At 49.4% G+C, this 235878-nt stretch overlaps 6 protein-coding genes across 11 annotated transcripts in view; 3 read left to right on the forward strand and 3 right to left on the reverse strand.

Moving 5' to 3' along the window:
• The window catches only part of Chga (chromogranin A), an 11657-nt gene extending 7701 nt beyond the window's left edge, over positions 1-3956 (forward strand). Inside the window, exons 6-8 of one of the 2 annotated variants that reach the window (XM_059279680.1) lie at positions 505-897; positions 1403-1872; positions 3562-3956. In XM_059279680.1, coding sequence (XP_059135663.1) covers positions 505-897; positions 1403-1872; positions 3562-3645 — 947 coding nt within the window. In that variant the 3' untranslated portion in view covers positions 3646-3956. The remainder of the gene's footprint in view (positions 1-504; positions 898-1402; positions 1873-3561) is intronic. The other variant, XM_059279681.1, reaches the window with a different exon arrangement.
• A 5000-nt stretch (positions 3957-8956) lies between these two features.
• Positions 8957-150522, reverse strand: Itpk1 (inositol-tetrakisphosphate 1-kinase). Of its 2 annotated transcripts, XM_059279284.1 has the most exons (10): positions 150309-150522; positions 119105-119129; positions 65328-65453; positions 49015-49132; positions 28925-29023; positions 28399-28439; positions 24808-24973; positions 19740-19807; positions 13816-13978; positions 8957-9421 (listed from the first exon to the last, which is right to left on the reverse strand). In XM_059279284.1, the coding sequence occupies exons 1-10, from the start codon at positions 150401-150403 to the stop codon at positions 9060-9062; spliced, it is 1263 nt and encodes a 420-aa protein (XP_059135267.1). In that variant the 5' UTR covers positions 150404-150522; the 3' UTR covers positions 8957-9059. The 2 variants fall into 2 exon arrangements, with proteins under 2 accessions (XP_059135267.1, XP_059135268.1); XM_059279285.1 differs by lacking the exons at positions 65328-65453; positions 119105-119129; positions 150309-150522 and adding an exon at positions 57010-57130.
• A 26777-nt stretch (positions 150523-177299) lies between these two features.
• Positions 177300-187603, forward strand: Lyset (lysosomal enzyme trafficking factor). Of its 3 annotated transcripts, none has more exons than XM_059279602.1 (2): positions 177300-177894; positions 186786-187603. In XM_059279602.1, the coding sequence occupies exons 1-2, from the start codon at positions 177839-177841 to the stop codon at positions 187195-187197; spliced, it is 468 nt and encodes a 155-aa protein (XP_059135585.1). In that variant the 5' UTR covers positions 177300-177838; the 3' UTR covers positions 187198-187603. The 3 variants fall into 3 exon arrangements, with proteins under 3 accessions (XP_059135585.1, XP_059135586.1, XP_059135584.1); XM_059279603.1 differs by lacking the exon at positions 177300-177894 and adding an exon at positions 185860-185942; XM_059279601.1 differs by lacking the exon at positions 177300-177894 and adding an exon at positions 185977-186359.
• Positions 183809-185851, reverse strand: Moap1 (modulator of apoptosis 1). The gene is made up of 2 exons (XM_059279600.1): positions 185682-185851; positions 183809-185500 (listed from the first exon to the last, which is right to left on the reverse strand). The coding sequence occupies exon 2, from the start codon at positions 185376-185378 to the stop codon at positions 184317-184319; it is 1062 nt and encodes a 353-aa protein (XP_059135583.1). The 5' UTR covers positions 185379-185500; positions 185682-185851; the 3' UTR covers positions 183809-184316.
• A 10349-nt stretch (positions 187604-197952) lies between the features above and the next one.
• On the reverse strand, positions 197953-204255 carry Gon7 (GON7 subunit of KEOPS complex). Its single transcript, XM_059279605.1, has 2 exons — positions 203624-204255; positions 197953-198363 (listed from the first exon to the last, which is right to left on the reverse strand). Exons 1-2 carry the CDS (start codon positions 203826-203828, stop codon positions 198269-198271), a joined length of 300 nt encoding a protein of 99 aa, XP_059135588.1. The 5' UTR covers positions 203829-204255; the 3' UTR covers positions 197953-198268.
• Positions 202840-224110, forward strand: Ubr7 (ubiquitin protein ligase E3 component n-recognin 7). Of its 2 annotated transcripts, XM_059279598.1 has the most exons (12): positions 202840-202941; positions 203547-204237; positions 206614-206747; positions 207175-207235; positions 208933-209028; positions 211773-211826; positions 212266-212371; positions 214849-215057; positions 215987-216136; positions 216828-216990; positions 218371-218432; positions 222056-224110. In XM_059279598.1, the coding sequence occupies exons 2-12, from the start codon at positions 204088-204090 to the stop codon at positions 222146-222148; spliced, it is 1278 nt and encodes a 425-aa protein (XP_059135581.1). In that variant the 5' UTR covers positions 202840-202941; positions 203547-204087; the 3' UTR covers positions 222149-224110. The 2 variants fall into 2 exon arrangements, with proteins under 2 accessions (XP_059135581.1, XP_059135582.1); XM_059279599.1 differs by lacking the exon at positions 202840-202941 and having other exon boundaries at positions 203530-204237.
• The last annotated feature ends 11768 nt before the right edge of the window (positions 224111-235878 follow it).

Here is a 235878-nt window from a genome sequence, read left to right on the forward strand (position 1 = left end):
CTCACACCAAGGCACATAAAATAAGATTAAATAAATTTATATATATATATATATATATATATATATGAGACATCTTTCAGTGGAGCCTTGTAAGCACTAATCACACAGCGCTCCAGACATGCAGGGACTACCTCACACACAGAAAGGCTAAATGGTCTGCCCCAGATCACACAGCAGTCTAGCCGCTGTCCTAGGTTATAGTTCAGGGTTCTGTCTTCTGGGGTCATTTCAAATTATGTTAATTTTATTTGGGGTTCCATTTTTGCTTTCAAAATTACATCCTGTTTTGAGAAGCAGAATTAAAGATGCCCAGTTCAAATGGTCTCATATCAAGCTCCGAAATGAAATGTGAAATATGAAAAGGGTGACCCCAGTTCTTCTTCTAGGGTGGGCTTCCTGGAAGCCAAGATATACGATGACAGACTTGAAGTTGGCCTCAGGAGTCCCTGAGGGCAGCTGGGTCCTCAGCTTGACTCTGTCCTTCTGTGTTCACAGACACGGTAGCAGAAGCTCCCTCTAAGGAAGCTGTGGAGAAGAGAGAGGATTCTGACGAGGTGCAACAGGGTGGCTCTGAGGGAACCACCGAGGGACCCAGGCCTCAGGCCTTTCCAGAGCCCGGGCAGAAGTCCTCTATGATGGGGAACAGTCAGGCCCCTGGGGAGGATGCAGCCACCAATACCCAGCCTCCAGCCAGCCTCCCCAACCAGGAGCATATGGATCCACAGGCCACGGGGGACAGTGAGAGAGGCCTGAGTGCCCAGCAGCAAGCCGGAAAAACCAAGCAAGAGAAGGAAGAGGAGGGGGAAGAGGGGGTTAGAGAGAAGGCTGGGCCTGAAGAGGTCCCCACTGAAGCATCCAGCTCCCAACCCGAATACGAGGCGATCCAGAAAGATGAGGGTATGTATGCCGACAGGACCTCAAGTCATGTGTCTGAGAGAGGGAGAGCCTTATGCCACTTCCATAACAACCCTGAAAGATGGGTGTCATCCCCACCATCCGGGGAAACAACAGGATCCGAGAGGTCATATAATTTGCCAAAGACTACACAGCCAATTGGTAAGCAAAGCTGTGAAGCCAACTCCAGTTTGTCTGTCTCCCAAACCAAGCAACGGTCACCCTTCTGTACCTGGGAGGGATGAGGGGCTTTGGGGAGATGCTTGGAGAATGCAGAGAAGACAGGGTGAGGTTCAGTGAGGGACTCTGCTAACTCACTTCTTGGAGTTTGGGCAGAGTCTAGCAAAGCACAGTATGAAGATTGCTGTGTGCTCTGGGTGCAGCTGCTATGGAGGGGCTGGCTGGGCCCTGGATGGCGAGCTTGGCCTTAGAGGTGGCTGCACAGAGGATCTTGGGGTGTGGCAGCCCTTCCTCACTTACTTCCTGTTCTTACCACCACCTGCTTCAGGTCAGTCGGAGTCTCAGGCAGTGGATGGAGGCGGAAAGACCGGGGCTTCTGAAGCTCAGTTACCCAAGGGGAAGGGGGAGCCGGAGCACTCTCAGCAGGAGGAAGATGGGGAAGATGTGATGGCAGGGCCCCCCCAAGGTCTCTTCCCAGGCGGGAAGAGCCAGGAGCTGGAGCATAAGCAGGAGGAAGAAGAAGAGGAGGAGCGTCTGTCCAGAGACTGGGAGGGCAAGCGATGGAGCAGGATGGACCAGCTGGCCAAGGAGCTGACAGCAGAGAAGCGGCTGGAGGGGGAGGATGACCCTGACCGCTCCATGAAGCTCCCTTTCCGGGCCCGGGCCTATGGCTTCAGGGACCCCGGGCCTCAGCTACGGCGGGGCTGGAGGCCATCTTCCAGAGAAGATAGTGTGGAGGCCCGAGGTGACTTTGAAGAAAAGAAGGAGGAGGAAGGAAGCGCCAACCGCAGAGCAGAGGTCGGTATAGCCAAGGGTAGCTGTGCCCAGCAGCCCCTCCCCCACTGAGGGGACACCGTTTCCCTTAGCTGGAGCCTGGAGGGGTGCTCGGATGGGCTTGGGATAGGGGACGCTGGCTTACAGCAGGTGTTTAACAGATCTACTGGGCCCTTGCCTCTGCTGGTGTGTGAGCAGGACTTGGGAGTGACGGGGGTGAGGCATGGTGCTTTGGATGCAGAACTTGACAAGACCGTCTTGGGGCCTCTCAGGGCACCTGTAGCCCTGGGAACTGGGAAGGGATGCTAAGGGACAGTCTGGTTGGGGGCAATGTCCTTCCAGTTCCCAGGCAACACAGTTGTACCTACTCCTGGGTTCGAACTCACATATAGCCCACAATGGCACAGCAGGGGCAGGGCTAGCTGAACCTTGGTAAGTAGACAGGGAGGCATGGAGGCACTGGCAGACTTGGTTCCACCTGGTCCTGGCTGTGTGATTTTGGGCAGGCCATTGTCCCTCTCTGAGTCTCATTAGTTTCCCCATTTTTGATATGGGAGTATGGAGTCTCTCTAATTCACCTCATTATAACCAGAAACATGACCTCCCAAACCCCAATCTACACAAGGCCACTTGGACAGCTGCAAGGGTGGTATGGGAGCTGGGCTCCTCAGCAGGCAGGATGCCTCCTGAGCTGGAGGGGGCCTTGGTGGGACCTGACTAAGCCAGTGCTCTGGAGGGAGTTGGGATTCTATGGGAAGCATTCTCTACCCACAGCCCTGACCTCAAGGCTCTTTCCCACCCACACGGAAGCCTTCTTTAGGTCCTGCCTATCTTCTGACCTGGAGCAAGGTCCCACTGACATTTGAGAGCAATAGGCTCCTCTTAGGAGTGGGCACTGGCAGGGAGATCTGTTCTTGGAGGTGGAGGAAAGGTGAAATGAACTGCACTGTGCTCCTTGCCCCAGCACTGGTCCCAGAACAAGATGGGCAGTTTTAAGAACCCCTTTACCCACTTATAAGAGCTTCTTACTCACGAACAAAGGGATCCTGTAGTGAAGGAGCAGGGACCCCAGGTATTATAGACAGGGAGAGGTGGGGGATAGTCTTGTTAGAAACTTCAGCAACACAGAACTCATACTCCATGGGCTGCTCTAAGATAGAAGGATCTAGAGTCCCTATTTCCAGGGCAGCCACTGTCAGTATCCTTCGGCAGGGCAGTAAAATTGAGACTTAGTGGCTCCGAGGAGGGCCTCCTGCTTCCCTGCCCATCCTGACCAGAGTATGGACTATTCTAGGGTCAGGACCAAATGTCAGAACCCAGCCCCGGGCGGGTCCATAGTGATGTTGCCCTGACCATTGGTCCAGCAGGCTCAGAGGCTGTAGGAGACAGATCAAGCCAGACTGGCTGCACCCTGGGAACCAGCACTGGTATCCAGGCTGAGGCAGGGTCCTAAAAGGAACCATATACCCATAGGATTAAATGGGGGTTGGATAAGAGGCCACGAGGGCCTTGGGCATAATGGTCCCCAGAGCATCCCAGCATTGCTGGGTGGCATCCTTTTGCCTGTGATGTAGACGCATCCCCTGGGGCTCTGATGCAAAGCCACTTGTCTGTGACTGGCTGCCAACAAGCAGCAGGGCCAGGCTGGCTGACTGTGCCATTGACGAGTCCAACACGGGCCAGCCCCAAGTGACCCTGTCTGTTCCCTCCTAGGACCTGGAGCTAGAGAGCCTGTCAGCCATCGAGGCGGAGCTGGAGAAGGTGGCTCACCAGCTGCAGGCATTGCGGCAGGGCTGAGGCACTGGCTGGTGGGGCCAGCCATGGCTTCCAGGCACCCTGTGACCCTGGTCCCACGGCTTGAATGCTGCTCCTAGTAAGGAGGCTGCCTCTAGCCCACCAGAGCCCAGGTTGTCCCCTTGCCCCTCACTCCCTCTAGTTCTCAGCCCCTGGCCTGGACACTTCTGCGGGACAGCCCTGACTGTCAACACAGATTCCTTCTCTGAACACAGGCAGCTTTCTAGAAGTTTCTCTTCCATCTTATCCACGGGGCACAACGGCAATAACTTCTGACCTTTGGGTGAAAGCCAAGAACTCCCGACTATAAGATATTCCAGATAAAATTTATTGAAGGAAGAATAAACCTGCTTTGGGCTCTTGCCTTTTCTTGGATTTTTCTTTCCTGTTCCACTCAGAGGTGGACAGGACCGGGTAGTTTCTATGCTGGGCTGGGTGTGTGTTTGGGGGAGCTCCTTTCTGGGCCATTTACTGGACAAGTGACTTTGTATCACTGAGCCTCAGTTTCATCTGTAGATGAAGGTGCTGAAGTGCCCACAACAAGGTGTGGGGACGCCCACCGCCATAGGGGGTCCACCACCCGTGCCAGCTTATCTCCCAGCCATCCCTGAGCTGGGCACAGTTTCTGCTGAGACTGTCCTTCTGGACTGTCCCCTAGTTACCTTGGCGCTGGGTGGAGGCTGACAGGCCTCAGGATAATACCGTCTACCGGTCATAGGCACCAGATCAATGCTGGACTCCTTCCTCACCATGGCTTCTGTGGTACTCATGTACCCATGACCACAGGCATGGGACCGTGGGGTGTCTGAGGTATGGGGCAGGAAGAGTTTACTAGAAAATAACAGGTCTTAGGCCCAGCTTTGAGAACAGGGAAATGGAGGCAGGGAAGAAGAAATGGTACATTGAAGTCACAGGTAGAGCTGGCCCACCAAACTTTTAAGCATGGGAATTTCGTAAGTTATGCCATCAGGCCAGGCTGGTGAGCTAGACTCATGGGTGCTGGCTACTAGGGTCAATCATTCAGTCACTCATCAAACATTTGTATGTGGCCTAGTATTCCTGCACACAAAACCTGGGATGAAACCCTGGCTTCGGAGACCCTTTGTCTCACTGGGTAAGTCAGATCCTCCTACAGCCAACACGGCCTCTGACTGTTGGGCTTGTTCGCGGCTTCTGCTGGCTTCAACTTCAGCCGGGAACTTATCTCCTTGTTCGCCGCCTGTGCACCTCGACTGAAAGCCATCGGTGAGGGACTTCCAGGTGGTGATGATGAACACGTGGGGACTGGGCTTGGCCTTAGCAGTCTGCCTGCGTGAGGTTCTCCTGCAAGAGCATGTGCCTTGTGCCCGAGGGGCAGGGACATCACTGCTACCCCAGACAGGGCCAACTCCAGAGCTCCAGCTGGTATTTGAGAGCTGGGTCTCAAGAGTCCAAACCCTGCCTCAGCCCACCCACTCACTACCTACAGCGCTTGGCCAGCCTTTTTGGCCCTCCCAGAGCCTAGGTTTCCCAATATGGAATATTTCTTCCTACTGAACTGTGGTAAGGCCTGACTGTGTCAGACTGCAGACGAAAACCTCCTTCAGCAGTGGAAGACTTGGGAGGACAGAGGTGGAAGAAGGGTCTCAGCCTGAATTTTTCAAGTGAGGCCCAGCTTCACGCTGCCACTGCAGCCTGCACCCGAGTTTGAGGCACACCCTGCGTGAGGCCACTGCTGAGACATGGTTTTCTTCAGGGTTAGACATCTCCTAACAGTTACGTCATTCCACAAATTCCCACTAGGCTACCAGAGACCCAAAACATCCACCACCAGGACTAAGTGGCAACAGAACCCAGGGACACCTTGTCACCAGAGGACCCCATCCCAAAGATGAGCCACCTGCAGTCATATCAGAAAAGCAAAGACAGAGCCGGGCAGGAGCCAATGGACAGTGTGGCTTTGTAGATAGTACAGGTCCAAGTGCATTTGGTGTACAGATGTCTACAAGATACACAGCGGGGCTGGAGAGATGGCTCAGAGGTTAAGAGCACTGACTGCTCTTCCAGAGGTCCTGAGTTCAATTCCCTGCAACCACATGGTGGCTCACAACCATCTGTAATGAGATCTGGCGCCCTCTTCTGTATACATAATAAATAAATCTTAAAAAAAAAAAAAAGATACACAGCAGGGGTGGGGGTGGGGGTGGGGCAAGCAGGAACCATCACAAAGCTCAGGCGCGGACACTACTTAGCTCCTCAGGTAGCACAGCTCTGTATAAACCCTGGGTAAGCTCCCTATGCAGGGAGCCTCAGGGAAATATCACCTCATATGTCCATCAGGGGCCCCTCCAAGATGCCAAGCCCCATTAGAGCCAGGAATCAAAGAAAAGTCAATCACTTCCGAAAAAGACTGAAGTTGGGGAGGTACCTCCCAGTCACAAGCAAAAGGGAAGAGGACCCAAGCGGGAGGGTCCATGCTGCTGTGGCAGTCAGCCCTTCTCTGCAGAGCATTGGAAAGGGCCATTCCCCAGAGTGCGCTGCCACAGGCCTGGCAGAAAAGGGGTTGGGGCGTAGGCTTTTACCATGAGGGGGGGTCTGTGGAGAAGCCCTGGAGCCATCACCTGAGTTATACTTGGCCGGGTAGGGCAGATGAGCATGGGGGCAGCAGCACTCACCATAGGCCTGTCTAAACTGGGGGCTCCTGGACCCCAGAAGTTCCCACAGAGGGCCATGGCTCCTGTTCACCCATCCTGGAGGAGGCAGGCTCTTTTAGACCAGCTTGAGGGCTCTGGGGCGACAGGGGCCGTAGCCACAGCAAGTTGGGGTGGGAATGCTGTCGGGATCCCACTGGTTAAGTGACTGATTTATAGGGAATATTCAAAGGCAAGCAACCCCTCCCAGGACATCAGCACGGCCATCCAGTGGCTTTATAGTCAGCAACCAATGTGAGTGCTCTAGAGTAGACAGGGGCCAGCCTTCAGGTCAGAATGGCAATGTCCTTTTGTCTCCGAAGGCCTGTTCAGCAGACACTATTTGTCCCAGCCATTAAAACCTCAACTTCTTGCTGTAGCCTTAAAAAAAGAATGTTATGTATATGGGAGCAACTCTAAGTGCTGAGTCCAAAAGAGGGTTGGGGTGTCTGCTTCCATTACTCTCTGCCCATCCTTTGAGGTAGGGTCTCTCCCTGAACCTGGGCTCGTATTTCCTTGGCTAGGCTGGAAGCCAGCAAGCCCCAGTGGTCCCCCTGTCTCTATCCCTACACTCTTGAGTTGGAGTTAGAGGAGAGCACTGGATGCCTGGCCCTGTTACAGAGGTACCAGGCTCCGAACTCCAGTCATCACGATGGCACAGCAAACATCCTCAACCACTGAGCCATATCCTCAGTGTCCCCATCAACCTACTGGGCTTTTGACTTGCTGTGGAGCCTTCTTAGCAGCTTCAGAGATGCTCACTCAGGGTGGCTTTTCCTCCATTGATGGGGCTCATAGGGATAGCCCCTAAATAGCTGAGAGTTCAGTGGATCCAACTCTGCAGGCTAGCCTACCCATGGTGCAAGGCAAATCTAGACACTTCTATGACACCAACAATGACCTAGACCCAGAGCAGACCCCACTCATCTCCCTTGGTGAGGACAGACCCCAGCAGCTAGTGCTTGGTAGTGTCATGTTTTTGAAAAGTCACATTTCTATACCATTAAAGTATCTGCAAGCATGTGGCCCCAGGTCCCTGCTCCCGTTTTTACTCCTGGAAAAGTGAACCGCCCTCAATATCTGCATGGAGACCTGTGGAAATGGTGCATTGCCAGAAGGTAGTTACTTGGCAGTGTGATCCTGGGGAGAAAGGAGCTCTAGGGAACGGGATACTGCCTACACCCAGCCTGCTCACAAGGCAGAGACTGGGAACTCTATTCTGAAAAGCCAATGGTGTCTTATCAAACATCTTTAATGACTGTGACCACATATGAGATGTAGTTTGATCTCAGTAGTTTATTCTGGAGACAAAGCAGTGCGAGAGCCGGTCACACTTCCCACCCCACCCCCACCCCGTATTCAGGGGCAGGCCTGGGAAGGTGACATACAGACATCATCAGGTTCAACACTCAGGTCCTGTAAACGTGGTTAGTCCTGGGGTTCTGTTTCCAAGAAAGCCAACCAGCCCCTCCTTGCCCAAAGGATGCCCCACCGTGGTCCCACTTAGCAGCCTCCCCTAGGGCTGCTGGGTGCTTCCTCTAGTGTCCTCCATCTTCTTGGACCTAAGGACAATCCAAAGGCCTAGTTCTCTTTGCAAAGTGAGTGGATATCTTAAGACACAAGGTCACCCTTGGGGGCCCTGGGCTGCTCACCCAGGGTTCCACAGGTGTCTTTTCCTGTGGGCTTTGGGACCAGTGAGTAGTCTGCCAGCTGCTGTGGGGACAGAGCGAGTCTGAGTGAGGCACAGCTCCCTCGGGGGCTTGTCTAGTGCTCAGTGCAAGGGACTTGCCACGAACACTGCGCTGGGCCTGGCTGTACCAGGAGGGCCTGGTGTGTGTGTACAGGAGCAGCCCTATCTATCCGCAGCCTCCTCTCACCTGAAAGGAGGGACCCAGATGACGGCACAGAGAAGCAAGCATCCTCGTGGGCTAGAACACTAGGTCAGCTCTTCAGTTCTCTGTCTCAGGAGCCACCCTGAAGACTCATGGAATGATTTGTTCAAAGTCCCAGCACAAATCCTGGGTCCTGACAGACTCCTGGACTCCTAGCCAGGCGACCTCCCTCCTGGGTCCCAGTGAGCAATCGACAGGGTGGAGAGGATGGTGGCCTGGTGTAGTCCACAGAGCCAGTGAAGACTGGCAACAGCTGAGGGGCTTTGGCTCCGCCCACAGGAAGCTTCTTTCCCCTTCCCACAACCCAGAGCCTCAGCACAGAGCTCCCAACGGCCAGCTTTGGAGGAGGCCACATCTGGGGAAAGAGGGACAGTGAGGTCTGGGTGTGGGCAGAGGTGGAGAGGGGAGGAACAGGGAAACGGTTCGTCCTTTTGCCTGTTCAGCTGCAACAGCCTGGCCAGACACGGGCCTCCTTCCGGGGTGCCCAGAAGCCTGGCCCACAGCAGCCATGAAGACAGACAGACATGCACACATACACTTGCATGACAACCACACACACAACATGCACACACCCCACTTCACATTCAGACCTAGTGTTGAGAACACAAGCGTGTGTAAACTCAGTGAGGAGATCTGCACAGCAGGAGTTAGGCGGCATCCTCAAGGCTGGACCACTGGTGTTCTGCTCCGTCTCCCCCCATCATTCCGATCATGACATCAGAAAATCAGGTAAAAAATTAAAACAGAGAAGCATCAGATCACCGGGAATTCTTAGTAGTGTTTCCCGTCGGGAGCTGCTGGCCCAGTGGGTGTGTTCCACGCTCTGCGCCGCCCCTCTGGGTCCTGGGCTCTGTGGCTACTGTGAGGAGGCCTTGGTGGCCAGGGAGGCCACGCAGTGCTGCTGGAAGCTGGGGGACACACCGGGGGTGCAGCCAAGTCTCTGATGCGGCAGCTTGGCAGAGCCGCCACCGGCACCCAGGTTGCCTGCTTCGGGCTCAGTCTTCCAGGGTGTGTCCTGGCCCTTCATGCTGCTGCAGCAGCCAGGGCTGGCACTGCACGTCCGCTCACCAGCCAGGCTGCCCGCCTGGTCCGCCAGGAGCCTGTTGTGCCTCAGCGGGGCCACTTCCTCCGTGGCCGCTCCGCCTGTGCTCTGGCCTTGCAGGACTGTGGCAATGTGGTTCAGAAGGTCGGTAAAGAACTCGCTCACACCCTCATAGCCTGGAGACGGAGAGACAGAAGGTAGTGGGTATCAGCCCAGGAATAGGAGGGGAGAAAGAAGCAGAAATAATGGGCTCCTAGGACTTGGGGAAGCACTCTCAGTATCGAAGGGTGGTGGGAGTCACAGAGGCTGGTGCACATGGTCCACAGGGCTGGCCCTAGACTGTTGTCTGTTCCCTGAGTGTGGGAAGTCCCACAGCTCCAGCTGATAAAAGATGAACCTTGTTTTTGTTGGGCACTGCCCTGGCTCACCTGCTGCTATAGTTTGGGTAAGTAGTGCGCTTTCCAAAGTTCATGTCCTCAGCTCAAGTAGCTGTTGGGAGGTAGTAGAAGAGCCTAAGAGATCATCCAGTCATTTCAGACACGGCTTTTCTCCCATCAGGTAACCAGTGTCCTCTGCCAGTGATTCCTCGTAATATCTGCCCTGTCATAGGCTCAAATCAATGGGGCGAAATCATCACGGACTGAAACCTTCAAAACTCAAATAACCTTTCCTCTTTAAGTTGATCATCTTGGGTATTTTGTTACAGTAACAGAAAACTGAAGAACTTAACCATCCAACTCTGACAGGATGTACAGTCAGAGATGGCCATGCCAAAGTGTATTCCTCATACGCTTACTGACAAATTGAGTCTGACCTCAGACCTGGGTCCTGGCCACTGTATCCTACCTTGAGCCTCAGCTTTCTTGTCCACACAGCAACAGACCAGTTCTCATAGTGCATACGTCTGTGAGCACCACAGGAGGGCTAGACATGGGTGGGTCTGACCCGGCGGCCTCAGGCCACACCAAATCTATTCCCTCTCACCCTAAAACACCTTCAGGGATGCTATCTGTGCCCCAGGCTGAGGAACAGCACCTACGAACAGATTGCCAAGGCCACCATCTCTGGCAATAAAAACTTACGTTAACCACCTGGGAGAAGAACACACTTTCACACATGCACTCACGCATGCATGCACACTGCAGGTGCAAATGCCAGTAACGTCCCCAGGAATTACCCAGCAGATTTCAGAGTCAGGGTGAGGATTTGTTGACTCCCAACAAACTACTTCCAAAGATGTGAGGCGAGACCTCTTCTCACCTGCTCAGAATGATGTGCCTAGGTTAGAACTGGTACCATACTATGGGTATAATCTGAGGTGGCACTGTGTGGGGGCCAGGCCACTGGGCTACCTTGTATTATTTGGTAACCCTGCGATTTTGAGGAAGCCTGAAGCAAGGGCGCTCATGGTAAAGCTAACGAAGTGGCTGGCAAGAATCACACCACAGCAAATGTCAATGCCATCTTCACCACTCTGTCTCCAGGACACATGTGGAGATGAGGGATTGCCAACCATGACGGGGAAGATGGTGATGCCACCATGCTGGTGTTCCTAGGGTGTCAAAAGTGTCAACCACTGGGCTGTGAGCCTCATGTTCCTTGGCTCACTGTCCATGTTCCTCAGTCCATCTTACAGGGGTCTTGAGGGCTCTGCAAGGCCCCAGGTCACAGAGCTCCTACATGACAGAACTGTGATCGATTCAGATCCTCTGATCTTGTCTGTTTTTAATACCTAGTTTTGAGAGGCCCCACTGCGGGACCCAATATCCTGCTAGCCCTGGGAAGGAGGGTGAAGGGCAGGGCAGATGTGAGTCTAGGTATGATACAGGGAGAGGAGGAGTACCAGGACCCAGTCGGGTTGCTAAGAAACCAAGGAGGCTACTCCGTAGTAACCATTCTGCTTTTGCTCCCAGTTGAGGCCCAGGGGACCAGGTAGACCAGATCAGAGAGCGAGGGGAAACTTCCCAGAGCATAACAGAGTCACCTCCTTGGGGGCCTTTGGTAAACAGGCTGAGGTAGCTTGGTGTTTGCCAGCCTGGGAAGTGAAAACTAGCAGGGCAGGGTGGCAGCTCCATGCCCAACACTACGCAAACTTATCTGTCTGCAGCATGGGAAATGCTCCCATTTGTACAGAAGCGAAAGTAGGGACAGAAGTACGGTTGCCTAAACCATCAGAGTGAAGAAGCAGGCCACGATCGGAACCCTGGCGTTCTAAGACATCAAAGGCCTTAGAGTCAGTGTGAAGGACTCTGGACTCAAGGGCCCTAGTCCTGTGGGGACTGTAACCATGGATAAGGTCCTTTGGCTCCCAGCATTACCTCTCATGGGCAAGCAGAGATCACAACAGCTTTCCCATGCCACAGAACATGGCAGGGCCAGTAGCACAAGCTGCTCCTCTCAGGCTTCCTGATCTCAAAAGCTGGGTGCTTTGACAGAGCTACCACCTACCCCCAGTGCCCCACAGGCTTCCCACGTAGCCCCAGAACCAAGCCCCTACCTCTGCTGGGCCCAAAGGGCTGGCTCTGCACCACGGGTGGTACACCAAGTTACCTCCCAGACACCAGCTCCTCTCTGCCTGAGGCCCCTGGGACACTAGGACCCTTAGGCCACCCCTCAGCATCAGGCCCATCTGCTTTGGCTGGGCTCAGCCTTATCAATCTGGTAGCCACACACCCAACCCCATGCCCCAATCCACTGGGACAACCCAGCTCTTGGCTCCCCTGACAGAAGACTCAGTTCACACTGGTTCTCAGTGACTGTCTCCCTGAACACACAAGAGGCTCTCCTGTCTTTATGATACATATAGTTGTCTAAGCTGGGAAGGGCTGCCCATCACCAGCGGAAGAGTGTATCCTCCTCCTCCCAAGGCTTTTTTTAGTGGCCCTGTCACCTCCCTCCACCCAGTAGTGTGGGCTGTGTGTGCTCTTGGATCACCCCACATCTCCTCTTCATCTTTGTGATGCTCCTGATACAGCAATCCCCTCATTCTACACTCTGGCGGACCTCAAAGGTCCTACCACCTACACCCAGGGGTTGAGAAACTCAGTGGGCTGGGTCTGAGCATGTTGGCTGGACACAGGCCTCAGAAGCTCCCCTCTGACCCTGTCCAGTCCCATTTTACTCCTCCTGGTACCCAAGCTGGTCCACCTTCAGAATCAGTTCCTCCCCTTTGCTGAACTCTCTCTGGCATCCACACATGACAGAGCAACCACCAGCTGCTCCACCTTCCATCTTCTTCCTCTCAACTGTGGTGGGAGCTCTGAGAGCAGGAAGTTCAGTCCCCGGCGGATGTCAAATGAATGACAGATGGAGTTGCTGGGCCCTTTGGGGTCCCTAGTTTCCTGCTGTGAACTGTGATGCTATAGACTGGCTCACATACTCCCTGTACTCTCTGAGGGTTAAGGAGATATAAGAACTGAGTACCCAGGATGCTTGGGGCCTGGTGAGGTGGTTTCCTGGCCACTCATGCCCCGGCTATTCCTCCACATCAAGAAAATGAAGAACAACTAAGAACACTACATTCCCAGCTACTCAGGAGGCTAGAGGGGTAGGGGTGATTATGAGCTAGGAGCTTGGGGCCAGCCTGAGGCAGGGATACCTGGGTGTGGAGAAGTAGAAAGCCCTGCTCTGGGGCCATGGGAGACCCAAAGCTAGACTCTAACTCTTTTACATCTGATCCCCCAATCCCACCCCAGGATTCTGGGACAGGGTCTTGTTATGTAGCCCTGGATGGCTTTAAACTCATGGCAATCCTTCTGCTGTAGCCTCCCAAGTGCTGGTAGGATTCTATACTTCTCAAATGCAATGATGATGCAGGGTCTTAGGGTCTCCAGGGCACACAAGGAGCTTTTGAGTACTGGCTGTGGACATCATACCTGCTCTCCCCGCCAGCCCAAGGGGTCTAGGCTAGGGCTCAGTCGGGGGTACTCCCCAGGGCTCCCGACTGAGCAGAGACTGAGGGATATTCAGTGGAGTGAGGCTCCAAGCCAGAGCTTCCTGAGGCTCCAGCAGGGAGCAGGGAGGGGATGTAGTGTGGGGTCTTTGTGGCAGCAGGCATTATGATGGGGATGTTGTGGCAGGACTTGGGCCTGGCTCTCAGCCTTGTAGCTCAGGACAGTGGAAGCAGCACTTGCTCAGGAGGAGCTGGCCCTGCCATTACATGCTGTGCGCCCTCAGAAGAATGCTTCCACTGGAGGGGACTCAGTTTCCCTACCTGTGAATGATAGGGGGTTGAGTCTTTTCCAAGTTCCTTTTAGCTCTTTGGGTCTAGAAGGGCCAGTGGGATGGACTGATTAGGCCAGTCACGGCTATGGCTGACGGCAGTATCGAAAGATGGGATGAGAGAATACAGCGCTGTGGAGTGCTTGGGCGTGGCAGCTAGACATCTGGGGCTTCACTGCTCTTTACATCTTAAGAGCCGAGACTGCAAGAGGGTAACACTTGCCCTAGGCCCCAGAATGAGGAGGGGCTCCTCCATCCCCAGCCAAGCTGACTCATCGTCCCCACCCCTCTGAAGATGGTAGGTAGCCAGGGGATCACCAGTGCAGGGTCACCCGGCCCTGCTGCTCACCTGGGAAGGCATTGACATCAATGACAGCATGCTGCCCGGTCTGGTTGTTAATGATGATGTCAATTCCAAAAAGCGACACTCCAAGCGCCTGCCGCAGAGCCCGTGATAGTTCCCGGATGACCTCATCACTTGGCCGTTCGAACACGCCCTCGATCTTGTCCAGCTGCCAACGCAAACACAAGTCAGGCTTTTGTGACTAGGGTACTAGACAGCGTGGACCCCTCTCATGAGGAGACCTGCCGTCCTTCTGGTCAGGAGGTGGATCCAACCCTCCATGGTCTGAGCCTGCCAGGACCTGGAGGCACCAGTGCATGAAGCAGATGCTTAGCGCTCAAGCACTCCTGAGGCTGATATCAGGATAGAGGGCCAGAGGCTGGTCCAGGGTCCCAGAAGCTGGACGTCCAGGGCAGGATTTGGATCCCGTATTTTCAATTTTGAAAACCCAATCCTTTCAGGAGGGAGGAAGGAGATGGTCTGTTATGGAAGCAGACAGTAAGGTGAAGAGGACATTGGGGCCAGAGCTTGAAGGCAGAGAAGATTGGGAAACAGCCAGGTAGAGATGAGGTATAGGGGTACTGACCAGTACCTCGGCACCATGCCATAGTTGCCGGCAGCCTATAGGAGTGAGGTTGAGGGCCTAGGGAACCCAGGTAGCCATGTGCTTCTCTCTTCCCAGCTGTGAGGAACTAAGTGTTTGCAAACAACATCATCCCATCCCACGTGACCTGGGCTTTCCCAAAGGCGCTGCTGGCTGATGCTCTTGTCTGACTCTAAGGCCAGCTTCCTGCTGTGTTCTCCACAGGCCTCTAGTCCAGGTCTGCCCACCGAGTCCACGACACCTCCAGTGCCACATGTTTTCTGCTCTAGTGTACATGCTCTGGGAAAGGCATGTGTCCCTACATACAGTCCTTGGCCAGGGCCTCTGAGGAAGAGGACTGAGGCCCAGGGAGGAATTGTGGGGTGAGGATATGGGTTCAAATCCCATCAGAGATTTCTCAGCTCTGTGGACTTGGGGAAAGTACCTGGCCTATGCCTCTATTTGCTCATCTGTGGGACTGATTAGGCCTCCATCTTAGACCTTCTGGGAGAGACCTGGTGTGTGTGTGTGTGTGTGTCGGGGGGGGGGGGGGGGGGGTACTGGCTGTGAGAAAGTGTAGCTCCTGAATACAAGGACACAGACTACATGGCCTCATGTTGAAGTCAGTCACAATAGGGTACACACTAGCTGCCAGTAAGTATTGAGTTCCGGGGGAAGGGGTGGGTTGAAGCCGAAGTGGAAAACGAAATGGCTTGTGTCAACAGCTTGAAGGGCACTGGGCTGCTGAGACGCCTCAGCAGGTAAAGGCTCTTGCTACCATGTCTGGTGACCTGAGTCTGAACCCCGGGACCCATATGGAGGAAAGAGAGCACTGACTCCTGAAAACTGGCCTGGGACCTCCACACACAAAAATAAATGAATAAATTAGAAAAAAAATTTCTTAAGACGGGCGGAAGTGGCGCATGCCTTTAATCCCAGCACTCGCCCTCGGGAGACAGAGGCAGGTGGATCTCTGTAAATTCAAGGCCAGCCTGGTCTACAGAGCAAGTTCTAGGATAGCCAGGCTACACAGAGAAAGCTTTTCTCAAAAAACAAAACAAAACAACAACAACAAACAACAACAACAACAAAAACCCAGCAACAAAAACAAAAAAAAGGTTAAACATAGAATACCTTAGGACCCAGATACTCACTCTACTAAGGTTAAAAAAGGGTTCTCAGACAGACCCTTGGACACCAACGGTGTCTGTAGCACTCTTCCAATGGCCAAAGGTTCCAGATAGCCTAAATATCCATTAGCAGACAAATGGACAAACTGTAGCTTATCCACACAGAGAAACGTGGTTTGAATCCATGCAGGTGGAGGTAAGACCCGAGATGGCCGGGGCTAGGGTAGGAGGTTGAATATGAGCACTCATGGGAACAGGGTGAAGAAAATGGTTTGGAAATATAAAAGTCTGTCTATACGACATTGGGAGTGTGACTGTTGCTTCTAAATTGGCTACTTAGGGGCTGGAGAGATAGCTCAGCAGTTAAGACCACTAGGTGCTCTTACAGAGGACCTGGATTTGGTTGCCAGCATCCCCACGGGATCCGATGCCTTCTTCTGATATCTGTGGTGCACAGACATACGTGCAGTCAAAATATTCATACACACACAATGAAAATAATTAAATCTTAAAAAAAAACTTTAAAATATTTATACATGTGGATTTTTATCTCCATTTAAAAAGCACAGAAAATGTTGAGTGTGGTACTGCATATCTTTAATCCCAGCACTTGGGGTAGAGGCATCTCTGTGAGTTTACGGCCAACTTGCCGTAATAGAGAGTTCCAGGCCGGTCAGGGCTACAAAGTGAGACCCTATCTCAAAGCAAGACAACTGTACTGGCTAGTTTTATGTCAACTTGATATAAGCTAGAGTCACCGGAGAGGAGGGAGCCTCAACTGAGCAAATGCCTCCATAAGATTGAACTGCAGTCAAGCCTGTAGGCATTTTCTCAATTAGTGATTGATGGGGGAGGGCCCAGCTCATTGTGGGTGGTACCATGCCTGGGCTGGTGGTCCTGGGTTCTATAAGAAAGTGGGCTGAGCCGGGCGGTGGTGGCACACACCTTTAATCCCAGCACTTGGGAGGCAGAGCCAGGTGGATCTCTGTGAGTTCAAGGCAAGCCTGGTCTACAGGGCGAGAGATCCAGGACAGGCACCAAAACTACTCAGAGAAACCCTATCTTGAAAAACCAAGAAAAAAAAAAAAAGAAAAAAAAAAAAAGAAAAATAAAGAAAAAGTGGACTGAGCGAGAGACAGTAAGCAGCACCCCTCCATGGCCTCTGCATCAGCTCCTGCCTCCAGGTTCCTGTCCTGTTTCAGTTCCTGTCTTGACTTCCTTTCATGATGAACTGTAATGAGTAAGCCAAATAAACCCTTTCTTCCCCAAGTTGCTTTGGTCATGGTGTTTCATCACAGCAACAGTATCCATAACTAGGACAACCACCAAATAAAAAAGCCCTGGTCACTAATACAAAGGATCTTAAAATAGACAGTAAGGAATTTCCAGACATGTACTGAGCAGGGACAGACACATGGACCCCATCCATGCCCTGCTGGTCAGGAGAACAGCAGGGCCCCTCCATTTGAAATCCTGGTGTCCAGTGCCTGACCTAGGGGAAGTATTTCCTCGGGGGCAGCCACCATCTGGCTACAATGGGCACTCAGCCCTGCCTGAGCTTCCTGGTCACTTGGGTTAGTGGCTTGGCCCAGCCCATGGTCCCAAGCAAGTCACAGACCAGCCTTGGCCTTCCTGTCTCTACTATGTGGCCCTGATCGGTCACATGGCCCTCCTGGACCTTGTTTTTCCACCCCAATAAATAGGCTAATAAAAATAGCTAGGCTGTGAGGCTCAGCTGAAGACTGCTGAGCTGATGATATCTGAGGCTCAGGGTACAGTGCCTGAGCAAGGCCGCCCTCACTGCTGCCTGTTAGAGAGCCCCATGACATACTGTTTATAAAAGTACTTTCTCAGCTCAGCTGAAGAATCTCAGAAATCCTTCCAAAGCCATTTGATTATCCAAAACCAAACAGCCGGCCTAGGACTAGATAAAGGCATAGAAATGGGCCCGTGGATCCAAGCCAACTGAGCTGTGGGGTTCTGGGAAAGAAGGAAGGGAAGAGTTGAGCAGGTGCTCCTGTGGGCTGACCTGGTGACCTCAACCCCTATTGCAGCTGACACTGAACTTACAGAGGTACACATGGGACACAGGCACTTCCAGTGACTCCCAGATATCAGGACTCAGGGGCACAATGAAGAAACTGAGGCTCAGGCAGGTGATGCAACTCAGACCAGACCTCAGGCAAGTCCTCTTTCCTTTCCCATCACAGTAGTGCTGGGGATGGGTCCTAGGGCCATGTTTGGGTATGACCCTGGGGCCTGCCACTGAAGTACATCCTGGGAGTCTATGCTTAATAATCCCCTGAACTGGCTCTCAATGGTGAAAGGCGTTTGGGGTCTAAAAGTGGAGGGAGAAGCTGGGCCCATTTCCAAAGGCATTGTCTGGGGATGAGGTGGGGCCTTCAAGGTTAACAGAGGTCTCTTCATGGCACTCTTTGGGGTGGAGGATGATGATGTCCTGGCCACTGGTTCCTGGGAATAGAATCAACTGCCAGTCCAGCTTGAAGGTGTCCCTGGAGGGTGACATCCCCAGGGAAAAGGCTGTGCTTGTCATTCTGCATTCTTTTCATCAGTTGTCAGCTCTGAAGGGTTCCATGTGGTGGGGTGGAAGTTTGGAGGATCACAGGCCTCAGGTGTAGGGGGGACCCTGTTGTGTTTAGGTAGACCCTTTCCATTTTTTCAAATAAAGAAACAGGCCATTGGCCAATAGGTGACAAATCAAGAGGGTGACTTCAGGTGGCTCATTGCTTCTAGCCCTCAAAGCATCCCTCTGGCACTGGCTAATGGCCCCAATGGCCAGTAGTCCTAAATTGTGCAAGGACACCATCAAAGGCAGCTCCTCAGGAATCCTGTGGAAGGTCAACTCCCTTCTGCCACCCTGTTGAGCAGGTTTTCAGTGGCCTAGTGGGATGTGCCAGTGAGCCTGACATGTGGAGAAGAAAGCCTTCCCCCATATAAGGTACTACTTGTATCTCTCAGTGTGCACAGCCAGCTTTTGTGAGCCTGGTGGTCCGGGGGGATGACATGGCTCAGTGTGTCCAGGTGTGTGCTATGCTACGTCTACAGTCATGAATCCAGTCATCAGAACACACACACAGGCGGGATGGAAAGAACCAACTCTCCAAAGTTGTCCTCTGACTTCCACACCCATGCACGTGCATGCACACACACATCATGCACGCCCACATCATGCACACACACAAATAATAAACATTAAAAAAAATCTGGTGCTCCAAAGGTTCCCTGTGTGTTCCAGGGAGATTTATCAATATCCCAAGGGACATCGGTGTCCCTCCAGGTCCCTGTCAATGCCACGCTTTATTTCTTAGCATACAGTTGCATCTTCAAAGGAAACATAAACAAGCAACTAGCCGAGTTGGTGGCACACGCCTTTAATCCCAGCACTCGGGAGGCAGAGGCAGGCAGATCTGTGAGTTCAAATCCAGCTAAAGCCACACAGTGAGACCCAGTCCCAAACAAAAAAGGAACTGCTAGGCTCTCAAGACAGTGGTCAGGAACACAAGGCTAGGACAGGGCCCTGAAACCAGGTCGGCGCCAGAGACAGGCAGGTTCTGTTACTGAGTCCAATCAGGAGAGGAAGAGAGACCCACCCAGAGCTCGCAGAACAGCTGGCTGCACCTTAGGAGAGCAGGAAGCCAGCAGAGGCTCTGAGTCCAGAGTGTGGCAGGAAGCCACTGGAGGTCAGACTTTGGGGCTGGGGCGGGGAGGGGACAGAAGGCTGTGGCCCTGAGGTACTTTATGTCACTAGGAAGGAAGGATATTTCTAGAAGACTCAGCTTTGCAATCCGACAGGTAGGGATCAAATCCCTGCTTGCCCGTGTGAACTCGGTTGGTGACATCTCCAAGCTGGACATCCTTTCTGGGAAGCTGCTGGATGGCCACTAAGCCCTCCGCTAAACCTGACATAGATGTTCACTAAATACCAGCCATGATGTCAAGAGTGAGGATGCCCCATGGGAGAGCTGCCTCACTGTACGCAGTCCTCACCAGGCCCACTGTGCTCCCAGTCCAGACACATATGTGGCTGTGATGCCCACTGACATGACTGGGTGGGCCTGTTATATGGGGACAAGGGTCCTTCTTGCTACCCTGGCCTGCCAGATAGCTCAGCTGGGGACTCCATGGGCAGATCACACTCTTATCCAGGTTCAGACTCGGGTGGCCTCATGCCAGGCCATCACGGAGAAGAGACATACCTCAGTGAGCACCGATGAAGACTCCGGCTTTGACACGTTGTGGCTGTTGAAGAAGATGGACTCACGATCTGAAAAAACAGACATGGAGCGAATTAGACCTGGAGACAGCAATACCAACACCAGGGGGCAGCACCACCCCAGTCACGCTCTAGTTGGCCTCTGGCTCAGCAGCAGAAGCAGCCCAGGGCTCTGGTGGAGCTAGGCACCCACAGCGGCATCACAGATCGATGTGTGCCCATCAGGACCCCAGTTTCAATTTGTCATCCCACGTAGAAATGAACGGTTTACTGGGACACCTCCACTACCGTCTTACAGCACCATACGTGGGTCTCCTTAACACCTAAGGCTGGGCAGGCCATATGCACAGGAGGCTGGGAAGAGAAGGGGCAAGAGAAGTGGCAGGCTGTGCACCCAGATATCAAAAGTCTGTCCTGAGGGAAGAAGCCTACCAAATGCCATTGGTCCAGGTGTCCCCAATCAGGTGGCATCGGCATGTGAGCTTAATAGACAAACGGTTCTTTTGGTTCCCAACTACTTAATAGGAACCTGAACAAAGGCTTTCATAGGCTCACCCAGGAAAGCCTTGCAGTGTCCCAGTCTCCTCCACTCCACACATGTCCTGTTCCACAGCTGCCGCCACCCACCATCCCTCAGCCCCACTGGACACCAGAGAGGCAGTTCAGTCCCAGGAATGTGATGGTGCATTCATTTATGCCCCCAGTACAAATGTCCTTGAGGTGTAAGGCACGATTGCTCCGCGGAGATGTAAGGTTGGCTGGACAGTTTGCAATGTTCTCAAGCACTTGGAAGCATGGACACGCTAGAGCAAGAATCACAAAACCACAAACCTAGGGGTTGAGTTCTGGCCATTACCCCCTCATAGCCCCACCCCCACCAAAAATAGCACAGGGCCACTCTGGACTAGAAGCCCCCAAGGGGTCCTGACAACACTTGCTCAAGTTCTTGCAAAAGAGGTGTCACGGACCCCACCCTGCAGGACCCAGTGATCATCCCTGGGACCCAGGCCCCCAAGCATTAGGACAGGATGGGCACTGGCTGAGGGCCTGTATGCCAGGGCCCAGGTGCCTGTTGTGGCTGCCATGACCCCCAGAAGCTTCACGACTCTATGGCGCCATAAAAATCATGCACAAGGAAGTGATTCAGGCAGAGCCAAGCAGGCAGGCGCTGAAGTACCTGGCATCCTTCCCGCTAGCGGGGCACAGAGGCCCCTGGCCACCCCGGTGTGCCCGACAGTCCTCCCGCTGCTCCGACCAGAGCCAGTCCAGACGGGGGGCATGAGAGATGGTCCTGGGGAGGAGCCTGGGAAAAATAAACACCCTGCGGACTTGTGTCAAGCACGCCCACTGGTCCCTACTCTTGGACACGAGTGAACCTTCATGGTTGGCAGAGACGGACAGGCCAGAGGCTAGACCAGGGCTTCGTCACTTAGGATCCGGCCTTCTGTAGGTACTGCCAATCTCCTCCTCCTGGAGCCTCCTGAACTTAGAGTACTTCCCACCCAAGTCTCCACAGGTCCCCAAGAGCAAAGGCCAGAAGAGCAGAGCAGGCCTGTGGTGTGAGGACAGGCCACCAGCAGCAGCAGGTGGATACAGAAATGTTCTGGGAGGCTGGGAAGCCTGTAGGAGCCTGTAAGAAGTGCACACAGGCACTTGGCTGGTCTAGGAAGAGACAGAATGCCAGGGACTCGTGGTCCCACTACACTGGACAGAGTATGTCCCAACAGCTTCATATAGACAGACCAAATGTACAGATATCTTCAAGGGAAACTGCCCTCCACCCCAACTGATACTGCTGGCCTGGGGTACTCTGGCCTAAGGATTACTAAGTAAGAGATGTCTCAGGCTGAGGTACAGGCCCAGCACCTCGTCATGTGTGAACACATGGCGGGAGTGTCATCAAGAGACTGAGGGGAACTGAGATGGGTTGGAGGGGTCTAGTCCCAGCAAAGAGTCCTGGTGCCTGGCTCCCTAGGGAGCTTTAATGGCTGGTCCTGCTAACAGACAAGAGGGGCCTGGGCCTTGCTCCCTAACCTTAGTGACAAGGCGCTTGCCCCCAGGAACACTGATAATTTGGGAGCTCCAGCCAGGGACTGCTGCTGGACTAGTCCCCCAAACACTCAGCATGGAGGCCACCCCCAACTTCCAATAAGAGCGGGAGGCCAAGGGGATGGTCACCAGGTGGTTTTGCTCTGGGGGGGGGGGGGGAGGGAGACTCAAAAGGAGGGTGAATGACCAGATTGGCTCAGACATCTCAGCCATGTAGGCTGTGACCACACTGTTTTCAGCCTATGTGTCCAGTCTGCCATCTTTCCCTGTGGTGTATGCCACCACCCTGTCACTGGTCACCACCTCTGCAGCCAGCACCTGTAGCCTACCTGCTTATCCCTTCTCACAGGGTTCTCTCACCACCCCCCGAACCTGGTGTCCCAGTACTTGCCTTTGTCCCCTGACGCCCTCATCCCCAATCAAACTGGCCCTCCAGTTATGTCTCCCTTGTGTTATTCCTCACTGGAACACACACTGCTCGTGAACCTGCCTGGCCAGCTCCTGGCCGGTCCCCTAGCATACCACCCAGGGTGAGTCTATGGCATTTTCAATAAAAGCAGCATTTATGACTTCAGGCGTCCTGGAGTCAGCTCAGCAAAATACAGAGCCAGGTTACCTGCATCTGCAAAGTCTCCTTGGAGAGCACAACCTCACCCGCTCATTTGCATATCGCTCTCACCCTGCAACAGCATCAAATGACTGGGACAACCCTGGACATACTAAGTCATCCTTTCAAAGAAGCAAGAGGTACCACTCTTTATGTACCCGTAGGACTGGGAGGGAGAGGGGGAGTAGAGCCCTTACACAAAGCTGGGAGACCAAGGCAATGGGGCCTCAGGGCCAAGGTACAGGATGAAAGAGCATGAGGAAGGAGCCCAGAGCCATGAGAGTGTGAACCACAGGCAGAGAACATGAGCACATCCATTGTATGTTCCTTAGTGGCCCTCTTAGTGAGAACTCCTTGGGTTCTGGTCCAGGTATTTGTAAGGTGCCATGGGCTATACTGGGCACACATGTGACTTTGGACACTGACATGGAAAGGACAGAAATGCATGCGAGAATCAAGGGAGAACAGGAGCTGTGGAGTGAAGATGCCCTTGTCTATATCTCTTGTCCAGAACAACCCCAAGCTAGGAGACCTGTCTCCCGAGGTGGACAAGGGAGGCTGAGGGACCTGCCACATTATGTGGCAGGGGCTGGAAGATTGGGTGGGCTCTGGAAAGAAGCCAGAGCCCAAAGCTCCCTTCCCAACTAGTCAGGAGAAAGGGCTGCTGAAGCCTGAGGTCCTTTTGGTCAGACAAAAAATATGCAGGCCAAAGCTGGAACCATGCCACTTCTGGATCAGACAGACACACTGAAAGTCGCTCCGATCCCCAGCCCACCTCTGGGTTTTATGCCTCAGGGTACTTCGTGGCCTAGAAACAGTCACGAGAGAAGACATGTTGGTGGGTTCCTGCCTTCATCATTCCTGGCTCCCAGTGCCAAGGCGGAAACTGGCCTAGTGCTTTACAACCAGGAAGAAAGAGGAGGAAGCAGGGAACAAACACGCTTTTGTGGGAGTAAGAAAGAAGATGAGATGCCAAATTTCATTCAGAGATGAAATGATTTGGGTAAGAAAGGAAAGGGCGTGTCATAAGCGAGGCATAGCTGTGTGTGTGTGTGCGTGCATGTGCGTGTGCGTGTGCATGCATGCATGCATGGGTGCGCACGTGGGGGGGTACTGAGGATGGAACCCAGATCCCCCTCATGCTAGGAAACACTCTGATAGGCAAATAAATGTTTTGTAAAAACCTTAGACTCCTCTGTCCCACAGTCTGCAAGACTATCTCTTGGTGGTACATGTGACCAGTGTCAGGATAGGTCTGTCCCAAACCACCTGGTCTCAGCGAGGAAATGAGAATCCATGCACAGTTGCCAAGTGCCTGCCCTCTACTGTGTTAGTGGAAAGGTAAGTGACCAAGGGAAGAAGGCTCCGGGGTGGGGGTGGGGGTGGGGGTAGGGGACCACAGGAGCTGCTGCAACAAGTCCCGAGGGATGGCCACAGGCAGTCCTGGGCACAGGGCCTTCCAGAGGCCTCTGCTTGCTCTGCTGGAGCTGGCTGGTGCTTCGGGGATGGCTCTTTCCTCCCAGACAGCAGCAAGCCTCACCAGGGAATCCAGTGTCCAAGAAATCCTCAGAGAGAGAGCTACGCTGTTTCTAAAGGCATTGTCCTGACCCACAAACTTCTGGAACTTGCCTGAGAGGGGCATTCAGGACCACTGAACATTCTTTTGAGCAGCTCTAGTCAACATATCTTTAACCGAATGCTTCAAAACAGCTGGTGCCCAGGATGGATGGAAGGGAACACGTAAAGGGCTCCTCTACAGAGTCCAAGTTGAGTCATGCACACACCTCTACCTCGTGACATCTGAGGGACACCAGGACCCCACCCATCGATTCAGAGGATGGTCACTGAAGCATGGCAGGAGTGATTGTACCCATTGGGACTTGCCTGAGGACCCCCACAGGGATCTTTGTGACTCAGTAGCTGCTGCCTGCTTTGGAAACCCTGATACACCTTGAGAGCTGCGGAAGCCGCAGATAACTCAGACTCAGGGATCCCTTTTGGAAAGCAGAAGCGCTAGGCAAGGGTGGCATGCAGAGCAGTCAGTAGTCATCTCCCTCCCTCCCTTCCCATATCCGGCTGGCCACATCCACCATGGCATACTCCTCCTGAGCATCATCACTGGATGGACCCAGGAAACTTCTTAGGGATAAGAAGCTTCCAGAAATTTGCTGGAGTTGGCAGTGGCTCTGAGGGCTGGAGCCCCACAGTACCTATAGCACATGGTCTATCATTGGTTCTTCAGGACCTTTTTATCCACTACACAACTCCTTCAATTCAGGCCATCTCTCCCTAAGCCAGAAATAACAAGGAGTAGCAGGGGACAGACACTGGGTATCCACCCTGGCTCTGCCTCAGGGTCTGGCACAGAGTGACAGTACCAGGGGCAGTAGATTACCTGACGTGCCCGCAGAGAAGTTCTTGAGTGAGGGCCTCTGGACCACTGTGTAGGACTCGCCCACCACAAACACCTTGTATAGTACAGCATTGTGGTTGATGAAGTTCTGGACCACACAGGGGGGTTGGATGGCATTCAGGCCCTCCTGGTTGAACACAATGGCCATCTGTGGAAACAAAGACCAAGGCTCCGTCAGAGTCCATCAGCTTCCAGCCTCCAACACAGCGAGCGGCTTGTTACTTTCCTGGGCACCCCCACCACGACCTCTCCCTGGCCCTATGACAAAGGGTTGGTGCCCAGGATGGACGGACGTGAGCATAGGAAGGGCTCCTCCACAAAGTCCAAGGCTGCTCTCCAGAGGGCCCCCTCCAGGAACCTCAGGGACAATGAGTCCTATGCTGAGGACTCCCAAACCAAGTTTCAAGGCAGGGTGAGTGGAGCAGTGGGCAGCTTGTGAATTGAGTAGTTTGTGTTGTAGGGGGTGGAGGGGGGGCTGGTAGTGGAAAACCCCATATCCACTGGGGTTGCCATGCAAAATTCCTGAGAGCTGCAATTCTAAGGGATGGGGCCCCCTAGGTTGGGTGTAACGCCACAAAGATCCGAGAGGGAAAGACAGGAAGCAGACGCTATGGACCAGGAGTAGGAGGCCTTGGGTCAGAGTTCCTTCTTGTTATAACATCACTGCAAGCACGGGTCCCCTGGTGTCATCCTCACAGTGCCTGAGACGGGCACACTGCCACACTCTGCAGATAAAGAAACTGAGGCCCTGCACGCTTCCGAGAGTGATCTACAGGCGAGGGAGAGGCTGGGTTGGAGTTGGGTTTGCCTGGCACCTCGCCATGCCCTCTCGCACAGTCACGCGATACACAGGGAACTAGAATACAACTTTGTCCTAGTCTCCAGCTCCTCTAGGGACAAACACGCTGAAGGAGACTCTGAGGGGGGCTGAGTGTCGGGGAAGGGCAACTGTGCCCTCTTCTACTCCATCACAAGGCTGGCTCTGGAGTCTGCCATGACCTGCCCCGAGGATGATGGGACCCTGCCCACCTGAAGGAGTGGCTTGAGCTAAGTCACTACATGGCCAGGAAAGAGTCCAGGCATATTCTGGCTACTAAGCAGGGCTAACGGGTCTGCACAGATGGCCACCTGAACCAATATGCGAGATGTCAGCCTCGCATCTGCCATCACGGGGCACTCACTACCTTGTGCCCGAGGCTCAGCTGGGCAGGACAGAAGCTCAAATCCAAGCCATGTGGAAAAACCAGTGTGCGATACGGTGGGGTGAGGGTGTCAAGAGACGTTCTCTCAACCTTCCTACAAAAATGAGGGGACCGGCGTGGGAGGCAGCAAAGAGCACTGATTCTGTGGACCCCCCACAGGCTGCAGCCTCTGGTGTCAACACACACTACACAGCACAGAACGGTCTAGGACCCTCTTGCCTTGCTATAGGCAACGTCCACCAGCAAATGTGGCCCCGGGGCTTTGCTGAGCTGTGGGTTACGTAGGTTCTTTAAGTGGGAAGGGAGGGAGGAAGGGAGAAAAGACTGACTGCCCCATGGAGCTCATGTATGTGCACTGGCTTACGAATGCCCAGGGGTTCCAGGTCCACAGAAGCAAACAGGTCGGTGAGGGCTGACAATGGAGCCGGAAGAGGCAGAGGCATGGATCACCAGGCTGGGACAGCAATGAGGACCCCATGAAAAGGCCCCCGTTTCCTATCTACGGCCCTCTACACGCAGTCCCATCTCCGTCCTCACTACACTGATGTCACGGGGTATCCCCGAAAGACAGGAGGTACTGGGCCCCCACCCTGCCTACCCCACAGAAGATACTCTCTGAAATGACAAACTTCCTGCTCCCATGTGCAATGGGTCTTCCTGTCCCCAAGGATGGGGTGCCCATTGCTGGCTGTGGACTGGGAGATCACCTGGTTCTGGGACAGCAACAGAGGACATGCATCCACATATACCTGGGAGTCAGATGGCCTCCCTGCAGGGTGATGACCACACCTAGGGGTTGAATGCCAGTGAGTCAACAGGGGCCTGCCCCAATCTGAACCCATAAATCCCATCCCAGAGTTCCTATAATAATCAAATAATCACCAGGGGCCAGGTTCCATGGCAAGCTACACAAGAACTCCCTCACCCCATGACTGTCAAATCCCCAATTATAAATGTGGGCAGATGCGCAGAGAGGCCTAGCAATTGCCTGGAGGTTCACAGCGGACAACACACAGCCCGGGCAGTGGTGCTGGCTATGTGCTGTCCTGAAGCTGTGTCTCCTGGTCCCTCCTGACACAGGCTACAGAGGAGCTACTTGGTAGGGACAGGGAACAGCGCTGTGGCTGCTTTAGAGCCTGCCTGCCCCCTTCCCCCCTTACTTACGAGATGTACCTCAGGGTGCTGCTGCAGCTGGGAATCCAGGCAGCCTGGATACCCCCACATGGCTCTTGACCTTAGCAGACAGCTGCCCTTGCAGCTGGTGATGCTTTCCTTCCCATGGCAGGGCCACCCCCTGGCACAGCCTGTCCCCTGGTGTTCTGATACTGTTTATAGACATTTCCCCATAAACATCTGCCAGGAGACCAGAATGACCTAGATCCGGTAAAAGTCATGGTGTCTGGGCTTCCATTTTTAGTCTTCCTCTGGGGAGTACTGGCAGCAGGGCTATCCAGGTAGGCTTTCCCCAAAGGGCCACTTAGCTCACCCTTGAGAACGTGAGGCCTTGGGCACTAAGAAGACTCCAGGGACCCAAGGGTCCTCTGCATGCCTCTGCTCTTCTTGCCCCTGAGTCCTCACATGCTTGAAGTCCCATCATCCCCAAAGCATCGTCTCTCCAGAGACTCTGTTCTGGCATTGGGGCAAGACTCCTTGACACCAAGGTAGGGAGGGCACCCATGCAGAAGGAAGGGTCTCAGCACACCGAAGGGGTGGGATCTACCCCCAAAACTCATCTGAACCAGCAGCACTGAGCCACTCCTCCCAAGAGCCTCTTTGGGAGTCCAGGCAGCACCTATCACAGATGGACTTGAGGCCAGAAAACCAAGGACACATCAGCCTGGTGTGTCTTCTGTGGGATCTGCTACAAACTGCATGCGTGTCTCCCAAATCCTTATGTGGAGGACCTTAGCCCCAGTGGGATGGCACTTACAGGCTTGGATGAGGTCTCAAGGATGGGTCCCTCTTGAGAGCCCTCATGAGAATTCACCATCTCTCCTCACACATGTCTGCACACATGCAAAGCAAGGCTTGAGGACACACCAAGAGGGTGGCCGATGGCACACTCTTACCAGGTTGTGGCCCTCTGAGCTGGGAGACGATGTCTGCTGTGTTAGCTGCCCAGCTGGAAGCCTCATCCTGGGCAGACTAAGCCAGGGTCTAAGGTGGGGAAGGCAGCCTTAGGAAACAGGGACAGGGGTGAAGTGGGAGACAGGACAGAGACAGAGCGGTTCTTCTGCTGACCTACATCCCCTGGGGTGTCACTACTCAGACCAGGACGGTGAGCAGCAGCAGACGTGACTCTAGCAACAGAACTTAGCAGGGCCCCAGTGAGGGCAATGGTGACGCACGGATAGGAAAGTCTTCCACTCACCTCATGAGAGTTGGTGCCATGAGCCACTCTGGTTTTGCAAACTATGTGGGCGAGACAGAGAAGCAGAGAGGAATTAACAGGGCTAGTAACCACATAGCCGGACAAGGGGACTGGGACCCTCCGGATAGGAACCTCCCATCTTAGTATTAACCAGGCCCAGCCTTGCTTAGATCCTGATATTGCGTGAGACTGGGAGCATCTGGGGAGGTAAGGAACTCTTAAAGATGCCTTCAGCAAAAGGCACAAAGGGCTGGTGGGAACTAAGGAGATGACAGTCACTGAGTCAAGTAGTGTCTGTGCTCAGGGTAACATAGACAGATATCCCCAGGCCAGGTAGGAAGAGTTCCTTCCCCTCCATCTGCTAGGACCCTCTCAAGGTATGGGTAGAGGTGGGACCCAGGGCTGTGTGCTCTTCTTGGTATCCAGGGTCTTCAATCGCTTCCAGCAAGCTCAAATCTATGGGAACTGTAAACATTACCCCCTCCCACAGTAGTGACGGTCACCCTGGAGTTTACGGTGTACATACTGAAGGGGAAGGCCAGGCCGTTCTTCTCCAGCAGCCTCATGGTGTCGTCCCCACACAGGCTCGTGAGCTCCATGAAGGGCGGTGAACAGATCCTGTCATCTACGGCAGAGAAAGTCTGGTCAGCACACTCCTCCAGAGCCACCCGCTACACCCACCTCCAGTCTCCAGCTCGGGCCGTCTCCCGACTCTACAGCCCTACAGCATGTGTGCACAATAAGTACAGCGTAGTTGTTCCCATTTTCTGTCAACATAAAATCCCTGATGTTTTGGTTGTGAGCTTAGCCTTTAACAGCCGAACCATCTCTCCAGCCCTCTGTCAGCATAAAATTCTTATCCGCTAACTGGAAAATGTGAGGTGCAATGAAAACTCCCACAGTTTTACAGCTATAATTACTAAATTCTCAGTCTTTGAGTCTATGTTTACACACAGAGAGCTATCTAACAGAATGCCATTTTGCACACGGAAAATTAGCCTGATGCATTGCTATCCTCTGCTTAGCTCGGTAGCCGTTCCCCCAATCTGTATCTTGGTTTCATGACAATCACAGACAATGTCAGGTGGTTAGCTCTGAGCATAGGCTCTGCATTGTGCTGATGGCATCCCATACAGCCTCCAGAGTCTGCAAAGTCACTCCCTAAGGAGGAAACTGAAGTCAGAGGGATGGAAGAAAGCCATCTCCTCACACAGCTCCATCAGGCTCCCTCTCAACCTCCGAATCCCTCAGCCCTCCCTGTACCTTTTGCTAGGCTCAGAAGGTGTGGCCGTTGTCTTTGATGCCCATTCTTGTGAACTCTTTTTAAGTATTTTATCGGTATATGTGGAACAGGGCATGCACACGCTATGGTGCATGTGTGGAGGTCAGGGAACCACTTGCCAGAGTTGGTTCTCTCCTTTCATTATGTGGGTCCTGGGGATCAAACTCAGGTCTTTGGCCTTGGTGGCAGGCACCCGTTCCTGATGAGCCATCTCACTGGCCCCCTCACTCCTGGGGTTCTAACACTACTGGACTCGGGGCAAAGCCATGGAAGCTGACTTGCATACCATGCATACTTCCGGATACTTCTGTTGGCGAGCCAGGTCAGGACAAAGCAGGTTATGGGTGGGAAAGCAAACGTATTTTTAATCCCTAGTGATTATTTAGTTACTGGTTTGTCACTGTTGCTACTTGTCATAGTCTCCATCCCCGAAAAGACCATGAGCTCTCAGGAGATAGACCACCCTGTACTGGGCACAGGGACTTGGAAAGGCTGAGTGTTAGCGGGGCAAGGGCAGCCCACTTCCCACAGACTTGGAAACCCAGTCCAAAGCAAAGAAGCCAGTGCTGTCCCAGAGCACCTGGCCACTTGGCCCATCAGCGTGTTAAATCAAGATCCAGCCTCATCTTCCTCATGCCAAACACCACCACAGGACATAGTCAGAGGGATTTAACCTCCCTTCTCAGCTCATTCTCCTTAGGCAAAGTCCAAGGAGGCACAGCAGTTTGGGGCTGCAGTTTCTTGGGGACCCTAGGAGGGGGTCTGGAGCCATTATTTGTAGACTGCTCCTCACTCATGCGCCTTCGCCCTTCAACCTGTGGTACCCAGTGTCTGGTTATACAGATTCAGCAGATGCTCAGGAGCAGCACTTTCCCAAATCACAGGACCAGAGAGCAGGATGGAGAGCAGGCCGACCTAATGGTTCAGCAGAAGGGACGACAGGAAAATCAGGGTGCGGAGTTGGGAGAGGCAAGTCCGACTGCACAGCTGTAAGCCTTATTCCAAATGAGGTCCAGGTCTGCATGCCACCCAGAGCCAGAGACCGGGCAGGAAGGCTGGTGAGCGGCCAGCAGGCCCTTCCCTCCACAGCTATCTTTGGAGGGAAGAGGAAGGCTGTACAAGAGGCTTTGTGCCCCAGAGTGCAGCCCCTGCAGCCCAGGGTGCAATGCTCACACCTCTGGCCCAGGACTTGCCCCCCTCCCCTCTTTTAGGGAGACTCAGAGGCTGCTGGGATTCTACCAGGCATGTCCTGTAAGAGTGCCTAGCCTCCCCTCTGCTGAGCTTTCTGAGCTGGCAGACCAGCCTGCCCTTCTGATATTGGCTTCTGAGATCTCAGCATCTTCCCTGCTGTGGCCCATTCAGGCTTTTATGGCAACATTTCCATAAATTCTTGTTCTATGCCAGCCACAGTTTCACACAGTCACTCACTGTGGTAGTTTGAATGTAACTGGCCCCCATAATCTCATAGGGAGTGGCACTATTAGGAGGTGTGGCTTTGTTGGAGGAAACATGTCACTGTGGGGGTGGGCTTTGAGGACTCCTATGCTCAGGAGACTACCCAGTGTCTCAGCTGACTTCCTGTGGCCTGCAAGATGTAGGACTCTCAGCTACTACTCCAGTACCATGCCTACCTGCACACCACACTACCATGCTCCCGTCATGACGATAATGGACTGAACCTCTGAACTGTAAGCGAGCCACCCCAATTCAATGTTTTCTTTATAAGAGTTACTTTGGTCATGGTGTCTCTTCACAGCAATAGGAACCCGAACTAAGACACTCACCCTCACCATGTCCCCTAAGGAAGCACCTCTGTCACCCCATTTATAAATGAGAAACCAGCAACAGAGGTGAAGCTCTTTGCATGGAGCTCTGCAGTGAGCAAGCAGCGCGGCTGAGGACTCACACCAGGCCTCCTGACCCCAGGTCTGTGCTTCTGATAACAACGCCCCGGTAGAAGTGTCCTTGAGGAGGGTGGCGGACTCAGACACTCACAACTGGACAAAGTATGGAGGGTATGTGTCGGTGGAGTGCTCAGCTACAAATGGGATATTGATGTCACCCCCACCAAGACCACCAAGGAAGACTGTCAAAGCTAGAGGTCGGTGAGGACTGAGCAAAACAATGTCTCCTGGACATGACAAGCCCACTGCCCTCATGGACTCACAGCAGCTGTGGTTGCCTGCACAAGACCTGTATGAGATCCAGCCAGTCAACATGCAAGACCGGAGAGCAGTAGGGCTCACAAGCACCAACTCCTGAGTAACTATTGCAGTTGATGGCTCCTGGGGGAGGAAGTATCGGGTGTGACCAAGAGTAGGTCATACACTTCAGGAGATGGCTCCATGCCCATGAGTACACAGTGAACAAAAATTGGACTTGGTGAGGTATTTTTAAAAAAGAGAAAGAGAGATAAATTGGGGTGGGGTGGGGAGATTGATGGGGATGGATCTGGGAGGAATTAGGGGAGGAGTAGAGGATGGATATGATCAAAATATATTGTAAGAAATTTCAGCCTTTAATCCCAGTACTCAGGAGGCAGAGGCAGGTGGATCTCTTTGAGTTCGAGGCCAGCAAGATCCAGGACAGGCACCAAAACTACACAGAGAACTCCCCCAAAATCTCAAATAATTAATTAAAATTTGTTTTTTAAAAGAAGTACCTACTGAAAGCCCAATCCATGTGTCCTGAACAGCATGATCCCCCATTCTGGGGCAAGTCTTCCAAGATGGCTGCTTCAACATATATACATGGAAACCACCAAGGCAACTCTTGGCACCGCAGAACCCCTCACCCATGGCAGATCCACAAACTCCATCTCCTTCAGTCACCCACAGTCCAAAACATGTGTGTAAAATTCCCAAAGGGAGCAATTCACACATTTTAAATTGTGTGCCCCGCTGAGGTCCCAGAGTTTCTGGCCATCTACTACAGTGTGGTCTCAACCTGAACTGTCCCTGTGCCCAGCACCCAGGCTGCACACACTCAGGAGCCAACTGGGCTATCAGATTGGCTGTCATGTCCCCAAACACTTTTCTCCCTTTAAACAGGTCCAAAGTGCCAGATTAGGGACACTTTAGGGTGAACTGGTATACACCTACCAATCTTTGGTAGTCCAAGGCATTAGGATTGTGAGTTCAAGGCTGTCTGGGCAACATGGTGAAACCCTGTCTTGAAAAAGGGGGTGATAGTGTTTGAGGTGACTCAGTGGATATGGACTCTGGCCACCTACTCTGATCCCCACAATGTGGTGATATACTATGTACCCTAATAAAATTTATCTGAAGATCAGAGGACAGAACAAGCCACTAGATTAAACATAGAGGCCAGGCAGTGGTAGCACACACCTTTAATCCTTGCATTTAGAAGGCAGAGATCCATCTGGATCTCTGTGAGTTCAAAGCCACCCTGGACTATGTGAGATTGATTCAGTCTAGGAGAGAAACAGAGCCAGGCAGTGGTGGCACACACCTTTAATCCCAGTACTTGGGAATCACATGCCTTTAATCCCAGTACTTGAGATCTCATGCCTTTGCTTGGGAAGCACACACGCCTTTAATCCCAGGAAGTGATGGCTGGGCAGAGAAAGGTGTATAAGGCGTGAGGAGACGGGAACTAAAGGCTTTTCGGCAGAAGCGTCCCTTTCGGCTGGAGCTCTTTCAGGCTGAGGAGTCGGTGAGGTAAGAGGTGGTGGCTGTGGCTTGCTCTGCTTCTCTGATCTTTCAGCTTTCACCCCAATATCAGACTCCAGGTTTTTTTATTACAAGACCTTTAGAAATTCGAATGACATTCCTCACGATACATAATTTACAAATTAAACTTTTGTGGTGCTGGGAATTGAACCTGGAGACTCACAAATGCTCAGTACCTTGCCACCAAGCCATATCCCCAGTATACTATCTTAGAATGCATTGTAGGTGTGTGTGAATAGGGAAAAGCACAGTAAACACAGTGTTCAGCATTGTCTGAGGTTTCAACCATCTACTGGGGCTGCTAGAATGCATCTTCCCTGCGTTAGGGATTCGAGGAGGGATGGTGGAGGAGGGGTGGCTGGGTAACACGACAGAAATCGGAAACCATGCCATCATCTCATCAGATGTTTTTAAAAAGCCATTTGAGGTGCTAGAGAGATGGCTGCCTAAGAGCACTGGCTGCCCCTGCAGAGGGCCGGGTTCAGTTCCCAGCACCTACACAGCGGCTCACAACCATTGTAACTCCACTTCCAGGGAACCCAATGCCTCTTCTGACCTCCACAGGCACCGGGCATGCACGTAGTACAAAAGACAAACATGTAGGCAAAACGCTCACACACATAAAGTAAAGGCTAAGCAAAGCATTTGATAAAACCCAACAGTCTTCACAGTAAAAATATCAGTGAGCAACATGCAGAAGGGGTTTCTTTGCCCACCACTGAGCCCGAGGTGAGGGCAGAGAAAGGATGAGAGCCCATCTCTCCCCAGAGATGTCTGGAGTCCAGATGAACTACACAGACAGTTCCAGAGAACAGGCCACATCCAGCACTGGATAGATCAGACCTCTCGCCTTTCAGAACTCTCGAGTAGCTAAGAGCAGAGCCTGGGGAGTCAGAGGGGCCAAGAAAGAGGGACACATCCACCTACGGATGCTCTGGTTCATTTATTCAAGTTGGAGATGGCTATCCACACCCTGAACTGCAGACCTCTGCAGAACTGCTGCCTGTCCTATGCTTCATCTTGGGAGGGGACACTGGGACCAAGGCTGTACCAATGCCACAGTCAGGAAGGGCTCCTATCATAAGCTTGGGTCCAGCTGCCAACTAGGCACCAAGAGATCAGTCTTGAGTGAAAGCTGCCCAGAGCCTGCAAAGCAGGTACCAGAGAGGATTCATCCTTCACTGCCCTGCTCTTGGCCCCGTAGCCAGGGTCATCCCGGTACGCCTGTGAAATCACAGTGGACTAGAAACCATTACTGTCTGCATTTGGGTTTCATCCATCACAGCAAAAGGGTAGCCTCTACTAAATACAGCAGCAGAGAAGACAGTGGTGCCCACGTGCAGAGGTCAGATACAAGGGGGAGGGCTGGAAGGGAACAAAACATCTGGGGGGGGGGGGTTGAGGTGTCCCCTGGAGGTGGGCGTGCACGTGACCAATATGAGGGAGAGCCTAGCTGAAAAGAGATGGGGAGGCACAGTAATGGGCTACCCGTCTGAGAAAAATGCCAATGACAAAGATGTTCCTGGGATCAGGCCAGCAGGTGAACACAGGACCACCTTGCTAAGAGGGAGGTGAGGATGGGTCCAGGCCCTGCAGTATCAGTGCAGGAATCTTGGCTGCCCGCCACCTCAGTTCCCAAAGATGTACGGCTGCCTGTGGAAGGGAAAGCTTCAGCGGAGGCTCTTCCGGCTCAGTCATGGGAAGTTCAGGGTGGCCTCACCAGTGGCTCTTTTTCCCCACCGCGAGGACAGGATAGAAGAATTTTTGGTAAGTCTGTGCTGGGAGCTGGAGAGGCTATTTCTGGCTCCCGGAGGAAGGGTACTGCTGTTGATTTATCTGTCATCTTATTTCTGGACGGGACTGGTAAGAGGCTTTTTTTGGGTAGATGGTGGGCTGTCTTCCTCTAAGAGCTGTAACATCAGTCCCTGGGAAACTCTGAGGCTCCCAGCTTCCCACCCTGCTACTTCACAACAGACAGCATGAGCTGGAGGGCCCTCCGGGAGGGGCAAGCCCCGGGCTGCCGGCTTTCACCAGTCCAAAGGGAACTCACACAGGAATGGTGCCGACACCCAGGTCACACACAGTGTCCCATCCACTCCGCAGGTAACAGATGGGTGGAGCTCTCAAGCTGGCTAGCTTGATTTTAACCCAGAGCTGAACCACTCACTAACCAAAACCTTTGGAGGATGACTGAACAAGCCCTGTTGGGTTGTTAGGAGCATGCAGCCAGTGCCCAGCTGAGGAGACACACAGAAGAGCAGACACGTTCTGAGTCATGGCTATTCACTGGTCCATGTCCAGCTTCCCAGGACATGTCAGGTGTCCAAGGTCAAGGTCAAGGGCCCTGCTCTCCTTGGCTTTCCTCAGTATATTTTTGTTCTCATTTTCAATATTCATTTTTTAATAAATGAATTTTTCTTTCTCATTTCTGCTTTTATAGAATACTGCTACCCCTCTATTCCCTATGATCTTGTATCCCTGGCTGCTTGGCTGGTGAAATGTGCCCCCAACATGTAATGATCATTCTCCACCACAGCCAACTTCAGGGATATCTCTCCTACATGTGGCTCTTACTTGTGGTGAATTGCTTCCACAGGATGAATTCCCAGGAGTGAATTCCCAGGTTTGGGGGTCCACAGAATGGACATTTCATTGGTTCTTCCACGCTGTGTCTCCCAAAGGGTGGAAGTACAATGAATGACCATGCCCTCCCAGCCCTGGCTGGTCCCCTCTTCAGGCAGTATCTTTATGCAAGGACAGGATGGGGAAGTGTGGTGAGGAATCCCATCCCCTCTCTGTGATCATTCTGAGGCCACTAGGTCTGATATGGGGTGAGGCTGGAACAGAGGCCTCAGGCAGGACACAAGATACCACCATGAGCAAAGCTCTGGACTTGCCCCGGGGCTGGCCAGGCAGCCTTCTAGAGCTTGGGTCCCTGCTCAGTAGTCTGGGGTGACAATAAGCCAGCCTTGGACATGTGCAGGAGCTGCGGCATAGCTCAAGGAGGAGGAAATGTTCTGTGTGTGACACCGAAGAAGATACAAAGTCAGCAGGCAGAGCCTGGTGGTCTGTCCTAACCCCCCTCCAGGACACAGAGAAGGCACACTAGGCTCCCAGGAGGGAGGTCAGGGCCAGGAGAGAGTCAGCAGTTCATATTCCCAGTCGGCAGAACGATGGCCTACTCCCAGGAGAGGAGGCTGCCGAGGTGCAGCAACCCAGGCTGGAACTCCATGTTCAGGCTGTCACTTCTAATTACACCCTGGACAGACCAGGAAGGGCTCCACAGAAGGCCACATGTGACCAGGCCTACCGACCAGGCCTAGTGGTGACCGCACTGGTTCCGGTCCATACAAACTCTGCAGGCTCAGTCTGATCTGGGCATTCCCCAGACTCCCCAGAGCTTGGGTTTCACAGACTTCAGCACAATAGACTGTGGCTGCACCCCTGCAGACCAGTGAACTCACAAATGATCAACCCACCAGAGTGGGCTCCCATCGCCCCTGCTCTGAGGGAGGAGTCCACACGAAGAGTGGGTTGCCACAAGCTCGGCTATGTGCCTCAGCCAGGGCCTGTCAGAGCTGGGTGTGGCTTTGCTGTCTCCTTCTCCCAGGGTCTCTGCAGTACGGGAGGAAGCAATTTCATCCAAAAGGGATGATGAGGGAGGAGTCTGTGGTGCTGGTGGCACAGAGGTGAGACACAGGATCAGGTACTCACCCAATCCTCTGAGAGCAAGCGTTCACACAGAACCAGGTCGAAGGCCCTGGACCTTCTGCATGTGCTGGCCCCAGGGCATGGCCTGGGGAACGACTGCTTGCCATTCAAACCACCTCTCTTGTCTGGATGACCTTGCTGTTCACACGGGAGGAGACATCTCCTGCCGTGTCTGCCCCCACTCATGACACAGCCCCTGCTCCAACTTGACTGGGCCTCCCACAGGCCCAAGGAGGCCCCATACGGCCCCTCACAGGTTCAAGGAGGCCCCACACCACTCAAATTTGCATCCCAGCTCCACCTCTCACCTACTGTGAGCCCATCTGGAACTTTATTTCTCTGCACCTCTGTTTCCCTACAAGGAGGTCAAGACAAAAACGGTACTCACTCCCCTCCCCAGCATGGGGAAAATACATTTTAAATTATGAGAGGGACACAGATTCACCTCTTGCTGTCTTTGCTTCAAACCCTTTCTATTTGGTAAGAAACTGTTAAGGATATGGCTCAATTCTACTGCCTGGCTTGGAGGGTCTGTTGCCTCACTGGAAGCTAAAGAGGTGCCCTGGTTCGAGTCCTGGTTAGTACATACCAAGAACTGGTTGTAGCGTTATTATTGTGTGCGTGCATACGTGCTTTGTGTGTGTGTGTGTGTGTGTGTGTGTGTGTGTGTGTGTGTATACACCTACTTGGGGGCACAGAATCATTATTAGGTCTTCCTCAAGTCACTCCCCACCTTATCTTTTGAGACACTGCCTCTCTTTGATATCGAAACTCACCGACCCAGCAAGCTCTAGGGATCCACCTGTCTCTATCTCCTGCCCCCAGTGCAGTTAAGGCTGCACACCGTTGCGTCTGCTTCTATGTGGGTGCTAGGGATCTGGCCTCGGGTCCTCACACCTGTGAAGCACACTCACTTTACACACTGAGCCACTGTTCCAGCCCTGCCTGTTCTATCATTATCACCCCAGGCTGCCGCGGGTCAGCAGCAGGAGTGAGCCATGTTGGAGAGGTTCAGCAGAGTGGATCAAATGCTGACTCTGCCCCATACAGCAGGGATGGCAGATACGCTCAGCACATTTATGTTCAACACAGACACCTTTGATGCTCAGAACCAGGAGACTGTGGAGGCAAAGCCATCTCTGGGAAGAAGATCCCCCAAAATAAAATGTGACAGTATAAGCATTACCTGAGGCCCCAGGGCCGGCCCTAATATCACCACCTGTGCATCTAGCCAGGTCACTGCACTTATCTGCCCTCCTTCATCTGTAAGACAATTAGGTCACTCATCTCTCTGCCTGCTGAAGGGACACAGGAGGCTTCACCCACACTGGGCATCTGTAAACTGCCCAGAAGACAGTTAGATAGCCCTGTTGCAATGTGATGGCACCCTCTAGAGGGCATCCGGGATGCCCCGCTTCAGCTCACTCAGCACCATATCATGTAGGCCTGCTCTTTTCTAGGACAAAAGAAAGGGTGGCCATGGTGACCCCAGCTGGGACTTCTTCCCAGCTGTATCAGGAAGTTGCTCCCAGTGACCATCACCCATAACCATCTTCTCTCCGCAGAATCCTCTGCCCCAAACCTGTGGCTCTCTGGCATCTCACGCCTCCCAGCGATGCCTCGCTACTGTAGGTTTCCTTAGCTCACTTCTCAAGCTCTCCCTGCTGAGGTAGCTTACACTAAAGGACTGTGCCCAGTTCCCGGAGTTCACATAGAAGCCTCTCAGCTCGGGGCTGTAGGAGAGAGGGTCTCTTTAATAAGGTATCCAGGTAAAATGAGGTCACCGGAGTCAGCCCTAGTCCAAGAGAACTGGTGTCCTTAGGAGCTCAGAGCTGAGCGTGGTGGTACAAGCCTGGGACCCCAGCTACTCAGGGAGTTGAGGCAGGCGGATTACCAGCTCAAGAGACCCTGCCTCAAAATTGAAAAAGAGCTGAGGTGCCAAATGATAAGAACACATGCTATCTTGAGAACTATTTCCTATACACTCAGTCACTATAAGTCCTAAGAGGGCAACTGGCTGGAGTCATTTGGAGCCACTAGGGGATGAAGGGAGCATTCCACAGTGGCCACAGCTGCTGCTCTGCTCCTAAGGATTCAGAGGCCCTGAGGCCTCGGGCCCCATCACCCTCCCTACTGACAGCTACAGCCCAACTTGGTCCCCTGGCTACAGGTAAGATACTGTAAGGGGATGCCACTGCAGCTGTGGGTGCAAGACCGGAAGAAACAAATATCCAGGGTGTGGCATTTCCAAGCAGGGGCCAGTGTGGCCCAAGGAAGCATGCCACAGGCAGTGAGAGGTTTGCCTCCAGACCATGCTGGTGACCTGAGTCCATCTCCAGGAGCCAAGCAGCTAGCTATTTGCACCCGGAATGTTCAGAGCCCAGGAGTGAAGGAGCCAGACACCGGCTGGGACAGGGCCAGAGACATTCCTGAACCCCGACCAGCTGCTGGAAATGTGGATTAGCTCAGTGGCAGCTGTCCCCACTGATTTACAGTCCCTCTAGACCCTAGTGGGGCTTCCCCCACCCCCACTCCCAGCTTCAACTCCCAAACTGCAGCAGCCCCCATGTTTCCAAGACACATAAAACAATGTCTGGAGTGCTCTCTCTGCGAGACACATCCAGGAAGCAGAGATGTTAGCTTGGCCCCAGTGCAGAGACCATGCTCGCACTGGAGAAAATGTATTTTTAAACAGTTTCCTCCATTCCAAGGGGATCCTAAATAGTCAGTGAGAAAAAAAGCAACAACTCTTTTCTCAACCCCAGAGAAGGCAAAACTCCATGGAGGATTCATTTGAGCAGAAATACAAATGACCAATAGGCACAGGACGAGGCACTGAGCCTGTCTAAGCATGGTATTAAGATGAGATGGACGTCTTCTCCCCGGGACGGGCTGGTGTGATCAGACATAAACTGTTCAAGGGTAATACAGAATGATCTGCCAACATGAGCATGCTTGGAATCTTCAAGCAAGAAATCCAACTTCTGGGGATAAATTTGTACAGAAATATGCAGGAACATAGTTTTAAAAAAAACACACACAAGTCCAAAACAAAACTGGATAACCCTATGTAATCAAATAATCAAATAAACGATGACTGACTGGTTCAAATGCTGGAATATTATGCTGTTCAGAAAAGAGAGGCCCACTATCCCTCATTTTTAACAGACTCAGAAACAGGACAAGGCAGATATGAAGGAGGTGCAGGTTGTAGCAGTATATGTGAACATAACCTGGCTTCTGCTTATTTTTAAAAAGAGTATAGACTTCACATATTTCTGCAAAGCAAGAAAGGACGCTAGAATGATGGATTTCAAACTGATTAGTGGCTGCTTTGAAGACCAGTCTGGGCTGGAGAGATGGCTCAGAGGTTAAGAGCACTGGGTGCTCTTCTAGAAGACTCAGGTTCAATTCTCAGCACCCACTTATCAGTTCACAACTTTCTGTAACTCCATGCGCACTGCATGCTTGTGATGCACAGACTTACACGCAGGCAAAACACTCATCGCATAAAATAAATTAATTGATTAAAAAATATTTGAGTCAGCAGCAGGGCAGGTCCTGCAGGCTGACAGAAAACTCAAGAAAAGATGTTGTCTATTGCTGGAAGTATGGAGCCTTTGGGGGGCACCCAGTCTGGAATTTTCAAGTGTATTGGATGGAACAGGTCTCTTGCTAGAAGAGGTAGGGGAGGTGACAATGTAGATGACTAGACAGAAAAAGATAAGAATAGCTACATCTTATTGATTCTAAGGCATGTTTTTCTATATTTTCCATTTGTGAAATCAAGATGGGTCTCATAATAGGGGGCACGTCACAATTCACTTACCACTCCTGGATTATAAAGTATCGGTGCATCTTAGAATTGGTGAAAGCTCATACCACCCCGGACTGCACATTTACACTAGTGTAGCCATCAAGGCCCTGAGAGGGATTACTGCAAAGGAAACTGGTAACTCAACACATCTGACACTTTGCCCGGTCCTCTGCTGGGGCTTCCAGAGGTACCAAGTGGAATAAAGAGGTGCGGCACTGGAGTTTCATGAGACACGTCGGCAGGTATCACAGCAGCAAAGACAGCTGTCTAGACCCTGGTGGTGCTGCGAAGGCCAGGTATGGGGATCACGGGAAGCAAGTGTTTGCACCTTCATCCCCACGCAAAGAACCCGCTCCTTTCAATGGCGCTGAATTCTTTAGCAACTCCACCTTCCTTAACCAAAACTTTTAAATGACTTCTTTTCTGGCTAGACTGTCAGTATTTAAAATCTTTCAGTTCTGCTTTCTGTTCTCAAGTCTCTTTGTAATTCCCCGTCTCCTGACTCCTGCAAGGCCACAGCCCTTAACATGGGGAACAGAGCCGGGCGGTGGTGGCGCACGCCTTTAATCCCAGCACTCGGGAGGCAGAGGCAGGTGGATCTCTATGAGTTCGAGGCCAGCCTGGGTGAGTCCCAGGAAAGAGAAACCTTGTCTCGAAAAAAAAAAAAAAAAAAAAAAAAAAAAACCAAAACAAAACAAACATGGGGAACAGAGAACACAGAAGGGACACAACCAGCCTTTGGTTACTTTTGGGCCTCAGCTGTAGTGGGAGCTGCCATGTACAATAACCGCCCGCCCCCCCCCCCCCAGGCTGGCCTGAAAAGGCACAGATTGGGCCTGATGAGGGGTAGTGGCCAGCCCGAGGCTATGCTCCCAAGTGATCTGCCCACAGTGTACTCTGGCCTCAGGGTCAAAGCCCTGCTCTCCCTGCAGTAATGTATGGCTGCTCCAGCAGAGAACAATCAGGATTATGTTCCAATAATCATAGAGGGCTGAGATTTGGTAATCAACCACTTGTAGAGCATCTAGTGGGCATCTGGGACCTTCTCTGGTCAGTCACCTCCTATACTTAGAAGGCACTCACTCCTGGGAACACTGCCAGTTGGCAGGGCCCCATAATGGAAGAACCTGGGAATCATTGGCCACAAGCTCCAAAGCCTCTATGGCACTACCTGTAACAGCTACAGAGGTGGGCAGGCATGCAGGAGCCAGAGTACCCTAAGGGTTAGGAGCCAGGCTCAGGAACCCTGGCTAAGAGGCTAAACCCAGACAACATGGATCCTGTCCCAGACCTGCCTCTGTTCATCCTGGGACCCTGAGTCATCCAGCTCAATGTCCTCATCTCTAAAATGGGCAACCTTCTTCACAGAGTCATCCTGGGAAGAGCCACCACAGGGTCAGACATACAGGAAGCCAAGTGACTGCCTGAAGCATGGCTCAGAGAAGGTGGGAGTGGGGTAGCTCTCCTAGGATGGACAGCCGCACCCTACCCACAACACCCATCTCCTCCTAGGGAGCCATTTTCCAGAGCTCTAAGTCACATTCTTTTCTCTCCTCTTGGTGTCAAGATTACTCAATTTCAATCCTGCTTCCAAACCGCCTCCAAGATGAACCATGATTAAATTCCCATAAAACCACAGGCAGAGAAGATTGCTTGCACCATGCACACCCCTCCCTGGGGAGGCCAGTGTCCGGGACAGGCCATCTGTCACCTCCCCAGCTCATGTGGGAGGTTACAGGAAGGGGAAGGCAGGAAAGCCAACCTTACCCTGAAGTCCTCAGAGCACTAAAGGAGCCCTCTAGGCCTTGCCCTTTTCCCAAGACCCTTCATATCTGTTATCCCTGAGGACAAGGACACAAATCCACGCCATCCAGCGACACTCAGATACTTCTCACATATGGCTTCAGCCAATTAGGGAACTGGCTAGAGCCATGCCTATAATTGCTCAGCCTGGCACAGCAGGGCTAAGCCTTGGCTTTGGGGCTTGTGTCTCTGGACCCTGGCCTTGTGTGGCACAGTGGGTTGTCCCTGTGAGCACTGGCCTTCCTTCAAACGCATGCAAAGCAAATCATGGTTTGTCATCGTGGCCTCCTCCCTAGCTCCCCGAGGCCTGCACCAAACAATGTCATGTTTCTGGGAGCTTTCACCTCTAGTTTAAGCTGGGATGAAGCTCAGAGTTGCCCGTGCCTGTGCCTGAGGGGTGGGAGTGGATACAGGGACAGGTGCAGGTACAGGCAAGTCACCAGGTGACTATCTCCAAGGAGCAGTTATATGAATGAGTCCTGGGCTAGGCTCTGGGTGTGTCGTACAGAAACCTCCTAGCCTCATGCTCTCAAGCTGTTGCGTTGAGGGGACTGCTGCTGAGCTCAGGGACAGAGGCTACACCCCACACTGGCCAGGGGCCCAATGGCCATTCCAAATGCCATTCATCCATGGCAAAGGCAGGTCTCCAAAGGAGGAGCTCACATTTTTGGTGTGTCCTGGCAGATGACTGGTGTTCCCTGAGACTCATGCTAGCCCTTCTCAATTTCAGCTTGGCAAAGAGCTGCCCAAACTTATTTCCTGACTCCCTGGCAGCTCAGCATCCAGCTAGTTCTGGGGGAGCAATGTCTTGCAGCTTCCAGAACCTCTGGGTTTGTCCCCTTTTGCTTGCTCCCCATCCTAACAGTTAGATCTCGGGGTGTGATGGCTAAAGGTTCAGTCACCATCGTGGACCACGCTATCAGAGGATGAGGTTCTGAAAGCTGCCTGGGTGCTCATCCTCCAGGCCTTTACACAGGACAAGAGAACCCCTATTTTGCTTATGCTTCGCTGTCATAGCAACTCACACACTAACTGAGAGTTTGAGCCTGGCAGACGTAAGGCAGAGAATGGGTCCTGCTTCCCTTCCTGGCCCTGGGAGGACATGAGCTCTGGGAATGTGAGGCTGAGGCCACAAGGCACTGACTACAAAAAGGTGGTCCAGTGGGCTCTAGGCCAAAGTCCTCCCTGTCACCCTGATACTAATTCTCCTAGGGAATGTTCTGCACGGAGATGATGGCCACATAAGCATGGACACTGGCCTAGAGAACATGTTATTCTTGGTGCACTTTCCCCACGGGCCACAGGCATCCTCCTTCCCTAGTCCAGAGAAGCCAAACAACTCTGCAGCAGCCTCTGCCAGCTCTGGCTCCCCTGAAGGCTGGGTTCTCAGAGAACAGGGAGGGCCACCTCAGCCTGGGGGTGCTGGCAACTTAGGAAAGGCTAACCAAGCCCCTACTCTCTACATAAAAGCCCTGTCGCTTGGATTGCTATAATTATCTGAGGGAATTTCGGGGGTAATTATGGTCGTTTACAGCATGCCTGAAAAGGGATGTGTGCCTTCAAGGAAAAGCTGGGTTTGGGGCACATGCACAAGGATGCATTTCCCAAGAAGGGTCCCTGCACCTGCAGAGGATCTGGAAAGATACAGCAGGGAGCCACCAGGGGCACTGTCATGGAACCGCCCCGTTTGCAAGAAAGGGCTCAGAAAGTCCCAGGTCCACTGCCCTCCAGGAAGAATACAAGTTGGCTTGGTACAGACAATAAGGAAAATTCTGGGTGCAGCACTCACAGCCTCCCCTCAATACTTCCTGCCAGCCCAGAACCATTTGTGCTTTAGGGTACAATCAATGGTTCTCACAAGCCCTGGCAGGGGAGCCCTGCCTGGGAGGACCTACATAAATCCCCCTACCCTGTGGCTTCTAGAAGACAAGGTCTGGGACTGAGGCTCTGGATCCAGCAGAATAGCTTCTGCCTGGCACCTTCCCTCCAGTGAGTGGCCTGTCCCCGGCCTCCCAAGCCTGTCCTGACGTGAGCCACTGGCAAAAGGTCTAGACCCTAGGCGCCCCTCACAGGACACTGGCAGTGACTGTTGGGAGCTGCTCCCAGCCACGTCTATACCAATCTCATCTCTCTTGCTCGCCCAAGCACCACAACGTTGCCTGAAAACAAAAACAAAGTCCCTTCTCTCTGGCCTGACGTTCTCCAAGTCCTTCCTAAGCACCACTTGGCAGCTTTCTTCAATGCCCTCACCACGATGCTCATCTGCCAGCCAGTCCACTGCATCCTCAGCCCTTGCCTATCCTAGCTTTGCCCACCCAGGGAGGTCTTTCTCCACAGGTATCTAGGGAAGGAGCCCCTAGCGGGCACGGAGCGCTCCGACATTCCTCTGAAACTGAGTCACCTTGTCTCACTCCCACTCCAGAAAAGACTCTTAGGGCCTACAGCTCCATACTGGATGCTGTAATACAGTGGTTCTCGACCTTGCTAATTCTGCGACCCTTTAATATAGTCAGTCCCTCACGTTGTAGTGACTCCCAACCACAAAACTTTTTTATTGTTACTTCAGAACTGTAATTTTGCTGTTATGAATTGTAATGTAAATATCTGTATTTTCCCATGGTCTTAGACGATCCCTGAGAAAGTGTTGTTCGACACCCCCCCCCACAAAGGGGTCTTGACCCACAGGTTGAGAAATGTTGCTGTAGTGAAAACAAAGAGTGGGCATTCTAAGGTCAGGAAGGTCAGGCCTAAGGCTGGCCTCAGAGCAGTTCTGGGCAGATGAGCCCACTGCTGGCCCTTCTAGAACTTTTGCCCACCAAAGCCCTGCTCAGCAGGGTGAATTATCATTCACAAGGAAGCCTGAACTATTGGCTTGAGCTCCCCTTCCATCTTGGACAGGGACATAAGCAATGACTGCAACAGAAACCAGTGTTTAATTAGGTCTCATCTAGGAAATGAGCTATGAATCAGAGTTCCCATACCCCCTAGATGCCCAAAAGGCTCAAGGGAAGAGCCCTTTCCTGTGGGTGTAATAGGGAATGTCCCAGGTAGCAGCAGGGTCCACCTGGGGCTTGGATACCCGTTCCCTAGCCACTGGATTCCCTCTGGAACACATCCCATGCATCTTAGTCCTCACTGCTGCATTGTAGGACCAGACTGTCTGCAACCACCCAGCAACCAGCAGGCTCACTACTTCCTGTGCAGGCTCAGGAAGCTTCAGCACCACAGCCCTGCTCCTTGACCACAGGGTGCATGCTCCCACCAGCCCTGAGCTGCCTTTGAAATCAGGGTGCGAGGGCCCTGCTTTCCCACTCATAAAAGTCTTCAACAAGCTCTAAGACCCAATAAAGATGTCTGAGCCCTTGCAGCTGTAGCAGGAATAGTGAGAAGCTACTGTTTTAGGTGACCCGGTGGGACAAACAGCATACTCTGGTGATAGTGTGTTCCCCAAAATATTGTGCACCCTAATACACTTATCTGGGGTCAGAGAACAAAACAGCCACTAGATATAGAGGCCAGAAAATGGTAGCACACACGCCTTTAATCCTAGCATTCCAGAGGCAGAGATCTGCCTGGATCTCTGTGAGTTTAAAGCCACACTGGAAACAGCCAGGCATGGCAACATGAGCCTTTAATTCCAGGAAGTGATAGCAGGAAGCAGAAAGGTATTTAAGGTGTGAGGAACTAGGCCTGGTTAAGCTTTTAGGCTTTTGAACAGCACAGTTCAGCTGAGATTCATTCTGGATGAGGACTGAGAAGCTTCCAGTCTGAGAAAACAGGATCAGCTGAGGAAATGGCAAGGTGAGGTGGCTGTGGCTTGTTCTGCTTCTCTGATCTTCCAGCATTCACCCCAATACTTGGCTTCAGGTTTGATTTTATTAATAAGAACTTTTAAGATTCGTGCTACAGCATACTATGTTTCTACAGATGAAATCCCCATCATTCTAACTGCTGCCTTGAGGATGAACCACATTATCCCAGGTTACACAAAACAGGCTAAGTGATTGGTCTAAGGTCACATGGGCAGCTGGAGCCAGATTCCAATCCAACTTCAACCTGTCTCCCTCCACGGCCTGTTTATTTAGCTCCATGGTGGCACCTTCCACAGACCCCACCCCCACCCCCGCCATACACACACATACACATCTCATGGGCAGGCCTAGAACATCAGATGAGGCTGTGGGCCTGCCATCTCCTCCCACCAGCTGGCCCTTCTCTCATGTTTAATACTACTTGTCCTTTATGTGACCAGTGTCCAAACACTACTTGTCCTTTATGTGACCAGTGTCCAAACACTCCTTGTCCTTTATGTGACCAGTGTCCAAACACTACTTGTCCTTTATGTGACCAGTGTCCAAACACTCCTCCTCACCTGGGATTTTGGACCCATCTTGGAAAGCAATGCAAACCATCCAGACCCAAGGAAGAAGGTTGCTGGCTGCCTTCAGACCCCACAATAAATGGTAAGTAGTGAGTATGGGGCACCAGGAATGAAGTCTAGCCCCCTCCACAACAGCCTAGGCCAGCTCTTCCCCAGGACAGACTCCCCCTCATCAATGTTCCTAGTAGGACCTTGACTGCACTGTGCACCCTCTGGTCACGGTTGTAAAAGGCAAGCTTAAGGGCAGGGGGATGAAGAGCCACTGGGACAGCTGTGTGTCTGCTAACTCTCAGGCCTCTACTGTGTTTAAATACAGTGTGTGTCTCCTCCCAAGGTCCATGTGGTTGGATGTCCCTGAGGCTGTATGTGGTATAAGAGGGAGAGAAACCTTTAAGCAGCATTTCTTAATCTGTGAGTAGTGACCCTGGGAGGCGGGTCCGAATGACCCTTTCACGGGGCTCTCCAAAGACCATGGAAAAACACAGATATTTACATCATGATTCATAACAGCAATAAAATTACAGCTACGAAGTAGCAACAAAAATAATTTTATGGCCGAGGGTCACCACACATGAGGAAATGTATTAAAGGGTTGAAGCATTGGGAAGGCTGAGAGCCTCTGCTTTAAGGGGTGGGGGCTGTTTTGTGTGTGTGTGGTGGTGGTGGGGTGTTCCTAAGGTCAATAGGACTCAGTAGTTTTCACAGGGGGGTTATTATAAAAGAAGCAAGTTGGGTTCCACTCAGCTTTTTGTGTTCACGGTTCAAGACATAACCGCCTGCTGGTTTCCATCTGTGTTCCTTCCTGCCAGTCACCTGCCATGAGGTAACAGTCAAAGGACAGCCCTGCACTGCCCTGCTTGGACTTTACCTTCGAAACTAAGAGGTAATTAAACCTTCCCTTTACTCAGACAGCTTAGCTCAGGTACTTCATTATGGTAACAAAAAGCTGACTAACGCAGGCTCCGTGACTCATCTGTAAAATGGTCAGGATCACTGTGCCCAGCAAACAGCGCCGACAGACAGAGCATGAGAGGCTTCTGGCCGAGCACATGGCGCTCACCCAATACGTGGATGCTCCTCATTCAGGACTACTTCTGGTCCTGTCCCCCAAACTGTGCTCACTAGTCCCGCCCCAACAGAAGGCCACAAACATGGTCTATAGAGGGGCAGCCAAGGGGAAGGGCTCAGTAGCCCCTGGGCCAAGGCAAAGAAAGAACTATTGCTTAAAATGAAAATGAAATGCCTCAGCAGGGAACACTGGGGCAGGGAGACACACAAGGATCTTTCTAGAATGTCCATCTCACAGAAACACACACCTTGAAAAGGAAGTCTGCACTCTTTGGGGGGGGGGGGGGTTTGCCCTGCTTCCTGTGTGGTCAAGTGGGATAGAGAGACGAGACCTCTGGGTAAGAGCCAGCAGTTGGCAGAAGCTATGTGGTGAAGAGGAGGCTCCGCCCAGGGGACAGCACGTACCCCATGATGTCCAGCAGCAGCAGCAGCAGCAGCAGCAGCAGCAGCAGCAGCAGCACTCTGCATCTCTCTGCATTTGATTAAAGGCCCCTGATCTCCCACTGTCTCCTTTGCCCTGTTATATAACTCTACTCCACATGAGCGATTCGGCACACACTCCTGCTCCCTAACCACAGGGCTATCAGGCCACCTCATCTCCCCGCAGGGCTTCAGCACAGCAAAACCCTTTGCAGCACTCAGAACCACTCTCCTCAAGAGCATCCTGTGGCTTGCATTTCTTAACCCTGGTTGCAAAGGAGAACATAGGTCCTCCTTACCTATGATGGCTGCCCCCAGAACTCATAACTTCCTATGTCAAAGTGCTCAAGACAAGAATCCTTGCCCTTCCTCAAACGTGAATAACCTGTGACCAGAGGTGTGCGGGCCACCCGTCGGGAGGCTGAACGACATGTGTCCATACCTTTCATGTAGGCCTCAATCTTGCGGATAAGTTCATAGGACTTGGAGCGGTCTAACAGGGTCCTGATGGCGGGGAGGGGGTCCAAGACGATGGTCTCAGGGTGAGCATCAATGTACTCCTGAAAGAAAGGCCCACTTGTGGTTAGAGGAGGAGGCTGTCATGTAACAAGGGCAATGAGAAGACTATGCGCCCACAATCCTCCATGCATCTGTGGCTCTCTTTGTCCTCCCCCCATTACATGACTTTGGTTAAACTAATAAAGGGCCTAGAAGAGGACTTGTGACCTTGTATCTGTCCAATCAGAGGCAGGCTTGAGGTTCTTGCTGGGACACTGGGACAAAAAGGGCTTCTCTACCTCATGAAGGAAGAAACACAGAGACAGGGTATCTGTGAGTAGGGACAATGGGAATTTAAACAGAGGTATGCCTAAGGCCTGAGCTCAGAAGAAAGGAGTAGTCACAGTCTGATGAGGTCATGTGTCCCTTTGGTAAAAGCTCTGCCTGACTCCAGACCTGGTCCTTCTGCTCAGTACGCTCCATCAGAGTTCCAGTCCAGCCTCCTGGACCAATGGATAAGGACTCCAAGCAGGGCAAGGAAGAGAGGAAAGGTGAAGAGATTCGTGGAAAATTCGTAAAAATGTGTGATGAACAGGACTGTGCCACTTCCTCCAGCCATACCACCAAGCGCTCAGCCTTGTCAGAAATGTGCCAGTCAGGACTTCTTCTTCAATATCTAACAGGTTTTTGATGGGCATTACAGAATCTCAAGGGAAACTGGGGGTGGGGGAGTCGGCCTTTGAGGAGTCTGGCATCATCCTGGGAAGGAACAGTAACTCACATGAGAGACAAGATGCTATAAAACAGCTGGGTAAACTAAAGACAGAGGGGCTGGGGAGAGGGACCAGCCAGTGAAGGGCTTGCTGTGCAAGCACGAGGACCTGAGTTCAATCCCCAGGCACGGCTGCTCCTGCTGTGACTCCAGCACTAGGGGAGAGGAGGCAGGCAGATCTCTAGGGCTTGCTGGCCACTCAGCCCATCCTACTTGGCAAGTTCCAGGTGAGTAAGGGAATGTCTCAAAAAACAAGGTGGACAGTTCCAAAGGAACTACACTTGAGGGTGACCTCTAACCTACACACACACAGACACATACATGCATGCACATACACCTACATGTACTGAGACACACATATACACACCCACCAAGGGACAAGAAAAGCCACTCCGTCCTGACTCCAGGAGCCCCAGGCAGAGTGAGTCAGAGCCACTTGTTGACATATGGAAATGAGACCTGTCCTCGCTGGCTCTTCAAATTTGTAATTTGAAGGACATAATTACAAGAGGCTGAAGAGGGCTTCATTAAAAAGGCTGGGCTCGAGGAAGACCCTTCCCCAGCACCCGTGAACACGCACCTATTTGGAAATGGGTCTTTAGGCATTATCAAGTCATATTGAGTATGGTTGAGTATGGGCCAGATCCTCCCTTGGCCTCCATGTGGAACTAGCCCTACTAATATCCTGATTTTAGAATTTTAGCCCCCAAACTGTGACAGAAAAAAAATCGCTATTAAGTCATCAGCATATGGTCAGGACAGCCCTGGAAAAATAAATGAATGATTGAATGAATGGATGGATGGATGGATGGATAAATAAATAAATAGATAGATAGATCACACAAGCTTACTTTATTACTGCTGCCTTGAAGCCAGCCCCACCTTGGTCCACACACCAGGCTGAGGTCAGCAAAGGTCACAAGGGAAAATACCCACAATGCTGCTTCTCTAGTAAGCTTTATCAACACAAAGAAAGAACCATTGATGCTTTTTAAGAGAACCTAGTTTTGTTCCTAGTATCACTTTGAGAGCATTTGAGGCAAAAGCCAGATTCATACTCACTCTGTCTCAAATGGTCCTTCCCATGAACTCACACAGAATTTCCTTTCTGTCCTCTCCCATGAATGCCTAAATCTCCCTCTCTCCCTTGGATGTGTGCCACCTGGGAGGCCTCTATGTTGGCACCAACTCTAGCAGATTCCAGTCACCTACTCACTCCTGAGACTGACTCCCTTTGCCCCGTGGCTGCTTATACAGCTACCATGCAGATCTATGAAAAATGGCCACTAGGCCACACCGCTGTGCCCACTACCACTCTTTCCTAGTCTCAGCTTACCTGAGAGCTGTTCCTGAACCCTGCTTCTCCCATGAGGGTTTCTCATGGGCAAGCATCCCTGCTGGTGGCCTTTCCTTCATCGGAGCATGCTGACACACAAGCCCACCACTCACTAGGTCCCCTCCTCCCCATCCCGCTCACAGAGACTTACAAAATGTGATTCTACAGATGCCAGTGTTGGGTGTCTTGCAGGTGCAGCAGATATACCAGTGAAGAGGAACCCCCACACCTGGTTCCCAACTCCATGGTCTTAGCCAGCTCTGAAAGTCCCAGTCAGTCCCTCAGCACTTGGTAGGCAGGTCAGCCTGGTCTACAGAGTGAGTTCCAGGACAGCCAAGGCTACACAGAGAAGCCCCATCTTGAAAAACCAAAAAGAAAGTTCCAGCCCCTCCAACCCCTTCCCACTCTACTGCTTCCAGAAGCAGCCTGGTGTGCCAGGAAGAACATGTGACAGGCAGCCCGCTACTGGGCTTCTCAGGGTCTCTCAAGACACACTGCAAATGACCCTGAAGGTTTTTGTACAGATGGCCTTAAGTTCCAGGAGTTTATTGGGTAGAGAAACCCAAGGAGCAGAGTTTCAAGGCCACATGAGGCTTCCCTGGAGAGAGGGGCAGCTGTTTGCCGGTAGCACTGCAGGGGACAGCAGGGCCACATGCACTTGCTGTCCCAGACACTCCCCACCCAGCAACTAAAGCCACCTAAACACGGACATACATTTCTTCCCCTATGCCCCAAAAAAGCTCATGCAGCTCCATGTTCCTGCACCGGGACAGAGACCTTTAAATAGAACCCAGTATCACTAAGGCAGGAATTTAAGCCAAAGTCACAAGAGAAAGAAGCCACATGAAACTAGAGAGGGAAACGATCTGACAAGCAGGGGCCAGCACACTTGGAACCGGGATGAAAGCGGAGGTGCACACAGAAGAATCTCTGCCCAGGCGAGCCCATCTCTCTGGAGACGGGAGCAGGGCGAAGGCTTTTCCCAGCTTCCCTGCAATCACAAGTACATTTTCCTCCAAGCTTTTCAGCTCCTCTATTGTATGGAGGGCTGCATGCATTTTCCACAAGTCTCTTAGAATTGCCGAACAAATTGCTGGAAGAAAGACACAAACCATCTCCATGGCAAATGGTAAACACCCATTCCCTTGGAGAGCTGGCCTGCCAAGAGGGACCAGAGTGAGATCCTGAAGTGAACAGGGGGAGCCTGGTCTTTACACAGAAATGGACAGCCTGAGCCCAGTAGGGTCAGGAGGAGGCAGAAAGTTCCACTGTCAGAAGGGATAAGGAGGCAGAGGCAAAAAAGGTGCCCACTCAGAGCACAGGCTGATCCGGGATCGCGGGATAATGCCATTAGGGGTTCTGAGGGGTGTGGGGGGGGAGGGGGCGGTGGGACGGGGAGACAGTTTTCCCACTGCAGTCTGAGACAAATCAGAAGGTTGGGGGAGCGCCAGCTGTACTACATCTCTGCAGTCCCCTGGCAGGGAGACGGGCTTTGCTCTCCAACAGAAAGTGCCACCAGAAGCTCCAAATTCAGATCCTGACTGTGTGTTATAGCTAGTTTTTGCCAACCCAATACAAATGTAGACAAACTTGGGAAGAAGGAATTCTCACTTGAGGAATTGCTCCCACCAAACTGGCCTGAGGAAGCAACGTCACATCTTGACTGCTAACTGATGTAAGAGGGCCCATCCCACCACGAATGGTGTTGTCCCTGGGCAGCCGAGCCCGGGCTGTCGAAGAAAGGTAGCTGAGCGAGCCATGGAAAACAAGTCAGGAAGCAGCACTCCTCCACAGTTCCTGCCTCAGCTTCCCTGGATGTAACTGTAAGCTGAAATAAACTCTGTCCTCCTCCAGCTGTTTTTGGCTACTGTGTTTAACACAGCAAGAGTTGGAAACTAGGGAAGATGTGACATCTTCCATGTCTGGAAAAAAGACTGGAATCAAGTCTGTGGTCCCCTGATGTGGACCAAAGCTTTGGATAAAGAGTCCCTAGGGAGCTGTTGGGGTCCAGTGACAATCAATGCATAGAGTGTGGGTAGAACACAGACAAAAAGAATGTTCTACATTTTGCAACATGGGACTCAGCAAAGCTCTGGGCTCACCCTGTCCCTACCCTGAAGACCCTCATGATCACTAGCTCTGCACTGGGGAGTTGCCCCAAGAGGTCCCAGGCTCCCCAGGACACATATGAGCACAATCCCACTGAGGGTTCTCCCAGAGAGATGCCTGTAGATGATACCCACCTGTGCGCTCAATCCAGCAGGGGCTAGCATCCAGGGCTTCATTTGGCTCTGGGAGGAGACACACTGGGCATCTTGGACCTCTGGGTCCTAACCACTGGTCCTAACCACGGGCTCCTGGGAATTGGGAGGTATGTGCTTCAGGAGCACCTGACTACCAAAGGGATGGCAGGAGTGACTCCCCATCAGAGCTGAACTGACTGCCACAGAGCTGTCTACTCTCATGGGAGCCTTTATGAAAAGGAGGTGACCTTGGGCCTTCTCGGCGTCATCTTCCTCCTCTTAGTTCCTCTGAGGGTCACCAAGGCTGGCCTTCTGATGCACTCCTCCCATGAGTCTTCTCGTCACCAAAGCACTGGTACCATGATGGACCTGGACTCACGTCCAAGGTGAATTACTACTAATATACTTATTACACACGGGTCATAGGCACGCTTCTCTCACACCCACCCTATCAAGGAGGTCCTGTTAACAGCCCCTCTAACAAAGAAGCCAGGGCTCAGAGCACCTCAGTGAAAGAAGGTCCACGTGAGATCCTGACTCTGATACCAGGCAAAGAAAAATGGCACAAGAAAACCTGGATCCAGGAAGGACAGCTCAGTTGCATCTGGGCCAGAACCATCTAGCTCATTCCTAGGAAGCCTTCCTAGTGTGCTGCAATGGGGCTATGGCTTGCAGCCTGATGGCTGTACAAACTAAAATACTCCACACAGCAGCATGAGCCAGATAATGCCCACAGGAAAAAGATACACAGGGAGGCTACCTCCTCTCTCCCAGTGTGGGAGTCCTGTAGATCGAGAAGCAAAGGAAGATCCCTTAGCCCAGCCCGTCTTCTCAGGAAGGAAGTAGTAACTATGCCAAGGTTCCCAGCCCTGGATTAAGTCTAACAAATGAAGACAGATGCCCTTGGGAGATTGCATTAGTGAGTGACAGTCCAGACGGGTGATTATGAGGAAGATTCACATGGCACAGAGCAAGGGGCCTGTGCAGGATTCTGAGGCACAGGACTAACACAGAGCTGGGCAGGGCAGTAATGGAGACATACTGAGGTATAAGGAGACCACACAGAGAGAAGACAACGGGACTCCAGGAGGGGTGGAGATCAGTGTGAAGAAACAGTCTGGTTCTGCGGAAAGGGAAACCTGGCCTCAGGATGCCAACACCATGTGAGGATGAAGTCTTCGGCCATAGCGTAAAGTGTTTATTGGAGAGGACAAGTGGTGGGCCTTCTGGCAGACCAGTTAAGGACAGTAAGGCCATTCAGTGTACAGCCATCAAGAGAACAGGGTAGCCTACAGGACTGCCTCTGAGTTCCTGGTGGCCACAGGCTCCCGGCCCTCTTCACCCATTGCTTTGTTGGCCTGCAGCTGGGACCCACAGTCAGAACCCAGAGCTTCTACCCTGGAACTTGCAGAGAAAAACAGGTCTCGGGAGCTCCTTCAGTCTGCAGTGGTGCTGCTGAACTCTGGGAAGGCCAGGGGTCACTTGGGAGGGGACACTGAGCTCCTCGCCTGCACATGCAGCCTTCCAGCCTTCTAGTTTCCAGCAGGCTCCAGCCGTGCCGGAACAGGGGGGAGCTCTTGTTACCAGATGCTCCAACCTGGCATGTGGTGCTGCAGACAGTTACCCAGCGCCACACACTTTGGGCAAGTGGACCAGGCAAGCTCAGAGGTGGGAACTGCTCTGCCAACAAGTGTGCACCTACTCATGCCACCAATCCCTGCCACAGGCAGCACGTGTGGGGGGTGGACAGTGTGCTCTCTCTTCCCCTTGGACAGCTTGCAAAGATGGAAATGGTACTTGGTGGTCAACTCAAGGTCATCAGAAAGAGGTCCTGCATAATGTCACTTGTCTTCAAAGACTCCCTGTTATCACAGGTCTTGTCTTGCTTCCTCCTGGTCCTTACCCCAACTGGAGCTGTGTTCCTTTCTCTTCTATTAACGTGTTTTGTCTGCGTCATTCCTGAACACACACACAGGCACATGTTTGGGCTTAGTCCATGAGGCATGCACTGTATCTACCTGGTCTGTACAGTTTATTGTGGTTTCTGTAATTTTTTTTTGATTCCTGGCACACAGCAGATACCCCGTTAGGATTTGCTGAATGAATGAATGACTCTAGTAGTCATTTGATGACTGACTGATACTACAATCAGTGGAGAGATTGACAATGGGGTAGAGGGCAGATCTGGGGCTGGGGGTCCGAGTCTGGGGATGCAGATACCGTCCACATAGACATGCCGGGAGGGGCCTCAAAGAATGACGACCTTATTCTTCTTCTGTCCATCCCAAGAAGACCAGCTTCACACTTCCTTGGCTTAACATGATTCATTTACATGAGGTCACAGGAAGCCAGCCATTCTAGCTTTACAACTGTAGCCCACAAGGGTGGCATAGACACAAATCAGCATATAGAATCCCTACATAAGCTAGGAGCGCGGAGACAGGCACCACTCTGCCCCGAGTGTGGTCATGAAAAGAAGCCAACAGGACCCATCCCCAAGCCCAGGGAACAGACCTCTTTAAGGCTTTGGTATTCACACCCACGAACAGAACCAGCTTTCCTGACCCCAAGCTCTCAGAGTTGCCAAAACCCTCTCCTAAGAATCACAGTGGTGGGGACAGGGTGGTGGTGGCACATGCCTTTAATCCCAGCACTTGGGAGGCAGAGGTAGGAGGATCTCTGTGAGTTTGAGGCCAGCCTGGTCTACAGAGATAGTTCCAGGACAGCCAGGACTGTTATACAGAGAAACCCTGTCTCGAAAAACAAGAGAGAGAGAGAGAGAGAGAGAGAGAGAGAGAGAGAGAGAGAGAGAGAGAGAGAGAAGAAAGAAAAGAAAAAAGAAAAAGAAAAAAAAAGAATCACAGTGAGAGCCGGAGAGATGGCCATTAAGAGCTTGCAGAGGACCCAAATACAGTTCCCAGCAGCCATTCCAGGAGGCTCACAATCACCGGCAACTGTAGCCCCAGGGAATCCAACGCCCACTTCTGGCTCTGTGGGCACTGCCCTCCCAAGCACAGACACACATAGACATAAAGATGGCAAGCAGCATCCGGAGGCCTAGCTGGTCCTCACAACAGGGAATGTCTGAGGGTACTACTGTATCTAGCAGGTATAGACCAAACAGGTCACTAGACATCCTGGCTGGCATGGGACAGGTCCCAACAACAAAGAATTACCCAGTTCCAGATGCCAACGGAACCGCAGCTGAGACACTGTAAGATAATGAGTACAAAAGCTCTTCTTACGACTCTAGAAAATATTTCTTGGTGTTTGATTATCTTCCAGGCAGCATCTCACAATCTTCCTCTTTTAGTCCCCTGAGTATTAGGGTTACGGGTATGTAACCCCTGTAACAGAAAACATACTAAGAAACATTTTTGGGTTTTTTTGTTTGTTTGTTTCCTTGTTCATTGGACTTGAGACAGATCATATATCCTGTCTGGCCACAAAGTCACTATGTCATTAAAAATGACCTTGAGCTGGTTCCTCTGCTCACAAGTGCTGAGGGTATAGGTGTGTACCATTAGGTTCTATAATAAACACATTTCTAAGGTTCAGCATGCACCAAACCTTGAAGTAAAACATTACCTGTCACACGTCAGGGCTCCGGTCCTGGGCAGTTGAGTGGTAGTGCTTAGGTCTTCTTCCCACAGTAGGCAGGGGACAGGGACTGGGGGCGAGTAGGGGGAGTGCCTGCTACCAACCAAAGGCATTAAATGGTGTTCCCTCCCTTGGCAGAGAGAGCAATGTCCAGTTCCTACCGCTTGGCTCAGTCTAAATAAACAATGGGCAGATTGTGTGGCCATCTCCACCATGGGAGGATTGGCCTTGTGACCCAGACTTGCAGTCATTGAGGCTGACCTCATGGTCACCCCAGTACTGAGTCTGCTGCTCTGGGATGAGATGGGCCAAGTTTGAATCCCTTGGCTTCTGCCAGCCTGTATTTCATTAATGCATGGCACCCGCTGGGTCTGAAGCAATCCAAGCCACTGAGCCACTGACCCTCCAGACAGCTGAGGGAAAGGGAAGGGGTGTCCACTGGCTACTGTCTGAAGTAAGACCTTCAGGCCCATGTGAGAAAAGTATATGCTACAACCCTGACCTGCTGCTTTCCAAACAGCCCTGGGCAGGTGACAACTTCTATTTTCTTGCCTGCAAAATGCATAACTAATTCTACTATCTCAATGATGGAGATGAGGAAGAGCTAGAGAGAGACGAGCCGGGACCCAGGCAGTGTGTCCACATGGTCCGTGACTAGGCCAAGGCAGCCTCTGCGGTAGAGCTGCGGTGACAATACATGGTCTTTGCTGGGTCCCATGCTCTGACTGACCCCAGAGGCCACATACAAGCCAACAGCATCTCAACTTAAGACTGTTACACAACTTCTTGTGGGTTTAGATGCTGGCTTCCTAATGGGGCTGGAAGGCCAAGAACAAGGAGACCTTTGTCCCCAGGCTTCCCCTCCATCCTCCAGTGAGACACAGACCCTCTGCTAGCGGCTGCTCAGCACTGAAGGCTGCTGGGTTTAACTCCATGCTTGTGGTGCTTTTACATCTGTACCTGAGAGGTAGGGTAGGTTAAGCTATGGCTTGGGAGGTGTCAGCCACACTTAGGAACTAGACAGGGTTGGTCCCAAGGTCACTGTCATAAGTACCATCCAACATGTTCCCGTGTGCCAGGCAGGATAACTGGGATCCACAGAGGCTGACTGGTGAGGGGCAGAGCAGAGCCAGGGACAACAGCCAAGTCCCCCTGACCACCTCCTCTCCCTGACCCTGCCTCTTAGGCTAAGCAAGCCCCTATTTCCAAGGTCCCCTCACAGGCATGCCTCCCACTAAGGGACACTTTCATAATCGCTGCCTCGTTGAGTCCAGTCACAATAGAGAAGTCGTAAGTCGGCTGGGGCCACAGCTAAGGCTGGGAGCAAAGTGCTACTGTCACTGTGGTAACAGTGTTACCAGAAGCATGGCTAAGTGCTCCAAGGTGCCACAGGTCTGCATGTGCTGCTATACACCAGACACCAACAAGGAAAGTGACTGATGCCTACCTACACACACACACACACACACACACACACACACACACACACACACACACACAGAGCACTCATTCCAGGCCAGGCACTGTTTTAAGCACATAAGCATATATTAATTTGTCTAATGCTAACAAAAACCTTACGGGCGATTTTAATTTTTAAAGGGAAACGAGTCCTGAGCTGAGCTCAGTCCCTTGCCTGCCGGGAGAACCTACTGAGAGCAGGCCTGAGCTCTGCCACCTTCTCAGCTCCCTGACACAGTCAATCATCGGGGACTGCTCCAGCATCTGAGGTCCCGAATACCCAAGAGAGCCTCAGCCAGCTGGCAGGAGGAGCCTTGAACACCATGCTCTCTGCCGGCCACCAGAGGTTGGCAACTCCACCATATTAGAAGCAAGCTGTACCCTCTGCCTGAGTCCAGATCCACCTGCTTCCTGTCTGCTGCCTCAGGGCTCCTACGGTGACTAAACAGCTCTTGGTACCTGATGGAAAACGAAGGTAACAATACACGGGGTGGGGTGAGGGGGTTGATATAAATTTGCTTCCTGCCGGGCGGTGGTGGCGCACGCCTTTAATCCCAGCACTCGGGAGGCAGAGCCAGGGGGATCTCTGTGAGTTCGAGGCCAGCCTGGGATACCAAGTGAGTCCCAGGAAAGGCGCAAAGCTACACAGAGAAACCCTGTCTCAAAAAACCAAAAAAACAAAAAACAAAAAAATAAATAAAAAATAAATTTGCTTCCCGAATCCTTGGGGTGATTAAAATGTTCTTGCCCCAAAACTACGTCCTAAAGACCCACAGGATGTAGCCAGTGGTGTAGCTTTTGTCTTGTCCTGGCAGCTGAGGGAGGGAACACTGGACTATAGCACACTCGGGGCTGAGCATGGAGCTCTGCTGGACCTCCAGCATACATGGTCTGTCTTCAGCCCCAATATCCACGCTCTGGTGACTACCTGGTGTCCTATCTGCTCCAAGTTTACCTTGCACTGTCGAAATTCCTGAACAGGGCCTCTCTCTGCCAGTTAATCCGACCTTATTATTACCATCATCTTACTCCCCAGTCTTTCTTCATGAGAAAGTCCAAGTTCCACAGCCTGGAACCAAAACTCTCTTGAGCTGTGGCCCTGCTGCCCTGCTCTCCAGCCTGCTGGCTCTGGGGCACTTTCCTCCACACAGGTCAGGCAGGAGCACCTACCCCCTAAGCCTCCTTGCCACCTTCTTCCCTGCTCCTAGCCACCCACTAGAGCTAAGTATTCCACCCACCACTGATCTACAGGGTCCATTCAGCACCAGGCTAGATCCTCCCCACGGTCCTAACACACTGTCAAAACACAGAGGCATATTTGAAATGTGCCAGGTGCAGAGGGCAGCAGTGGGAACAAAGGTCCTGGGAGCAGGTGGCCCCAGGAGGGTCAACGACTGAGGAGGAGTTACGAATTTCCACATGGTGGGAGGTAAAGGCCAAGGTGTGGGGAGGGAGGGGCTTGGGACAGGAGCGGAATCTACTATTGGAAGGAAGGTGATCCTCAGGAAGGGGATCCTGGCTGCAGGAAACACCTGTGCAAAGGGTGGGCAAGAGTCAGGCCTGAGTAGCTGCTCTGGAGGGCTAGTGTGAACAGGAAGAGTTAGGAGGAACAGCATAAGGTTGACCTTAAAGAACGTGTTCAGAGCCAGGCACTTAATCCTGCCTTTAACCCCAGCATTTGGTAGGCAGACACAGGTGGATCTCTGTGAGTTCGAGGCCAGCCTGGTCTACATAGTGAATTCCAGGATAGCCAGAGCTATATAGTGAGACCTTGTCTTGAAAAAACAAATAACAACAGACAGTGTCCCGGAATACTGAAGGCAACTGACCTCCTTCCAGATGATCAATATGGAGAGGAAGGGTTGGGGAGTTGGGTGCTCATCTTACAATGGATGAGAACCTGAGTTCAATCCTGAGAGATAGAGATAGAGATAGAGATAGAGATAGAGATAGAGATAGAGATAGAGATAGAGATAGAGAGAGAGAGAGAGAGAGAGAGAGAGAGAGAGAGAGAGAGAACCAAGCACGGCAGCATACACTTAAAATCTCAGTGTTGGGGAGGCAGATCCCTAGAGCTTGTTAACCAGGCAGTCTAGCCTACTTGGCAAGATCCAGACCAAAACTCATACACACGAACGCATGCTCATACACAAACGATGGGGAGAAAACATCGGTTTGAATTCAAGCTTCCCTTTAACTTTATCAGGGACTACCCCTGGAAGAGCCGCGTACCTGGTGGGTGACAACCGGCAAACTCCGCCTAGGCAGATTCTGGAGCCCAAAGGCCACCAGTTCCTACCCTTGCAGTCACATTAGACAGGTGGCACTGAAAGTGACAAGACGAAAGCTTACTCTCACTTGCTTAAGGAGAAGCCAAGGGGCCCCAGGGTGCCTCTGTACCAGTCACACCCATCGCCACTGGCACAGGAGTCAGGGTCCTCAAGGACCTTTGCCCATGTCTGTGCACTGATAACTAAGTCTCAGGAGTGGGCAAAGGCGCCAGACTGCAGGCTCCACATGACCCTTGAAACAGAAAAACAACTGACTCATCCCAGTGATCCTCCATTGTGAGGCTAATCCAAAAGGAAAACTGACTGGGAGTGGTTTCCATGACAACCAGCTTGCATGACCTGCAATATGCACCAGGCCCACATCCTCCCACTTGCCTACCTGGACACAAGGAAGAAGCTGGCCATAGTTCCAAACCTTCCTTCCCTGAGGACCAGGGGCTCCGGAAGCATCCACCGAGCATTATGCGCTAGGGCCATCAGGAACATCTCCAAAACTCATCTTTTCCCACATAGGATCCTACAACCTCCCCTGGGGACCTGAATACAGATGGGGCCCTTTTGGCAGAGCCCTTACTGAGGCAGAGCCCCTTCACTTTGCTCTGCTGTGCGTGACACTTAAGGTGCAGTCACAGCATGACCAAGGTCAAGGTATCAAATCCCAGGTCCATGTTGCTTGGCTTCTGACCTTGCACCTCTCAGGGAGAGATGACCATGTCAGCGCTGATAGCCCCAAGTGCCATACCCCAAGAGATCTAATCCCTAGCCTTCATCCTGAGTCCCTCGATCTGTCCTAGGCTGGTGTCATTGTCCCCTGACTACATACACTCCTGCTTACCTCCCGGGGCCTCTGAGGAATGCAGCCGGATGCTCTTTCTCAAAAGAGTTGGTCTCTTCCCCAGGAAGACACGTCCTGGTCTTCATCATGCATCTGGCTTCTTGCCGAAACTGCCTGCTGTGATTTTCCCCAGAAATACCTAGCTGAAGGTTACCATCCCAGGCTAGGGGCCAGCGATGTGTGTGCTCTGCATACGGCAGACTCAAAGACCCAGCCAAGACCCTCTCGCTGAGACATTCCACAAAGCACGTGTTCCTCAGAATGTTCTTTTCTACACCTAGAGCAGCTGTGGTACCTGCCCTAGGCCGAGGGCTCTAGTGTGTCTGGAGTAGAGGGACAGGGTCAGGGTTACCCCTATGGGGGCAGTGAGCTAACTACTGACCAGGCCATGCCTTCACAGAAAAATGGTACTGATGGGTGTGAACAAGAATGTGGCAGTGCCTGGGAAACCACAGGCACTCAGGCCACATTTGCTCTAGGAAGAAGGCGGCACCTCCTCCTCCTCCTCATTATTATTATTATTATTATTATTATTATTATTATTAATTTTAAAAAACTTTATCATTGTCATCATCATGTATATGACTGTTTTGCCTGCATGTATGTCTGCATACCACGTGTGCCTGGAGTCCATGGAGACCAGAAGAGCGCTTTGTATTCCCTAGAACAAGGCTCACAAATAGTTATAAGCTGCCATGTGTGTTCTGGGATGAACTCGGGTCCTCTGGAAGAGCAGCCAGTGCTCTTAACCTTGAAACCACCTCTCAAGCTCCAGAAGGTGCCATCTTAATGCTAACAAATCTATACTAATGGGGCTACATGGCCCATGGATTTGGAGGCTGGCTCCACCTCCCATGTGCTTACACAATGGAGTCCTCCCTCTCATCTGACGCTGGAGAAATGGCAGGGCAGGGGAGAGCAAGATCGCCAGCAATGATTCCAAGGGCACTTGATCACTTTCTAACTGCAGAGACATGAGAGAGATACCTGTGGTGGTTTGAATGAGAAATGTCCCCTGTGGTCTGAGGCCTGTTAATACTTGGTCCCCAGTCGGTGTCACTGGGGAGGTGTAGGTGGCGCAGTCTTGATGGAGGAAGTATGTTGCTGGGGCTGGGGAGGAGCTTTAAGAATGAAATGCTGGGCTGGAGAGATGGCTCAGTGGTTAAAAGCACTGGCTGCTCTTCCAGAAGTCCTGAGTTCAGTTCCCACCAATCACATGGTGGATCACAACCATCTGTAACAAGATCTGGCGCTCTCTCTCTTCTGGCATGCAGGCATACATGCTGACAGCACATTGTATACATATTAAATAAATAAATCTTTAAAAAAAAAAAAAAGACAGAAAGACAAGATTGTAAAACATCGGTAGCGGACTTCTGCCCTTCGGGGTTCTCCCATTGTGCTGTAAGCCTGTATTTAAGACCTCCTCCCTCCTTCAATAAATGGCATTTGGCATTAAAAAAAAAATCAAAACCTGAAAAAAAAAGTCTGGGTACTTATGCAAAGTGTATCTCATTAAAAAAAAATTACCAAGGGCTAGATATTGCTCAACAGTTAAGAAAGAAAGAAAGAAAGAAAGAAAGAAAGAAAGAAAGAAAGAAAGAAAGAAAGAAAGAAAGAAAGAGGAAAAAGAAAAAGAAATGTCTCAGCTACTTCCAGTTCCCTCTCTGCCTCACACTTGCCGTTGAGGACATGAGCTCCTAACTTCCTACCCCTGCTTCCAGGCTGCCAGCAACTGCCATGCTATCCCGGCGCTATGGACTCTCCTAGGGCTATGGACTCTCCCTCTGGAACAGTAAGCTAAATAAACTCTTCCATAAGTCACTTTGGTCATGATGTTTTATCACAGCAACAGAAATGTAACTAATACACTACCCAGCCTGGGCCCGCTTCCTCACCTTGAGGCAGTCCCGTTACATGTCGGTCCAAGTACCATAATATAAGGTACTTCAGACCAGAGCCCACACAGAATGACTCTGAATACCTCCTGCTGGCGTCATCGTTGCTCTTTATACCTGGTCTAGTATTCCCAGACAAGGCCTGGCAGGGTCCCTGCAAGGTACCAGCACTGTCCTCTGTGGGACTGGAGGCATTTCGGCCTCAAGAGTCTACACAACTACCCATGCTCTGATGTCTCCCCGGAGAACCACTGCCTGAGGAGCTGTAGACATAGGAATTAGATACTCGGGGTCCTCCTAAAGGACAGGAGGCATGAGTGGGGATGACGGGGGTGGCTGCTTCACTGAGTGCCCACAGTACTGAGAGGATGGTGGTGAAGACAGGTAAAGTAAGAGCCACCCACAGGGAACAAGCAGTGGCTTCAGGAAGTCAATATTGAGCCCTGCCTCTGCCACACCCCACCCGCCTCTGAGCCTTGTTTCCTGGTTATAAAACAAGGCTGATGAGACCTGCCCTGAGGGATGAAGAGATGAACTCAGGTTGGCTGCTTTTCGGGCTAAGTCCAGGCCATGGGGATGGTCAGGGCAAACGTTCCTGCCTCGCCTCACTCCTGAGAAAGGCTTGAAGAGCCACCACACAGCAGACACCCAGGGAGTAAGCACAACACATACCAGCAGCGAGCACCCTCCAGGACCGGGCATGGACATCATCACTGCCCAGCTGCTCCTCCCAGCAAGCACTCATTTTACAAACAAGAAAACTGAGGCCCCACGAGGCGGAGGAGAGACCAAGGCCACAGCCTCGGCCTATGAGAAGACCGAGCTCAGCAAATGAGAGGGGCTTTATAAAGAGGCCCATGGGGACAATCCCTACCCCAACGCGGCCACCCCTAGAACGCATGCGGGAGGCAAGGAGTAGCTGCAGCTGGTGGGAGAAGACATTCCACAGCAAGAGGTCTCCAGGAAGTGGGTGAGAGCCATGAGATGCTCAGGGGGCCGAGGCCACCAACCCTGCACACGTGGCAGAGAGGAACACTGTCAGCAGGATGGCTGCTGTGTGACAAGAGTCCCTTTGTCCTGGCAGAGGAAAGGATCTCCAACCTCCAATTACTGCACATGAAAAGTGCTGGTTCAAGCACCCGTGCCCTAGGGAGGCCCGGGAACAGCCACGATTTCAGCTGCATTTCCGCTGATAATATGACTTTGTTTCATGACCCCCGAGCTGCCTGCCAGAGAAAAGAATCGTGTCTGTCCACAAAAGAGGACACATGGAGCAAGTCAGCAATGGCAACAGCAGCAGTGGTCACGCCACATGAAAACCCTAAGGTGACAGGCAGATCACCCAGGGGTCAGGACCTGGAGCTGCAGGGGAAATGAACGGGTAGGAAAACAGGGAACATCCCTCAGGCCCATGAGAAATGTCAAGCAAGGCACAAACAATATCAAATTAAACAATACAGGGGCTTTTCCACAAACGCAGGGCATGGTTCAAAGGCTTTCAAGGGACCCTTGACTCCAATGGCAACAGAGGGGGTCCCATCCTGGGGCGAAAGCGGAATCAGCAGCCAGTGCTGAGCACACCAGCCCTGAAGACACAGAAACCTTACCTGGGCTCAGCAGCACTCTGACCACGAGCAGGACATCAAACCTGGGTTACACTTAAGCCTGAGGTCTGGCCTGCAGCTGAGCACTTGCCCAGGAAACCACAGCTTGCCAGTGGCAAAGCCATTTCTCCAGAGGCCACAGCTCTAAGCTGTGCAGCCAACCTGGCCTTTCCCCCAACCCCCACAGGCCCCACAGCCAGACATCAGCACCCTCACTCACTTGGAATCTGTGCACCAATTCCAGAGACTGGCTGTCATTCTGATCAGCCTCGAGGATGACATCAGTCAGCTTGTGGATGATGACGTCCAGGGGGCCCTGCTCCTCAATTGGCCGGCTGAGGTTCAGCTGCAAGGTGGGAACACATAAGAAGAACTTCAGTACCTAAGCCCACCTCTGGGACCCTTGAGCGTCAGTAGCACCCCAGACGGGAAGGGACTGAACAGACAGATTAAGAGCCCAAGGGCCCCACTACTCATCATCATTCTTGGTAGTTGAGGATAGACTCCATGTTTACATGTAGGTCTCCCAAAGGCAGAAAACACATGAGCAGGGGATGCCACACACTGGCTGTATGGAGAAAGCATTTATTGAACATACCTCAACTGCCCAACCATCTAGGGGAACCAGAGGTCAGAGGGATTAAGAAAAATGACGAGTCACCCAATCAAAACTCCATCTAAGCACATATTCTTTCCCTCTAAGGCCTAGGCCGAGTGATGTTCTTGGCAAGTCTAGGAGTCGCTGCCTTGAGAACCCGGGCGCTCGCATTCCACCCTGAAACCGGGGTGTGTCACTGACAACGGAGGGGTGCAGGAGTACAGAGCCGCCTGTGATCAGCTGAGCACTGCGTGCGCTGCTCCACTGGGGAACGTGTTTGCTTTTTCAAGAACACAGGGTCGGGAAGATCAAGCCTCAAGGGAGCCAGAGTGGCCAGCTGATAGTCAGCATCACCTGACCCCAAGCCAAGAGCACCTGCCAACAGCCGGGCAGCCTGACACCAGGCTTCCTGATGTGCCAGATGTCTGCCGCCAGCATACGGCCGCCACCACCTGCAAGGCTAGACTCTTGGAGGCAAGTTGACGCCAGCACCTGGCTGACCCCCCCACATAGCCTCAGCCAGGCCAGAGAAGGCCATCCCTGCCTCACTCCCCACCCTCAACTGCAGCTAGCTCCAGGATTCAGGGCTGGCTGTGCCCATGTCATTCGTGACACGAGACAGCTACAAATCTCAGGAGACGGCAAGCTAAGGACGGACGTATCTGTCCCCTTTTATTCCCAACCACTATGGGAAAGGATATCCACAAACAAAGCAAGGGAGATGGGGACTTTAAAAACGTGCCTAGGATCTGGGTGGGAGAGGGCTGCTAAGACCTAAGACAACTGATCTGAAATCCCCACCCGCCCTTTATCCCCTGCCCCATGTGCTCTCTGTCCCCTGTTGTCACAATCTCAAAAGTCACCACCACATAGCTGCTGTCCTCTGGCAGAATCGTCCCTAGGAGCCCTGGTGGAGGGCCAGAAAGAAGGCAGGTCAGGACATTGGTCCCTGTACCTGGTCCTCATACCACCTTCGATCCTGGTAATTCTGCACAACCCATCTCCCAAGCCTACCGGCCATCTCTGTGGCTCCAGGTACATTTTTGGTTCCCCTGCCCCAGCAGCCCATGGGCAGTGGCAATTCCTCACACTTGGTCATACTACGTATTGTGTCTTGTCGGGCCCTCAGGCCCTGCTCACACCTGTTGTTGCAGATACACCCTTCTTTTAACTCTTTTCTGACAAGCCTTTGGAATGCGCCAGCTCTCTCCTGCTGTCCTTAATTCCACTTTTTATGGTCTGCCAGGAGAGATGTTAAAAGGTCACCCCTATTTAAAGAAGAAAAAAAAAAAGTACCAGAGACCTCCCAATGAGAAATCATCAAGGACTATGCTTCCCTCCCATGGTGACAAGCCTGTGTACCAAACAAAACAAATACAGCCAAGACACCAGACTGGGGAGGGAAGGATGCGGCCCAAGCGTCTTCTGCCATTATCTGAAACTGGCTGGCTGGTTTCAAACTTAAGGTGATCACCCTGACTCTGCCTCCTGGGTGTCTTCTGAGACCTCACAGCAAGGCGAGGAGATGGGGATGACCTTCCTACCTCCTAGGACCAGAACATCGAGAACCTAGGAAGAAAAAAGGACCAACCACGTCATGTAGCTGGAACAGACTGAGGCTCAGCAGAAATGCCAGTGCCAGCCCCTAGCCTCAGTTTCCCCCGAGGAAACAGGAAGGGCCTCTCTGGCTCTATATGCTGATTCCACATTACATTTTCACCCAGCCCCAACAGGATTTGAAGGGAAGTGGAGAAGCTACCAGAACAAGAAGAGGCACCCAAGGAACTATATCCATGCCTGGGTTCCACGAGGGCAGGCACCACAAACAGAAGGCCAATATTTTCAGACCGTGATAACTATGAAGACAGAGTGGGTCCCGAGAGTGACAGCCGGCACATTCCCCAAGTTCAGTCAGAACTACCATGCTGGTCTCCACATCTCCAATCCTCCCTGGACCAGGCAGGTACTAGGGAAGGGGAAATAATGTCAGAGCCTAAACCAGGCAGGACGTGGTTACGGTAACTGTTGTTGCTTTAGACGTCAGGGGTGACTCTTGGGCCACTGGAGTTTGCAAGGGCAGGAGAACGGGCCAGAGAAAAGCCAGGGATTCCCCTGAGGATCAGGGAAGGAGGTGGGCATCAGCCTGAGGCCTGTAGACCTGACAACCGGGGGCTGTTTGGAAAATAAGCTCCCTGTGTTCCTGGCTGCTCTGCAAAAGGTAAACAGTTGAGTCTGGAAGTCAGCCACCTTCCTTTGTGTACTTTCCAAGCATTTTTACGCCAGTAAAGCCCTTTCATAAGAACAGCAACTTGGGGACACACATCAGGCCTGATGTGGTTCCACTCGGCAGCATGGCCACCACCTCTTGCCATGGCATCCTCTCTCTCTCTCTCTCTCTCTCTCTCTCTCTCTCTCTCTCTCTCTCTCTCTGATTTCTCTATGTAGCCCTGGCTGGCCTTGAACTCACAGAGATCTGTCTGTTGCTCCTCCAGAGCTACCACACCCAGCCGTCTTCTCTACTTTATAGCTCAAGCTGGCCTTGAACTTGCAGGCATCCTCCTGATTCTCCCTTGTGCATGTCGGGGTAACAAGTGTGTGCCACCATAGCTGGCCTAGCAGTAACATCTCTGAGCTGTATAAGTGGGTCTTTCTGCTTTTCCTCAAGTAGCTAGAGAAGCCACGATCAATCTCAAGGGATGTTGTCCTGAAAGAACCTCACAGAAGCCTCAGTCTCTCCCCACTTGAGAGGTGGGTCTCATCGGAGGCCTGGACAGCGAGTGAAGTGAAACCAGACCACCACAGAGGGGATGCTGCAAAGGAGAGGGCCCTTAGGAGAGAGTAGACCATAGAGTGGGGGACATTCAAGAGAGTGACTGTAGGCTTCAGAAAACGGCACAGCCCAAGTCCAGTCTCCCAGGGAGGGTGAGGGCAGGGCTCGGATGAAGAACTCCATGTGTGTTCACCATTCTGTTTCTCTGGCTGCCTGGCTCCCAGAACATTCCCGGAGACTTCCTGTTCTCCCCTTGGAAGGGGTGTGATCTGTCCCTCTCCATGAGCGTTAAGAGCATCTCAATGAAAGGCCTGACCATGGGTGCTCCACTTCCAAGTCTCACTGTGCTAGACAAGGTTCCATGCAGCACACAAGGTTCTGAATTCAGAGGGAACAAAGAGCCACTGTTTCCCTCGCTGACAAAGGCTGTGAGGCTCATGGGGGGGGGGGGCTACGGGGCAGGGCTGGGAGGATATGGGACAAAGCTGGCAAACCCCAGTGGCCCTCGGGTCACCGCTGACTTCCACAACAACAATACTTAACATCATCATGTCCTACCTAGTGACCAAGCTAAGTCCTGACACTATGCCTCCATCCCAGATACCAGCCCCTGGAACCAGCCAGAGATGTGAGCAAGGCTGGTAAACCCTTCTAACCTCATTGTCTCAGGGTAGCCGTGGTCACCTAAACGGTACTGAGCTTCAGTTTTCCCCATTCCTAAAACGAGGATGCTCTCCACATGCTGCCCAAGGCTGTGGTTCTCAACTCATCTTGCAACAACCAGGAAGAATTCGTAGGTCCCTCATCTCACCCACACCCACAGGACCACCCCTGACTTCCCTTGCTTCTCCAGAGCCAATCTCCCCTATCCCCATATGCTGTGGATGCCCCTTAGGGGTTCTTCACTGAAAATCATGTCCCCAGCACAGGGCCATGGAGACACAGGGCAAAACCCACGGCTTCCTAGATGGTAGATGTTCCTGACTTCAAAGTTCAAATGTTACAAACCGAGGCTGGAATGGGACTAAGACAGGTACAAGGACTGGCCTCTGTGGCTACCACCTTCTCAGAGCTTCGAGTGCCTAAAGAAACCTCACCGTCCTGCAGCACACACAGCTGCTGCTCACATGATCAGACCCTGCTCCTTACAAGCAGTGATTTAAACCCCCCTCAGAGGAACACTGAGCAGCACAGTTTCACACGCACGTTAATGGTACTTTGCTGATGAATATGGCACGCATGCTCAATAAAGGCCAGCTGTTATCTCCCTCTCCTCGCTGTTTGCATTATGACCAACATCAAACCCCCAGCCTCTGGCTGTAGCAAGTCACAAGAGCTCAGCACGGGTCAGAACTTGAATTCTGCAGAGCCAGGGTACTAGCACTGGCTCATACTAACATCCTCAAAGAGTGTGCTGCCACACCCTCAGCTCCCTGTGGTTGTTAATGACAACTGTCACCCACGCGGTGCTTACGGGAAGCTACACACTGTGTTCCTAACAAGCACTGAGCACACGGGGTGCAGATGAAGACACTGAGTCACACAGAGGTTCAATGACCTGCCCAAGGGCATGGAGTTTTGTGGCATGGAAACCCAGGTTTCTCTCCTGCTGACACCAGACTTCTGTTCACACCAAAGGGCGTGCCGGGTACCTGGGGGTTTCTTTCACCTTTCCTCCCTGCATGCGGCCCAGGAGTGCTGTGTTTTCAGCTGTGACTTCAAATGGGATCCATGACATCAAAAGTTCTGCCTTAAGCCAAGGCTGAGTGGGACAAATGGCCCAGATCAAAGGCCTGATGCATATCTCCGTGCTCTCTGAGAGTCCTGGGATCTGGCAGAAGAGCCAGCCCTGAGGTTACAGTATAATAGACAGAGTGGGTCTCTCATTCTGGGCCTCTCGTGGATAGATCCCAAAGTAGGGACAGACAGTAGGGTCTCTCTGTGGGTTTGATTCCAAACGCAGTCTGAGGGAGGACATGGGTGCTTCCTGAATAAGCACCCAGGAGTGTCACGTGTCCCTCAGTCAGGAGCTTGAGTCTGGCCATCCAAACCTGTAAATTAAGCCAAGGGAGATATTGGTCATCCCAATGGCCTCTGCCCCAGATGAAAGAGGCAGGCTGGTGCCTGTATTCCCTGACCCAGTTCCCTAGTGACTGTTCCCAGGGACTAGGGCAATGGGAAGCAGCAGCAATTCAATTAAGGCAGAAGAGCAGACAAGACCATACCCCAGAGAAGGGCGAAGACAACTAACTAAGGAGCCAGAAAACCTCAGTGCCTCATGGCACTAACATTAGAGGAACTATGAACCTACTGCAGGCAAGTGGCCAGGCCCAGCTTGCTAGGCCTGCCAGAGTCCATTCTCTGACCTAACATCTCCAGCAACATTCTGATACAGATACAGAGCCATCCAGCAGCATGGCTCAGTGGTTAAGAGCATTGGCTGCTCTTCCAGAGGACCTGGGTTCAATTCCCAGCACCCCCGTGGTAGCTCATAGCTGTCTGTAACTCCAGTTCCAGGGGATCCAACACCCTCACATGGATATACATGCAGGCAAAACACCAATGCACATAAAATAAAATAAAATAATTAATTGACAACAACAACAAAAAGAACTGTACTGAGCATCTTCATTCCCGCAGTTACATCATCATATAATACCACACAACATACAAATTACCTTTTCAGTTAACTTTTAAAAAATGGAATATAAGTCTCTTTCCTCATTTCCTCTCATTAGTTTTTTTTTTTTTGAGAATTTTATACAATGTATTTTTATCATACTCACCTCCCCGCTCCCAGACACTCCTCCAGGTCTATCCCCAATCCCTACCCACCCAACTTTATGTACTCTTGTTTTGAACCCACCAAGCACAGGCGGTGCTGCTGCCCATACACTCTCGGATATGTGACCTTCCACTGAAGGGTGACCGACCTACCGCACGCCACACACGTCCCCCGGCAGCTATCAACTACCAATAGCTGTGGTGGACTTTGTGCCCAACTCCACTCTTCACGCTAGGATTATACGGCTTGAGCTTGATGAGTGCCAGCCGGAGGAAGAACTTGTCCTTTGTGAAGAGAATCCATATAGTTCTAACCAGCAACTTGTCAGGCCAGCTTGTAGGAGGGACTGTGGCCAAGACAATGATGGGTGGAACCACACCTCGGCCAGGGCTGCTCGGTATGCAAACTTCTTACTTGATATTTAAACCTGAACTTCAGATCAGGGCCCGGGAGATGGACTTTGGAGGGGGCAGGAATGGTCACTGGACCTCTTTCTTCCTCTTCCCCATGTGGCCACAAAAGATAAATCTTTCTCTACTTTTTGCTATTACTCCTGTGTCTAATTGGTAGGTGGGTGGGCAAACCTAGCTTGTTGAGATGCTAGAGTCCAGACTCCAATCCTGAAAGCTCCAATAACATTATAGTCGTTACATTTAAATCTGAAGAGGGAGGAAAAAAATAATAGTGCTCAGAAGCAGGGGAGGATGGCTCAGTCTGAAAAGTGCCCACTCCATAAGCATGCCAACCTGAGTTCAAATGCCCAGACCCTATGTAAAAGGCGGGTACAACAGCACATGCATGTAACCCCAGGGCTATAGGTAGGAGCTCAGTAGACAAGTAGATCCCCGCAGCTCACCAGCCAGTCAGCTTAGCTGAACAGACAAACCCCAGGTTCAATGAGATACTATCTCAAAAACAAGGTGGAGTGTGATCAAGGAAGAGAGCTGATGTCTACTTCTGGCCTCCACATGTACAAGGACACAAACACAGATACACACACAGATACACACACACACACACACACACACACACACACACACACACAGAGAGAGAAAAAGGGAAGGAGGGAGGGAGGGAGGGAAGGAGGGAGGGAAGGAGAGAGCAAAGATGGATTGACAGTGTAATCTTAGAACTGCAAAAGCATAGCAGGCCATGGTGCCACACGCCTTTAATCCCAGCACTTGAAAGGTAGAGGCAGGCGGATCTCTGTGAGTTCAAGGCCAGCCTGGTCTACACAGTGAGTTCTAGGACACCCAGGGCTATGTAGAGAGACCCTGTCACACACACACAAAAAAAAAACTAAACAGAAAAAGAATATCAAAAACCCAGTGCCTGAAGGCCAAGTTAAAGAACAGACTGAAAACCCACACACCCTCCCCTCTGTCTCAGAAAGTCCACTCCTAGAAGTCTAAGGAAAATGTCCACGTGGACAAGTGTGAAGACCCAGACCCCTGTGAAAAGATGGGGACTGTCTGTATGACGGTGGGCATGCTACCTCAGGGGGATATTCGGAAGCCTCTAAGACGGCAGCAAAGAAGTCCTGGTGGAGACATTTGCTGTGGGAAACTGAGGAAACAGGAAAGGTAATGGGGAGGAAGAAGGCAAGCTCTGCTTTCTAGGACACAGGGCAGCACGGCACCCTGGCAGGACAGCAACCAGGTGTAATGACCTGGGGAGTAAGTGGTCCGTGTCCCCGTCTAGGAAGAGATTTTCTCTTTCCTAATGGCCCTGTGGCAGGTGCAAGGAGTGTGAGGGGTGGGGTGTGTGTGTGTGTGTGTGTGTGTGTGTGTGTGTGTGTGTGTGTCACTGTTTCAGTCCCCAGGACCTAGGTCACCTGACAATCCAGAACCACACATCTACTTGGCTGATATGGCAGGAAGTTCCCCTACCCCACTTCTTTCTTCATTTAATGAGACAAAGGACACATTAAATGCTAGCAAATGGGCCCCGGTGGGGTTTGGACAGGCTTTTAAAACTATAGTTATAGTTTCGTATCTACACAGAACACAGCAACAGAGATTTATCCTGCAAGGGAAGAATACTTCCTCATCTTTTAGAACCATTAGGCTGAAACCTTGAACAAGCCACACATGAACCCGGCTGTTCTCCAGCACCCAGGAGAGCCGCCAGAGTCCCCTCCAGCTGCCCATAAGTCCCTTGACGGCAGCCACATTAGCCAAGTGGACTGTTCATCTTGTTACTCTACACAGTAGTAACCCTGGGCTCAAGACAGCATGATGGGAAGTAAACCTCCCCTCGGTCACCAGGCAGTCTCTTCCTGTCCTGAGGAGAGGCACACATCACAAGCTGGCGAATAAAGACAGACAATAGCTGGCAGATCTGTACCAACATGCAGGGGAGTCACAGGCTACACCCCAAAGTCTGGCTGTCCTCTCAGTGTATGCTGGGACTGAGAAAGAGGCCCCCGGGGTCCTCCTGCCTCAGCTCCCTAACAATCATCTTCCTCCTGAGCCACCTAGGCATGAGGTGGCCCCTGCCAAGCAGAAGGGCACCAAAGGATCAGAGGGTGGGGCTGAGTGTCTGAACGCACAGGCCTAGGCCAGGGAGAGTGCATCCTGCAAAGCAAGGATAAGGAAACACCCTTCCATCCCTTCCACAGCACACACCAGAGCCCAGACATCAGGCAATCCCTCTGAGCAGAGCCGGGCCACTACGCAGATGTCAGCAGCAGCAGGGATTTCAGCTGAGATCACGTGAGGCTAGATTTTCTCCTAGCTTCTATTTAATTCTTGTTGGCTGTCCGCCAGGACGATCCAAGCAATCCCTTCCCAGAACCACAGGAGCCTAAGCCCCATACCAGGTGCCGAACTGAGCAAATCACACATATTATTTCCCCTAATCTCCCAGTCTGGAGCAGCTGAGGTCTGGTGACCATCCATTTACGTGTGAGGTGAAGAAGATTCCAGAAGGCAAAACAATGACCTGAGATTGGACAGCCAGTAAGTAAGGGGAATGGCCACATTCCAGTTTTGTCCCTGTGCTCCAAGACACAGTTTAAAGCCCCTTTGCTTTCTCAGATGGGTGTTAGCTAGACACTTTTCCTGGAAGTGACAACGTAGCCCAAGATTATGTCCAAGGTAGTTCTTGCATCTCAGCCACAGGGGTCTCAGCCAGTCTTATAGCTCTAGATTCTGAAACTCCAGTAGGAGGAACTGATCGCTCCAGCAAAATGCTATTTCCTGATCCTTCATCAGGAAGCACAGGGACACCCCCACCCCATTCCCCCGCCCCCAAGCCTCCACTCCATGGAAGCATTCTGAAGCATCCACAGCACTGGAACTCAGGGTATCTCCATCCTGCTAGCAAGCCAACACACAGGACATTATTTATAATCACTCCAAATTAATACATCAAATCTACCAAGAAGGGGTGTGGTAGGATATCAAACTGCCATAGAAAAGCTTAGGAATGATCCAGGGGAGTGTATGAGCAGAGGGAGGCTACAGACATCTACCTGCCTATGCCCATAGCATCTCGGTGTATCCCCAAGGAATTGATATAAGTAATAATCTCCTCTGTGGGGAGTAACAGGGGTCTTTATGGGACCAGGTGAGATGAGTCTTCTCACGCTACGCTATGCTACTTGGGAGTTTCTTTTTTTTTTTTTTTTTTTTTTTTTTAAGATTTATTTATTTATTATGTCTACAGTGTTCTGTCTGCACATATCCCTGCAAGCCAGAAGAGGGCACCAGATCTCATTACAGATGGTTGTGAGCCACCATGTGGTTGCTGGGAATTGAACTCAGGACCTTTAGAAGAACAAGCAGTGCTCTTAACCTCTGAGCCATCTCTCCAGCCCCTACTTGGGAGTTTCAAACCAGTGCAGTATCTTGTTTCTTTGTTATCATGCTAGCAGTGTGGAGAACAGGAGTAGAAGCAAAAAGGCCTGGGTTCAAATCTAACCAGTTGCTAACATCCATTGGGCACCTGCTCTATGCGAGGCCAACCTGTAGGCACTGCACACGAATTACTGCATTTACGAGACAGGGGGTCTCTCACTGGGATCTCACGATGACCGTGGTGGCCTTTGGATCCTCGTGCCTGGGACTGTGATTGATGAAGGAGGGCAGGCAGCTGTAGGCAGCGACCTTCAGCCCATCTAAGCCTGTTTCCTCGTCTGTCTGATGGAGCCCTGGCATCTGCTCCTACATTCCTCGTTGGACAAGGCAATACGGGAAAAGCTTGCAGGCTCTCGGGAGGCCCCATCAGTAGAAGATGCCAGCCTGTGTCCTGGGGCTTCTCTGCTTTCAATTCCTCTAACACTTCATTAGTCTCCGTTCTTGGGGGAGCCACCACTTCCAATGACAAACAGGAAGTGTCAGGTTCAGGTTCAGGGGCCTGGGCATGATGCCAGCTCCCAGGCACCCTCAGCCTCCTACTTCAGAGGGACTGATATAGTCTGGCTTGGCCAATCATGCCCGCTGTGAGCTGTAAAACACTTCTTGGCCTGTCTCTGAGACCTCTCCAAGGTCAGGAGTGTGTCCTATCCTTCCTCCAGCTTGCAATGTCTGCTTATACCAGGGCAGGAAACATGCATTGAATGAATGAATATCTGGGGACAGGGGAGATTTGCAACATCGGCCCACCCATTCATCACACCACCCACCCATCCACATAACAGTGACCGGGCACTTGCACAACCACCACTCCAGACAAATGTTACCCTGTCTTGCACTAAAAACAATGAAGCCTGAGAGGGATTAGGTCAATCATAAAATGTCACTGCCCGGAAGGGACAGGCCTAAATGTTTTCTGACCACAAATCCTCACCCACCATCTTCCATGCAGCCACACCTTCTGATCTTCTGCCTATATTCTCTCCGTAACACTCCCAGATCTGGACCTCCATGCTGGGCTTGGGTGTAGGGGAGAAAGGGATGCCTCTCTGTGGGTCCTACCAGAGAAGCATCCAGTTAAACTCTCCAATTCCAAAGGGGCTCAGGAGTTAAGTTGGAGACTCTGACCTAGCAGGGGAAGAAAATCCCAGGATTCTCTGGGCTACAGAGCAAGCAAGGGCACTACAGTCACCTGGTTCCAACCCCTTAGGAAGGAGACATGGCCATGGGGTGTCAAGAGACCCAGAGACTTTCTACAACTGCGTTCACTGCCACACTAGCAGCCGTGACCCTGGAAACTAAAGGAGCCAAAGACATAACAGAAGAGGCAGAGGGACTCGCCATTAGTGCGGCTCACGGGCCTAAGTCTTGTCTCTCCAAGCAAGCCGTGACTATCAGGGGACCCTCCCTCTCAGTATCTATCTAGAAGACTGGACAGTCCTACACACATACAAGAAAGGGGAACAGAGGAAGTACCCAACAGTCATTGAGACATCAGCTCCTTCACCATATCTGACTGTCACAAAGTAAACACGTGGGTCATGGTGAGGCATGCATTTCTGAGCTCCTAGCCAGAAAAACTTAGAATGGGCCATATAAACTCCAGTCCACACAAAACTGCCACCTTCCCTGAATTTTCCACTGCAGGATGAGGTTAGATGGCCCAGATTCCCACATCCCTCCCAGAGGCAAACTGCAATCCTCCCATTCACTTACGTGCTCGGCAGCCTCACACAAACCACACTCATCCTAGCTCACTAGGAGGTGCAGAGACTGAGGTTAAGGGGACACCCACACAAAGGGACACACGTTTGTACTCCGCAAAGCAGACTGGAGAATGTGCACGATAATAAGCTGGAAGAGTGGCATGTGCCCACCTGACAGTCGCTAGAAACATCAAGTGCTCACTAACAGCAGCCCTCTTTGCTTCAGCCCTTTGTCTAATGTGTACATAAAAGAAACACAGCGATCCTTCCGGAATCATCCCCAGAAGATGCTTCTTTATTCTGTTCTGCTTTTCCCGAATCCTAGGGCCACCCCTGGAGGGCTGCTTTGTGCTGGCCCTGCTCAAGCACCACTACACAGCAGGGAGGGTGTCAGCAAACCAGGAAATACGGTGAAGTCCGGGCCTCCGTCCGGGCCGCCGGGGATCAGAGAGTCGGCGTACTTGGTAGGGAGAGCAGACACTCACCACAGAAGGCCCGATCCAAGAGGAACTGACTCCACAAAAACAGTACCTTCAAGTCCTAACCTCCATCACCCCAGAATGTGGCCTTTTCTGAAAGAGTCACTACATATAGAATCAAGATGACATCATTTTCGAGTGCGGTGGACCCTCATTTCAAAAGAACTGCTGTCCTTGTCAGAAGGGGACATTTGGGTCTGTGCACACTGGGAGAAGAAAACATGTTGACAACGAAGGCAGAGACCGTGGTGGCACATCTGCTATCAAGGAAGGAGATCCACCAGAGCTCCAGAGGCTTCGGAAAGGCCCGACACAGATTCCCCTTTGCCCTGCAGGAAAAAGCACTGCCTGCACCCTGACCAGCACTACGGCCTCCTAAGCATCGGGACATCCCACTTCTGTTGTTTAAGCCACTCGGACGGTGGCACTTTGTCACAGTATCCCCACCAAGCAAATAAGCCCCCCCTCCAAGGAGGCAGCATCTGAGTGAGACCTGAAAAGAAGGATCCAGGTGAGACCGGGGCATCTGGGTGTCTCAGGAACAACATGGTGAGCGTGTGGGAGTGAGGACGGAAAGATGGGGGGTAAGGGGCAGTACAGAAGCGAGCTCAGACCTGAGCGGATGTGATTAGCAGTTGGCTAGCTAAGTGTGGTGGTACCTATCAGCCTAACACTTGGGAGGCGAAGGCCGGAGCACTTCCTTGAGTTTAAGGCCGGCCAGTGCAATATAGTGAGACCCTGTCTCAAAAATATAAATAGATAGATAGATAGATAGATAGATAGATAGATAGATAGATAGATAGATAGGCCAGCCAGATGACCCAGTGCTTCCCACAGGAGCCTCCTAACCTGAGTTTGACCTTCAGGATCCACAAGGTAAAAGGAGAGAGCCAACTCCTGAAAGTCATTTTTTGACTTCCGTGTGTACTCACACACGCACACATACATCTGTGTCTGAGTGTTTTGCCTGCACGTATGTCTGTGCGCCACATGTGTGCTTGGTACCCGAGGACATGGTGGGCCTCCATGTGGGAGCTGGGAATTGGAGGCAGGTCCTTTGCAAGAACAAGTGCTCTTAACCACTGAGCCCACTCTCCAGACCTAATTATTTTAAATTTATTTTAAATAAAAAAAGTATTTACAAGTTAGTATTCCAAGAATGGTGGGAAGATGTGGGTGGCTCAGTGGGGTGTTGGACAACCCCCGTTTCAAGAGATACCTCTGGAAGCTACATGAACCAATACATGAGCTGTGTCAATGCTGTGCCTCAGGTGACACATAAGCACACAATGCTGAGAGCTGTCACTTTTATGGCTCCATGGAATGTGGGGCTCAGGTAAGAACCTCAAAACCATGATGCTGTGAAGGTGGCAGTGGGCAGGTGTCCCTGTTTGCAGCCTGGGGTCTAAGCCCCAAAATGAGGCCCCCAGACCCTGCTCTGGGTCTGAGGATTTGGTGGGATGAGAACAGCTGCTCACCCCATCTAGATCCTCACTTCATGCTCCAAACCTCCCTATCCTCTGCCCTGGCTTCAGGCCCAGGATGTCTTTCTGTGCTGACAAGGGAGGGCAGCTCAGTGTCTCAATGCCTCCTTTATCTCCATGTTCCTCCCAGAATGGCAACTGGCAGCCCCCACCACAAGTGGCTAAGAATTCTCCAAGCCCAAAATAATCTCCTTGTACCCTCTTTAACAATAAGAAGCAGAAACTTGGGAGTCTAAGTTACAAAGCCTACACAGATTCCTTCCAAAGCCCTGGGTGGTATTCTTTCTATATTCATTTCTTCCCCGTCCAAAGACAGCATCCCTTGAGGCCATTTCCAACCTGGTATGGTTTCACATAATATTAAGGAGTATTAAAGGTCTCTAACAGGCTGGTGCACTAGAGACAGGCAATGCTGAAACCTGCCTCTTCACCTGGGAGAATTCCAGAGAATGAAACAGAATTCAAAGAAATGTTGGGATCCAACTAAACCCTCTGCCTCTCTGCCTCTTGAGGAGGTAAGGATCTCTGTGGAGTGTGTGTGTGTGTGTGTGTGTGTGTGTGTGTGTGTGTGTGTACAGACACACACACACAGACACACAGAGAGACAGACACACGCAGACACACACAGACACACACACACACACACACACACACACACACACACACACACACACAGTGCTGCGAGAGCAGCTTGCAATCAGCCTGATCCTAGATGACTTGTATCATCACCCTGGCTCTAGCTGTGACCTTGGCACATCACTAAGATTCATGAGGAGGAGTGTGTCTCCTGACTGTGATGCACTCTACAGCCATGAGACACTGCCTGGGAGCTCAGGGCAGTGGGTGACAAACACCAGCAACAATTTTGTACCCTAGGAAGCCAGTCTCTCCCCCCTGGAGTGGACTTGGGGCCTTTGGCAAAAGGCCTGAAGGGTTCTATCTCACTGGGCATCAGTGTGAGCCACTAAGAAGGCTCTGACCCAGGGAAGATGACAACAGATGTGCTTGTACCCTGGACTGTCATGACGACAGGCTAGGCTTGAGGTTCTCCAGGTCTCTACAAATGACATCCACATAGTCAACATGCAGGGCCCCAGTTTACTCTCAGAGGCCTGCACCTACGTGTCATTTGCCATCATGGCAATCACAGGAGCAAGTGTAGGACCTTGATTGATCTCACTAGGCCTAGGGTGGGCAAGGACAGTGTAGAGGGGTCCATTCTTCGATGGACACCGAGTTAAAGTAACTACATCAGCAGGGCTATGCCTCGTGGGACTGGGCGAACATGCCACAGAACCCGTGGGTTTCACTTGTGACACAGAGAAAAAAACTGCTCTCTTCCTGGGGTGGCTTCCCATCCAATGCCCCAACATTGGCCAGAGAAAATGGGTGCAGTAAGTACACAGTGGCTGCCAGAGGAGGGAGCCCAGAGCAAGACTGTCACAGAAGCCGGAGGAGCCAAGCAGGGGTGTCCTGCTGGGAATGAAGGAGGATACCATGTCAGAACTAGACCAGCCACCAGGTGAGATGCCCTGAGGAACAGAGACTGGCCTGAAGGACCACGGAAGAGGCAGGAGGGCCCTGCAACAAGGATGGGTCTGGAACAAGAACACAAACAGAAGGGGAAGAGACGGAAAGGGACAGCGGGGATGGGGCCTGCATGACCAGAACCATGGGCTGGGGACAGCGTGGAGGCGCTCGGGATTTGTTCCAGTCAAGGGGTGGGGATATGGTCTGGCTCGAGGTCTTTCTCCACTGTCAGAAATTGAAGAGGGGTAGCCTCTGATGCTGGGGTCCCAGGTCCCCATCCAAACGTGAAGCCCCAAAGTAGACCAGTGTTTTCTAGTTTCCTACTCCCCAGCCTCAGGCCTTCCTCCCATGGCCCCTCTCAGAACCCTTCCCCCATCACACTGGAATGAACTGGGAGGTGGCTTCAGCCACACGCCACCCGCAGAGACCAAGAGTTACCATGGCAACCACCCTCCAGGGCCCTGCAGAAGCAAGCTGACTATGGAAAGTCCACGCCATCAAGGGCAAAGCCATCACATTCACCAGGATGCAGATGGGTTCCCGAGTTTCTCAATCCAGACTCAGAAACTCTCCCTCTCAAAAATGTTCCCTCCCTCTGAGGCTCCCGCAGCCTCCTCAGAAGGTGACCCCAGCTCCTCCAACCGGTTCCCACCTCCACCTTCTCATTCCCTTGTTCGCTTGCAAGAGCCCTCCCCAAGGATGGAAACTGAGGCAGGCTCCCTCACAGCCAGCCATCTGGGGCACTGTGCAATTTTCCCTGGAGGACAGGGTCTGTTGCCCGGATGCTTTGGGATCCTTCACATCATGCAAGAGGTGGGGGCTCAAGGAATGTCTGTGCTGGCTGTGTAGATATGTAATAACCCACCAAGAAGGGCCAAAGAGAAGTGAGATGGGAGTCACAGCAGTGGGTGGCAGTAGGGACAGCTGGCATTGCCCAACACATGGGCAGTGGACAACACCAAAGCTCAGGGGTTTGTACTGTTGGGCCCAGCCTCCAGGGTCCCCTCCACCCCAACGTTCTGGCCCTCCAGTCACTTTGTCACCTCAGCCTAACTGGCCTCCCCTGGACCAGAAGCACTGACCCCTGGACACCTCGCAGGCTTCAATCCAGTTCTGTGGCTTCTCGGGGCATTTTCTCTTTCCACTGGGCTCCACTGTATCTAAGACAGTGGGCTGCTCTTCTCTACCCGCCACCTCCTGGCCCCGGAAACGTGTTGTCTAAGCTGGACTCTTATCTCGGGCTGATTTGGGAGACCTTGGTCACATTGTATCAGTTTCTCATTCACACAGGGTAACCGGTGCTCACGCCATAGCTAGCCCCAGAGTAATGGTGGAGGGGGCTGGGGTGAGGGGGAAGAGAGTGGGCTGGTCTCAGAGCAGACATGGTGTGCCATTGGGGCAATGAGGTAAAAGAATACACGGGCCATGAGTGGTCCAAAGTTACCAACAAGCTAGGGTCAAGACCACTCAGAGGAGGTGGATATAACTGAACATATACATCATGAACTCCCAAATAAACAGCACAAACTCTGGAAATCTGCACATGGAGCCAGAAGGAATTGGGAAGTCAACAGTCAAAAAAGCAGTGTTGCCTGGGAAACAGGAAGAAGGACTTAGAGTATCACAATCCTACATGGCTGCTGTGGACCCTAGTGATTGGGAAGCAGTGGTCTGCCAGGCACATCCAAAGCTGAGGGTGGACCCAGCTAATGGGAACCTGGTGCCTGGCGGCACCACGTACTATCGATCCTACTCAGCAGCAATTGACAGCAAAGGCAGGGTTCCGCTAACCTGGAGTGGCCTTCTGCCAGAGCTTCCCCTTCAGTTACTAGCCCCACTGTTCCCAGCAGATGAAGCCAGCACCTTGGGTCATGTGGGTAGTGGACCTGCTCTCTACAAGTGGTAGGACTCGAGCATGTGATATTAAGCAGCCACTTTGTCCCAGCTTAACCAGAGCACTAGGGTGCCTAGCTCAAAATTGTCTCCTTCCTGAGGAATATCCTTAGAGTCTGGAAATAGGTGGCTATGCTGGGAGGTGTTCACCAAGTCCAAGTTCACCCTACCCAAGTGAGTGAACCAGCCTCTCCCAGAGAAACCCATGACCAGAGAGCTGTGGGAGCTGATGACAGAATCATAGAGTCACTGCTGGGAGCAGCTACTCCTGACCCAGGTCTCCTGCACCAATCTGAAATGGTCAAGGCACCAGGATAGCTTCTCTAAGACAGTATGAGAAGAACTGCAGGCGTCTCCAAAGTTCAAGATAAGAGCAAAGACACAGAGACAGCAAAGGGTAACATGCCTTGAGCTCCCAATATCAGCTCCTCTCAAAATGTGTCTTTTCCCAAGATGCTGGCAGGGATACGGGCCCCATCTGGCCCTGGAGACCTATCATTGCTGGTGACAGTCTCTCCATGTTCCCCACCCCCAGCTTTCTAAAACCCATGTGGCTCATGACTCATCAGACTCAGCCCTGGACCAGCTGAGGGCTCTCCCCAAGGAACACTACCCTATTCTACCACTCTGGGATCATCACCAACAAGCTGCCTTCTCTCCCACGCAACTCAGTACCCAGGGAGGCGGGCAGCTTGGGGAGGGGAGTTGCTAAGAAAAACCTCTCAGTGCAGAGAGGGATTAGGGCTAAAAGACACTAGCAGCCACAAGGGACCAGAAGAGACCTACCTGTTGTCATGGGGTGGGATTTCCAGTGCCTTACAATTATTGAGGTGCTGGGAAAGGCTCCCTCTGGCAATGGCCATAAAATCAGCGATGCTCTTTTTCTGCTAAGCCAGTGACTCCTGTTTGTTAGAGGAGTCTGCAGGGCCAGGCTACTAGACAAGAGAGCCCTGAAGGCTCCTGACCTGCTCTCCTGCTCCCTGGATGGCACTGCTCTGGGTCCAGCCAGTCCCAATTACTGGGAACTGCAGAAGAAGCCCATGTGCAGAGAAAACCTCCTAGCCATCTGCTTTACCCTGCAAGAAGCCATCCCCATCTGCTTTGTGGTGCTGACAGGAGTCTATCATGGCTGCCCGGTACAGTGGTGCACGCCCTTGATCCCAGCACTCAGGAGGCAAAGGCAGGTGGATCTCTGCAAGTTTGGGGCCAGCCTGGTCTACATAGCAAGTTCCAGGACAGCCATAAGAGAGACCCTGCCTCCAAAAAAAAAAAAAAAAAGCCTTCACTTCTTCACGAAGGACATCAGATCCCACCTGCATGCACAGTGGGGGATGGGGGGGGCAAAAACGATGATGGACAGAACAGAGTGCAGGCATCTTCCTTTCAGAGATGACTACGAGCCAAACTCACACTGACTTCTGATGAAAATTATTAAAAGTTTTTCAAGACCACAGAGGTTGGTTCTCACAGTGGGAGGAAATGGCAGCCAGAGACTACAGGCCAACAAGGCTCTGGGCCCTAGCTCTACGTCAAGTGACCTGGAATGAGAATGCCTTCTGGGTCCACCGGGGCGAACATCTGTGGAGTCGGCCAGCCCCCAGTCCCCACAAGGAACCCAAGGCTAAGCTGGAACTCAGTGCACAGGGTGGAGGTTCAAACCCAGCTTCCAGACAAGGTCAGGTCTGAGGGCTCAAGGCAGAGAGGACTCGGGTATCGCTTCCTCTGCTGGCCTGAGGGGGCAGACATGCAGCTTCTCCTGAGCTGCCTGACTGAGTCCTGTGCCACCATAAGGAAATGCCACTTTAAAACAAAACTGTCTTTTTCTCCTTATCAATTTAATTCACAGCCATTGTAAGAGATCTAAAACTCCCACTTACCCGTACCAATCTCACCTTGATTTCTGAGATATTTGATAACATTTTGTTACATATCCTGGATGCCACTTTTAAATAACATGCCATAACGAACATACTCCTGTGCTGCTTCCTATCTTCTAAAGGTCAATACGGTGTCATTTATTGAACCAATTCCCACTCTTTAACGTTTGGCTGCTTCTAACTGTACAATTATACTAACACAGGAAAAGGAAATTACACCCAATGCCCTTGTGAGAGTGGGTTCAAGACTGGAAAAGCACTTCCCACAAAGGACCAGGCTCAGGCAGCCACCTGAAACCTGGTCCCGGGGGAAAAGGGGCGTCTCCCTCCAGGGCAGGCCAGAAAATAAGGTCCTGAGAACTCTTCCTAAAAGTTTTGGGCTATTTCCTGTCTCCCCTCCCTCCCCACCACCCTGAACTGTGCCCTTAACGATATCTCCCAAGTTTGAGAGTAAATTCCCTGATCCCCGCCCTTCTCCTATCACCCCAAGATGTCACAGTATGCCACCATGGTTAACACCACAGACTTGCCTTCTCTTACACAATGAAGCCAAGGTTCCGAGTGCCAGAGACCAGCACCCACCTACCTCTCCCTTCATGCCTCGCCCTCTGCTCCCGGCTGTTTCTAGGAAGGTTCTCCCCCCACCTTAGCCTCCCCACCCACATTGAGGGAGAGGGTCTGGAAGGGGTTAGAGCAGGAGTGGGCTGTTCTTCCCACTCAGACCATAGGCCAGATGTTGGAATATCCATGAATTCCAGCAATGTCACCTTCCTTCGGGACTAAACTGTCTTAGTTTTAGAAACTATTATCCATCTCACTACCTAGAGGAAGAATACAATACAGGATTCATGCCCATTTCACAGAGCAGGAAACTGAGGACTTAGAGGACCTGTATGAGGGAACACGGGGCCCAGCTAGGCTCCGACTGGCTTTATGAAGCAAGGCTTGCTTTTCTCTGTCAAAGCAAGGTCTGAGGGCCTACAACCCTCTTGAGGTACAAGGGCAAGACAGGACACGGGAAAGACAAACAGATCTTTGCCCACCAGGCCATACTCCCCTACAAAGTGAGTTCTAGGTTAACCTGAGTACACAGCTTCTGGCCCACCACTCCTGCCCAGCCACCCCACATTTACCACAGACACCAAGGCCTAGGTGTGCCCCTAAATGCCAGCACCCACACCACCCACACCTGCCTCCTCTAGAGCACCCTGCCTCTCTGAGGGTCATTTAAACATTCCCCGCACTCTGGGAAGCCAGAAGTCACTTGGCACTCCCTGAGCAGGAAGTGGCTCTGTGCCTACCCTGGATCACTGCCACGATCATTCTCTGTGACCGTCACACTCGGGTCAGGCCCATGCACTGGTGGGAACCAGCCAGGCTTGGGAGACAGAAGAACTAAACACAGTCCTCACAGTGGCTGCTGGCTGGCTGGCCTGGAAAAAGGGCAATTTACTAACTTCCCAAAGCTGCATACCCTCACCTGTACGAAAGATAACTCAGTCTCACTTCACAAAGTATAAGTAGGTCAGATAAGACGGACACCCCATCCCCTGCCCTCCTGTCCCAATCCATGCAGGCATGCAGGGCCAGCAGGCCCAGTGTGTAGCCTGACTCGGCGCCTGGGCTCCACACTCAAAGGTGTCCTCTCCCGACAAGGCCCCAGCACTCAGACACACTGTCATTTATAGTCAAAGAAGCTGGGCCAGGGCCAGGCTACGACGGGCAAGCTGGGATGTAAAGGGGGCTTGTCCCTGTTTCATGACCTCTGTGAACAAATGAAACTCATGAAAGGAGCAATCCTCTGCATGCGTGGATTCCATGTTCTTTCGCCACACTGAACAAGGTCCGGCCTCTTCCATAACCTTCCTGGGGCTCCAAGCCCTTGTGCCACAAAATCCCCCTTTAAGCATTTCCTCCTTCCAGAATCCTCCCATGATCCTCTCTGCTGGCAGTGGAGGCATCCCTTCCCTCTGATCAGGATAACCTGTGCACAGCAGGTGCACATTCTAAATCCTGGGGGTTCTGCGTCTGGAATGCAAACAACAGAACTCACCAGGCTGGCGTGAGTAACGAAGGGCCTCACTTGAACACTACCGTGCAGCTCAGAAAAAGCTAGAAGCCAGAGAGACCTGCAACAGAAGCTAGAGGCCCAAGGGTACACAAAATTATTCCTAGCAGCAGGCTGTGAGGTTCATCACCCTGCCCGAATCCAACCAGGATTCACCATTCTTCGCCTACAACCTTCCTGTGCTGTAGAGACACTGTGACAGGTGTCCTGAAGAGCCAACAGAACAACAAAATCCTTTGGGTCTGGCCTCTAAGGCCAGAGGAGGAAAATCTAGACTACAGAAGAGACTGTTGTGGGTAAACTGGAAGGATCAGATGCTAGGAACTCCGAAAATACAGCACATCTCCCACTACAGTCCTTGCCAATGTCCTCTACCCATAAGCTCCAGGCAGCAAGAATCCCATCTCATCGAGCCTGTGTCCCCCATCGCACTGAACACCACAGGTACCTACAAAACGATAAACAGCAACGTCACCTGCCCCACACAGCACTGCAGAATATTATGTTGAACCCTCACTGATTGGATATCTGCCTCTCTCATGTGCCAGGCATGGTGGCACACACACCCTTTATTCCAGCACTCAGGGGACAGAGGCAGGTGGACCTCTAAGCTCAAGACCAGCCTGGTCTACAGAGCAAGTTCCAGGACAGCCAAGGCTACACAGAAAAATCCTGTCTCCAAAAACAAAAACAAAACAAAATCTGCCTCTCTTGTTAACACCCTCTGCAGTAGGACCAGCTAGTCATTTCCCCTGTTAAGGATTTAGCCTTCTAAGAGTGCAAAGACATGTCCTGGATCTCACAGTAACAACTCCAAGCTTCAAACACAGGCAGCCAAACAAGCATCCTCTTCTACTCTGCCACTCCCAATAAACAGCCAGGTGATGGGTAACAGTCACTTTCTGTTCATCTGTGCCTAGTGACAAACACGGGTCCTCTTCCTCCCAGCCAAAAAACTTCAACCTAAATGCCTGGGTGACCTGATGCCACAGGGAAGGCCCCGCCACACACCCACTTGCCAAAAAGGTTTAACGGAGTCTGTGGTCCCATCATTTTGAAGGTGTTGATAAATACACACCCTGAACAGGACAAGAGACAAGACTGGGAACTAAGACAAAGTGAGCTGGGCCCTGGCGGGGCACTGAGGCAAAGATCCAAACTTATACCAGGTGGTGGTGGTACACGCCTTTCATCCCAGCACTTGGGAGGCAGAGGCAGGTGGATCTCAGTGAGTTCGAGGCCAGCCTGGTCTGCAAAGGGAGTTCCAGGACAGTCAGGGCTGTTACACAGAGAAGTCCTGTCTTGGGGGGAGAAAAAAGATCCAAACTCAAACCTGTGCTGTCTCCATTTCCCACTGGGGCTGCCACACCCTGCAACTTATCAGGAGATCCAGGTTGGACAGGGAACTTAGGAACAGAGGGAGAAGCTGGTGGAGAAAGGTGGGGGGGGGGTCTCCCCAAGGATGACAGAGCTCCAGTCTTCTCTCATGTTTGACTTCAAGGGCAAACTCTTTTGTGCAGCATGGCCAGCTTCCCACCAAAGCCTACACTTTGAGGAAAACCTTTGAAACTTCTTGGCATCAGCGTCAATATTGACCTAGCATGGCCCAATGGGCCACAGGTGAGTTAAGAGCGCTAAGGTGTGAGGCAGAAGCTCAATGGGCCACAGAGTTGGGGTGCCAGGGTGCAAATCTATCCGAGTATGCACAAAAGGGGTTCACGCTCACTCCTCTGACCACTCTAAAACTCCCAACACCCACACAGTCACCCCACTGACCACTTTCTCCTTTAGGGGATACTTCCAACAGGAAAGCCACACACATCTGGCACACAGGCAATGCCATCTGGGTGAAAATACGCCTCCACTCCATGCTGCCTAGATGAACAAGGGGCACCAGAAGGACTATGTGCCCACACCTGGGCAGCCTCAGCTAAGTAGGAGGTGGCAAGACCCATCTGGGGCTCAATGGAAATCTAGCTTCTGTGGCCAATGAACCCCAAGGCTGCAGTGTTGCCGAAGCCAGGTCTAGGCCACAGAAGAACAAAGTCCCAAGAGACACCCTAGGCCATAACCTCTCTTGACCGGCAGCCAAGAGCTGGGGGCATGACTGAGTCCTGTAGGGAACATGCTCGAGGTTCTCCTCACATGGCTGGCTTGTTCTTCTTTCTCTCACAATGGGCCCCCAGCATGCACCTGGCTACCATCCTGGCTGCAGCTTTGTCCTTAAGGTATTTCCAGCCACCAAGTCCACTGCCATACTCCTTCCCACACTCAAGTGGCAAGCCTCCTCCGTCAAGCCCAGGTCCTCGGCGACAGGCACTCTGGGGAACAATCAGACCCCCGCTTCTCTCTTGTGCTGTCTCATCACTCTGGAAGTCAGAACCAGACGCTGCAGGGGAGTCTCAGCACACACAGAGAATGCCAACCTGCAATGTCCACAGAAGACCTGGCCCTGAGGCTGCCAGAATAGGGAAACGGGTTTACACACTGGCAATGGATTTAAAGAAAAACGGAAAAACCTTAGGTAGGACAAAGAAGCCAGGAGTGGGCCTGGCTACATCTGAGTCACCAGTCTGTGACGGAGTCCAACGCCTCCTTCACAGAAAGGGGAAGCTGAGGCCCAGTCAAAAGGAAGGGGAGGGTGATGAAGTCAGGCTGGTAATTATTGAGAAAGGCAGCATAAAGGTTAACTCACAACCCTGTCGAGCAAAGCTGAGTGACTGCAGGAGGATTGACAGCTGATGACTGACTCTGGGGCTGGAGTCACAGGGCCCTGCAAACGCAGGACCCAGAGCCACCTGGGGCCAGTCACAGGACATTCCCAAGCAGTAACTGACCAGGGGTCTGACTGAGCACCACGGGGGGGGGGGGGGGGGGCGGGGGCGGGGGGGCAGAGATCTTAGAGGAAAAAGGAAGGAGGAAGAGGAGGGGAGGAGCGGCCTCTGTCCTCAGTTTAGCCAGGGGAGAAGCCAAGCTAAGCATGAAGCAGCAGCTAAAGAGCTCTCTGCCATTGTAACCCAGGGTCTAGCCCAGATCCACCCCCATTAGGGCAGGGGAGGAGCATTAAAAGACAGATCTACCTCACTTCAGAATCCTGCATTCACAGCCCATGTCTAGAGCCTTTGCCTGAGCTGAATGTCCAGCAGCTCACATTCCAAGTCCAGCAGTAGCCTGCCAGGCATCACGGCCTAGCTAACTATGCATAGACAGCCAGACCTTGGGGCCTCTACTCAAGGGTAAAAGGTACCAGCTCCCGCTCTGGTCAAACCTCAGGGCCCTCTGTCTTTGCCAGTTGTCAATGCTCAGCCTCGAATAGCCCCACTGAGGGCTGGGCCAGGTGACCAGCCAGGAAGCCATGGGGCCAAGGCAGTGAAGCCTTTTAATTCAGCTCCCTTGAGGCCTCCAAAAAGCCTCTCCCACAAGGCTCTGCAACCAATGACCAGAACACAGGCCACAGAAAAGCAAAGAGCAGGCCTGCCTAAAACCTACTATAACACTCAAACTCTACTAAAACACCAGGGTCTCTGCCTGCGTGCCATCGGAGAGCTGATTCAGAGGGCCAGAACTAAAATGTAGTAGTCACACATTCTAGCTCAGACTTTTTTTTTTTTTTTTTTTTTTTTGCTGTTTCAGAACTACCTTCAGAATCTAGTCTCTAGCTTGGGTAAAAGCCAACCCACCTTGGGTAAGAGCTGCCAAAATACCTTTCCTCCTGAAAATGTTCTCACCCACTCAAAAATCTTCCATGGCTCCCCACTGCCCTAAAGTAGGACAGGTTGCTCGCTCCCTTCCATACTCACACCTCACTGCCTCCCAAAGCAGCTCACTTCTCTGGTCAGACCACTCCACTCCTGGTCTGGGCACCTGGCTCTAGGATTTCCACTAGGAGCCCCCCTCCCCTAGCCCTTCCACTGGAGGGGGTCCAGAGCAATCACACACCGCTCCCTTCCCTCCCAGGGCACTACGAACTCACCTACCGGGACAATCATTAGCTAAGACCTGGAGGCTCTTGTGGCCTGTGTTCAGGGTCTGAGATGTCCACAGACCAGCCTGCAAGACATTAACTCAGGGATACTGCAGCCTCCGCAAGGGTTGGGGGCTATTCTCATTTCCTATTTTGTAGGGAAGAAACAGGCTCAGAGAAATAATGCTAATTCAGGGCCCCACGGTAGCACCAGGATCTGCACAGGGTTGGCCTGGTTCCAGTTTCTTCTCCCACATGTCACCCCATGTGTTCTAAACAAAAGGGAATTGTGAGCCACGTCCCTGTCCCAATGGCGATAAGGCCAGCATACAGGAAGTGGTGAGCTGCAGAGCCCAGGCTATTTCTCAGGCTCTAGGGCTCCAGGACCTTCCATAGAGAGCTGGATAGGAAGAGGAAAATAAAAAACCCAACAGCCAAATGCATCAGCAAGTGAGTGGCCAACTGGGACGTTGGGAAAACTGGGGAACCTGTCTCTTTCCACCATCTCCCCGTGGCCTGTACACCTTCTCCTGCCTCGGGACATCCTCTCTGCCTCCCAAGGTAGAGGGAACACCTGTCAATAAATAAGAAGAGTAGTGGAGGGTCCATCAGTTTCCAGAGTTCTGATGATGTCACCTACCCAAGCTGTACTGCAACAGCACTCTTCAAAGGACCCTATAAGGGGTGTGTGTGTGTGTGTGTGTGTGTGTGTGTGTGTGTGTGTGTGTGTATGTGTGTGTGTACATGAGCATCCAGCATCAAGGCTAGCCTCGGGCTAAGCCTCAGCCAGTGAGGGCACAGTGGAGTTAGGGGGTGACACAAAAGGACTCTCCTGGTGGCTTAGCTTTCTTTCTTCCATCTATCTCCTCCCTAGCCCCTAGCCCGCCCCACCCCCACCCCACCAGTCAAAGGATGGAAGTGGGAGAGGGGACTGGACCGGGACAGAAGAATAGGAACATGGGCTGCTCACACTGAAGAAAGATCACTCAAGCTCTCTCCTCATGCTGGCGACCCCTCCCACTGCTGCTTCCATCAGCCTTGAAGCTTCGGCCTGCTAGCAATACAGTCCCCTCAGAGGGCCTTCCTCCTCAGCCTGAATCCATGTAAATCCAGGCAGATATGTGTGTGATACAGGCTTGGCCAATAAGAACATCACATTACACAGACGAGTGACTGACACATGGGTTGAGTGGTGTCCCTTAGCAAGACAAGCCGAAGTTCTCACCCCCAGCAGCTGCTTATGTGACTGTATTTGGAAACAGGGTCTCGAAGATATCATCAAGTCAAGGTAAGTGAGGTCACTGAGGTCATGCTGATCTAGGTGTCCTCAGAAAAAGAAAGCCCCCCTCAAGGCTGGGAGACAGCTCAGTGGGAGAGCACTTGCCCCATTAGAACAAGGACCTCAGTTGGATCCCCAGAACTCACGTGGAAAAAAAAAAAAAGTATGGTGGTATGTGTTTATAATCCCAGCTCTGGCGAGGCAGACAGGAAGCTCCCCAGCCAACTACTTTTACCTAATTAACCAGCTACACAGGCTTCAAAAGGAGGTAGCCAGCATTCCTGAAGATAATGCTCAGGCTGTCCTCTGGCCTGCGTAAGCTCACCTGTACAGGATTGTGTGCACGCACACACGTGCGCCATGACACACACGCGTGTGCCATGACAACATAGACCTACACACAGAAGATGGCCACGGGAAGACAGAGACAGAGGGAGGCAGAGTCTAGAACTATGCTGCCCCAGGCCAGGAAAGCATGGGACCATCTGCAGTTGGAGGAGCAAAGGGGCCTACTCCAGGAGGTCCTGGGGCAGCCTGGCCCTCTCAGCACCCTGACTTCATCCTAGCCTCCGGAGCTGAGAACAAGCTTCAGTTCTTTTTCAGCCGAAAGTGACAGGACCCGCCAGATCGACCAGAGCCAACCACCCCAGCCGGCCCCAGCCTCAAGCTGAGTCCTGGCTCAAGGAAGCTTGAGCCAAGAGGATACAGTGCTGGCAGCCATCTTCTCATGATTTGGCAAGAGAGCCAAACCTTTCCCAGAGAGCCTGAGGAAGTATTTCCAACGAGACAACGTGAGTCTTTAATAACCTGAAACGTCTCTGCACTGTCTCTGAACCCTTGGGGAAACATGTGCCCCCCCCCAAAAAAAAGCTATTTGCTGACATTCCCTTCACCTTTCCACCTATGCTCAAGATACATGTGTCTGATACCCTCCAGGGCCTTTACATTTTCTCATACACAAGCATAATTTGCCTCAAGCAGTTGTTCTCAACCTGTGGGTCACAACCCCAAAGAAGCCAATGGAAAACACAGATATTTATGTAAGTCTTAACAGTAGCAAAATTTCAGTTATGAAGTAGTGACGAAAATGTTATGGGTGGGGGTCACCACAACATGAGGAACTGTATTAAAAGGTCGCAACGTTAGGAAGGTTGAGAACCGCTGCTCTAAAGCATGTCTAAGGGAGCAAGACACCTAGCGGCCATCCTCCAAGGGACCTAAGCTTTGTGGTGATATTTTGTGTATGCTCTAACAAATAAAGCTTGCCTGAAGATCAGGGGGCAAAGCCAGCCATTAGTTAGCCAGAGACAGACGGATCTCTGTGAGTTCAAGGCCACCCTGGGCTACACAAGATTGATCCAGTTTAAAAGAGAAACAGAACCAGGAAGTAGTGGCACAGACCTTTATTCCCAGCACTTGGGATCTCATGCCTTTGCTCCTGGGAGGCACACACACCTTTAATCCCAGGGATTAGGGAGGTTGAGACAGGAAGTGATATGTCTGGGCAGAGAAAGGAATATAAGGTGGGAAGAGAGAGGAACTCAGCCTCCTTTCAGGCTGAGGATTTGTAGAGGTAAGAACTGGCTGCTCTGCTTCTCTGATCTTTCAACTTTCACCTGTTGATACAAATGTAAACTATTTTTATATTCCTGTTTAAGATAATTTGTATATTGATACAAATACAGAACTATACTTGTTATAATGTACATATATTTCTACTCTTATTTGAAATATTTGTATATTGATACAAATGTAAATTTATATCTGTCATACTTTATGTATGTTCTACTTCTGTTTAGGATATTCGGTATATTGATATATATTTAAGATTATTGTCATATTATATATCACACTATACACTCCTACCTCTGTTATAACATCTTGTGTATTGTCACAATTTTGAAGTCATCGTTCTTTACCATACACTTGCTTATAGACTGTCTACCTTGTTTACGTGAAGCCTTAGTCCTTAGGTTATTTCGGTAGATAAGACTTACAGATTTATAGTCACCTATGCTTGTCATCTCTATAGTTACGTTAGTTAGGTTATCCAGATTTACAGATACATAGGTCAGATGGACAGGTAATCTTCAAACACTTCATAGACCTAGAGAATATGGCATTTAAATAACTTAGAATTCTGTCGATGTGAGACACAATTGCTCCTGGCTGCACCAATTTGATCCTGAGAGAATGTTGGGCTTCTAGACATTTCCATTTGAAAGTTTGTCTTCTTGGCACAAAACGGCCTACTGGGCAAAGAACTGCCCTTGCCTCAACGGCCGACAGTACAAATGCAATGCTATCCTTTCTGGACAAGCGGGACACAAGGAAAGCGACCACTGTACTCTGACAAGACAGGGTAAGATGGTCTTTCAGAATTCCTGCTTCTGAAAATGGTCTGTCAGATACTTTAGGCCTGTAGCCAATTTGAATGCACCAACAATGCTGAGAAACATTAGGTGACTGTCCAGGCTGCCAGCTGTCTCGGTCTACTATTACAAGATTCCCGAAAGTTGCTTGCATCCATCTACCATTTCTCAGGTACCATTATATTCCTTCTCAGGTCTTTGATGGGATTGAAGACTAGCAGTTATAGTTACAACTTAGTAGATAGAACATATTAAATATTAGATTCAGGTTCTTTAGGATAGGACACCTTTTGAAATGATCTTTATAACATGCCATTTACCTATGCTCTATACTTCTCTGGATTTTAGTATGTGTTTCTTGCTTGATATTGTTTGCATTGGTTGTAGTTCCATCTTATCTAGGTCATTATCCCTCATTATTCCTGGACAATATTTGATAACCATTCCTTTGTATATAGTCTTGTATTAGGTTAGAACTTTCTTATTTAGACAAAAAGGGGGAGATGTAGTGGATAACCATTCCAGCTTTGATCTGGAAGTTCCAACCTCCATTGAGACTTCAGCAACTGTCACGCCTACAAGGCGGGGCCAAGGGAGGCACCTGGGGACCCGAGATCTGGATGGGCGGAGACTCTCTCTGTTCCAGGACCCTGGATGGTGGAGGTGGACAAAGCAGAGCTCCAGAGAACACCGCTGGACTGTGATACACCTTCCCCAGACCCCGCGACCTACCTATCCCTTAATTTGTAAGTTACACCATTAAATAAATCTCCTTTTAACTAAAAAAAAAAAAAAAAAAAAAGCAGAGAGAGTTGTTTTACATATTGAAACTGCTGAATTTATTCCTGATAATACATAATTAACTTCATTATTCATACAATTGCAAGAAATCATCAAAAAAAGGGAACATCCTATATATATAACACATATCAGATCCCATACAGGTCTGCCAGGACCTCTACCACAAGGTAATGATGAGACTGATCAGTTACTAATAGGTAATGTGCTACAAGCCTCAAAATTTCATAACAAATACCATGTAAATGTCTGGGGAAGGTGTATCACAGTCCAGCGGTGTTCTCTGGAGCTCTGCTTTGTCCACCTCCACCATCCAGGGTCCTGGAACAGAGAGAGTCTCCGCCGATCCAGATCTCGGGTCCCCAGGCGCCTCCCTTGGCCCCGCCTTGTAGGCGTGACGGTTGCTGAAGTCTCAATGGAGGTTGGAACTTCCAGATCAAAGCTGGAATGGTTACCCACTACATTCACCCTGATATCTGACTCCAGGTTTTTATTATTAGACCAATTAGAATTCATGCTACAAAGCTTTCCACACTAGTACTGAGATCCTGAAGCGCCAGGCTCTCTGTGACCAGACCCTTCACCTTTCAGAGTTCTGCTTCTATAATGGCTAGCCCTTATCCTAAAGAGGCACTGAAATTTTCTTTCTTTCTTTTTTTGGTTTGGTTTGGTTTTTCAAGACAGGGTTTCTCTTGCGTATTCCTGGCTGTCCTGGAACTTACTCTGTAAATCAGGCTGGCCTTGAACTCAGAAATCCACCTGTCTCTACCTCCCGGGATTAAGGGTGTGTTCATCACCATGCCTAGCTTGGAATTTTCTTATAACAAAAAACAGTCCCTTCAAGCTCAGAATCGTAAATAGAGGTACTTGATTTTAAATGACCCGAAACAGCTTCTATCATAAAAACAAAGTTTTGGAGGTAGGGGTCTGTGGTGCTTCAAGAGCTTGATGTTAGCAAAAACTGAGGCTTTTCTTCAAATTTCCATTCTGCCATGTTTACCATGGGTGACTTTGGTCCACCTCATGATCATAAAATGAGGGTCACAGCTCCAAATGCCCACAACAGGGTACCTGGAAGGAAGAAAGGGACATGGCCAAGGAGATGTTTTTCATAAGAGAGTGGATGCTCTTTTCCCTGGTACCTCATTGGTCAGAAAAGACTTCCCCTTAGTGCCAGGAAGACTTGAAAGCAAAGGAAGCTGTGTGTGCATGGATAGCCTAGGCCAACCCAAAGCCACCCAAACAGAGACAGTGGAAGATTAAGAGAGAAGACAGGTTAGGAAGCTAAGTCTACAGACAGAAGAATAAGAGAATCACCAGGCTTGGTCATCCTTGGTCAGCTGCAAAGGACACTGAGGAGGAAGGTCATAGGCCTGCCTGAGTTCAAGGCCTGCCTGAGCTACAGAGTGGATTAATGATAGCTTGTCTCAAATTTTTACAAAAGGACTGGAGGTGTAGCTCAGGGTATTTGCTTTGCATGTGCAAGGAAGGCCCTGGGTTCAATCATTCACACTGGAAAAGCAAGCAAATAAACAAAAAAAAGAACAAGAGAGTCTACTGGCCCCTTGAAATCCTCTTAAAAATAACTCTGCAGCTTCTAAGCTGGCCCTAGGGTAAAGTAAACAAGTTCACAAAAATCCTTTCCCAATACCGCGTCTGTGCCAGGCCCTCTGCTAGGTACTATGGTGAGTGCCAGGAGCCCACAAAACTTGCAGAGAACACTCTGAAGGCCGGCACAGGAAGCACACAGCAGCCACGGAGCAGGGGAGTTGGTATGCTCCATGCCTGGGTCTAGAGAAGGGGGCGGTGTGCCAAGGTGGGTTGAATACAGCGTGCAAACAGGGCTAACTGGGTTCTGGAGTTGTTGGGCTCAGGCCCCTCCAAGCCCAGGCACCCCGAATGTGTGAGGTTTTCAGGGAGTAGTAGGCCTCCGAACAAACCCCCTCCCCAAAAGGCAGCTCCCAGCTGCCTCACCCAGTCCCAAAAGGTCTTTGTGAGGAATGCTTCCCGGGACAAAGCAAAGGCCAGGGGCGGCAGGCTGGAGGAAGTACGCTCCCTGCCTTAAATAGAAGCGAGCCAGGGCTGGTGGAGAGTTTGCAGAGGAGGATGGGCTGAGGGCTAGAGCGCTTTTAAAGAAAGCTCAGTGGTTATCCTGGTCTACCACCTATGCCGCCGCCGCCGGCTGGTAAAACAGAGATCTGAGGTGGCTCTGCTCTCTACCACACCCAGGCGTGCTGGGGGGGGGGGGGGGCAGCTCCTCCCTCTCCTAAGGCATAGTAAAGTACCTATTACTGTCATGTACACACTGACCGAGAGGCCACACAATAGCAAGTAAGCAACACATCACACACTCCAAAGGGTTCTACAAGAGCCCCTAGGCAAGCAACTCTCTCCTTTCTAAGACAGGAGAGGCTCAGATACTGAGCCGGCCCTGAAGGGTGGCAAGAGGCCTCCGGATGCACTCGAGTACATTCCCAGGGCCTGCCTGGGCTCCTGCAAGCTGCTTAGCTCTTTCATCCAGTCAGAAAGGTGGCAAGTCACAGTGCAGGTGGCTAAGCTCAGTGAGAGGAAGACAGGGTCAGCTGGAGAACTGAGAGACCGTTACCAAAAACGACACGAAAGTAAGAGTCGTGCCGCCCCCTCAGAGGAAGGCAACATGCTTTGATGAAAGTGGCCAGGCCAGGGCGGCAGTGGTGCACACCTTTAATCTTAGCACTCGGGAAGCAGAGGCAGGTGGATCTCTGGTGAGTTCGAGGCCAGCCTGGTCTACAGAGGGAGTTCCAGGATAGCCAGGACTGTTTTACAGAGAAACCCTGTAAAACCAGAAAGAAAAAAAAAAAAGTGTCCAGAAGGTACTGAAGGGGACTCCAAGTTCACCCAAGACATCTGGTCTCCTCATCAAAGTGGAAGCGCCTGGCAGAAGAGGGTGAGGCAATCTGTTGTCTCTCTGCCCAAGGAAATGAACAACGAGCCAGTCACATACCACTGATGTCATTCTCTGGGGTCTGACACCAGGCAGGTTCCCAGCACTCTGCACACGCAGGGACCTCTCATCTCCTGCACAGAGAAGCCATACCTCCAGGATCCCACCTCCACACCAGAGGGTCCCATGCTCTCTGACTGCATGTCTTTCTTGACAGGAAACCCTGCATGGAGACTCCAGAGACACAGACAGATCAAAAGATAACAGTTGTAAATAAGGGTAAGTAAGGTTCAGGATACCTCAAGAGCAGGTGCCTCCTCAGGACCCCCAGTGTGCTTGGTAAGAGGCTGCAAACAACTCGACTGTCCTCTCCCAATACCCCTAATCCAATGACAACCTCCTCAGCTGGATGGCCTGCTGCAAAGCTGTGTAGCACCCCAGTGCCACCACCCACACAGGCACACACTTCCACGCCTCTCTGTACAGACAAGTGTCCAGAACCACCACCACCACCCACTTCAGGAACTGGGTACCAAGAAATTCTCCCATATTCCAGGCAGGAGAGTACCAGCCCCCTCACCCTTCTACAGCCAGAATAAACAGGGGAGCAGCCTGCGTCCTGACAGGGGGATGCCACCAAAGAGGGATCTGAGAGCAGAGAACAACAGAGCGCTGGGTGCGAATCCCAATTTTGCCCTTTAACAGCTCCATAATCAAGCGAACTTCTCTGAACTTCAGTTTCCACAGCCAAAAGGTAGGGCAATTAATTGTCCTTATGGCTTGTAGGGCTGGCTTTGGGTTTATATGAGGGATTTTTTTTTCAAGTGCTTTATAAAGCACTCCCAAATGTTAGCTATATTTACATTGACTTTATTGCTGGACTCCCAGGAGCCGACTCGGCTTCTACTCAAGGCCTTTGTGACTGATGCCAGGCACCCTGGGCAGATCTGGCTGAGGAACAGGCTGCTTCTCCCACGGGATTGCCAGATCCTGGGCACTGTGTATAAAACCTAGGTCTTGTGAATTCCTGACTTCCATGCCTATTCGAGAAGGCCTATCCAGATTGTCCTTATATTACAAGTTCTGTTTGTCCAGGTGGGAGGGACAGAAGTCCCTAGTGAGGATAGAGACCCCCGAGAGAGACTCAATGGGCTAGAGTACACCCCTAAGTCTAACGTGGCCTCCTGACGCTATCTGCCCTGCCACAACCCTCCTCCCAAACCAAGTCTCCCCAGGACTGGTGACGCAGGCAATGCCATTGGTCCCCTACTGAAAGCAGAGAATGCAAGCTGGGAAAGGTTCGGCTTCTAACACCAGGCCAAAGAACTTGGGAGGCAATGTGGTCTCTTTTAGAGAGAAACCAGAATGTGAGCCCATCCTTCCCCATTGCTGTTCAAAACTGTCCTCAGGAAGGGGGGCTCAGACAGGTAGCATCAACCTCACCTAGAAGCAGAGGTGTACATTTTAACACACACACACACACACACACACACACACACACACACACACACACAGAGCCCATCCACAGGTGCATCGCTCTGAGTGGGGATGCCCACCAATCTGAATGTCTGAATGTGCAGTCTGGGCATTTAGGCACACACTCAACTCAGAACCACAGCTTCAATCTGTGCCCCTCCCCCACCTCTTCGGCTGCATGCAGTCAGAACCTCCTGAGAACTTCAGGGTACCCCAATGTCAGGACGCACCCCAGAGAGCGGCACTCTTCTGGTGCCTTCCCATCAAAGCTTCTTTAATTGTTCTTGGAGAGAAGCGGGCATGGGGGGGTTCTCAGGATGGAGAAAGTGCTCTGTGCAGTACCAAGACGGCAGGTACATATCACTATAGACCTCCCATGCTCACCGGCACAGCACCAGGAGTGGACTCTAATGCCAACTATGGACTCTGAATGACCATGATGTGTCCAAGAAGGTTCACTGGCTGCAATAAATGCACCACTCTGGCGAGATTTTGGCAGTGGGGGATGTATACTGCAGTGGGACATAGCAGCTGCATGATGTACTTTCTCTCCAAATGCTGCTATTAAAAAAAAAAAAAAAAAAAAAAACTATATTAAAAAAAGTCTCCCGGGTCAAAGATTGCAGATGTAGCTCAGGAGAGTGTCTGCCTAGCATGTATGAAGTCCTAGGTTCAATCCCCATCACCACATAAAATGGGTGTGGTAGTACACAACCATAATCCCCAAACTTGGGAGGTAGAAACAGGAGAATCAGAAATTCAAGGTCATCCTTCGCTAAAGAATGAGTTGGAAGCTAGCTTGCATTAACAAATGATCTCTTCTTTAAAAAAGTGAAAAAAATAAAATAAAATAAAAGCAATCTGCCAGGTGGTTGTGTGTGGATCCTGGAACGATGCCTAGAGTCTAGACAAGACAACAGGTAAAACACCATGGCCACTCAGAGAAAACTCCAGAAGGAAGAAAAAGTCACCCTGAAGAGGAAAGGAAGGACGAGGAAAGAAGGAAATAAAAGTCGAGAGTAGGAAAACTCCTTCTCTGAAGGTTCCTAACAATTCATTTACCTGACCCTGAATCTAACACTTGCTTTCCCGTGTGGCCTTCATCCCTCCCTGGCACAGACTGTGGAGCAAACAGCAGCCTGGGACTTACTCCATGTGGGGTCATCAGAATGCCTATCTGGGGATCGAACCTGAGTCAGCACCTGTGTGTACTGGTCTGTCCTCTGAGCTCGAACGAGGCTCAACCAGGCACAGGGTAACACAGCACACGCGATATGTACTCAGAATGCCCACATCTGAATGCGGCATCAAATGGGCAGCCTCAGCTCCTGCCAGCACCACTTTGAACCGGAGGCCAGACTGAAATCACAACATTGTATTGCCCACCCAGGAACAGAGCCTACGCTCCCCAAAGCAGCAGAAGACACTGGGACATGGGTCCCCTCATCCCATAAATACTGTTCATTTGTTCCAAAGCAGACATCAGGCTGGGATACAGACTGTACCCCCTGACTACAGAAGTGCCCCTCTGCTGAGAGCAAGGATGCCTTGAAACTGCAGGCTTCTACCAGGTGGCATCTGTGGAAAGCCTGAGTCCTGATGAGCAGAGAGACCTTCCCAGCAAGCAGCCTTTGGAAGAGGGCCCTCCTGTTCTGCTGGTCACGGCTGTGTGAGAAGCATTGTTTCAGATAACTCGGCAGTACGAACTATGGAAAACAGCATGCTCTGTCTCCAAGGACTGTCTTGCCTTTATTCTCTACGAGCCGTTTACTGAAGTATAAACATATGATAAGAAGAGAACTCTGGGTTTAATTCCCAGTACTATAAGGAAATGAAGGGGGGATTTAAAAGGAGGGGGGAAAGAGGGTAGTATAAGTGGACAAGACTGAGAATCAAATATTTGCAGTTATCTTGTGTTCCCACACAATACCCTATCTCCCCCCGCCCCACCTCGGTCCACCTCTGACCTGCCTCTCACCTCCAGAGCACAGATCTGCCTGGCCATGACCTTCCCCTACATGGAAGATCCAGAGTAGACTTCCCAGCTTAGCTCCTCTGTTAGGTTCATCTGTGGGACTCGGCTACGTTCTGCACACGGTGGCGGCCAGTTCACCCTCACTATGGCATCCACTGCACTCTTGATTGGAAAGAAAGTCTTTCCCTGGAGGCAGAACCACAGGGTCAGAGGTTGCCTGTGCTCAGCATTGACCACACCACACTTCCCAACCCCAGCAAGCCCCTTCCCCTGCTGGGCTTCTCCCTGTCTCCATGCTCACACATTACACACATTCATTACTGTTTCAGTCTCTCACTATGTAAGTCATGTGTGCTCCATGAAGACAGGGGCTCTTTGCACTGCTTGGCCCAGGACAGATGCACCGGAAGCACTGGCTAGCCAGAGGAACATCTGCCCTCACCTGTGCACACAAGCAGAGGGCTCTTACAAGGTTCCTTCCCCTCCAAGAGTCCTTCTTCCCAAAGATGCCTGGCCAGGTCCAAGGTTCTGGCCTCACCTAGCAGCCCCAGCTGCCAGTGAGGCTTTCTTTTTTTTTTTTTGTTTTTTTGGTGTTTTTCAAGACAGGGTTTCTCTGTGTAACCTTGGCTGTCCTAGAACTCACTCTGTAGACCAGGCTGGCCTTGAACTCAGAGAGACCCGCCTTCCTCTGCCTCCTGAGTGCTGGGATGAAAGGCGTGCGCCACCACGGCCTGGCGCCAGCGAGGCTTTCTGTTCAAGCCGAGGGCCCTCAGCCATTCTCACCGCCCCTGGGACACTGAGAGAGATCACAGTGGCTCTTGGGACAAGTCCAGACTCAGGTTTCCTGATCACCAGATGGTGGCTGAGCACCCAGGAGACTGGTACAGCACCCACTCAGGGGAGGTGCAGTGAACAAGGTGAGGCGGAGAGCCTGCTTGGTGAGGTACTCAGGCTGCAGGAGCTCCGGGGACCTGCGCCTGACCTGCTCTGAGGGAGCAGGGAAGGGTGCACAGCAGTGCCGTCTCCACAGCTGCCGAGTCCAAAGCTCCTACGAAGAGAAGGCCAGGGAGGGCAGAACCAGCAGACACTGGGGCTGGACGGGGTGGCAAGGCTGAGGGGCAAAACCCATTCCTGGCAGCTAAGAACAAAAGGGAGAAGAGTTAGAAAGACTTCAGGGTAGGGTAACAGTGGGCCAGAGTCACTAGACAAGGCTCAGGTCATCCACAGTTGTACGGCAGGTGTAGGCCTCACCATGCCCACCACGAGAAAGTCGCTGTGGAATAGCAGCCAGGGTCCTAGGGAGCCTGCACCCCTCAAGGGCCTGGGGAGCAGGATGGAGTGACAGGCAAAGTACCCCCTGAGGGGAGGGAAACAAGGCAAGACAGACGAAGTTAAAACACAATCTGGCATCTTAAATAGCTCGCCCCAGCCAGAGCTGGCTACAATACTTTCCAGCCAGAGCTCAATCCAGAACCTTCTAACCATATGAGAGCAAGGCCTCTGCCTCGGAGCCTCAGACCCCCACTGTCGCTGTGGCAACGGCCCACAAACATGGGGAGCCCAGGCTTCAGTACTACAAACAACCCTGACAGATTCAATAAATACAAATGTACTACAGCAATTTGTGGGGAATTTATGAGAAATTAAAATTTCAACTTCGACAATAAACAACCCATTTCAGAATTTGCCCCACTTAAAGTTAAATAAACTGTGTGCGAGCATTTTTGGAACATGATGATGTGAGGCTAAAAGCTGGCCTGGTGGGGAATGCCTCCTGAGCCTCCACACCAAGAGCACTCTACAGTGTATGTGTGCCTGCTCCTCCTCTGCACTCTCACACCTGGTCCTTCCAAAGCCACCTGGGCCACAGTGAGGCAGGGATGAGGAACTCGGGTGTGCACGAACTCGGGAGTCAGCCAGTGAAACACAGTGTCTGATACTAGGTCACAAAGCTGGTCAAGGTCAGAAGCAAGATGAAAACCTGCAGGTCAGCCCGACTCCAAATCTCCTGTGTGTGCACGCGCACACACACACACACACACACACACACACACACACACACACCCTAATGTATACTTGCTGTGCACAAAAACATCACGTGTAAGGGAGGCTGTATGTGGGGAGCGAGCTGAATTCTCTGGAAATCCACCCTACTGAGACCATCCACAGGGCTAGCTAGCCTCGAGCAGATCAAGGACTTCTCACACACTCACCACCCACAGGGTGGAAGTCTCACTCAGATCCCAGGATTCTGCAGTAGGAACACAGCATCAAGATGAAAGGCTGAGGAGACAAGGAAGGATGGTTCCGTGGGGAGATGCCCCACTCTGCTTTCTGAAGAGTCAGTCAGACTCTAGAAAGGCCCATAAAGATGGGACCCAAGAGACTGCACAATCTCTTTACAGAGAGGGAAGCAGGGCAGCCCACACTGCAAAGGCAGTGGGCAAGCCGGGGGGCAGGCAGGGAGCCAACAGCCTTGGCCTGATGCTTTTTCTTGTGGGAGGTACTACATGCCCAACAGGCGTGCACTAGGCCATTCTCCTCAGGCTTGGTGGAGAAAAGGATCACAACCCGAGACTCGGTAGCGTGACGGCTAATCACCGGACAGCAGGTGGGAGAGCAGGGACCACCTGGTCCTGGCAGGGGACCCGTTTAATAACAGAGGGACACAGACCAGGCAGGGACCACCCTTCTTGCCAGCTCTGAAGTGCAATCACATGGCCATCCGTCTCCGAAAGCCTCAGCTGAAGTGAGTCAGGGGCTTGGTCGTCCCGGAGTCTCACAGGACAGCAAGGGCCTGGCGGTGAGTCCTGGATAGAACCCAGCAACAGAAGGACTGCAGGGAACCGACTACTCCTCGCTGGTCCGCCCCTCATCCGTCCACATTCGTGCCTTGCCTTGCAACCTGGCAACCCCAGGGGACAGACAGAGGGAGCGAGAATGTGAGTGGCATAGGAAGGAGAGGGAAGCGAGTGTCACATACATCTGTGTAGCACACGTGACAACAAGGCACCCTGAGCCAGGGAGGATGACCTCCAATGCAGTGTTCATTCTCCACAATTCCTCCAGATGCCCGCCCAGGGGATTTGTCCCCTAGGAAGTATGTGTTACCTTAACAAGCTCCACACCGATAAATACTACTCATATTTATGTAGCACACAGCAATTATCACAGCCCTGCCCCCACAACGTGAGAGCGGGACACTCACAGCAATACTAGTCACAACAGCAACAAAGGAGAACCAGGTCCAGCATCCACCTAGAGAATCAAATAACCACGACAACGGCCATATTTAGCAGAAGGCAGCACTCACGGAAGCTAGGTACATGGTGAGAACAAATTACATGATCTGTGCCATAATTTGTTTAAAGTGCATCAATGAACAGTCTATCTCTACAGTTAAAGGACTTGTGGCCACTGGATCCTTGGAGTGTGAAGAAATGTATTTTGTTCCCATAGGCCACACAAGACGCTATAGATATTCTAGAAAGCCATTTAAAGATGCCTTCTAGAAGGTCAGAAAATCACATAGACAGAGAGACAGCTCCCGAGGGGCCCTGGTCCTATGGCAGCACTGTCTCAGAAGTAAAGGGGGCCACGAATAGTCCAGCTGGAGGGGCTCCCTGACTTACAGTCAAGGCTGAGTCCCAGCCATTGGACCTAAGACACTTTGTCTTCTCCCTAGTAATATGGATGGGCAGGAGTCCCCATGCCCATTAGCTGGCAAAGGTCACAGATAGCAAAGTAGCAGAATGTCTTGAGTGGTGGGCCCAGAGTATCCTCCAAGTACCCAAAAGTCTCAGATGCTGCTCCTCCAGGCCCTGCTGCCTGGGCTGAGAGGTAGTCATAGGACCAGGACCCCTGGGAGCTGTTTCTCTGTCGAGATGATTTTCTGACCTTCTATTAGGCATCTTTAAATGGCTTTCTAGAAGATTCAAGGTCACTAGTCTCTCTCTCTCTCTCTCTCTCTCTCTCTCTCTCTCTCTCTCTCTCTCTCTCTTTCTCTGGTTTTTTGAGACAGAGTTTCTCTGTGTAGTTTTGGTGCCTGACCTGGATCTCGCTCTGTAGACCAGGCTGGCCTCAAACTCACAGAGATCCGCCTGGCTCTGCCTCCTGAGTGCTGGGATTAAAGGCGTGCGCCACCACCGCCCAGTTGGTCACTAGTCTCTTAAGCTTAGTCACTGGGTGCTCCACCCACCACCCACCACCCTCCCCCATGCCAGGCTGTTTCTGCCCTATTCCTGAACCTTCAGCTCATCAGAAGCACCCTTGCCCAACCTGGCTCCTATCGATCTTGTCAAACGCTGGGAATGATGGGAGAAGGTGGCAAACCAAGGACTCTCTCCCCACAAGGAATCTACACTCCTCTCCCACCTGAGACGGGAGACGCACCGGTCAAAGTCAAATTCTCAGTTAGCCAAGCGTGGGCTTCGTGAAACCAGAGTCAGATTGGTAGAAGATGAGCTGCTGTGAAGTCCTTGCCCAGCACAGCCCTGCATGCCCTCCTGAGCCACCTCCTGGTAGTGGGGCTGAGATATACAAGCTCCTCCTCCCATTGGTCCTCACCTCATCTCAGGTTTCAGCCCACCACCATCTGGCTGTGTCCACTTGCCCAGAACTGCACAGCTACAAAAGGGCACAGCTGGAACTAAGGGTGAATCCTAGCCAGTGGCCCATGAGATGCAGAGGAGCACCTTCCTCTGGGACTCAAACCCAGTTCTGCTGCTAATTCACTGGGCAGCACAGGGCAAGCAAGGCTGGCTCCACACGGGAAGCCTGAGTCTTGCCTGAAAGTGGGCACGAACAAAAGCAGCCAGCCAGGGAAGGCACAAATAGCTACAAGGCTAGTTCATGGAGGCCCAGCCCAGTGACAAAGGCATTCCGGGATTCCTCCACAGGTATGTCCTAGCTCCCAGACTCCAGTGCTGTCTACTCCTTCCAGATGTCCCTTCACGACCTGAACAAAGTTCCCAGTCCAGGCCCTGCACCTCATTTCCACTAGATCAGCAGAGCCTCCGGAGCAGCTTCTGGAGTGTGACTCAGCCCCACAACACCAAGTTTCTGGGACACGGCTGCTGGCTGGGCCCCAGCAAGCCGGCATCTCCTTATAGGGCGTGCTTTATAGCCATTCTACAAAATTCAAGAGGAGTGAGATGCAGACAGTGATGCTGGGGAGCAGGCTGGGGGCAGGAGCTCAAGTTCCCAGAGCGTCTGGGTCCGCAAAGGCTCTCCCTGTCTGCTGCCTGTGCACAGCAGAGATCTGTGGAGGAGGAAGGGCCACTCTGGTTCCCGGGGGAGTCTCGAGTCAGGGGGCTGGACAAAATGAGAAGAGAGAGGCAGAGCCAAGCTCTAGCTCCCGATTTGCAAACCTTTTGGAAAAGCCAACAACTGTTGTGCCTGGGACTCCCTGGGACCTCCCCAGAGAACCATAAGTGGCGTGCTAGGTTTGAGGAAAGTGATGTTTGTGAAGCTAGAGCCAGCATCCATATCTCTGCACCCCATCATTGCTGAACTAGAACTGAATCAGCCTTTGCCCATTAGTGCACCCCAGGGCAAAAGCCATTCCAATCTCAAAGGGTGCTGCAGAGCACACAGCATCCACCCCTAGACATAGTTGAGAGCTGGGCTACAAACAGGAGCAGAGGGACCACAAGCCGGACCACCACGGAGAATCATCCCCAGTCATCCCCACTCTGAACAAACCAGATAGGCGTATACATGACTGGTGTGTCTGACTCTCCCCTTGTAGGAATACATCATACAGAGAGAACCCTGTATCCTGGCCCACACACGCTCCCCCCTTTACACTTGCATTTTCTGCAGGTCACTAATGACAACTATATTAGCACTTGTAAATGGTACTGGACCCCTGCTTCCAAGACAAACCACGTACCAAGCTCTGTGCCCACTTACATTGCATTATATCTCAATGCTTAGAACCCTATGAGACTGCATCAATCAATATTCCCATTCTACAGACGAGGAGATGGAAAGTCGGGGAGGTGAGTCACTTGTCCTGTTTTAAGTGAGAGGCCCAGTGAGCTTCATCTTCATGAGGCTCACCAACTAAAGCCAATTCCACACCTCCCCGTCCTCCTCAGTAACAGAATCCTGAGGTCGTTTGAGGTGACAATGTGCCCAGTGAAAACATCACACTCCCTGCCCATTGACACCAGATGTGGCTCAGTTCTGACACAGGCATGGTCAGAAGCACTATTACAAGGGACTTACTTCTAAGAAGGCCACCAAGTGAGAATGGACTCCAGTGGGTGCTGGGTGGGGGTCTTTCCCCACACTGCCTCCACTGCTCAGAAAGAACAAATGTGGATGCAGCTCCAACAACAGGAAGCCACACAAGGCCAGCAGAGAGGGTGGAATGTCCCAGACATATGTCACCCCATAGCTCTGTGGTGTCTATACCCGGCGTCTTTAATGTGGGAGACAAACGCATCCAGGTTTCTTTGGGTCACTGGCATTCCTAGTCCCCTACTGACAGCTGAATACAAATGCCACCTAGTAGAGCTTCAGGGGTGCAGGATGTCGGAGAATTGAAGCTGGCCAGACAGAGCAGGGGAGTGAGGCTGGGACCAGGTAGAGCCCTGACACTAATGTGCAACAGCCTTGCACAAGGGAACCAGAGAAGATGGGTTCAGGCCACCATCTCCTGCTGTTTCTATTATAGGTCTCCTTTTCTCACCCGGGTTAAAACTTCCTCTTTGTACCACCACCATGGTTCTTTAATGTGCAGAAGAAAGATCAATCATCTTTCTGTTTGTTTGTTGTTTGTTTTGGAGTGGGCTGTTGTGTGTGGTTCTGCTTTGTTTTTCTTCCTCTGCAATCCAGGTTGGCCTGGAATTTACAATCCCCCTGCTTCCACCACCTGACTTCTGGGATTATAGGCATGTGCCATTACACCCAGCCCTCTCCAGAGTTTTCATTCTCCCTCCTGGGGACTTTCACCATGGTAACTAATCTCATTTTCCCACACGCACTAGCTGCCAGGAGGCTCAGAATTGCCCTGATGTGCTCCCACGGCGGAGGTGTTCTCTGTCGCTGCCTGTCATCATCTTATTTACTAGAGTTTCCTTGGAAGGAGGAGGTAAAAAGTAAAACATGCAGAATGCTGAAAACCTTGTCACCCTAGACTGCAAAAACTCATCCATCCCTTTCCAAGAACAGTTAAATGGCAATTTACCTCACAAGTTAGCACTTCATGGGAATAGAGAAAATAGCACTTCATGGGAGACTAGTAAGATGGCTCAGTGGTTAAGAGCACTGGCTGCTCTTACAGGGGACCTGGGTTTAGCTCTCAGCACCCACATGGTGGTTCACAAACCATCTGCAACTCCAGGTCCAGGGGAGTCAATGCCCTCTTCTGGCCTCCATAAGCACTGCACATATGAGGTGTACGTACATACATACAGGCAAACAAACACATGCATTAAAAAAAAATTTTTTTAAAGAAGAAAGAAAATCATTTCCAGTTCATGAATGTAGTTGGCTCTCTGTACTTGACAGGTTCTACATCCAAGACTCAACCAACTTCAGATCAAAAATATTTGAAAGAAATATTACAAGCATGCTTACCACATACAGACTATGTTTGTTATTATTCCTTATTTCTAGTACAGTGTTTACACTGTACTAGATGTGATACATAGCCAGTGATGGCTAGAGTGTATTGGCTTTCTGCAAACATTCTTTACAAGGGACTTGAACATTCATGGATTCTGGTACCCACAGGCGTTTCTGGAATCAGTCTCCCAAAGGATGGACCTTTGAAAATGATGCCAAATGATACATCAAGCTGTGCCTAGGAAAGCAACAGCAAGCTTTGCCCAACACCAGGCTACATACACCACCAAGCATAGACCACGAATCTTCCATGGCACACAGACACATAACCACTATCTCTAGCAATCAAAGGCACCTTCCCCATGGCCAGCATGGCAAACCTGAATGTCTCAATTTTGAAAGAACTAAAAGGCACAAAATGGGTGTTATAGAAGCAGAGAGGAAAGGGGGAAAAAAAAGAATAAGTTAGTAAAAGTACAGCCAAAGGAGAAGGAGACGGTCACTACTTTGAGGAAATGACACAGTGGGGACTGTCTCCAGTTCACATATTTCTGTAATATTAAATTATTTTTCTGCTAATTCCCAAAGATTTCTTGGTAAGATGCTTCTATATGCTAGGATGTACACTAGGTAGCCAAAGCCCCCAGAAAAACAAGATGAGACCCATGTCCCTAAAGAACTTACAGAAAAAGGCAGGGAAGCCCCTAGCCTGGTGACACCCTGAGATGAGCTCAGATGCCTGCAAGGTTAGGTGCTCAGGGTAGGTCCCTGAAAAGGGAGAGCCCAAGAAGGCTTTAAGGAGCTGGTGACTGCGAGCTTTGTTCTGATGGAACAATGTGTGTCCACCAGATGGGAGAGAGGAGGGATGTGGCCCGCTGCAGGAACAGAATGTCTGGAGGACAGGCCATGTCTCAGGGACACTGGGGCTCTGTATAGGGTGTGTTAAAGGTACACATGTGGTTGGGGCTGGAGCTGGGTTTCCTGGAGCAAGATTCAACTACAAGGGTTTCACTGACCCCTTCCAGGAATGGGTCCTGGCACAGTGGCAAACAGTAACAACATGGGGCTTGTTGAAAAGGGACACCTAAGTAGCCATGCAGCAGAAGGGCCCAGTGTAGGGAAGGGACCACAATGCCCCAGGACAAAGGGACCACAGGAGAGCACTGGCTTTGAAAAACACAAAGCCAGCAGTGGAATATGAAGGTCAGGTGACAATGCGGAGGACACCGTGCTAACCGAGCCAGCCCACACTAGTATGGAAAAGGCTAAACTTGCAAACACAAAGCCAAGCACAGTGGTGCACACCTACAATCTCTATTTTGGGAGATCAGAGTTCAAGGCCAGCCTCAGTTACTTAAGACCCTGTTTTACATATACATTCTCTCTCTCTCTCTCTCTCTCTCTCTCTCTCTCTCTGTCTTAGTAAATGCGGTATAATTCATTAATTAATGAGTATAACTCATTAACCACTGAGATGGTTCAGTGGGTAGAGGTGCTTATGCTCAGGCCTGATGACCCCACTAGAAAGTAAGAAAGAATCAACTCCTGAGAGCTGGGCTCTGACTTCCACAAGCCCTCCCTGGCATACCCACATCACATTCATACACATACATACACAACCCCAAGTCAGACACTGGAAATAAAAATTTTAAATAACCATCTGAATTCACTGGTGTCGTGGCACATGTCTCTAATCCCGGTTAAGTGCTGGGGGAAAGATCCCAGAATACACGGAGGCTGTGCGCACACTTGCTGTGGCCACCTCTCTCCACAACACCGAGCGCTCTTGAAGAGGTATCAAGGCAAACAAGTCTTCAGGGCCTAGTGGATGCAGACAGGTGTCTGACCACCACTCCAAAGGCCCAGAGCCCACTGCTGGGCACCATCCTACCCACCTCCCAGAGGCAGAGGCAGCAGGAATGAGAGCCAGCCCCACCACCTGGTAGCCCACCCTTTCCACTGACTTCCCGGGAGTGAAAAGCAAGTCTTTGTCTCCATCTTTCAGAAACATCGACAGGTGATGTGACAGGACAGGAAGACAGATCATAAAAACCTGGTGGGAGTGAGGTCTCCCTGAAGTGATACTGGCCATATGTGGACACATGCAAGCTTCAAGGAAGGCATACGAGACTCGTTAGGCTATGCTCTCCCAACTTTGGAATGTCGTGTGGTTTTCCCATAATAGAACGCTTTAAAAGTGATAATAAACAAGCCTTCTAGAACCTTACTGCCTGCCTTCAACAACTTCTCTCTCCCCTCCTCCTTGCCCTCCCCTCTCCCCTCCTCCCAAGCAACCTTAGGCAACTACTTGCCTTTTCTGTTTCTTCATTTAAAACACAAATGACAGTCTTATAAACCTAACTGAACTGGATATGAGGACATGAATAAATGTACATGAATCTTTATACCAGAGCACAAAACATGTGCTCAATCCAGGTCACTACCCAGAAGTAGTATGCTGAGGTGGTGACTACAAAACATCCTAGACGTGGTTTTTGATACTGCCTTGTGCCTCCCTGGGTTCCCTAATGCCCTGCTTCTAGTACAGAGCCAGGCATGAGGGACACTGTGGTAGACACTGGCCTGTAGGCGCTGTAGGTGCTAGTGCACAGAATGTAAACAGATCGCAAGCAAGCCTTGCCACCGTCACACCTCAGGGTCTTAATGCCTCAAACTCCGCAAGGTCACTTCTAGAAATCTATCCAAAGTGAACACGGAGCTAGGATCTAAACCTACAAAGACCTAAGTTCAGACATCCACGGCAACACTGCCAGCCAGAAGTAACCTTGAACTGAGGCCCCAGACACTCATACACATAGACAATGGGCCACGGAGACAAACAGCTTAACAGTTCATCTACCCCAAATACAGGTCCCAACCTGAGCGCCCAGACATAACAGCATGTTTTCGTGATTGTCTCTGGGTTTACTTCCCAAGATTTCAGCAATGAGCACACGCTACTCAGAGGTGCAAGAAGAATCTAGAGCTGCTGCTAACCAACCAGAGCTGGCACTGCCTGTGGGAAGCAATGGCTTGACCCTCTCTTCAGTCATCCTGCAAGCATAGTTCATAGGCTGCACCCAGAAGCCTTTGCAGACTACCCAGTTCCGGCTTTGGGAAGGCAGTTAATGGGCAGTTCCAGCTGCAGAGGTGGGGTCTGCAGGAGAAGCAGGGAGGGGTCATGAGCAAGAGGATGCCTGAGCAGCTCTGAAGGCACACAGGGAAATAGCAGCCGGGCTGAGGAGGGAGATGCGGCCTTCCTACTCAATAGAAAAACAAGGCACTTTGCGTGCTTTGGAGGTAAGCAGAAGACCATGCATGGCTCCTGCCTGCAGCTGTGATGGTTGTCACGTCAACATACCATTCCCTCAGCTGCAGATCTGCTCCTCTGCTCCCCAAGATGGTGCCCCAGTCCCACATGGCCTCATAGGCCATGCACCAAGTGTCTCCAGCTGCAGCATGCACCCAGATCACAAACAGATTCAGACTGGGCTGGGGCACTCAAAGTCTCCTCCCACAGTACTAGCAATGGTGGGTGGCATCTCAAGAACCACACTGAGTAGCGACTTCACCCCAGAACTGGAGGCCATTTTCCAAACATATCTGCTTCTGCCTCTTCCAAATGCCCTCTCCATCCCTTCCTGTTTTCCTTTTTGCTTCTCTTTAGTCTCATGTGAAGTACTAGCTTGCCACACTCCATCCAAGGGACATCAGGAAGTTTTGATAGTAGACCAGGCAAGTAGATCCTGTGGAGGCCCAGTCCCAGCTCAGCTCAACGGAGCATAGGAAGACCTGGGGTTCCAGATGCCTGTGAATGAGGATACACAAGGGCCCGCACAGGGAGCCTGCTTCCCTGGCCACCTTCTGCCATCTAGATGATGAAAGCAGAGCGTTTCTGTTCTAAGGAGTTCTTCTGTTGACTCAGTGAGTCTGAAGCTGGAGAACAGAAAGGCTAGACAGAGCTGAAGCCTGCTGGCACCTCAGGACTGCATGCACCTACACGCGTCCCTTCCAGGAAGCCTGGGAGAGCAGGGGTAAGATAAAGTTGGTTGTACAGTGGATAATTCAGTGGCAGGGCATTTGCTAGGACTGGTCCATCCTCAGCAACACACACACACACACACACACACACACACACACACACACACACACACACACCCCAAGTAGAAAGAAACTGCCTGGCAAACGCTAACAGCACTCAGCAGCCATCTTTAGAATGTTCTCACACTGTCTTCCAAGATGGGATTTTTGTTTTGTTTTGTTTCGTGTTTCTGGAGACAGGGTCTCACTATGTAGCCTGGGCTAGCCTTGAGCTCACAGAGATCTGCCTGTCCCTTGTTCCACAGTGCTGGTACTAAAGGTCTTCCAAAATGAGGGGTTTTTTTTATGGCTACAAAAAAACCTGATACGAACAGACACTAATTTACATAACGTTTCCACCCCATGTGTCATTATTATAAAACACACACACACACAATAATGATCATAAATTTGTCATTTAGGATATCCAAATAAGTGGCTGAGAGTGAATAATTTTCTTCATGTAGAAAAAAATAATAAAAAATAATCTGTACCTTGATTGAAAAAACACATAAAATTTGTCTTTGAAAAAAAAGAATTTACAAGCTAAAATCCTTAATAATTAGAAATCCAAAAGTTCCCTCTGGTGAGGAGGCAGCACAGCTTCTTCCAAGACACATTTTCCCCCTCACAGGCCACCGTGTTCACAGCAAAGGGTGAAGAAAAGTGACTCATATTCCTTCAGCACTTGTCAGGGTGCCAAGTATCGACCCCTTTTAAAGAGGAAGAAAATGAAATCTCACAACCAGAAAACACACTGGCAGAAAATCAGGCCGGGGCCTTAGAACTCCTCAGAGGGGTCAGACCTCTGTCCACCACTGGCCTCTGATGACCACATGGAATCTTCTTGCGCAGAACCAACCTCCCAGGCCTGTGGTGGTCATCCTTGGAGGTACTAACCTGCTGAGGGTCAGCTGTGGTCAGGTGGTCCCCAGAAAGCCACTAGCTACAATGGGGGTGGACCAGAAGATCGTCACAGGTTCTTCCCCGTTCTAAGCGCACAGACCACTAAAGTACATGGTGCTTATTAGCTCCAGAGCACTGAGGTAAGAGAAGAGCTAAGGAACGGTGTCTCCTTCACCTAGAAACAGTCTAGCAAGGGCTCCAAGGCCAGCCACCGGGGACACGGGAGAGAACGGAATGGCAGAGGAACCTAACAGGACTGATCAATCTATACCTTTAATAAAGCTACTAAAATACACCTGGAACTAGCAAGAACATTCCACGAGTAACATCCCCTGAATTCAGCACCCCTCTCTGCCATCAGCAGCGTCCCCTCCCTGGCTGTCCTTCCTCCAGTGCCTGGAACCCTGGAACCTAGAAGGCACAAGGAACACCTGGGGACTGACCCTTCACCCTTTCTCACTCCCAAATCCACCCAGGTACTACTCCTGCCCCCTGGCCTACCTCCCTTCATTGCCATGGTAACTACAGCCAGCCTGCATCTCCCCTCGACAGGCTATAACCCCGGCTTCCTGCTCGAGGCCTGGCTTTCTGCCTTCCACACCAGTGTTTTCCTGACACCCCCCCTGTGCGTTCCAGGGAGCTCTTCCTCCCACCTCAATCCCAGCCCTCCTCTCTCCCATCAGAACCCCTTCAGTGCCCAGACGCTGCCCCCACCAAAGTTCACCCAGCCCCTCAGTGGTCTGAACTCTCCTGTTTGCTTCAGCCTGGTCTCTTGCCAACCCCCTCAGGACCCAAAGCCCAAACTCCCTAGACCACCAATCCTCAACAGACACCTTTCCCAGCCTCCAAGTCTGGATGCAGGCTATTCTATGTCCCACGATGCCAACCTAATAACTTCCCATAACACTTAGGCCTCATTCACTCTTCATCAAGAGGTTATGGCCTCCTCTACAGGGCCTCCCCATTGCCACCTACCTCTTTCTTCTTGCTCCATTCCCTCAAAGACCCTAACCCACAACAGAAAGCCTGCCCCATCCACAGTCATCACCAATGTTACACCTCACCCCTGAACTGCACAGGCACAGCACGAAGTTCTACTGCAGTCCTGAGCACATGGCCTCCTCTCGGAGGTATACAGCCTGCTAATTTCTGCTTCTCAGTCTTGCCTTTCCTCGGATGCTTGATGTCTGCCAGCTTTTGGGGCAGGCTGGTTGTTCTTCCAGAAGACCCCATCTCAATTCCTGGCACCTACATGGAGGCTCACAACCATCTGTAACTCCAGTCCCAGGATACCCAACGCCCTCTTCTGGCCTCCACAGGCCCTGCATGCATGTGGTACACAAACATATATACAGGCAAAACACCCATACACATTAAAAAAAAAAAAATTTTAAGTACTGCATCTCAAGTGGGTGATGGCTCTGCTAGGGCAGAGGCCCCGCTCCCTCTTGCATCTGAGGAAACTTACTTGCCAGCCTGAAAAACAGTGGCTGCCCCAAGACTAAGTTTCATAATGTCTGAATCTGCCAAGAATTTGGAAGGAGGAATCTATAATTGGCTACTGTACTTTTCACACTTGTGGCTTACTCATTTGCATTTTAAAATAATAGCCCAGGCTAACAGACCCTGCCTTCTCCCCAGTGGGGTGGAAGCCAGGCTTATGCTGAGGCAGGCAGGGTCTTCTTGGGTCTTGCTCCATTGAGTTTGGGGCTACGAGAGGAAGGAGTAATGAAGCCCTACACAGAAAAGCATCTCTGCTGAATTTATCCACAGACCAGACCAGAGAAACACAGGCTTCTGATGAGCCCTCAGGGAAGCCCAAGGCCCAGCCCCTGAATCCAATAACCCTCTGACCCCAGACGCTGTCTCCAAGAAGGTGGTCACTGCTCCGTATTTAACACTTGGCCATTTTAGCATCCATCTGGCTGTGTTCAAAGTTTTTGGACTCAGCGAGGGAGAGGGGGAGGGGAGCAAGGTGGCAAGTCCTGATGGGTCTGTGGGCTTGGACTATGCGTCTCAGGAAGGCCCTATTGGGTGCATAAAACTAACCCCACAGCCAGACTCCTCCCCTGGGAGCCTTCCTGACTGCACAGATGGAGTAAGGTTCCAGTGTCTCTGCCCCTCTGGGCCCCTGGTCGCCTACTGCGGACTGGCCCACACAGGTGTCCAGGCTGCCACACAGAAAGTGATAGCTGCTCAACCCACACCTTGTACCTCAACCCCTGGGTCTCGGTGCCTCAGCACGGAACACACAGCAGGCTTCTGTTCCTCCTGAGAGACCCACACCGGCACGCTGGCAGCCTCCTGAGCTAACCTGGGCAGAGTGGCGCAACTCACAGGAAATCAGGTCAGGGGAGGCCAGGCAGGCAAGGCGAGCTCCCCGGTCCCCTGTGGGAAGACCCACAGAACCTCCTGATGGCCTCCCGCCATCCCTCTTTGAGGAAGTACCTGGTTCTGAGATGTAAACGGCCTTCAAAACAAACCCCAAAATTAATGTTTGAGACTGTCTCCATTGGCACGTTTTTAAGCCGATATCTGAAATGTCCCGTAAGTTTAAATACTTGCAGAGGATGTCATATCCAACATGATGTAAATATTAACATTAGAAAACAAAACTGTTACTATTTCTCTTTTAAATGGATCCAATGTGGTCCAAATACTCCGGTGATCTGCGATCCACCATCATCCATTTTCAGATTATATAATCAGGGCCTTCTCAGACAGCTAGAAACCAAACACTTCTTTTTTCTTCTCAGACTAATTTCCAATCCTCTTCCTTGGAGATGTTTAAACTGTCAGGGTATTTTACATCGGAAAGTCTCTCCCTTATTTTTCTACTACTCCGCTGAGTTATGTGTATAACTGTTCCTCCTTCAAAGGCTTTCTATATGATCATAAAGCTCTCACATACATCAAAAGTTTCTTCTGAACTAAATCATTATCGGTTATTAATATAAAATTGATCAACATGACTAACATATACTCAAAACTGCACAAGTAATATGCATGAAAAGAAAGCTTTATTAGAAACATAACTTGAGGAGATGAATGGGACTTTTTAAAAAGTCATTTCCGGCATCCACAGATGCGTCTTACCGACTGCTAGAGTAAGACAGTTAATTCTATCTCCAGTTTTCAGTTTTATAGAAACAGGTGTTAAAACTCAAGGGGAGGGGCTGGGCGGTGGTGGCCCTCACCTTTAATCCCAGCACTTGGGAGGCAGAGGCAGGAGGATCTCTGTGAGTTCCAGGTCAGCCTGATCTACAGAGTGAGTTCTAGGACAGGCTCCAAAGCTACAGAGAGAAATCCTGTCTCAAAAACACCTCAAGGGGAGGGGAGATGAATTGTTAAATTCAGCACCCATGTGCTAGTCAGGTGACAGCTCCATCGGGTCCTCTTCCCTCGATTTTGTTACCAGCACCATGGATCTCCGCCAGTCTTTATCTCCTAGGGTTATAATGACCAGCTGACTCCCTTGATAATGGAGGGCGGTGTCCTGCGGTCCCACACTGAGGTACAACTCTGCAGGTCATCAGCCCCTGTGTGCCAGCCCCAGTGCCAATCATGTCACCTGGACTGAACCAATCCTAACGGTCCTGGGACAGGTCTGCCAGTTATCCCAATGTACAGACTAGCAGGCTCATCACACAGCCAGAACCTGAGCCCAGGCCGCCTTGCTCCTCATCTCCCTGGCAGGAGTGGCTGAGGCAAAGGAAGGAATCTGCTGGCTCTCACTGCTGCAGAGCACATGCTCACACCCATGCCTGGGAAAGGTTACACACCAATGTTCCTTGAGAATAATCGGCCACTTCCTGGGTACACCACAGTCCCCATAAATGTCCATCACCGATGCTGCTGCTGTTACCAACGGATAACAGGAAGAGAAATTACTTCCGTGACCTGGATAAACAGGCCGGATCTTGCCCAGGTTCCTCATGCTTAGGTCCTGAACCCAAGTCCTGTATCCATTTAGACAGTAGCAGAAGTATCTTGTAAATGGATCATGCATTAACACAGAGAGATGACCATAGAGCAAACAGGCCAGCCCAAACCTCAACCCTCACTCCACTACCAAATGGCAGACCTCTCCAAGGGCCACAACATCTCGAGCCTCAGTTTCCTCATCTCTACAAAAGACATACCTCCTCCCATATAATCGGGACCTGACACAGGAGATGGATGCTGAGGTGCCTGGGGCACGGTCCCCCTAATCCTCTCACTCACTCACACCTCACCCAATGACTGGCACTCTGCCTACCTCACACTGAGATGTGGTGCCCGAAAGCCCAGCTGATTTGGAAAGGCCAGCCAAGGTATTTGTCTTCCAGCTTCTGCAGAGTCTCAGTGTCTTCACATTTTAAAGTTCTCAAGACTCTCCTGGACGCCAGGAGGAGGTGCAGGGAGAGGCTTCGCCATGGACTTTATTTTTAGATGCCAGAGTAGAAGGCACCCAGTTTGGCTTCACTCTGTCCCCAGCCACCACTCCCCTCCCCCTTAAGTCATCATCCAAACGAACGACAGACCCATCTCGAAAGCGTTCAGAACCCATTTGCCCGGCTCACTCTAAACAATGGCTCCAGGCTGGCGTCCCACCCACAGCCAGGGTATGGAGAAAATCTCAGGCCTGCCAGGTACGTGCCCGCCTGGATGGGGAAACCCTTTCCTACAAATGCTGAGCAGGAGCTTCCTGAAACTGAACAAACAAGGGCCCTAAGTATGCTTCAGCAGGCTTTCTAGAAACTTCCTTCAGCTGTCTGCCATCAGCCTTGGGCTGGTCCCCATCCTGGGTGACTCTCTGCAAGGCAGGCAGATATAGGCTTCAAAGCAGATGGAAGGGTGGACAGCCTGGTACCCGGACAGTCAGGTTCATCTTGGACAGGGACAGTGGAGGCGACACGGGAAACCAGGCACTGCTTTGGTGCACGTGTTCAACCTGTCCCTCACTGTGGGTCTCTATTTCTGAGTTTACGTGGAGGTAAATATCACTTCACCATCCCTGGAAAGACATGACTATAAGGGCCACGGTCTCTTAGCAGAACATCAACAGGAAATCCCACGCCCAGGCTCTCTCAGACAGGTCAACCCTGCTGACCTTCCTGAGATGGCTGCTGTTGGCAGCTGGATAGCCACTTCAGGGCCATCTCTCCATTCTTCCTTCTCTGCCCCTCCCCATTCTATCCACACTTTCTTCTCCTTCCCCCTCCTTCCATTCTTCCTTTTCCCTTCCTCCACCTATCCCTCTTTCTCCTCCATCCATCCTTCTTCCTTCTCCAGCCAATAAGCCCAAGATTGAGCAGAGGACAGGATGACAGGACACACAGCCAGTCACTACTGTCCCTTCATCCTTCCTAACACCCATCCAAGTGCCATGACCCCCAGGATCCTGGCCCTTCCTGTTCCTCACACACTAACTCTCCAAACACTAGCAGTCACCAGCCTGAGTCTGTACCCAGCTGGGGACAGAAGCTATGTCAGATCTCCAGGGGGATGTCACCATCCAGGCACCCATAAAAAGTGGCCAATCACCCAAACTCTCTCAAAGACAGATTAAGCTTGTGCTTTGGTCACCATATGGAAATGTGAAGAAGTGGTCTGTACTCACCTGCACGACCTCTATCCCTCGCTTCCTGTGGAGAAAACAAAAAAAAATGGCGTTACTCCAGCAGAGAGGCAGCGTCCTCTCCAGACCATCCACTACAGCCAGCTGAGAGCAGGACCAGCTGAGAGAGCAGCATGAGCAACGCTCAGGCCATGTCTCTCCAGCCAGCAGCCTTAGAGGGACCTCCCTCCAAGGGCAAGGTTTATGAGCCCCCTCACAACCTGGAAAAGATGGCTGATTCCCGAGGAAACCTGGCTAGAGCCCTGTAGAACTGACAGCAGCTAACACCCTCGCAAGCCCTCCAAACCTGAGCCAGGCTGGGTCTTCAGCAGTAAGAGCTCTGGCCTAGACAGCCCCAAGAATCCCATTTGCCTCAACTACCACAGGTAGATTCTCCAAAACTTTCACCTTGATCCGAACACCTCGGTCTGGTTCCCACGTCTGCCACAGCCTATCACACGAGCCATCCATTTTTCCACTTGTACTTCTCCAAACCTAGCCACTTCTGGTCCCTCCTACCATTCCGTGGCCTCTAGCTGACCCATATCCCTCTCAGCCTGAACTTGTTGGGTTTTTTTTTGTTTTTTGTTTTTTTGGGGGGAGTGTGGTTATTTGGGTTTGGGGAGGTGATTATGCTACCTGACAAAACTCCAAGATTGTTCTCCTTTTGGTTTTTTGTTTTGTTTTTCAGACAGGAACTCACTATGCAGCTCTAGAACTTGCTACGGACACCAGGCTGGTCTCTAACTCACAGAGATCCACTTGTCTCTGCCTCCCAAGTGCTGGGATTAAAGGCGTGCGCCACTGTACCTACCACAAACTATTTTTCTGTGTAACCAACATAGCTTTTACATTTTATTACCAATTCTTAACATACAAAGAAATAGGTTTCACTGTAACATTTTAATACATATACATCACTATACTTTGCTCTTATTCCCTCTTCATGGCCGCCCCTTGCTGGTCACTTTCCTCCCCTCAAATATCCCTCTTCCTGCTTCCATGTCACACATATTTGACTACCCTTACTAGCTTCCCTCCCCCTTCCTTTAGACCTCTTCCTCCCCTCACCGACTTCTCAATTCTGTCAGTACACCAGAGGCATTCCTGCACGCCCGTGTTAACACACACAGCAGGCTATGGGGCTGGTCTGCAGCTCTGTCAGTAGGTGAATGCATGCAGAAATACATATACAATGGAACTTTATCCTGCTGTAAAGAGGAAAGAGACTATGGCATTTGCAGGGAAATGGATGGAACTGAAGAACACTGTGCTAAATGAAATAAGCCAGACTCAGGAAGACAAATATGTTTTCTCTCACAGTGGAATTAGCCTGGGCTTTGTATACTCCATCTTTCTCCACCACCTTCCCACACAGTCCCACAGCCAACTATCCATCACACTTGTCTCACTCACCCCATTTAAGCATATGGGTTATGTGTACACCTTTCCAGAGCACACCACACTAAGGCTCCCTGCTGGCTACCTACCTTCATTCATCAACCTGCTTCACATTTTTTTACGGCAAGCCCCAGCTAGGACCCATCTCCATGAGGTCCAGTGCACAGGGCTGTCTCATCCCTTTCCAGGGTGTGCACTCGCCATCCCCAGCCCTCAGGACTCAGCTCAGGTGAGTCCTCCCCCACCCACTCATACAATACACCCATGAACCTGGGATCCCATTCTCCCAGCCCTAAGTCCCTGCGTATGAACCACTGTCACTCAGGGAGAAATGGTAAAAACCAAGACCTGCAGGGACTGAAATGGCCCATGTGTTTACTATACCAAGAAAAGGGCTCAGAGAAGGCTGGGGTCCAGGCAAGGCTAGCAGCCTGCAGTTTACTCACCTAGGCTCCTGGAAACAGGGACTGAGTAAAATTAAAAACTGTGCCCCTGGCCCAGTTCTGGTGCCCACCAGCCAAGAGCTGCCCAGAAAGGGCTGCTGTCCAGTAGAGCTATAAATATGGAAAAGCAACTTAGCTCCCAGCCCTGGCACAGCATTCAGAGGGTACAATAAATGCCACAGCCTCGGGAAGCAGGCAGGATCTCCCTCAGATGAGGTCACCGTCCTCACTTCTTACATGTTCGCCAGCTGCTTAGCAAATGCTTTGTGAGGGCCAACAGAGGCCCCAAGCAGACGGTAGGGCTGAGGACCACTATAACCAGCTGGGTCAACTGGAAGAACCATGTGGCTAGCCTTCCCTTCAACTCTATGTTCCAACAGAGCCTGGCCCCAAAGAACCCAATGAGAAAACTCTATGGTTGATACCACTGGGGATTCTCAGGTCATTCTGTCTTCCTGCACTTGCTGAAGAAATGACAGCCATAACCACACAAGGCACAGGCCAGACACACGGCAGCAAGGCCTCAGGCCATCCATGCCCACGAAAAGGGGCCAAACAGCATCATGAGGAGGCTCAGCGATATGAGAACCTGGATCACCTGCCCCTGTCTCATTGGATCACTCCAGCCCAACTGGAGAGGGAAGAAAACTTAGCTGCTGTCATAAGTGAGGGAACCTGCTCCAGGTCACACAGCCTAAGCCGCTCAAGGGTGGGCTCTTAAACATCAACAAAACACGGACCTGATGGGAAAGGCAGGTGACATAGGCACATATCACCCACACCCGGCAGGGCCGGTTTCACCATGGCCTTAGTCTCCCTATGGTCTCCGTTTCCCCTGGGGAAACCTGCTCCTATCCAGATGATCTCAACATGTGGCTCTCAGCTGCTAAGCCACCTACAGTCACTTCTAATCGGTCCTCACTTTACCGCACCCCAATCCTTGAAAACAGATGGGAGATGTAGGGGGTGGTTGTCTGTGCCATACCCTGAAGCACTGCCCCTAGTGAGGCAGCAGGTAGCTGCTACGTACCGGCCCCCTTGGGCGCTGCCCGGACGGGGACCCTTAAGACCCGGGATGCACGTAGGTACGTACATACATATGTGCACTCTCTTCTCTTCGCTACCTCGTGGTCTTGGATGCTGGTGCAGATCTCCAGAGAACAGCGCTGGACTGTACCTCACCTTTCTGGGATCCCTATTTCCTGTATTGTGAGTTCCCTGTATCGTGAGTTAGCCCCCCAATAAATTCCTATGGTCACTAAGCTATTTCTGTGGATTGGTAGCGATTTAATCACATTAGGGATACATACAATAAGAAAGCAACTGAGAAAGTTTGGCTGACTGAAACCTTACAAAGGACCGACCTCCCCAAGGAACCCTAGAAGCTCGTCCAGCTCAGAGCTCTAGGGAGAGGGAGGACAGATAGGGTCTGCCAGAGAGTCCCCTCTCAGTGCAGCGCACACACACACACACACACACACACACACACACACACACCCTTCACTGTCACTGGCAACATGCAGCCCTACAAGGAGGGGGCCTAAGTTACCCCATTACTTGAAGGAGGAACAGGATGATCTTCCTCAGGGAAGATTCCCAGGCTGGCGCTACACAGCTTAGACATGACCCTCAGAAAGGCAAGAAAAACCTTCATCCTCTGGGCAACAGATCTTGAGCCCCTAAGACCTCCACAGCCCAGGGAAGAGGTGGGGGGTCCGTAGAAACCACATCTACTACTTCCACCTCACAGGAAAATGAAGTAACCTGTCAGGTTCAACTCAGTCTTCATCAGGGAGTCCCAAAGTGTAGACTCCTGAAATCCGGCTGCAACCAGAAAGTTGAGAAAGGAAATCATGAGTCCAAAGAGAGGGAGAAGAGAGGAACATAAAGGCAGGGGAGAGGAGAGAGAACGGAGCTGGCTGTCAAGTGACTGTCCCCCCTCATCACCCAGACGCACACGAACGCACGAATGCTGTGGGCTCTGGGATGTCAGCTGCCAGACTGTCTGTGAGCGCAGAAGAAGATCAGAGCAAACTACTTGCAAGGAGAAAGAAGCACCCCTGACAAGCCACATGCCGCTGAAGAAACAGCCCAAAGCAGCACAAAGAACCAGGCGGGAAGCTTGGTGTACGCCCAGGAGGAACAACTCCAAGGCCACAGGGGAGCCCTGAGGGGCAGAACCCCGTGTGCCCTACACAACTCAGTTGAGAACAACGTTCGGAAGGAGAATGGGTACTTGCGCACACAGAATGAATCCAAAGTGCCACAAGACAGTGACCTCAGCAAGGCTTCAGGTCAAGGTCAAGGGCAGCTGGGAGGAGGGGCTGGAGAGGAAGTGGACTTCTCCTTTACTGTGTCCTTGACAGCGGGTGAATAGAACATCAGGCAGCCTCCCAAGTCCTCCCAAGAGACAAACTGAAGTGACCCCCTCCCCATGGAGGGGACACAGGATGGTCACGTTAGACACTCAGAACTGAGACTGTAGGCCAGTGTCAACATCCGGGGCCTTGGAAGGCAAGTCAGAAAGGCCCAGGCTGGGGCTACAGGGCTGGGGACAGCAGTGGATGACCTGGAGGCATTTCCTCATGTTCAGTATTTTCTACCACGGGCAAATCCATTACTTTCAACAATACCAGAAAAGTAACAGTAAGAGTGTAAGAGTTAAAGCTTAATAACTTAAATGTTATTAAAAGCCTGTACCTAGGGGCAATTTTCGTCTTCTTGGTAAAGTTGGCACTAATAAGTTTGGGGCAGAGTCTACTCAAACTCATAATCTTGTCTTCCAGCTGAACAGCAGAACTCCAGGGAGAGTGCACCCTGAAGGAATAAGGGGCTTGCAGAGAGGAAGGATGGCCCCTCCTTTGGAGAAGAACAGCTCTAGGTTCAGGAGGGTGGCCATCCATAGCAGTAGTCCTCTTCCTAAGTGTCACTAAGGCCCATCCCTCATCCCCACCTAGGTCAGCCATGGCCACGGTACTTGCCTTGGCTTATGAAACATACACTGAAATGACATGTACTTCAGGAAGCAGCATTTGGCTCTGACTACCGGACCCTCCAACTAGTTAGTCCTCCTGACCTGAAGACATGAGAGGGTGGGAAGGAGGAGGGCCCTCACCCAGCATTTGGAAGGCTGAGGCAGGAGGACTGTGAGTCTGAGACCAGCCTCAGCTGGAGAGATGCTGCTCCCCGAACCCCATCTATGAGGGCAGGGGATGCTGCCAATCGGGAGTGGAGCCACAGGCATCTGGAGGACAGGGGCTCTGTAATGTACATGACAGAATTATCTGGTCTAAAGTGACCACAATGTCTAAAGTGACCACCGTGACTTAAGGGACACAGCACTGAGCCACCCCAGAGGGAACACAGCACTGAAGAGTAGGTATATCCACAGTGGGTGGACTCTGTATGAGCTTGAGCTGGGCCTTTGACGTTTCTGCCCTCCTGAACATCTGTCCCTACAGCCTGGCCTAGCCTGCCCTGACTGACAACTGCCCTTCCGGAAGCAGGGTTCGCCCTATCTATCTCCATGCCCCCAAATGTTAATACAGCTCCTGGCCGGGGGGGTGGGTGGGGGGGATGGGCACATGAAAATGCAGCCTACAAGGAGCTGGGCAGCCAGTCACATCAGATCCTTCTCTCGCCCCCTCCCCAGAGAGACCTCTTCTCTAAGTCACCTAAGCCTGGCCCACATCTGGCCTCGCACAGCTGCGTCCTCTGCACAAATGCCTGTCTTCACTTGACAAACAGCAGCTCACCCACAAGACCAGCTCTCACATCACCTATACCAAGGGCCCTTTCAGAGTTGATCTTTAGCCACAGTACCAGCCAACACTACCAATGGTTCAATGGCTGCAGGCAGTGAAGCCCTGGATCCAGAGGCTGGTCTTAATTTTGGCCTCCCATGCCCACAGCCCATGCCCAGCAGGTTCAACGCTCCCAGCCTGGAGCCACCTGCCTGCCTCTTCCCTCCCTGGAATCCTGGTTCCCTTGCCGACTGCTCTGTGATTTGGATTTTCCTCCTATTAACAGTGCCAGGAACTGAAATGGCCCGATATAAAGACAACATATGAACAGAATTTTAAAGCCAGTACAAACATATGAATTGTTTGGACAGCACCAGAGAAGAACCAGATAAAACTGAGAGCTGCCATATGTCTTTTTTTATTTATGAGATGCGGAGGAGGGGGTCCCTTCCCTTACTTGAAAAGTCAGCATCCTGAAGACCCTGCCCATACTAGGTGCCCCACCCAAGGGAGGCAGGCAGGCCCAGGTGTGGGTCTCTCTCAGTACAGATGAAGCAACCTGACTCATCAATCCCTTGGACCTTGAACAAGTTGGTGGGGCCCCGGAAGTGGGCAGAGCAGGTGACTCACCCTGCTGCCCTTCCGGGAAAAGCAGGCATCTGGGGCTCCAGTGCCTGGGCAACCCACCCTTTGGTTTCCAGAAGAGAATCAGAACGGGGCTGGGGTGAGCCACAAAGCTCTCCAGGACATGTTCTACAGCATCCACACTGTGGCCAATCCACCCACAGAGGCATCAAGTCTAACCCTTCAAAGCTCTGACACACCTCCACTCTCCAGAGTAAAATAATCTCTATTTGAAAGCCTTTGGGCTCTCAACTGGGAGAGATGGACTCTACGGAGAGATACCCATAGGCCTCCTCCAACCTGGCTACCAGCCGACCTTACTGAAGCTCATAACGCAGCCTGCTCCCTGGATGCAGCACTCTGAGTCCCAAGAATGCAACAATCCTGGCCTGGAGAGCAAGATAAGTCGCAAGCAGGGACTCGGTGAGGGAGAATTCCGCCCTCCACAGTCCACGCTTTGCTAACACCTACCTTCAAGGTACACCTCCTGTTACAGCAGCAGTCCTGCACGTATGCAAGGCACTGACACACACACCTGTAGCCAAACTGTCCCCTGAGCAACCAACGCACCCCTCAGCCTGGCCCCTAGTCCCAGGACCACCAGAGGGGATCCTGAAGCCACAGACATTAGGACTTGTCACCATCACGTGCTGGGTTTCTCTGTGGAACCCTGGCCCAGAGGAACCCCTAAGCCACAGGCCCTGCCAAAGGATGCTAACAGCCACATGAAAGGTGGGACACAAACAATGAGCTGGTGTGTGTGCCACTGGATCCCAAGCTGAGCCAACAGCCTCACTATCTTTACCGGCAGGAGGTGCTTGAGGGTTCCCATTAAAGCAAGGGCCAGAGTTGGCCCTGTCCCCATCTCAGAGAATCATCTAAACACCGTCCAAACCTCAGGCACCTCAGAATGGCAAGTCCCAAGGAGCACTGGTCTGCGGTAGGGTAGAGAGCCAAGAAGCCTAGCTCTGACACCCACCTGGCCACAGAGAGCTCTGACCTTGACCCAAAACTGCTTTCTGAGGCTGCAGTCTCATCCCAGAGCCTGAGATGGGCAATGTGAATACTGTATTCATAGTCTATGGCCTCCGTAACAAATGAAACACCACAGCAGATAACTACAAGCAACACAGAACCTTCCATGGTGTGGGTCAGCCTTCTTTCTTCCCAGGATGGGAAGATTCTACCCCAGCCTGTCCTCTCCAGTTCTGGAAACTGTCACTCTGACTCCCAGCCACATCACTGACTGCCCTCCACTTGTACTGCCTCGTCTCCTCTCCCTGGCACTCCTTCTTCCTCTTATCAGGACCTTTGTGACCGCCCCGGGTCCACCCAACTAATCCAGGGCAATTTCCCCACCTCAGGATCGCCCCTGTGATGACACTGTGCCCTCTGAACACGAGGGCCTGGCCATCTCTGCTAGGCAACCTGTTCTGTCAGCTACAGCCCCGAGGCTTCACTCAGCAGCTTTGCCACCCTATGACACCCAGACACTCCCCTGAAGTGTCCAGGGGGAGAGACAGGAAAACCTGCCCGGGCATTCAAAGGGAGCCTAGATGGCCAAAGGAAGAGGAAACTGGCACTCAGATTCACCTGGTACCCACAGGGCCAATGAGCAAGCATGACCAGGGGTCCCGATGAGAACAGCAGACCTGGGAAGGGGTGGGGGTCACGGACCCTGGAGACCTAAGAACCCAGGCCTCACACCTTGGCTGAAAATTGGAGAGAAGGTTGACAATCCTGACCCCAGGTTCATATTGAGGTCAAGGAAAGATGCCCAGGCCAGCCACACCCAATTCCTGGCTCTCAGGCAGGTCCCACCCTGGACTCTGCCAAGCGCTGTGAGCAGTAACAGATTCTCTGAATGTGGAGCCAGTTGGAACCTAAAACTGGGCCAGCACCCAGGCATACCAGGGCCCTGCAGGGGCCAGTCAGGTTCCCCATTTATAGGCCTGGGAGTATAGTGACCTAGCCCCAGTCCCCATCCCAAATGCACTGAGCACCTTAACTCAAAAAGAAGCCCCTTGATCTGATGCCTAAGACCCTCCAGTTTCCAGAGGATTCTGAAGGCCTGGGCATGACTCAAACAAACAGGCCAACAGCTGCAGTACCTGGGCTGTCTCGTTCCCATCCAGCCTGCTCCCCAAGCCAGATGTGAGAAAGGATAGGGAGGAGGTGAAGCTGGAGGTGCCTGTGAGTGCCAGGCATTGCTCATGCACTGAACTACTCCTCACGCTTAACTCCCGTAGGCTCCCTGCCTCCCTGACACACACCCAGGTGACAGATTTAGAGTCACTAACACTCTTGCCCAAGGCTGAGAGCAAAGCCATGGTCTAAACTCAGGACTACCTCTCAGCTTCCTTAACCCACAACCATGTACTGTGGTCTGTATGGGGCTCAGATCTGCTAGGGAGACCTCTGGGATATTTGGGAGAGGAAGTGTTCTGGACAAAGCTGCCTCTGGTCCCTCAGCCCACCCCGATCCCAAGCCTCGCTAAAATCCTCTCTTGGAGCCTTGGTCCCCAAGGGGCAGAATCCTCCACACCTGAGGAACAGCCTTGACTAAAAGTCAAGGGCCCAGAAGACACTCCCTAAGGTGTGACTGGTCTCAAACATCCGGTAAATCTGTAACCTGGACATGCCCTGCAGCATCCAAGGTCCAGAATTAGGATAAACCTGGGTCCCCTGGCTGACTTTTCAAGCAAAAGGAACCTTCTCAGAAACAAAAGGGACGAGAAAGTAGATGCCTATTAAGCCACAAAAGAGGTGGTTAGCTCTCAGAGCAAAAGACTGCCCAGTAAGAGGTGGCACACGCCTTTAATCCCAGCACTCGGGAGGCAGAGCCAGGCGGATCTCTGTGAGTTCGAGGCCGGCCTGGGCTACCAAGTGAGTTCCAGGAAAGGCGCAAAGCTACACAGAGCAGAGAAACCCTGTCTCGAAAAACCAAAAAAAAAAAAAAAAAAGAGGTGAGTGTCCCATGCAGAGAGGAATTCAATCAGGCTCTAGATGCCTACAGTAGTCAGGAGAGGAGACTGATGCACAGGAAAGATGACAGAATGAAAACGTAGAGAATACCATCCAACATCCAAAGGCTTCTGCATCTGCTAGTGAGAGAAAAATCAGCTGCATCGCAGGACTGTGGCACGGAGGGAAGGCCTCAGAGGACCCCACTGCCCATAGTCATGCTCCAGGGCTACCTCCCAGCAGGCAGGCACATGCCCCCCCACCCCACCCCCTTCCTTCCCAGTGCTCATGCCCTGCCAAGCTCTGCAGCTGGGAGTCATGGCAACAGGCCCCAAACATCTGCAATAATCCCTCGGAGCCCCACACGGGGGTCACAGCAGCCAACACACCAGTGCGGAGAGCCAGGGCCCTGTGCAGAAGCAACGAGGAAAACAGTAATATCTTACTCCAACTAGGAGAGAAGAAAGGAGAGCGAGAAATGCCTGCCAGGCATCGGGAGTGACATACGCAAAAGGCGCAGACCTGTGTACTGTGGGCCAGCAGACAGGTCTCCAGACGGTCTCCCTGCTGCCCCACGTGTCCACCCTCCTGATAGTGACCTTCTACTTCAGAAGCATGACTCACCTCACCATCCTGCCCCGTCATGCCTTCATGCAGCTTCTCTTACCACCTGGCACTGAGGCCCCTAACAGATGTCATCTCCCCCACCCACGGTCCACACCCTGTCTGCTGTGCCCGACCCACAGGCTGGTTCCCACACACACTGACCACCTGCCTGTATTTGACCCCAATGCCAGACACACCCCTTTTCTATAATCTACTGCTAACTCCTCTCCCTAGAAGGACCCCTCAAAGGATGCAGGAGTGGGGCTACCGTGGAGCCCAGGAGCCTGCTGGGGCCATCAGCCAGAGGCCTGCTCTGGACCTAACTCTTCCATCTAGGACCATGTAACGGTCAGCTGTGACTTGTAATCCACTCGGGAAGCCGATGGGTGTGCAAGACCCCAGGATGTCAGAATGCAGTTCATGAGGCCAATTCACAACAGGTCGGTTAGTTTCAGTTTCTCAAACTAAAGTCGTCCGGATGACTGTTCACTTTCCCTTCAGCTGCCTTCTACTAAGAGATGGTTTTATTCACCCTCTCACTTTTTACGTGCTTCTGAAGACTGACTAGGTGCCAGGCAGTTTCGCCAGTGGAACAGAACAGTGAAAACAGCAGGAGCGGTCGGTCCCTGACCTCAAGGAGGGCACACATGCAAGCCCTGAAATAAGCACAGGGCAGGACCATGAGAGACTGGAGTGGGGAAGCACCAGCTTCCCAAACTAGGAGGGCCTGGCGGTGGAGGGAGAAAGAGAGAGAGCCCACCAGGTTCTGAGGAAGGAAAGAGCTGCTGGTAGCAGAGTTTGGACCTGAGGAAAGATCCCCAGTGGCTGGGAAACAGTAGGGAAGGACAGCAGTAAGGATCTGAGGCCTTGGGGGCCAGTCCTTTTATGGCCAGACTGCGTGAATCCAGGAATTCGCCTTCTGACTTAAGCTCATTTGAACTGGGCTGGCTGTCACTTGCTGCTCAGTGTCCAAACTGCAAAGTCACCTGCCGCCAACTGCTCCACCAACCTGCCTCCTGGGGAAGACAGACACCAGCCTCCAACCTGGAGCCATGCCAGAGTCCAGCCCCATTCTCCTACTTCTGTCTCTCATCTCTGTCTCCGCCAAAAAGGCCTCACTGTGGTGTCCTGGCAGCCCGGAGCTGGAAGGAAAGGCAGGAAGAGAGAAGCAGGTGCCTCCCAGCTGAGGGATAGTGGATCCCAAGAGCACTGGTTGGCTGATTGCACATAATTAGGAAGGAAAAAAAAAATGCTCTTGAAAATTAGCTTCCCAAATGCAGATATAATTGCAAGTGTCCTTGCAGAGTGATTACAACGTCGGCCCAACAAATGTTTTACCAGCAGCCCAAGCCCCGCCCTGCAGGCAGAAAGAACGGAGCCAAGGAAGGCGCCAGGGCCAGGCGGCACCCAGACCAGTGCTTCCAGTGGCCCAGGGAAGCACCAGCTTGGGGAGATGCACACATCCAGCTCAAGGCCTTCCCTACGAGGCACCTGGCAATCTTCCTTCTTCTTCCCGTTCCCTTCCTCACAGGCTTAAATGCTACCAGCAGCCAGATGGTAAAAAGGCCAGACTTACCGACTACCTGCCTCCTACAGTCAGGTTGTGCTCAATGCCTCAGTTTCTCTATCCGAAAATGGGTATGCTAGCAGTAGATAGCTCAGGACATTGGTGCAGGGTGAATGAGGACACACAAGGAAAACCACTCAGGGCTGTCAGCCTCTCCCACGCTGCATCCACAGCAGCAGAAGATGAAGTCCAGGAAGGCTAAGCAGCCAACAGCTCAGGCAAGCAGCATGGATGCAGCCGAGAGCTGGCCACATCCAAATCCATGCTGTCGTCACATTTGTTCCTGGTTGGGTTCTGAAGGAACCATTCTAGGAAAATGCCACTCTGGGCTTCTCAGCCCACAGCTCTTAGGCAAAGTCAAGCAGCCAGTGCACACAGACCTCAGTGTCAGGCCAACCCTCCCAGTCAGGGCCCTTAGGCCTCCTCTGAAGCCTAGGTTGTCAGACCACAGGTCTGAGCCTGTGGATGTGAGGTGTGGGGACACTCTGTAAGAGGTGTGGGGACATTCTGCAGCGCTCTTGAACTTCTAGTACTGAAGAGGTCCTGCCTATACCATACCCTGAGTACTTGAGTATTCCTAATAACCTCGGTCCATCTCAGCAGCCACCTCAACATCTAGACTCACTGCCTGAGCCACAGCAGTGGCTCGCATCCCCAGCCTTGCTGTCTCCTCAACTGTCCTCCAATGACAACAGGCTTTCGAGGCCACAGCATTCTCCTCGGGACAAAGCCCCAGACCCACAATGACCACAACCATGGTGGACGAGACACTGTGTAACAGGCTCACTCCAACACTTGCCCCAGAAGCCAAGCTCCAGGCACACTCAAGTTTTCCTTGTTCCGGGATACTCCTGCCAGCCCACCTTCCCCACATGGGGTGGGGTGGGAGTTAGGGTCCAATGAAGGTCACTCAACTCCTCTGAGAAGGCTTACTTTCCTCGGTTGTGAAGGGGAGGGCTAATGCCACCTGAGGACAGTCCCCTGGGGGAGGGGAGCAAGTTAGGATCTGGGATGGTCCCGCAACTCTGGAAGAAGGAAAGAAAACTAACAGTAATTACATCCCTATCATCACCTGCCTGGAAACTAAGATGAACCAGGAAGTCTAGAGAAGCCCCAGGGCCAGCCTGGGAATGCCACAGCTAGCCCAGAGAGGCCATCCAGAACACACAGCTCCCAAGATGGGCTTTTCCAGAGACATTTCAACTGTCCTCATAATGGACCTGCAATGCAAGGACTGCTTTATCTCTACCCTGACCCCAGCAGGGCAGTCAGGTTCCAAGCAGGAAGCCACCTTCAGACTCCATGCTCTTTGTCAAATGTTATGTGAAATTCACACCTGATATTCAAAAAGGGGACTCAGTGGTGCACTAGTATCTGGTGATCAAGGCAGTAAGCTTTGGGGCTTTATGCCTATCATCTCCACTAATACCACTGTACTCATTAAGAAAGTGTAGCTGGGCAGTTATGGGGCATGCCTTTAATCCCAGCGCTCGGGAGGCAGAGGCAGGTGGATATTGTGAGTTCGAGGCCAGCTTGATCTACAGAGCAGCCAGAGTTACAGAGAGACACTGTCTGAAAACAAAACAAAAACAACAACAAAAAGAATGGCCCCCATAAGCTCATATATTTGAATGCTTAGCCATCAGGGAGTAGATGGACTTTTGAAAGGGTTCAAAGGATTAGGAATTGTGGCCTTGTTAGAGGAAGGTTGCCCCTGGGTGTGAGGTTTTAAATGCCCATGCCAGGCTCAGTGTCTTTTCTTCCTGCTGCCTATAGATCAGGATGTAGAACTCTTAGCTACTTCTTTCTCCAGCACCAAGTCTGCCTGCATGCCTGCCATGCTCCCTGCCATGATAATAATGGACTGAACCTCTGAAACTGTAAGCAAGCCCACAATTAAATGCTTAGAGTTGCTTTGGTCATGGTATCTCTTCATAGTAACAAAACAATGACTAAGATATAAGTTGGTACCAGGAGTGGGGTATTGCACATGCACACACACTATAAATCACTCTAAATTCTTTAAGAATTTCATTCATTGTATTTTGGTCATACTCATGCCCCTTCCCCAGCTCCTCCCAGATCTGCCCCATTCCAAACCTACCCAATTGTATTCAGTTAGTCCTGGCTATATATTCTTGGGTATGTGGCCAGCCACTGAAGTATGTTTGACCTACCACGTACCACACCTTTAAATAAAACTAACTCTCCTCTTCCCACAGCTATCAATTACCAATAGCTCCTCAGCGAGGGGTGGGACTTCATAATCACAAGCTAATACCAGTATCACTCAAACTGTTCAACAAACAGAAAGAGAAGGAACGCTATGAAGTTCAGTTACAAAGCCACTACGACCCAAATATCAAAGCCAGATAAAGACACAGCAAATACAGAAAACTATAGATTAATTAACATCCCTGAGGAATACATATGCAAAATCCTCAGTAAACTTTTTGCAAATCATATTCAAGAGCTTATCAATGCCTGGCATTGTGGCACAGACCTATAATTCTAGCACTCAAGAGGCTGAGGCGGGAGGATCACCATGAGTTCAAAGCCAGTCTGAACACATAGCGAAATCCTGTCTCACAAAGATAAATAAATAGACTTAAGGACATAAGTCATATGATCATCTCAACAGACACGGAGACGACTTTGACAAAGTTCAATATCTGAACCAGAAAAGGCCATATCTTAGCCTCATAAAGATAAGTTGACAACACTATAGTCAGCTTGGTGCCAGTGGGGGAAACCTGAAAGTACTGCCACTTACCCTCTCCACCCACTCACATCACAGCTACTCAGTATAGCGCTCACAATCTTGGCTAGAGCAAAATCACGAGACAAACAAATATGGACGTTAAAGGGAAAGAAGTCAAAGAGCTACTGTTTGTGGACGACGTGATCCTGGTTCAAAGATCCTGGTCATTCCACCAAAAAGGAAGGAAGACATTTACATTCATAGTGATGTATGTGTAGTGTTTTCTACCCTGGTAAGAAAACTGAAAGAATTCTAAAAATTCAATGCTAAGATTACAGCTCAATAAAGCACAGCATAGGCAATAAGTAGACCCATCTACAGCAATTAGAGATAGTCAGTCTTTATTGTACTTTATTCTTTGGGAAGTTTTTTATACTTTCTCACACAAAAAAAAATATTTACATATGAAACTAGATGTCAGGATTTGCTTCAAATATAGCAGGGCAATAAAATAAAAACAAGCATGGGGCTGGAGAGATGGCTCAGAGGTTAAGAGCACCGACTGCTCTTCCAGAGGTACTGAGTTCAATTCCCAGCACCCACACGGTGGTTCACAACCATCTGTAATGAGATCTGGCTCCCTCTTCTGTGTACATAATAAATACATAAATCTTTACAAAAAATAAAAAATGAAAACAAGCAGAAGTTATCACTTGGTAGATACTAAAGGGAAGAGTGGGGGACAGTGCTAATTTTATTAGTCTTCCTGTTGTTTATGTTAGAAATTTTTATAATAAAAATTGATCAAAATAAAACTTGTGTTTGGCCGGGCGGTGGTGGTACATGCCTTTAATCCCAGCACTTGGGAGGCAGAGCCAGGCGGATCTCTGTGAGTTCGAGGCCAGCCTGGTCTACAGAGCGAGATCCAGAACAGGCTCCAAAGCTACAGAGAGAAATCCTGTCTCAAAAAACAAAAAACAAAAACAAAACAAAACAAAAACCCAAAGAAAAAACAAACTTGTGTTTGTTGGTTTGGTTTTTGTTTTGTTTTGAGACAGGGTTTCACTCTGTATGTAGCCCTACTTAGCCTGGAACTCACTATGTAGACCAGGCTGGAACTCATAGAGATCCACCTGCCTCTGTCTCCTGAGTGCTGGAATTAAAGGCATATGCTACAATACCTGGCCCCAAAATAGAATTTTTAAAAGACAATTTCATGGGACTGGGGCCGTACTCGGTGGGAGACCGTTAGATTTCTGGTCACCAAGACACTCTCTATTAGAGACTGTGTGCTTAACGTGCCAGCAGCAACATCAAAAGAAGAGGGAGAGAGGGAGGGAGAGGGGGCGGGGTGGGAGGCAAGACAGAACTAAAGACAGTATAAAGTATAAATATGGACTCTGTTTACACTACAATGCCAGGTGTAGAAATCAGAAACCAAAACGCTACATGTACAATGACTTGGAGTCTATGACAATTATATACCAAAAGGAAGAGAACACACAAGAAAGAAATGTGGGCAGGTGTGTGGTAGAAGTCTCTTCAGATTTTGGGTTGATGCTATCTGCAGAGGGTTAACTTCAGGGAGGAGATGATACCTGTCTGTCTCCTTCAGCTGGGGTTCAGTGCAAGCCAGGGCAGCGGGGGGCCCTTCTCACAAGCATGTGGGATCAGGGTGGGGAGGAGGAAGCATTGCTGAGACGGGGGAGGGGCGCTGAGGAAGTGAGCCTTGCTGGGTCTTCACCAACCACACCAGATCCCTCCCAGGCCCTGCTCAGCCCTCTGCAGGCCTCAGCTCCCCACCCTGACTGACATAAGACAGGAGAGAGACATGGCCCAAGATCAGCCCCTTCTGCTTAAGGGCCACACTAGCCACCTGCCCTAGACCAATTTTGATCGACAGCAAAAGTCAGCCTTCAAATGTATCTTCAGTTGGGGGAAAAAAAAGTTTAGATGAGAATAAATTAGAATCATACCGTTCCTTGTGCTAGGACCCACCTCCATCGACTCAGTGGGAGCCTCCTCATGCCCACACTGCCCCACAGTTGGGAGCTGATAATCCATTTTACAGAGCTCAGGTTTGGTCGTGCCCTAGATGCTAGCCTGGTTTTAGCACACCTGACAGCCTGCCTCCTACACAGAATCTGATGTGAAGGCTACATCCTGAAGCCCCTCCCCGCCTGATGAGGGTGGGCAATGCCTCGGGCTGCGGAGCCCCTCTGCAGTGTGAAAGAGGCATCAAGTTGAAAGTCGTGTCCTTCCAAAAACTTAGACGTTGAAGCCTTACTCTTCAATGAGGCAATATTTGGAGATAGGTCTTCGGGAAGTAATTAGGTTTAGATAAGATCATAAGGATGGGGCTCCCACGTGGGATTAGCACCCTTATAAAAAGAAGATCAGTTTGCTCTCCCTCCCTGACACTGGACACACCTAGAAAGCAGCTGCTCGTATGTTAGGAAGAATGCCTTCACCAGGAGCCAGGAAGAAAGCCTTCACCAGGAGCCAGGAAGAAAGCCTTCACCAGGAGCCAGACCAGCCAGCCTTCCCTGCACTCCCGGTCTCCAAACAGGACAAGCTCCTAGGCTGTGGTATTTGTTACAGGAGCCAGCGCTGACTAAAATAAGGGGAAAGGGTCACGATGAGCCCTGGGGGAGGTCTAGTCTCCGAAGGAGACTTAAAAGAGCACGTACAAGGCCAGTGTTGCCCAAGAATAGCAAAGGTAACCTGTCTTCTGGCATTATTTCCTAAACACTGACAATTCAAAGTCAATGAAGACGGAGAAAAAAGTGGAGAAGGGGCCTCAGGTGCCTGCAAGAGTGCATGCGTGTCCATTCTCATGTTTGCTTATGGAAACACAGAACAGGTCTAAGAACACACAAACACAAATGGCAACACAACTGCCTCTGGGAACTGGCTTCATGTAAGGGGACCCACTTCACCCACAAGACCTTGGTGCCATTTGATTTGGGGGGATGGGTAGCTTGTTCTCTCTCTCTCTCTCTCTCTCTCTCTCTCTCTCTCTCTCTCTCTCTCGCTCTCTCTCGCTCTCTCTCTCTCTCTCGCTCGCTCGCTCGCTCTCGCTCTCGCTCTCACTCTCGCTCTCTCGCTCTTTTCTGTTCATGCTGGCCTTGAACTGGAGATCCTCCTGTTTCAAGCTCCCCAGTACTAGGGTTACTGCATGGACTACCACACCCATCTTCTGGTGTGTTAGTGTGTTAGTGTGTTGTCATCACCCACCTCATCTCTTTTCTTTTGGGGTAGGGCCTTTTAACCAGTTGTTTGGTATCTCACACAGTCTGCCTGAGCCAGGCCCCAGAGGCTTCTCAGAATTGCACGGGTCAAGTCCCTGACTTACCAAGCCTAGTTTCAGTTTCCAGAGCTGTGACGCCATCAGCTGATTAACCAACGACCCTCTTCATGACCTCCCATGGCCTAAGTCAGGGCTGGCCCTGCCCTGAGGTTCTCTGGATGTCCAACCTGACATCAGGAAGCCCCACAGCTAAGCAGAAGCAGTGGAAGGCAAACTTGCTTCCCAGGACCTTTGAGCTGGATTCTCACAGAGGACCTGTAACACATCCCCACACGGCCAAACACAGAGCTCTGACCCCAGTTTCTGCGTCCCTGGGCAGCTCAAGGCCCAAGAGTATTCCTCCCAGTGGACAGGACAACGGTTGGGCGAGCCCTGCTGCTCATGGTGGCCACAGCAAAGAGGGCTGGGACCAGCCCTTCATTTCAGAGCTTCCATAGCACATAGTCCACATAGCTGTGCAACCTGGCTGTTACCACAAAAGTTCACACCTGGGAATCTGGGCCACCCAGTAGAGGCACCTGACAGAGAGAGGTTGAGCAAGCAGAGGGAAGGCCTCCAAATAGCTCTCCTCTTCCACTGGCTCCAGGAAGGACAAGGCCTCAAACCCTAACCAGGCCCGACTGGCCTAACCATTCCACCCCCACCCCCGCTACCTGTCCACTCTGCACAGGGTCCTCAGGTGACTGCTGAGGTCTATGGCCAACAGTAGCCTGGTGACCACTGCCTCCACTTTTCCAGGTGGAAATGTTCCCAGAGGGGCCGTCTACAGCTCCCATGGGCCTTGCTCTCAGTAGCGAGATGCCAGGACCTGTCTTGACACATCATTAGAGCTGAGGCCTGGACAGGTCAATGTCCCCCCTAGGCCAGAATCCCTCTGGATCCAATGACCCAATTGATTGGTCACAGCTGCTCCTGGCTCACAGGATCCTCAGGGATCCTGGCAGACAGACAGCTCAACTCTCCCCAAGCAGAGCACAGCCAAAACAGCAACAGGCCGATGTGTTTACAGAACAAACACATGGACTGCTTCACTCCCAAACACTTCAGTATCAATACCCCAGGGTCTGCAGAGCAACCTCATCCTTCACTCTGAGGATAGCAGCCCTTGTCCAAGGATGTCCATCCACCAGCCTTCGGACCCTAGCTCCTTGGGCCCATCTGTGTAGACTGACCATAGGAACAAAGCAGAATCAGACTTATTTAAAGGCAAAGGTGGCCAATGCTGAGGCTCTGCTTTGGGCTCTGACTTATGGGGGCGCTCACCTCTCTCCTCTTAGAAATAGTGTCCTGGCTCTAGACAGTGTGTGTGAAATCTCGGGCCCCCACCTAGGGTTTTTACAATCTCCAGACCTGAGAGATGATATATGGCAGCCCTTGCCCTCACACGGCTGGCAATTGAAGCCCAGAAACAGAGGCCCTTCCCTCACGTGGCTGCCACCTCATCCCACTGCCTCTAGGAAGAGCAGCTTCTTTGGGGGGTCCACCTCGTCATCATTGAGACCTTGTGGAGGGAATGGCCCATCCCTAATCTATCACTCCCTAGATGAAACCCTGCTTCAGAGACAGGCTGTGGCTTTAGGGTGACAGGTCACAATGAATCCCTGCTCCTATAAACCTAGGCCTGAGGACCCAGTGGGGCCCTAGGGCTGGCAAGGCCAACTCTGAGCCAACTCCAGCACCCACGAGCTGTGTGAGTCCAGGCGAGTGCGATTAGGAAACTAGGGTCCTGGAGACACGGCCTCTGCAGGGTTGTGACAGGGGACAAATGAGGAAACACGCTGGGGAACTCGGGCCAACTCTCGGTACAGACTAGAACCAGCTGTGTGGATTCACCTCCCACCACATGGGCCTGAGAGTAAACCAGGTAGATAACAGCAGGGAAACAGACACATGCCAGGCTGGCTGTAAGGGCCATCGCTTGAGGCCCAAGACTCACCTACACGTGAAGGCAGATTCTCCATGAACCAAATACCATGAGAGCCAGCACATCCCCCTCACCACAGGACCCAGGTAGTACCCTGGTTCCTCTCAGAACCCATCCACCCTTTGGCTTGCAGGACTGGCCATATAAACAACTTGCCCCTTAGACCAACCACCCCGTCCCCACCGCTCACCACACTTGCTGGTTTGAGGCACACACCGAACTGGCCACATCCCAAATGGTTGCCTCAGGTGAAGGGACACCTACCCAACCAATCCTCCCCACCCATGAGAACACCCCAAAATAGAAGAATTCCCAGCAAGGCCAAAAAAAAAAAAAGACTAGATTGAGGCAAGGGGTATCATTCACCTTGGGAACATCAACAAAAATAATTTATCAATGGCAGGGATGGCATCCACCAGCAATGGCCCAGAACAGAACTGACCCAACTCAGCACAGTCCAGGTCAAAAAAGGGATACTCGAGGACTCCAGAACTGTAAGGGCAAACATCCACCGCACAGACATGCAAGACCTGCCCCTCTGAGCTTGCACCTGCCAAGACCTTTATTTATTTACTTATTTATTTATTTATTTATTTATGGGTTTGTTCTTAGTTGTTTGTTTGTTTGTTTGTTTGTTTGTTTTTTGAGACAAGGTTTCTCTGTGTAGCTTTGGAGCCTGTCCTGGAACTCACTCTGTAGACCAGAATGGCCTCGAACTCACAGAGATACGCCTGGCTCTGCCTCCTCAGTGCTGGGATTAAAGGCGTGCGCTTTTTTGAGACAAGGTTTCTCTGTGTAGCTTTGGAGCCTGTCCTGGAACTCACTCTGTAGACCAGAATGGCCTCGAACTCACAGAGATCCGCCTGGCTCTGCCTCCTCAGTGCTGGGATTAAAGGCGTGCGCCGCCGCTGCTGCTGCCGCCGCCGCCGCCGCCGCCGCCGCCGCCGCCACCTGAGCTATAAAGGTTCTAAACCATATTCCTCTATCTCGAACCTCCACCCTTCACCCTGCAGAAAGTCGCCTTAACACGTGTAAATGGGGTGACCAAGGGGCAGCTAGTTCTACGGCTAGCCTCTGGGCAGGAAAGAGGACGGAAGTCTACGCATTCTGAACACCTCTGATGCACGGGTCCCAAGAGCAAGTCCAACCAGGGAGAAAATGAGGGACCACAGAGGACCGGAACACAGCCAAGTCAGCCACCTAGTGAGAGGTCCACTGGGGACCCCTGCTCTAACAGGAATCTAGCCAAGAGGCCTCTGAGGCTACATCCCTGCCTTGTCCCATCTTCCCTTCCTTCCAGGGATGCTAGGGCTGGAGCTCCAGGACGCAGAACCTTCTCAGGCCAACTTGAGCACAACAGTTCCCACTGGCTGAACCTGGCAATATGATGCCCTCATTTACTCCATCTGCACAGAGAAGTTAAGTCCATGTCCCAAAGTCACACAAGAAGCAATCCCTCAGCCACTCTTTTGAGGCCCAGGGACTGCCCTCCACCCCCCGAAAAAAAAATATTCCCAAGAGACTGCCAGATTTGGGAGATTTTTGTAAACAGTTTTGCAAACCTTCTAAGGTTCTAGCTTTAGTGGATAAGGTTCCAGGGTCCCCCAAACTGGCCCCCTAGAAGGAACATGACTAGGAGTTAAACAGAGTGGATCTTGTGGCCTTGTGCACAAGAGCTCAGGGCATGGTGGGTAAGGACACTAGGCTATACCCAGAGTCAGAGCTTAAAACAGAGCACTTTACAAACAGGGCAGCCATGCTCGGCGGCACAGGACAGCCACCCACACTATGGCAGGGCTCCTCGACAGACCCAGCACCCTGACCAGAATGGGTATAAATGAATCAGCACCTGATGCCCTCTGGCAAGCAATGCATAGCCAAGGATGTGGGCTATGGAGTCACCAATACCGACATTCAAATTCCACACGCTGGAGGGACCAAGCACAAAACTCCAGAGAGGGCTCTTTCTGAGCCTATTTCCACGGAGAGACGGAAAGCAGTGGGTGGCACTGTGAACATCCATGAACACAGTATGTCTTCCAGGAGGCTCCGCCCCCACGGCCTGAACAAGATCTCCTGACCCCATGCACTCTATGCAGCCCATGACAGCTCTACCACTCCAAGAAGGAACCACAGCCCACCAGCTGGGGCACCTGCAGATTTTCAAAAGTCAGAAGCTGGAAGTGGGCCTCTCTAACCATCCCCACAGCTTCAGCCCTCCCCAGAGCATTAAAGGGACTGGGTACTCAAGCCTCCTGGAACACAGGCTTGCCCCAGGATGGAGGCAACAGGCCCTGGGAATCTCATGATGAGTATTAGGACCCTAATAAAATCTTTACGCTGTAGTGTCAGCCAAGACAGGTTCGAATCTGAGCTGCCCGTCTGCTAACTCTATAGCTGGAGTTAACTGCTCCATCCTTCAGTCTCTTCGGTGTCCCAGAGACAGGTGGGAGGTATAGGGGAATGAGGAAATGGCAGGCACCAATAGGCCCGTCCAGCTTTATTCCTCGTAAAGAAACTGATCCCAGGGTTCTAAGAGGCCCCAAGCCTGGCACGCTGTGGCCAAACGATGGCCCTAACAGGATCCCTTAGCCGTCCTGACCCCAGGGGTGGCTGGTATGCAGAAGGTAGTTATGGGCACCTATCCCATGAGCACATAAAGGAGTATATGGGGTGTTTTTAAAAGGAAGTCATCGGGTCCATCCCCGGATCTAGTCCAGAGGGAAGAGTGGCCTGGGAGCCTCACTAGGTCACATTTGTCCCAACATTCCCTCGCCTCAGCAGCCCAGGCCTGGCTGCTGGGTGGGAACAAGAGTGTTCAGAGAGAAATGAAAGTGAAACTAAGGAAGAGGCCTGGCCTCTCTGACCCCGGTACCCACCTGCCACCCTCTGCCCTCCTGGAAAACAGTGGACAGCACCCCCAGAAAAGGCCTTCAGGAGAGAGGGCTACCTGTCTGCCGGCCTCTTGGCCTAGGTGAGGACTCTCTTTCTCTTTCCTTCTCTAAGCACCTGCCACACTCGCCAGCCCCGGAGGAGCAGAGGCAGGGAGGAGGAACAGCATGCAGTCACCACAGCCAGCTGGCCAAGGCTTGAGCTCTGAGCTCGGTGCCATCTCCACCGCCCACCACCCTCTGGGACAGCAAATGCACACCGAGGATGCTCAGCTTACAACCCTCTGACTTTCCTCGGAGACTGGGTACCGAGTGGAGTGGATGGTGGACGGATATTATGTTTAAGACAAGGTGACCCGGCGGAGGGGAAACAGTGTGGTTTTCAAGAGTCAGCCAGCCCCCCAGGGGGAATCCCGACTCTCCCTGAATCTAAATTCTCATCTAGCAAACATAGACGCACCACCCACCTGGGAGAGTCGGCTTCCCATCTACAATCATGCCAGGTCTGTGTAGGTTTCCAGCAGGCTCTGATATCTAATGTGAGCTACTCAACGTACAAGGGGGAAGAGAGGAGGTAAAAACAGCCCTTCCAAGGCTTGATGGCCACCTGCACAAGCCAGCCATCCCGGCTTCCCAGCTTGGGCCTAGGAGCACATGAATGCCACACACAGTCAGCTGATGAAGAGTCCGGAAGCTACAGAAGAAAACACCTTGGGACTGTGTCCTCACCTTCCCCCAAGCTCTGAACTTCCCTCCTCAGATATCCAGTACTGCCTGTGGCCGGCCAGGCCCCAGGAACATCTCTTTCCAGCCCCACCAGCACACTCCAAAGCAAACTAGCAGCCACAGGCAAGAAATCTTAAAAGGTGTGGAGAATGGATTTCCCAAAACGTGGCCACCTGCCTCGTGACCCTGCCTTGCCTCTCTCCCGTGGGCAGGGGCTTCAGCCAGGCATCTGATGACCTCTAGTTCGTGGTAAACCTAGTGCGAGCACCAGGGCGGGGAGAGACCCAGGCCTCAAGATCCCACAGCCAAACACTACGTGTGTAGACCACCTGCCTGGCAATCTTTGCTTCCAACGTGCCCATCGGAAAACACCCTGCCCAAGAAGTAGGGACCTGCCCAGCCTTGGTTTAGCCTACTTAACCCAGTGCTGCCTACACGTGAGAGTTTTGTTATGAGGCCCAGTAACACAGAGGATGACAGTTTGCATTTCCAGAAGAATCACCAGGGCATTCCACAAGAAGACCCCCAGCCTGCTCTCCTGGAGAGGCTTCACCTTCTGAGACGGCTGGACAACGATGAAGACAGATGTGTGTCGCACCAACAGCCCAGGCGCCTTTGGTTGGGCAAGCTGGGCAAGCATTCGTCAGCAACAAATAAATGACTACCACAAAGCACAAGCATCACTTGGGTCTTCCACTAGCCCCAGGCTCTGGGCAAGGCCAGCTGGCCTGAGGCCCACCCGCGTCCCACCCCTGGGCCCACAGTTTCGACTTCCCGAACACAAGGGCTGAACTGAGGCAGACCAGAGGCGGCGTGCCCCCTCTTGTCCTCGGTCCCCAGAGCATGGTGGCAGCTCCTTCCGACGGTAGGAAGGTCACATGACCACAACACATGGCCTCCATCATACTTTCAAGGAACAGGCTCTGGATGCAGATGCCAGTCAGCAATTATACCCAAGGCTGCTGCCTGCCTTTTCCTAGATGGCTCCCTTCAGCCAAGTGGAACTCAGTGCTGTGACCGAGGCAGCCAGATATGTAGCTCCTAGGCAGGGGACTCTGTCCACTCTGGGAGTCTTTCAGCTCCCAGGGAGCTCTCAGCCCCTCTCATTAAATACCACCTCCTCAGAGACCTTCTCGACCAGAGCACTAAGTGGCCTCAGCGACCCCAGCACAACCCTTTCCAGTTTGCAAGCATCCGGGCCGGCTCTCACTGCACCCTGCAGTGAGTGCTGACTCCCCTTCATCTCCACAGGCACCAGTGGATAAAGAGCAGAACCCAGCACCTGAGCACTGGGCAGATGCTTGCTCGGGATTTGCTGAGCCAATGAATGAGGCTAACCCAGGACTTAGCCCTTCCTCCTGCCACAATTCCCACCTCAGGTGTTTCCCTCCTGACCGGAGTACTTCAGGGTCACAAGGAGCTTTAGCTGAGCCATGGAGATCAACAGAGGCTCCTAAAAGCACCAGGCAGTTCCTTGACCCTATCTTACTCCTCTGAGTAACCATGTGCATTGTTGTAAGAACTGGCATCCCAAAACTCTCCCTCTTTTTTTTTTTAAGAGACAGACAAGATGCAAAGCCTAGCCATGGGGGCGGGGGACTCAGAGCATCACTGAAGAGCAGATGGAGAGAAAGAGGACCGGCATCTCCCAGAAGCTCTTGAGGAAGGCCTTTGGCTTGTGGATTCTGATTCACCCTCCAGGGACAACTGGTGGCTTAGCAGAGTCCATTAGGTGTGCCCTGGGACACTGGGAGAGGTTTAAAGGGTGGGGTACCCAGCAGGCATGGCCTGGATGGGGAGGGAGGAGGTTAGGGAAGGCAGCAGAGGTACTCAGGCAGGAATCTGGGGTGGGGGTGGGGTATAGGGGGTGGGGGGTGGGGTTCCCTCTTGGGAGTGATTCTCAAATCTTCACAGATCTGGAGACAGATCCACCCTACTGAACCTTAAAAGCAGGTGGTGGGAGGGTACTGTGGGGTGGGGGAGGGGGATACCATAGCCTGCAGCTTGGCACCATAAGGGGCCCAGACACCAGCCTGTGAGGCCCTGCTGGGGAGACGCAGGCCACAAAGGCTGCTTTCTGAGGAGGCTCAGAGCAGGCTAGACAAAGCCCCAGACAAATTCAAACAGCCCAATGGGAATGGCCAGACCTGCCCCAATACAATTACACCCTCACTCACAGCTCCCAGGAAGGGCCTGTTTGCTAGGAGCTTAGCTCCAGCTGATAGCAGGGGCATGGGCCTTAAAGCAGGGCCTACTGTGTGACCATGTACCAGCCTCTTCACCCAGCAGGTCTTGCTTTCTCTCTCCACCTTCCCTGAGGCCAGCTCTCCAGGAGCACTGGAGAAGGAAGGCTGGGGTAGACCCAGTTCAAGCAGAAAAGGAAGACGGCCGTCCAAACACAGCTCTTCCAGTGAAGGATCTGCGTTCTAAACCGAGTATCACTTTTTAAAAGGTCGTGCTGCACACCGTCTCAGAAGCCAGTTTACCGGGGTGAACAAGAACAAAACCCCTCCTTACATCCAGTCAGGAACCACACCACAAGGCTTTCCTCTGAATGTCCCGAACCTGCTAATTCATGTGAGAGAAACCAGTGGAGCCTGGGAGACCTGATGATTAGGAACAGGACACCCAGGGTTCAGGAGCTCAGCTGTGTCTGGTGTCTGCTAAGCCCCTCAGTATCACTCCAGTGAAAGAAATGCAAACCCAGAGCAGTACTTCTCACCCCTGCATCTGGCCAGGCATGCGGTGAACATGTGGGTTGTGTCCCCTCCCACCCTGTCACCCACTGGAACTGAAACAGTAAAACTGTTTCAGGACTGCAAGAAAAAGTAGAATGTCTGTGACCTCTGACCCTACACCACTCATCTAGCACTGCACATCCAGACAAGGGATGGGGCACCCATGTCAAACTGTCTAGGCCAGCAGAAGCCAACCCCAGGAGAAGAAAAAGGTTCCATCCTTTGAAGAGCTGAACCATACTGACACTGACACACACACACACACACACACACACACACACACACACACCACCCCAATACAGAAGCCCAAAGGAAGCAGCAACGTGGAATTTCTCTAAGACACACAGCCCCATGCACCAAGCAACTGTAACCATGTAAGAATGGAGGCTGGCTGCATGCTCCCCTTTTGGTCACATCAACACCCATGGAGACGGCCTGCTGAGTTCCGTGAGCAGCTGAACTCAGGGCCAAGAAGGGACAGGCTGGCTGGCTTTTCATTATGTGCTTTGAGCCCTCTGAATTTCAGCAAGTGCCTGTATTTTAAAAGGGGTGCGGGGAGGGAGGCACGGTGGTACACCTTCAATCCCAGCAGTGGGAAGAAGAGGCAGGCAGATCTAAGTTTGAGGTCAGCCTGAACGACAAATCAAATTCTAGGTCAGCCAGGGCTACATAGCCCAGGCTGGTTTTGAACACTCTACGTAGACAACCTTGAACTTCTGATCACCCTGCCTCCACCTTGGGAGTGCTGTGATTACAGGAGCCTGCGCCACACCCCGTTTTATGCGGTGCTGGAGATCAAACCCAGGTGCTCATGCATGCCAGGTAGGTAAGCAATCTACCCACTGAGCTACATCTCAAGCCCTAAATATTAAAAAGGAGAAAATCAGAAATGTTAGCTAATAATAGCAATGGGATTATTAATGAAGATGACATTTTCACAAAGCATAGAATGAATTCTTCTGAATGACCAAACCAAAAAAAAAACGAGACTACCTCCTTTGCATTCATAAATTTTCTCAGATTCTCCAGCTAGGAGACTGCAGCGGCCTGCCAAAGGCAAGGGTTGTAAGAACCAGAGCTAAGTGGTAAAGAACAGCCATCAGGCAGGGTGAGCCCCCTCTCTGACCTGACCCAAAGACCTGAGGTTCAATTCCACCAACCCCATCCCCTAGCAAGATGGTCTGTGAGCGCGTACCACAGACCCTACCGGCAAACTGCCAAATCCAAGATCACCAAGTGGACATCACATGGATGGTCATCTGTGAAGCCAGACCTAGAAACCTAGGCAGTTTTATCAAAGACTGGATGTCTGCCCCCACAGCAGGTCAGCACCTAAGAGAAAAGGGTTTATTTGCAAGGCTGGGTTACAGTTTTCACATGCTGCTGTGAACCTGACTCAGGATGCTTCCCTCCTCCACAGCTCTGAGACCACGGCTAAGTCAGCCGCCGCTGAAATATACAGAAAAAAAAAAAGCCGAGCCACAGACCAGCTCATTCAATCCCGGTAATGGTCCTCTTTTCTCCTCCTGCAGAATCTCCTAGAATTCCAGCCCAGAATACTAAGCTATTTCAGCAAAAAGCAAGCTCCAGATGGCCTTGTTTTAAAGGATGAAATAGAGTTGGGGGGTGTAGTTTAGCGGTACTTGCCTATTACGCATGGGTTCTATTCTCCACATAACACAAAAGGACTGCCAGGTATGCTTGGAAATGCCTATAACCCCAGCACTGAGGAGGAAGACAAGGATGAAGGAACTCAAGTTTAAGGCCAGCCTAGACTACACAGTGAGACTTTGTCTCTAAGCAGGGGGGATGGGGTGGGGTGGGAATGTAGAGCCCAAGGGGAAGGAACAGGCCTTGAAGCACTCTCCAGGACTAGGTTAGAGTTGATACCAAATTCCAAGCCCCATGAACACCACTGTACGCCAACACACTGCCCAATACCTAGCCTGGACCCCAGAAAGAGCTTGGTACACGCAAGCCTAAACAAACCCCTGGGACCTTTCAGAAACCTGTACAAACAGGGCCCTGGTGGGTTAGGACAGAGCAATAACTTGGTCTGAGATGTCCCGGTAAGCACATTTCTTAAAAGGTGAGCTAGCTCAGATGGCCTCCAAGGAAGAGACACTGAGCAAACAAGGAGGCTGCATTCTCCAATAGAGACTTAGGCTGGGCTCACAGAAGCCCTCCAGCCGGTGGCAGTGTCCCTCACACTTCTCAGGCCTCGGTTTCCCCATTTCTACTAGAAAGCTTGCATGAGCTAAGACACCTGTAAGCACCTCCTTAAAATCCACAGCGGAAAGCTGGGCGTGGTGGCTCGCATTGTTAAGCCTACCACTCAGGAGGCTGAGGCAGGAAGGTCGTCGTCGTCGTCGTCGTCGTCGTCGTCGTCGTGGTCATGAGTTTGAGATCAGAAGGGTCTGGTCGAGTGATACGCTGTCTCAAAACAGACCAAGTGACCTTACACCAAAGGACTCTTCACCACTACCTAAACCAGGTCTCCTAGAAGGAAAGAGTGAGGAGGAGAGGAGCTGAAGGAGAGGCTTACACACCAAAGAAGGACATCCAGGACAGCTATCCTCAGCTGAGCACTCTCCCCAAGGCCCAACCCAGCTCCTCTTCTCCACTTCCCGGGAACCTCTGCTGCATATCTTGGAAAAGCCATAAAGAGGAGGGATGAGGGGGCATCCCAGACACTCCTAGGTTAGAGACAGAGAGTCAGGTGGAAGGGTAAACAGAGCAACCAGAGCATGTTCCTGTACTTGGGAGAGGACACAGAAAAGAAACAGGAATAAACAACAGCATTGGAAACAAGTTGGTCCAAAGCTCATCTGCTGGCCAGCCGGAGGCCCCAGCCTATCAGACAGATATTTCAAAGGTTGGCTTTTGTACCTGCCTATGATAGGTGGGGCACCTCCCAGGATTTGGCCCCAACTACCTATGGAAGGGCCCTGCTCACCCGCTTCAGGAAAAACAGAACATGTTACATTGTAGAGGGCACACAGCTCAGCCTGGAAAGGAAAAGTGTCCCTGGAGACTATTAGCAGCAGCTGAACCCTGGGACATTAACAAGGGTAGGAGAGGCTCTGCTCTCTGAGCAAGTTCAAGGTCTCCAGGGTGGACTATGAGCTCTTAAAGGAAAGGAGCAGTATGGACCCTGTCCCCCCTGGCACCTGCTTCCCCATCTGCAAAACAAGGTCTAGATGAGACGATCTCTTCTGGCTGAGATAGGATTTTTACAAGGCCCGACAGTCAACTAAACTACTCGGCCCAGTGCAGTCTACCAGTCAGTCCTCCCAGCACGGATCCTGTTCCAAACATTTGAAACAGAACTCAAGTCATTTCCCAACAGCCCCGGCCCTTTTCGTCAGGAAATTCATAGACAATTCACCATCCATCAATACAGTAGAAGCGCTGCGCCCCCAGCTTCTGGATGTCAAGAACAGGATGGTGCCCACTCAATGTCTCTGGAGCTTCTCAGACCACTCCAGCATTCACAATAAACAAAACACAGTAAAGGGGAAGGGGGGGGGGGGGTGTTCACTATCTCAACAGTTGTTTAGTTAAAAATGCGGCCACCAGGGGGCACTGCCCTGAAAGTAAAGAAGCAACAGAAAAACTCTTTCTGGCGTTTTCTTTTCGTTCTTAAGCTTCAGCTACAAAGCATCTAAAGCTATACTAATAAAAACACACATTAGGATTCCTGGGCTGCCAGAAGGACCCGGGGACCTTCTGCCATCTCTCTGAAGCCAATACTTGGGCAAGGGAAGGCAACTGGACCTTGAATTCACAACCCTTCCTGAAAAATGAAAGCTCAATGAACATTTCCCTGAGTCGGGCTGACACCCTTGGGTGCCCTGGGTCCCCTCCCACCTCCGGCCTCTTTAAAGGCAGGAGGGCCCACGAGAAGAGCAAGCCAAGCTGCAGGTCAGGCAGTGAGCACTCAACCCTTCAGTCTCGGTTAGGACTGTTTTGCTACAGTCTTACTAATTCCAGGATGAAACATGCCAGGCCAAGGCCAAGCCTCAGGTGTAGATGAAGGGTGACCCATCCTGCTATCAATAAGCAAGGTACAAGGGATGAACTCGGATTTCCCAAGAATTATATGACAGCAGGGGGAGCTCTGCTCCCCTCACGTCAGAACTGGACTTCTAGAACATGACAGAGGGGCTTCTCCAAAATTCTCTGCTGTCTAGGGCATCCTTTTCACGGTGTGTTTATTTGCGGTATAAACGTCCAACTGTCCTTTTAAAAAATGTTCCATAAGCCCTGGGCTTTTCCAAAGCTCTGGCTTTGAGTTCCTCTTGATTTCCTTGTGAATTCTGGGCTGCACTGGATGCCCTGCCGGCCATGAAAAGCCTACTTTCTCCTAAGAGGCCTGTCTGGGAGACTCGGCCAAACCCACAAGGGGACCAAGGGATGCAGAACCAGGGCCCCTTATAAACAGGCACCATCCCATCCAGCTGTGGGGCAGAGAAGCAGCAGGCTCTTGGACAGGCATGAGGGACAAGGTAAGGCTGCCAGGCCTATGTGCCAGCCCAGACTGCTACTCACCTCTGTGCACCAGGGGATAAGGAAAACCAACTGCTCGATTCTCCAAGATTCCGGGGGCCCACCAGGGATGGAAATACAACTGAAGTCCATTTTTAAAAGTCAAATCTACCAAGTGGAAACACAACTCAACAAAAGGTTTCCACCCCGAGTTTGCAAAAGGCTTTGGGGGCTGGATTCTCTAGGGCTTTCGTTAAGAGGCTGCAACCAACCTCTCAGGCTTTACAGAGAGGCAAGGCACACCGGACTCAAGGCACTCGGCACCTCTGTAATGTATTAAGAACAAGATTTATCACAGCCCCGGGTCTCTGCCACTGAAGCACCAACACAGTGAGAACGAGGTGGCCAGCCCGGAGGGTAGAAAACAATTCTACCCTACACAGGTCCACCCATCACTTTCTATGCTCTGCCACGCCTCAGCCCTGGGACCACAAGCAGGTACCCTACCTCTCTGTTGATGGGTGTCCCTCTTCTCAGACACGTGGCCCAGAATCACCACCCTGGCTAATTTTCAAGGCTGCTGCGAGGCTCTAATGAGACAGCAAATCAACACGGCAAGCCAAGTATCGCTACTCATTTCAACTGGGTTAAAACCGGGTGATATGCAATGACAGCTTCAGGAGCTGTGCACACGCGAAGCACGTAGTAGGCTCCACACAAACGCGGGTACCCTGCTCTGCTAAGGGGAAGGAAAGGGAGGAAGAAAAACACACCGGTCCAAAAAGTACCCTCAAGCCCCTGACGGACGGCTTGGACTCCCGATTTCCCGGGTTCCGCCGCCCTGGACGATCGGGGATCTCCCGGCACGACCCCGGTGCACCTGAGAGCCGCCGTCCGAGCCCATCGCCCACAGCGGCCACGCTCCCCTCGGACACAGCCCGCGGCCCCCCGCGGGCCCCGGCTGCTCGGAACCAGCCTCCCCGCGCGCCGCTCCTTCCCGGGTCGCCGTCGTCTGCCCCGCGCCCGCCGAGGGCAGCCGAGCTCCGGCAGCGGGGGGTCCCCGAGCCGCGTCCCTCCTCACCTGCACAGCTCTGCGAAGGCCTGGAAATTGAGCTTCTTGACTTTCTTCTCGCTCAGCCAGTAGCCAACTCTCTTCCCTTTCAGGAAGGTCTGCATCTTCTTCCTCCTCGGCCCGGGAGCCTGGGTCCGGAGGAAATCGCCCACAGGCCGACCGTGTGGGGCCGGCGCGCGCCGCGAGCGTGCGGGCACCTCCTCCGGCGGCGGGGACGCGGAGCGGGCTTCAGCGCGCGGTCCTACCGGGCGGGGCGGCGGCGGGGCGGGCCGGGGCGGGGCAGCGGCCGGGGGCGGAGGCTCAGCGCGCCGCGCCACTGGCTGGGCCCCGCGGGTGGGCGCGCACCGCCGCCGCCCCGCCCCCGCCGCCCCGGGGGCTCGCCCGCGCCGGGACGTGCGCCCCGCAGCACCGCGCGCCTAACCCGAGGGTTCTGGGGATCCCGGGCCGCCGCCCGTGACCGCACCCGTGCCTCGAGCCCGAACTTGAGCACGCCCTCCCGTGGGGCCGGCTCCCCCGCGCGTGCCTCCCGGGCGCGCGTGGACCCCGCGGGGCGCGCGCCTCCGTGTCCCCCGCCCTCCGTGCCCCGGCGCCCGCGCACACGCCGCGCACACGCGGGGGCCTGGAGCAGAGCTCCCGAAGGAGGAAGCGCGAGCGGCCGCCAGGGGGAGCCGCTGAGTCTTAAAGGCGCCGCCGCTAGTGGCGGGGTGCTGGATGGTGGCCAGTGCAGAGTGCGGGGTGAGGGAGTCGTGGTGTGGGCGCCTTGTGTGTGTCTTGGAGGTTGGCCAAACCGCTGGGCGTCGTTGTTCCTTGGCAGCCCAGCGGGATTGCCCCGGAGGCAATTCGTTGCAATTGTCCTGTAATATCTCCACAGCTGACTCAGGTTCGCACTCTGGGGTGCCCTATAACCGAGGGAGAGAAGGGACTGTGACTGGAAGCAGCAAGAGTGCACGGAGCATCTTCAGGAGAGCCTTTTCTTTGCCAGGTGAAGGGGCATAGGTTGGCGACTGCTTCAGTGCCTGGATTCTCTGAGTCACCTGCCCTGCCCCGGCCCATGGGCTAGTACTTAGTATTCCAGCCATCAGAATGCTTCAGGCATAGGAAGGAGAAATTGGAGGCTCTTCCCAGACACAGGCAGGAAAAATGGGTTCCCGCGGTGGGGGTGGGGGGAGACATTTAAGCTGACTTTGGAAATAAAGACAGTTTTTGAAGGTCTGAGATGAGAAAATGCTTGGATTGAAGAGGAAGAATCTAAAGTTGTTAGTAAAAGGGCAGAAATGGGCCTTGGCCGGACTGGAGTCAGACTGAGTCCTCGGCGTAGATCCTGACCTTGGGCGGTATCCTTGGCCCCCCTTGGTTCAGTTTTAACAAGAATCCGGTATCCTTGGCCCCCCTTGGTTCAGTTTTAACAAGAATCCTGCTGAGTCAGAGAAGTTCACCATCCCTGGTATCAGATCACCGTGGCCTGCCTGCCTTAAGAATCCTGTCAGTGGGGCTGAGGAGATGATGGCTCGGCTCGTAAAGGCACTTGTGGCTAAACCTGACAACCAGGGTTCAATTCTTCAGGACCCACAGGGTGGAAGGAAAGAACCAACTCCCATGTTTTCCTCTGACCTGCAGTCATGCTGTGGCATATGCACACATACAAATAATGAATGTAAATAATAATAGTAATCCCATCAAGTAATTGAACCAGAATCCCGGGAGCCCTGATGGTTTTGCTCAGTAATTCTCCACCCACAGATGTCCCACTCTCCTCCCTGGCTGTGACCATCCCATCTTTCCTTGTAGCCAGAGTGGAGCTCAGGTGCTCCCCTGGTGTGCAGCCTGGGTACCTCTTTTAATAAAATCTAGTGGGTTTAATTTCTCTTTAATAGGAGAAAGGGATGAGAGGGGGGTAGAAGCAGGGTGGTCCTGGAGAGCAGAGACTTTGTATCCTGAACCAAGGATAGAAATCCCCACCCCCTGGTGCAGGCTGAGTTTCTTAGGAGCATGTCTGGGTGGTTCAGGGTACTTGCTGGCATTCCTTCCTTCAGCAGAAGCAGGGAATCCAGGGTGTGGCAGGGTAGAGCTGGCCTTGGAGTCCAGAGATGAGTAAGGCACACAAGCCATTGACTCCTGGAGCGTGTGATGAGGGCCATGTGAGAGATGCAAGGGACAGGGCAGTCTGTCCTGCTTTGCTGAGTGACTCCAGACTGTGACACTGAAAGATGAATAGGAGGAGTTTGGGGTTAGGGACTGTTTCCTAGAGAAAGAGCAGAGCAAGTGCCGTGGTTCAGGGGGTGAAAGGGCAAGAACTATGGACGTAGTAGGGAAAACACAATGAGCCTGGAGTTGGGAAGAGTAACCAGGGGAATTGGGGAAGACGCCAGGGACTGGACCCTGTGATCGCCTCCTAACGTGAGCAAGCCGATGTTCCTCTGTTGCTTTCATCTGTAAAGTGGGCAGAAAATGCCCCATCTGGAGTTTCTCAGAGGACTGAAGATGCTAGCAGGGACCTGGCCTTCAGGGCAAGTGTATGCAAGGTCCTGGATGTCCCCTGGCTCACAGGAAGCCCTTTAAGACCCAGCCTCAGGGCTTGCTTTAGTCCCCTGATCAAAACCTGCTCCAACCCTTCTTTCCTTCTGGCCTTCTGAGCTGTAACTAAGAAAGGTTTGTCCCCAGTCAGAGTTCCAAAGTGACCAGGGAAGCCCACCCACTTGCTAAGTGACTTGGCAGGTCCCTAGCCTTGAGATCCTCTGTTCTGAGGATTGAGCCCTGAAGAAAAGCACTTCGGGATACAAAAGACTGGTTGGTGGCTGTGCTGTCTAAAGAGTGCCATGCTCTGACAGTGAAGTGGGGACGGGGATAGAGTGGTGGTGTCCCTCGGGCAATGGCTTCAGGAAAACCTAACATAGGAGTTCTAGCATCATCCATGTAGGAAAGAGGCTGCTTAGCTGGAAGCACCGTGCTAAAGATTTGGACAGGTAATTGAGGTAGACACCTTAGGGAGGTGATATTTGCACAAAAGTTCAACAAGGGTGAGCGAGCAAGTCAGGCAGATACCTGACCGGGGTGAGGCTGAGGAACAGCGAGTACCTTGAGGCAGAGCACGGGTCTGATGTCAGCTAGGGGTAGTGAAGAGGCCAGCTGGCTGGAATAGCAGGAGTTGAGAAGGGGATGGTGGGGAGGGGGGTGCCAGATAACAGAGGGCTGTGGGCCTCCTCCTGTAAAGGCGATGGGAAGCTCACGGATGGCAGCAGGACCTTGTCTGGTTTTCCGCCGATCACCTGGCTGCTGTGTTGCGCCACTGCCGGGGAAGCAGGAATAGGAGAGAGAAAAGCAGGAGGTGATCTCAGTAACCCAGGCCAGTGCTGATTGTGGCTTGGCAAGGAAGGTAGGTATGGTCAGGCTCCGGGACGAGCTGGAAGGAAAAGCCAGCGGCACCTGCTGAGAGTGGTACTACGTGCAACTGAAAGCGAAGAAGGCATACGTGATTTGGATCCTGGCCTGGATGACTGCAGAATGGAGTCACCAGCCGTGTAGACAGGGAGACAAAAGGAGGCACCCGTTTGGGGCCTCGAGTCAGGAGTTCCACCAGCTATGCAGTGGAAAGACAGCGTGAAGGCAGTTGATGAAAGAGGCTGGAGTCCGGATTATGACTCAGGCTGGAGATAACATCGGGAGGAGTGGTGTGAGTGTGCAGATGTTGCTTGGAGCCACAAGACTGGATGAGATCACCTAGGGTGTAAGAGTAGGCAGAGGAAAGGTCAAGGATGGAGCCGAGGGGCATGGTTCAGAGGCCGGGAGGAGCAGAGGACCCAGCAAAGCCGTGAAGAAATGAAAGCCACTGGGCATGTGCAGTCCGGGGGAGCCAAGTCAGGGAAGCACAGGGCCATCAAATGGAGAATAAAAGCAAGGACTGATGGTGGCCCTGGACCTAATGACAGGAGGGTCACTTGTGGCCCTCAGAAGAACAGATATCAAAGTGTCTCTCAGATGTATTATTTTTAAAAGAAAAAAAAAAAAAAAAACACCTGGGCAGTGGTCACGCACGCCTTTATTCCCAGCATTTGAGAGACAGAGGCAAGCGGATCTCTGTGAGTTCGAGGCCAGCCTGGTCTACAGAGTGAGTTCCAGGACAGCCGGGGCTACACAGAGAAACCCTGTCTCGAAGAAAGAAAAAAGAAAAACCATTTAAGTGTAATAGAGTCTGTAGTAGACTGCCTTTGTATTGGGGGAAAAAATCAAGTAAAGAGGCCAAGGAGACAGCTCCATTGTAAAGTGCTTGCCTCACAAGCATGAGGCTCTGAGTCCGACCCCCAGCACCCACAAAGAAAGCTAGGTGTGGTGAAACACACGTGTAATGCCAGGACTGGGGAGGCAGAGGCAAGTGGCCCCTGGGGCTCGCTGGCCAGCCAGTCTAGCCTAACCTGTGAGCTCTGAGTTCATAAAAGATCCTATCTCAAAGGATTTGGATGGTGTTTCTGGAGATAACTCCCAAGGCTATCCAGTGACCTACGCATACTCACACACACACACACACACACACACACACACACACACACACATAAAACCATGAACATACACACATTAAAAAAAAAGTCAGGGAAATATGAACCCTGTTGTTTTTGTGTGAACAAAAATAATCTAATTTCTGAAAAGATAGATAAGGTGAGAGAAGCCTCATTTTTCACTGCGTATTTATGGAACTATTAAAATATTTTGAAGTTCTGGGAAGATGACTCAATAAAGTGCTTGGCTTGAAGCATGAGGACCTGAGTTCAGATCCCAAACGCCTATAAGAGAGCTGGGTGTGGCAAGGGACATCTGTAACCCCAGCTCTCCCTGGTGAAGACAGGAGGATCCCCTGAATTTAACTGACAGCCAGGCTAGCCAAATGGTGAGCTCCAGTTCAGCAGTGTGGCTCTACCTCAAAAAATTAAGATGGCGAATGAGAAAGAGGCTGTCTAGTCAATGCCTTGGTAGCACACGCCTTTAATTCCAGCACTCGAGGCAGAGGCAGGGGGATCTCTGTGTGTTCGAGGCCAGTTTGGTCTACAGAGTGAATCCCAGGACAGCCAGGGCAGTTACACAGAGAAACCCTGTCCCAAAAAACCAAATAAAATAATAAAATAAAGAGGTCCTCTAACACTCACTCAGGCCTACACACACATACGTACAAATACATAAATAAGTAAAATATGTATTTTCATCATATATTACTTAGTAGATGAGGTTGTAGCAGGGGAAACACGCAGCTACTACAAACTGGAAAGTCTGTGGAGGGCTGGGCACATCGTGAGTCCAGGGAACAGTACTCTGCCAAAGTGACTGTGTGCAGAAAGAGAAACATCGGGAGCCCCAGGTGTGTGCGTCTGCACTTTTTTTTTTCCTTTTAAAATTTATTGTAGTTCGCTTTGTGTGTAGGTGTGAGTGTTTTGCCTACTACCACATGTGTGCCTGGTGTCCACAGAGGCCAGAAGAGGGCATCAGATCCCCTGGGAATGAAGTGACCTTGTGGGTGCCAGGAATGAAGGCCAGGTCCTCTGGAAGGGCAGGCAGTGCTTAGTTCCTAAGCTCTCTCTCCAGCCCCATTTTTTTATTTTTATTTTTTTCAAAGATTCTACTTTTAATTTTGTGTCTATGTGGAGGTTGTCTATGTGGGTTGTCCTCATGGAAATCAGAAAAGGTCATTGGATCTCCTGAAATTGCAGTCGTACTTGGTCTGTAAGAGCAGTATGTGCTCTTTTTTTTTTTTTTTCTTTTTCTTTTTTTCTTTCTCCCCCCCTCCCCGCCACCGAGCTGAGGACCGAACCCAGGGCCTTGTGCTTGCTAGGCAAGCGCTCTACCACTGAGCTAAATCCCCAACCCCCAGTATGTGCTCTTAACAGCTGAGCCATCTCTCCAGTCCCCATGCCTTTAAACACTACAAATTATTCCTTACCATCATCTAAAACTTATTGTTATCACTGTGCTTTGAATGTAGTTTGAGCGGGTCCCAGTGTGGCGTTGAATCTTTAAGAGGTAGAGCCTGGTGGAAAGTGACTGGGTCACGGGGTTGCTGATGTCAGAAGAGAAAAATGTAGCTTTCACTTGACCCTGGTTGGTTTCCATAGGAACTGGGTATGCAGAAGGAACAAACCTGGCCTGGAACATCTCTTGCTTCCTCTCTTACCATGTGGTCTGTCCCTCTCACACAGGCTCCCACCATGATGCCATCTGCCATGTGGTGGTGGAGCCAGGAGTTCCTCACTAAAGCCAGGCAGATGCCAGTGCCCTGCTTTTGGACCTCTAAAAATATGAATCCAATAAACTTCTTTCCTGATAACATGCCCAGCCTCAGATATTTTGTAATAGCAACAGAAAATGGATGAATACATCAAATATCCCTAATTACCTTGAAAAGTTCTCATTACAACTGGTTTGTGCAACCCAGATCCAAAACGGCTCCCTGTGTGGCATCTGTCATGATGCCTCCTGTCTTCTTCTGATTGAAAGCAGTTCTCCTTGGGAGAGAAGCAGAATGGACTGGACTGCAGAAGCTGGACCCCTTCGATTTGCTGACTGCTGGTCTCTGGTGCTAGTCAGCTTGCTTCTCTAGCCCTAACATTTGCTGCAAACTGGAAATTGGAGCTAAAATCCTGGTTAGAAACAAGTTAAATGCTTCTGGCTGGAAGACACTGCAGACAGTATGATATTTTGGTGCATGGTGCTGGAAACCCAATCCAGGGTCTCGACTGCTGAGCTTCCTCCGTGGCCCTACTCTAAGATGTTTACATATGTATCCGTCCCATAACCACAGTTCCCTAGCTGGCTTCCTCTGTGCTCCCTCCCACGCAAGCACACCTCTTCTCTGAATGGAAATAAGTCAACCCTATTCAAAAGTCACAGATGATTTGTTTCCTTCTGTACTGTACTTGAGTGGACCTTTCACACTATATACCTGTGAGACACAACCATTACTGTTTTATTTCATTCCACAAATATATCATACTTTTTAAAAATTGGGGTTTTTAGATTCTTTTTTGTTTTTGTGCCTGTCCTGGATCTCATCTCACTCTGTGGTTTTTTAGATTCTTAAGTTTTATTTTATATGTATGAGTGTTTTGCGCGCGCACGCGCGCGCCACACACACACACACACACACACACACACACACACACACACACATACATACCATGTGCATGCCTGGTGCCAGAAAAGAACATCAGATTCCCTGAGACGGAAGTTACAGGTGGTCAAAAGCCATCATGTTGGTGGTGCTGGGAATCGAACCGGAGACCTCTACAAGAACAGCAAGTGCTTTAAACCACTGAGCCATCTCTCCAGCCCCATATCACATTTTCCTAGATTTTCTAGTTGACGATAGACTTCCTAATGATCTAAATCCCAATGGATAATATTGCCTAAATCAGTGATTTCCTCAAAGGTAGCAAGACACTAAAGTTATCCCCAAAAAGAGTGAGACAGGAGAGGTTGAAATGGACACTGGAAACCCAGAGGAAGAAAGATGAGTTGATTCAAGAGATGATCATTTAAGGGCCGGCAAGTGGAGATGCTTGCCTAATAACCGAGTTCGAGCCTCGGAAACACATGGTAAAAGGAGAGAACTGCCTCCTGCAACATGGCCTTTAGCTGGTACTCATGTACTGTGGCGCGTGCGCGCACGCACACACACACACACACACACACACACACACACACACACACACTAAACAAATGTTTAAAAGATTGTTAAAGATAAGCCGGGCAGTGGTGGCAGCGCACGCCTTTAATCCCAATACTCGGGAGGCAGAGGCAGGCGGACCTTTGTGAGTTCGAGGCCAGCCTGGGCTAGAGAGTGAGTTCCAGGAAAGGTGCAAAGCTACACAGAGAAACCCTGTCTCAAAAAAAAAAAAATTAATATTAAAGAGATGTTCATTTACACCTGGGAATGTAGCAGAGAGGTCAAGTGCCTATCTAGTCTTGAGTTCAATCCTCAACTGAGAGAATATGAGAGGAAGAAGAGAGAAAAGAGCAGGGTTAGGAGATCCTTGAACACACGAAGTTGGAGAAAGGCAGAGGGCAGTCCTGTCTCTTCTTGGGCCCTCCAGGGGAAGGAAGGAAGGAAGGAAGGAAGGAAGGAAGGAAGGAAGGAAGGAAGGAAGGAAGGAAGGAAGGAAAGAAGGAAGGAAGGAAGGAAGGAAAGAAGGAAGGAAGGAAGGAAGGAAGGCAGGCTCAGAGAAGCATGGCAATGAAGCAGATTTTTTAAAGGGAGCTCTGCAACAACTGCCCTTTATACAAGCCAGTAAACAGAGGTGAAGAGGGAGAGCCTGCCTCTGAGAGGGCCTGTGGGAGAGCCTGCCACAGACAGTCCTGCCTGCTTGCCACCTGAGCATGACAGAGCTCGGAGCCCAGAGCCCAAGCCTCCTTGGCCACTGCTATTTCTGTTCAAACCACTGCTTTCAGCCTGAAACCAACGTGGGGACACACAGTGAGACCTGGCGATGGGCACTGCTCACCACTAAGTGCCCTCTGTGATATCTGTTCCCAGAGCCTGGGAACTATCCCTCACACAACCATCATTTCCCTCTCTGCCAGACATTCCGTGACATTCTTTTAGTCCTCTGTGGCACTTAGAAAACACAGCTACTGACTAACTATATTAAGAAATACCAACTAGTGCCTACCCCTAGCCAGCCCCATGGGCCTTAGTGACGTCCACCCTGTGGGGTCATGGGGAAAGAGGCCTCTGGTAGCCCTTTGGATCCTAAATTGCTTTTCCTGGCACAGTCCCACCCTAGAGGCTCTGCCAGACAGACCATTGCAGTTCAAAATTTAGATTTAAAAAGGAAAAGAAATGGGGGAGGGGGCATGGCTGACAGCCCACATGTCTTGGTGATCGGAGTTTTATGGGTACTTGCTTGGGTCCAAACAGTATCCGTCATTAGCTCTGTGGCTCAAAGGCCATGTTCAAGCACAGGTTGGTGAAGATAAGGAGGCAGCCTGCATGTTCCCAAGAGCAGTGTCTCTTCACTTTCCTGGAATCTTGTTACACGGTGGAATTGGGGACCTGGAGATGGAGAACAGTGGCAGAGTTGTATACTGAGCGTGTGGGAGGCTCTGGACTCAACCCCAGCACTGCAAGCCCCCTAAACAGCCATCACCAGCCACTTCTGACCCAGTAGGGAGTATGATTGATGGCTTAGTGTTCACTTGCAACTTGACAGGATCTGGAGCTACCTAGGAGAGAAAGAAGCCTTTAGGCACACCTGTGAGAAATGTCTACAAAGGACTGTGTTGATTAGGTTAATTGAGGTGGGAGGACCTACCCAAAATGTGGGTGGTACCATTCCATGAGCTGAATTAAAAAATTAAAAAAAAAAAAAGAAAGAAAGAAAGAAAGAAAGAAAGAAAGAAAGGAAGGAAGAAAAGAGCCAGGTGATCTGGGTGGTGGTGGCACACGCCTTTAATCCCAGCTCTCGGGAGACAGAGGCAGGCGGATCTCTGAGTCGAGGACAGCCAAGGGGCTACACAAAGAAACCCTGTCTCGAAAAAGAAAAGAAATCTCCATGGGCTGAATAAAAAAGAAAGAAGGAAATCACCATAGGCCAAATTAAAAAAAAAAAAAAAAGAAACTCCAAGGCAAGCACCATCATTCATCTCGCTCTACTTCCTGGCTGCAGGTGCAGTGTGACCAGCTGCCGTGATGACTGGACCCTGGAACTGTGAACTGAAATAAACCCTTTTGCTTCCTAAGGGAGTAAATGACAGCCAGACAAACTTCCCCTCCAGTCTATGGCTTTCAGTATGACCTTCAAGTTAAAAATGGTTACACATGTTTAAATGGTTGAGGGTGGGGATCAAAAGTGCGAGCATCATTCCTAATAAGTAAGACTGTTACAAAGGGACCCCAGCACCTGGTACCAAGCTTGTTGGGACAGCTGTTCCTTTCGGTTCTCTCTCTGGCTTATTCCCGGCCATCAGGAAGAGAGCAGGAAGACAGACAGTCAAGGCCTAGAGCCTAGGCCTGCCAAGCCAGTTCGAAAGGGTCTCCCTAGTCACTCTTCACTTTTCTCTCTTACACTTCGGGGAGACCCCAGACACTACTAAATTTAAACACACACAAAATTAGATTTATACAGCCAATCAAAGGCCGGTAAGGTGACTCAGTGGGTAACGATGCTCGCTGCCAGGCTTGATGACCTGAGTCTGATCCTTGGGACCCACACAGTGGAAAAATGGAGAGAGAGCTCACTTTCTCTAGCTGTTCTCTGACCTCCACACACATGCTGTGGCATGCATCCACCTCTGCAGAAAATAAATAACAAATAAATGCATTTTAATAGCAACAACAACAACAATAATAATAATTTAAAATTGGGCAGGGCAGCGGTGGCACGTGTCTTTTATCCCAACACTCGGGAGACAGAGCCAGGCGGATCTCTGTGAGTTCGAGGCCAGCCTGGGCTACCAAGTGAGTTCCAGGAAAGGCGCAAAGCTACACAGAGAAACCCTGTCTCGAAAAAAACCAAACCAAACCAAACCAAACCAAACCAAAACAAAACAAAACAAAACAAAAAACAAACAACAACAACAAAAAAGTTGGTTAATAGTCAACCAGTTGCTTGTCCAAGATTTTTGGTGGGTGGAATTGATCCATGAATCAATGTTATGACAGTCTGGATGCGTGAAACCATGACAACATTTACAACAGAAGGCCTTGGGGCTTACCTTTGTCACAGACACAGCACCTGCTGACAGTCCTCCTGGAGCCTGGAACCCACCAGAAACAGTCAAGCAGCTGACTTAAAAACCAAATGTAACCGGGCAGTAATGGCACATGCCTTTGATCCCAGCACACAGGAGGCAGAGGGAAGCGGATCTCTGTGAATTCGAGGCCAGCCTGGTCTACAGAGTGAGTTCCAGGACCGGCTCCAAAGCTACATAGAGAAACCCTGTCTCAAAAAACAAAAACAAAACAACAACAACAAAAAAAAAAAAATGTCAAGCTAAAGGTGGAAAGAGACACTCAATCCCCCAAGTTAATGGCCAGGCCTTTGCTGGATGCACAGAGTGCTCATTTAGCACGTCTGTGGAAGCCAGTTCACATTCTGGAAAGGCAATAAAGGAAGATGCACTCTTCAGTTTCAAAACGCTCATGGTTCAGGGGGTGATGGCCAGGTAAATGAGTACTCAGCCCCATGGGACCCTGCAGTTGGGGTGCTGGAAAACATCTTGGGACTGGGGGCTTTAGAACAGCTATAAGCACTAGCATTAAAGTGCTGTGACCCTGTTACCCTTGAAGGCAGGCCTATGTGTATGTCTCAACTTCCTGTCTCAACTGCTCTTGGTTGCAGGTCCTGGTAACTAAAATGAGCTTATGAAATCTTAGTTTTAGTTCAGTGGAAAGCAGGGGGAGAAGGTAAAAACAGCAAGGCAGGCCTCGGGGAGAGAGTGGTGAGTAGATTCAGGATTCCACCTGGCTAGAAGAAAAGGAAGATTCTGGAAGCTTTTCAGCGTGGTTTTGTTGTTGTTTTTTCCCTCCATGCTTCTGTGCTCATGTATGGGAGCAACTCCAGGGCCTCGGGTATGTTGAGCACGCATTTGTGCCACTGAGCTGTGGAGACAGCCCTTGTGCTGTTTTGAATGTTGATGATCACGACACATTCATTAAAGGTTGTTTGCAAAAATGGGACCCAAATTACCCAATGTGGTCACGGCTAACAGAGTTCCTTCTTGTGGCTTTTCTATTAAATAGACAACGTGTCTTTAATCTCAAATCCTGATTTCCCCTTCTTGTCAACATCCCTTACACATCTCCTGTGTTACAACAACTTTAAATAATCATTAGCTTTAATGGGTGCCTAATATTCAGCCTACCAACTAATTGCGCTGTTCGACTTCCTTCACCAGTTCCCACAAACTGAGCACCTGACTTATTCCTGTTATTTTTGACGTGCTGGAATTGTGGGAACTAAGCGATCATTTGCAGCACAGCACAGCCATGGAAGCGTGGGTATGATTATTCTAGATAGTTGGGCGTCTTGGCCTGTATAGGTTACCTATGACTCCGTTCTTGGAAATGGCTCCTCCTGGGTGGATTACAGGGCCAAATTCCAAGTCACAGGTGTTTCCCAAAGGCTCAAGGTGACGTTAACTTCCTGGGTGGTGAAGTGTACTCAGCAGGAACCACTTCCGTTTTAGTTGCTTTGGGGACAAAGAGACTGTGTTTTCTAGAGAAGCCCTGGGATGCTAGTCCCGCCCTCTTTGGCAGGTCCTCTGTCCCTTTCCAGACACCAGGCATTCTAGGTCTCTGACCATATTTATATGCAGCCCAGAAGGTTGTAATGAACATACAAGAGGCCCAGTTAAATCTGAACTCTGACAAGCAAGGAATAATTTTTAAGCTTGAGCATACCCCAAATGAGATAAACTCCCGCTGAAAACATCACTAAGGATAGGAAATGCAAATGTGCTGGTCTTCTTATGTTGTTTCTGAGATAAACTCACACTGAAAACATCCCTACGGATAGGAAATGCAAATGTTTTAGTCTTCATGTGTTGTTTCTGGCGATCCTGGTCTTGAAGAGCCCATCCAACTTCTGAAGCCCCTTAGTATGAATGTGACCTTCATCTGCCACCTGGAACCCGTCTCTGTTCCTCTTCCAGGAATGGGATGGTCGTGTCCACTGGATCCGAGGGAACAGTCCCTGATGCCATATTAGGAACGCTGGGCATGACTTAGGGGAGCTGGGTTGTTTGTTTTAGTGGGTAAAGATTTTGCCTGCTTACATTAGTGAGTAAAGTTTTGTTTTCTTTTGGGAGAGACAGAAATATCCAGGCAGGCCTGGCCCCAGTAGAGTTGGAGAAATAAGTCACAGAAGTGTCTTCCATGTCCCTAGGAAAGCCACCCAAGGATTTGGAAGGGCCAGTCACAAGGGAACGGAAAGGCCTCTTAGCCTCAAGAAGCATGCAGGCTGGACTCATTGGAAACGTCTAAGACCATCAGCCCTGCATCTTGGTGACAGAAAGAACTTCAAAGACTTTACTGAAGCTCATGGACTACTTTCCTGACTGGACACCCCAGCTTCTGCCTCTACCAGGACTGCCCATTCTGAAGCTACTTCCTTAGCTTCTAGAAAGTTCTTTCTCTCTTTGTGCCCAACCCCTGGATGATTCCTTCAGGGGGTGATCAGATCTTTATCCTTCTAACGTGAGACTGAGGTCAGTGTGAGGAGTATGACAGCTAGGGTGTGGACAGTGGCCTGGAATCTAGCCAGATGAGGAACCATGACCAACAAGCTCTTGCTTAGTGCACTATTTCCATGACATCCACCCCCAGCCTTCTCTCTAAAGGTCAGAATGAGACATTGCTACCTTGATGTCCTCCAAGCTCACTCCTAGCTACCCTCTGAATACACTGGGAGCACACCTGGGCCCACCTGGGCCCACCATCCACAGCAGACCCTCATTGTCTCCTATTGGAATAGATTTGCAGTATTTGTGGCCTGCGGTCAAACTACATTTTTGAATGGCTCTCTTGTTTCGTCAATAAAGCCACCGAGGCTAAGTGACCTGCTCAAAGTCACACAGCAAGATGGAGGCAGAGTTAACACCTTGAATGCAGGCCTCTGAAGGACCCCATCTTGCCCACAGCGTATCCAGAGGGTGCCTATGACCTTGGTCTCTGCCTGTGGACAGGAAATGCTTCAGGCCTTGTGCCTGAGTGTGTGACGCTCAGTCTTGGTTCCCTCGTGTGTACATGGAACATGGTGATACCATATTGTAGAGATTTCCTGAGGACAAATGAGACCACCCACAGTATTGTGTACATTGGTAAAAATGCCAGCAACTGTTACCACAACCAACCAAACTAAAATATTGTGAGAGCAAAGGAGGCATGATGTCAGTCAGCCTGTGGGAAAACCTCAATACTATACAAAGTTAATGGGTGGATTTTATTTCTGAGACAGGGTCTTGTGTATCCCAAGCTGACCTCAAATCCCCTATGCAGCAGAGGATAACCCTGAACTTTCTATCCTCCTGCCTCCACCTCCAGAATACTAGAATTATAGGCATGTGTCACCACACCCTGTTTATATAGTCCCAAGAGTCGAACCCAGGACTTCGTGCATGCCAGACAAGCACTGTACTCACTGAGGTACATTTCCCAGCTACCCCCTACCAGGGGCTGGATTTTAAAACGGACTGAACTTGGGTCACCTTGACTACCAAATCTTGGGTCTCCTAAGAGTAGAGTCTGACTGAACCCATTCTACAGAGAGTTCTAGGGCATTGACTGAGGCAGTCTCTCTTTCACCCATTGCCTGGTCTGTCCCAGGCATTGTTCTAGGCATTGGGTGCATCAGTACCCTCCCGCAGCTCACAGCAGAGGTGCAGGGACAGGCAACACACACACACAAAAGTGTCAGGTAGAGAGAGAGTAGTGGGGGGGGGGGAGCGGGGAATAGTCCCATGACCCTACTGTTTCTTGCCCAGTGCAGCAGCGCTACCTAGTGGACATCTTGGAAATTTGCATAGGCTAGCCATGAATTGGAGGGTGCTACCAGGTGTTCAGTCGGCAGATGCCGGGGTCACCAGACATCCTGCCATGTCCAAGAGAGCTAAAGATATGAAGAGTAAAAACAATCCTCTTTCGTCATTCTAGAGTGTCCAACAAGGCCAGTTTCGCAGCTAAAGATTTTGCTTATATTTGCAGAGTCCACCTCAGTTTTATCACTATATATGAAGAATTTTATACTCACAGAAAATTCAAGAGTTATGCGCATGGAGGGAAGTCAGGTCTTTGCTCCGTAAGAGTTGCTTACTGTGGTAAGGAATCACATCTCTGAGAAATTTGAGTCAGCTATTTGTCACCCCACCTGTGCCACTGTGACATTTACTGTGACTCTAGGTACCCATGCAGACAGCTGCCAGAATGCTAACATGTGGGAAAATGTATTCAACCATTCAGTGTGAATTCGCGTTCATCCTATCCATTTTTAAAAAGTGTGTGCGTGGGTAGATTTTCTTATCTATGAATTTATTTCGTGCTTGTAAAGTAGAGGGGGCTTTGCAGAATGTTTGGAACGAGGAAAATTCAATGACTTTGATTCTAAGGATAAGAACCAGGGGGCACGCAGAGGAGCAAGCAAGGGCCCATGGTCAGAGGCAGCTGGAGGAAGCGGGTATGTTAGAGAAGGGCGCTCCAGACAGCAGAGACGGGTATGAAGACAGAGGAGTCAACAGCGTGGAAGATGGCTCAGTTGGAAAAGTGCTTCCTGCAGAAGCATTATGGACCTGAGTTCAGATCCCCAGCACCCGAGTAAAAGCAGGTTCCAGGGAGACAGGTGGATCCCAGGGACTCTCCGTCCAGTTACTCTAGCCAATCAGTGAGTTCCAGGTTCAGTGAAAAGACAGTACCATTTTCAAAAGTAAGGTGGAGAATAACAGCTGTAGTCCAATTCTTGGCATCTATGTGGTGAAGGAAAGACCTTCCTGGGGTTGGGGATTTAGCTCAGTGGTAGAGCGCTTGCCTAGCAAGTGCAAGGCCCTGGGTTCAATCCTCAGCTCCGGGGGGGGGGGGGGGGGGGGGGGGAAAGAACTTCCTCAAGTTTTTCTCTAACCTCTCCATCAGCACACACACACACACACACACACACACACACACACACACACACACTAAAATAAACAATTTTTTTTTTGATCCGCCTGCTTCTGTCTCCTGAGTGCTGGGATTAAAGGCGTGCGCCACCACCGCCCAGCAAATAAACATAATTTTAAAACTTTTGAAAATATAAGATTTGCTGATATGAAGTAAGATGTTTATTTTTTTTTTAATGCCTAGTATGTGCAACGCCCCAGGTCAATACTCAGGAGGCCATTGCAGAAAGATCACAAATTAGAAGCCAGCCTGAGCTACACAGTGAAACCCTGTCTCAGACAAAAGCAGTAGTCTAGGGCCCCTTCAGGAAATGATAATGGAGGGGCTGGAGAGACGGTTCAGCAGTTAAGACTGTCCTTCCAGAGGACCTGGGTTCTATTCCCAGCACCCACATGGCAGTTCATAGCTGTCTGTAACTCCAGTTCCAGGGTTTCTGACACCCTCACACAGACATACATGCAGGTAAAACACCAGGGTACACAAGATAAGAATAAATACATTATTTTTTTTTAAAAGATGATGGAGAAAGCTGGATTCTATTTAGGATATGAAAGAGCAAGAGAGCAAAAGCAGCTTTGCATTTTAAAACAGTAGGTGTCTAAAAGTACAAAAATATTAAACCTATCTTTTTCTTTTATTAAGCCTATTTTTAAAAGAAAAATTCACGAGGATTGTTTTTTCATTGGGGATTGAACTGTATCTTCTGTACGTACATATTTTATATGTATGTACCTTTTCCCATGTAGTTCCGTGGGTCCTGGAAGGTGTCCCATGAGGGTACTGAGGGAGGACTATTCCCTGTGAAGTCTCTCACTCAATGCCTGGCTCCTGGAGTCACCAAGGCAGGAAACACTGGGATACGGCACCGCTTGAGCATGGGGTCAGGAGGACCAGCTGGGCTTGCTCACTCTTAAGGAACCACGAAGTACCGTAAGCTGACAGGACCCTTGCAGTGGGGTTGGTGCTGCCCCAGAGTCCAACACTACTGTTTGTACCCCACTGTTTAGCCCCTTCTTAGGGGGCTTTCTGTGAGAGGAGACAAGAGCCAGTGCCAGTTGTTCAGAGACTCAGAGACGCAGGGCAAATGGTTCCTCCGGGAGCGGGTTCAGGGGCCCAGAGTGTAGGAGGAAACAAGTTGATGAGCAGGTGCATGGGAATCCCTCTACACTGCACCTCTGGGCTCTTCCCCCGTCACTGGGTGGGAGCCGAGGACCAGCAGGGGTGCCTGTAGGGTCCGCTCTGGAGGACATGAGCTGGGTGAGGTGAGGACTGGCTCATACAGGGAGGCTGAGTGACTGGGACAGCTGGAGGCAATGGGATCCAGCTTCTCACTGCCCCAGCAGAGAATCAACTTCTGGGGAAACAGGACCATGCGCTGGATCAACTGAGATGCTAGTGTGAACTCTAGGTTTGTAAGGATAGATCTAGAAATAGATCTAGATGGATGTGTAAACACATACACACACACACACACACATACACACACACACACACACACACACCCTAGCTCTCCCTGACGGAGACCTAGGAGAAACAGCAGCCCTTAGTAAACTGCATACCTGTGCCCAGATTTTTAATTACCATTCTACACTGATAAAATGAAAATCCATCGTTGGAATGTCAATTCCAAGGCCAGGGCTGGAAAATTACAAGTTGAGCCCAAAGCACTGTGTGAAAAAGAAAGCATTCAAAACACAAGAATGCTGTGTAGATAGATGTCAGATACCGAAGCCAGCTGAATAAACTCCCGATTGTCAAGGCTGGCTGACCGAAGCGCTGTCCACAAGCTCCGGAGCCGTCCTGATGTCTGCTCCTCCTGCTGTCTGTTTCTTGCCTCATTTTTAGATACCGTGAGTTCCTTGATGACTGAGGTTGGGTTTGGATGTTATAATGAAACTCAAAGATGGATGATTTGTAAATAAATGGAAATTTAATTTCTCTGATTTGCAAATAAACGGAAATTTAATTTTGCTTGCACTTGAAAGTCTGAGCTGCTAGGCTAAAATGGCACTGCTCCGAGTCACTCCAACCTATCCCCTGCGCCGCCTTCTTCTTTTTCTTCCCCTCCTCCTCCTCCTCCTCCTCCTCCTCCTCCTCCTCCTCCTCCTTCTTCTTCTTCTTCTTGAGACAGGGTTTCCCTGTTTTGCCCTATCTTTCCTAGAACTTGCTCTATAGACCAGGCTGGCCTCAAATTCACAGAGATCTGCCTGTCTCTGCCTCCTGAGTGTTGGGATTAAAGACGAGCACCACCACTACCTGGTTGTTGTGGGTTTTTTTTTTTGTTGTTGTTTTGTTTTTTGTTTTTTGGTTTTTTTTGGTTTTGGTTTTGGTTTTGGTTTTTCGAGACAGGGTTTCTCTATGTAGTTTTGCAGTTTTGCGCCTTTCCTGGAACTCACTCTGTAGTCCAGGCTGGCCTCTTCTGCCTCCCGAGTGCTGGGATTAAAGGCGTGCAACACCATCACCCGGCTTGTTTTTGGTTTTGTGGCAAGTTCTCATTGTATAACCCTGGTCAACCTGGAACTCACTATGTTGACCAAGCTAGCCTAGAACTCATAGAGATCTGCCTGCCTCTGTCTCCTGAGTGCTGGGATTAAAGGTGTGCACCCCCACACCCTGCTTTCTGCTCTCTTTTTGTCTGCATCCCCAACCCCCATCTTCCACCACAGAAACCAACACGGCTCCTCCACTCCTGTCGGCACATTCCTGTTCCAGCCAGAAAGAAGGAAAAAAAAATTGTCAAAAGGAAGATGACAATATGTGCCTTCCCTTTAAGGATATGACCTAGAATGCATATACATATCTCTCACTTCTGTTCACACCCCCGACGTCTAGAAGTTAGTTGCAGAACGTGTCAATCTGTACGGGAGACTAGGGAAGCATGTAGTAATTAAGCGATTCTGAACCTGGCTAAAAATAATTTTACCATGCAAGAAAGGGGTAGCGAGATCTGAGAGACAGCGAGCACGTCTGCTCTTGTGACAAATTCTTCACTTTCTTTTCTTTAAGAGACTTGACTCTTTTACACATGACCAGCAGGCAAACGAGACACTAACTTTTATTCACCACTCTCTATACCAGGCACTCCAGATCAACATTTCTGTCTTTTTTAGTTGTTTTTTTTTCAGTATATATTTTTAATTTGTTATAGTTATTTTTTTTTTTTGAGACAGGGCTTTACTGTACAGTCTTAGTTGGCCTTGAACTCTCAAATATCTACCTGCCTCCCAGTCCTGGAATTAAAGGTTTGAGTCAACAGTCCCTCCCTAGCCGTTTCCATTATTTATTTATTTGTTTGTTTGTTTGGTATTTCGAGACAGGGTTTCTCTGTGTAGCTTTGGAGCCTGTCCTGGAACTCACTCTGTAGCCCAGGCTGGCCTCGAACTCACAGAGATCTGCCTGACTCTGCCTCCCAAGTGCTGGGATTAAAGGTGTGTGCCACCACCTCCTGGTTTGTTTTCATTATTTTTAGATTTATGTATTTTTTGTTTTTATGTGTAGGAGTGTTTGCCTGAATGTATGTATATGTACCGTATGTGTGCCTGTTGCCCATGAAGACCGGATGCCCTGGAACTGGAGTTAAGGGATGGTTGTGAGCCATCATGTGGGTGCTGGGAACCCAACCTGGGTCTTCTACAACAGCAAGTGCTATAAACTGATGAACTATCTTTCCAGCCCTCTATTTACAATTTTAAAATATTTATTCTTGCAGGGGCAGGACACCCTTATGCTCCAGCATGCCCGTGACAGTTGGCCTGCAGTTTATCTGTTCTGTGACCCTGGTTCTGGAAATCCATCATCAATGCTATCCCTGGTGTCCACTCTGCTGGTGCCAGGCCTGTCTGTGGGTAGCATCTTCCCTTAATGCTGTCAATGTCATTCTGGGTGACATACCTTCATGCTTAAACAGCAGCTCTACCCTGATCTCAGGATAAGTACTTACAGTTGGGGACACACCATGTCATCCCTCAGTCATCCCAGTGCTCATAAATGTGACAGTCTGGGCACCCCTCAAGGATCTCCCAGCATGGTGAAGATTCAAAAAGAGACACGGTGACACAAAAACTCTAGTTCTAAGGTGACAGTGTGCCGGGGTCATGGCGGGAGGTGGGTATCAGGAAAGCTTCAGAGAGTCTTCTGAAATGAAACTGTTGGTCTGGGTTGCAGGGAGAAGTTCCGCCATCTTTATCACATTCTGAGATCAAACCCCAGTCAAGACCTACATACGGGGTTCAGAGGATCATGAAGGCCCGTCTAGTTTATTTTGCTGTAATAAAATACCCTGGCATAAAAGCAACTGAGGAGAGGAAGGGGTTTATCTTAGCTTACAATTCCAGGTTATAATCCATCACTGTGGAGAAATCAAGGCAGGAACTCCATGTAGCTAGTCATAGCACATCCACAGGCAAGAGCGGAGAGAAGTAAATGCATGATGCTTGCTTGCTCAGTTCAATTTCTCCATGCATACAATTCAAGACTGACCTCGGGGTTGGGGATTTAGCTCAGTGGTAGAGTGCTTGCCTAGCAAGCACAAGGTTCGGTCCTCAGCTGGGGGTGGGGGTGGGGGGAGTTGACCTCTACTACTGCACCTGGCCTAGAGAACGGAGCCCCCCACAGTTGGATGGGACTCTCCACATCACTCAGGGGAAAATCTCTCACGGACGTGCCTGCAGGTCAGTGTAGACAATTCCTCAGTAATGCTGCGTCTCAGTGGATTCACAGCAAGTGACGTTAAAGCTAACTATTACAGAACGCACACACACTGGATGGACACTATGTTCTGGGAGCACCAGGTCTTCTTAGGCATAGAAAAATGAGACTAGCTCTACCAGCTGGGGACTCACGGGCAGGTTCGCTGTGTGGCATCATAAGGATAACAAGGGGACACAAGAAGAGAGGCAAGGGCCAGGAGATCAGAAAGATTGGGAGAGTGAACCCCATGAGCTGGCAGATAGCCCACAGGGGAGCTGCTGGCCTGAGACTTCTGGGAAAATCCTGACATCCCTTGAGATGGTGATTTCCTCCAGTATGGTCTTGCCAACATCCCTGTGTATCTCCCCAGGGGAAGGGCTCAGTGCCATCTGGATGACAGCCTGTGGTGAATGAGGACCCCACAGATCATGTCTCTGTGTGGCCCCTGGCTGCCGAGTAATGGAGGTGCTTCTCCCAGTTTGAGAACCTGGCGACAGATGAGGCTTTGCCAGGGCTGCAGAGTTCTCTGCCCAATACCACCTGGAAACCTGAAAGGACAAAAACCTGGAGAACAAGCATCACGTCCACTTCTAGTGATTGGTTTGAGGCAAATACAGTACCGTCTAAAAGCCAATCAGAGCCGATAAGGAAGAGCTCCCTATTCTGGGTTGAAACTATGGGGAACAAGGCATTCTTTGCATTTAGGAACAAAGCAGAATCCTAGCATGGTGGCTCACACCTGTAATCCCTACATGTGAGATGCTGAGGCAAGAGCATCACTGTGAGTTTGAGGCAATCTGGGACTGCATAGTAATGTCTTTAAAAATATTAGTAAGAATAAAATAAAGGGCTGGAGAGATGGCTCAGCAGTTAAGAGCACTGGCTGCTCTTTTAGAGGACCCGTGTTCAATTCCCAGCACCCACATGGTGGCTCACAACCATCTCTAACTACAGTTTCAGAAGAATCCAACATCTTCTTCTGGCCTCTGTAGGCACTGCAGGTATATGGCCCACAGATATACATGCAGGCAAAACAACCATACACATAATATAAAAATAAATAAATCAAAAAAAGAAAGAAAGGGAGAAAGAGAGAGAGAGGGAGGGAGGGAGGGAGGGAGGGAGGAAGGACAAGCTGGGTCTGGAGACAAACTGTCGTCTGTTTATGAAAAGTCTGAATAAACACAGAACCAGTGTGGAGGAAAGCAGAGCCCAAAGATGGATGGATGGGGAATTCTGACAACACTGGGGTGTGTGTGTGTGTGTGTGTGTGTGTGTGTGTGTGTGTGTGTGTGTGCAGGCATGTGCACACCATGGTACTGGTGTGGAGATCGCAGGAAAATCTTGTCCTTGGGTGTTGCCTTGCTTTCCACCTTGTTTGAGAGAGAGCCTCTTGCTGTTTTTCCACTGCATACTCCAGACTCACTGTTCCACAAACTCCCAGGGATTCTCCTGTCTCCACTTTCCATCTTCCCACATAGGTGCTGGAAGTATAGACATTCGTGCTATGCATCTGGCTTTTATGTGGGTTCTGGAGGTTTGAACTTATATCTTCCTGCTTGTATGGCAAGCTATTTTACCCATGGAGTCATCTCTCCAGCCTCTGATGCATTGCTTAAATGTCATGTCTGTTATGACTAATCATTTTTCTTAGGACATCCCTCACTCCCTAGGAAGCAGAACTGGAGGTAAAGACCCATTTGGCTTCTCCTTCATAAGGAAGAGCAAGACCAGAGAGCAGGGATGGAGGGCAAGCAAGGGAGGTGAGCTGATAAGCAGCCCCTTCAATTTGAGGATGCCCACACTTCCAGGACCACCCTCCCAAGGGGTACATTTCACCTTGGGATAGTTTATGGGGAGGAATGGGTAAAGATTTACTCAACTTCTCCTATCACCCATTGGTCAAATGATTGTTCAATGAGCAATTAATTCCTTATCCACCCCACTCAACAGGTGGCAGGGTCAACCTTGTGGGGCTACTGTTGACACGGGGGTTTGGAAGGAAGGCACTAATAATACGAGTAACTAACAAGGTGAGGTAGTGTTTTTTTGTTGTTGTTGTTTTTTGTTTGTGTGTGTGTGTGTGTGTGTGTGTGTGTGTGTGCTTCTGTTTGGTTCGTTTAGTCTTCCTAAGAAGCCCACGCTGGTCCTTCAGTTTCACCTTTCCCATCGCTGGGAATTACAAGTCACCATGCCCGGCCTCGGTGACGAATTTGAAGAAACAATCCCCAGTGTATTCTGGGGCCGGGTCAGACAAGACATTTAAGGAGTCCCAAGGGAGAGCAGGATTCAGCCAGGCCAAGGGAGTGCAGGTTACCAAAAGCTATCACAGACGACCAGAGTCATAAGGACTCAGCAGCGTTCGGGGGACCTACTGGGTTCCAAGAAAGGCAGCTCAGTGAGCATTTACAGAACACCAAGAATTTGCCAGAACGTGGCCCCCTATTGTTCAGCAGCCCTGCCCTCTCCCCTTTTCTGGGAACTGTGCCTTCTTACTTCCTGCGGCGCCCCACCCCCACCGCACATGGTTACCATAGGAACAACCTCGGTCCTACCATTGGACCGCACCCCTCTGGCCACAGTTGATTGGACTAGAGGAGAACACCTCACTGAGGCTGGACCAATCAGAGGCCCAGACCCTGGAGAATTGGGAAGGTTGGGACCTAGAGAGTGATTGAAGCTTTGCTTGCAGGGCTAGACAAGTTGGGTCTTTGGCTAGGCGGATGCTGGCAGCCAGCTTTTCAGTCGAATGAAGAGAAACGGTGAGAGGTGTTAATGAGGAAGACGCAAGATAGGAGTAATTGTGGGACCTGGTTCCTGGGCGCCCAAGACGTGGCTGCACCCCTGCCCTGAGGCTCTTCAGAACAAAGCCCTCTTTCTGCTTCAGTTGCATCCAGTGGGTTTCTGTGGATTGCAACACAAGTCTTAACGAATACCATGCCAAGTGCTGGGGCTTTATGGATGCATGGTCTCTGCCCCCAAGAAGGTCATAAAACCAGCAGGAGGGCCAGACATACACACTAAACATTAACTACCGGGGGAGTGAGTGCTGTCATAAAAGGTCATTCAAAGCAGGAGATTGCCCAGGGATAAATTAAGATAACAGATGTAAAGGGGATTTGGAAAAGCCCGAGCTGAGTAATTCTCTTGTAATTATGAGACTCAATTGCATTTTCCCCTTCCACTTAATCAGGACCGTAACCACCTTTCTTCCAGAATGATGCAATCTTGGATGGCAGCCTGTTATCTGGCACTGGGTAAATCAACCCAGGCTTCACTCGGGCTTGAGCTTCCTCATTTGTGCTTTTTTGATAAATAGCAGTCAGGTTTCCCAAGGATTTAGGAAATGTTTGGCATCAGCCTTTGCTGTGGGGTGACAGGTTGTCTTCCTTCTCTATGCTGCTTCCATCAACCTCTCCTTGACTCTGCAATGGGAAGGCTGCTAATTCCCTGAAAGAGGATCTTGGGAGTGAATCATTGATTGAGAGCTCTGCCTGACTGACGGCACCATTGCCTTGTTAGTCTCAGGACGGTGACATTTTATCTGGAGAGAAGGTGCGACTCTTTCCAGCTACCCAGTTTTCAAATCAGAGACCTTTGCAGTGCTCACATCATTTATGAAAGAACACCCTATTGAGAAATGCTGACCCTCCACCTCTTCACAGACAGACACCTCTTGGTTCTGCTGAACGTCTGTCGTCAGGTAAATGTTCAGGCAGAGTAGATGCACCCAGAGTAGAGGGCGGTGACTCTGATGTCGACCTGATGTAGATCCCAAGCACACTCTGCTGGTTGTCTGCTGTATGTGCTGTACAGTTTGGGGTTCTTTATAAGCACCTATTGGTTTCCTTGGAAGACTGATTTGGACACACACACACACACACACACACACACACACACACACACACGCACATACACACAAGATCAGGCACCTGCTCACACACCTGGCCATCTGAATTCCATTCATTGGGAGGCACATAGTGGAAGGATCAATCAATTCTTGCGGTGTCCTCTGACTTTTTTCTCTTTTTGTTTTTTCTTTTCTTTTTTTTTTTTTTCAAGACAGGGTTTTGGGCTGGAGAGATGGCTCAGTGGTTAAGAGGACTGACTGCTCTTCCAGAGGAACTGTGTTCAATTCCCAGCAACCACAAGGTGGCTTACAACCACCTGTAATGAGATCTGGTGCCTTCTTCTGGCCTACAAGGACACATGCAGACAGAACACTATGTATAATAAATAAATAAATCTTTAAAAAAACAAAAACAAACAAAACAAAACAAAAACCCAGGGTTTCTCTGTATAACATCCCTGGCTGTCCTTGAACTCAAAGACCAAGCTGGCCCTGAACTCACAGAGATCCACCTGCCTCTGCCTCCTGGTGCTGGGATTAAGGCACATGCCACCATTCCTGGCTCATCCTCTGACGTCTATAGGCACACTGTACTGTGGCATGCATGCATATGAGCACATATTCACACATGGGAACAGAAAATGAATCTTTAACAATCATGTCTACACTGAACATGCATACATTTCTCCTTGCCATTATATCCTGAACAATCCAGTGTAACAACCATTTACACACCATTTGCATTTATTGGGCATTAAAAATAATCAAGAAATGGTTTATATAGCCCTTTATGTAGCCTACTTTAAAGCACTTCTAGATTATGCGGCAGAGCCTGTCCCTGAACCAAGAGCCTCATCTTCTCAGCTGTCCTGGGGTCCAGCACATCCTAGTGATGGCCCTGTCTCCTTCTCTCACAACCCTGAGGTTACAGTGGTGATCAATGATCATGTCCACACCCTGCTCGTTACATGGGTACTAAGACTATATCTGGCCTGTTATATGGGTGCTGGGACCCAAGTTCAGGATCTCATGGTTAAGCATCCAGCACTCTTAACTACTGGCCCATCTTTCTAGTCCTAGACACAAGTCCCCCCCTCCCCCCCCATCTTTGATTTCCAGTGGGTAGAATTATCAGACATGGAAGCCAAGGCTAAGCGGGGGGGGGGGGGGGGGGGGGGCGGGGGAGGAGGGGGGGGTGGTAAGGTGAGGGGGGTGTGGGGTGTGTGTGTGGGGGTGTTGTTGGCTGTACTTTCCAGCAGAAGCGGTAGGCTCAGTCTGACCTAATCAATTGGCTTTAGAGCAAATAACAGGATTCTGGGACAGGCGTCATCTAAAACTCTAAAATTCAAGAATGCTTTCTCATAAGAATAATTCTAAAATTGAGGGCATGACCCTCATAGTATGGATTCTACAGCCGCTATAGCATTATGATTTACGGAAGTTTTCTCTCCCGCTCCTGGGCTAATAGCAAACACTGTTGCGATGCCTGGTTTCTCAGAGCACTTTATCTCAGCTAATCTGTCTGCAAAATTGATTATAACCCCAAAGCATTCTGCAGCCTAAACACTTCCAAGACAACGTGTCCCTGCACATCGCAGCCTGCTGTGGCACCCTGGCTGCGGAGAGGAAGCTTCTTCCTATCCACTAGAATATCGCCACACTGTGGCAACATCGTGAATAGCACACAGCTCCACCAGGTTGGATTTGTTTTGTTTCGTTTGTTTCGCTTGTGTTTTCCTCTGTGTGCCTATGGAACTCAGGCCCTGTGTATGCTAGTAAACAAACACTCCACTGGCCGGGCCTCATCCCCACCCTGCCAGCTCTGGACTGAGGGGATCATGGGTCAATTTTTTTTTTTTAATTGCATGACATCCCATATTCCAATGACAGAGCATCATTTGAGGCTTTTTCTTATTTTTTGAATGTATCCAAACTCGATTGCTTAACTTCTCACAAGATTACAACCCCAGGCATTTTCTTTCATAGCTTGACAAAGTTTGTGAGTACACACAACCCCAGCAAGAAGCAACATGCCATGTGGCTGTCAGAAAAGGAGCATGGAAAACATCAGCTCCGGCAGGTTCTTGTACTCAGCAGAATAACAGAGGACCTCCTATGCTGAGTGAGAATGTGCCTGAATTTCTAGTGTGTTTCTTCCATGACAAAAACAAGCCTTCTGCCGTGAGCAGACTTTTTTGTGCCCGTGGGATGAACTTATTATGCATGAAACAGATTTTGGGGTGCCCTGGGGGCACAGCCCACTATCAGAATATGTTTAGCACTTAGAACACGACTGGGTCCAATACCTAGCACTACCTTAAAAAACAAAAAACAAAAAAAAAACAAAAAAACAAAAAAAAAAACAAAAACAAAAAAAAGGAGGAAAAGAAAAAGATAGCAGATTTTAAGTTAAAAAGAAAAAATAAGATTGAAAGGGCAAGCTGTTTCCGATGCCTGCATATCTTTTGGAATCACTGCACTTAACAACGCCTATGTGTAAGACAGGTCTGTGCCTTGTCTTCACAATCCATGTGGATTGGGGCAGTTAAAGGTATTCGGAGTTGGGCATATGATAAAGTATTCTATCCCCCAGATAAGGCCACTGGGTGTATTGTCTTCTGAGGAGCAGTTAATAGGAACTTCCCTGTCTCCATTGTGAGGCAAACACAGCCCAGCCCCTCAGAATAAAAAGCCATTTGTGACAAAAATCTCCCTATCGTGTTGTAAGGAAACCCTGGTCACCCAGACAGCCCTGGTAGACAAAATCTTGAGTGCTGACACACATGGCATGGGCTGACTCAGCACCAATAGCTAGCTGGATGAGTGACGAGCCTCTCACAACTTCAGGGTCTTCTAGCTGAGGCCTGTGACGTCAGGCCTCAGACAAGCAACCCCACTACACCCTCAGCTAGATCCTGCCCCAAAGAAACCGAAGGATCCTGCATTACTGTATGCAAGCATGAGAGTGGTAAAGCAAAGTGCAGGGGATGTAGTTGAGTTGCAGAGTGCTTGCCTAGCGTGCACCAGACCCTGGGTTCAATCCCCACCACGGCAACAAAGAAGCAAACAAACAAGAATATGGCATTGTGTTGGAACTGGAGTAACCGGACCGACCAGGAACACTGAGCCTGACCCGGAGAGTGCACATTTCAGTGGGAAGCTGGGAGCTGAGCTCTAGACAATCTACTGGACGGTGTCCCATGCCCTCTGCTGAAGCCATGGTTACAGCCAGGAAGAATGTAGCCTGCAGGCTGTCATCCACCCACCTCTGATAAGTGGCCGAACTGAACGGGGGTGGGGAGAAAATCCTCAGACATGTGGCTGGAAGGGTGACCTCGGTTCAGGAGGACAGCAGAGTCCAAGAGTTCCTGGAGGATGGGAACACCTGTCCCTTCAGTTGCCCCGGTCTGCACTAAGTTCAAGGGAACCAGGTACTTTCCCAGGCTGGACCTTTTTCCTGGTCTAGGAGGAATCCTGGGCAGCTGGCCTAGCCACTCCCTAAAGAGGAACCATTTCACTCAGCTTTATGTGTAATTACTAACAAAAGCTAAGAGAAAGGAAGGGATGGCTTTTTTGTAATTTATCTCCTGTTTTGTATTTGCTTTATTTGTTCAACCTCTGCAACATTACACAAATATGAAGTCAAATATGAAGTCTTCATTGGAGCAAAGCAGGAATATAACTTTTTTTTTTTTGAGACAGAGTCTCACTATGTAACCTTGACTGACCTGGAACTCTCTGTGTAGACCAGGCTGGCCTTGAACTCATAGAGATCCATCCTATTCTGGCTGGTGTGGATCTACTCAGTGCTCTGTGCCATTTAGTGGGGATTAAATGAATAACATTTGGGAAAGGTGGATGCTCCTGGGACTCACTCCCTAATGAATGCGCTGGCTGGCATCCGGGTCGTGTTATTTGCATGTAAGTACTTAATGGATGTATGCATTTCATTGAACAATTTTATTTAAGTTATTGAGACAGGTTTCTCTGTGTAGCTCTGGCCATCCTGGAACTTGATCTATATATGAGGCTGGCCTCGAACTCACAGAGATCTGCCTGCCTCTGCCTCCCAAGTGCTGGGACTAAAGGCATGCGCCACCACTCTGTCTAATTTTACTTAAGTTTTAAACTTACAGAAAAGTCACAAAGACAGAGTTTCTCCATACTCACCTACTTACTTTCCCTACCATTAACATTTTACCTTACGGCTGTGCATTTGTACCCTCTAAGAAAAAAAGATACTGTTGTCAGTGTGCCCATGAGTTTTGTCACCATGACACAGGGTAGAGTCATCTAGGAAGAGGGAACCTCAGTGCAGAAGATGCCCTCATCAGATTGGCCAGTCTCTGGGGGCATTTTCTTGACTGATGATGGATGTGGAAAGCCCCAGCCGCACTGTGGTGGGTGCCTCCCCCGGGCAGATGGTCCTGGGTTGTATAAAAAAGCAAGCTGAGCAAGCATTGGAGAGCAAGCTAGTAAAGCAGCCTTCTGTGATTTCTGTTTCCAGCTCCTGCCTCTGCTTCCCTTGATGGTGGACTGTAACTTGTAAATAAACTCTTTCCTCCCTAAATTGCTTTTGGTCATGTTTATCATAGCAACAGAGAATCTAGCTAGGACAGTTAGGCCTCTGACTGGATCTTTTATTTTAGATTTATTCATGTACATAAGTGTTTTGCCTGCATGTATATATGTCTACCACATGTGTGCCTTGGTCACATGCATGGTCAGAAGACTCTGGATCCCCTGGAACCAGAGTTATGGATGGTTGTGAGCCACCCTGTGGGTACTGGGAGACAAACCCAGGTCCTCTGAAAAAGCAACAAGTGCTTTTAGCAACTGAGCCATTTCCTCGGTTAAATGTTCTCACTAGTGTCCTTTATGTGTTCAAGGTCAGTTCCAGCATACCGCATTATATGAAGTTATCATGACTCCTTAGTTGCCTCTGGTCTGAGATAGTTTTTCAGTCAGTACTTTTAAAAATGTCTCCAACTGGGCTTCTCTGGTGCACTTGTCGTCATTAGCCTGGGGTTATGGCTTTATCACATTGCACTAGGGCTCCTCGGCGCATCACAGATATCACTGTGATATTGCCAAGGGAGCATTTGCCAAGTCTTTCCATGAAAAGTTACTGCTGTCCCATTCCATACTCTTCATCCTTAGAAAGAAGTCACCAAGATGAGCTGACATGCAAAGGGAAAGGAACATGATAAATGTTGCTTCCTAGCTGGGTGGTGGTGGTGCACGCCTTTAATCCCACCACTTGGGAGGCAGAGCCAGGGGGATCTCTGTGAGTTTGAGGCCAGCCTGGTCTACTAAGTGACAAAGTGAATTCCAGGACAGCCAGGATTGTTACACAGAGAAACCCTGGTTTTTTTTTTTGTTTTTTTTTTTTTTTGGTTTTTCGAGACAGGGTTTCTCTGTGTAGCTTTGCGCCTTTCTTGGAACTCACTTGGTAGTCCAGGCTGGCCTCGAACTCACAGAGATCTGCCTGGCTCTGCCTCCCGAGTGCTGGGATTAAAGGCATGCGCCACTATTGCCCGACTGATACCCTGTTTTGAAAAACCAAAAAAAAAAAAAAGTGTTGCTTCCTTGGGTGGTCTGAATGACAATTGTCCTCCATAGACTCAGGTATTTGCACACTGTTCCCCAGTTGGTGGCGATGTTTAGAGGAAGAGTATGGAACTTTGCTGGAGGAAGCATGTTCACTGGGGACCCACTCTGAGAAGTCTGTAGCCTTGTCCCACTTCCAGTTAGCTCTCTGGGCCTCCTGAATGACAAACTCAGTCAACTTCCTGTTCCGGCAGCCTGCTGTCATGCCCTCCCTGCCTCATGGACTCTCCCTCTGGAACTGTAAGACAAAACAAACAAATAACCTAACAACAGAAACACTCTTTTTTCCATAAGTTGCTTCTGGCATAGGGTTTTATCACAAAAGTAACTAACACACTTCCAAAGAAAGGTAAAGTAGCCGCATGAATTATTTGAAATTCTTCTGCAAAGATTTATCTTTTCTCCCATAGTTATTTACTCAATCTTTATTTACATCAGCACCAACTCACAGGTATTTACTTTGGGTTAGAACTAACACTATGATGTTTGCTCTGTAGCTGGTACTGTGAGGAGGCTCTTCCGGGATGGCCCCTGACTGTTGACATGCCACCTTCCTTTCATTTCTTTGAGCATTTCCTTTTTAAACAAAAGAAATTCCCCTTCAAGCATTTTAGTGCCTTTGTGTTTTTGAAGCACAGCTGTTTAAAAGGGCATCTGGGCTTTTATTATTTTTCAACTTCTTAAGTGTAAACCTTTTTTTATTTTCTCACTTATGTGGCAGTCACCAGATGTATGCTGAGGACCAGTCTGTGGGCTGGAGAGGTGACTCAGCAGGTAAGAGGACTTGTTGCTCTTGCAGAAGACTCAACATTCATTCCCAGCATCCATAGAGCAGCAAATAACCACGAGTAACTCCAGTTCCAGTTACTCGATTCTCTTCAGCTTCTGCGGGCACAGGGCATGCCCATGTGGTTGCACATACATGCATGCAAACAAATATTTATACATCTAAAAGATTTTTTTTTTTTTCAAAGAAAAGCTCTTTGGAGTAAGACTGTGTTCCTTTCCTCCTGGCACTGAATCTTCCAGTACCTTAAGCTTCCTGTCTGTCAAATGCAAACTGGTTTTTGGACATGTTCCTGTGAGAAGTTAACAAGATAACATAGAACAGATTAAGATCAAGGACTCTAGGGGGCTGGAGAGATGGCTCAATGGTGAAGCTGTTGCGGAGGTCCTGGGTTCAGTTTCTGGCACTTCCTGTGATCCAGTCTCAGGGGATCCATCACTCTCTTTTCTGGCCTCCACAGGCACCACACAAACACGATGCACATGCATACTTGCAGGCAAAGCTCTCATAACATAAGATAAAAATCAATCTTTGGAAAAGAAAGATCAAGGACTCTAGCAGTGGCCAGCTTGGATGTAAATCTTGGGCTGTCGATTTGATAAGGAGACTGTGGGAGCACTCAGCAGGTGTTAAACATTATTAAAGTGCTGCTAAAATCACTGTTAGTAACTTCATTTTTACTGTGAGCACTGATGGGGCAATTTGACTCCTTAATCCACTAGTTGCTGGTCTTGCCCTTGCTGTCTTGGCTGCTTTGAGCTAAAGGACTGTCAGATAGCCAGCCAGACTATCCTTATGACATCACTGTTTTGAACATTCCATGTACACCTTGAGAAACACTACACAATTGCGCCAATTGCTCCAGCTCCTGAAGGTGCAGCCTTAGCCAGGACTGGTTCAGCTTCTACCAGATGGTTGCCAGCACAACCTCAACCAACCCTAGCTGGCCCTGCAACCATTTTCAGGGAAGACAGTTTCTCTGATCACTTAGCAGTGACTGCCACAGCTAGTGTTAGAAGGACAATGCTGTGATTGGTGCAAACACAATCCTCGATTTACATGAGGTTTTCTGAAGCTGGCACAAACACCCTGCCTATCTAAGCAGGCTGCTGAGCTCACTTGCTGAGTCACTAGGAAATACCCTTTTGTGCTGCTTCCCCCATATTCTCAAGTAGTGTCTCCTTGCCTATTTTTAATGACTTGGGGCTAGGATGATAATACAAAGACAGCAGAGATGGGCAAAAGGCTGGAAAGGGCCAGAAAAGAAAAACTGCAGGCCTTGTCACCAGAGGTTCCAGAGAGCTTGTGTGATTTTGCAAAAGTCTCACCTGGAGGCCTGTGAGCTTTGACACTGGCTTCTGCCAAGGGTTAAGAAGTCCCAATGGTCTGCATAACCGCTGTACCACTTTAGAGAGGCCTACATGGTAACTTAGTACTTTAGAGCAAAGGGCCTGGTTACTAGAGGCTCCTACAGAAAAGAGCTGTAATGTTGAAGGGTCCAGCATATCCTAGGCCTTCACCCGGGGCCACCATGTGCTTTTCCTACCTGTCTGTTGCCACCACTGCCAAACGCCATGGGCTATAAAACCTGTCAAAGGCCGGGGCGGTGGTGGCGCATGCCTTTAATCCCAGCACTCAGGAGGCAGAGCCAGGTGGATCTCTGTGAGTTTGAGGCCAGCCTGGTCTACAGAGCGAGATCCAGGACAGGCACCAAAAACTACACACAGAGAAACCCTGTCTCAAAAAACCAAAAAATATAAATAAAAAAAAGGTCTCTGTGCCTAATCATGATTTCTACCCAGAATAAAGACCCAATGGGGAAGGGAAGGATGGAGGGGGGTGAGGGCTGGACACATTACTACCTGTAAAACCCTAAACAAGTTACTTGTCTTTGCCTTATCTCATTCATTAAATGGGAGGTGGGGAGAAGACATAGCTTCTTGGAACATAGGATCTTCAGCTGGTACTCAGTCCCTGGCCAAGGACATGTGCAACGTCAGCTATTATAACTGAGTCTGAATAAACCTTCAGAGCAGGAATTATCCTATAACATTTGTTTTCTCACAGGAGAAGTGCAGCATTTATTAACACTTGTGTGTCTACACAACAAAATGTAGTTGTTTCTCACAACTGAGACAGCAAATGAGTGAACTTAGGACAATGCCTGGTAATGTCCTAAACCATCATACAAACAAGGGCAGAATCACAGCTTTCAAGAGTCCTCATGCCATTCTGTAGTGGGGGAACTTAAGGGAACTGACCATGTATCCTAATTCAGAGTAATCTACTGCACTCTGAAGCACAGAAGGCGACATGCATGTATGGTGAGGCCGGCCCAGATTCTTGATGTAGCTCCCTTCCTTAGCACTGCTTCTTTCCTGGCAGTGGAGAGAACACCAACTTTGCAAGAAGAGAACTGCTCCCCCATCATCACCTCTTTCATCTTGGGCATGTGTCCATTTCCCCAGGTGCGAATTGAGTTTCCCTATGTACAGAATTTTGTCTTTGGAGATAAGGTCTCACTATGTAGTTTGGGCTAGCCTTGAAAGGCCAATCTTCCTGCCACTGGCCCTACGTATTAAGTGCTGGGATTACAGGTGTGCACCACCATGCCTGGGTTATTTTACAAGATTTTTAGGATTGGAAAAATACACAAAACTTTGTTTCCTTTCTACCTCCAAATTCAACAGTGATGTAGCTGGGCCTACTACTTGCCATAATCTGTGTACAGTCTGGTTCCTGTTTAAAAACAACAAAAATCAAGCTGGCGGTGGTAGTGTATGCCTTTAATCTCAGTACTGGAGAAGCAGATGCAGGTAGATCTGAGTTCGAGGTCAGCCTGGTCTACAGAGTGAGTTCCAGGTCAGCCAGTGCAACGCAGAGAGAGCCTGTCTCAGGGGAAATGTAGTATTTTGGAATCCTGAAGTAGAGAAACATCAAACACGACATTCTATTATTAGCATTTCTTTATTCAATTTTATAACACCAAGAAAATGACATTTAAAACCAGACACTCTGACAACACATCAGCTATATCACAAACCTAAAGATAGCTGTTGTAGACTCAGCCTCAGCATTCAATTTTGCTTTTTTATTGCACAGAATCAATAACTGATTATTAAAAAAAAAAAAAGAAAGAAAGAAACCCTAAATATCTTAGCCAGCCTTGGCTTAGGGTCTTCACCATAAATGTGGGCAACACTTTGAACTTGGAACTGATAACAAGGTCACACACAACTACTGGACGTACAGATGAACTTTGTGTGGCCTTCTGGAACACTGCACTAGAATGACTAGAATCAGAATGACTGATTGTTTGATTTAAATAAGCATCAATGTAGAATGACATTTTCCATGTCAGTAACACATTGGCAGCACAAGGTGGGAATGAGCTGTTCACTGAAATGAATTTCTCCATCATGTTCTGCTCATCATAACATCCTTGCTGGTCTGGGGTCAAGTGAAACACCCTTCTAATTCAGCCTGAAGGGCATCTTCCTCCTCTTCCTCCTCCTCTGCCTCCTTATCATTTACCATTGCCAGTAACTGCAGTAAGGTTGGGGCTGCACCCTGAGGCAGTCCAAGCTCTCTTCGAACTGTCTTGTGGACTGCCCCTGCAACGATTTGGTCTAGACGGGCCTGATTCAGAACTTCTCTCTCAATTAGTCCTTTCTGTGCCAATCTCTGTAATAAAGGCTCCAACCTTAGAACATATTCAGATAGCTTTTCATTATCCTTCTGATAAGTAGTAAGGTATCTGACCTGCAATGCCCTAGGACTATCAATAATCCCAAATATTGTCTCAAGAGACTTCAGGCATTCTGCAACTGTAATGAAAGGATTGTTTTTCTTGAGGACTCGAATAATTTCAAATGCTGGGCCTCTAAGGCTCTCTATCAACCGCCTTCTTTTCTCTATATCTGACACGTGCCATGTTCTCATTACCTGACAAGTATGAAATATCCAGGATTCAAAATCTTCTTCACCTGGTCCTGGAGGATCCCTGCCTGAGAATACACTCAGCTTTTTGTACCTCAGATTCTGCAGGGTAGGCTTAAGAGCCTCATCTAATGCCTGTGCCAGCACGGGGGCTCGCATTTCAGGGATCATGCCCTGGTCTAGGCTGAGAGGGTCATTTCGATTCCCAAGAACTCTGGTCAATTCACCCATCGTGATGCCCTCTCCCTTTAAAAACTCATTTAATCTGCACAAAAATTCATTATCAGAATCAGGAGGCTTAAAGATCACTCTCCAGACACTTCCTTTTCCAGGTATCTCCTTGGGAACCAGAGCACTGCTAGTCTCTACTGTAAGGCCTATCAAGGCTACATTCTTGTTCTCATCCCTCCTGAACATCCTCCCAAGCAGTCTGTATTCCCCCAAGGGAGCCAGGCCAGCCTGCAGGGCCTCCTCGATGTCTGTCACTCCGCAAGTCGTAGGGATGCCGGCAACCAACAGTGCTTTCCGCGGGTTCATATCCATGCCCCTGCACCAGTCTTCTAAGAGCCTCAGAGTCATGATGCCGAGTATTTAAGTCCTAGTTCGCCTCGGACGCTGCTGCCGCTGCCGCTGCCGCCGCCGCCTCCGCCACTCACAGTGATGTGCGCACTTGCCTCTTCAACTCGCCGAGGTCCAGGAGCCTGAGAAGACAGAGCACCCATGTTAGTTAACCGTGTGCGCGTTGCCCGCCGCCCCGCAGCGGTGCTGTGCTGCAGCCGGCTCCTCGGCCCTCCCGCCTTCGGCGCCCAAAGACGACATCGGGCCTACGGCCCCGCCGTTATAGACAGACGCGCCGCCCGGATCCTGGAGAAGGCGTCTGACCTTTGAGGGCTTCAGATGAGACCCGGGGACTACGTCTCGAGCTCGGTAGTCGGGTACACGGTGCGGGGAAGGGCAGGAAATCGACCGCCGCAGCCGCCTCAGGGAACAACCACCTCAGTCTGATGCAGAGGTGGTAGGCGGAGGCACAGTGGAGACAGCCTGACGTCACGAGAGGCGGGCGCGCGTTTCCGGCCCCAGACGGAAGCTCTGACTGCGGCGGCATCCGGGACTGCGAGCGGGCGGGCCACTCGGGACAGGAAGGTGAGACCCGGGGCTGCTCAGCTTGCTGTCAAGCTGGCCCGGCGCTCAGGCGAGTGCCGAGCTGGGGCTCTGCGGGCTAGGTCTGGCGCAGCCTGCTCAGCCCGGGCGCCGCAGCGCTTGCTGCGGGGGGCGGGCCCGGCTGCCCCGAGCCCCGGCGGCCGAGCATCTCCAGGTGGCTGCCCCTGACTGGGGCTCCAGAGGGCGGTGGGGCCCGCCGCCGCGTGACCAGCCCTAGTCACGCTGAGCTTAATCACTACTAGCTCGTGCTCCCCGGCGGCGGCGCTCACCTCCGAGCCGCGCGACCCAGAGGGTTTCTCTTAAGGTGGCTTGGTCTGAAATGCCAAAGGCACCTGACTATTCAGAACTGAGTGACTCTTGCACGCTTGCTGGGGGAACAGGAAGATTTTCGGGACCACTGTAAGTGTTTGAGTTACCGTCTTAACTTGGGGGCTTCGACATTGGTTTAACGAGTGGAACACCCAGTGTTAATGTCTGAAGTAATGGTGTTAAGTCAGAAAGCATTTCAACTGTCAAGTGCGATGTCCTGTGTGAAAACTAGATACCCCTTTATAGGAAACGAAGGTGTACTGTGTCTGTTCAAACAAGATGTGATGATTCATTCACTCTGTGGTGTTCACACAAATAGCAGTACTCAATATATACTGAAACCATTATTTTACGTGCTCACAACTGTTATATAAAAACAACCACCTGTAAGTTGTTTACAGCTGTTAAATATGCTCGTGCTTTTCAGAACTCAAATTTAAATCAAGTGCACTTTGAATAGTTGCCATGGCAACATTACTAGACCCTAACTGTAGTTTTTCTGTGTTTACATTGAAGGCACAGAGCATGGAGAATGATGAACTTCCGTCAGCGGATGGGATGGATTGGAGTGGGATTGTATTTGCTAGCAAGTGCAGCAGCATTTTACTATGTTTTTGAAATCAATGAGACTTACAACAGGCTGGCTTTGGAACACATTCAGCAGCACCCTGAGGAGCCTCGGGAAGGAACCACATGGACACACTCCTTGAAAGCTCGGTTACTTTCCCTGCCTTTTTGGTTGTGGACAGTTATTTTTCTGATACCATACCTACAGATGTTTTTGTTTCTTTATTCTTGTACAAGAGCTGATCCCAAAACAGTGGGCTATTGTATCATCCCCATATGCTTGGCAGTTATCTGCAATCGGCACCAGGCATTTGTCAAGGCTTCTAATCAGATCAGCAGGCTGCAACTGATTGACACATAAAGCCAGTCACCGTTTTTTTCCTTATGATTACAAGACTGTGGGCACTACATGGAGGCTGATCACAAGACTGAAGTTTCCTCACAAATCTCAGGAAGTTGTGGTGGAACAGAGACTTAGAAAATGCGACAAGAGGACTATTTTATCTGAATAATAATGACTTTTTAGGTAAAGCCTGAGAAACAGTACTACAGAATCATGTTGATGACTTCAGATATTGGAAGTAAAATAATGGCTTGTTATTTGCAGTCTTTAGAAACTTGAAAAAGTACCAGAATTTTTATTTCTAGTCTATGTGCAACATAGTATGATTCAGAAATTTTTCCACTGGGGAAAACAATGAATATATCCATGTGCTAAGTGTAAAAAGGTCTGGCCATGATCATAAAATTTAAATTTTATACAATTACTTGGCTTGCTTTAAAATTTTTCAGACTAAGACACTAATTCATCCTGCTGGAGCTAACTGCTTTCTTGTTTTTGGCTTAAAAGGGATGAGTATAAAATTACTCAGGTGGTGGCTACTACCTTTCTGGGTTTCTTTTTTTGCGGGGGAGAGGGGGAGCAGTGCTGGGGTTGAACCCAAGCCTTTTGTACTTCTTTTCCAAGACAAGGTTTCTCTGTGTAGCCCTGGCTGTCCTAGAACTTTCTCTCTGTAGACCAGGCTGGCCTCTGGAACTCTGCCTCCAGAAGTGCTGGGATTAAAGTTGTGTGCCACCACCAACTGGTGCATTTTGTACTTTTACCACTAAATTACATTCCCAGCCATGATGGCTATTTGTTCTTTTTTGGGGGGGGGTGGGGGAGGTTAATGGCTACCTAAACCACTAATCTTTTAAGAACTACGTAGCAACTGAACAGATAAAATGGTTGAAAGTCTAGAAATAACATGGAAGATGAAACTAGGTAATTCAGTCCAGTCTTTCTCAGTATCAAACCCTTTGAAAGGCTATCATGTCATCTTCTTTCTCACTCTTTTCTAACCCAACATTGAGTCTTAAAGCAGCTGCATCAAGATGTGATCCCGTGTACTCTGCACTAGCAACATCTGTGTCTGGTCCAGTACAGATCACCAAAGACAGACTGTTCCTGAGTGAGATGGGGTATGCAGTGATGATAATACTAAAACATCTCACACTGGTTTAATAACCAAGGGCTTTGGGGTCTGTACTCTTTTTTTTTTTGTTTTTCAAGACAGGGTTTCTCTGTGTAGCTTTGCGCCTTTCCTGGAACTCGCTTTGGAGACCAGGCTGGCCTCGAACTCACAGACATCCGCCTGCCTCTGCCTCCCGAGTGCTAGGATTAAAGGCGTGCGCCACCACCGCCCGGCAGGGGTCTGTACTCTTAAGCTACAGTAACCCTGAGAGCTAGTAGCACTTTATTACCTATGTTTTATAGATGAGGAACAGGAGGCAGAGAAGCAACCTGCCATAGGTCAGTTACTAAGCAGCAAAGCTAAGTCATCACCAGATGCCGGTTTCTCACCACTGACACACCACCCCGTGCTCTGTACAAATGGCAACTATTCTGTCTGTGTATACTGCCTACTGACTCATATCAAAAATGAAAATGAGTATTAGTGAAAGTTTTTCTCAATTTATGCATTTGCAAGCTTTCTGTTTCTGCTTTTCAGGGTGCTCGAGATCAAATGCAGGCCCCTGTACATGGTAGCCAACTCTCAACCACTTTGATATAACTGCAGTCCTACAAGTTTTTCAGGAACCCCACTTTATGCTGTATTTGAGCAGAGAACCTAAGATTTCCATGGGAAACTTTAATTTTTAAAATAGACATTTCCTGGCTGTCCTGGAACTCAGGTTGGCCTTGAAATCAGAGATCCACGGGGGTGGGGGGTGGGGGTGGGGGGGTGGAGAGTGGGGGAGGCACTAAAGGGAAGGTGTGCATGCAGACACCATGCTTAGCTCAAAAGCATCAGAATCTACTTTATGATTCTCTCAACCCGCCCCACCTCTCTCTGGTGTTGAGACAGAGTTTCTCTATATAACTGCCTTGGCTGTCCTGGAACTCGCTCTGTAGATCATGCTAGCACTGAGATCTGCCTGGTTCTGCCTACAGGAGTGCTGGGATTAAAAAAAAAAGTATGTGCCATTGCACGAGGGTGTGTGTGTGCATGCCTTTAATCCCAGCACTCAGGTATGGTGATATTTTATTTGTACTGAAATGTGATTTTTATTTGTATGTTAGTTAGTAAATAAAGTTGCCTGGGGGTCAGAGCTAATAGCAAGCCATAGCAGAAGCCAGGCAGTGGTGGTGCACACCTTTAATCCCGATCACATGACAAGCAGATCTCTGTGTGTTCAAGGATTCAGCCAGCATGGAGACACATGCCTTTAATCTCAATACCAACCATAGAAGACCTGGAGGTCTATATAGACAGGCAGTGACGAGGAGGTCATGTGGTTGGGTTTACAACCAATGAGAAGGCAGAACAGAAAGTCAATAAAAAGACAGATACACAGGAAGTAGGTCTCTTTCTGAGGAGAAGGACGACAGCGGCAGCGAAGGGTAAGAAAGGGTTTTTAGTATCAGCTCTTAGCTACTACTCTGATCTCTTGGGCTTTTAACTTTGCATTTGGCTCTGTGTTTCTTATTTAATAAGACTGTTACATCTACACTCAGGAGGCAGAGCCAGGCGGATCTCTGTGAGTTCAAGGCCAGCCTGGTCTACAGAGCAAGTTCCAGGACAGGCTTCAAAGCTACACAGAGAAACACTGTCTTGGAAAAGTATGTGCCACTACTGCCCAGCTTTAAGAACTTATAGTGGTGGCGCAGGCCTTTGATCCTAGCACTTGGGAGGCAGTGGCAGGCACATCTCTTGAGTTCAAGGCCAACCTGGTCTACATAGAGTTCCAAGACAGCCAGGGCTACCAAGAGACCCTGTCTCAAAAAACCAACTCAATTTAGTTGCTGAAAAAACACATCTTTTGCTATCATATATTCAGTGCTCCAGGGAAAGTTTGACATACCCATTTCTGCGAATCAGTTGCATCTTTTGAGTGCTTTTAGTAGGCATGTTGCAGAAATGTTTTGGAAGCATTCTACATTAATTCTCCATTCCTGAGGCAGGTGTTATATTGGCATGAGTGCCATTTTCAAAGACTCTGTCTGAAGCACGCAAGAATTAATAACCTGTCTATGGACATGGCAACTAATTGGAAAAGCAATGTTAATTGGAAGAGCCATAGATAGGATATGGTAGCACATACCTTTAATCTAGCACTTCGGAGTAGAGGTAGGTGATCTGAGCCTAGTCTACATAGTGACTTTCAAGACAGCCAGAGTGACAGACACAGTGAGACCCTGTCTCAAAACAACAGCAAAAATCAGAAGAGCCAAGATTTGAACCCAAGATATCTGGCTTCAGATCCCAGCTTTGTACTTGCAGAAAAATTAAGTGTTTCCCTTTTTATTAGTATTGAAGTAGTAATATTAAAAAAAAAAAATCTATTTGCCATGACAGGGTTTCTCTATATAGCTCTGGCTGCCGTAGAACTCACTCTGCAAGGCATGCACCACAACACCTGGCTGATACTTTAAATTTTTAAGGAAAATTGTTTTAATTACTTTTCAAGTAGGATTAATATAGTATTTCCAAATGTAATTAATTATTGTTTAGCTTACAAGGTTAATCTGCTCTTTAGCAAATTACATTTACTTATCTACTTATCTGTGTGTACATATGTGAGGTTGGGTGCCATAGTGTGTATGTAGAGGGCAGGACAACCATGGGTGGGTCTCTCTCTCTCTTTCTCTCTCTGTCTCTCCCCCCCCCCCCACTGAGATCACATGGCCTGGGTCCCTACACCCTTTAAAAAACAAAAACAAAAATGTGGGTTCTTAAAAACAAGCAATTCTGCAAGCACTTTACCAACAGTGCAAGCATCATTTTATTTGCAATCCTACCTGAAATGAAACAATCCTATTGAAGTTTTCACTGAAATACTTTTTTCTTCTTCAAAAGTGCAGGCATAGAAATATATAACCACAGAAATGTCTATGACACTTTATTCACCATTACACATTTTTGACTTAGGGGATGTTCTAGTTTTAAAAAATCCCCTGACGTATAGAATCTGATTCCATTTTACAATCTTTAAAAAGTTTGTCTTTGGTGGAGTCATGATATAAAGTGCTCATACAAGTAACTCACTGCTCTTGTGATACAACCACATGATTGTATGGCATGAGTAGTGTTAGTCTTTTCTTAAATACCCAGTGTTAATGACTTAGCATCTTCAGTCTCTAAATTCCCGGCAGAAGCACTTACTGTGATATTTCATTACTCATTCTTTCATCAGGTATGCACCACCATGTTACAAATCCTCCCACAGATGAAGTCCTAGATGACTTTGACTGTGGTTGGACATCACCATGCATTAATATTTCTTTTGGTGTAAAGTGGTTGTGGAAAAAAAGAAAAAACTCACATATAAATAGTGTCAAGGTCCATGGAGGTGGGCTCCAGATCACTTTGTCTTAATACTTTTCAGATGCTTCCGTTAGGGTTGAAAAGAACTGGTCCATGGTGTTTTAACTTTTTTGTTTGTTTGTTTTTGTTTTGTTTTTTGAGACAGGGTTTCTCTGTAGCTTTATGCCTTTCCTGGAACTCACTTTGTAGACCAGGCTGGCCTTGAACTCACAGAGATCCTCCTGCCTCTGCCTCCTGAGTGCTGGGATTAAAGGCGTGCGCCACCACTGCCCGGCTTGGTCCATGGTGTTTTACCATAGCATTGACTGAAGATTCAAGTGCTTATCTTTGGAAGAGTAACAGCAAATGTTCTGTAGAAAGTTCACTTGAGTCATTTGAAAATTTTATCTACATTTCTTGATATCAAATCTCTTCTGGGTTGTTCCAAATATGCTTCTCTCAGACTTTTGCCTCCCATTCTGCCGAAACTGCTCACTGGTGATTAAGAGCCAACCCAACGACCAGGTCTTGATTCTAGAGTTACTTTTTAAAGTTTCTGACACTGCATCTTTGCCATACTTTCTCCAGCTGGCTTTTCGTTCAGGAGCATCATTAGTGATGGATGTTCCTTAGCTGCCTACTCATTCAGGAGCCATGAGCCAAGAGGAACAGCCACAAGCAGCCAGTAGCTGCATATATTGAGTGGCTCAGTTCTAGCTAATTCTCAGGTTTTTCTTCTTCCTCTTAGCTGCTTGCTTGCTGCTTCTTTGAATTGTTTTGGGGAATCGCCTCCAACTCTACATGTCTCTTCTTAGGCTGTCTGTCACTTTATCCAGTCTTGTGGTTTTAAGTACCCCTCTCCAGAGTTTTACTTGAATGTCCACCACCTATTTGTTTTTGCTTTCTGAAGTGGAATCTCCCTAAGTTACCCTGGATGGTCTTGAACTTGATCCTCTTGCTTCAATCCCCCAAGCAGCTGGGATCACTTGAATGCATCACTACACCTGGCTTCACTTCACTGCCTGCCTACACTTCATATATTTACCAGCAGGCTCATGAAATTTAACCTGTCTACAACCAAGCTGTCAATGTCAACCCATCAAAACCTGTTTTTCAAGTCTCGTATCAGTTATGCCATGTTTGTAATCCAGCACTTCGGGAAGAGGTAGGAGGATCAGTTTTAAGGACAACTTCAGCTACATGTGAAGTTGGAGACCCTGTCTCAGGCTGGGCATAGTGGCACACACCTTCAATCCCAGCACTCAGAAGGGAGAGGCAGGCAGATCTAGAGGGAGTTCCAGGACAGCCAAGGCCACCCAGAGAAACCCTGTCTCGAAGTCTTAATCAGCACCCTACACCCTCATGTCATTCCCTACATTTTTGCTCAAATTCTTCTCCAGCCACACTAACCAGCTTTTCCTTTTCTGAAAGTCTCATACTCTGTAACTCAGGCGGCTGGCCTTAAACTTAGTATCCTCCTGCCTGTGCCTCCAGTGTGCTGGGATTACAGACATGTGCTTCTTTGCCTGGCTCCAGTGGTCTTGATTTTGGAACATTTCAGAAATTTCTGACCTACAGCCTTTGTGCTATCTGTGTTTTCTTCAAACTATGGCTCAAATGTCATCTTAGTGAGATTCTGACTACCTAGTTGAAAGCAAGCATTCTTCCCAGTTTAACTTTTCCCTACAGTACTTACCTATCCTCACATGATCACATGTACAATTCCTCAAAATCTTGGATTTTTGTCATGTATTGTGGTGGGCACTATGCTTACAACTGTAACTGGCACACAGGTGTTCAGTATTTATGAACGTATATTGTTATACTGTAAAAGCCAATCTAATTCACTCTCCCTAGAGAGCAGAGCCGAAAGCTAATATTTACTATTAAGTGTGTGGCCTAATCTATCACCTGTTCCAGTTTAATCCAGCTCTTTTAGGTCTCAGGGTTTAGTGATATTTTCTTCAAGGCCAATATTTAAACTGTCCCTCAATGTATTTTTGTTTTGAGTTCTTGTATTATCGGATGTCTTGGAATTTTCCTTATTGGTGTTGAGAAAAAACATATACAAGGTTTTTTAATTAAGTGGAAGGCTAGAGCCCTCAATAAATTTCTGTTTCAGTCATGAAAAGTATAGTTTCTTAAGCCACCCAATGTGTACAAAGTACAACAGCTCTCAGAACTACATAATAGTTTCAGTCTCTGGTGTTCCAGTACTGTGGATCTAGAAAGCACTCATAAACAACTACCATCTCCACCAGAATTTTGTCCAGAGTAAATTTCTATTTAAAACTATACTCCAGTGGCCTATTGATATCTTAATGTGAGCTGCTACTTTTTAAGATTTAAACAGCTTATTTCTAGAATCCACTGTTTCTTGGACCACAACTTTAAATAGAGCAATTCTGATCCCAAGGTCACCAGAGAACTAAAATAGTTAACAGTATTTTTGTTTTGTTTTGACACGGTTTCTCTGTGTATATTTGGAGCTTGTCCTGGAACTGGAGTTTAGACTAGGCTGGCCTCAAACTCACAGAGATCCACTGCCTCTGCCTGGGAGTAAAGGCGTGCTGGGATTAAAGGCATGCACTACCACCGCCCAACCTAGTTACAGTATTTTTATGACACTTTTTTTTTTTTTTTTTTGGTTTTTCGAGACAGGGTTTCTCTGTGTAGCTTTGCGCCTTTCCTGGAACTCACTTGGTAGCCCAGGCTGGCCTCGAACTCACAGAGATCCGCCTGGCTCTGCCTCTGAGTGCTGGGATTAAAGGCGTGAGCCACCACTGCCCCGCACTCCTCTTTATTTGATGGTACCCTACTCAGTACTTGGCCTAGTTCTCCTAACCTATATGGAAGTTGCAATCAGAGAGGGGGTACAAGCCTTCTCAAGAAAAAATTAAATACAACCCTGAGAAGATGTTTAAATTGAAACCTAATCCCAGCACTTGGGAGGCAGAGGCAGGCGGATCTCTGTGAGTTCGAGGCCAGCCTGATCTACAGAGCGAGATCCAGGAAAGGCTCCAAAGCTACAGAGAGAAACCCTGTCTCGAAAAACAAAAACAAAAACAAACAAAAAAAATTGAAACCTAAAGGAAGAAAGAGAAGCAGCACATAACTTTAAGCACAACACTGGGGGGTGGGGTCAGGGGGAGACAAGGGCAAGCAGATCTCTGAGTGGTTAAGGCCAGCCTGGTCTACAGAGTTCCAAGTCAACCAGGGCTACATACAGAGAACCTGTCTGGAAAAAACAGGAGGGCATACCTGAGCAAGGGTGGAGTGGGTACAGTGCACATCAAAGATCGGTCATTTGGCCTTGCTATGGAATCCCAGCACTAAAGATCCTTCCCTTTGCCTCCCAAGTGGTGAGACTGTATCATACAACAACATGTATGCCCCCCTATGTTTGACTCCATGGTAAGTTCTTTCCTGGTGTTTTAAATGCCCTAATACCACAGCCAAGCAACTATATCCTCTTACAAAATGTGGATCTGGGCCCTAGAGTTAAAATAATAAATACTATTTAGGCATTTCTTTAAGAAAAGTTACCTCATGCCAGGCGGTGGTGGCACACGCCTTTAATCCCAGCACTCGGGAGGCAGAGGCAGGTAGATCTTTGTGAGTTCGAGGCCAGCCTAGTCTACAGAGTGAGATCCACAAAAGGCACAAAGCTACACAGAGAAACCCTGTCTCAAAAAAAAAAAAAAAAAAAAAAACCAAAACAACAACAACAACAACAAAAATACCTTGTTTCACTTTTTAGGTTAATCATTTAAGGCTTATGATAGGCTTATTTTTAGGTACAAATGTGAGGGTTGACTTTCCTGTACAAATGTAAAAAGTTGGAGCTGTTTCAAAAGGTCAGCAGTTAAGAGTATTAGAATGAATATTAAAAACAAACAAACAAAAAAAGCCGGGTAGTGGTGGCACATGCCTTTAATCCCAGCACTTGGGAGGCAGAAGCAGGTGGGATCTCCAAATTCAAGGCCACCCTGATCTACAGAGAGTTCCAGGACAGCTAGGGATACATAGTGAAACCCTGTCTCAAAAAACCAGAAAACATAAAAATTAATAAAAGATCCATCAAACTTACAACCCAGAACCTCAAAACACTATATAAGCACAAATACTATATTGAAATGTCTTTATAACACGTTTATTAAACAAAGAAGGAAATATAGACATTTTAGGAGCAAGTTGAACTATCAATTTAAACTATTTATTTATTTATTATGTTTTTCAAGGCAGGGTTTCTCTGTTTAGTTCTTGCTGTCCTGGAACTCACTTTGTAGACCAGGCTGGCCTTGAACTCAGAGATCTTCCTGCCTCCCAAGTGCTGGGATTAAAGGTGTTTGCCACCACCGCCTGGCGACTATTTATTTTAACCCTGCATGTTTATCTGTGCACTAATATGAAGGAGTCAGGTCCCCAGGACTGGAGTTACAGAAGGTTGTGAGCCACTATATAAGTGCTGGGAATTGAACCTAGGTCTTCTGTAACAGCAGCCAGTGCTCTTAACTGCTGAACCACCTCTTCAGCTCCCTTAATTTAAATTATTTAAAATATATTTTAAATTATATACAGGCAAGTTTTTTTTCTTTTAAGGGTTATGTTAATCTAGAAAATTTAAATAATAGAAACATCATTCAACAAGTAAGAATGTCTGGCCATTAGTAATATTTCCTAGTTCAAATTACCTAAGAGTGCTTAGTGGAATGCCTATGCTCCAAGAAAAACATTTTAAAAATGTAAAGCAAAACCTTGTCTCAAAACAACAACAAAAAGCCAGGCATGATTGCGCACACTTGTGATTCCCAACACTCAGAAGTAAGATATGGCAAGTTCAAAGCCAGCTGGGCTATGCAGTGATTTCCAGGTCAGTCTAGGCCACATACATAGCAAGACCCAGTCTCAAAACAAAATAAATATATTATAATTAAAATATTTTATTTTTTCTATTTTTATTCTAATTTCATTAGGTACTTGTTGCATTTCAACTGTCAAAATCAGGAAAGATGCAATGTAAATTTAAAAATCCACTCCCGTTACACTGATAGGTAGCAGAAAGGGAGCACATATATTTTAGGAATTTATATTTTAAAACTATACAACATGGGCTACAGAGAAGGCTCCGAGGTTAAGAACACTGGCTGCTCTTCCAGAGATCCTGAGTTCAATTCCCAACAACCACATGGTGCCTCACAACCATCTATAATGAGATCTGGTGCCCTCTCCTGGCGTTCGGACATACATGCAGGCAGAACAACATAAATTAATCTTAACAAAAACAAGGGAGGGCCAGATGGTATGCCTTTAGTCCCAGCACTCAGGAGGCAGAGGCAGGTGGATCTCTGTGAGTTCGAGGCCAGCCTGGGCTACAGAGTGAGTTCCAGGAAAGGTGCAAAGCTACACAGAGAAACCCTGTCTCAAAAAAAAAACAAAAACAAAAAAAAAAACCAAACCAAACCAAAACAAACAAACAAAAGAAACAAAAAATTATTCAACAGTTCCTTTTTGACTAAAACAATATGTCTACAAGAAATATCTAAGTTGCAATCAATATATTTTATTGACTTGGGCCTCGTATTTATTCTTATATAGATGTATACACACAATATCATATTGCTCTTATCAATTGTCTAGGACCACGACAAGCAGGTTTTTTTTTTTTTTTTTTTTTTTTTTTTTTCCAGACAGGGTTTCTCCGTGTAGCTTTAGTGCCTGTCCTGGAACTCACTTGGTAGCCCAGGCTGGCCTCGAACTCACAGAGATCTGCCTCGCTCTGCCTCCTGAGTGCTGAGATTAAAGGCTTGTGCCACCACCGCCCGGCAACAAGCAGTTTTTATAAAAGCTAAAAGATGTAGACATGCACCATTTGATTTAATAATAATTTTTGTTTTGTTTTTCAAAACAGGGTTTTCTCTGCATAGCCCTGGCTGTACTTGAACTTTAAGATCCTACCTGCCTCTGTCTCCAGAGTGCTGGGATTAAAGGCATGCCCACCACCACCCAGCGATTCAATGGTCATTTTATTTTTTAATCTTTTATCTTTTTTGGTTTTTCAAGACAGGGTTTCTCTGTGTAGCTCTGGCTGTCTTGGAATTAACTCTGTAGACCAGTCTGGCCTTGAACTCAGAGATTCTCAGAAAACTCAGAGGAAGCAGCCTGCTTCTGCCTTCTGAGTGAGTGCTGGGATTAAAGGCATGTGCCACCAACCACCCAGCCTCAATGGTCATTTTAAAAGAGAAAAACAAACATAAAAACTCGTTTGTCAATTTAGATTTTATCCATTATGAGTGGTTCCATTGTATTTTGGAATGAGAAAACAAGACTTCATTCCCAAACATTTATTGTACTTTTCTTTGTTAGAAACAGGAAGTATTCTATGTGACAAACTTGTTCCAATGCCAGAAAATAAATGAGTTCCCCAACTAGAGCACAGGTCTTCTGCAAGTCCTAGCATGTGATGGTCAGGAAGCAGTAGTGCTCCGATGTCTTCATCTTTTATTTGAAGCAAGGTCCTGACATGTAGTACAATCAAGGCTCCAACTTTCGATCCTCCTGCCCCAGCCTCTGAAGTATTAAGATTACAAGTATACAACATCTCATTCAACTTAGTAGCAGTCTTAATTTCATAAAAAACTATTGCTAAGATGTTGGTTTTGGTCGTTTTGCAGATGGTCCATCTGAATTAGTTCTGTTACCAATGTTATTTTCATCTTCTGCATCATCTTCATCATCACCTTTTAAAATAAATGTTTGTTGTATGACACTATGTTTAGTGGTTGCAAAAAATACAGATAGGTAAAGTGATTGATGTGAGACCATTTCCTTTTGGAGACTAAAAAACCATGCCTAACTTACATTTTATAAACTTCAGGAGCCAGTAGGATGGCTTAGTGGGTAAAAGTGAATGCAGTGCAAGTTTGGTGACTTGAGTTCAATTAGTGGAACACATGTAAGGTGGAGGAGAGAACCAGCTCTATACATGCAGCATGCCACTCAACACACACACACACAATAAATGAATTTTTTAAAACTTCAGAAATTTGTTGAGTGTGATGGCAGAGACATGCAAATCACTGTAAATTCAAGGTCAGCCTGATCTACATAGTTAAATTCCAGGCCAGCCAGGGCCACATACTGAGACCCTGTCTCAAAAGCAAAATAGTGTACACCTTTCATAATAGCACTTGAAGTGGCAGTTGGATCTCTATGAGTTCAAGGCCATCCTGTCTACAATAGTGAGTTCCAGGACAGCCAGGGCTGTATACAGAGACCTTGTCTTAAAAACAACAATTAACAGTGGTGGTGGTGCACACCTTCAATCCCAGCACTTGGGAGGCAGAGCAAGGCGGATCTCTGTGAGTTCAAGGCCAGCCTGGTCTACAGAGCAAGATCCAGGACAGGCACCAAAACACAGAGAAACCCTATCTCGAAGAAAAAAAAAACAACCCAACCTCCCCCCCCCAAAACCCAAGAAACAAAACAAAACAAAACAACAATTAACCTCCCCTGCCCCCCCCATCCAAAAACCAAAGATTTAACTCATTCTCCATAAAATTCACTTCTGTACAGAGACACCTCACTTGGTAGTTTTTAGAATATTCACTTGTGCCAGGCGGTGGTGATTCGAGCATTTAATCGAGGCAGGCAGATCTCTGTGAGTTCAAGGCCAGCCAGGTCTACAGAGTGAGTGAGTTCCAGGACAGCCAGGACTGTTATATAGAGAAACCTTGTCTTGGAAACTGCCCCCCAAAAAATATTCACTTGTTCGTCTAATCATTACCACTAATTCTGAAATATGTTAATTACTACCAAAAAAACCTCCATATCCACAAATAGCCACTCTCTGTTTATCTCATTCCTTTTTTTAAAAAAAGATTTATTTATTATAAATAGTGTTCTGTCTGCATGTGTCCTTGCAGGCCAGAAGAGGGCACCAGATCTCATTACAGGTGGTTGTGAGCCACCACTGGTTGCTGGGAATTGAATTCAGGACCTCTGGATGAGCAGTCAGTGCTCTTAACCACTGAGCCATCTCTCCAGCCCATGTTTATCTCTTTTTTTTTTTTTTTTTTGGTTTTTCGAGACAGGGTTTCTCTGTGTAGCTTTGTGCCTTTCCTGGAACTCACTCTGTAGCCCAGGCTGGCCTCGAACTCACAGAGATCCGCCTGGCTCTGCCTCCGAGTGCTGGGATCAAAGGCGTGCGCCACCACCGCCCGGCCTGTTTATCTCATTCTTAGAGGTAGAAAGTAAATTAGCAGTTATAAGTAGTTATAATGGATTTGCCTATTTTAGACATCTCATATAAATGGAAACATACAATGTATAGCCATTTGTGCCTGACTTACTGTTTTAGAATACATTACTGTTGTAGCATGTATCCACATGTCACTCCTTTGTGTGTATGTGTGATGTGTACGTACAAACCATAGTGCACACAGAGGTCACAAACTCAGTATAGGTCTTTACCTTCCACCTTAGAAAGGGTCTTTGGGGCCTGGAGAGATGGCTCAGGGGTTAAAAGCACTGGCTGCTCTTCCAGAGGTCCTGAGTTCAATTCCCAGCAACCACATGGTGGCTCACAACCATTCATAATGAGGTCTGGTGACCTCTTCTAGTGTGCAGACAGAACACTGTATACATAATAAATCTAAAAATAGGGTCTCTCAGCTGCGTGGTGACAGCGCATGCCTTTAGTCCCAGTACTTGGGAGGCAGAGGCAGGTATGAGTTCAAGGCCAGCCTGATCTTCAGAGTGAGATCCAGGATAGCCAAGGCTACTTAGAGAAACCCTGTCTTGAAAAAAACAAAACAAAACAAAACAAAACAAAGGGGGAGGAGGTGTCTCTGCATATGTCAAGCTTCCTGGCTCTCTCCCCCAACTTGGTGCAGGGACACTAGGGTTACAGGCACACGGGGTTACATGGGGTTTGGGAGTCAAACTCAAGTCATCAGGCTTGTGTAGCTAGTGCTTTACCCACTCAACAACCTCCCCAGCCAAATACTTCATTCTACACAATGGATATTATCAATAACTAAAAGAATGTTTATCAAAAAAATGCTTATGTTTTACTGTGTTGATGGGCATTTGTAGTATTTCCACTTTATGAACAGTGCTGCTACCTTCAGTGTATTGAGTTTTGGTATAAACATATTTCCAGTTAACTTTGGAGAACTAGTGGTGTAACTGTGGGGTACTATGGCTAAGTTTTTGAGGAACTCTAAAGTGGACACACTGTTTGGGTAGGAGCTCCACCTCAACCCCTGGCACCTTGGCATCCCTATACTCAAAGAGTGTGGAATGTTTGGAAGGAGTCTGGTGAAAGATCTACCTCAACTCCCCTCCCCTATCTCTTTCCCTAAACCCGCCCCTTCAAAGCCCGCCAGACACAGCTCCTCCCCCAGAGAGGCTCAAGACCACTCCCACAGGATATATAAGCTGCATCCCAGAAAAAAAATGGCACTTCTGGTCCCCATCTGGTGGGGTGGGATAACGCCTGGGAACGCTTTACCCATTAAACCTGGGCTTTCCAATTCGGTCTGATTCGGTTTGCCGAGTCTGCGGAGGGACCTTCCTGAGGCCTAAAACTTATAACACACCATTTTACACTTCCACCAACAATGGCCTCAGATTTCTTCGTATCTTAGTGTGGTGGCTAATCTTGGTTGTCAACTTGACTACATCTGGAATTAACTGAGACCCAAACAGCTTGGCCCATCTGAGAAATTTTTCTTGGATTATTTGAGGTGAGAGACTTACCCTAAATCTGGGCTACACCTTCTTGTGGGGACACCCCCCCCCCACCCCCCGTGAAAGGATATGGAAGAGGAAGCTTTTGTTTTTTTGCCTGCTTGCCTTCATTCTGACTAGCAAGTTCGTCTATCCTGTTCCTGAGACACCCCTTTGCTGGTGTTAGAACTTATCTACTTCTTCGGGACTCCAACAGAGACTGAACACTAGCAGTCTCTAGGACTTCCCTGGGACTCCAGCACCAGATTAGGACTACGAGACATCTAGTCTTATGAACTGAACAATTGCTGGATCCTTGGCCTTTCTGTCAGGAGAGAGCCATTATTGAACTACTCAGACCACAGGCTGCAAAGGCACTCTAATAAATATCTATATTCTCTATCAGTTTTGCTCCTTTAGAGAACCCTGACTAATATATAATACATCTAGCTAATACTTTTTATTTTTTTACTTTTTTGGAGACAGGGTTTCTGTGCAAACTAGGCTGGCCTTGAACTCACAGAGATCCACCTGCCTCTGCCTCCTGATTACTGGAACTAAAGGTGTGCTGCACCACCATGGCTGCCGCCGGGCTTTTATTGTTCTTTTTACTAGTTTTTTTTTTTTTTTTTTTTTTTTTTTGGTTTTTCGAGACAGGGTTTCTCTGTGTAGCTTTGCGCCTTTTCCTGGAACTCACTTGGTAGCCCAGGCTGGCCTCGAACTCACAGAGATCCGCCTGGCTCTGCCTCCCGAGTGCTGGGATCAAAGGCGTGCGCCACCACCGCCCGGCCTTATTGTTCTTTTTAATGATAGCCAATATTCATATTATAAAGAATAGGAAAGTACAGTTTAACTTCCTCTGTAGAAGAATTGACTCCTTAGCTCAGGATAATAAAATATCTATTTTGGTGTTCAAGATTAAAAACAAATTTAAGAAGGTCAGTTGTGGTGGCACATTTCTTTCATCCCAGCATTGCTGAGGCAGAGGCAGGCAGATCTCTGTGAATTCAAAGCCAGCCTGGTCTAATAGTCCCAAGGCCAACCAAGGGTACATAGTGACATTGTCTACAAAATAATTTTTTTTCCCTATTAACAGAGTTGGAGAGATCAGAGGTTAAGACCACTGCCTGCTGGGGATCTGATGCCTTCTTCTGGCCTCAGAAAACACTGTATAGAAGTGGTGTACAGACATACATACACGGCAGGCAAAAACAGCCATCTTTAAAAAAAACAGAACAAACAAACAAACAAAAAACTGAACGAACAGTAATTTCTACAACAGTAGAGGAGGTGGATGGAAGTAGGAGCCAGAGGGTGGGAAGGGCTGCGGTGAAACGTTCTTTTGGACATGACATGGCCCGCACACAAGGGCAGCGGTTGTGGTCACCGGCACAAGATGGCAACCTCCACATTCGATCCCCGAAGGGAGAGCGGTTCATGAGGGCCCACCACTCCCAGAGGTGGTTTTGGCAGTTAATGGTTGCTGCGAGAAGTCGACACTTTCTTCAGTGGTGTGGTCACCCCTGAGCTCCCCATGCTCCAGGAGATAACCACCCACCCATTCTCATACAACCTTAACTAACTCAGTGAGTGACAACAAAGGCAGGCAAGAGAGGAGAGGGGGCCCTGTTGGGAAGGGGTTCAAGCAGGGGATGAAAGAGTGCCGTGGAAGGAAAAAACGACCACGACGCTTTGCATATATGTATGAAACTATCAATTAATTTTAAAAATACCCAAAAGCAAAACCCCAAACACCCTTCTACTTTCAAAACAGACACGAGACAGGGTCCTCTGAGGGTGAAGACTGCCTAACAACAAAGTCGGTCTCGACCATCTGAGGCTGTTCCCATTCGGTCAAACATGTTTCACATTTCACACCCGATAAAACTCCCTTTCGTCTTTCCACACCCAGCGCCAACGTCCCGCCCGTTAGGTCTCCCGGAAGCTAGCAACGGTTACAGACGGCCGCACGTTCTCTCCTCCACGAGCAGGGTTGTCTACCTCCATCCTTCGCGCTCTCCCAGGGCAGAGGCAAGGAGCTGACTCAGTGCCTTGTCTAGGCTCTAGCCCAAGGCTCGCCACGCTTTTTTGGTGAGATAAGTGAGAAGTCGGGAAAACGAGGGGCAGAAAGATCAGACAAAGAGGGCAGCGAGGGCTAACGATTTTTCGATGCGATCCCTCCTCTCCCCAGAGGCTCGCCTTCTCAAGCCTGCCCTCCACACAGCCGGCTCACGCCAGAGACGCCCGGCGCCCCGCCCCCGCGCTCACCATCCATAGCGTCGTCCGGATCTGCTGTCACGCCCTGCGCGTCCCGCTCCACGAGGGGTCCGAAGAACTCGGCTACCAGCTCCTTCATTCTGGCCACACCCGCCGACAGGCTCTGGAGAGGGTCCGCGTCGCCCGACGCCTCACAGGACACTTGCAGCCGCCGGGTCTCCCCGTCACACCCGACGTACTCGCCCGTAAGCTCCATGACGACCACTTAGCTTCAACAGCGCGCCACAGAGAATTGCCACCCGGAAGCGGAAGCCACCCCGCGGCCGGGGCGGGCGAGAGAGGCGGGTAAAAGGAATGACTTCCGATTCCCGGGAACCGCCCCGCCCATTTTCCTTCCGTCTCCTTCTTTGGGATTGGCTGCCTGGCGCGCAGGCCCCGCCTTCTCACGACGCCCCTGGCGGTCACTTTTCCCGCCTCCGCCTGGGCCGCGCAGCCGAGCACTGTGACAGTTGAGGATGGCCGGAGCCGAGAGCCCCGCCGGCGGCCAGGCGGAGCTGGAGCCCGTGGTGTCGCTGGTGGACGTGCTCGAGGAGGACGAGGAGCTGGAGAACGAGGCGTGCGCTGTCCTGGGCGGTAGCGACTCGGAGAAGTGCTCCTACTCGCAGGTGCGCGCGGCCCGGCTGCTCCCGCCGCTCTGCCTGCTTCCCGCCGGCCGCGGCCGGGCGGGCTCCGGGGCGGTCCTCCACCCTGGGCTTCCACAGCCCCGGCCCTGCTGCCCTTTCATCATCCTCAGCTTGTCGCCAACAGGGCTCTCCCTCCGCCCTGCCGGAGGTACTCTGCAGGCTCCGGTCCTGGAGCAGCAGCTCTGTCCTCGTTGTCGGCCTGCTTTCCACGAGCTAGCTCATCCTCGTGACCTCTCAAACCCAGATAATTCTTCGCCCCACTTCTCCCACCCCTAAAGAATGCTAATTAGGCACCAGATGGGGAAAAGTAGAGTTAAAGGAAAGTGGCCTGGATTTGAAAGTCTGCCCGTGAGGGTAGGCTTCTCGACACTCCTGCTAGCCAGTGCTTTTTTCGGTTAAGTTCCGTGTGTAGATCGGAACCAAAACATCATGTGACCCTGGAAAGCCAAGGGAGGAGAAAAGGATCTGTTTGGCGTTTGTGCGACCTTGTGAACAAGAATTTGAGGGCCTGTGATGTAGTGTTTCGTGACGCATCTCGTACATCTAAGTACAAAAGTGGAGAAGGGTGGGTAGGAAGGAACTAACAGGATGAGAATTGGTGGAAGGAAACAGGCTAATAACCATGCCCGTGGGTGGAGTGGAAGACTGGGGAAGAAGAGAAGGACTTGGGAGTTATTGTGTGATGTGGACTGAAGTCACAATATTGTCTTCGTTAACCAACTTGGGTTTGCGCTGCAAAATTGTTGGATTGTTGAATAAATCTTGTATCCCAGAAATAGGCGCAGATGGTCAGTGGCAGATGGTGTTCAAAGGATCACCACTAAAACACTCCCCACTTCCTTGGAAGAAGGAAAGGAAGGTCCTAAGTCTGTGTGTGAGCTGTTTATTAATACCATTATCTTTACAAAATGTATTAACTAAAAATTTTTGTTGTTGGAGATAGGGTCTTATGTAGGACCAGACTTGCCCTGAATTCCTGATTCTCTTGCCTTCACTTTGCAAGTACTGCTGGGATTACAAGTGTGCATCATCATGCCTAGCTTAACGTTATGTTTGTTTTTTGTTTTGTTTTTGAGACAGAATTGCAATGTGTTCTGAAGCTCACTATGTAGGCCAGGCTGGCCTTGAACTCACAGAGATCCACCTTCCTCCCAAGCGCTAGGGTTAAAAGCCTGGTCTTAAGTTTGTTCTTGTTTTTAACAGTCATATCTCTAGAAGTATAGACAGTTTTTTTTTAAAGATTTATTTTTTAATTATTTGTGTGGGTATATATATGAGTGTAGGTGCCCTTGAGGCCAGAGGAATCTGATCCCCCTGGAGCTGGAGTTACAGGGGGTTGTGAGCTGCTCAACATGGATACTGAGAACTCAGAGCTAGTTCTCTGCAAGAGCAGTATGTGCTCTTAATTTCTGAGCCATCTCTCTAACTAACCTCAAGTTGATTCAGTAATTAATATATATTAATATATATATATATATACTGGTGTGGGTGTGGGTGTGTACCATAGAATATGTGCAGACATCTGAGAACAACTTTGTGGAATCAGTTGTCTACTCCACCTTTGTGTGGGTTCTAAAGATGGAATGCAGGTTTCTAGGCTTACACAGCCAGTGCTTTTACCCACAGAGCTACCTCACTGGCCCTACAGTTTTTGTGTTGAAGTGAAATAGACATTTGTATAGTTGGGCTGGCAAGAGGGCTCAGCAAAGTGCTTTCTGCACAAGCATGAGGACTGTGCCCCATCCCCACAAACCACAGGAAGCCAGTCATGCTGATGTGTGCTTGTAATCCCCTCTCTGGAGAGCCACGTGCCCCCTTACCAACATTTCTAAGTTTTGGCTGTTTTTTCTTCAACTTTTAATTTTTAAATACTTTAAATTTACAGATAACTTGAAAGAATAGTATTATGAGTATCTGTATACCTTGTATATCTATTGCTTTTAAACACTTCTCTCTATTGAATACATTTTCCCTTTTTTAGTCTTCATTACTTGACAGTAAGTAGTGGGCATCATTATACTACTCTCCTAAATGTTTTCCCATTTATCTCCCTCCAGATTAAAATGATTATTTTTTTGTATTGATTTTTCCTCTTTAGTGGAATTATAAGCATTTTCTAAAATTAAAAATGTGGTATTACTCTCTTAAACCTATGTAAACTCACCTTTATTTTCATGTGTTAAATGATTAAAAATATCATTTTATTCACAGATTTAAACTTCCTATTGCTGTAAGAAAAATTACATAAAAACAGGCATCAATATAGATCTGAAATTTGTATGGTGTTTGGTTGTTGCATAACTACATTTTCTTTTTCTCTTTTACCTCTTTTTTTGGGGGATGGGGCTGATCATTCAGGGCTCAGTGAAGAGACAAGCACTGTATGCCTGTAGTACATGCACACCAGAGGGAGAAGAACCAGCAGGAATTTGTCTAGCTTGCAGTTATGAATGCCATGGAAGTCATAAACTATTTGAACTATACACAAAAAGGTAAGGCAGTTTTTGCCAGATATCTAAGTGGTTAGATTCTTTTGCAACCACTATGCCTACTTAATTTTGCTTTTCATTCAGAGTAGTTATGTGTTGGTAAAATTTAATATGGGAGGGAATGGTTTTTCCATAGGCCTTTCAAAATTTAATTATGGTTACTAGCTCACATTACTCATCTTTTCCTTTTGTTATTTCATTTGTTTGTGTGTGTGAGAGTGATAAAGATATTTTTTTTTAATTTGTAGCGATGTCCAGAATTGTAGTCTTTTGTTGCTTTTGTTGGAAAACTTCAAATAAGATACACAAACATCAAAAAGGCCATTTAGATTCTAGAAACGAATCAGAAATGAAAACTGTGATTGGTATTATAAGAGTAGTTAATTTTAAAAGAAAACTTAAATATATGTTCTTCCTCTTTTCTTAATAGAAATTTTCGTTGTGATTGTGGGAACAGCAAGTTTAAGAATTTGGAATGCAAATTATTTCCTGTAAGTAAGCACTATGATTAAAGGTACTTGAGCAGGGGCTGGAGAGATGGCTCAACAGCTGAGAGTATGCGCTACTCTTTCAAGGACCCAGCTCAGTTTTCAGCATCTACAACTACCTGTAACTCCACCTCCAAGGGATCCAACTCTTCTGGATTCTGTAGACACCTGAATACACACATATGCATGCACACATAAATAAAAATGAGTCTTTTTAAAAAATGCGCTTAAAAGAGCTAAGATTGGTATTTACCAAAGTGTAAAAAAGCAAAATATTTAGTCTTGAATATTTCACTTTTATTTGGTTGGAAAAACTAGATAGCCAGTTGAGAGTCTACAATTTATAGTGCAGTTAATGTTAAAGGTCTGGGAAATGTTCTTTAAGCTGGTTGAGTTTTATTTATTGTGATCAACCATGCATGCTGAGACTTTTAGAGCAAAGCATGTGACTGGTAAGAATCTGCAAAACAAAACTATGCTTTCAGAAAAGTTGTAGGAAAATTTCTGATGAACGAGAAAGGAAGGAAAATGCCACATTGTTCATTAATAATTGCTAAAACCTCCATCTTTTCTCTTTATGATTAATTTTTGACAATTTTCCTCCTTTTTGCCCTCAATAACCTGAAGGTCTTAATCTTTCATACTTGCATTTAAAGAAATGTCTTGAGGGTTGGAGAGATGGCTCAGCAGTTGAGAGCATGTACTGCTCTTCCAAAGGACCTGAATTCAATTCCCAGCACCCATCTCTGATGGCTTAAAACTACCTAGCTAGGGCTGGAGAGATGGCTCAGAGGTTAAGAGCACTGACTGCTCTTCCAGAGGTCCTGAGTTCAATTCCCAGCAACCACATGGTGGCTCACAACCATTTGTAATAAGATCTGGCGCCCTCTTCTGTATACGTAATAAATAAATCTAAAAAAAAAAAAAAACTACCTAGCTACAGGCACCTGCACTCATGTATGTGCATATACCTGCATGCATGTGCGTGCGCGCGCGAACACACACACACACACACACACACACACACTTAAAAATAATAAAAAGTAATCTCTAAAAAAAAAAAGCTGGGTGGTGGTGGCCCACACCTTTGATCCCATCACTCAGGAGGCACAACCGGGTGGATCTCTGAGTTTGAGGCCAGCCTGGTCTACAAAAGTGAGTTCCAGAACAGCCAATGCTACCCAGAGAAACCCTGTCTTGAAACTCTCCCTACCCCGCCCCCCTTGCAAAAAAAAAAAAAGGTGAAGACAAACATAGTGGTACTAAGCTGTAATTTCAGCATTAGGGAGGCAGAGGCAGGATAATCTCTGAATTCTTTGTGAGTTTGAGGCCAGCCCTGGTCTACACAGTGAGTTCCAGGATAGAGAAAGCCTGTCTCAAAACACAATTAAAAAAAAGTGTCTGGAAGTCCCGGGCCAGTGTCATGATTAATTTTGATCTCTGTTTTGTTGTATGAGTATATTAAATAAATTTCCCCCAATCGCTGCAAAGAAGATAGAGAAAACAAGGTGTTTTCTGTCTCTGTAACTTGAAAAAAATATTTCTAGAATAATTAATTTTTTCCTTCTGACTTGAAAGTTTATGACTAGCTTGTAGGAAGATATTTAATTTAGAGATTTCTTAAATGTATAAATTTTATGATGTATGAGATTTACCTAATATTAGACATATAATATGTACTGAAATGTATTCTCTTTCAGGACAAATCAAAGGTAAATTCTTGCAATAAATACAATGACAACTTTTTTGGATTATACTGCATTTGTAAGAGACCTTACCCCGATCCTGAAGATGAGGTAAGAGAATCAGATGTTTAAAATATGGCTCTCAAACTTCTATAGAACTGAACTGGGGTTTTGTTGCTGCTGTTTATTTTGGATTTTTTTTCCCTCACTTGAATATCATAGAAATAAAATATTTGAGAGGACTTTCTTGAGGCAAAAATTCCTTTCTCTCTTGCCTATTCCATCCTCAGATATTTTCTAAGAAATAACAGTTTCTTTCCTCTATGGAAAAAATTAAATATGCAAATAGGCTTCTTTTTAAATTTAAATGACAGTGTAAGCAAAATCTCAGAATTATTTTGTGCATTCACTTTTGCAACTGGCTTTTTTTCACCAGTGTGTCATAGATCAGCTTCCACAGTGAACAGTATACAAATCCAGCTGGGTGTGGGAACCGGTGCCTTTAGTTTTAGGAAATAGAGGCTCGAATACAGTCTCAAGTTCAAGGTCAGCCTGACCCACATAATGAGTTCCAGGCCAGCTAGGGATACATAGGGAGGTGCTGTCTCCAAAACAAAAGAGGAGAAAACAAATGCAAGTCAACCTTGTAGCTGCTGGAGTCAGTTAGCCTAATGCCTGTAGCATAGTGGCACTGTCCAGACTCACTATAAAGCCTTCAGTGAACATCCATAGGTGCACACTTCTATAGCACTCTAGGTGTTATAGAAAAACATAGCATTGGTGGGTCCAAGGCATTTGTATTTACATTGTGATCATGTCTACTAAAAGCATTCAGCTGATGATAATATTTTGATAGTATTTTTCTTTTTCTTTCTCTGTGTGTTTTGTTTTCTTGAGACAGGGCCTTTGTTTTTTTTTTTTTTAATGGTGGAAAAAAAATTTGTGTATTTAGAATTAGCCAGCTGGACTTAGCTTAGACAATCCCAATTTTGTTGGCTGCATCCAGAGCATCATAATCAAGAGCCAACTAAACATGCCTTCTCTCAGGCAGGCCTTATCTGGGTATTGACTTTGGCCACATTAATGTAGAGTTTCTTTATAGCCTGTTTGATTTGGTGCTTGTTGGGCTTGGCATCCACAGTGAACCCAAGTGTGTTGTCTCCTGTCTTCATGGCTGATTCAGTGGTCAGGAGGAATTTGATGATGGCATAATGGTCAAGCTTGTTTCTCCTGTCTTTTGAGTGTATTTAGGTTGTGTTAGGAGCCATGGGGTCTTGGGCCACCGGAATGTGGGTGACATGTGGATCTTTTTGTGGCACTGGACGCCTTTTAGCACTGCTTTCTTGGCTTTCAAGGCCTTTGCTTTTAGTGCCATCTTGGTGTAAAAGCGAATCTGGGTCTTATTATGTCGCCCTGTCTGGCCTCAAATTTGGCTTCAAGTGGTAGGATATCCTGGCAATTTTTCTTAAGTCTTATCAACCCTATATATTATTAATCCTTTAAAATCTTGCCATGTTTGCTCAGTGGTGGTGGTGCATGCCTTTGATCCCAGCACTCAGGTGGCAGAGGTAGGTGGATCTCTGTGAGTTCGAGATCCCAGCACTCTAAAGAGAGTGAGTTCCAGGACAGCCAGGTCTATATAAGAGAGACCGTATCTCAAAAGATTAAAAAACAAACAAACAAACAAACAAACAAAAACTTGTTATGTTATATGGCAATGTTTTATAATTATGGTATGAGTGTTTTGCCTGTGTATGTGTATGTGTACCAAGTGGGTATCTGGTGCACGTGGAGAGTCAACAGGAGGGCCTCAGATCCCCTGGAACTGAAGTTGTCAGCCACCATGTGGGTTCTGGGAACTAACCCAAATTCTCTGTTAGAGTAGCAAGTACTCTTAACCACTGAGTCATCTCCCCAGCCCTAAAATTGGGTCTTTTAAGAGTTTCCTTTAGCTAAGTGGTGGTGGTGGTGGTGGTGGTGGTGGTGGTGGTGGTGCACACCTTTAATCCCAGCACTTGGGAGGCAGAGATAGGTGGATCTCTGTGAGTTTGAGGCCAGCCTGGTCTACAGTGAGTTCTAGGACAGCCAAGGCTACACAGAGAGACCTTGTCTTGGGGCGGGGGGGAGAATTTTCTTTTTCCTGCTTGTGAATGAAATTATTCAGCTTCTTATGAGTTAGAGGCGTATCTGTAATGATCTCTGCACTGGCTTTCCATCTCCTTAATGTTTTGTTTGTGTATTTACAGATCTGCAAGGGTACTTTGTGTTGTAGAGGAATTAACTTCCATCTTTCTGGCTTTTTAATCATCGGGGACCATAATTATTGAACCAAATTATATACAAGGGGAAATTAAAAGTATCTTTTAATAAATATCTCTTAAAACTGGATAATTTTAAGAATGGAATAAAATATTCCTTATGGCACTTTTGAAACAAAAGACTCCCTCTCCCCTAAAAAAGAAATAAATTGAGAGACAGAAAGAAGAAAACAAACAAAAGTGCTCTGTCTATTGAGTGTCCTATTTATTTATTTTTTATTTTTGCCTATTAAGAAACTACCATAGTAAAGGGACAGAAATCATTAGAATGTTATCTAGTTGGTATGAAAGCCTAAGATAAAGGAAAATTATCCTCTACATAGTCTGTGTGTGTGATTTTTCTAGTGTTGGCTAGGAAGGAACTTTGATAACTGCAAATTACTTGATGGAGAATGGATTTGTTCTCTTGACTGCTCTCACATGGATGGATTTCTCAGAGTTGCTAGAGAATAACTTAATATCTAGTTCTACTGTAGGTCAGATTTACTTCCATGCCCTAGAATTCAAAACAATCATTACAAAATGTTCTTTTGTTAGGTTCCAGATGAGATGATTCAGTGTGTGGTCTGTGAAGACTGGTTCCATGGCAGGGTAAGGAAAACTTTGACCTTTTAAGATGTGTCCCATGGGGCATGGTGGTACATGCCTATCATTCTAGCACTTGGTGGGTGGAGGGAGAAAGATCAGGAGTTCAAGGCTACCCTCAGCTACTTGAGACTGTGTCTCAAAAATAAATAAATGGGAAATGGCTCATTGGGTCAAAGAGTGCATCTTTAATCCTAGTGCTCGGAGGCAGAGACTGGCAGATTTGATGTGAGTTCAAGGCCAGTTCTGGTTTATGTAATAATTTCCAAGTCCGCCAGGACTACAACAGTGAAACCCTGTCTCAAAAAAATATTCTTCTGTTTTATTTTACATTTCCTTTGATAAAAACATGATCAGTGTACTTATACAGTATCTGTTTATAAAACAACAGGCATTCTAGAGAACTTGGAGATAACAGGAAACATCTGGTTTTCTATATCCACAGCATCTTGGTGCCATTCCTCCTGAGAGTGGGGATTTCCAAGAGATGGTGTGCCAGGCTTGTATGAAACGCTGTTCTTTCTTGTGGGCTTATGCTGCGCAGTTGGCAGGTAAGTGTTTCTGTGAGGTTGATGTGACACAAATTTGTGCTTGTGAAATGTGTGTCTTCAATCCAGAATTTTTAGCAGTTATTTTTTTTAAAGATTTATTTATTATATATACAGTGTTCTGTCAGCATGTATGCCTGCAGGCCAGAAGAGGGCACCATATCTCATTATAGATGGTTGTGATCCACCATGTGGTTGCTGGGAATTGAACTCAGGACTCTGGAAGAACAGCTAGTTTTAGCAGTTATTTTTAACTGGACTTGAGGGAGATCTAGAAAACATCCAGCTATGTCCCTTCTCCACACAGTGCTTTTAGACTGGGTGAGAGCCTACCAAGAACAAATGTGAACTTGAATGCTGTGATGCAGAGTATTGATACAACCAGAGGTAGAGAAAGTATTTGCATGGGGCTTTGAAGGATAAATAGAACTAAAGTAAGTAGCTAAATGTAAGATATGTTTTGAAGGGGGTGGCATCATAATTCTTGGGTTGTAACATGCCTTAGACTTATCAATAATAGATAAATATTACTCACAGTAAAGGTCAAGGTGCCAGATATGAAGGCCATTGTTCATACACGAACTTCCTGTGTGTCCTCACATCATGGAGAGAGCATACAGGCTCTCTAGTATTCTCTAAGAATACTAATTGCAGTTATGAGGAAAGGCCCTACTTACTTATAGTCACCTTTTGGGGTGGGGATGGGGCGTATTTTCGAGACAGGGTTTCTCTCTGTAGCTCTGGCTATCCTGGAACTCACTCTGTAGACCAGCTAGGCTGGCCTTGAACTCAGAGATCAGTCTGCCTCTGCCTCTGGAGTGCTGGGATTAAAGGCCTATGTCACCACCTCCTGGCCCTAATCACCTTGTAAAGGCCCTACCTTTTAATACTACTGCACTGGAGTGTAGCCAGATGTTTCTCTGGTCCTGCCTTGCCTAGCAGTACGGATGAATCTCTCCCATCCATAGTCCTGTAGCCACTTATAAAATAATCACACGGAGGCTTATATTAATTACAAACTGTATGGCCTATGGCTTCAGCTTCTTGCTAGCTAGCTCTTTCATCTTAAATTAACCCATTCCTATTAATCTGTATGTTGCCACATGGCCATGGCATTACCGGTCTGCTGGCATCTTGTTGCTCCTTCAGCAACGGGCTGGTGTCTCTCCTGACTCTGCCCTTCGCTCTCTATCTCTGCTTGGATTTCCTACCTGGCTGTAAGCTTTCTTGCCATAGGCCAAAACAGCTTTATTTATTATCCAGTAGGAGCCACACATATTCACAGCATACAGAGAGACATCCCACAGCACTGAAAGTTGACTTTTAGCATAAGTATTTTGCAAAGTGTATTATGTATCCCACCTGTAGCAGATGGGGAAACAGCATGCTATGTGGGTTACACACCAGGAAATGGAATAAAAACACAAGCTATAAAAACAAAACAAGGGCTGGAGCAATGGCTCAGAGGTTAAGAGCACTGGCTGTTCTTCCAGAGGTCCTGAGTTCAATTCCCAGCAACCACATGGTGGCTCACAACCATCTGTAATGGGATCTGGTGCCCTCTTCTGGCATGCAGGCCGAACACTGTATACATAATAAATAAATAAATCTTTAAAAAAAAAAAAAACAAAACAAAACAAAAAACCCACAAGCTGTCATGCTGAGGGGTCGTCAAGTGTGCTACTTACACCGGACATGTTTTCTGCTGTGCCATCTAAATTTCCTGTCCTCATTTTTATGGACTTTGACCATAGAAGCTACAAGCGGCATAGCTGTGCCTACGATCTCTTCCTACTGGTTTCACAGTCACGGCTCTTTCTGTTCATTCTTCTTCCAGATACAGCTCAGTTTCCTGCAGACACTTGAGCTATATCTATTTCCCACTGGGTTTTCTTTTTTGCTTTTGGCAGGTTAGTTGTTTTGTTTGTATGGATCAAACCCAGACCCTCACACATACTAGGCAAGAGCTGCCTTCTGAGCCACCCCCAGTTCTGTCTGGCTGTTTTTTGAGGTAGAGTGTCTCTGTCACCCAGGCTGACCTCATGCTTTTTCAGTCTTCCTATCGGGTACTTTACCCTGGACTGCAAGCCAATGCATTACCCACCGTTAGCTCCTTTACTGTCTGTCTCTAGACCCATCCTTTCTGACTCCCTCCTCCCAACTAAACACTTGTGTTTTCCAGAACTGTCTTTTTCCTGTTTTTAGTTAAATCCCTTCCTACTGCTTTGTTTCTTTAGTTAGCCATTCTTTTAACAACTATAGTGTATTCTTTATAAGTGCTTATATAGTGACTAATATTTTTAATGAACCATTTATTTGGGTTAGGCAGGCATAATGTTAAAAAGAAGTGCTAATTCCTTTCTTGTTATTACAGAGACTCAGGCTGCCTTTTTTCCTAGTTCAAGATATTTTAGCAGAATGTGATTTCTTGATCTGAGAGGCCAATACACCTGTGTATGTTTGTTTTGTTGAACCCACAGTCACCAGAGTATGTGCTGAAGATGATGGGCTACTGCTGAATGTTGATGGCGTGGGTGATCCAGAGGTTATCAAGCCTGAAAATGGAGGTCACCAAGATAACACCCAAAAAGAGGATGTTCCAGAACATGGAAAGAATGCTGGCAAGGAAGTTAAAGCTGAGCAGAATAATGAGCCATGTACCAGCTCTAGTTCTGAGTCTGTCGGCCAGGTAGTGTGTAAAACTAAGGCTATGGTGAAGTGCTTGTGGTACAATTGTGAGGACTTTAGGTCTCTAGTACCCATGTAAAGTACAATGGCCATGCTGGGCATGATGGACACATCTTTGATCCTAGCACTTAAAAGGCAGATACAGGAAGGTCTCTGTGAGTTTGAAGCTGGCCCAGTCTACATAGCAAGTTCCAGGTTAACCCAAGGTGCATAGTGATACCCTGTCTCAAATGGCAACAACATCTGGTACAGTGTGCACCTGTATCCCAGTGCTGGGAAGCTGGAGATGAGAGGATCCCTGGAGTTGGCTAACAGACATTCTAGCCAATTAATGAGATTCAGTGGAGAGACCCTGTTTCAGAACTAAAATAGAGAAGTTGATTGAGGAAGACACTTGAATGTTAATGGCCTTCCTTAAACACACACACACACACACACACACACACACACACACACACACACACAGCTGGTTAAAAGCAATGGCTGCTAGATATAAAACAAAGAACAATCAGACTGCAACCCACAGAACCAGGGAAGCTATAAAGCAGGGGGACCCTAGGATGACTGTGGCTTTACTCAATTACTGGGCAAGCCTCAATCAAACATTTCACTATTAGGATAAGAATTTATATTGTATCAAGCTGATAATAGAAAAATAAATAAATAAAAATGAAAAAAGAGGAAAAAAAAGCAATGGCTGCTGTTCCAGAAGACCTGGAGTTCAACTTCCAGAACTCAACTGGTAGCTTACAACTATCTGTAACTCTAGTCCCAGGAATCAGATGTCCTCTTCTAGCTACCCAGGTACCAGGCATGCACATGGTACACAGACATACATGCAGGCAAAACGCCCATACACATAAGAATAAAATATGGTTTTTCAAACTTAAAAATACAGAACTCAAACTTCAAAACTTCATTTTATTTCAGATAGTGTTTAAGAAGGAAAACACCAAAACTGAGGTGCAGGCTGGCTGCAGACTTCAGGAGCTCCAGGCTAAGCAGTTTGTAAAGACAGATGCTGCCACCTATTGGCCCCTGAACTGGCGCAGCAGGTTGTGCACCTGCCAAGACTGTATGGTGAGTTCACAGAGTATGCACTGCACAATTTATTCATGGATTTATAGAGGAATTCAGGGGACACTGAATTTCCTGTGGGCCAAATATATAAAGCCACACTTGTAGATTGAGTTCTTGTAGAGGAAAATCAGAATTATGTGATACTTTCTACCAAGTTTCAGTAGAAAACACCAATCCTGTGGCTGGAGAGAGGGTTCAGTGGGTAAGAATTGCATACTGCTCTTACAGAGGACCCAGGTTCAGTTTCCAGCACCCTCATGGTGGCTCACAGTCTGTACTCCAGTTCCAGGAGATCTGATAGCTTCTTTTGGCCTCTGTGGTCGCCGCCTGTATGTAGTGACTGACATATGTGCAGGCGAAATACCCATGCACACAAAATAAATAAAAGGAAACCCACAAGTTCTTTTCTTTGTGCTACAGAATGGCTCAGAAAACTAAGAGCTTGAAAATTGGTAAACTAGTAGATTTGAAATTCAGACTGCATAGACCAAATGTCCTGTGGAAGTCCGAAGATTTCTGAAAAAGAGCTGGGCCAAAAGTATAAATTCACCAGACAGCTTTGAAACTCAGTTTTCTAGGTGTCAATTTAAAGATGAATAAAGTTGTTATTCTTCTGAATTTGACTTTCTGAAAATGACATCCTAAGGGGGAGATTGATTTTTGTTTGTTTGTTTGTTTGTTTGTTTTAAAGAAAATGTATAGAGAACTAGATGTCCTGTTCCTGACAGATGAATATGATACAGTTTTGGCTTATGAGAACAAAGGCAAGAGTGAGCAGGCAACTGATAGAAGAGACCCTTTAATGGACACCCTGAGCAGCATGAACAGGGTCCAGCAAGTGGAGCTCATTTGTGGTAAATACTGCTCATAAGGTTTCCTTCTCTATTCAGGAAAATGTATAAAGATAATCAACATGTTTCCATCTTTATGCAATGAAAATTAAAATTAGAATTATGGAGTAGACCTTTAGCTAGTTTGATTTTTAATATGCTGAGTAGTTAGTTGCTATTACCAACAGCTCACTTGCATTTCATGCTAGAATAATGTTTAAGACCACAGTGTTGCCAGGTGTGGTGGTGGACCTTTAGTCCTAGCACTTGGGGAGGTAGAGCCAGGAGGAGCTCTGTGAGTTTGAGGCCAGCCTGGTCTACATAGTGAGATCCAGGACAGCCAGGGCTATGTAGAGAGACTGTCTCAAAAGAGAGAAACAAACAAACTAGAGCATGTACTATTTTAATTAAGGGTAGATACCTGAACACAGAATAATAGAAAAATGTTTCGTCCTTTTAAAGTAATTTTCACTGAGCATTATATCTTACCTTGGGAAGTATTGACAGCTTTTTGAGATGTCTCTCAGGGTTGCTTGAGTGGTTCATAGGAAACTGTTAGAAGGGGAAATGTCCCTAAGCCCCAGCATGCTCTGGTGAGATCAGTGTCTCAGTCTTGGTCATTTTACACTTGGAGTCCATGACCTTGTGTCCCTTTTATAACATTGACTTTATAAATTTCTCTTTCATTTGTAACCAATTAATTTTTTTTGCCTTTACTAGACTAAAAAGTTTCAAGTTTTTTCTTGGTATATAAGCAATAGGCTTCATTATGATGTTTTCATGTGCATATAACACTGTTCCTTGACACACACACACACACACACACACACACACACACACACACACCCCAGAGAGAGACAGACAGAGACAGACAGACAGACAGACAGAGACTCTGAAATCCTTTCTAAAAGTTTTTCAGTTTTTCAGCCCATGGTTTAAAGCTGTCTGACCTGTCCAAGGGTACTCGGGAAGGGGGGGGGGGCTTGATTGCTGAGACATAGGAAGTCCTTTACAGAAGTCTTAGCTAGTTTTTATGGAGTGAGGATATTTCTGGGTTGTGTTTGTTGCTGTTTGTTGTTTTTTTAGTTTTTTCAAAATAGAGTTTTTTTTGTGTGGCCCTGGTTGTCCTGGCACTCACTCTGTAGACCAGACCGGCTTCAAACTCACAGAGATCCTCCTGCTTCTGCCTCCCAAATGCTGGAATTAAAGGCGTGCGCCACCGTCGCACAGATACCAAAATGAAAGAAGCCCAGAGTTGAGATCAATGGGGAACATGTTTCTAAACATGTCTTAGTTTTTAACTAAGACAACATTGCTGTAAACTTAACAGACTTGCCTATCAATAGCAAATGTTTTGTTTTTAAAGTATAAGGTCTGTCTGAACTTTTTGTTGTTTTGATTTAGAATACAATGATTTGAAAACGGAACTTAAAGACTATCTGAAGAGATTTGCTGATGAAGGCACGGTATGTTGAGTTGAAGAATCTTAATCATAGCTTTGTTAGTTTTGAATAAACTGTTTTCTCTAATGTTAAAAAATTGTGCAACCTAAATTGAATACTGGGATTTTTTTTTTAAGTTTTTGTTTGTTTGTATTTTGAAACAGGGTTTTTCAGTGTAGCCTTGTCTGCCTTCAAATTCTCCAGCTGTCTGCTGTCTGTCTCAGTTGCCCAAATGCTGGAATCACAAGGGTATACCCCCATGCCTGGCAGAGGAGCTGAATGTCTAAGGCAGAACCTACTTACAGGGGTATTGGCAGGCCAGTGAAACGTCAGGAGTCCTTACCACCCTGAATGTGGGCAGGACAGTCAAACAGGGTCTGGCAAGTGACTGCAGTGGAGGAGTATTGGAAGGAATCTGCTGATTCAGATCCTTGGGTGGGGGATGGGAAGATGACTGGGCAGATGACAGTTAAAATAGGATTCTGAGAGGCCCTGAGTTAGAAGGACTCTCCTGTCAGGCGGAAGCATTATCTTGCTTAGTAAGTCTGTACTGGTTGTTTTTTAAAGATTTTATTTTTATTTTATGTGTATGAATGTTTGCCTCTATGTATGAATGTGTACCCTAAGGAGGCCGGATGAGGGAGTTGGATGTCCTGGAACTGGAATTGTAGGCAGTTGTGAGCCACCCTGTGGTTGCTGGGAACCAAGCCCAGGCCTCTGCAAGAGCCGCCAGTGCTCTTAGCCACCGAGCCATGTCTTCAGTTCACCAACAGTCTGTGCCTGTAAGCATGACTGTAAGGTGGATAACGCTTTAAAAATAGAGCTCTGAATAAATAAATTCATGGGCACTTCTAGCCTTCACTGTTCGAGTGTGTGGCAGCTTGAGGCTATCTTTATCAGTGGTTAGGGTTTTGCTTTGGATCAAAGGCAGCTGGTGAAGCCCTTCGGGCACGCTCCTGCTGCCCTCTTGGAATCAGTCCTGGGCTTGGTGGATGAGAGAGGTCATACTATGGATTTCTAGACAGGCTGTGATGCTGCTTCTGTAAAATGAGTCTTGTCCCAAATGGTTCAGGTTTGTTGAGGTAGTCTCACTCTGTAGTGGTGGCTAGCGTGGAACTCTCTTGGTAGATCAGGCTAGCGTGGAACTCACAGAGATCCACTTGTGGCCTCAGTGCTCAGCTGCGTTTTCTTGATTTTTAGAGCTAGCCCTCCTTGCTCACATCCCAAGGGTTACAGCTGTGTTTTTTTTCTTTGCTGCAAAGTCTCTACTTGAGCTTCATCCAGCTTTGGCCTCCTTTGTAACCTCAGCATTCTCCAGACTCTCAGGGTGTTTTAGAGAGCCAAGCTCACAGTCTGACTCTGGTGTAGTTTGTGGTCATCGTGCTCTCCATTAATTTTATCATGCCATCTTAAAATCATATTAGAGGGGCTGTGGAGACGGCTTAGCAGGTGAGAGCTTGTGCCATGCAACTCTCATGACCTGAGCTTAAGTCCCAAGACTTATGTAAAAGGTTGTACCTGATTGCACACACCTGCAACCCTAGTGCAGTAGCTGACAGAGACAAGAAGGATTGCTGGGGCTTCCTGGCTGCTGGCTAGTTCTAGTTTCAGTGAGAGATCTTGCCTCAAGGGAATACAGGCAGAGTGGTATAGCAGGACACCTACATCCTCCTGGGGCTATGTATGTACACACAGGCACACATACCTGAGAATACACCCCCACTTTCTCAAATCACATTAAAAAAAAGAGGTAACATCTTTTTCAGTTTACAATTGGAAACTATTTTATACAGAGAAAATTTTGTATCTGATGTGATGATTTAAAAGAACAGAAAAATGTAATTTTAAAAATTATTTGGAGCAGGTCAGGTGTGGTGGTAGTGCATGTCTTTAATTCCAGCACTTGGGAGGTAGAGGCAGGTGGATCTCGGTTAGTGGATTCCAGGACAGCCAGGGCTACATAATGAGACCCTTTCTCTAAAGTAGGGAAAATTATTTGGGGAGCTGGAAAGATGGTTCAGCAATTAGGAAGGCTGCTCTTCCAGTGGACCTGGGTTTGATTCTTAGCATCCACATGGCAGCTCATAACTGTCTGTAACTCCAGTTCCAGGAGATCCAACACCTTCTGGCTTCTGTGGGCATTGAACACACATGATACACAGACATATATACAGTAAAAACACTCATACACACAAAATAATAATTATTTCTTTTTTTAATTATTTGGTTAGCTAGTGAGATGGCTCAGTGGGTAAGGGCACCTGCCTATCATGTTTGACAACCTGGATTTGTTCCTTAGGACCCACTGACTTGAAAGTTGTCCTGTGACCTCTGTACACATAGATAAACATGAGTGAAGGCAGCTAGAATTCAGAATTTGACTCTGATGTGTGTGGACTTAGGTCTCCTACCACAGTACCAGGGGATAGATAGTATTTTCTTTCTTTCTTTTTTTCCTCTTCTTTTTTTTTTTTTTTTTTTTTTTGTTTTTGTTTTTGTTTTTGTTTTATGAGACAGGGTTTCTCTGTGTAGCTTTGGTGCCTTTCCTGGATCTCGCTCTGTAGACCAGGCTGGCCTTGAACTCACAAAGATCCACCTACCTCTGCCTCCTGAGTGCTGGAATTAAAGGTGTGAGCTGTGGTGATACATTGTGTACCCTAATAAACTTGCCTGAGGATCAGAGGACAGAGCCAGCCACTAGATTAGATATAGAGGTCAGGCAGTGGTGGCACACACCTTTAATCTTATCACTTGGGAGGCAGAGATCGTCTGGATCTCTGTGAGTTCAAGGCCACACTGGAAACAGCCAGGCAGTGGTGGCACACACTTTTAATCCCAGGAAGTGATGTCAGGGCAGAGAAAGGTATATAAGGCGTAAGGAAACAGGAACTCACTCTCTTTAGGCTGAGGATTTCGTAGAGGTAAGAACTAGTGGCTGGCTGCTCTGTTTCTCTGATCGTCAGGCAGTTTATTAGGGTACACAGTATATCACCACAGTAGCACAGCTAATCTTCAAGTTGCCCTGTTAAATGTGTGCCACTTTTATTATTTTCCATGTGGAACTGAGGTAGGTAGTGCAAGCTGAGTTTGAGTCATTCTGTTCTGCTGCCTGAATGTGTAACAATACCTCTGTGGCCTCAGTGAGCATGTCTGTGAAAAGATGCTATTAACTACACACTAAGATGTAGAGGCCTCTGTCAAATGTGGTTTGGCTTGGGATTTGTCTCACTTCTGTGAAAGGAAAGCAGTGGTCACTTAGTAAAGACTACCCCGAGTTACAAATCTGTCACTTTTGTCAGTGACAGCTTGTGATCACTGCATAGTGTACTGTGTTCTCCGCTCTGGTGCTGGCTCGCTTAGGTGCGTACAACATGGTTTCAGATGGCAGTGAGCTTATCCACATGTAATCCTGTGGTGAGTGGAGGGGGCGCCTGCAATTCTCTTTTGTTTTTGTGGTTTTTGAAACTGGGTTTCATATGTAGCCCAGGCTGGCCTTGAACTTGTGGCTGTCTTCCTACACTAGAATTACAGACTGCAACCAGGCCAGCTTTTCTGGCTCTGGTATTAACCAGTGGAGTTATTTTGCTTGCCTGTGAGCGCTCTGACTTTTTGTTGCTATTGTTCAAACCTTGGCTTTTCATCAACAGGTTGTTAAGAGAGAGGACATTCAGCAGTTCTTTGAAGAATTTCAATCAAAAAAGAGAAGGAGAGTGGATGGGCTGCAGTATTACTGCAGCTAGAGCGGAGTGCCATGCTCCTCATTCAGGTCCATGAAAATGCCACTGTTCCAGAATAAAGAGACCTGTGTCACACTTGGTCCCCTTTCCATCCTCCTGTGGCCTCAAGCTCCCTTCTCCTTAACAGCAGCCACAGTGTTTATGCTGGTGTCTCAACAAGCATCCTCAATGACTCAGCCAGATGCTCCTCATTCCACAGACTTCAGCTTTCCTGTCCGGGATACCCAGGGTTTTGCTTATGTTTTAAGAAGTTTGATTTGATCTTGAGAAAACAAATTGATTTCTTTTTTAGCAGTTTGTTCCATGACTCCCAAATGTGTGTCCACAGAGCTGTTGCCTTCTGGGTGCTCTCTGTCTTGCAGGTTTTCTTCCTGTCAGCCCGAACCTCCATGGGGGACCATCCCCTCTGCCCTCATGGTCACGGTGCCTTGGGTCATGGCTTCCTCAAGCCTGCTCTTCGAGTCCTCACTGCTTTCTGAGGTTTGGTCGTGACTTGAAGGGATTTGGGAACTTTCTCTGGACCAGCCTTCAGAGCACCAGGACTGGTGTTCTGGTGTTGATATCTATTGTAAGCAGGGAGGCTGACTCATGGCAGGATTGAGGAAGTAAGCCTTTGTTGTGAATTTCACCACCGTTCTTTGGGCACTCAGACATCAGCGTTAGTACTGTAATGCTCCCAGAGCTTCCAGGGAATCCACCCGTATCTGAATCCCTTTGCTGCTGCCTAAAATGACCAGATCCCACCTGTGACATGTGGGTGCTTTACAGAGTCCTCTGGTTTCTTACAATATCAGGGATATGCATAAGCATATATTAAAAATGGACCTATTTTGATACTGTTCTGTTAGGAAATTGTTATTGGAACCCCAATAAGTTATTTTTTCCCCTTGAATCTGCTGAAGGCAAAGATACTGACTGACCTTGGTGGTGAGTTGGGCAGTGACACTGCCCTGGAAGAGGGACCGAAGATTCCAGACAAAGCCCTCAGCTGCATGCATGGTGAGTTTTTGTATGGACACTGTGCACAGCTACTCTCCTCCTGAATGAAGTCTGAAGATCCTCATGGATTGCTCTATAAAACTCAGTGTTTGAGGGAAGCCTTTTAAAAGTTCCCTCAGTCTATGTGGAAAACATCTTTTGATCTACAAAGCCCTAAGTTGCCCCTTTGAGAGGAACAGGGTCTTCCCTAGCACACTGTGAGGTACATTAAAGGCATTTTAGGCCACATGTTGGTGTGGATGTTTTTGCGTGTGTGCAGCAATTGTTTGCATGAATGCTCGCCAATTCCTGGGCAAGATGAAAGAGCCTACAAATAAGGCTTCAGGAAATGGCATGGCTCCTGTGCTGTAGCCTGCAGCCTCCTAATGACAGGGCCTGTGAAGACCGATGTTCGGAGCTGGAAGGTTCCAGGCTGCGGGCAGTGCCTGTAATGCACTGAGCTAGCCTCCTGGAGAGGGCTCAGTTAAAAACCTCAGGTGCCTACAACCTGGGGATCTTCCAAATCTGAGGATACTTTGAACTTCAGAGTTGCACTTCCATGTTCCATCATGTCCTCAAAGTTTGTATCTTCCCAGATGTCCGACTTACTACCAAAAAGTTCCTGTCTGCCTGGGGCAGGTCAGAGCCAAGGCTTGGCATAGTGTTAGTGAGCAGCAGCAGTACAGACGCCCAGTGCCGAAGGGCTTGTCTAAGAAAGGCTCTCCACTTCACCAGACAACCTCTTTTTGTACCTGTTCACAACTAGTTTTCTTACTGACTTGGGCTATCTCTTCTTGTAGAGATGGTTTGGGCCAACATGTCGCAGTTGATATTAATGCATGTTTTATGCAAAACAAAAATGTGATACTAGTTACTTTTAAGGAATTCTGGCATTGTATATACATTTTTGTAGAAATTACTACTGGACTTAACATATTTCAATCAGGTTTCTGTAAAATCCAAATTAAACCAATTTAAAATAGTTGATTTTCTGATTGTTCTTGGTCCTGTTTTTTTTTTTTGTTGTTGTTGTTGTTGTTTGTTTTTGACTCTCTTTCTGGTCCTGTTTAAATCTACCCAGCTTCCATCGCTGGCGGTAAGAAACTGAGCCTGAGTGTCTACCCACAGCTTTCCTATCCTGGGCCCTGGTTCAAAACTGGAGGCAGTTCAATCTGTGTTTGCTAGTCTATAAAATGGGTCCTGGGTCTGGGGGAACCGCTCAACAGGGTTAAGAGTTTGCTGCCTGAGTTCAAATCCCAAACATCTAAGTATGGTTGTACTCACACGTCTGTAGCCCCAGCACAGTGGGTGGTCGAAAGGAGGGTTGCAGGGGCTGCCAGCCTAGGCCCAAGTTCAGTGATGGACCCTGTCAAGAGAATGACATGACCACAGTGAGTTAGGTGAATGAAGTGTCCTCCATCCCTGAGCTGCTGCTGTAGCTAATAACCTGATGGAAGCGTCGTCCTCCCTTGGTGCCAGGAACACTGGTTCTCATCCCCTAGAGGACAGCTGGAGCAGAGGAGGCAAGCCAAAGCAGTGGTCTAGTCCGGCCTGTGGATGGTCAGTACTGTCTGGGGAACCAACCTGGCCAGGAGCCAGCAGAATTGTCATAATCATGTCACCTTGAAGCTGAGACTACATGACGGTTTTTCACCACTAAGCTACATGGCAGCCTCTGGCACTCTAGTAGCCAAGAGGAAGCTTCCAGTTCAGTTCCAGTTTGATTTCTCTATTTCTTCTAACCAAAACATGGAGGGACACTCCCTTGGTTTGGTAAATTAACTTAGACTTCCATAAAAGAATTTGATTCTTTTACAACATCCAACCCATTCCAGGGAAGTTTTACTAAACCTCATAGGAAGCCTGTTTCCAGTCCAGCTTCCCCATGTGATATATAGAGACAGGAGGTGATCTCACAGGAAAACACGGTGCTTACCTTTGTCCACTGGCAACATCACACAGAACAGACGAGGCAGGTGGCAGCAGGGCCGAGGATACCTGGGGACTTGGATCAGGGAGGGTGAGAGGAAAGGGTCACTGCTTCCACTAGCCAGCTTGACGGCAAACAGAAACATACAGCCCCCTCAGAACCTAGTGCTCACAACTCAGCCACAGCCACATCAGACTTCTGAACGACAGCAGGGAGCAGAGCCCAGGGCCCATAGGAAGTAGATAGGGCAGGCAGCCTATTGGGGAAAGAAGCCTAAGCTAGGTACAAGGTACTCCTCAGAGGGGAGGATGGAGGGAGTGAAGTCTGGACACAGTGGATTCACAGCCCTCACCACAATCCTGAGGGCACTGTTCGGTGTAATAGCAGAGAAGTCCCTGGAAGGGGTAGACAAACACCCTCAGGTCCCACTGGCCATGACAGCCACTGTGCCCATCTCATCTCCCAAACTGGAATATTTATGTCCTCATGGCTGTGCTTTGGATTAGGTACCTTGTAGAGGGAGCAAGGTTGCAGTAGGGCCTGAGAGGAAATCAGTTTGGTGATTGAGGGATGCTGTCTAGGCAACATCCTTGGAAGAAAGAGTGTCAGGAATGAGAACACTGCATTACTATTCCCTGAAAGCAAGGGTCACTGGTGTCGCCACCACTCTGCCATACGAAGCACACAATGTTTTTAAATGAACCAAAGGGCCACCTAGGGCCACAGTTCCTTTATAGACCTCCTGTGTCTTGCCAGACTATTCTAGTCACAGTGCATCCTCACCTGCAGAACTGGTTTCTCTGACCACAGCTGTCACCCTGCAGAGCAAGGGAAGGGACTCACGGAAGGCTGTGGCCCCTGAGGACTGTGAAGTGGCTGTCAACTAGAATACCTGATGGGCCTAAGCCAGAGGCTCCATCATGACTCATAAGGGGCTGTTGGCTTCCTGGTATAAGACAGGGGGACAAAGACCCTACCAAAAAAAGTCTTTGGCCACCAGTGCGGATTGACAGTGGAGTCCTGATAGGATGCTGTGAATCTCCCTCTCCCAGTGGAAGGGCCTGACAAAGAGCACTTGGGGAGGGGCCCCATGGCTTTGTTGTTGTGCAAGTTGAGGAAGACTATGGGAGGTGCTGGCTACGTTGGTTCTTGTTCAAGGTCTGATACCAAGTGTGTAATAGGGTTTAAGGTCAAAGGTTAAGGTGGGGTAAAATTTGCAGGTAGCAGCCCCCATTGTCACGGAAGCCATTGAAAGGAACCTCTTGGCCTCTTTCGAGCCACACGAAAAGTGAGGATGAAAGGGCTTGGGCAGATGCCAGAGAACCATGGAAGGCTGAGCTAGAGGCAGGCTGGGGAACGTGGCTAATGAGATGGGAGGAAACTAGGACAATGTCACAGAGCTGTGGGTGTCATGGTGTCTGGTGGCAGGCAGAGGTAAGAGGGAAAAGGCCTGTTGAGAGTCCATAATCTCTACGCTGACTAGAAATGAGACTAAGAGCTAAGAGATGAGCCTCCACATTCTGAGGAAGCTGACTGGGCGATGTGGCTGTCTCTGTCATGTGAGCACCTGCCTTAAAGCTCCAGACAAAACCTGCTGGCAGAGCCTCCTTAGCCAGTGAGCCAGAAGAGGGTGCGGTGCTCAGGGCAGGAGGGCTCCCAAGTGGCATGGGATGGGCCCAGAGCGATTCAGAGTGTGGTAGGGCAGAGGACAGATAAGAGAGGTGGGGTACAGGGCAAAGAGAGGTAAGACAGAACAATGACATTGGGGAGTAACTGGAGTCATGCAGGGAGGACAGCTGTAGGGTTCTTTAACAATCCCACACCTTGCAGTTGTACTACTTACTTACAGTCATCTCCCCCCACCCTGCCACTTCCTTCCTATACTGATGGCCTGGCTTCAGCCTCCCTCTTGTCCTCCCATTCCAAGCCCTCACAGGAGCCGCAGCACAGACAGACCGTGAAGGCAGGTTGGAGTACATCAGAGAGGGAGAACACTGGAAGAAGATGGGGTTGGCCCCAGACCCAAAAAAGGCATCTGTCTCCCCCAAAGGTCAGGGATTGAGGACTGAGCTGGAGGCTCCACAGGTAGAGGCTCTCTAAAGTGTTACTTGGTTGGGTGATGTGGTAGCCGTGGGGCTTTCTTCAGTTTCCCAAAGCTGGGCCCAGCACGAGATGGATGTGCTCTCAAAGGCCAGAGACAGGAAGTGGCTGACAGCTCTGGGTAGGCTATCCTGGAGGGAACAGGAAGAGGATGGAGTCCAGAACTCCACAGAAATTAGTATTGAATGGAGAACTTGAGAAGACATTACTGACAGAAGGAAGGAGTGGTGTGGTGGTTTGAACGAAAATGGCCCCCAAGGGGAGTGGCACTATTAGGAGGCGTGGCCTTGTTGGAGTAGGTGTGGTCTTGTTGAAGGAAGTGTGTCACCATGGAGGCGGGCTTTGAGGTCTCATATATGCTCAAGCACACTCAGTGAGACAGCCCATTTCTTGTTGCCTGCAAGCCAAGGTGTAGGACACTCTACTTCTCCAGCACCGTGTCTGCCTGCACACCACCCATGTCGCACCATGACGATAATGGACTAACCCTCTGAAAATGTAAGCCACCCCAATTAAATGTTTTTCCTTTATAACAGTTGCTGTGGTCATGGTGTCTCTTCACAGCAATAAAAACCCTAAGACAAGTGGACTGAGAGCAGGAGGGAGTGAAGATTTCAATTTGGAGTCCTTGTGGAAAGGAGCCCTATTATGGCTGCTCCTGCTGTGGCCAACAGGGCTTGGAATGGGCGGACCAGAGGGAGGCTGAAGCCAGGCCATCAGTATAGGAAGGAAGTGGCAGGGTGGGGAGAGATGACTGTAAGTAAGTAGTACAACTGCAAGGGGTGGGATTGTTAGAGGGGCCGTCCACCACCCGCTGCCCTTCCTGTATCCCACGTGGAGGAAAGCACAAGAAAATCTACTTCCTGGAGGGGGCTGGGAAGTGAGACATTGGGACCATGACCTCAGCTAGGGCCAGAGGAAGATGGAAGGCTGGAGAGGCCTGGGAGGCCGAGGTGGGGGTAGGAGGGATTGATGATTTCATCAGAATCCAGGCCTTTAAGAGAACAAGGATGGCAGACACGGGTCAGCTGACTACAGGGGTGCCAAGAGCATATACCAGATACCCTGAGGAGTGGGAGGGCCTCTCTGGGGTCATCCACTCCCTGACCAACCAGGGAATTCCCAGGGTCTTTGGTAGGTTTGTCAGAAAACAGAGAAAAGGGAAGAACAGTTCTTTTCACTCACAGAGGTCTGGGAGACATTTATATCTAATAGAAGATTCCAGAAATGGAAGATATTTATATAGCTGGAGAGATTGAAGGGTGAGGAATTTCAGGAGAGCACATGTTCCTCTTGGCCTCTGCAGCAGTCTCGTGAGGCAGGAGTTAGGGAGGTGTCCCTTCTCCTGAGGACAGAGATAAGATGTTTATCATGAAGGGTGAGTTGAAGGTCACAAGACCCATATGTCATGTCCATAACCAGTGCTTAGTAAGTAAACCACATTTGGGATGAGGAAGCTGGGGTTGGGTGCTTTGTCCTAGATACCATAAGAAAGTGTCCCATCAGGGTTCTCTGATGGATCTCATCTGTGGAGGCTCTTCTTCCTCAAGAATTTCCTGGTCTCCCCTTCACCTTCACCCCAGCTCTGCCACAACCCAGCAGTGACCACTAGCATACTTGCACACGGGACTTCATGGATGCAGTTCCCCACTGTTTTGAGATGTCACTATAGTCCTAAATCTGAGGCTGTCTGCAGGATGTGGCTCTGGCTGCTGGGGAGACCTCACAGGAGGACAAGCATCTTGTGCCTGAGGGAGTGGGCAGGCTGGAGTGTAAGATTGGGTGAAGCTCCTAATAAATCCCAATGATGAGTGTCAGATAGGTCATTTGGAACGTTGGGTAGTTAGTAAGAGTTTGGCAGGTAAGGAAGAGCAGAACCCTGCAACCTACCTGTACCCTTTCTATCAGAATACATCCCTCAGATCCACGAGTGGAACATACTACTGGAAGACATGGGGAGAAGAGTCTGGGGACTGTGTGTGTGTGGCCCATGGGAGTAGCCAGGAATGCAGCAAGCTACTGGCAATCTGGATGGGATGGCTAAGCAAAGGGACCCAAGGCCTAGAAATTACCAAGTGTCGCAAATCATTTGGTTCTGTATTTGTAGCAGGGAATGTAGTCTGGAAACTAGGGACTAGTGATGTGTCAGGCATTTGGGACAAGGAACAGTAGCAGATGGACATGGTGTTCCTGTTAAATTGTCTCTTAAATACTTAGGTTTCTGGTCATAGAAGAGGGCTGCTGTCAGTTACTACAGAGATCTATAATTGCTAAAAGTGCTGAGAATCAGTGACTGTTGAGTAGTCACTAAATGAGACATCTATAGCATCCTCTCCAAGGCACAGGGGCACAGAGAATTTAAGCATGGAGAACTGGGTGGAGTGATGTGGAATGCTATCTTCTGGACATCACATAACTGCCATACTTTTGAAACAAAACAAAACAAAAAACAAAAACAAAAAAAGGAAATGAAAAATGTTTTAGAAGGAAGGAAAAGTGAGCAGCTACTATTTGTTGACTTCTGAACTTGAAGAAATTAACATTGAGTAGGAAGAGCTCTTAAATGATACCAAGGGACAGAGAGATGGCTCAGTGGTTAAGGTTACTGGCTGTTTTTTCAGGGGACACAGGTTCAATTGCTAGCACCAACATGGTAGCTTACAACCATGTGTAGCTCCAGTTCCAGGGGGTCTGACACATGCCCTCTTCTGGCCTATGCTGCACCAGGTACATGTGTAGCTCCAGTTCCAGGGGGTCTGACACATGCCCTCTTCTGGCCTATGCTGCACCAGGTACACATGATACAGACATACGTGAAGGCAAAACACTCACACACACAAAATAAAATTTCGATAAAGAAGAAATTGTGCTGAGGGTTAGGGAGATGACTCAGTGGGTAAAGGTGCTTGCTGCCAAGCCTGACAACTTGAGTTCAATCCCTTAGCCCTACAGAGTGGAGATAACTGACTCCTGAAAGTTGTCTTCTGGCCTCCATACACACAGCATGGCTCATGCATGTCCAACACACACACACACACACACACACACACACACACACACACACACACTTGTGCTCGCAGCATGGCTCATGCACGCCCCTCCCCCCCAGCATGGCTCATGCATGCCCAACACACACACACACACACACACACACACACTGCAATAAAAAAAGAACGATACTGAGCTGACCTTCTCTATGTTGACAGAGTCCAAGCACCTTCAGAGTAGGGTCTAAATGCATGATGGTCTCTGCTGCCAGGTATGACCGGGTATGAGTTGGCTCTGTCTCTGACAGTTAGCTCCTTTCACTCATGGCTCCTCCAGCCAGTCTCCACCTTCTCAGCTGCTCACTAAGCCATCTACCCAGTCGCCCCCATGTTCTCCCCTCCTGTTGGACTTCTGCCTGCTTACCAGTCTTGCCAGCCCTATTCTCCCTTGGAGTCATCACCCACAAACACTTAGGGGCTTGACCTCCTAAAACCGTGTGAGCCAACAGCCACTTCTAAGAAGTGAGGAAGTGATCTTTAGTCTTCTTCCTTTCATTTGAGAAGGTAATATAGGTCATGTGAAAACTTAACCATGGCTGGTAAATGGGTTATGATGTCTACTGCCGAGCCTGGTGACCTGAATTTGATTCTCAAGTGGAAGAAAACTGACTTCTGTAAGTTGTCCCCAACCTCCACAAGCTCACTGTTGGCCTGTGTGTGCTCACCCCAAATAAATCAATGTAATCAGGGGTTGACAAGTTTAGCTTAGTGGTGGAGCATGTGCTCAGTATGCCCGAAGCCAAGTTCCCAACTCTGAGCCGCATTTAAAAAAAGGACCAGTATAAATGGTACAATAAAAAAGAAGCAAGCAGGGGATAGAGGCACACGCCTTTGATCCTGGCACTCAGGAGGCAGAAGCAGGCACATCCTTTAAGTTTGAGGCCATTGTGGTCTAGTGAGTTTTGGGCCCTCAGGGCTACCGAGAGAGACCCTTTTCCTCAAGCCAAACAGGGAGAGGCTACAATCCTAAGTCCTCCCACCCCACAGTACAAGTCCCCCTCCCAGGGGCAGCCCTGTAAGCACTCTGAGATTGTCACACACATCTTTTAAGTCTTTCTCATTTTCTCTTCTCCACAATGGACATGTGTGGCACTTTTATTCTGAAGACCACATTCCCTTCTGAGTGCCACACTGCAGGTTTCCTTCCTGCCTGTAGGGGCCCTGGGTCTGCGAATCTCCCCTAAAGGACCTAGGATGGGGTCCTCCAGGGTCATCACCCGTTTCATCTTCCTTCAAATGTTTCCCTTAGTCAAGCAGTGTGTGTGGACTATTTTCCCAAGTTCTCACCTAAATACTTCTTAGGTACTGCTTAGAACTCCTGGCCAAGCTAATATGACTAATATTCAGCTCACTTTCCTCTAGATGAGACCCTCCTTGCCTTGCCTACCAACACTTACCACAAGTCACGAAACACTGTGCCCTTTGTAGCCTGAACAGTGGGCTCTCTGCAGCACTGAGGAGCCTTTTCACTTCCCACTGTTGGAAGTTTGGGAAATGCCCACCTCCCCTCTCCATCCCCTGCTAAAGCTTGTGGCAGCTTTGACATCTGAGACTGGCATCAGGGCCAATCTTGAAAGCGTTTGCCTGTCCAAGAGGGGTAAGGAGGGTCCACTAACTAGTTCCAGAGCCCTCGTGTGCACAGTCCTTGCCACCCTAGGCTCTGCCCTTCCGTGTCCTCCTCTGGTTTTCCTAGTCCCAGCAGTAGTCCTATCTTTCTAAAGGTCACCCTGCCAAGTCTTCCCATCCCAGGCTCCCTTTTAACCAGTATCTCTTCTTCCTGCAAGTTAAAATGTCAAGGCAGAACTAAGGACGTCTTCAGTTCGAGGTCTTCCATGGAGACCTGAGTATGTCTTTGCCTGCTGACTGACCACAGTGCAGTTCAGGTGCCTGGTACACATGGGTGGAACTTTCTCTGGAGACCATTGCTCCAATTTGTACAATGAAATCTCTCAAAAATGTCCTGGGTGAAATACAAGTCAACTTGACTAATTAGAATGGATAATTTCCAAGGAAACCATCAGCACCATCATCAAAATGCTTCTGAAAAATTGAAAACATGAGACAGAAAATCTGGAAAACCTCCAGAATCTACCCTCAAGTGGCACAACCCATCTGTAGATAAAGACCGCATGCTACACTGCCCGAACAGACTATGTCCAACTCCACAGGTTCTATACAAGCCATTTATTTGAAATGTCAACTATATGTAGGATAAAGTCAGTGTTACATGCTTATCAGTAACAGTAGAAAAATAGAACCAGTGAAAACCTCTGTACAACTGTGATGGTACTCAAAAGAGAAATGTATCGTTTACAATGCTTCACACAGACGAGTTCAAGTTTGGAGGTACCTAAATAAAAATACTATATATTTCTTTAAAAAACACTATGTACAATTGAAGCGTAAACAAGTTTTACAAAGTACTGGTTATGCAGGTTGTAGAAAACACTTGCATAGGACATGAAATCAGTTTAAGAAAGATTTCTGAGCCTTTAGCATTGAAGGCACTTGACTTTACCATTAACAGCACAACCACAAGAAACTTGGTGGTGGAGGCCAGATGTGGCACATACATGGCAAGGGGAGCTCAGGAACCTCGGGTTTTCAGCCACCCCATCTAAGAGCTGAATTCCTTAGGGCCTACCCAGATAACCTGGACAGTCATGTGCAGGTACACCCGAGGACTCTTCCAGAGCATATCTGATCTTAGAGCTCAATAAACACACAAGTAGGAGAAGGTATTTCCAAGACACAAACTTGCAAACAGTCATTCTATAGAAATGGCTGCAGCATTATAATATTCTGAATATGGAAGATTAGTACAGTCATGGATATATTTTTTAGGGAAAACAAAATCAAAAGACTTGCCCAGACAATAACCACACGACAACCAGTACAACTGATGGGACAAAATAATTTACACGTCACACAGCACTGTTCACACAGCAGTGTTGAGAGAAGATAGTACAACACCTCTAGGGCGTGCAGAATAGCTCTTAGCAAGATTATCTGAATGAGGCTTGAAAGTAACTACATGGTAGACACTGTGAACCACTGCAGACCCGGGAATAGCACCCATCACTGCGGCATTAATAGTCTATTGACTACAAAGAGCTTAACTCAGCTCTAAGAAACACGTAAATGCCTTATCATTGTAAAACAATGGCCTTATGCAAATTTCGTGAAATGTATTTTTTCCCTTAAAAGGCAAGTTCAGTATTATGAATGTATCTCTTTCACTGTAGACATGGGGAGTGTTGATCCTTCAACTCCCAAGAATACGCCTGAGGTCAGCTTCGGCCCAGCTGGCGCCGCATGGCATTCATCGGCTTCCATTATGTTCTGTAGCATCAGCTTCATTCAAATGTACAAGGGTTGTGTCCATTGCTAGAACTTCAACAAGTAATGAAAGAAAATGCAATAAAGGATGACAAATGTTAAAAGCCAAAACAAAACAAAACAATCATACAACCAAAGAGGACAGCCAACAAGGAAGCAAAAATCAAGAATTAGGTTTAGTTAAAAGGTACAGAAAGACAAATATAATCAACACAGTAAGCCCTAAAAGCCCAACAGGTCACTAAAACGCTAGGCCGGCTTGGGCCAAGGGACTGCACTCAGAAATAAAGCTAATGGGGCTGTAAAAGGGAGATGGCGCATGGAAATTTAAGGATCTATATTTTGGATGATTTTAATTTTTCTCCTTATGGGCCGCAGGTGACTTTAAATGTAAGTTACTTTTCAAAATTACAAAACTAAAACAAAAATACAAGAAAAGGATCAACAGCATCTTGAGAACCTAAGCTGGTTCTCCAGCCTCAGCACTCAGAGGGACTGGAATGGTGATTGTCCAAACAGCCTGATTGTCCCTGGCCTCAAAAGGAAATCTGGGATTTTTATGATTTGGTTCTTATTAAATTTCTATACTAAGAAAAATGCCAGTTCCTGTGGCCTAAGTTTTATATTATACATAAATACCTTTTTTTCTGAGACTGACCCTACCTAGACTTCACATCTGTAAGGACAGCATTAAAAGACTTCATAGATGGGTTCACAGCCAGAGGCATACAGTCTAATGTCCCACTAACACTTATCCTATCACACACAAAACCACATCTGTTTATCTTCCGAAAGTCACATCAGTCCACAATCCCACAGATTAAAGCAAGACTTCCCTCTATTCACACAGTTTGGCCAGGTTATCTACTAAGTCACTAAAAACAAACATTATAAATTAAGTAATACTATGAACAGTGTCCACTAATTTTTTTTATAATTACATCATGTGGCTAGGAAAGCACATTTAATGAATTTTCAGGAAAATGAAAAATGTGAGATCAATGATCCTAAAATGTAGAGAAACAAAATGAAAAATGTGAGATCAATGATCCTAAAATGTAGAGAAACAAAACCTGTCAAGGTGAGAAAGCGTTAGGTGTACCTGCTTCTCTCCGCAGCTCCCTGCACAACACAGTCTCAACTGGAACCACCTCAAACTGTAGAAAACGATGCCTGTCAACAGGTCCCAGAAACACAGGAGGAACAGAATGGAACTGCTTTTTGCTTCTGCGACACCAACTCGTAAAAAATGAGCAGAGCCCCGTGGTTTTCTAACTTCAAGGAAAAGAGCCTTCAGATGATTGAGCCCACTTTACAGCAGATATGCCTGCTCTGTGCAAGCCTCTGAGCTCAGGATGTCCATCACCAGGGCCAGCCACAGTCAGCGGATGCATGAGCAGCAGCTAACTAGTCAGGTAACAGAACTAGTGGCAGCGACTGCTGGGGTATACAGAGATGGACACCTTCCCATCTATGAGATTATCGACTGTTACAATTGTTTAAATGTCAGATCATTCCTGAGTGTGTATATCCACAAGGTAGGGTGGGGAAAGACCGTAAGAGAAACTATAGTTTCAGGAGAAATCAGATTGCCAATACCTAGTAAAAACCTATTTACTTCAAAGTGCATGTAATTCACTTATATGGTAGCTCATGAAGGCTCCCTAGCCCTGCATAGTTTTAGAGTGTGAATGATTCCTAATTATATGTACACACACAGAAAAGAGGTTCCCAAATACCTTCTCCACAAAGAATGTTGAGGAAGTTTCTTTTCCTCTAAGTGCTACAGCTGTGTGTGTTTATAAAAATACAAAGTGAATGTCTAAATGATGCTGAAGTGATTTAAAAACTTAAATAACAATATATTTACATTGGAGAATAAGAAAAAACAAAATAAAACAAAATAAAAACAGTCCTTAGCTCACACATTGCCCTTCCAAGGGAAAAGATTGTGAAAAACCCCATGTGTTCAGTAATTCAGAAAATGCCAAACCAGCACCTCCGGTGGAGTTCAAGTAGGACATGTAGTGTTTTACTGAAAACAAAATAGTTTTTTGGTGGTAAAGCACTATGCATCATACAACTTTGAATATGACACCAAAAATCCAGACATACTTTGAAAACATTAAGAAAAACGTATGCTTACAAATACCAAATGACACATAAGACTGAAGCCCTTTTGGTTTTTTTTGTTTGTTTTTTTCCACAAAATGCAAGACAACCCAAGGCAGTCACTTCCCCCAGCACAGTGAATCACATGAGAGCCAGACCCCTGTGTGTGACATCACCATCTCTCTCTATCTTTTTTTTTTTTTTTTTTTTTTTGAGGCAGGGACTCA

This window comes from Peromyscus eremicus, chromosome 14 (assembly GCF_949786415.1).
Source record: "Peromyscus eremicus chromosome 14, PerEre_H2_v1, whole genome shotgun sequence".
Taxonomy (NCBI): Eukaryota; Metazoa; Chordata; class Mammalia; order Rodentia; family Cricetidae; genus Peromyscus; species Peromyscus eremicus.

Excerpts from the sequence above, each read along its gene's own strand:
- Itpk1 (XM_059279284.1), bottom strand. The coding sequence starts at position 150,403 with ATGCAGACCTTCCTGAAAGGGAAGAGAGTTGGCTACTGGCTGAGCGAG. Across the intron at positions 65,454-119,104 it reads GAGGGATAGAGGTCGTGCAG|CTGAACCTCAGCCGGCCAAT; the intron begins GTGAGTACAGAC and ends CCCACCTTGCAG. Across the intron at positions 49,133-65,327 it reads AATTGGTGCACAGATTCCAA|GAGTACATTGATGCTCACCC; the intron begins GTGAGTGAGGGT and ends CCTTTCTTTCAG.
- Moap1 (XM_059279600.1), bottom strand. The coding sequence starts at position 185,378 with ATGACTCTGAGGCTCTTAGAAGACTGGTGCAGGGGCATGGATATGAAC.
- Lyset (XM_059279601.1), top strand. The coding sequence starts at position 186,280 with ATGCCAAAGGCACCTGACTATTCAGAACTGAGTGACTCTTGCACGCTT. Across the intron at positions 186,360-186,785 it reads GGAAGATTTTCGGGACCACT|GCACAGAGCATGGAGAATGA; the intron begins GTAAGTGTTTGA and ends TTTACATTGAAG.
- Gon7 (XM_059279605.1), bottom strand. The coding sequence starts at position 203,828 with ATGGAGCTTACGGGCGAGTACGTCGGGTGTGACGGGGAGACCCGGCGG. Across the intron at positions 198,364-203,623 it reads TCCGGACGACGCTATGGATG|GTGATGATGAAGATGATGCA; the intron begins GTGAGCGCGGGG and ends TTATTTTAAAAG.
- Ubr7 (XM_059279598.1), top strand. The coding sequence starts at position 204,088 with ATGGCCGGAGCCGAGAGCCCCGCCGGCGGCCAGGCGGAGCTGGAGCCC. Across the intron at positions 211,827-212,265 it reads AAGACTGGTTCCATGGCAGG|CATCTTGGTGCCATTCCTCC; the intron begins GTAAGGAAAACT and ends CTATATCCACAG. Across the intron at positions 216,137-216,827 it reads GCACCTGCCAAGACTGTATG|AAAATGTATAGAGAACTAGA; the intron begins GTGAGTTCACAG and ends TTTGTTTTAAAG.